This window comes from Hyla sarda, chromosome 1, assembly GCF_029499605.1.
Source record: "Hyla sarda isolate aHylSar1 chromosome 1, aHylSar1.hap1, whole genome shotgun sequence".
Taxonomy (NCBI): Eukaryota; Metazoa; Chordata; class Amphibia; order Anura; family Hylidae; genus Hyla; species Hyla sarda.
In genome coordinates, this window is record NC_079189.1 from 238,407,960 (window position 1) to 238,696,317 (window position 288,358).

A 288,358-nucleotide genomic window follows, 5' to 3' on the forward strand; every position below is an offset into this window, starting at 1 on the left:
CAGGTTGCAAAATTACAGTACTATAGGATGGATGCGTGAACTCACTGTTGTAGGTATTACAGTTTCCTATTACAAGGCTTACAATAAAAATGATTGTGACAAGGAAACCTCATGTTTCTATGGGGTAAGTTTTTACAGAAGAGAACTTGCTCAGCCATTGCCTCTTATGGCTAGATGATTCTTCCTCTTTGAGTAGGAACATGAGAGACAAATTGCCTCTTTTCTGTACTGGAGAAAGTCGTGGGTAAAACCTCGCACACACAGTGCCATGATCGCCATTACCTGCTCAGAGATCAGTTAGGTGCCCATTAGCAACAGGAACTGTAGTTGACCTGCTGGCAAAGTTAGGGCTTGATAATTTGTTTCATAACAAACTTTAGATGGAAATTAGAACATTGAACTAAGTCTAATTCTCCTTCACCTCATATGAATTCTCTTCCCTCAGACCTTCTAACAGTTTCTACATAGAAAGTAATCTGAGGGGAGTCATGTTACCAATTTTCCATGCATCCTTACAGACACATTCTCCCAGTGGTGGCAGTAAAGAACAAAACATTTAACCCTTGCAGTGTGATATAGGAAAAAGTAAATTACACAGATTGGACTCGCATTACCCACCTGACACCTGTATTCTTCAGTAGCAGGGATGTGGTACCTGGGAAATGCACTATGATATCTTCTTTACACTGCACACACATAGAAGAAGGGATCCTGCTCCTCTATTTTTTTATAGTGCACTATATGAGGCAACAGTGACATTGAGGACATTGTAGATCCATATTTGAACCCCTTAAGGACCCAGGGTTTTTCCGTTTTTAAAAAATCAAAACATATTTTTTTTGCGCCACTAATTCTACTTTGTAAAGAGGTCAGTCATTTTACCAAAAAATGTATGGCGAAATGGGAAAAAAATTATTGTGACAAAATAGAAAAAAAACACCATTTTGTACCTTTTGAGGGCTTCCGTTTCTACGCAGTACATTTTTCTGTAAACATGACACCCTCTCTTTATTCTGTAAGTCCATATGATTAAAATGATACCCTACTTATATAGGTTGGATTTTGTCGTACTTCTGGAAAAAAATCATAACTACATGCAGGAAAATTAATACGTTTAAAATTGTCATCTTCTGACCCCTATAACTTTTTTATTTTTCCGCGTATGGGGCGGTATGAGGGCTCATTTTTTGGTGTCATGATCTGAAGTTTTTAGCGGTACCATTTTTGCATTGATAGGACTTATTGATTTTATTCATTTTTTCATGATATAAAAAGTGACCAAAAATGCACTATTTTGGCCTTTTTTGTGCGTACGCCATTGACCGTGCGGTTTAATTAATGATATATTTTTATAATTTGGACATTTCCGCATGTGGCAATACCACATATGTTTATTTTCATTTACACAGTTTTTTTTTAATTGGGAAAAGGGGGTTAGTTAAAACTTTTATTAGGGAAGGTTTTAAATGATCTTTATTTACTTTTTTTTCACTTTTTTTTTGCAGTGTTATAGCTCCCATAGGGACCTATAACACTGCACACACTGATCTTTTACATTGATCAGTGGTTTCTCATAGGAAACAACTGATCGATGATTCTGCCGCTTGACTGCTCATGCCTGGATCTCAGTGCTGCGCGCTATTGGCCACAGGTCCCACGCCGTGGCCCCGCATCATAGAATGGGAGCGGACTCATGACGTACCGGTACATCATGGGTCCTTAACCCCTTAAGGACAGCGTTTTTCCATTTTTGCATTTTAATTTTTTCCTCATCACCTTCTAAAAATCATAACGCTTTCAATTTGGCACCTAAAAATCCATAAGATGGCTTATTTTTTGCGCCACCAAATCTAATTTGCAGTAACATTAGTCATTTTACCAAAAAATCCACGGCGAAACTGAAAAAAAAAAATCATTGTGCGACAAAATTGAAAAAAAATTTCATTTTGTAACTTTTCTACGCAGTGCATTTTTAGGTAAAAAAAAAAAAACACCTTCTTTATTCTGTAGGTCCATACAATTAAAATGATACCCTACTTATATAGGTTGGATATTGTCATACTTCGGGAAAAAATCTTAACTACATGCAGGAAAATTTATGTGTTAAAAATTCTCATCTTCTAACCCCTATAACTTTTTTATTTTTCCGTGTATGGGCCGGTATGAGGGCTCATTTTTTGTGCCGTGTTCTGAAGTTTTTATCAGTACCATTTTTGTATTGATCGGACTTTTTGATCACTTTTTATTCATTTTTTCATAATATAAAAAGTTACCAAAAATGAACTATTTTGGACTTTGGAATTTTTTTGGCGCGCACGCCATTGACCGTGCAATTTAATTAATGATATATTTTTATATTTTGAACATTTTCGCATGTGGCGATACCACATATGTTTATTTTTTTTATGGGAAAAGGGGGGTGATTCAAACTTTTAATAGGGAAGGGGTATTTAACCTTTGTTCACTTTTTTATTCACTTTTTTTTGCAGTGTTATAGCTCCCATAGGGACCTATAACGCTGCACACACTGATCTCCTATGCTGATCCCTGCAAAGCCATAGCTTTGCACGGATCAGTCAGATAGGGGCTCGATTGCTCAAGCCTGTAGCTCAGGCTTGGAGCAATCAATCGACGATTGGTAAGGAGACCACCGCCTGCGTCCCAGCTGATCGGAACATCGTGATTTTATCGATATGTCCCGATCAGCCCGACTGAGCTGCCGGGAACCATTTACTTTCGTTTTCAGATGCGGCGGTCAACTTTGATCGCCATGTCTGAAGGGTTAACAGCGCGCGGCACAACTGTTAGCCCAGAGTCCCGGCTATCGTTAGCAGCCGAGACAGACGCGGTGTGATGCGGGGTCACGGCGTGACCCCGTTTTTCACACCGGGTCTGGGCTTAGGGCGTACAGGTACGCCCTAAGTCCTTAAGAGGTTAAGGGGTTAAGGGTATTCCAGGAATTTATTTTTTTTATTATGCTACAAGGGGTGGAAAGTTAGTGTAGTTCATAATATAGTGTCTGTATCTGTGTGTGATGGTTTTCTTACAATTCTTATGTGATTTTCACCCCAATATTTATTTTTAACAGCATACAAAATGACTGTTGTCTCAGATTTTTCCCAGGTTGCAATTCTGCCGAGACCTGACCTTACTAGTCAGCTGATGACAGGGAGCCTGTCTGCTTCAATGGGTGGAGTGATCGCTTGGTGGAGAGAGATAAATCTGCAACTAATGCAACAGCTGTAGGCACCCTGATTGAAAACCACAGATCTTTTGAATGGATGCAGCTCATTTATGTTTAAATGGGTGGGGTGGCTGATGTGTGGGAAGGAGTAAAATGGAATTATGGGATTTGTAGGCAAAGAAGATAACTCAAAAAGGAAATACCAGTTCACAAAAAGCTAGCCACAGTGTTATGATAATCTCACAACATAGCCGTTTAGCCTATAGACAAGCGCAAATCCTTCCTAAGCATGTCCATTACTGTCTGTCAGGTACGTACCAAAATCACCTTATGGTGGATAACCCCTTTAATACTTAATCCAGCCGTGGGTAAGATCTAATACTCACAGTAAACATGTGTGTTCTTCTACGGTCTCTGTTTGCTTTTGGTTCTCTCCACTAACACCTCTCCAAGGTCCTTCCTTCTTCACAGTTTTATGTGGGTAGCATGTAACTGATCCCTCCATGAGCTGATAGCCTGGTAATAAAGGACTGGTAAGAGATGGAAAAAAGTATATATTGCTTATATATTACAAAGTTTCTTACATCCACTTGTAGTATTGATTTATGCAAAGTTGTTGAAAGGATGGTGACCATTTAAGCGCCATTGCTTTATTATATGAAAATTGAATGTTTATGCAATGTGTATTCATTTCTATACAGGTAGTAATGTATAAGCTCAGGAGCATGAAGAGACATCATGGAACCAAATTAAAAAAATAATGCATTTTTATTTGTAGACTACCGTATTTATCAGCGTATAACATGCACTTTAAAAACTTAAATTTAAGGCAAAAAGCCTGCCTGCGTGTTATACGCCGATAAATCTTTTGGTCACTGATTTAAAGCGGTCGCAGCAGCGTCTGCTTGTTAAGTATTAACAGAACGGCCGCGGCCACTTTAAATCAGTGACCAGCGGCGTCTCCTCCCCGCTCTGTCACTTGTTTTCTCCCGCACTATCCACAGGTACTGGTGTGGTGGATAGTGCGGGAGACGCTGATTAAAATGAGCCCTACCTTGTCCGGATCTGCCCTACCTTTTAATCAGTGTCTTCCGCACTATTCACCAATACCTGTGGATAGTGCGGGAGAAAACAAGTGAGTTTTACTTTTCATTTTCCCTCCCTCCCTCCTCCCTCATCATTCCCCCTTTCCTGCTTTTTATAGTTTTGTTTATTTTCCTTACCTGTCTGCGCTTCGACAGGTCAGGTCAGGCGGAGGGTCTTGCGTGGTCAGTGAAGCAGATGAGTTACGTCCTCTCCCAGCTTCTCTGTGCGGCATCACTCACGCCGCCGAAAAGTGACATACGTGATGCCGCACAGAGAAGCCGGGAGAGGACGTAACTCATCTGCTTCACTGACAGCAGCCCACAAGACAGCCGAAGCGCAGACAGGTAAGGAAAGGGGAAGAGTGGTCTTCAACCTGCGGACCTCCAGATGTTGCAAAACTACAACTCCCAGCATGCCAGGATGAGGGGATGGGGGATGATGAGACAGGGAAATGATGATGGGGGGATGAGACAGGGGGAAATGATGGGGGGGATGATGAGATAGGGTGGGGGGATGATGAGGGGGAATGATGGGGGACATGATGAGACAGGGTGGGGGGATCATGAGACAGGGGGAAATAATGGGGGACATAATGAGACAGGGTGGGTGGATGATGAGGGGGGAATGATGGGGACATGATGAGACAGGGGGAAATGATGAGACAGGGGGAATGATGGGGACATGATGAGACAGGGTGGGGGATGATGAGGGGGGAATGATGGGGACATGATGAGACAGGGTGGGGGATGATGAGACAGGGGGAAATGATGTGGACTTGATGAAACAGGGTGGGGGGATGAGACAGGGGGAAATTATGGGGGACATGATGAGACAGGGTGGGGGGATGATGGGGAGGAATGATGGGGATATGATCAGACAGGGTGGGGGATGATGAGACAGGGGGAAATGATGGGGGACATGATGAGACAGGGGGAAATGATGAGGGGGGGAATGATGGGGGACATGATGAGACAGGGTGGGGGACATGATGAGACGGGGGAATGATGGGGACATGATGAGACAGGGGGAAATGATGAGGGGAATGATGGTGACATGATGAGACAGGGTGGGGGAATGATGAGGGGGGAATGATGAGGGACATGATGAGACAGGGGGAAATGATGGGGGGGATGATGGGGGACATGATGAGACAGGGTGGGGGGATGGTGAGGGGGGAATGATGGGGGACATGATGAGACAGGGTGGGGGGATGATGAGGGGGGAATGATGAGGGACATGATGAGACAGGGGGAAATGATGAGGGGGGGAATGATGGGGACATGATGAAAAAGGGTGGGGGGATGACGAGGGGGAAATGATGAGGGACATGATGAGACAGGGTGGGGAGATGATGAGGGGGGAATGATGGGGTACATGATGAGACAGGGTGGGGAGATGATGAGGGGGGAATGATGGGGTACATGATGAGACAGGGTGGGGGGATGATGAGACAGGGGGAAATGATGGGGGACATGATGAGACAGGGTGGGGGGATGATGAGGGGGGAATGATGGGGACGTGATGAGACAGGGGGAATGATGGGGACATGATGAGATAGGGTGGGGGGATGATGAGGGGGGAATGATGGGGGGCATGATGAGACAGGGTGGGGGGATGATGAGGGAGAATGATGGGGACATGATGAGACAGGGTGGGGGATGATTAGGGGGGAATGATGAGGGACATGATGAGACAGGGGGAAATGATGAGGGGGGAATGATGAGGGACATGATGAGACAGGGGGAAATTATGAGGGGGAATGATGAGGGACATGATGAGACAAGGGGAAATGATGAGGGGGGAATGATGGGGACATGATGAGACAGGGGGAAATGATGAGGGGGCGATGATCAGTGGAGGAGACAGGGGAAAATGATGAGGGGGGAATGATGGGGACATGATGAGACAGGGTGGGGGATGATGAGGGGGGAATGATGAGGGACATGATGAGACGGGGGGAATGATGAGGGGGGAATGATGGGGGACATGATGAGACAGGGTGGGGGGATGATGAGGGGGGAATGATGGGGGACATGATGAGACAGGGTGGGGGATGATGAGACAGGGGAAATGATGGTGGGGGAGGCACTAAATGCTTAATGTCTGTATGGCTAGTGGTGGTCTATGCAGGGGGAAATGATGAGACATGGGGGGATGATGAGAAATGGGGGATGGCGATGAGAGGGGTAAATGTGGCACAGGGACTGATAAAGGGAAGGAATGATGTGGCACTGGAGGGGACAGGACCAAACTGAGGTGCAAAAGAAAACTAAGTTGGGGGGGATGATGTGGCATTTAGTCCAAGTCATTTATTTTTACATTTTATTTTTTTTAACTTAAATTTCCCTGTTAAAATGGGGGGGGGGGTGTTATACGCCAATGCGTGTTATACGCCGGTAAATACGGTATATATTCAAAATTAATGGTTCCTTAAAAATGACTGTAATGATCAATTTCTTAATAGCAAAATTAAAGTTTCTAAATAAAAACCTCAGCTTTTTACATTTAAATCACTATTTATAAAAAAAAAATAAAAAAATAAGGAGTTGTACTAGACTGAAAAAGATTCTGCTGTTTCTTTTGTTCAGTCTCATAATTTAATTAAATGATAATCTTAGCAAAACATGTCATCAGTCGCACTTCAGTCTGTGGCAGTTGGATATAAGTATTTTTACGATTACCTAAAAAGTGTTTCAGATCAGTAATATACAATAATTAAGGCATTATTAAGTTTCTAAAACATATGCCACCTTGAAGAATGCATTGTTACTATATAAAGTTTAAGTACAGTGTATGTTGTCTATCATAGTAGGGCGCGCTAGTAAATGTCTCTGACAGACACATGATCAGGCTATATGATCAGGTTATCAATAATGACCATATGAACAATTACTATTATTCCTACAAGTTAAGATAAACTGAATAAAGAGCAATCTTTGTTGAGTTAATGTTAAGTATTAAATATGTTTATATTTATTATATTTTTCCATGTTTTGGAGAATGGGAAAAGGCGAATGATTGAAAGTCACCATAAGGGGATTTTAGTATGTACCTTCCAGAGAGTAATGGACATGCTTAGAAAGGGTATGTGCTTGTCTTGGAGCTAAATGGTTATGTTGTGAGATTACCATAACACTGTGCCTATCTTTTTGTGAACTGAATTTCCTGTTGGAGTTCGTTCTCTCTACTACAAATCCCACAGTTCCTTGTTTGTAAGTGTGAGGTCACTTTCCTCCCTCCCACACATAATCTACCTCCCCATTGAAACACAAATGAGCTGCATTCCATTCAAAAGACCAGTGTTTTCTAACCAGGGTGCCTCTAGCTGTTGCAAAAACACAATTAGTTGCAGAATGATCTCTCTCCCACCCAGCTGTTGCTCCACCCATTGAAGCTCCACCCTTTGTACACCTGACTAGTGATGTCATGTCTCAGCTGCACTGCAACCTGGGAAAACCTGAGACCTGAGTAGTTTGTATGCTGTTAAAAATAAATATTGGGGCAAAAATCACATAAGAATTGCGAGACCAACGTCACACACAGGTACAGACACTATATTATGAACTACTCTAACTTTACAGCCCCTATAGCATAGTCTAATAAAAAACTGGAATACCCATTATTATTACACTTTATTAGTCCCCTTAGGGACTTTTAAAAAGAATCATCAGATACCTCATATAGATCAATGCAGTTCTAGCACTATACTTCCGGTATCATGAGTGCTTGAACCATGGGCCTGTGCCAAAGTCCCTAATCGGCTCCATGATGTGTATACATGTCATGGGTCTTTAAGGGGTTAAATTAATTTCACTGTATATTTCTATCAATTTAAAAGACTGCAAAAACCTCATAGAGATAGATAATTAATTTAGTATATCCCACTTAGACTTTTGTAAATTATTGGACATATTTTGAACAATTTCCTCACGCCTAGCTTTCATGCCATTTTCAGTAAATAAAACAGTATTCACATGTGTATGTACTGTAAATCACACTGATTTATGCAACATGCAACATCTTGATTAAATTCATTTTCTTGAAGACTTATTTAGCATGAACTTCTTTTCGTAGGCCAAAAGTCATAAAATATTTATTCTACTCCCTCTTGAACTTGCTGCAGTAATTACTCTGTAGATGTGAATCTAGATTAATGGAAGGATTCCAACCAGATTGTACTGTTCACGCATAAAAATGGAAACAATAGCACAAGGTCAAGAAACGGCTTTTAAAGAACCTATAGGCTAACACAGCATGGATATTAAGGGTATGCGTTGTATAGTGAATATAAAGGGATACAATTTTTCAACATATATCCTTTATCCCCATTTTCAAGATCTCTTGATATATTAGCATGAACCTTCATTGATTAGATGTTTCCCTTGCTGGGGTTTTTCTCCAGACAGCAGCGCTAACCAAAAATCTGCCCCAGTCATGTGATGGTCCAACCGGTGCATATCTCAGTACAGGACAATTATCAATTTAGGCACAATACACTGCGATACAGAAGTGAGCGATCAAACAATTGTTTGGTCAAGCCTCCTAGTAAGACTAGGAAACAAATAAAGAAAGAAAAGCATAGGATGCATGTCCTGGGTACAAATCCAACCAAGAGCAACATTTGCTTTGAAGGTGTATGCTCTATGTTGCATGGATTACTTCAGATACACCAGATGAAAACTTAAAGGGATGCTCCAGTGGAAAGCTATTTTTTTTTTTTTTTTTTTTCAAATCAACTGGTGCCAAAAAGGTAAACAGATTTGTAAATGATTTCAATTAAAAAATCTTAATCCTCCCAGTACTTATCAGCTGCTGTATACTACAGAAGAAGTTGTATAGTTCTTTTCTGTCTGACCACAGTGATCTCTGCTGACACCTCTGTCCATGTCAGGAACTGTCCAGAGCAAGAGAGGTTTGCTATAGGAATTTGCGCCTATGCTGGACAAGTTCTGACATGGACAGAGATGTCAGCAGAGAGCCCTGTGGTCAGACAGAAAAGAACAACTCAACTTCGCCTGTTGAAAATTAAACCTGTTCAAGACATTGGATGGCTATAGAAACTCATCCATTTAATGCATTCCTAGAACATCTGCTCTACATCCACTGGATGGAAGACTTGACTGCTCTATTATGAGATCTTAGAGATAAATACTTCACCACTTAGACCAAATGGCTCCTTTTCTTAGAATCTCCAGGCATGCAAAGCTGGATAAGAAACAATGCCCCTTAGCAATATACAACACTTTAAAATAACAAAATCACTATAAGCAGTGCATATCTTATAGTAACTTAAAGGGGTACTCCGCTGGAGAACATTTATTTTTAAATCAACTGGTGCCAGAAAGTTTAACACATTTTTAAATTACTTCTATAAAAAAATATTAACCCTTCCAGTACTTATCAGCTGCTGTAGGCTCCATAGGAAGTTCTTTTCTTTTTTAATTTACATTCTGTCTGACCACAGTGCTCTCTGCTGACACCTCTGTCCTCTTTAGAAACTGTCCAGAGTAGAAGTAAATCCCCAAAGAAAACCTCTCCTGTTCCTGACATGGATAGAGGTGTCAGCAGGGAGCACTGTGGTCAGACAGAAAGGTAAGTGTCCTCCCACCGTCCTTAAGAGGTTAAAACTGTCATCTTCAGACCCCTATAACTTTTTTATTTTTCCGCATACTGGGCTATATGAGGGCAATTTTTTTTTTTGCTAAGATCTGTAGCTTATCAATACCATTTTTGTTTTCATGGGACTTTTGGATCGCTTTTTGTAAAAATTTTTATGGTATATGAAGTGACCAAAAATGCCCAATTTTGGAATTTGGTATTTTTAAATGACAGATACACTTTAACAATTATTATTATTATAATTTATATTTTTTACATTTTTTCCTTCTCACATTTTAAGAGGCATAACTCTTTATTTTTCCATTCACATAGCCATATAACGGCCTTTTTTTTTTTTTGCATAACCAATTGTACTTCTTAATGACACCTTATATTTTACTCATTGTACCATATAAATTATCGCAATACCAACAACATTATTATTTGTGGGGGAAAATGTATAAGAAAACCATAGTTTTGAAACTTTTTGTGCAGTGCACAATATGATAAAAATGACATGTCCTCTTTTGTAGGTCAATTTGATAAAAATAATACCCAATTTATATAGTTTTTCTATTATTGTACTACTTTAAAGGGGTGTGTTCGCTCCGGCGACCACACGGCGACCACACGGCCGGCGGCGTGTGACGTCATGCCTCCTCCCCGTGTGACGTCACGCTCTGATAGCTGTCACGCCCCCTCCCATAGGCTTGCATTGAGGGGCGAAGCATGACGTCACACGAGGGCGGAGGTGTGACGTCACACGCCGCCAGCCGTGTGGTCGCTGGTAATCAGACCCGGAGTGAAAACGCTCTGGGGACTGATTACAAACGGGGTGCCACGTGCATGATCCCGGGGGTCCCCAGCGGGGGACTCCCGCAATCAGGCATCTTATCCCCTATCCTTTGGATAGGGGATAAGATGTCTAAGCACCGGAGTACCCCTTTAACCCCCTAAGGACCCAGCCGATTTTCACCTTAACCCCTTAACGACGCAGGACGTATATTTACTGCGACCCTGCATCACATCGCGTCGGTCCCGGCGCTCATCAACGGCCGGGACCTGTGGCTAATACAACACATCGCCGATCAAAGCTGACCGCCGCTTCTAAAGTGAAAGTGAAACTATCCCTGCTAGTCAGTCGGGCTGTTCGGGACCGCCGCGGTGAAATAGCGGCATCCCAAACAGCTTACAGGACACCGGGAGGGCCCTTATCTGCCTCCTCGGTGTCCGATCGACGAATGACTGCTCCGTGCCTGAGATCCAGGCAGAAGCAGTCAAGCGCCGAAAACACTGATCACAGGCGTGTTAATACACGCCAGTGATCAGCATGAGAGATCAGTGTGTGCATTGTTATAGGTCCCTATGTGACCTATAACACTGCAAAAGAAATTTTAAAAAAAAAGTGTTAATAAAGGTCATTTAACCCCTTCCCTAATAAAAGTTTGAATTACCCCCCTTTTCCCATAAAAGAAATAAAACAGTGTAAATAAAATAAAAAGAAACATATGGGGCATTGCCGCATTCGTAAATGTCCGAACTATAAAAATATATCGTTAATTAAACCGCACGGTCAATGGCGTACGCGCAAAAAAATTCCAAAGTCCAAAAAAGCTTATTTTTGGTCACTTTTTATACCATTAAAAAATGAATAAAAAGTGATCAAAAAGTCCGATCAAAACAAAAATCATACCGATAAAAACTTAGCCCTCATACCAACCATAGCAAAAAATTAGCCCTCATACCACCCTGTATGTGGAAAAAGAAAAAAGTTATAGGGGTCAGAAGATGACATTTTTAAACGTATACATTTTCCTGCATGTAGTTATGATTTTTTCCAGAAGTACGACAACATCAAAAGTATATAAGTAGGGTATCATTTTAACCGTATGGACCTACAGAATAAAGATAAGGTGTCATTTTTACCGAAATATGCACTGCGTAGAAACGGAAGCCCCCAAAAGTTACAAAATGGCGTTTTTTCTTCGATTTTGTCGCACAATGATTTTTTTCGTTTCGCTGTGAATTTTTGGGTAAAATGACTAATGTCATTGCAAAGTAGAATTGGTGACGCAAAAATAAGCCATAATATGGATTTTTAGGTGGGAAATTGAAAGGGTTATGATTTTTAAAAGGTAAGGAGGAAAAAACGAAAGTGGAAAAACTGAAAAATCCTGAGTCCTTAAGGGGTTAAAGGGGTACTACGTTGGAAAACTTTTTTTTTTCTTTTTATGAACTGGTGCCAAAAATTTAAACAGATTTGTAAATTACTTCTATAAAAAAAAAATCTTAATCCTTTTAGTACTTTTTAGCAGCTGTATGCTAAAGAGGAAATTCTTTACTTTTTGAATTTCTTTTTTGTGTTGTCCACAGTGCTCTCTGCTGACACCTATGTCCGTGTCAGGAACTGTCCAGAGTAGCATAGGTTTGCTATGGGGATTTTCTCCTTCTCTGGACAGTTCCTGATATGGGCATCAGGTGTCAGCAGAGAGCACTGTGGACATGGACAACACAAAAAAGAAATTCATAAAATAAAGATTTTCCTCTGTAGCAAACAGCTGCTAAAAAGTACTGAAAGGATTAAGATTTTTTAATAGAAGTAATTTACAAATCTGTTTAACTTTCTTGCACCAGTTCATTTAAAAAAAAAAAGTTTTCCACCGGAGTACCTCTTTAAGGACCCAAGTATTTTTTGCACATCTGACCACTGTCAGTTTAAGCATTAATAACTCTGGGATGCTTTCACCTTTCATTCTGATTCCATTACATATTCTACTTCATGTTAGTGGTAATTTTTTGTCGATACACTACTTGCATCATTTCTTGGTGAAAAATTTGAAAATGTTGCATTTTTTTTTAAACTTTGAAACTCTCTGCTTATAAGGAAAATGGACATCCCAAATAAATGTTATATTGATTCACATATACAATATGTTTACTTTATGTTTGCATCTTAAAGTTGACATATTTTTACTTTTCGAAGACATCAGAGAGCTTCAAAGTTCAGCAGCAATTTTCCAATTTTTCACAAAATTTTAAAAATCTGAATTTTTCAGGGACCAGTTCAGTTTTGAAGTGGATTTGAAGGGCCTTCATATTAGAAATGCCCCATAAATGACCCCATTATAAAAATTGCACCCCTCAAAGTATTCAAAATGACATTCAGAAAGTGTGTTAACCCTTCAGGTGTTTCAAAGAAATAGCAGCAAAGTGTAGGAAAAAATTCTAAATCTTAATTGTTTACACTAGCATTAGCTTGTAGACCCAGTTTTTGAATTTGTAGCCCAATTTCTCTCGAGTAAGAAGATACCTCATATGTGTATGTGAAGTGTTCGGCAGGCGCAGTAGAGGGCTCAGAAGGGAAAGGGCGCCAATGGGATTTTGAAGAGTGAGTTTTTCTGAAATGGTTTTTGGGGGGCATGTCACATTTAGGAAGCCCCTATGCTGCCAGAACAGTAAACAAAACCCCACATGGCATACTTTGGAAACTAAACCCCTCAAGGAACATAACAAGGGGTCCCGTGAGCCTTAACACCCCACAGTTGTTTGACGACTTTTGGTTAAAGTTGGATGTTTAAATAAATTTTTTTTTCACTAAAATGCATTTTCCCCCCCCAAAATGTTACATTTTTACAAGGGGTAATAGGAGAAAATGCCCACCAAAATTTGTAACCCCATCTCTTCTGAGTATGGAAATACCCCATGTGTGGGTGAAGGGCGCACTATAATGCTTAGGAGAGAAGGAGTCACATTTGGCTATTAGAAAGTAAATTTAGCTGAAATGGTTTTACGGGGGCAGGACCAGGGGTACAGTGAGCCTTCACATCCCACAGGTGTTTAACTCATTTTTGCTAAAGTTGGACGTGAAAATGAATAATTCGATTATTTTTCACTAAAATGCTGGTGTTACCCCAAATTTTTAATTTTCACAAGGGGTAATAGGGGAAAAAGCTTCTCAAAATTTGTAACACCATTTCTTCTAGTATGGACATACCCCATATGAGGATGTAAAGTGCTCTGCGGAGCGCCATTGAGGTTTTGGAGAGAGAATTTGGTTGGAATAGAAGTCTGGGGCCATGTGCGTTTACAAAGCCCCCATGGTGCCAGAACAGTGGACCCCATTTTGGAAACTACACCCCTCACAGAATTTAATAAAGGGTGCAGTGAGCATTTACACCCCACTGGCATTTGACAGATCTTTGGAACAGTGGGCTGTGCAAATGAAAAATAAAATTCCGAAATGTCATTTTAACGGACCACTGTTCCAAAAATCTGTCAGAAACCAGTGGGGTGTAAATGTAATAAAGGGTGCAGTACCCCTTATTACATTAAGTCAGGGGTGTAGTTTCCAAAATTGGGTCACATGTTCACATGTTCTAGCACCATATGTGTTTTGTAAACCCACATAGCCTTCAATTTTGGACACATTCTCTCTCCAAAAGCCCAATGGAGCTCCTTCTCTTCTGACCATTGTAGTTTGCCCACAGAGCACTTTACATCCACATATGTGGTATTTCCATACTCATAAGAAATGAGGCTTTAATAATTTTTATTTTTTTATTTTTTGGTGAGGGTTCCTATTTTCCCTTGTTAAAATGAAAAATGTAGGGTAACACCAGCATTTTAGTGAAAAATATGTTTTTTCATTTTCACATCCAACTTTAACCTGTTAAGGACCAAGGGCGTACCTGTACATCCTGGGACCTTTGCCTTTCTACAATGCGGGGCCATGGCTTTTAATAATGGCGGGGACCCGTGGCAAATAGCGCGCTATTAGCCCTTAATATTGCCGCTCGCTATTAACCCTTTAGACGCAAAGTTGAAAGTTAGCTCAGGGGTTGTTCGGGACCGAAGCGGTGAAATCGGATTGCCGAATGACTGCTCAGTGCCTGAGATCCAGGCATAAGCAGTCAAGCGGCAGAATCATTGATCAATGGTTTCCTATGAGAAACACCTTCCCTAATAAAAGTTTGAATCCCCCCCCCCTTTTCCCATAAAAAAAAAAAAAAAAACGTTGTAAATAAAAGTAAAAATAAACATATGTGGTATTGCCGCATGCGGAAATGTCCAATTTATAAAAATATATTGTTAAATAAACTGCATGGTCAATGGCATACGTGCAAACAAATTCCAAAGTCCAAAATTGCGTGTTTTTGGTCACTTTTTATGTCATGAAAAAATGAATAAAAGGCGATCAAAAAGTCCGATCAATACAAAAATGTTACCGCTAAAAACTTCAGATCACGGCGCAAAAAATGAGCCATACATCTCCCCGTATGCGAAAAAATTAAAAAGTTATAGGGGGTAAGAATATAACAATTTCAAACGTATGCATTTCCTGCATGTAGTTTCTTAAGAATTTTTCCAGAAGTACAACAAAATCAAACCTATATAAGTAAGGTATCATTTTAATTGTATGGACCTACAGAATAAAGATAAGGTGTCATTTTTACCAAAAAAAGGTACAGTGTAGAAATGGAAGCCCCTAAAATTTAAAAAATGTTTTTTTTTTCTTCTATTTCGTTGCACAATTATTTTTTTTCCATTTTATCATAGATTATTGGGTAAAATGACCAATGTCACTGCAAATTAGAATTGGTGGCACAAAAAATAACCTATGATATGGATTTTTAGATGCAAAAATGAAAGAGTTATGATTTTTTAAAGGTAAGGAGGAAAAAATGAAATACAAAAACGGAAAAACCCCTGGTCCTTAAGGGGTTAACGAAAATTCGTCAAACACCTGTGGGGTGTTAAGGCTCACTATGCCTTTTGTTAAGTTTTGTGAGGGGTGTAGTTTCCAAAATGGGTTCACATGTGGGAATTTATTGTTTTGTGTTTATGTCAGAACCGTTGTAAAATCAGCCACCCCTGTGCAAATCACCAATTTGAACCTCAAATGTACATAGTGCGCACTAATTTCTGAGCTATGTTGTGCACCTGCAGAGCACTTTGCGTCCACATATGAGGTATTTCCGTATTCAGGAGAAATTGTGTTACAAATTTTGAGGGTCTTTTTTTCCTTTTACCGCTTGAGAAAATTAAAAGTATGGGGCAACACCATCACGATAGTGTAAAAAAAATGACACTAACATGCTGGTGTAGACCCCAACTTTACTTTTTCATAAGGGGTGAAAGGAGAAGAAGCCCATCAAAATTGGTAACACAATTTCTCCCGAGTACGGAAATACCCCATATGTGGCACTAAACTGTTGCCTTGAAATACGATAGGTGGCTGTCAGTGGCTGTCAATACTGGGAGTTGTTGATTTTCAACAGCTGGAGGCTGGAGAGGGGTAATTGTGTAGGGGTATGTATATATGTTGTGTTTTACTTTTTATTTTGTTAAGGTGTAGTGTTTTTAGAGTACATTCAGACGGGCGGGGGTTTGCAGCGAGTTTCCCACTGGGAGTTTGAGCTGCGGCGGAAAATTTGCCACAGCGGGAAAAACACTGTAAACCCCCGCCCGTGTGAATGTACCCAGCTGTTGCAAAAGTACAACTCTCAGCATGCCCTTTAACTGTCCGTGCATGCTGGGAGTTGCAGTTATGCAACAGCTGGAGGCACACTGATTGAAAAACACAGTTTGTTGCTTAACTCAGTGTTTTGCAACCAGTGTGCCTACAGCTGTTGCAAAACTACAACCCCCAGCATGTATGGTCTATCAGTGCATGCTGGGAGTTGTAGGTAACAAACTCTGTGTTTCGCAACCAGTTCAGCTGTTGCAAAACTACAACTCTCAGCATGCAATGCCTAAGGGCATACTGGGAGCTGTAGTTATGCAACAGCTGGAGGCATACTACTACATTGCCCAGCATGCCCTTTGGCTGTTTGTGCATGCTGGTTGTTGTAGTTATGCAACAACTGGAGGCACACTTTTTCATAGAAAAAAAGTGCCTCCAGCTGTTGCATAACTACAAGCCCCAGCATGCACAAACAGCCAAAGGGCTTGCTGGGAGTTGTAGTTTTGCCACCAGCATGCTGGGAGTTGTTGCTTAGCAACAGCAGGAGGCGAACAACTCACCTCCTGCTGTATCCTGCCGTCGCCACTGAAGAGACCTTTGCCGACGCTGCCAACTCCAGGGACCCTCCATGTCAATGCCAGGGACCCCCGTCTGCCCCGATGGACAGGTAAGGGACCCCTGAATTGCCGTTCACCACACGATCACCTCCCAGCAGGCTCGGTGATTGACCGGTTGTCTGGAACAATCAATCATGCGATCGAGAGGTGGCACCCCTTTTTCCGGGTCACCAGAGACCTGATTGACCCGGAATCGCTGTTAATCGCCGGACTGAAGACCCCAGAGGTTTGCACGGATGCCTGCTGTACAATTTCAGAAAGCATCCCGGTCCGATCTATGCCCAGCCAGAGACAGGGATTGGAATTCCCATGGGTGTGCAGGTATGCCCTGTGTCCCTAACTACCAGGGCGTCAGGGAGTACCTGTATGCCCTGGGTCCCTAAGTGGTTAAGAAAAAGTATAACTTTTTTATTTTTCTGCATACAGGGTTGTATGAAGGCTCATTTTTTGTGCCGTGTTCTGATGGAACTTTTTGTTCACTTTTTATTTTTTTCTGATATATGATGTAACCTAAAACCAGCATTTTTGGCATTTAGTGTTTTAGTATATTTACGCTGTTTACCGTGCAGGATCATTAACATTATATTTTAATAGTTTAAACAATTGAGGGAGGGGTTGTTATGTCATTTTAAAAACATTTTTTTATTTTTTATTTTACACTTTATTTTTTATTTTACAAAGCTATGCCTACTGCTATACCTATTGTCAGTGACCCGGTTATCAGCAGCAGGTGAACGGTAAGGGGACGCTCCTCTGCCATTTTAGCTCATAGAACTTTGCAACCACGTTGCGGGGGATCTGATGAGTCAACTGAGCTGGCTGAAATGTAAGTTCTAATACTTTAGATGCAATGATGGGCATTAATCATGGCAGCTAGTAGATTAATGATGGGCAGCGGTGGGATCACCGATTCAAAGTCACTTAGCGCTCCAGAGTGTACATTTACGCCGTGGTGCATTAAGTCCCGGATGCCAAGGTCGTAAATGTACAACTTGTGTCCTTAAGAGGTTAAAAGGGGTTGTTTTTAAGTACTTGTTCTAAATAAATCATATTTTACTGAAAAAAAATGTGTTCACCACATTTCAATACCCACAACTTTTTTATGTTCTGTCAAAGTGACCACATAAGGGAAAGTTTTTTGCTGCAAAAAGTAGTAGTTTTTGCCAACTTTATTGAATACATATAATTCACCATTTGTCCCTTGTGTAAATCTCTTATTACACAAAAGAGTAGGAGCACAAAAAGAGTAGCAAAATGATATGTAAATTACAGAATGTAGTCTGTCAGATGTTTGACAGTTGAAAATGACAAAACATCTTAGGAGTTAAACTGCTGGGATCAGAGTTATCTCAGATTCTGGCAGTTGTGGCAGGAATCCAGGTGGATATTAACCATGCTTCAGCCACTGATCTTGTGGGTACAATGGAAGAACCACATGGTCGACCATTTACTATAACTTACCTGTGAAGATTTCTGTAACCCAACAGCATGGCACTGTTTTTGAGATTTAAACCTTTTATTTCAACAAGCAGGCATGGTGGTCAGATCATATACACATACTTATACTATATGCAGCTACAGGCAAGACACACGCATGTGTAAACCATGGCTGTTCTATCAGCAATAGAAAAAAATAAACTCACATAGAGAGTAATTTATCATTGTATTTTGGGCTGAAAGCCATAATACTGACACTTCTGCACCACTTTTAGATACATGCAACTGTTAAGAATGTTGGCAAGGCTTCAAAGTCACACTAGTTTTTATTTCCATTGCTGATAGGCTGAGGTCATGCTTCTCATAGGTTTACAGGCACACAACCCCTCCTTAGTACAATTCTCTATACAATACAACTGTCAAGTTGGCACACTGCACTGGCTTCTTCACTTGACATTCTCCTCATCTAAACATTACCAAGCTTAAAGGGGTACTCCAGTGGAAAACTATTTTTTTTTTTCAAATCAACTGGTGCCAGAAAGTAAAACAGATTTGTAAATTACTTCTATTTAAAAAATCTTAATCTTTCCAGTACTTATCAGCTGCTGTATAGTCCAGAGGAAGTTGTGTAGTTCTTTTCTGTCTGACCACAGTGCTCTCTGCTGACACTTCTGTCCATGTCAGGAACTGTACAGAGCAGGAGAGGTTTGTTATAGGGATTTTCTCCTACTCTGGACAGTTCCTGACACAGACAGCAGAGAGCACTGTGGTAAGACAGAAAAGAACAACCCGACTTCCTCTGTAGTACACAGCAACTGTAAAGTACTGGAAGGATTAAGATTTTTTAATAGAAGTATTTTACAAATCTGTTTAACTTTCATAAACCAGTTGATTTGAAAACAAAAATTAAGACTAGAATAATCTGCTAATTTGTGCTGTTTTTCATCATATTACACTGAAAGCAATAAATATGGTGCAGATATTTTGTCACCTGAACAACCAACGGCAGCCTTTAGGGTAGCATCCAACATGTTGTATTTTGCTGCATATTTGCCTCTTTGTATTTTTCTACCCATTGAAGTAAATTAGTTGCAAAATCAGCTGAATATTTTCCTACCCATTTACTTCAATTGGCTGAAAAATCAGCATCAAAGAAACGGCACATGTGACCCTACCCTTACTGTTCTAGAAAGCGCATTGTAACAGTAAAAGTATCTAACAAAAAAACAAAAGCAAAGTATCTAAAATTTTAATTAAAAAAAAAGGAAGTGAGGTAAGGCACAGTGGAGGACTTATAGTCCAGAGTGGGTGCACAAGCTCCAGGGGTCCGACTCAAGATCACAGATAATTGAAGAAAACACAGAAGAAGCGGCACTCCAGGGATTGTAATCCAAAAAATTGATTTATTCACCCATCAGTGAGATGCAACGTTTCGATCCACAATCCGGATCTTTATCAAGCATAGTAATCAAGTGTAACAACACAGTATTTATATGGTATCAAATGATGACATCATATCCTTCAGGGGGTGTGGCCACCCATGTAAACACAAACTAATTAATGATATAGTGCATAATCAACATGACATAATACATAAACCATCAGATCTAGTGTTAATACAATCATGTACCTAATGAATGTAGCGAAAATCCACCCATATAAGTGTGTATAATAAGAGTTCTGACCTCCGATATCCAACTGTCCGGTCACCTTCACTTACCACCATATCCGGAACGTCATTACCGGCAAAAATACTGAAACAGAAAGAGTTAAGATGGATATTTAAATTGAATACATTGAGACCAAGTGGTATGAATATTGACTTCTCACTAAAACCATTTTTTTGAGCCCCCGAAGTAAAATTGTGTGTGTTGGTGGCTATACTCCACATGTATAGTGATATATGTCTTTTGTGTACTATTTGTACTATTTATATGATTTTAATCTGTTTTATGACACCTTCTTCTGTTCTCTCCCCTTAGATATCCTCTGGAAGTTTCTTCCAACTGCCCCTATCCGACGTCATAAGGAATGTTGTTTTCAAGCTTTCAAGTCTACATGATCAATGTCTTTTTTCCTGCTTCGGACCCTATATTGTTGTTTCTCATTACTAATAAAGAGCCTTTTTTGCTTTAACTATATAGTTACCAATTAATTTTTAGAGATGGCGTGGAATGAGTCAGGGGGTACACATAATCTCAGCAATTGGGGTTGTGAGGATGTGAATCACGTAAGGGTGACACCTCCGTGAACACATCCAACACACCCCTATGTTAGGGATGATGATGTGGGATGATGGTGTGGGACATGGAGGATTATGTATCCCCCATGTACACATGAACTTCTCCATTTAATTGGGTGACATATATCTATGGTTAACACCTTTGATAGAGGTCCCCTTATATATATTGAGTCTATGGTTCCCTCCTGAACTTTACTAACCTGTTTATATTTCCCTAGTTGGGTTGAGCAGAAGTCTCTTTATTGGTAATTTTCTGAGTATCCTTCCCTTTTGGGACATTTAATCACTTTATACACTGGGTCCTGTAATCAGGTTTATATTTTCAATTTATATTTTTTCCATTTGACATATCATGTGATCGCTGGAGTCAATTTATGTCTATTTGACATATCATGTGACCGCTGAAGTAAGCGGTCATGTGGTTGCGATCATGTGACTTACCTGTTGTGCGGTCATGTGATTGTGATCATGTGACTTGTCTGCTGTTTATGCGGGCGCATAGCGGCGGCCCGTCTCGAACGCGAGCGGCCATCCGCTTCTGCGCAGAGTGTTTGTGTACAAACACAGGCCGCATGCTTCCGGTAATGACGTTCCGGATATGGTGGTAAGTGAAGGTGACCGGACAGTTGAATATCGGAGGTCAGAACTCTTATTATACACACTTATATGGATGGATTTTCGCTACATTCATTAGGTACATGATTGTATTAACACTAGATCTGATGGTTTATGTATTATGTCATGTTGATTATGCACTATATCATTAATTATTTTGTGTTTACATGGGTGGCCACACCCCCTGAAGGATATGATGTCATCATTTGATACCATATAAATACTGTGTTGTTACACTTGATTACTATGCTTGATAAAGATCCGGATTGTGGATCGAAACGTTGCATCTCACTGATGGGTGAATAAATCAATTTTTTGGATTACAATCCCTGGAGTGCCGCTTCTTCCGTGTTTTCTTTCCTTAAAATTTTAACAACATGGTGGCTCAGTGATTAGCATTGTTCTCTTTAAGTGCTAGTGTTCTACGTTGAAATCAAACTAATGGCAATGTCAGCATAGAGTTGTGTGGGGTATTTCGGTTTCCTCCCAAACTCCACAAACATACTGCATGGTCAAAGGGTTGCCTGAGCTTTTTAAAAATGATAGCTTATCCTCCATATTGTCTATCAATATTGCATCTGTGGAGGTCCAACTCCCAGCACCCTGCCAATCAGCCGTTTGAACACTTGTCCACACACTGTAGTCTCTTCCCTGTTTACCAGTGCTTGTCCTCACACTCAACATACTTTTAGAAACTGCAGCATTGCTTACATGGGATTGTGCTGCATTTCCTTGCACTGCTCCTATTAATAGGAGAGTTAAAAAAAAGTGGAATAGTCATATCAGGGGTGGACATAGAGCTGGGTATAGAGGAGGCAGGGGAGCTCAGTAAGCGGGCTCCTCACCTCCATTGCCCACAGCAGCTCTGTAGAAATGCAGTTATTGGGAGGCAGAACTTTTAATCCACTGGAACAATTTGTGTAAGTGGCCCCTTGCTTTAATGCTGTTCACCCGCACTATAACCTATTGTATTGGGTTTAGTGCGGGAGTACAGTCTCTTTCTACTCCTTCTTATTTTTATTTTAGATTTCTTGTTTTCTTATTTTTTTTTTTTTTTCAAGGAACAATTGCACATGGTTAAAAGGGGCAGTCTGGTGGAAAACACCTTTTTCTTTTCAATCAATTGGTGCCAGAAAGTTAAACAGATTTATAAATTACTTTTATTATTTAATTTTAATCCTTCCAGTACTTATCAGCTGCTGTATGCTACAGAGAAAGCAGAGAAATTATTTTTTGAATTTCTTTTCTGTCTGACCACAGTGCTCTCTGCTGACATCTCTGTCCATGCCAGAAACTGTCTAGAGCAAGAGCAAATTCCCTTAGCAAACCTCTCCTACTCTGGACAGTTCCTGATGGGAACAGAGATGTCAGCAGGGAGCACTGTGGTCAGACAGAAAATAAATTACAAAAGAAAAAAATCTCCTCTGTAGTATTCAGCAGCTAATAAGTACTGAAACTATTAAGATTTTTTAATATAAGTAATTTTACTAATCTGTTTAACTATCTGGCACCAGTTGATTAGAAAAAAAAATGTTTTCCACCGGAGTACCCAGTTAAGGAATCCTTTATTTTACCATAACATATAGTGCAAAGCAAAAAAAAATTAATAAATAAATAAAAAATACTCATCTGATCTTTCAGTAACAATGTTTCTAAATGTCCTTGCAGAGTTTTCCTTCAACATGGAGATCATGCAGCTGCAGGAGTGGGGAGAAGGCAGTAACAGTATATTACTATCTCTGCCTTCCCAAATGCAGTGTGCACAGTTATGTAGTTAGGTCTACAGTTTAGATGAAGTAGTCTTTGTTTACAGTCTACCTGTAGTGATTCGTTGTACTTGCATTTCACTGTATCAGCCAATAAGTAGTCTTAGTGTCGATGCCAGTACTACAGCATGTGAGCATTGAGAACACGTATTCTCTGTAGTGGTCAAGTGCTGGTACAACTGGCAGCCTGTAAACAATGGCCATTGAGGGCTACCGGAATATCTGGGCTTAACCTTCAGGGGATTGAAGGGGTGAATATTTTTTTTATTTTTATTATTATTATTTGAGAGCATATGCAGCACCATTTAAATGATCTGAAACACCCTGTGATGAAGTGATAGAAGCTATACATCCCCAAGCTAAGTGTCGTACCCTTCATCCTAAACTGTTCCTAGATAAGATAGCATAAAACATGTGCTTTAACTAATCTTCAAAGTTAAGGTTGCATATTGATCTTTGCGATCTCAGATCCATAAGCAGTCAATGACAATTAATGGGAATATGTGTACATAAACTGACAGAACAGCCTTTAACTTTCATGCTATTACTTACTATTTTTAGCTTGTATTCCCTCAATTTCCCTTCTTACAGTGGGATTCTAAATAGTCTTTCAAGCAGATGCTGTTTTCAACACATGAATGCAAATGACATAAGTACATACCAAAACATATGAAACTCTTGTCAACAAACTACAAATCAGCAACTTTTTCCACCTGTCTCTTTACAGAAAAGCAGTGTGAACACTACCCCAAAAGTGAGGAAAATTGTCTTATGAGAACACCCATTTAGTACAATGACATCTGCTTCACAGATGGTGCACGTCCATATGCTTAGCAAGCCATTAGAGAATGAAGCACGATTGTGCCCAATGCTGGAGCTGAAACATGCACCACCTCAGGCTACTAAACAAAAATGAATATCTTGACTTCATTAATTTATTCTTTTCAGTGAACATATGTTTACATCTGCCTGATGTTCAGACCTTTCAGAATTCAATTTTGGCTGGTAATGTGCTTTACTACATTAAATCTTTTCTTTATTTACAAACTAGTTTTATATTGACTGCATGTGACAACTTTGATACCATACGGGAAGCAGATTCTGAAGTTCAACCACTTTTTGTTAATAATAATCTAGGGGTTTGTTTATTCCCTTGCAGCGCTCTGATCTTTTCCAACCACCATGAGAGATCCCACAATGCCTGTTTGCGCCAACTTGTCTGTTGTGAAGTACATTACGTGTCTCTGCAGGTTACCGGGCAACCAGTTAGCCTGGCTGACTTAGTAGATTTCAGAGGTGCTTTTAGCGAAATCTTAGCATCCTCACATTCATCTGACAACATCTTCTGGTACTTCCAGGTTTAACCCAGGATTGTCATTCTGGGCACAGTTACACATTTAATTAGGGGGCACATGGTCACATTTAAAGGGTACCTCTCATCAAATAAACTTTTGATATATTTTAGATTAATGAATGTTGAATAACTTTCCAATAGCATGTTAATGAAAAATATGCTTCTTTCTATTGTATTTTTCCTGATCAGTCCTGTCAGCAAGCATTTCTGACTCATGCTGGAGTCCTAAACACTCAGAGCTGCCAGCCTGCTTTGTTCACAGCCAAACAGGCTGTGAACAAAGCAGGCTGGCAGCTCTGAGTGTTCTCCTTTGTGAACAAAGCAGACTGGCAGCTCGTAGTGTTTAGGACTCCAGTATGAGTCTGAAATGCTTGCTGCCAGGACTGGTAGGGAGACCCCTAGTGTCCATTTCTTCAAAGTTATTCTGCATACATTAATCTATAATATATCAAAAGTTTTTTGGGAAAATTAAATAGAAAGAAGCATATTTTTTAATAACATGCAATTGTAAAGTTATTCTGCATACATTAATCTATGATATATCAAAAGTTTTTTTGATGAGAGGTACCCTTTAATAAGGGGCGGTACAGTGACATGTTTAATTGGGGGCACTGTGACACATTTATTAGTGGGGCACAGTGACACAATTATGACAAGGGAAGAATAGTGACACATTACATTAGGAGGAGCAGTGGCACATTTGGTTAGGGGACACAGTGACACATTTAATTAGGGGGGCTCAGTGACACGAGGGCATAGTTATACATTTAATTAGGGGAGCACAATGACACATTTAATTAGGAGGGCACATTGACATATGGGCACAGTGACTCATTTACTTAGGGGAGCACAGTGATGCATGTAATTAGGGGCACATTGAGATATGGGCAAAGTGACTAATTTAATTAGGGGAGCACAGTGACAAGTCTAATTAGGGGAGCACAATGGCACAAAATAAATTAGAAGGGCACAGTGCAACTTTAAATTAGGGGTCTGAGTGATATGTTTAATTTAATAAGCAGAATGGCACAATCACCGTAGCAAAATTGTGCAGTTCAAGGGACACTGGTAGCAGTGTTGTATTTAGGGGGCACAGTGTGTGGCAGAATTATATATAGGGGAACTTTATGTGGTATCTAGAGCTAGTAAAAAGAGTAAGGATCCAGAGATATCTGGGAAGGAAACTGAGACATAGCTGGAAATGTTCATAGTGGTAAGAGCTGACTAGAGAAAAAACAAGAAGAAACTTATCAGAGATTAAATAAAATAAACAATATATATAAGAGCCCCATCAGTGTAGTGAATGAAAACACATTGACTATCTCTTTTTTTAATTAATTCATTTCTTTTTTCTTCATTCATATAAGCAGTTTGCATTTTAAGAAAAGTACCCTACTTAGTGTACATACGTATTTCCTCCGGCAAGAACTGTATGGTTGTGACACAGCCTTCTGGTAGTTAAATAGAGATTTTACTGTAAATCATCCAAGTAGGCAGATGCATTGCCATGCCTTTTCCTTGCAGATATCTTAGATTTGGCAGTACAAGCAGTTTAAGCATTTTCCTCCTATAATAACAATGGTTTATTGCTCACATTTTTTCACTATCAATTAAGAAAATGCCTAAAGCCACATTTTTTTTCCCGAAATGGCTTCCACAGCCATATCACTAATAGTAAGGCTGAAATAAAATGAAAAAAAAAAGTAACAAATTAACCCAAATTAATTGAAGTTCTAAAGACCTTTGCATAGCTTTTAGTATTTTGATCACCTCAGCTAAACTCAGAGATCGTGAGTCGCATGAAAGAGTATATTACCAGACATTACAATAATTAAGAGGCTTCAGGGATTCATTTTTAAACCAACAGCTCAGCAGAAATGAACCATGTACCAATGTATCTAAGCTTTCCCTATGTAGTGCATTTACAAGCACAATTTTCTGTTTAGAGTGGTATCAAGGTGTTTGTGCTGTTGATATTTTCTTTATTGTAGATGGAATTTACATAGTTTATTCTTTGATCCATTTCCTATGGATTTTTCTATGGTTACTTATTTGCTGCCACCTTGTGGCCTTTTTTGGTAATGCACATGTTTCTCTCTCCTGAAAGCTATGACTCATTTCCTTTGTATGTAACCACACCCTTGCTCAGGGCATCACTTCCTGTGTCATGGCTGCCTGAATCTGCCACATGTAACAGGGACTCATGTATTCTGCATGCTAAGCTAAGGAAGGCATCATCTTTTGACCGCATAATACTGAAATCCATTCATTCTGCTGTATTCCTGTTGTTTGATGTACAGAATAAACCAGCTTGTGGATGAATACAGTATTGGTGAGTTCAGCTATCTGATAAAGATTGTCCGCAGTAATTATATCTGCTTATTCAGGTCAGGCATAGAGGTCTTACAAGGGGTAGATCGCTATTACAACAATCTGAGTCAGAATAGTGTTACTGGGTGAAATCTGTTAGGCCTACGAAAAGCCATGTTTATAACCTGTTTTCTTTATCAGGTGTTTCCAAATACAATATAATATATAATAGCAATAAGAAGAAGAAGAAAAAGAATGGGAAGGATAAGTACAGTGGGGATCAAAAGTTTGGGCAAGATGAAAAAATCTCCAAAAGGCATCAAATTACAGATTAGACATTCTTATAATATGTCATCAAAAGTTAGATTTTATTTCCATCATTGACACTTTCAAAATAACAGAAAACAAAAAAATTGCATCTGCAAAAGTTTGGACATGCTGCAGAATTTATAGCATGCACTGGCCCCTTTGCAAAGCTGAGACCTGCCAGTGTCATGGATTGTTCTCAATCATCAGCTGAGAAGACCAGGTAATGTCAATCTCAAAGGTTTTAAATGTCCAGACTCATCTGACCTTGCCCCAACAATCAGCACCATGGGTTCTTCTAAGCAGTTGTCTAGAAATCTGTAACTGAAAATAGTTGGCACTCACAATGCTGGAGAAGGCTATAAGAAGATAGTAAAACGTTTTCAGATGTCAATATCCTCTGTTTGGAATGTAATTAAGAAATGGCAGTCATCAGGAACAGTGGAAGTTAAAGCAAGATCTGGAAGACCAAGTAAAATATCAGACAGAACAGCTCGCAGGATTGCGAGAAAAACAATTCAAAACCCACGATTGACTGCACAATCCCTCCAGAAAGATCTGGCAGACACTGGAGTTGTGGTACACTATTCCACTATAAAGAGATACTTGTACAAATATGGTCTTCATGGAAAAGTCATCAGAAGAAAACCTCTTCTACGTCCTCACCACAAAAATCATCGTTTGAACTTTGCAAATGAACATATAGACAAGCCTGATGCATTTTGGAAACAAGTTCTGTGGACCGATGAGGTTAAAATTTAACTTTTTGGCCGGAATAAGCAAAGGTACGTTTGGAGAAGAAGGGGAACAGAATTTAATGAAAAGAACCTCTGTCCAACTGGTAAGCATGGGGGCGGGTCAATCATGCTTTGGGGTTGTATTGCAGCCAGTGGCACAAAGAACATCTCAAGAGTAGAAGGAAAATGGATTCAATAACATTTCAGCAAATTTTGGATGCTAACTTGATGCCATCTGTGAAAAAGCTGAAGTCCACAGGGGATTACATCAAGAGGCATAAACTGAAGGTGTTGCCATGGCCTTCACAATCTCCTGGCCTCAACATAATTGAAAATCTATGGATAGACCTTAAAATAGCAGTGCGTGACAGACAGCCCAGAAATCTCAAAGAAATTGAAGACTTTTATAAGGAAGAATGGGCGAAGATACCTCAAACAAGAATTGAAAGACTCTTGGCTGGCTACAAAAAGTGTTTACAAGCTGTGATACTTGCCAAAGGGCAGTACAAGATATTAACTCTGGAGGATGCCCAAACTTTTACAGACACCATTTTTTTTTTCTTCTGTTATTTTGAAAGTGTAAATGATGGAAATAAAATCTAACTTTTGTTGGCATATTATAAGAATGTTTAATCTGTAATTTGATGCCTTTTGGATATTTTTCCATATTTCCTTTACCTGGGATGCCCAAACTTTTGATCCCCACTGTAGGTGGTATATAGGAAAAGTGGAGTATTTGCCCAATCAGGTTTTTGCTTTCACATGGTTTATTTGTTATAGAAATTTTTGCAATGGTTTCATATATTTGAATGGAATTTCCAAAAGTCTGGCACATAGTTCAGAAAGAATCCCAATCACATTGACAAAACAAATTTCAAGTAATCTGTCACCATATATAAATACACCAAGCAGAAAAAAATAGAGCTACAAACTCCAATTAAAAATGTCACAAATTTTAGTTATCATCATTTTAAAATGATAACATGAGGTATAATAAACAATGACACTCCAATAAAACCACTCAGTGGGGTGCCTGACACACTATAATACAGATTATAAAAATAATAATATAGTATACACAGAACGTTGTGTTACCTAATATAGACTGCAGACTAGACATATAAACTGTGGGTAATAACCCATCTCCAGTCTATCTACCTTGGATCTGCCCCACAACGTGTACTCAATAATTGTGCAAACAAAACATAATAATACCCAGCATTCTGGGATCCTGTGTACACTCACCCATGTTGGTTTGTTGCCAGTACACAATTGAACCCCTACAGCTACTGTTTTGTTCCTTCCTCAGGGTGCTTCTCGTCTCGTATATGTCTAGTCTGCAGTCTATATTAGGTAACACAACGTTCTGTGTATACTATATTATTATTATAATCCGTATTATAGTGTGTCCAGCACCCCACTGAGTGGTTTTATTGGAGTGTCATTGTTTGTTATATCTCATGTTACTATTTTAAAATGATGAGAAATAAAATTTGTGCACTTTTTAATTGGAGTTTGTAGCTCTATTTTTTCTGCTTGGTGTATATGTATTCTCATCGAGCCCTCCAAAGTACAGGAGGAATTTGTATAGCCTAGACCCGCTATAATGCTAACACATAATAAAATATTAGGTAAAAGTATCATGGGACTATTGTTTACAACCATATATAAATGTGGTTTTATTGTAAGGTCGCACATAGTGGATTTGCTGTGTATTTTTCACACTGAAAATCTACATTTGCAGTAGAGGTAAGGTAGAAAGAAAAAAAAAACTCTACCACATAAGCAGAAAAATATCTGCAGTGGAAATTGGCATACAGTGTGGCATGTGAATTGTGGGGTCATATTGAGATTTTTCTCGATGGGAGAGTCAAAATCCACAATAAATCTTTAGTTTAGTGGAATTTCTGCAGATATGTCAGTGTAGGTCTGTCCTCTTCCTTCTGGGACAAATGTGAAAAAATGACAAAAGATAAGCTGCAAACAATCACTGACTTTAGAGGTGTTCAGTGAGAGATAGCGGAGGACAGTGATTGGCTGCAGCGGTCATGTGGCTATATGGACTGCAGTGGCACTGGCATGGTGTATGTGTGTGTGTGTGAGGGGGGTTATATAGTGTCTCATGGATTGGTATTTCTATTGTATTTCCACCTTTTTAATGATTTGACACTGTTTCTATTGCTCCTATTGCTTCTCTATGCTTCTATTCCATGACATGCCTAACTGACTAATACTTCAAAGAGGGAAATAAGAAGCCAGGGAACCCATAAAACCAGAAGCAAATAGGATGGATTGCTAAGGCTGGGTTCACATATGTCTGGCATCCGGCATTGGAGAACTCAGCCTATATCTCTACGCAACTGATGCCACAACTGATGACAAGTTGTCATCAGTTGTATGGCATCTGGTGTCCATTGTTTCTGAATGGCAGACAAGTGAAAGCAGGAAGCTGCCTTCCCCTGTCCAGTGCCCTCCGGCATGTCCAACCATCTGGCATCAAAATTAAGATGCTGTATGAGTGTGAAATGTCTCATTGAAATAAATGGGATCAGTTCTAGCATCAGTTTCCTTCCGGTGCACGCAGGAATTTGATATTTGTAGCCTTACAAGTCTGGGCTGGGTAGGATAGACCTTTTAACAGAGATGTAGAAAAGTTGTGAAGAAAAGATAAGTAGTAAGCAACTTTGTCCCAGAAAATAAGCTATACTACAGCAAACACCCTTCTTTAATGTCTTTCTTTATATAGCACCAACATATTCGGCAGCACTATAATCACTTACATTGATGCCTTCCCCACTGGGGCTCACACTCTAAATTCCACATTAAATTATGAGTATTTCTTTGGAGTGTCTAGAAGAAACCCACACAAACGGAAAAAAAAGGAAGAAAATACAAACTCATTGTAGCTCATTGGATTTAAACCAGGAGCTGCAAGGAAACATGTTTTAAGGTACAACATTGTTTTATTTAAATTTTTTTTTGTAAGTATATTATTACAATATACCTGTGAAATTAAGTCACATTTCCATTTCCTACATTATCCTTTGATGGGGGAATTCATCTTCATTTTCATCTTCATTTTTTCTGCCCTTCTACTGACATCACCTACACTGCATCCAGCATGCACTGTTTTGTAGATTTAGATTCAGGTATGGCCCATGGGAGAACATGGCACAGGAATGTCTGGAAATGTAAGTCTATTACAAAGAGGCATGAGTATAGTGCAATCGAATCAGAAAATCTCTTCAAGGAGTCTTCCAGGATTCAAATCTGGTTAGGGAATGAGCTTCCATAATAGACATGGAGTGTAGACAAGAGCGGTTTCTAGAAAATAGGGCAGAACATATTTATTTGAACAGGGCAATGCTGCACCCTTTATACTAATAGTATGGTGAAACAAAGATGAGCAGAAACATTGAAAGGGCTGCCGCACTGGCATGAGCCCCGAGATCACTTAATACAACTGATTGGCCGGGGTGCTAGGACTCGGATCCTGAAGACTGTCCATCAATTTTATAAGGCTGAATAACCCCTTTAAAGAGTACCTGTCATCAACTAAACTTTCCCTGATACCCCTCCCCATCTGTCCCTTACTCTAACTATGCCATTTGAGGTTTACAATGCTGTGGAAATACCTTTTTTTTTATTTTATCCCTCTTCATTAACTCAGGAGCACTGTTGTCACGATGCCGGCTGGCAGAAGGTGGATCCTCTGTGCCAGAGAGGGATTGGCGTGGACCGTGCTAGTGGACCGATTCTAAGTCACTACTGGTGTTCACCAGAGCCCGCCGCTTAGCGGGATGGTCTTGCTGCGGCGGTAGTGACCAGGTCGTATCCACTAGCAACGGCTCAACCTCTCTGACTGCTGAAGATAGGCGCGGTACAAGGGAGTAGACAGAAGCAAGGTCGGACGTAGCAGAAGGTCGGGGCAGGCAGCAAGGATCGTAGTCAGGGGCAACGGCAGGAGGTCTGGAACACAGGCTAGGAACACACAAGGAAACGCTTTCACTGGCACAATGGCAACAAGATCCGGCGAGGGAGTGCAGGGGAAGTGAGGTATACATAGGGAGTGCACAGATGAACACACTAATTAGAACCACTGCGCCAATCAGCGGCGCAGTGGCCCTTTAAATCGCAGAGACCCGGCGCGCGCGCCCTAGGGAGCGGGGCCGCGCGCTCCGGGACAGGACCGACGGAGAGCGAGTCAGGTACGGGAGCCGGGGTGCGCATCGCGAGCGGGCGCCACCCGCATCGCGAATCGCATCCCGGCTGGAGGCAGGATCGCAGCGCACCGGGTCAGTGGATCTGACCAGAGCGCTGCAATAGCGAGAGTGTAGCGAGCGCTCCGGGGAGGAGCGGGGACCCGGAGAGCTCGGCGTAACAGTACCCCCCCTTGGGTCTCCCCCTCTTCTTGGAGCCTGAGAACCTGAGGACCAGACTTTTGTCTAGGATATTGTCCTCAGGTTCCCAGGATCTCTCTTCAGGACCACAGCCCTCCCAATCGACCAAAAAAAAGGTTTTCCCTCTGACCTTCTTGGAGGCCAGTATCTCCTTTACGGAGAAAATGTCCGAGGAGCCGGAAACAGGAGTGGGAGAAACAAGTTTGGGAGAGAAACGGTTGATGATGAGTGGTTTAAGAAGAGAAACGTGAAAGGCATTAGGAATACGAAGAGAAGGAGGAAGAAGAAGTTTGTAAGAGACAGGATTAATCTGGCACAAAATTTTGAAAGGACCAAGATAGCGTGGTCCCAATTTGTAGCTGGGAACACGGAAGCGGACATATTTAGCGGAGAGCCATACCTTGTCTCCGGGAGAAAAAATGGGGGGAGCTCTTCTTTTCTTATCAGCAAACTTCTTCATGCGTGATGAAGCCTGTAAGAGAGAATTTTGGGTCTCTTTCCATATGGTGGAAAGATCACGAGTTATTTCATCCACAGCGGGCAAACCAGAGGGCAAGGGAGTAGGGAGGGGGGGAAGAGGGTGACGGCCGTACACCACGAAAAATGGGGATTTGGAAGAAGACTCAGAGACTCTGAAGTTATACGAGAATTCGGCCCATGGTAGAAGATCTGCTCAGTCATCCTGGCGGGAGGAAACAAAATGCCGTAAATAATCACCCAGGACCTGGTTAACTCTTTCTACTTGCCCATTGGACTGAGGATGATAAGCAGAAGAAAAGTTTAATTTAATCTTGAGTTGTTTACAGAGAGCCCTCCAGAATTTTGACACGAATTGGACGCCTCTATCCGAGACGATCTGCGTGGGCAACCCGTGAAGACGAAAAATGTGTACAAAAAATTGTTTTGCCAACTGAGGCGCTGAAGGAAGACCAGGAAGAGGAATAAAATGTGCCATCTTGGAAAATCGATCAACGACCACCCAAACAACAGTGTTGCCACGGGATGGGGGTAAGTCTGTAATAAAGTCCATACCAATCAGAGACCAAGGCTGTTCGGGGACAGGCAGAGGATGAAGAAGACCAGCGGGCTTCTGGCGAGGAGTCTTATCCCGGGCACAGACAGTGCAGGCCCCCACAAAATCAACAACATCCGTCTCCAGAGTCGGCCACCAATAGAAACGAGAGATGAGTTGCACGGATTTCTTGATGCCCGCATGGCCTGCGAGATGGGAGGAGTGACCCCATTTGAGGATTCCGAGGCGTTGGCGTGGAGAGACGAAGGTCTTCCCTGGAGGAGTTTGCCTGATGGAGGCTGGAGAAGTGGAGATCAGGCAGTCAGGAGGAATGATGTGTTGCGGAGAGAGCTCTACTTCCGAGGCATCCGAGGAACGAGAGAGAGCATCGGCCCTAATGTTCTTATCGGCAGGGCGAAAGTGAATTTCAAAATTAAACCGGGCAAAGAACAGAGACCACCTGGCCTGGCGAGGATTCAGCCGTTGGGCAGACTGGAGATAGGAGAGATTCTTGTGATCGGTGTAAATAATAACTGGAAATTTTGATCCCTCCAGCAGATGCCTCCATTCCTCAAGTGCTAATTTAATGGCCAGTAGCTCTCGATCCCCAATGGAGTAGTTCCTCTCCGCCGGAGAAAAGGTCCTAGAAAAAAAACCACAAGTAACAGCATGCCCGGAAGAATTTTTTTGTAGAAGAACCGCTCCAGCTCCTACTGAGGAGGCATCAACCTCCAATAGGAAGGGTTTAGATGGGTCAGGTCTGGAGAGCACGGGAGCAGAAGAAAAGGCAGCCTTGAGCCGTTTAAAGGCGTCTTCCGCTTGAGGAGGCCATGACTTAGGATTGGCATTCTTTTTGGTTAAAGCCACGATAGGGGCCACAATGGTGGAAAAATTAGGAATAAATTGTCTGTAATAATTGGCGAACCCCAAAAAACGTTGGATAGCACGGAGTCCGGAGGGGCGTGGCCAATCTAAGACGGCAGAGAGTTTGTCTGTATCCATTTGTAGTCCCCGGCCAGAGACCAAGTATCCTAGGAAAGGAAGAGATTGACATTCAAACAGACATTTCTCCATTTTGGCATAAAGTTGATTGTCACGAAGTCTCTGAAGAACCATGACCACTAACTCATAGACTACCAAACAGGGTAGCCCAAAAAAACCCTTTATTTCCCATATATCAAGAAAATGTGAATTTAAAAGTGCAATCTTTATTGAAATCGGGTCGCACTTAATGGTGTTTTAAAAATATAGAGCACCATATCGTCCTACTTGTTAGATTCTATATGCATATAAATTGGACCAACTGGTCTATGGATTGAATGAACACTGGAGCGGAGAAGAGGTGCCTGCAGATCACCTGCATTCAGCGCTATTGTAGGACAATGGAGCTCAAAGTTAAAAACTTAACATGGCCCCCCTCGACATGTTTCACTGCCTCAGCAGCGTTATCAAGAGGTAGATAGGCACTGAGTTAAAAAACGCCGTGCAGGGGGTTATAATACCTCCCTTAATGATGTCACAGGATGTCGGGATTCACACATAATAAATTCTCCACCAATGCCTCTCATGTATTACGAAGTGACACTTAAATCGACCAATCCACATCTCTGTATTGGATCAGCCAATCTCTGTTTGTGTTTCTTGTGCCCAATCGCAATTCCGGAGCCTTGACTGGCACGTACATCGGCGAATCCCCGTAGGGTAAATCGCCAATGACGTGCTGCGCCAGAATCTCGTGCGCGAGGTGATAGAACGAAGGAGCCGAATTCGACTCATCTGCGCATGCTCCGTTCTCCGACGGCTAACAGTAAACTTCCGGTTGCGCGTCTCGATCTGCGCGAGAACTTAGAAATCCTTCATATGCGCGGAAAAGATGCGCGAAAACATAGAGAATTTAGTGAAAACTCATGTCTATTGATTGGTATAGACTTTTAATTCAACAGACTTAATGGACTGAATTGTATATATTGTTATACATATTATGGATTTATTCGGCAAAGGAATAGAGTGGAAAGGTTTATTCTGATCTCATCTATGTGAATAGATATGATGAGATTCTGGTAAATCAAGCTAAATGAGTCAGTAGACTGATAAAAAGGAGAGGAGAATTCGATAATGAAAATTTGCATCCCAGAGGAAGTGTGATAGCTGTGACACCAATAAAAGGCTTAAATGCGACACTCACGTAATAGGTATATGAAATACCATAAATATAGGTTGTTATAAATAGTGTTATATTTTATTTAAGGCAGGTAAACTTAATTAGATAAATGGGCTGAAGGTGAACCCTTCATTCAGGCCCAAAGGAGACATAGATTTCAGTCGGTAAATCCACTTAGCTTCTTCTTGTAGAAGCTTTTTATCCAGATTGCCACGTCTTGGTCCTAAGCGTGGTCTAACCGCGGTAGTCAATGCAAGGACGTAGGGAGCCATCTTTTTTGGACACAAAGAAAAATCCAGCTCCGGCAGGAGAGGAGGATTTGCGGATAAAGCCCTTTTTTTAATTTTCCTGGATGTACTCAGACATAGCAAGAGTCTCTGGGGCGGACAGAGGATAAATTCTGCCCCGGGGTGGAGTAGTGCCCGGGAGGAGGTCAATAGGACAGTCATAAGGCCTGTGAGGAGGTAGAGTCTCAGCTTGTTTTTTGCAAAATACATCAGCAAAGTCTATATAGGCCTTAGGGAGACCGGTTACAGGGGGAACCACAGGGTCACGGCAGGGAGTACTGGGAACCGGTTTAAGGCAGTCCTTGAAACAAGAGGTACCCCAACTCTTGATCTCCCCTGTGGACCAATCCAGGGTTGGGGAATGGTGTTGAAGCCAGGGTAGTCCAAGGAGAATTTCAGAAGTGCAATTGGGGAGGACCAAAAACTCAATTTTTTCGTGATGAGGTCCGATGCACATTAGGAGGGGCTCCGTGCGAAAACGTATGGTACAGTCCAATCTTTCATTGTTAACACAATTGATGTAGAGGGGTCTGGCGAGACTGGTCACCGGGATGTTGAACCTGTTGATGAGAGAGGCCAATATAAAATTTCCTGCAGATCCGGAATCCAAGAAGGCCATAGTAGAGAAGGAGAAGGTAGAGGCAGATATCCGCACAGGCACAGTAAGACGTGGAGAGGCAGAGTTGACATCAAGGACTGTCTCAGCTTTGTGCGGAGTCAGCGTACGTCTTTCCAGGCGGGGAGGACGGATAGGACAATCCTTCAGGAAGTGTTCGGTACCGGCACAGTACAGGCAGAGATTCTCCATGCGGCGTCGTGTCCTCTCTTGAGGTGTCAGGTGAGACCGGTCAACTTGCATAGCCTCCACGGCGGGAGGCACAGGAACGGATTGCAGAGGACCAGAGGAGAGAGGAGCCGGGGAGAAAAAACGCCTCGTGCGAACAAAGTCCATATCCTGGCGGAGCTCCTGACGCCTTTCGGAAAAACGCATGTCAATGCGAGTGGCTAGATGAATGAGTTCATGTAGGTTAGCAGGGATTTCTCGTGCGGCCAGAACATCTTTAATGTTGCTGGATAGGCCTTTTTTAAAGGTCGCGCAGAGGGCCTCATTATTCCAGGATAGTTCTGAAGCAAGAGTACGGAATTGTACGGCGTACTCGCCAACGGAAGAATTACCCTGGACCAGGTTCAACAGGGCAGTCTCAGCAGAAGAGGCTCGGGCAGGTTCCTCAAAGACACTTCGAATTTCCGAGAAGAAGGAGTGTACGGAGGCAGTGACGGGGTCATTGCGGTCCCAGAGCGGTGTGGCCCATGACAGAGCTTTTCCAGACAGAAGGCTGACTACGAAAGCCACCTTAGACCTTTCAGTAGGAAACTGGTCCGACATCATCTCCAAGTGCAGGGAACATTGAGAAAGAAAGCCACGGCAAAATTTAGAGTCCCCATCAAATTTATCCGGCAAGGATAGTCGTAGGCCTGAAGCGGCCACTCGCTGCGGAGGAGGTGCAGGAGCTGGCGGAGGAAATGATTGCTGAAGCTGAGGTAGTAGCTGCTGTAGCATCACGGTCAGTTGAGACAGCTGGTGGCCTTGTTGCGCTATCTGTTGTGACTGCTGGGCGACCACCGTGGTGAGGTCGGTGACAACTGGCAGAGGAACTTCAGCGGGATCCATGGCCGGATCTACTGTCACGATGCCGGCTGGCAGAAGGTGGATCCTCTGTGCCAGAGAGGGATTGGCGTGGACCGTGCTAGTGGACCGGTTCTAAGTCACTACTGGTGTTCACCAGAGCCCGCCGCTTAGCGGGATGGTCTTGCTGCGGCGGTAGTGACCAGGTCGTATCCACTAGCAACGGCTCAACCTCTCTGACTGCTGAAGATAGGCGCGGTACAAGGGAGTAGACAGAAGCAAGGTCGGACGTAGCAGAAGGTCGGGACAGGCAGCAAGGATCGTAGTCAGGGGCAACGGCAGGAGGTCTGGAACACAGGCTAGGAACACACAAGGAAACGCTTTCACTGGCACAATGGCAACAAGATCCGGCGAGGGAGTGCAGGGGAAGTGAGGTATACATAGGGAGTGCACAGGTGAACACACTAATTAGAACCACTGCGCCAATCAGCGGCGCAGTGGCCCTTTAAATCGCAGAGACCCGGCGCGCGCGCGCCCTAGGGAGCGGGGCCGCACGTGCCGGGACAGGACCGACGGAGAGCGAGTCAGGTACGGGAGCCGGGGTGCGCATCGCGAGCGGGCGCCACCCGCATCGCGAATCGCATCCCGGCTGGAGGCAGGATCGCAGCGCACCGGGTCAGTGGATCTGACCGGAGCGCTGCAATAGCGAGAGTGTAGCGAGCGCTCCGGGGAGGAGCGGGGACCCGGAGCGCTCGGCGTAACAACTGTCTTTCTAAGGGGTGGAAGGAGGCTGGTCCCGTCAGGCATGATGTCACATGAAGCCTGGCCAGGACTCTGCTTCTGCCAGTCTTCCTGTATGCTGCTCTCCCTCTGCAGCAGTGTTTCCCAACCAGGGTACCTACAGCTGTTGCAAAACTACAACTCCCAGCATGCCCAGACAGCCAACAGCTGTCCGGGCATGCTGGGAGTTGTAGTTTTGCCACAGCTGGAGGCACCCTGGTTGGGAAACACTGCTTTGCAGTGTGCATACAGACTAAGTACAGGGGAGGGACGGCAGCCTCTCTCTCCTGTATCTCTCTGCACTAAAAAGTCAATGCTGAGAACCAGGGGCGGTGGGAGCAATTACAGAGGCAGTAATTAAGATGAATGTCAGGGGAGGGCACAGAGCAGGGAGTGCAGTGAGATAATACAATGTATAAGATAACGTGTGGTGAGAGGCAGGGAGAACACAGAGCAGGGGGAGGGGGAGGTGACTGGCTGTTATATGAGAGGCATGTGCAGGCTTGTAGCTCACAGTACTGAACTTCCTGTGGAAGGACCAGTGCCCTTTCAGCATTAGTCCTAAAAGCTGTACACTTACTATGAAAAGCATAGGAAGCTGCCTGCAGACCAGGCATAGAAGAGAGACCCCTAGTGGCCAAAAGTATAAAAGGAAAAAACTGGTATTAATATTAATATTTTTTAATGAAGATATATTACAATATGTCTTCATTAATGATTATGAACAACATATTAAAAGCTTTTGTTGATGACAGGTACTCTTTAATATATTTGAATAGTATGTGCCAATCTAACTACATAAAATATTTGGGCATACAGATTCGCCCACCCTTAGTATTTTTTATTATATTGAATGGGTTTCATAAGAAATTGTAATCTTTAACTGAATTTAACAAAAGGTATCAGAACATTCAAAAGGCTTAATTTATATAACAATAATTGGGTGTCTGCACTCAGGTTTCTGTGACAAGCTGGTAAACACACATTGCACCTTTCTAAATACTTTGTCAAGACCGACATCTCCACTGCTGGTCTACAGAAATAAATCGCCAGTGCACAGGCTTGCAGGAGTTATGTAAAGGCCTCTTTAAAATGTTGTTTGTGCATCAGGGCTGTCTGTGCAATCTCCCTGAGATTTCAAGCACAGTTACACTAGCAAGTGTAAACAAGTTACATTCAGTGGACAAGGTGGCCATGCCCCTTCATGTGAAACCACACCCCTCAGAATCAAGCTCTGCCCACTCGTCAAACGAGGCTGAGGTGATGAAAAAATTATATTATTGTTGTTCAAATACCTTCCTTGTGCAAATTTTATTCTATTTTTTCATAGTTTTCACCTGAATTTTATTGACAAATACCCCCTTTAACCCCTTAACAACCATGGACGTAAATGTACGTCCTGGTGCGGCTGTACTTAGGCATCAGGACGTACATTTACCTCCAGTGTATGACCGCAAGCATTGGAGCGGTGCTCGCATCATACATGGCAGACTCCTCAGATGCCGTGATCAGTACAGATCACGGCATCTGCGGCAGTGCGCATGTTAAAAAAGATAACCGGATCGATCGTCCGCAGCGCTGCCACAGGGATCCGCTCATCTGTAATGGCGGACGGAGGTCCCCTCACCTGCCTCCGTCCCTCTCCCTGCGTCTCCTGCTCTGGTCTGAGACTGAGCAGACCAGAGCAGAAGATATTAGCAATAAAATTATTGCTATAGATATTCCCCTATGGGGACATAAAGAATGAAATAAAAAATTAGAAAAATTTAAAAATAAAAAGTAAAAAAAAAATCCCCTCCCCAATAAAAATTTTGTCAGTTTTCCCCATTTTATCCCCAAAAAGCGTAAAACTTTTTTATAGACGTATTTGGTATCGCCGCGTGCATAAATGTCCGATCTATCAAAATGTAATGTTAATTATCCCGTATCCCGTATGGTGAACGGCGTAAATGTAAAAAATAGAAAAAGGCCAAAAATGCTGCTTTTTAGTCAAAGAATAAAAAATAATCTAAAAGTTTTATATATGCAAATGTGGTATGGATAAAGATTACAGTTGACAGTGCAAAAAATGAGCCCTAAAAACTGCCCTATATATGGAAAAATGAAAAAGTTATAGGTGGTCAAAATAGGGCAATTTTATATTACTGATTTTGTACAAAAAGTTTTTGACTTTTTTTTAATCGGTACAAAAATATAAAAGTATCTAGCCATGGGTATCATTTTAATTATATTGACCCACAGAATAAAGGACACGTCATTTTTACCGTAAAGTGTACAGTGTGAAAACAAAACCCTCCAAAATGTGCAAAATTGTGGTTTTCATTTAAATTTCCTCGCAAAAAAAAAATATTCTTTGGGTTCACTGTACATTTTATGGTAAAATGAGAGATTTCATTACCAAGTACAATTGGTCACGCAAAAAACAAGCCCTTATATGGGTTTGTAGATGGAAATATAAAAAAGTTATGAATTTTAGAAGGCGAGGAGGAAAAAATGAAAACGGTAAAATAAAATGGGCCTGGTCCTTAAGGTTAAAATGGGTTTGGTCCTTAAGGGGTTAAAGATTAGTTTAGAGATTAGCTAAACGAGAAAATTTGATAATTTGGTTAGGTTGACACTTCATTTCTATTTGGTTATAAGGTTGGTGTTATGCCGAGCGCTCCGGGTCCCCGCTCCTCCCCGGAGCGCTCGCTACACTCTCGCTATTGCAGCGCTCCGGTCGGATCCACTGACCCGGTGCGCTGTGATCCTGCCTCCAGCCGGGATGCGATTCGCGATGCGGGTGGCGCCCGATCGCGATGCGCACCCCGGCTCCCGTACCTGACTCGCTCTCCGTCGGTCCTGTCCCGGCGCGCGCGGCCCCGCTCCCTAGGGCGCGCGCGCGCCGGGTCTCTGCGATTTAAAGGCCCACTGCGCCGCTGATTGGCGCAGTGGTTCTAATCAGTGTGTTCACCTGTGCACTCCCTATGTATACCTCACTTCCCCTGCACTCCCTCGCCGGATCTTGTTGCCATTGTGCCAGTGAAAGCGTTTCCTTGTGTGTTCCTAGCCTGTGTTCCAGACCTCCTGCCGTTGCCCCTGACTACGATCCTTGCTGCCTGTCCCGACCTTCTGCTACGTCCGACCTTGCTTCTGTCTACTCCCTTGTACCGCGCCTATCTTCAGCAGTCAGAGAAGTTGAGCCGTTGCTAGTGGATACGACCTGGTCACTACCGCCGCAGCAAGACCATCCCGCTAAGCGGCGGGCTCTGGTGAACACCAGTAGTGACTTAGAACCGGTCCACTAGCACGGTCCACGCCAATCCCTCTCTGGCACAGAGGATCCACCTTCTGCCAGCCGGCATCGTGACAGTAGATCCGGCCATGGATCCCGCTGGAGTTCCTCTGCCAGTTGTCACCGACCTCACCACGGTGGTCGCCCAGCAGTCACAACAGATAGCGCAACAAGGCCACCAGCTGTCTCAACTGACCGTGATGCTACAGCAGCTACTACCTCAGCTTCAGCAATCATTTCCTCCGCCAGCTCCTGCACCTCCTCCGCAGCGAGTGGCCGCTTCAGGCCTACGACTATCCTTGCCGGATAAATTTGATGGGGACTCTAAATTTTGCCGTGGCTTTCTTTCTCAATGTTCCCTGCACTTGGAGATGATGTCGGACCAGTTTCCTACTGAAAGGTCTAAGGTGGCTTTCGTAGTCAGCCTTCTGTCTGGAAAAGCTCTGTCATGGGCCACACCGCTCTGGGACCGCAATGACCCCGTCACTGCCTCCGTACACTCCTTCTTCTCGGAAATTCGAAGTGTCTTTGAGGAACCTGCCCGAGCCTCTTCTGCTGAGACTGCCCTGTTGAACCTGGTCCAGGGTAATTCTTCCGTTGGCGAGTACGCCGTACAATTCCGTACTCTTGCTTCAGAACTATCCTGGAATAATGAGGCCCTCTGCGCGACCTTTAAAAAAGGCCTATCCAGCAACATTAAAGATGTTCTGGCCGCACGAGAAATCCCTGCTAACCTACATGAACTCATTCATCTAGCCACTCGCATTGACATGCGTTTTTCCGAAAGGCGTCAGGAGCTCCGCCAGGATATGGACTTTGTTCGCACCAGGCGTTTTTTCTCCCCGGCTCCTCTCTCCTCTGGTCCCCTGCAATCCGTTCCTGTGCCTCCCGCCGTGGAGGCTATGCAAGTTGACCGGTCTCGCCTGACACCTCAAGAGAGGACACGACGCCGCATGGAGAATCTCTGCCTGTACTGTGCCGGTACCGAACACTTCCTGAAGGATTGTCCTATCCGTCCTCCCCGCCTGGAAAGACGTACGCTGACTCCGCAAAAGGTGAGACAGTCCTTGATGTCAACGCTGCTTCTCCACGTCTTACTGTGCCTGTGCGGATATCTGCCTCTACCTTCTCCTTCTCTACTATGGCCTTCTTGGATTCCGAATCTGCAGGAAATTTTATCTTGGCCTCTCTCATCAACAGGTTCAACATCCCGGTGACCAGTCTCGCCAGACCCCTCTACATCAATTGTGTTAACAATGAAAGATTGGACTGTACCATACGTTTTCGCACGGAGCCCCTCCTAATGTGCATCGGACCTCATCACGAAAAAATTGAGTTTTTGGTCCTCCCCAATTGCACTTCTGAAATTCTCCTTGGACTACCCTGGCTTCAACACCATTCCCCAACCCTGGATTGGTCCACAGGGGAGATCAAGAGTTGGGGTACCTCTTGTTTCAAGGACTGCCTTAAACCGGTTCCCAGTACTCCCTGCCGTGACCCTGTGGTTCCCCCTGTAACCGGTCTCCCTAAGGCCTATATGGACTTTGCTGATGTATTTTGCAAAAAACAAGCTGAGACTCTACCTCCTCACAGGCCTTATGACTGTCCTATTGACCTCCTCCCGGGCACTACTCCACCCCGGGGCAGAATTTATCCTCTGTCCGCCCCAGAGACTCTTGCTATGTCTGAGTACATCCAGGAAAATTTAAAAAAGGGCTTTATCCGCAAATCCTCCTCTCCTGCCGGAGCTGGATTTTTCTTTGTGTCCAAAAAAGATGGCTCCCTACGTCCTTGCATTGACTACCGTGGTCTTAATAAAATCACGGTAAAGAACCGCTACCCTCTACATCTTATCTCTGAACTCTTTGATCGCCTCCAAGGTGCCCACATCTTTACCAAACTGGACTTAAGAGGTGCTTATAATCTCATCCGCATCAGGGAGGGGGATGAATGGAAAACGGCATTTAACACTAGAGATGAACACTTTGAGTATCTGGTCATGCCCTTTGGCCTGTGCAACGCCCCTGCCGTCTTCCAAGACTTTGTTAATGAAATTTTTCGTGATCTCTTATATTCCTGTGTTGTTGTGTATCTGGACGATATTCTGATTTTTTCTGCCAACCTAGAAGAACACCGCCAACATGTCCGCATGGTTCTTCAGAGACTTCGTGACAATCAACTTTATGCCAAAATGGAGAAATGTCTGTTTGAATGTCAATCTCTTCCTTTCCTAGGATACTTGGTCTCTGGCCGGGGATTACAAATGGATACAGACAAACTCTCTGCTGTCTTAGATTGGCCACGCCCCTCCGGACTCCGTGCTATCCAACGTTTTTTGGGGTTCGCCAATTATTACAGACAATTTATTCCTCATTTTTCCACCATTGTGGCCCCTATCGTGGCTTTAACCAAAAAGAATGCCAATCCTAAGTCATGGCCTCCTCAAGCGGAAGACGCCTTTAAACGGCTCAAGGCTGCCTTTTCTTCTGCTCCCGTGCTCTCCAGACCTGACCCATCTAAACCCTTCCTATTGGAGGTTGATGCCTCCTCAGTAGGAGCTGGAGCGGTTCTTCTACAAAAAAATTCTTCCGGGCATGCTGTTACTTGTGTTTTTTTTTTCTAGGACCTTTTCTCCGGCGGAGAGGAACTACTCCATTGGGGATCGAGAGCTACTGGCCATTAAATTAGCACTTGAGGAATGGAGGCATCTGCTGGAGGGATCAAAATTTCCAGTTATTATTTACACCGATCACAAGAATCTCTCCTATCTCCAGTCTGCCCAACGGCTGAATCCTCGCCAGGCCAGGTGGTCTCTGTTCTTTGCCCGGTTTAATTTTGAAATTCACTTTCGCCCTGCCGATAAGAACATTAGGGCCGATGCTCTCTCTCGTTCCTCGGACGCCTCGGAAGTAGAGCTCTCTCCGCAACACATCATTCCTCCTGACTGCCTGATCTCCACTTCTCCAGCCTCCATCAGGCAAACTCCTCCAGGGAAGACCTTCGTCTCTCCACGCCAACGCCTCGGAATCCTCAAATGGGGTCACTCCTCCCATCTCGCAGGCCATGCGGGCATCAAGAAATCCGTGCAACTCATCTCTCGTTTCTATTGGTGGCCGACTCTGGAGACGGATGTTGTTGATTTTGTGCGGGCCTGCACTGTCTGTGCCCGGGATAAGACTCCTCGCCAGAAGCCCGCTGGTCTTCTTCATCCTCTGCCTGTCCCCGAACAGCCTTGGTCTCTGATTGGTATGGACTTTATTACAGACTTACCTCCATCCCGTGGCAACACTGTTGTTTGGGTGGTCGTTGATCGATTTTCCAAGATGGCACATTTTATTCCTCTTCCTGGTCTTCCTTCAGCGCCTCAGTTGGCAAAACAATTTTTTGTACACATTTTTCGTCTTCACGGGTTGCCCACGCAGATCGTCTCGGATAGAGGTGTCCAATTCGTGTCAAAATTCTGGAGGGCTCTCTGTAAACAACTCAAGATTAAATTAAACTTTTCTTCTGCTTATCATCCTCAGTCCAATGGGCAAGTAGAAAGAGTTAACCAGGTCCTGGGTGATTATTTACGGCATTTTGTTTCCTCCCGCCAGGATGACTGGGCAGATCTTCTACCATGGGCCGAATTCTCGTATAACTTCAGAGTCTCTGAGTCTTCTTCCAAATCCCCATTTTTCGTGGTGTACGGCCGTCACCCTCTTCCCCCCCTCCCTACTCCCTTGCCCTCTGGTTTGCCCGCTGTGGATGAAATAACTCGTGATCTTTCCACCATATGGAAAGAGACCCAAAATTCTCTCTTACAGGCTTCATCACGCATGAAGAAGTTTGCTGATAAGAAAAGAAGAGCTCCCCCCATTTTTTCTCCCGGAGACAAGGTATGGCTCTCCGCTAAATATGTCCGCTTCCGTGTTCCCAGCTACAAATTGGGACCACGCTATCTTGGTCCTTTCAAAATTTTGTGCCAGATTAATCCTGTCTCTTACAAACTTCTTCTTCCTCCTTCTCTTCGTATTCCTAATGCCTTTCACGTTTCTCTTCTTAAACCACTCATCATCAACCGTTTCTCTCCCAAACTTGTTTCTCCCACTCCTGTTTCCGGCTCCTCGGACATCTTCTCCGTTAAGGAGATACTGGCCTCCAAGAAGGTCAGAGGGAAAACCTTTTTTTTGGTCGATTGGGAGGGCTGTGGTCCTGAAGAGAGATCCTGGGAACCTGAGGACAATATCCTAGACAAAAGTCTGGTCCTCAGGTTCTCAGGCTCCAAGAAGAGGGGGAGACCCAAGGGGGGGGGGGGTACTGTTACGCCGAGCGCTCCGGGTCCCAGCTCCTCCCCGGAGCGCTCGCTACACTCTCGCTATTGCAGCGCTCCGGTCGGATCCACTGACCCGGTGCGCTGCGATCCTGCCTCCAGCCGGGATGCGATTCGCGATGCGGGTGGCGCCCGATCGCGATGCGCACCCCGGCTCCCGTACCTGACTCGCTCTCCGTCGGTCCTGTCCCGGCGCGCGCGGCCCCGCTCCCTAGGGCGCGTGCGCGCCGGGTCTCTGCGATTTAAAGGGCCACTGCGCCGCTGATTGGCGCAGTGGTTCTAATCAGTGTGTTCACCTGTGCACTCCCTATGTATACCTCACTTCCCCTGCACTCCCTCGCCGGATCTTGTTGCCATTGTGCCAGTGAAAGCGTTTCCTTGTGTGTTCCTAGCCTGTGTTCCAGACCTCCTGCCGTTGCCCCTGACTACGATCCTTGCTGCCTGCCCCGACCTTCTGCTACGTCCGACCTTGTTTCTGTCTACTCCCTTGTACCGCGCCTATCTTCAGCAGTCAGAGAGGTTGAGCCGTTGCTAGTGGATACGACCTGGTCACTACCGCCGCAGCAAGACCATCCCGCTTTGCGGCGGGCTCTGGTGAACACCAGTAGTGACTTAGAACCGGTCCACTAGCACGGTCCACGCCAATCCCTCTCTGGCACAGAGGATCCACCTTCTGCCAGCCGGCATCGTGACAGTTGGAATTGATTTTGAAGTATGTCTATGCTCTCTTTAAGAAAACCACACCTATATCCAGGCCAGATTTCTGGTGACAGATTTTCAGTCCACCATACTTTATGCACATTGGCCATTTTCGTTCATACCGACCCAGTAGGAGACTACTTTTAATGCAGTTTTGGGTGGTTTTCTCAAGAGACGTCACTGTTTTATTATAAGGAGGGCTTTAGCTGCAAGCATGGCAGATACTTTTTAACAATTTCACTTTCAAACAATGGATGATGTCAGGTTTCCTTCATACAGTATTGCTGATCTGGGGCCTATTGAGTGTATCCTAGAATGAAAAATAGAAAATCTAGAGAATCTAGCATTCAGTAAAAAGAAATATAATCTCAGCTTTATTTAATCTTCATTTCAAAAACACAGTACACCAATTTGATTTAATGATTTTTTATGTTTATGTTATATTTTCCTTTTGTTGGATGCTGCAGGATTCATTTTCGCCCTGTTTTACGTGCTCCCCAAACCTCTGTGCATCTTTAAGACATGTGGACAATTTGGACTTATTTTCTGTGAAGCTCTTTTATAAATATTGACCGTGGGCACCCTAATGTTCATCCTGGCATCCAAAAGGCCATATTCCTAGAATTAATAAATGTATATAGCCTAACAAGTAATTATTTTGTATCTTCCTGGACATGTTCTGAATTTTGCAATCTTAGCAAGTTTTTTAATATGTCTCCCAGAATGTCACCGACTTATAATTTGCTGAGAGAAATGATCTGGGTTATCTGGATGCTTTTGTTTAGTAGAGAAATAGCCAAAATAATATAAAAAGGTACAGATATCTTCTGAAGCCTCAACTGGGGATGTGAAGTCTAACAAAGCATACATTTTTAAATCTAAAAGAGGTGTCTTGAAATAAGTAATATAAGCAAATAATATTCTATTTTATGGTAATTTCATGTATCAAATAAAAATTCCCCACCCAATGATATTTAAGACATTTATGGCAATGGTGCACCCTTACATGCAACACCTATAAACAGAAATGTCCAGCCATGGCATGGCATCCAGTAATGTCCTACCTATCCCCAACATGTTATTGTCCTTTTCCAGCAGTAATAGTTCCAGTTACTCCTTCTTATTATTGAGGCTTCTGGTATTCATATACATATACCTGATGTTTTTATTCATATGCTCTTTTCTCTTATTCCTTATGATTGTTCTATCACCTCCCTCTGCTCCCCCCCCCCAGCTTTGTTATCCATCCCCAGTTCTCTATCTACACTATCTTCCCCCAGTCCCTAGTTTAAAAAAAAAAATGTCTCCACCCTTCTGGCCAGGTTCTCCCTTTCCATTGAGGTGCAACATGTCCCTACTGTAGAGACTGTGTCCAACAGAAATATTGTCCCACTTCTCCATGAACCCAAACTGCTTCTTCCTACACCAGTTTCTGAGCCACTTGTTTAGTTCCCTAATCTCCTGATGCCTCTTTGGTGTGGCATTTTTTCACGAATAATTACCTTGGAGGTCATTGATTTAAAGGGGTACTCCGGTGGAAAACTTTTTTTTTTAAATCAACTGGTGCCAAAAAGTTAAACAGATATGTAAATTATATATAAAGACAAATATAAAACCAATCCTTCTAGGATTTTACCCCAAAGGGTACACAATGAATTCCAAAATAATATAGAGAAATTTCAATTTATATAAATTTTATTAGACATATATAAAACAATTATATGAAGTTATATAAGATTAATCTAATCCTGGCACAGATATGATAAAGGTGAATATTCCACTGGGCCCTAGTGGTATTAATCGCCTAAAAAAGGAAGACTTTGTGTTATGGCAACCATAAAATATGTAAAAAATTAATTAATAAAAAATTATAAAAATACAAGTCTGGAAAAAGGTATTATGTCCTTCTCTGATGCAGCTGATACAATATATCTTTGCGGTAAATATATGGACAGATAATATATCCACTGTGTGGTTACTTGTTTCAGTCTTTTTGACTTTTTGATATTTGGACAGTTCCTGATATGGACAGAGGTGTCAGCAGAGAGCACTGTGGACATACAGAAAATAAATCCAAAAGAAAATAATTTCGTCTGTAGTATACAGCCGCTAATAAGTACTGGCAAGATTAAGATTTTTTTTATAGAAGTAATTTACAAACCTGTTTAACTTTCTGGCACCAGTTGATTTAAAAAAAAAAAAAAAAAATAGTTTTCCACCGGAGTACCCCTTTAAGCTTACCGCTTGCCTTACTGCCATGGAATTTTCCAAACAAATCACATACTATTGTAAATTTGCTGGAATACTGGCAGAATTTGCACAAAAAAAAAAACTTGTGTCACCTAAGTTTTAGACACTTCCCCCCCACATCGGGAAAACTAGCAAGACCCCAACAAAAGGGTGTGGGTTTTGTAATACAAAAAGAGGCTTGGCTTAAGATCTGACACTAAGCATAAAAATGTGCCAGTAATTATGTATTAGTTTAAAGAATGCACAAGATGTACAGTATTACAGTGGCTCAGGCTGTTTACATAGTTACATAGTATGGTTGAATAAAGACATATATCCATCAAGTTCAACCACAGAGGTAAAGAGAAGTGATACAGTTATATGAATGGGAGGGGGTGTGATACACCTATTACGTTCTAAGACCATCTAGTCTAAGTCTAGTTCACACTGTTAAAAAGTTGTAGTAAATCCTGGCCAAAATATTTTTATATTTAGAGCAGTAGAGCATTTTGACTGTATATTCATGTAAATTAGCCATTTTCTTTATTTTGCTAGCCATTTTGAATCCACATCATGGTATCAGTGCGACAGGTAGCATCACAAATATATTTGGGCAATTTCATACATTTTCATTTGTCAAAAAAATAAGAAAGAGAAAGAGGCATAAATGATAAGGCATTTTATTGGTTTCCTGTAGGCAAAGTGTGTTATTATCATTGTTAAATATATTTTTAATCGGACATTTAATTTTGCTTCCCAAATAACATTTGGGTTATGTAACAGGGTGGGTCTTGGCCAGTCAGTAGCTCTTAACACGTTTACCAGTAAGGATCGACAAGGGGAGCTCTCAAAGTCACTAAAAGTGGAAAATTTATTCAGACATACTTTCACATGCAAGGTTTGTACAAATTATCAGAGATTCACAGCATGACCAGAAAGTTTTTTGAAGGGGGATAACCTGTTTTATTACCAAAGGTTGAAGATCTGGGTTAGTGTTGACAGAGGTCATATGTCACTCTGTTGTGTCAGCTGGCTCTCACAAAATTCTTGGTTGTATGTTGTAGCATTTTATTGCATTAGCAGTATGTTTGCAGATAAAGAATAACAACCAAAAATAAATCAACGATTACTTATTGCTTAGTTCTTGGGATAATAAATTCTTTAGTATTTTAAGTACCTTGCAATATATTTTTTTCTCTTTTCTTTCACCAAATCCATTACATTCTTCTGAGCAATAAATTACTTAAAACGGAAAAGAATACATTACATTTTAAAAAGAAACATATAATAATGTAGGACTTTAAAACAAATGAAACATTTAACATAAAATAGTTTGACAGTTCTCTCCTAGTTCTCTGGTGCTGCAACCTAAATATAAATAAAAGTAACTTATACGTACAGTATTTAACTTTTTACAAACATATCAAGGAGAGGGCTAATGGTGCAAAATGTATATTAAACAGTAAATGAATAAGTAAAATATCTGGGAATGTGTATATACAAAATAAACATAAAAAAACATATATTGGACCTTGTGATATGTGCCAGTTGTGTTGTTACAATTACTCTGCAGTGCTTGTTAATAAAATACAATTTTCTAATAGCCAATATGGCCTAAACGCAGAGGCAGGCGTTACTACTATACACTAGAATGGGATATGCTTTGAAAACTACAGGTGCAGATATTTAACAAGCAAAGTATTTTAATCCATGTCAGTTTTGTAGAGAGTCCCACAAATGCAAGTGTAACATATTTTCTCTCACGGCATAAAAAGAATACAGAAAAACATATACATATATAAAAAATGAAAAACATGTTCGGAAAGCAAAGCAACAAGCGGAAAATACTTACTAATACAAAATGCATAAGTTCTCTCAATAGCACAGACATTCAAACCCTTGTTTTATTTTATTCCAATCCTAATGCTGTTACTGTTCTAGCCATTTTTGCAATATTTCTAAAAACTAGAGAAAGCATGATTTTATTTCTTCCCTTTTAGGCAGTCAATTATCTGAAAACGAGAAGTAATTCCGGTAATTGGTGCCAATAGAAAAATCTCTCTCTAGTATTTAAAATGCAATAAAAACCTTAACGTAATAGCATCATTCCTTAGCTAATCACAGTGAAAATGGCAGCTATGAAATCGATCATTCTCAAAGAGAGATATAAAAAAACCCTAAGAACAAAACCAATGGACAAACATTTCTGTCGCTCCCTGTTCAGTACTCATAACATGCTGTCATTCGTTGAGTATGGAAGACCATTGCTTAATATTTTACCTGTCCTGAGAAATTAGGTAGTTTAAAGGTAGAATCATGCTTAAAGGGTACTCTGGTGGAAAAGGGTTTTTAAATCAACTGGTGCCAGAAAGTTAAACAGAATTCTTTTCTTTTTGAATTTCTTTTCTGTCTTGTCCACAGTGCTCTCTGTTGACACCTGATGCTCGTATTAGGAATTGTCCAGAGCAGGAGAAAATCCCCATTGCAAACCTATGCTGCTCTGGACAGTTCCTGACACAGACAGAGGTGTCAGCAGAGAGTGATAAGGATGACCATTATGATTTTGATTACTGATCAATATATATATATATATATATATATATATATATATATTAAAAGTAGATATATATGCTAATATGCTGCAGAAAAACATTATTTTCCTTATGAGACATATCAGCTTGCTATTTGCTTGTGACCCTTGGGGCCGCTCCCTAGCCAGTATGCCGAGAAGGAGATATATGTCAACATTTTGTCTGGTGCTTATTTCTTGTGTCGACACTCAGTATACAGCGGCAGTCACTCACATTTTAAGGCCTAACCAGAAGCCAACCTTAACAAGAGCACTGTGGACAGGACCAAAAAGAAATTCAAAAAGAAAAGAATGTCCTCTGTAGCATACAGCTGCTAAAAAGTACTGGAAGGGTAAATACTTTTTAATAGAAGTAATTTATAAATCTGTTTAACTTTCTGGCACCAGTTGATTTAAAAAAAAAAAAAAAAAAAAACAGTTTTCCACCGAAGTACCCCTTTAACTTATCATTGGGAAAACATGACGGATAAACAAAAGAAAAAAAGAAGTCCTTCTTGATGTAAAAGGTGCAATATTTCCAACATATATCCAAAGCTACTGAAACTACTAACAGTCACTGAGTCTCATTTAATCACTGTCATGCACATTCCTAACCAAATGTTCATGCATGTTTTCAGCCCGTAGAATGCAAACGTGCTTTTCAAATAAATACATTTTCGTTATATCAAAATAGAAGACCCACTCTCATCTGGCTAACTAGAAATGAAAACCGCACACCTTTCATACTCATCCTATAAAAAAATTGAGTTCACAGAAATTGAAGGTTATCCTCTCATACAAGGTTATTTGTTATTCTAAGTAACAGATTTGCTAGCTCATAAATAGTGTATAGTATCTATGTTTTTACTTCAACCCTTTAAAACACACACATTACATAGAAAATAAAATAGAATGGTCAAAAATAATTGCACCTTTATTAGTGTTCAATTGCCTGCTAACCCCTCATGTTGGATAAATATGTTACTTAATAGCGTATTTGTTTATTAAATATGGGGGAAAGGTAATGTGGGAGGGGGACAGGTGATACCCTTCGTCATTATGGACCTGTATATCAATGAGACAGTAAAATGATATTATCTGACTCTAGTGTGTTCATTTCCAGAAGTAATCAGCTTTCCAGTTAAGCATTGTGTATGTCACAGTAGCATTCGCATTTCCAGTATTATACATTGTGTATTTGCAGTCTCTGCTATCCCGCTGTGATTAATAGTAGCATGCTATTCAATCTACTATTAGATCAGAGCCTCATAAGCAAAGCAAACATAACCTGGTTGTATACTGAAAGCAAAACAACTCTTTTTCACAAACAATTGTATGAGTACTGCTTTGTAGGGACAGTTAGACTACAGTACCACAAGCAAACAATGAGGGATTGCTGTAACTCTTGCAAATCATACATTCAATCTACACTGTTAATGCAACGCACAATAAGCCATTAAAGGAACAAAATAAATGAAAAGAAAGAAAAAAAAAGAAAAAAAAAAAGATAGGGCAGTTTTGCAAAAATACTGTGGGACAGCAATCACTGGGACATACAAAAACTGTTTTCAACATAACATAACATAAAGGCACCATTGATGTCTTTCTTATTTTGAAATACTGTAAAAAATTGCTACATATGGCACATAACACATTTGTACATATACTTAAGTTATAAAATGTTTCCTGTTTTCTACTGCGGAACTGTTAAAATAAAATAAATTGTTTAATTTAGGTGGAATACTTCATTTATATAAAATAAAGTTTTAGGGGTGAATCTATGTTTTATACAGGAATAGGGTCTTGGTTAGCTATTACACTGGACAGCCTTGCTTGTAATTCTTCTTGCGTTGAGAATCGGCTAGATGGGTTAGTCCTACTGTCTGCAAGCCGGTATGCACTTGCTGACTCTAAGCTGGTCGCCAGGGGATTTTGTATACTCAGGAAAGGTGTATCCTCGCCTATTCTTTCATCTTCTGTCTCACTCTCAGATGTACTGCTCTCAGAGCTTGTGTCAGTGTCCAATTCTAATCTATTGGAAATGTGACCATTGGGTTTTGTTCTTTTTGCTCTCCGGCTGTTCACTAGTTTCTTTACAGGCTCCATTGATGGCTCGTACTCTTGCGTGGTTTCATATTCCTCATCCTCCACTATCCTTAATGGACTTGGTGGCAAGCTGCTGCTGTCGTGGGCAGGATTATGATGGTAAGAATTATACTGCTGGTTGTAATGGTGATGATGGTAATATAAGTCATATCTTTTATCTCGTAATCTTGGCGGTGACACTAAAAGCAATGGTCTTTCTTCTTCTATGAATGGGCTGACAGCTACAGAAGGAACGGATACAGCTATGCTAGATACCGGTGGAGACATTTCCAAACAAGGTGATTTCGGAGATAGAGGAGTCTGAAAATCTACAGGTGACATGCGAGCCGGTGTGGTCATTGCCGAAACATATCTATGCCATAAAGAGCAAAAAGAAAGAAAAAATTAGATGCTATATGAATAAAAATTCATGATAGAGGTATTACTTATACACTATCATAGTACATACAAACATGATTGATAATGTAAAATAATGCACATTATTCAAAAGTTCTTAGTTTACTCTACTGGAGGAATAATAAGCAAAATTATTATTTGAGTGATCTATGTTTGGCCCAATCATTTTAGAATTGTAAATCCCATTTGATTGAAAAGAAACACAAAACAGGTGCACACCTCTTGAAGTCTGCTGGGGTGTCAAAGGCAAAAGTAAAAATGGCTTCTTATCGATAAGGGTTATGCTAAAAGAACAACACCTTTGTAAGCGTAAATGGTCATATGTGGTCAGACGCTTCATGGTCTGTCTGGCTTCCAATAGCTTGGGCCAGTATAATAATAGTAGTGCGATGGGTGAGCATGCAGGAAAACTGCTGGGTAAAAGGACTTCTGGATAAGAGCTTCTCCACAAGGAATGTAAATCCAAATTTCAAGTGCAAATGGTGAAACTTTATTAGGTGAAACTTTATTAGCGCCTGTCCAGAAGTCCTTTTTCCCAGCGGTGTTCCTGCATGCTCACCCTTCACACTACTAAATCCCTTTTGATGGGAGAAATAGTAGTACTGCTTGCAGTGCTGTATTTTTGGTCAAAGCAACAGACATGTGGGTGGAACTCGATAAGACCTCAATGTTTTGATTCAAATCTTTATTATTTTACCAGGATATGAACTGTCACCTGCAATCCAAAATCTGAGTAGCAAATCGGATTAAAATGCAGCTGACAAATAAGCTGTGGTGGCACTTTCCTTTAGTGGAGTTTTCCTTTAGTTTTTAATGTACTGGATGCAACTAAGCTTTTTATAATCCATCAAGATCTAAAGGTAATGAGCCTACTAAGCTCTGCATATTTGTTAAAGGAGCTGTGCAGGATAAGAATAACATGGCTGATCTCTTTTATAAATAGGACCATAGCTCGTGTTTGATACTGCAGCACAACTCCACTAAAGTGAATTGAATGGGGCCAAGTTGCAATATTATACACACCATTTGACCATGTGTGGCACTATTTTTTAAAGAAAGCAGCCATGTTGTTAACATTTATGTTACACCTTTAAATGGACTATCAGATCCAAAAACTATTTATATGCTGTTACTAATAAAAATTAAGGACCTTTTGTGATAAGGTTGTTTAAAACATTTTGAATATTTAATAAAGAAAACAGCTCCTGAAAAACCCACCACTAGGGGTCCCCATACATACTGGTACACTAACCATTCCTGCAGCATAAGCTTATCCATGAGCCATGAACAAGAGATGACACAAGGAAAAGGCTGCATGAGCAGGCGCACAAATCACCTCCCATCACCACAAGGGAGTGACATGCCCCCATCCTCTGAGAGGATTTTTAACACTGGGAGCTATTTTTATCATAGAAAAAGGTGGTAGAGGAATAAAAAGCAGATGTACATGGTCATGATTAGGTACTGAGTAACATATCAATTTTTTGTAGGATCAGACAGGTAAGCTTTAAATATTATTCAATCAGAAAAATTATGATCACATAGGAAAAGATATATGATAGCCAGGCTAAATTGATGCTATATATACTTTTTATAAAATGCATCATATAAGGTAAAGCATTGCATGGCATCTCTGAAATCTACAAAACAAAACCATAAATGAATAAAAAAAAAAATGAACTTAACAAAATAATACATTGCATACCTTTCACTGTGGGGTGAATCTCTGTATGAATCTGGAGTGTCTCTTGCATGCCTTAGATAACTGCAATCTCTGGGACCTCCAATGCCATTGAGTCGTCCTCTTGGCCCTGTTGGACTTGTGTGTCTACTGTTTTCTACTGATGATGTAACAATTACGGAGTGACTCTCTGAAATAATGCTTTCAGACTGCCCGTTGCTCCAGCTATCAAAAAAAGAAACAAACATTTTGCTTTAAAAACCTGAGTATGAAAAGGCTCAGCATGGTTTCTTGAAGCATAGCTAAAGTCTCATATACCCTGGAGCAAAAGTCCATCTTGGGATTTTAAAGGGGTATTTCAGGCCTCTAAATGTTTGTAAATATTTTATTATACCTTTCATGTGTCCTCTCAAAATAACTTAACACAAAGCCATTAATGTCTACTTGAAATGTCCATATTGGGCCAAATTTGCCATTTTCCCTTCCCGCTGTCATGTGACTTGTTAGTGTTACAAGCTTTCAGGTGTTAATAGGGAGAATTAAATTTTATGTTCACAATCTCTAATACCGGTCACTTGAAGTTCAACATGGCACCCCATGGCAAAGAACTCTCTGTGGGGCCTCTAACAATGGCCGGGACCCGTGGCTAAAAGTGCGCGGCACTGATCGCGGTGCCACATGCTATTAACCCTTTAGACGTGGCATTCAAAGTTGATCGCCACGTCTAAAGTGAAACTAAACTACCCCCGGCTAGCTCAGCGGGCTGTTCGGGACTGCCGCGGTGAAATCGCGGCATCCAGAACAGCTGTAGGACAGCAGGAGGGTCCCCTTACCTGCCTCCTGGTGTTCGATCGCTGAATGACTGCTCAGTGCCTGAGATACAGGCATGAGCAGTCAAGCAACAGAATCACTGATCAATGGTTTCCTATGAGAAACCATTGATCAATGTAAAAGATCAGTATGTGCAGTGTTATAGCCCCCTATGGGAGCTATAACATTGCAAAAAAAAGTGAAAAAAAAGTTAATACAGATCATTTAACCCCTTCCCTAATAAAAGTTTGAATCACCCCCCTTTTTCCATAAAAAAGTGTAAATAAAAATAAAATAAACATAAAATAAACATATGTGGTATTGCCACGTGCAGAAATGTCAGAATTATCAAAAAAATATCACTAATTAAGCCGCAAGGTCAATGGCGTACGCGTAAAAAAAGTTCAAAGTCAAAAATAGTGGATTTTTGGTCACTTTTTATATCCTGAAAAAATGAATAAAAAGCGACCAAAGTCTGATCAATACAAAAATGATACTGGTAAAAACTTCAGATCACGGCGCAAAAAATGAGCTCTCATACCACCCCAAGTTATAGGGGTCAGAAGATGACAATTTATAAACAAATTAATTTTCCTGCATCTAGTTATCATTTTTTCCAGAAGTATGACAAAATCAAACCTTTATAAGTGGGGCATCATTTTAATCGTATGGACCTACATAATAAAGAGAAGGTCTTTTTTACGAAAAATGTACTCCGTAGAAGCGGAAGCCCCCAAAGTTTACAAAATGGTGATGTCATTACAAAGCAGAATTGTTGCCGCAAAAAATAAGCCATCAAATGGATTTTTAAGTGCAAAATTGAAAGAGTTATGATTTTTTAAAGGTAAGGAGGAAAAAATGAAAGTGCAAAAATTGAAAAACCCCTGGTCTTTAAGGGGTTAAAAAGAATTGTTGCTCTACATGAAGTTGGCATAGGCTATAGGAAAATTGCCAAGACTCTGAAAGTAAACTACAGCACATTGGGCAAGACCATTCGGTAGTTTTAACAGGACAGATTCCACTCAGAATAGGCCCTGCCATGGTCGACCAAAGAAGCTGAGTACACATGCTCAGTGTAATATCCAGAGGTTGTCTTAATGAAAAACATGTATGAGTGCTGCCAGTATTGCTGCAGAACTTAAAGAGGTGGTGGGTTAGCATGTCCTTGCTCAGACCATACACCGCACACTGCATCATATTGGTTGGCATTGCTGCCATCTCAGAAGTAAGCCTTTTCCAAAGATGATGCACAAAAAAGCCTGCAAACAGTTTGCTGAAGACAAGCAGACTAAGGACGAGGATTAATAGAACCATGTTCTGTTGTCCGATGAGAAAAAGATAAACTTATTTGGTTCAGATGGTGTCAAGCATGTGTGCTGGCAACCAGGGGAGGAGTACAAAGATAAGTGTGTCTTCTTGCCTACAGTGAAGCATGGTGGTGGGAATGTTATGGTCTGGGGTTGCATAAATGCTGCTGGCACTGGGGAGCTACAGTTCATTGAGGGAACTATGAATGCCAGCATGTATTTTGACATACTGAAGTAGATGATGACCCCCTCACTTTGTAGACTGGGTCATAGGGCAGTAATAATTCCAAACACACATCCACGATGATCACTGCCTTGCTAAAGAAGCCAAAAGTAAAGGTGATGGACCAGCCACTTTGGGGGAGTGCAAGGTTTCTTACATCCACCAGCTCCATGATGTTGTCATGTAGGAGTGGAAGAAGACTCCAGTGGCAACCTGTGAAGCTCTGGTGAACTCCATACCCAAGAGGCCTAAGGCAGTGCTGGAAAATAATGGTGTACACACAAAATATTGACACTTTGGGCCCAATTTGGACATTTCCACTTAGGACTGTACTCACTCTTGTTGCCAAGGTTTAGAAAAGGCTTTGTTTTGGGTTATTTTGAGGGGACACAACATTAAACACTTATACAGGGTGTGCACTCACTATTGTACATTGTAGCATATTGCCATTTCTTCAGTGTTGTCAAATTAAAAGATATAATAAAATATTTACAAAAATGTAAGGGGAGTAAAGGTAGGTAATGTTCTCCTGGAATTATCTAATGCCCACATTTGTCCATCAGACTGCTAGATAGAAAGCATAATTCATCTCTCCACAGAAGACATTTCCAGAGTCAAATGGCAGCGCGCTTTACACCATTCCATCCAACACTTGGCATTATGCTTGGCAATGTAAGGCTTGGATGCAGTGGCTCATCCATGGAAACCCATGCCATAAAGCTCCTGGTGGGGAACAGTTTTGTGCTGATTTTCATACCAGATGAGGTTATGAACTCTGGAATTAGAGCAATGGTGACTTGTTTGTACTAATTGTCTCAGCACTTGGTGAACCCATTCTGTAACTCTAGTGGTGGTCTGCCACTTTGTGATTTAGTTGAGTCGCAATTTAAAGGGTTATCCAAGATCAGAAACCCAGAACAATTTTTTTCCAAAAACAGCACCACACATGTCCTCAGGCTGTGTGTGGTAATACAACATGGTTTCATTCACTTCAATGGAACTGAGCTACAATACATCACACAACCTGATGAGAGGTGTGGTGCAGTTGTTGGAAGAAGTCAACTGTTTTTCTAAGCCTGGATAACTTCTTTAATTCATTCCAATCATCTGTAGTCAATAGAAACAGAAATGGTGTGGCACGAAAAATTAAAAAGAGTGTGGATTATAGACATAAAACTGGGGTTGTCTGACTACACAAAATTCTTGTCCATGGGTTTAGACTGGCATTAAAGAAGTTATGCATACCTGCCTCAAACTCCTAAGGTGTCCATCCTGACAGTGCCTGACCAAGCTGAGGAGTAATTTATGTTTTTGTCTCAACACACAGGAAGCTACAACTGGCCATAGCAATATCCTTCCTCAGACAAACATTTGTTGAGTAGCTGCTTTTTGAGTGTGTAGACAAAAGAAGGAAACTTAGCCTTAGGCCCATGAACAAGATTTTTCTTGTCAGAGAACCCCTTTAATGTGATGAGTAAGTATTGCTCAGGCCAGGATTAGAATGTGGTACATGGACAGGGGAGATGAAAAGCACAGACACTTATCAGTTTTTACTTTCCATGCATCTCTTTTAAGTTACAACCAGGTACATACACACTTGAGAGTAACTTTTAAATTTTGAAAGTTTGCTCAGTTGACATTAATGAACAAACAAAAACAAAAAATACACATCATGTAAATGAAAGTATCAGTACTCGATCAAAATATTGATCAATGGGTTGGAGTGGTTAATGTTTTTAGTAGTCCATTTGTCCAGTCACTGGCTGGAGATGAATAGTTCTAAGTTTGTTTCCCATTTAAGTGCATTAAGGATTGTACATACCTGTGGCTTGGTGTTTGCGTTACTGTTGTTGAGTGATGTGTTGTTGATGTATAATGACTTGTTGAAAATGATGTTTCTGTCTCCCGTTCAATTACATGGTCACTGGATATAACATTCTTTGAAACATATTGCTATATGAATGTAAAAAATAAAAAATAAAACAATATTTAACTGTAACTTTAAATTGTAAGATATTTAAAGCAAAAAAAAGCTGTTTTCAGCAAAGTAAGTAGTTCTTGTTAAACACTATTGATTATTAGTTTTCTAATTAATTTGCCAATATAATTAAACATTTTCCAGGTTTAGCTTATTATGAAATTCTTGTGCCCATTTTTGTGACACAAAGAAATATGTTTGAAGTAAAAACACATTTTAAAGGGTTTATTCAGGCTTAGAAAAAATATAGCTGTTTTCTTCCATAAAAATAAACACCACTCTTGTCTTTAGGTTGTGTGTGGTATTGCAGTTTAATTCAATTGAAAATGTCACACACAACCTGAGGACAGGTGTGACACTGCAGATATATTTTTCTAAACCTGGATAACCCTTTTAAAGGGGAAGTTAAGAAAAATAATACTGCCCCAAAGCCACCACAATACCTGTTCTGTGTCCCCTGTAGTGATCCTTGGGATTTTGCCAGCTCCTGCGGCCCTGTTATCTCCTGAATATTATCTTTCCTTGCTTGCAGCCCAGACTACAAGTCAATTGCTTTTACTATCTGTGTGCATGCTGTGTTGTTGTAAACACAGCACCACACACTGTACATGTATTTTCTTTCAAACTATCCTTCCACCAAGCAATAAATCATGTTATGCTCTGAATAGCAGCAGTCAATGATTAGATATTCAGCAGGCAACGAGCAGCCTTATGTGCTGAGGAGACACTTGGCTGTTTCTCTCCCAGCAAGATGCCCACACAGGGAGGGGAGGTGTGGCTGTGAAGCCAGACCCCTAGACAAGACAGAAATCACATGGTGTTTGTCTTCCAGGAGGGTGGCGGCTAGTCTTAGTGGGGGTTCTGCACAAAGACAAGGAGGATCTGATAATGACATCTTTCTCTCACTCCTCGCATGTAAGTGACAGCTGAAAGAGGGAAACTGCTCTATATAGCTAATAAATGATATTTAGACAAATAAATAGGTTGGTGAGAGGGAAAGGATGGGCTATGGGTTTAGATCCCCAGAGTACCCCTTTAAATGTTTGCACACAATATGCCTGCTATATGCTGTGGGGGAGATTTATCAAAACCTTTCCATAGAAACAGTTGCTTAGTTGCTCATAGCAACCAATCAGATTGCTTCTTTCATTTTTCATAGGCAATTTTAAAAATGAAAGACGCAATCTGATTGTTTAAACCTTTGGTCTGAAATAACATTATAATCCCTGTGCTGTTCATATAAAACTTATGACAACCATTTATATCTATTTTCATCTATTTATACCCAGAACTGTATCTATAACAAGGGGGCATCCTCTACGCCTAGAGTAAAGAAGATTTTTACACGAACACGGAAAGGGGTTCTTTACTGTAAGAGCAGTGAGACTATGGAACTTTACCAGAGAAAGTGGTCATGGTGAACTCAATAACAGAATTCAAAAGGGGCCTGGATGTATTTCTGGAGAGAAATAACATTATAGGTTATGGTCATTAGATTCTGAAGGTGGAACGCTAAGCCAGAGATTTATTCCAAGTACCAAACTTGGAGTAAGGCCCCCTTAACATATATGAGTTGTCTGGCCGAGTTTCCCTTCGGCGTGAACCGGAGGGAAACTGATGCTGGAACAGATTCCATTTATTTGAATGGACAGTTCACAATCATCCAGCATCTCAATTTGGACGCCGGATGGTTATACATGTCAGACGGCACAGCTTGTTGTGTTCCCCTGTCGTGCGTCCAAAAACACTGGACAGCAGATGCTACACAACTGATGCACTTTGTCATTAGTTGTGGCATCAGTTGCATAGAGATTTAGGCTGAGTTCACCTTTGCTGTATGACTTTTTGTGGATTAACACTATAGAGTACTAGGCGGAAATCTATAGGGTCACAGACTGAATTGGATGAATGTATTTCTTTTTTTAGTCTTTCAAACTATGCAACTATGTTAGTTACTATGTAAAGTATGCAACTAACAAGCTACTTCTGCACATTCAGATTTGCTGTTTACAAAGGAAAACACACTCTACTGTGACAGATACAGTGTCTCCATTCCCTGCTAGGAACTTGTGAATTATTTGGACCAAATACACAGATGCCAAACTAAATCTCAAAATTGGTAAATTAATGAATTTGTCTCATGGCTAAAGGTTTAAACATTGTAAGGTATTTAGATCACCTGAACATTAGATAGTTCTATTACAAGTGACAATTCTGTGTTGTTGCCAGAATTAGAGTTTAGCTTTTTCATTATACAACCCTGTGTATATATTGGTTACTTTAGAGCAACCTACATTTACCAGCTGGACATTTTCTGGTGGTGGGTTTGGATGATGTGGTCCATTTGCCATGTTGACCATATTGTTCCGCTCTGATCGTAGACTTTGTCTTAGACGATCATGCAACTTTTTTCTCTGTTTCCTAAAGAAAAATTTAAGAGAAAATGTTAAACATTTCACATGTTGACTTGTTTTGGTGTTGAGACATGCTTTCTTTAATATAGTTTGATAATTCTCAAAATATTATTGAAAACAATACATGAATTTGATAATTTAATATATATTTTTGAACAAACTAACAAAAGAGTTATTTTAGAAATGTACCTTTTTTTTATTTCATATTTATGTAATTATAATGACCCTTAATGACCAAGCAAATTTAGTTTTCTGGCTCACATCTTTTTCCTCCTCACCTTCTAAGACCCATAACTTTTAAATTTTTTCCATGAAAAAGTTGTTTTAGGCCTTATTTTTGTGTGGAACAAGTTGTACTTGCACTTATTTTTTCATATAATGTATTACAAAGCAGGAAAAAAATTAGATGTAGCAAAATTTATAAGAAATATGGAATTTCGCAATATGGAAGGGCAATCATTTTTTTGGGCATTCACAATTTGGTAAAACTGACATGCTAACTTTATTCTATGGGTCAGTACAATTTCAATGATATCAAACTTGGATAATTTATGTTTAACTTTATTTAAAAATATATATTTTTATTACCGTATTCTGACCCATGTAACTATTTTATTTTTATTTTATTATTATTTTAGTTTTTGACAGTACCACATTTGTGTAGTTCTGGCTTTTTGATCACTTTTTATTAAAAAATTTTCAAGGATGTAAAATGACCAAAAATCAGCACTTTTGGCGGTTGGATTTATTTTTTTTTTTTATGCACGCGGTAATACCAGATAGGTATTAAAAATAGGGGGGGTGATTAAAATTTTTAACATAGGGGGATTTTTGTCATTATATATATATGTGTATATATATATATATATATATATATATAGATGCAAATCAAAAAATGTTGCAGTAATACCTTTACAGAATACAGAATACAGAATTTTGTAGAGAGTCCAAAGCAAATCTAATCTCACAAGCAGAAGACACAGGTTACATCTCACAAATATGCAGGGGTTAAGACAATAGATGTGGAGAATTCACACTAAGATGGGCCATAAATTGTCCTGCTATAGGAGCATAGACTAAGTAGATAAGAATGAGAAAAAGGGGGAGGGAGGGAGGGGGAGCAGGAGAGATACTGCAACATTTTTTGATTTGCATCTTCAACATTTTTTTGATTTGCATCTGCAACATTTTTTGGATTTGCATCTGCATCACTGGACTAATACGGCTACTCAAGTTTACTATATATAAATTTGTCATCATTAGATGGCTTACATAGATCAAAGTAATGCCATTACATTGTATTGATCTATGTTATCTGCGCCAAAGCAAAGCTGCGGCAATCACCAAGCCATGAAAGACACCAAGGGACAGGTAAGGCCCCAGGCTTCCCCACCTATGGGCATCCCACAATTACATTGTGGGGGGAGGGGGGGTTGGGCCCACTGGATACCAGGATTTACCATTATTTATGTTTAAATGCTGTGATCACTATTAATCATGGCATTTAACCATTTAAATTACAGACATTAGAGCGATCTCCGATGTCTGTCATTACCAGCAGATGTCTACTGCAAGCATCTGCTGGTTAAGACGCAGACCCGACTCATGTTCCCCTCACCCGACCCATGACATACATATGTACGTCATGGGTCAGAAGGGGTAACATTTGCATTGATTATTTACTATTAGGCTATGTTCACACAGTGTTTTTAAAGCCTTATTTTTAACCTAATTTTTAACCGTTCAGTTTTACAGCAGTTTTTTGCTTTAGTTTTTTAACCATTTTTTTTCTCAAAACTGGGTGTGAACATAGCCTTATTTGTAACTGAACAGATATGTGGATTTGTTAAACAAAATGCATGTATATATCTCTTGGCTTTAAAAAAAAGCATCACTCACAGTTCAATGAATGCCATTTCATGTTTGAAGACCATATTTTATTAATGTGACCTGAATACCATTCTTGAAAACACTTATCAATATAGTGCTACATATCTTTAAATGATGATAAGTAATTTTTGTGTTTAAGATATTTTACAATCAATATTCTTATATAAAATAAGCATATAAAGATATAAAGTAAAAAAAAATAGAAAAAAGTTTACTTGGTTTTGCAGTAGGCCACAACACACATGATGCCAACTACAAGAAGAGCAATACAGATGCCAGTAATGGTCAGGACTCTTTTCTGGTACAATTCTTCGGCTTCTAGAAAGGTAACAAAAAATAAAAAAACAATAAAAGATGCACTCAATCTCTTAATTCATTATAAAAACACAACATAAATGATCCTAGTCCATTTCTAATTACAATAAGCAATAGTGGCTAAAAGTATATAAATATAATTTTTTTTATTAATAAAATCTAATATGCACTCTAAATAATAAATATAGAGGAAATAAATGAAAATATTTCTCAATGAAACAATGAAACATATAATTTCTGATGTAAATCTTGTGAAGGGTCATTTTATATATTTAAACCAATTTAGATTATACTGTGTAGGAATTTCTGTAATTGTATATGTAATAATCGATATGAATATTTAAAGAATCAATTTATTTGATTTATTATTGAACTAATATTGTATATCTGCATTCACAAGATTATATCAGAGAGAAATGTACACAGTTGATATTGGCTTGCATATATTATCTAACAAGAGGTAAACTATAGCTTTAATTATTGCAAGTGAATCTTTTAAGGTAATAACCCTTATTTATTTTTTTTCTTTTGAAGTGCACTGTATCTTAATATGAAATAAAAAATTTTAATTTTGAATCTTTACAGCTACATAAAAAATAATAGGAAAATACCTGTCACTACATATTGTAATAAAATTCACTATAACGGTTGCAGTACAATAGCCACTGTGCCACCATTGCCAATGAAATTTATTCAATGACCTAAAACATCCATTTTTACTCACTATAGAAGAAACTTTATATATTAATTTGTTCCTCTGGTAATGCAGGTATGCTGCACAGTATGACCAGCAGGGTTATATTCTGCTTAATTGTAACGTTTTGTTTTTCTGTAACACAACTTAAAGGGGTGATTCACCCCTAGACATCTTTTTCCCTATCCAAAGGATAGGGGATAAGATGTCTGATCACAGGGATCCAGCCACTGGGACCCCCAAGATCAGACATCTTATCCCCTTATCTTTAGATCGGGGACACAATGTCTGGGGTAGAGCACCCCTTTAACCATAATGTCCTCCCTTCCCCTAAAAGGATTTAACTGTTAGATTGCAGAAAAGAGAAAAACTCAATAATATGCAGTCCTTTATGGGATTCATGAGCATAACATGACAAGTAATAGTCTTTTCCTAGAACTATGGTAAGTGGCAACATTTTTAGATGACATAGAAAACAAGACACATGACTATTCTTGCTGTAATCCCATCTTTAGTGACTTAACAACTGTGGCCCAATGTTGCCTGTTACTATGCTGATTTGGTGCACAAGGGAAAAGGAAATCTATTACTTATATCTCGTACATTCCACTGAACACAACCAGTCTACTATTGTGTGGCTATATGCAATGTATCATCTGTCCTAAAACTTTCTGGTGATCGTTAACATTAACTTTGCCAGCAATTTGCGCTACGTTAGTTTTTCTGTGGGACTGGACAATGTGGACTAGGCTTTGCATTTTTAGCACTCTTAGCATTTTTAAAATTTTCACCCATAAACCTGTCCCATGAATTAGCCACTTCATTCCGAAAACAACCAACAAAATCTGCCATTTTGGAGATGCTCAATTATATATCCATCAAAATTTGGCCCTTTTTAAACTAATTTTGATCCTTGAGCCCCATTTTTTTTGGACTGCTGCCATTGTAAAAAAAAAAAAGATAATTAAATTGTGTCAGTACTCAACAGGCCTTGCTTAATTTATTCCAAAGTTTACAAATATTTGTTCTATGACTTTATTGATTCTATATTATTAACTACTACTTCTAAAAGCAAAACTTAACAAACATAATTAATGAATGTTTTATTATTATTCTAATTTTTGTTCAATGAGTCATTATTTTGTACGTTTATTTGGGGCTCACTTTATCATCTAAATAGCTAAAGTTGGCATTGGGCATCAATTAGTTTTCAGCAGAAGAGATAAATGGAAGAAGGGATACTAGTTTAATGGATTCAATAGTGGCAGCAATGACTATTGCCTGAGGTAAACTTACCTGTAAGAATTGTTTTACATTTTGAAAAAATAAACAGTTTAAAAAAAAATATTATAATTTTTTTTATTTGCTATTACTAAGTATTCCCTCCAGAATCAAGTAACTGGTGATGATTTCAAAAATAGAACCATATTTCAAATAATGTTTGGAAATTAAAGAAAGAAGAAAATACATTTGCAATTAAATAAATCCCCAATGGCCCATATTTCCTAAATAGCCTGCAGGCATTAAAATACCTTGAAGGGTGTGTATGAAAAAGTTAGCAAAAGCGGTAGAAAATATATGTTATGTAAAACTAACTTGGGTTAAAACAGCTGATATGGGGGTGTTCTTCACTGTTCAAACAATTTACATTGTGGTTCAAACCGCATACAAATGCTTTGGGGCTTAAATACCATTACTTATATGCTGCTTATAATCTGAGAGTAAAAACTCAACAGGGCCGACATTTGCAAAAAAATTCTGCAACCAAATATTTTGCATATTTTGCATATTTTACACAGAAACCAGTAGTAAGTTAGAATCTTTAGTAAGTACCCCTCCTAACAAAGAGTTATTTTAAGATACAGTGCACTTCTTGCATGGGAATGAGGAACTTGCAAGCCAATGTCATGGTTATGAAATATACAGTTAACAAGTCATGAACATAGTCAAACAAAAATGAACAGCAAAGATTATTAATAAAGTGAGAGAGGTCAGCTTTAACTAAAGGGAAGTTGCTTTGATTCCAAAAAAGAAAAACAAACAAAATGAGACAGGATTAGAGAAAAAATCATGAAGGACAGGCAGAGTCAAAGAGGGATCTTAGAGAGGAAAACGGGTTAAGGAACACAAATTGAGGAGTCAACTGTAGGCCTGGCACAGCATGCTTGATACTGGAAAAAAAGAGTGAGGAAATGCTTGAAAAAAAGGTTGAAGCAGAGTTTGAAGGGATTTCTCATACAGCATAACCCTGAACTACCTGTACTTTATGTATAGGCTGTTATTTTCTATCTGAGGAGATTCTTCATACAACAGCAGATGACCATTTTAGATGTATTGCTCACACTTTAAACTGATGACAACCTGGTATGTTTGATGAACTGATCAAACTAATAGACAAAATAATTACTCGTAAATTAAAAGCATGCTATTGCATATATATATTGGGGTCACTGTAGTTATGAGATGAGGTGAGCACCTTAACTTGCATGTTTATTCCAAGGAATAAAAGTATCCACAAGCCGATGACTAATAAGGGTTTACCTAATACTTGTATTTATTCATCAGATCATCTAGTATTCTATCGCCACTACTTGAACAGCTATAATTGAACCGTTTAGATCATAATCAATAATATGTTATATGAATATTTTATCCATGAAATACTTTGGAGTATCTAGGGAGCAGCCTAAGGGTTTGCTGACTCATGTCATGGTTAATGTTGTGTTTTTCCTATCATGGAACCATGGCTTGTTCACTATTTCCATGGACTACAAGGCTCACTACAATAAGGGTTATGTAGATGTCCAAGCAAGATTTTGACTAAATAACAACAACTATAATGATTAACTTGAGAACAAATAGGTGTGAAATCCTTATGACAACAAGGTACCTAATTTTTCATGTAGGACTTTATCATACAAATCTAACAAAAATGTACTCTAAAAGTTTAGCAGATATGTGATACATTAAAGGGGCACTCCGGTGGAAACAATTTTTGTTTTTTTAATAAACTGGTGCCAGAAAGTAAAACAGATTTGTAAATTACTTCTATTTAAAAATCTTAATCAGTACCTATCAGCTATTTTCTTTGTTAAATTATTTTCTGTCTGTCCACAGTGCTCTCTGCTGACACCTCTGTACATATCAGGAACTGTCCAGAGCAGAGAGCACTATGGTCAGACAGAAAAGAAATTCATAAAGAAAAGAACTTCCTCTGTAGTATACAGCAGCTGGTAAGTACTGGAAGGATTAATATTTTTAATAGAAGTAATTTACAAATCCGTTTAACTTTCTGGCATCAGTTGATTTAATGAAAAAAATTTCCACCGGGATACCCTTTTAAGACACTTTCTCCTAATACACAGTCTTTGTGATGTTGTAAATGGGACGCTTACAATCACCAATGTTTATGACATAGCAATAATGCGTATTATACCCTTCCATACAATATATTGTGCAATGTATTAACAAAGCCAATATTCTAATTAGAACTGAAGCGGTATGTGAATCATTCATTATTTATAAGCATCAATGCACTGAATACATCCTTTACTCTAACACTAATGCTAAATCAACAAACAATCTAAATAATGCTGGATGCCCTAAATCTAAACTTGTCAGTTCTGCCTTATGATAAAATGCCAGAAACTTTAAACGGATTGTAGAAATAAAGGGAAGAACATTGTCATGAACCATCATATAAATGGATCTTTGAGGAGCACTAGATATGACATAGTTGCTGATCAGCATATTTTCTACAGAGATGAATCAATCACATAATATGTATTTCAACAATGTTTGGACATATTAGAACTAGAGCAATATTTTTTTTAATACATGAGATATTCAGATGTATTTAGTATTTCAGTTAATTATCTTTGTTGGAGAAGCACGATGTAAAATCAGTAATATATCTATATGATAACTGGTAAATTGTGTACTTATCAATATTGCCATACAGGATATATGTATATATATATATATATATATATATATATATATATATATGTGTGTGTGTGTGTGTATATATATATATATATATATATATATATATATATATATATATTAACCCCTTAAGGGCTGAGATTTTTTTCCGTTTCTGCACTTTCGTTTTTTCCTCCTTACCTTTAAAAAAATCATAATTCTTTCAATTTTCCACCTAAAAATCCACATGATGGCTTATTTTTTTTAAACAAAAATCGACGTCGAAAAGGAAAACAAATCATTGTGTGACAAAATTGAAGAAAAAAACGCCATTTTGTAAATTATGGGAGCTTTCGTTTCTACGCAGTAAATTTTTTGGTAAAAATTACACCTTCTCTTTATTCTGTAGATCCATATGATTAAAATGATACCCTACTTATATAGGTTTGATTTTGTACATTTGTTTGAACTACATGCACAAAAATTTATACGTTAAAAATTGTCATCTTCTGACCCCTATAACTTTTCAATTTTTTGGTGTATGGAGCGGTATGAGGGCTAATTTTTTGCGCCATGATCTGAAGTTTTTATTGGTACCCTTTTTGTATTGATTGGACTTTTTTTTATCACTTTTTATTCATTTTTTCATGATATAAAAAGTGACCAAAAAATATGCTATTTGGACTTTGGATTTCTTTTTGCACGCACGCCATTGACTGTGAGAATTAATTAACAATATATTTTTATAATTTGGACATTTCCACAAGCAGCGATACCACATATGTTTATTTTTATTTACATAGGTTTTTTTTACATGGGAAAAGTGGGGTGATTCAAACTTTTATTAGGGAAGGGGTTAAATGATCTTTATTAAATTTATTCACTTTTTTTTGCAGTGTTATAGCTCCCTCTAGTGGCTATAATACTGCACTAACTGATCTATTACATCGCTCTTTGTAATCTCTTAGGATAACATTGATCAATGATTCTGCCGCTTGACTGCTCCTTGTGTCTGCCAGCTGTTCGGGACAGCATGATTTCGCTACCACGCCGTGGCCCCGCGTTATAGAAAGGGAGTGGACTCAGGTCATACAGGTACACCCTGCATCCTTAAGGGCCTAAGAGATCCAGGTTACAAGGTGTTAATAATCTAGAAGAGCCTAATAATTTCCTTTACTATGTGCAATTATTTCGATTCATTTGTTTACCTAAACAAATGAAAGTATGTAGGGAATAGTAAAGGTAATGAAGAATGAAAAGTACTAGGAGCATGATGGGATGAAGGTCAATAGGAAATTAAAATTATGTATATTGAGGTAAATTGAGGAATGAAGTTTAGAGGACACTGAGTAATATGTGAAATGTAATGTTCTCTTGATGAAAATAAAGCAATGTGGAAAAGAATAACAAAGGAAACAGGAAGTAGTATTTAATGCTTAAAAATATTTTACAGGATCATACATTGATAGTTCATATGTATGAAATATCACCAATGTTTTAATGGTTAGGGTCCCATCCATGAAAGCAGAATGAAGTTGAAATTTCATTGCCCCTTCCCTGCAGTGCCCAAACAGTGACATCTATATATTTTGGGCTGTATTTGGTACTGTAGCTTAGCCCAATGAAGAGCAAACTAGGCCACAATGTATTATCCTGGAAAATGTATTTCGGTATAATGTAATGATGGCAATATTAGGCTATGCTCATAGTTTGTTTAGGCGTATCCTGTGGATTCTTTTCTGTTCATAAAGAATGTAAAGAGGTTGTCTACAAAAAACGCACAACTGTGGCACTGTGAAGTACATTTTCAAGTCCTAGACAATCCCTTTAGCAATGGAGACATACTTTGCATCAGTTGCTTATCAAACTGAACTTGTGTAAAAAAGTTAAGTTGAATAGTGAGCTAGCATAACATGGCACAGGATAGCATGACATGTTAAATTATTCTGTATTTTTAAATGTTATGTTATGTTAAAAAGCATGTCTGAGAATAAGTCTGAGAAAAACCGCTACACACTTGTCTATAGGCTGTGTCTGGCACCAGCCCAATGGGACTAATCTGCAATACCAGATACACCCTATGGTCAAGTTGTGGGGAGTGGGGGCTTTTTTCCAATCTAATCTTATACAACCTCTCATAAACTGGTGATTGGACAGTTCATAAATCTTTACCCTTCCAGCATTTATTAGCAGCTGTGTGCTACAGAGGAAATTATTTTCTTTTTGAATTTCTTTTTTGTCTTGTCCACAGAGCTCTCTGCTGACACCTGATGCCTGTATCAGGAACTGTCCAGAACAGGAGAAAATCCCCATAGCAAACCTATGCTGCTCTGGACAGTTCCTGATATGGACAGATGTGTCAGCAGAGAGCACTGTGGGCAAGACAAAAAAGAAATTAAAAAAGAAAAGGATTTTCTCTGTAGCAGCTGTAGTACAGCTGTTAATAAGTACTGAAAGGATTGAGATTTTTAAATAGAAGTAATTTACACATCTGTTTATCAGTTCATAAAAAAAAAAAAAAAAAGGTTTTCCACCGGAGTACCCATTTAACTTATATTATCACTTTGATTCCTTTTATCATGTATATATGAAGTTGTGTAGTTCTTTCCAGTTTCACCAGAGTGCTCTCTGCTAACACCTCTGTGCATGTTAGGAACTGTGCGGAGCAGGAGTGGTTTTCTATGGGGATTTTCTCCTACTCTGGACAGTTCCTGATACAGACAGAGGTGGCAGCAGAGAGCACTGTAGTTAGACTGAAAATAATTTCACAACTTCCTCTGTAGTATGCAGCAGCTGATAAGTACTGGAAGGATTAAGATTTTTAATAGAAGTGATTAATAAATCTTTTTAACTTTCTGGCACCAGTTGATTTGAAAAAAAAAAATTTCCACTGGAGTACCCCTGTAAGGCCAAAATGGTCTTGGTCCTTAAAGGGTTAAGATCCACTATTATATTATATATTTTTTTACAGAACCCTGTAGGCCATTTGGGATGTCATCTTTAATGATGTGATGCCACCTGTTATATGCTCCCAGAATGTTTACGTCTAATTTAATTATAAATTCAATTTTGCTCATTGTTGTTGTTTTTGTTTTGTTCCTGTTTTCATTTCAGTAAGGTTCCGGGTAGATCATTTTTTAATTGTCTATTAGTTTTGTGTTCCAAACATAAGCTATACAGTCCAATAAACTAAGAGTAACTAGTAGGTAAATCAGTTTAGTAAAGTGCAAGCAAAATGTACCACCATTTCTTTTTTTATGGTGTTAAAGTTTTTGTTATATGAAATACAAATAACAGATTCTAAAAGGCTAAGATATAATTATGTTATAGCTGTATGATCCCTTCCAAAGCATAAGGAAATTGGTTAGAAATTGAAGGAAAAAAAAGAAGGTTTTAAGCTTTTAGGCTCTAATATCTGCAGGCTAAAAGGAATGATTGGTCCATACCCATAAATTCAATTCCAAGATGCTCTGCCAATGCAGAAAGTTGACAAAAAGAAAGAAAAGGGAAAAGTTTCAGAAAAGAGCAATACACTCCAAAACAAATTATACATGAGTACCATGGCTACTCTGTGTCTGCACATTGAAACAAGACATGTGATGGTAAATGGTCAACTTAAGTGTCCATGTCTTATTTAATTTAAAGTATAAACATAGACCTAATATATTAACATGGAACACAGGAAGAAATCTGAATGTATACATATATAGATGCATATATATTTAGAAATGCATAAAACATTATAATTTGCCATTATAGTATATTAAAGTTATATAATTATAATTGTTTTTTTATTTGAGTTTTTCATTTAATATAGGTAACATTCTATTAGAATGCTTGTCACTTTTGCTTTATATTTGTACCTATAACTTAACAATGCTTAACTTCAACAACACATTCTAAACTGTATAAAAGAAACTCAATGGTTGGATTTTTTAACCCCAACTACTATCAAAATTTTTGGCTATATTAGAGCTATTCTGCACTACAGGCTTAAAAGCATTGAAAATTGTAAGTACTTTAATACTAACATTTAAAACATAACAATGAAACGATAACACATAAACTAACAATATCTAATAATGCAATAAAATAAGTGATATTATGATGCAACTAAGACCTTAAGTCCAAATGTAACAACAACAAATAAAAAAAAGAAATAAAATTGGATTATCAGGATTTGCGGAGGTCAATCAGTAACACTTCAAAGGAATACGTTAAATCAAAGGGCATCCATCCAGATTTCTTCCAAAGACGGCCATTAATAAGAGTCTATATTGACACCGCTTATTAGACATTAGTTGCACACAAAGCTTGGTTAGTAGCATGCCCATGCATACATATTTCTGCTTTTATGGCAGGAAATTTCGACTATCAGGTTAATTCTCCTTAAATGAATTTATGCAGCTTCCATGTGAAATGAATCAATCAGAAATTGATCAGCATATCTAGAATGTGATTTGGCTGGGAGCTTAACAAGATAACATGCTGAGAAAACATGCATTGTCCTTTCTATCCTGCACTAGGGAGGAAGCTAATGTTTCATTTTTATTCACAGCTACACTTCTATTCTGGTGGACAAGGAACATTGTGTTTGGTTCATTACCGGTGGAGTTACATTTCTAATATGTATTATATTATATATGCCAAAGAAGATTGTGCATAACCAAAGGAATTTCATCTATCTATCTATCTATCTTTTTTCATATCTATCTCATATCGATCTATCTATCTACCTATCTATCTAAATACCAAACAAAATTGCTCCAACGGCACTCCAAATAGTTTAAAGCAAAAACAGTGTTTATTGACCCATGGTCAGCAGTGGATCTATCTATCTATCAATCATCTGTCTATCTTACTTTTCTTCCAACCTTATATGTTATTTTCACTCTAATATCCCATCTATCTACCATTCTATCAGCCTATATTTCCATTGAGCTATCCTTGCTTCTGCTATTTGTAGCCTTCTTTCTAGCTATCGCTCTTTCCATTAAAGTTCTCATTAATGTTTCCTTCTTTAATGTCTATCTATCTACCTATCTATCTATCTATCTCATATCTATCATGTTTTATATCTATCTATCTATCTCATATCTATCATGTTTTATATCTATCTATATATCTATCATCTATCTATAACTTCAATAATACATTGCAGCACTACCTATCCAAATTCTTGCAAAATGCCAGTGACCCAGACCCGATCAAAGTCCTTCCAATCCAGACTAAATGATGGGGCAGCACTTCAAAGTGTAATAAAGAAAAATGTGGGTTTATTAGCTCACAATACAGCTGTGTTGTGAGCCAATAAACTCACATTTTTTATCACACTTTCAAGTGCTGCCCCATCATTTGGTCTGTCTATCTCATATCTATCTATCATTTTAAATATTTTTGTAGACAGGATTATTGTAAAGGCATTGCAGATGAAAGCAACCACCCAATAAGTCACTTTCTGAAAAAGTCAGGAGCTGAATATGCTAACATTTTTAGACATTTCCTGCTATGTCGAACAAAAGGGTTGTGGCCTCGGTAAAGGGGTAAGGCTTTAACAAAATGGGTGTGGTTTAAGACAAGATACTGGCCTAGATTTACTAATCTATTTGAGACAAAAATGTGTCTGACTGTTGTCTCAGACTGAAAGCAGCCAATCCCAGCTCAGCTTTCATTGGTAACAGTCAGATACATTTTTGTCTCAGACAGAATGATACATCTAGGCCACTTTGTGCCTAAAAATGAGCCAGAATTCTGGTTCCGTTAAAGCCAACTAAAAGTTGGATCACACTTAGAATGCACCATTTTTATAGTATTTCAGGCTTTTTGATAAAACTAGTCTAGTATAATTTAAGGCTGTTTGTCTAAGTGTACACCGTCTAAGAATTAGTTTAAGACGTCTGTACTTTCGATTCTATGAAAATCACTGAATATAAACTGTTAATGTGACTCCAGTGACATGACTGTAGCACTTTTTTTTAATGGGTCATGATAAAGTGATAGACTGAACAGAGGCATGTGATGTCAGTATGCCGCTCCACTGCTCTAGTCTGGAGCTCTGGAAGGAAGAAGAGCTTGAGGTCACAGAGACCCAGCACTTTTCACAAAGTAAGTATTCATTTTATTATTATTTTTTATTTCTATAAATTATATTTTGGAGATGTGTATAAATATGGAAAGATGAGACATAATGATAAATTTATTCTCAATCATATGGTGACAATACACAAATTGTTTGTTATACCACAGCTCAGACTTATTTGCTATAATAAAAAATACAATAACAGAAACAACCATTGGACAGATAGTGTAGTGTGATGTTTCTGGAAGAAGCAGCATTTTTTGTCTGTATTCTGGACAATCCCTATAAGAATGATGGGAAAGACTTATCTAACATTGGGCATATGAACAGTGAAGCAGTTGCTTATAGTAACCAATCAGAGTCCAACAGTTTCATAGGCCTTTTATGGGCAGCTTTTCTACTGTTCCAGTGCACAGAGTTTTATAGCTCTCACCCAATAGCCTCCAATGTTTGTATCATTATATTTCTGGAAATTTAATGGCATACTAAAATTAAGTGGAGTATTAAGATACTTCTTATCTCATTGGTGCCTTAAAAGTTATCTTTTGATGGAGCAGCACTACAACACAAAGACTCCTGGGCCATTGAAATCAATGTTGACATCAATTGTGCAGCAACAGTTTCTAGAAACTGAGGGTACCGCCACATAGGTCCGTAATCCAGTTTGACACCGGCACCCTTAAATTTTCAACTACTCTCAAAGAGATTCAGAGCACAACAGTGATGCAATGGCATCTTCTAACTTGCCACTTGTCATATTAGGCTTGTTTTCGACAGTCATGTGCCTACCCCATTTTTTCCACAATAATACAGAATGTAGCTCTATTATAGCGGTCAGAAATTGGCCTTAAGAGTATGCTCACACGGGCATAAATGCCCCAAAAAGCATTGAATGCACTACATAAAAACCTCACAAATGCCCCACAAACACCTTAAAAATGTGCTGTTTTCAGCTCCTTTTTAACATTAACAGGGACAGCACAAAACAGCATGAAAACAACTCTGAAAATCAATTCTGAAAAAAATAAGTGGCTTTACCTTTTTTAGAGCAGTACCAATTGAAAGCTCAGATTAAAGACAATGAGAGGTTTTTTTTTAAATGCTTTAAAAAAAATCTTCTAAAACTGCCTGTATTTTTGAAAACCATCTGTAAAAATCATGCTGATTTGCAAGTTGTTTTGGATGCTGTTATTTAGGTGCTTTATGTGGTTTCTATAACTGTGTGAACATACCCTGAAGGGGTTTTTAAGACAAGGAGTTTTTTTTTTTGATATTTTGCTTTGGCACATGGACCGACACTGCCCGCTAAGTCAATCACTATGCTGATATGACAGTTCCTTTCCTCACGGAATGTATTTTGCTTTATTATTTTTACTGCAGCTGGAAAAACATATCAAGGCTGTGTATATGTTACAAATTTAATTTGGTGCATATCTAGTTGCTAAATCATAAGGAAACAATTGGCATTGTCTAACCATATAATAATCTGCTGATATTTTAGACATATGATGAAAGTGATATAAAATGTATTGGGTTGCAAGGATAGCAATAAATTATAAATTACATGCTATGTTCAAAATTGTGCTATTTTGATTTATTTGGTGTTAGACAATACTGTTAAATGCATGTTCATTCAAGAGCATCATCATCATGTTTGTGGCTGAATGTTTGTCTGTTGGCTGAATGCTACTCCATCCAACAGCCATCTTTAGTCCTCCCGAAATACACATGTACGCTTAGGATACATTCTGAATTGACAGGGCTGCTTAGCTCTCAGAGAACAAAAGGATTGGGTATATTGGTATCCAACATGTCTGAACCTTCTCTCATCTGGCATCTCCCATAAGTGGGAAGTCAGGAGGCTATTTGCGTGAAGTCAGGAGGCATACATATTAGATGGTTGGTCAACCCTGCCAATTCAGCTGTCTTTTATGTGATGTGTATAGGCAGTGTAAATCTATAATCTACAGTGTGTTTTTAAATATAGATTATGATAATTTTTAAGTCATTGATTTAAAAACAGACCATATACTGTATAGTTTGAATGTCATTACATTCTCAATATTTAATCATGATACTGAATAAAGAAAAACTTCATGAAATTCAAGTTTCCCTTCAATTTTTTTATCATGCAGCATGCATTTGTAAGGTTGGGTTCACATATGTATGGCATCTGGCATAGGTGAACTCAGTCTAGATCTGGATGCAGCTGATGCCACAAGTTGTCATCAGTTGTATGGCATCTGGTGTCCATGGTTTCTGGATGGCGGACAGGGGAATGTAGCAAGCTGCGTTCCCCTGTCCGGTGCTCTCCGGTGTGTCCAGCCATCCGGCATCAAAGTTGAGATGATGGATGATTGTGAACTGTCCCATTAAAATGAATGGGATCAGTTCTAGCATCAGTTTCCCCCGATGCACGCCAGAGGGAAACTTTGCCGGACGCCTGATATAGGTGAACCCAGCCTTAGTGCACCACTAGTGTATTTTATAACAAAGAAAAGCAAGATGGAAGATGACACTCCACATAGAGTATCCAATAGATAATAGTTTTTTTTTTTTTTTTTATCAAACTTTACCTTATGGTAAGGTTGAAATGTCACAACTCTGTAATTGATGGGTGAATAAAACCACATGACTATTGGATACCCCATTTGGAGTGCCATGTTCCATCTTGCTTTTCTTTGTTCTGGATTATAAGCCTTGGTTGAGTTTTGAGGACTGGCTCCCACTGACCCTCAAGTCCTTTTTTATGGTGAACAATCCATACCTTGCCTTTTTGTTGAATTTCAGACAAATGTAATATCAAGTAATAGCAAATGTGATATTTGGGGACTCCCTGATTTTAAAGCTATATTAACACTGTGTTTTCTCAGTCGTATTTTATCTATAAAATTGTGTCCGCATTTTTAGCATAATGTACTTTTTTGATAAAATGGTTATCTGTGCACACAATATGTAAACATATGGACATAGTTTATACATGCACGTAAATAATTGACTTTGCAAATTTACATTATCATTTGCAAAGTACTGTATATCATTAATGCCCATATGTCTGTAGAGCCACAAAAGCACAGCCACCTGGGTAATTTTCTCCCAAATGTCACAGTAGGTGGTTGTTGCATGTGGACCCCTAGAAATATTTATGACATCCTGTATATATGCCATAAATAGGAAGCCACCTTTAATAGCATATACAAGTAATAATAATGTATGTGTGTATGGCCAGATAATAATAAAGATAGGCTTTAAGCATTCTATATCCAAATGTATGAATATGAAAGGTTTGGTATCTTCCAATGAACCTTGTGGTTTTATGTATCCACAAATGACTATGGTATGAACAGATGGTTTCATATGAGTCTGAAAGATGTCATGAATCTATGGATAAATCAGAATGGTCTGGTGAATCTATACAATGCCTTAAAGCTGTATTAAAATATGGGGCTATCCTTGGTTCTGTGTATGAACATACATGATGATCTGAGCTATTTCCCCTCTCTCAGAAGATTTACTCGTCGCTACTAGTCAGAAGGTCTGGCTATATAAATAGTTGTACCCAGACAATAGAAATAGTTTGTAGATGTTTCTATAAAAAGAATGGTAGATTTGAAAACTAATACAAGGATTAATTAAAGCTAAAACTATATGTCTGCAGATAGGTCTACAAACTGGAATTGCCATGGGGCTCTGGATATTGCGATTTACCAATAGATAAAGGACAGGCAAACTGTTGATGTACAGAATTATGTTTACACGGTGTAAAAAGAAGTCCCAAAAGAAGCATGAGAAGAAACACATTTTTCAGCTCTAATTGACTTTACTGAGTAATGTTCAAAAATAGTGCTGAAAAGGCAGCACAAAATCAGCTCCAAAAGAAGAGTTGTTTCCTGCACCCATTTACTTCAATGGAGAATAGCAAAATCAGTGCTAAATAAAGCAGGGCTGAAAAGAGAAGTGACATGTTTCTTCTTTTTTCAGTGCTGATTTTGCAATTCCCCACTGAAGTTTCCCAGTGAAGTCAATTGGAGCTGGGAACCATGTTTATTCCCAGGCTCATTGTGGAGCTTCTTTTTACACTGTTTAAACATACCCTAAAGGAAAGCTCATGGATTAAATGTAGTATGTGTAATAATATAAGTATACAAATCAACTTAGATAATTCCTTTTTGGGTGGCCAAACATATATATAAACTAGTATGCTTAAATGAGGAAGCTCTTTACACATGTTTTCTTTTCTTACCTTTACAGTGGCTAAAACACTTTTTACTATACTTATACATGCATGCCCATTGACATTGGTGCATTGAAAAGATATTGCAGTAATAATAATAATAATAATCCATTATTATTATTTTAGGTCATGCTACAGGCAGAGCAAACAGTACTGAGCCTAGTAGAGAATAATTCATCAAGTACTAGGTAAGATCTGAAGAGAGATTCAGCAACGAGAAAGCAGCACCAATTGAGCATGCTCCTATTCAGGCAGAGACAGAAAGGAAGTGGACGTACTGTAGAAGCTGGCCATTACGTAGTTTTGGCAGCGATCACCAGTAAATTCATTTGGGCACCTGAGAGGAAAGACAAAAAAGGGTGGAGAAAACAGAGAAAAGAGAAGAGTTGAATATATGCCAAGAAAGAAGATCCTTCAAGTGTAAACTGATTGTTCTTGGAGGTCCACCATCAAAGATTGAGTCTTGCTTTTTGCACTGGCATGACTTTATGTTTTGATATAAAAGTTCAATAAGCAGCATGTGCCCCAGTTTACATCGAGCCCATTTACAAAATGTGCAAGAGCTTAGATAACCAATTGAAGGATATTTTTTTGATAATTGATTTGCCGATTCATTGGTGTGAACAAAATCATGTGCGGTACAAAAAGAAAATGCTGTCTCTGATCAAAGACCTCACCAAGTATGTCTGATTTTTTATTTGTTGCTGCATTTGGGGAAGAAAGAAATTAAATCAGATTATTAGGACATACTTTCTGGTTTTATGACTCTCACAGGGTCAGTCGCAGTACATCTTGCTCCAGTGAATCCAGGTTTGCACCTAGAGGGTAAAAATGTGATGAGCAAAATAAAAGAAAAAAAGAAAAATGGTATCCCTCTGAATGTGTTCTCCTGTAGGACATGGTAGAAAAAAGCTTCACTTTTCAAAAGAGTAACACAGACTTCTTACATGCAATACGAAAAGTGATGCTTGACTGAGGCACAAGCCATGGTGACATGTAAAGGTGGTGGTAAATATGAAGTGCATTCATGGAGAAGCTTGATCTACACAACTCCAGACAACAATAGGATTTATGAAAAAGAATGCCCAACATTTTCTTCCAGCCAATAATGCAAGTAAGGCACTATGAACTTAGGATCCTGTCAATATCATAGGAAAATTCCAGAACCCTAGGTACTATTTCTTTACTAAAGTAGGATATTGCTGTCAATATATGCTATTTTTAGTATGCCTAATGTTATCTATCCTTTTAGTACTGTTGGAGTAGAGATTAAAAATAGAAAACCTATTTCGTTTTTATCCCATCCTTTCCCTCACACTGGGCAGCTCATGGAGTGCTGGGACGTGTGATGTTTTTTACTCACACAATAGGTGGAGGGAACTTCTGCCCTGAAGCTCTGTAATGATCATACTATAAACTATAAGCTATGTACTATACATCAAACAGTAAAGCTGTTATGCTTTCATGACAATGGATACAAAGTCGACAGGAAAAATTGTAACAAAATTAGTTTTCTGTTCTAAGTTACTTTAGAAGGACTACTATATTACAATATTTTAGAGGTATGTGTTAGAATTTGCCAATTATCACTTGTTTTACACCTAGGAAAAAGTGTTTTAGTTGTTAGTTATAAATTAGCTACTGTATGCTGACATGGTTGGTAGGTATGTGCAGCCACAAATAATTCAGTGGTTATAATAAAATGGTCATCACATCCAATTTACAGATCTTAGCCATGTGTAAAATGGAAAATATTTGGAAATTTAAGGTCAAACATGAAAAAAATAAATAAATGGCGGCATCATAGATATAAGTGGCATCATTATGAGATCACAAGATTTTTGACATGTGCCAGAGATACAGTGGAGGCAACTAACAATAAACCAGATCATTTCAGGGTTAAAAGGGTACTCTGGAGGAAAAGAAAATGTTTTTAAATCAACGGATGACTGAAAGTTATACAAATTTGTAAAATTCTTTTATTTAGAAATCTTAATCCTTCCAGTACTTATCAGCTGCTCTATGCTCCAGAGGAAGTTGTGTAGTTCTTTCCAGGTCAACCATAGGATAGGTTTGCTAGGGATTACTCTAGACAGATCCTGACACGGACAGAGGTGTCAGCAGAGAGCATTGTGGTCAGATTATCAAGGACTACACAACTTTCTCTGCAGCCTACAGAAGCTGATAAGTACTGGAAGGATAAGGATTGTTAAAGAGAAGTCATTTTAAATCTGTATACATTTCTGAAGCCAGTTGATTTGAAAAAAAAATAAAAAATCCTCAGGAGTATCCCTTATAACTCTGAGGAACCAATTATATTACAGTATTAAAAATATTTTTTTCTAACTTTGCCTACATAAGGTTAATAAGATCACAATATCTGTAGAAAGAGTCTGTGATAAAGCACTAAAGAAAGTTAAAATCACCCTTTTGCCATGATAATCAATTTAGGTCAACACATTTAGAGCACGTGTGCACTCTTCATGACTAAGAGTGCACATGAGCTCAAAACTCGTTAACTTAAGAGGCTTATTGTGGCAGAAGGGTATTTTTATATTTGTAAGGTTTGGGATAACAATAAAACTTGAATTTCAGCTTTCTTAGTTGCTGGATCAAAGACTCTTTCTAGGGATTATATTCACACGCCACAGTTTGAATCTGTGAACAAAGTAAGTATTATGGAATCGATGTGCTAAGTTTTTTTTCTATTTACAAGATCATTAACAATGGGGGAGATTTATTAAACTGAGTTATGCATAGCAATGACTCCAGTTCATATTTTTAGAACAATATGGTTGCTTCTGTCCAATTCTACCTGTTATGATTGTCCCAGTCGAATTAGAAAATAAAAAAAATCAACAATCAATGCACATAAAAAAAATCCATTATTTAGCTTTTCAAGCAACCCATATCATTTGTGTTCAATAGTAACAACATTAAAATAATGTAAGATAACATCCAGAGCCAATGATACACTGTGTAAAAAGACCCACTTAGATCTCTTTGTGTTATTCAATTAATCGACAGAATATTATTTTTAATAAATTGGTATTGATGTCAATTATAATCCAGTTTTTCATTAGATAAGATGAGGACTTGATAGCACTATAACAAATAATGAATAAGTAAATGTCCCTAAGGAAAAACTATTTTTTTGTAAAAATAAATACTGTGTTTGATTGTTTGTTCTTTGTACAGTTAGAATGTATACTCTTTAGACTTTTTAGATATTCACACATAGATACATGGATAATGAAAGCTTAGGACTGTATTACATGGCCCAATATCTGCTCAATACCAAGCCTATTGCATGGCCCATTTTTTGGACCAGCAGGGCCGCATTAGCAATAGATCACTTAAGTCGTCCTTCGCTGCATTCAGCCAATGAATGGCTATTTGCTAATTTGTCAGATGATCCCTGGCAATATCAGCCTATTCAGCTAATAAGCACCATGTGTAATAGGGCCCTTACTGAACTAATTTGTGTCATTTCTGACCTAATGGATCATTTTTTTGTCGCACCATGTACAATGGGGATCAAGAGTTTGGGCACCCTAGGTAAAAAGTTGTACTAATGTGCATAAAGAAGCCAAGGAAAGATGGGAAAATATCCAAAAGGCATCAAATTACAGATTAGGCATTCTTATAATATGTCAACAAAAGTTAGATTTTATTTCCATCATTTACACTTTCAAAATAACAGAAAACAAGAAAATGGCATCAGCAAAAGTTTGGGCACCCTGCAGAGTTAATATCTTGTACTGTCCCCTTTGGCAAGTATCACAGCTTGTAAACGCTTTTTGTAGCCAGCCAAGAGTCTTTCAATTCTTGTTTGAGGTATCTTTGCCCATTCTTCCTTACAAAAGTCTTCCAGTTCTTTGAGATTTCTGGGCTGTCTGTCACGCACTGCTCTTTTAAGGTCTATCCATAGATTTTCAATTATGTTGAGGTCAGGAGATTGTGAAGGCCATGGCAAAACTTTCAGTTTACGCCTCTTGATGTAATCCCCCGTGGATTTCGAGGTGTGTTTAGGATCATTATCCATTTGTAGAAGCCATCCTCTCTTTAACTTCAGCTTTTTCACAGATGGCATCAAGTTAGCATCCAAAATTTGCAGAAATTTTATTAAATCCATTTTTCCTTCTTCCCGTGAGATGTTCCCTGTGCCACTGGCTGCAATACAACCCCAAAGCATGATTGATCCACCCCCATGCTCAACAGCTGGACAGAGGTTCTTTTCATTAAATTCTGTTCCCCTTCTTCTCCAAACTTACCTTTGCTCATTCCGGCCAAAAAGTTCAGTTTTAACTTCATCGGTCCACAGAACTTGTTTCCAAAATGCATCAGGCTTGTCTATATGTTCATTTGAAAAGTTCAAACGCTGATTTTTGTGGTGAGGACGTAGAAGAGGTTTTCTTCTGATGACTCTTCCATGAAGACCATATTTGTCTCTTTATAGTGGAATAGTGTACCACAACTCCAGTGTCTGCCAGATCTTTCTGGAGGGATTGTGCAGTGAAACGTGGGTTTTGAATTGTTTTTCTTACAATCCTGCGAGCTGTTCTGTCTGATATTTTTCTTGGTCTTCCAGATCTTGCCTTAACTTCAACTGTTCCTGATGACTGCCATTTCTTAATTACATTCCGAACAGAGGATATTGACATCTGAAAACGTTTTGCTATCTTCTTATAGCCTTCTCCAGCTTTGTCAACTATTTTCAGTTTCAGATTTCTAGACAACTGCTTAGAAGAACCCATGGTGCTGATTGTTGGGGCAAGGTCAGATAAGTCTGGGCATTTTAAACCTTTGAGATTGACATCACCTGGTCTTCCCAGATGATGATTGAGAACAATCAATGACACTGGCAGGTCTCAGCTTTGCAAAGGGGGCAGTGCATGCTATAAATTCTGCAGGGTGTCCAAACTTTTGCAGACACCATTTTTGTCTGCTATTTTGAAAGTGTAAAAGATGGAAATAAAATCTAACTTTTGTTGACATATTACAAGAATGTCTAATCTGTAATTTGATGCCTTTTGGAGATTTTTCCATCTTTCCTTGGCTTCTTTATGCAAATTAATAATTTTTTTTTACCTGGGGTGCCCAAACTTTTGATCCCCACTGTAGGACCATATCTTGGTGTAATGTATCGTGGAATATTAAAGGCTCCATAAAATATGGCTCAGAAGTTGTATTGAGCATGATATCTATAACATAATGCTCATGGCTGAATGTTACCTTGGAAATAAAAGATTCACAAGAAAAAGTATATTGTATGTAGTCTTACTTGCACATGTATTTTTTCGCGGGACTGCTTGTAATTCCATTGATCACATAACATTCACCACCATTTACACAGTATGTCTTCTCTTTTTCTGAACATTTTGTTAGATGTCCAACTGGCGAGGCTGTAAAGAAAGGAAAAAAGAAGGTTAAATTCATTGACACATTCATACTGTTAAACATGTTACTTAATGTTACTTTGATGTGTATACCAACCACGTAATTTCACAACAGACATTGGAGGAGATTCATCAAGGCCTGAGCTGAGGAAAAGTTGACCAGTTGCCCATACCAACCAATCATATTGCTTCTTTTATTTTTCAGAGGCCTTTTCAAAAATGAAAGTAGCAATCAGATTGGTTGCTATGGACAATTGGTCAACTTTTCCTCTGTACAAGTTTTGATGAATCTCCCCCATTGTTTTACTGTTTGGCTTTCATAGTCAATTTAAATTTTATTGTTTTCATTTTTTTCCCTTCGTCTTTTAAAAGCCATAACTCTTTTATTTTTCATTTCATAAAGCCATATGAGTTTTTTTTTTTCATAACCAATTGTTTCATTTTACCATAAATGTATGACTACAATAAAACATTATTATTATATATTTTTTATTTTTTTGGGTTGGGGGATTGAAAAAAAAAAAAGCTCAAGAATTTTGCATCTTTTGATCGGATTAATTTTACACAGTGCACTTTATGATAAAACTGACATGTTCTCTTTATTGAGAACTATGCACTTTATTGTGCAACTTTTGTGGGTAAGCAAAAAGTTACAAACAGCCTAACCTAAGCCCATTTCAGTTTTCACTTTGCAGTGGTCACAAATTTATAATGTGCGAAAGTCGCACGAAGGCAAAATAAAGTTACAAACTCCTTACAAAAAGTTGCAAGTATGCTCCAGGTCTGACACGGAGTACACTCCTGTACGTGAGCAAATTTTAAAAGTGGCAGAAAAGTCTCACCAAAGTCTCAGCTGTGACTTGTTTTGCTTATGTGCTCTAAATTTAGATAGTATGATAAATATGCAGCACATAAGCAGAACTAAAGCAAAAAAATAAAAATAAAATAAAAAATAAAAAGCCTTCAGAACTTGCTTACCAAAGCAAACAATGATAAATGTCCCCCTATGTTTTTTTATTATTATTATTATTATTTATTTAAATCAATCAGGATTTGACCCAGGAGCTGATATCCAGCATGCCAGTGTGAATTGAAAAAGTCTTGAAAAAGAAGGGTCCACACTGTAAATATTGATTCTTTGCATAAACTGATGTATTTGTCAATAAAAGTCGAATAACTCATGAAATACTTATTATTGTACTTCAGTATACCACCCAAAAATCTGAGTATAAGATGTAAAATCGCGGACACTGCAAACTTTGTGTCGGTCTCAAAACGTTTGGCCATGACTGAGTCTACAAGTTTTGAACATTATTGATGGTAATGCGTCTGTGGCACTAAAACTTGAACTTCTTTGGTACTAAAACACTTCAGTAATAGAAAATTCATAATATAACATTCTAAACAAGGCACAATCCTTTCTTTTGAATGTGTCTTTGAAGATTGCTAATATATTGAAAATATCTCAACAGAGTAAAAGGTGAGTTTGATGCTCTATAGTTTTAGAAATCAGTAGTGGTCTGAGATCATTAAAGCTAGGTTCACATTGCCATTCGCATCTGACCCGTTAAGGGTCTGATCGACTCTTTTTTCTTCTTCTTTCGAGTCGATTGGACTCTGAAACGTGACGCCTACAATAGGATCCCTACAGACCCCATTCACTTGGTAATCCGGTAATTTTACAGGAATTTAGTGGAGTAAAAAATAGTGCTTGCACTATTTATTTCTCCGCTAAACTCCTGTCCTTCTGGCCAGATTGCCGCCAGAAACTGAATAGTGGAGTCCGACGGCAATGTGAACGAGGCCTAACCAGTAAGCCATGCAAGAAGATTACTGCACTACAAACAATGTTCAATTGTAAGTTGGTATCACCTTGTATCACCAAAGTTGTATTTCAGCGTTGTATTTGAGTACAAAAACTAATGATAGGACAGCAATGCCCTTTCAAGGTCCACAACTCATTTTGTTTTACTAGGTACTTTTCACTTCCAAAAAGACTTTTGTCATATGGATGCTCTTTATAGTTACTCTGTAATGCCCCACGAGACTAGCCGAGTTTCCCATACACCACTTCCAAGTTTTTTATTCCAAACAAATGTGAAAAATTTAAGTCACACAGCAAATGGATTGCCAGCACTAAAGACAGCCGATTGCTGACTAGTTTCAAAGCAGGATTCACCACAGCTCTTGGCCTATATTGAAGAGTGAGTAGTGATGGGCTACATCTGTTTTTCCAAGCTGCCATGGATGAGAACATGCTGTGATACCCATGTGACATGTGAAATGTCCCAATGCCTTGACCTGATATGTTGCAACTCCACTGATTTATACTCAGTTAAACTTGACAATGTTGTGAATATTTTGATTTGATTGACTAACTTGGCCATATCCTGTATAAATCTTCCAAGCACTCCAGTAACTCAGCATCCAGATGTAGCAGAGCTACAGATAACACATGATATCACTATTGGAAAACAATACAAACCTACACTAAAAGTATATAAAATTAGTACATAAAAAGAGATTTTCTAAAACACAAGTTGGAATTTATATACAGTTAACATATAATGCCTTATGTAACCCAAAATGAAACTGTCATGGGAAAAGGACAGCACTATTCTATAATTATGTTCCGAAAAATATTTTCACAAATTATTTGCGGAAAATATTAGGCAAAAAAAAAGATTGAAAATTATTTACTGGTTAAGCAATGACCCTGATTTTGGTATTTTGATAAAAACATAGAAAGTTATTTAAAAAACAGAACAAGCCCTGCAGTAACTCAACATCCAGATGTAGCAGAGCTACAGATAACATGATATCACTATTAGACAATATTCACACATCATTAAAAAAAAATGTCCACTATTTGCTTTGTGGTCATTTACATCTGACATAAAAAAAACACAACAATTTTTAAGATATGAATGGCTAAAAAAGTTGCCAATTTTATGGTTTGTGACCATGGCCTTAAGTGTGCCAAATGACAAACTAGGCTCAATTATATTAATAATTGCTTGACTTTACAAACAGCCAGAACATAAATGTAAACATGGTACAAGAAATCTGTAATCTAATTTTCTTCAAAAATAATGAAATCATTTTTCTTCACTTTTATCATGAGAAGTTTTTTCTCACATCTTCATCCTGGTAACACTATTTGTGAAGTTATTATCAAGCACTTCTCTGTTAACAATCACACTTAAACTAAGACAACTATATCTATGTGTTATATGTGAATTTTCACCCCTAAAGTATATTCTGCTTGGAACCATTCTTTCTAGCTTCCCGGGGACTATGCATAGCACAAGCCTCCGATAATGTATCTACATGACAAACACTGAAGAGATAAAATTAGACAATGTACTTCCTGGAAGCACGTCCAAGAAGAATAAAACACAGTCTTTATTGTATTTAGAGATAGCATACCAAATACCATAGCATTTCAAACTATGTTTTCCTGTTAAAATAACATGAAGAATTATATTAAATAGCTTACAATAAAGTTAGCCATATTACCTGAAGCAGCTACATACATCCCGGTCCCGTAGAACTTCTGCTCAACCCTTGATCAAAGTTAAGTGCCTACTGGAGGATAGGGGTTATATCTCCTAGGGTATCATTTTTAACCCCTTCATGACCCAGCCCATTTTCACCTTCATGACCTGGGCATTTTTTGAAAATCTGACCACTGTCACTTTAAACATTAATAACTTTGGAATGCTTTTACTTATCATTCTGATTCCGAGATTGTTTTTTCGTGACATATTCTACTTTATTTTATCGGTAAAATTTCACTGATATTTGTATCCTTTCTTGGTAAAAAATCTAAAAATTTCATGAAAATTTTGAAAATTTAGCATTTTTCTAACTTTGAAAGTCTCTGCTTGAAAGGAAAATGGATATTCCAAATAAATTACATATTGATTCACATATACAATATGTCTACTTTGTGTTTGCATTAAAAAATTGACAAGTTTTTTACTTTTGGAAGACATCAGAGGGCTTCAAAGTTCCGCAGCAATTTTAAAATTTTTCTCAAGATTTTCAAAATCGTAATTTTTCAGGGCCCAGTTCAGGTTGGAAGTGGATTTTAAGGATCTTCATATTAGAAATACCCCATAAATGACCCCATTATAAAAACTGCACCCCCCAAAGTATTCAAAATGACATTCAGTAAGTGTTTTAACCCTTTAGGTGTTTCACAGGAATAGCAGCAAAGTGAAGGAGAAAATTCTAAATCTTCATTTTTTACACTCGCATTTTCTTGTAGACCCAATTTTTTAATTTTTACAAGGGGTAAAGGAGATAAATCACCCTAAAATTTGTAACCCAATTTCTCTCGAGTAAGGAAATACCTCATATGCGTATGTAAAATGTTCGGTGGGCGCAGTAGAGGGCTCAGAAGGGAAGGAGCGACAATGGGATTTTGGAGAGTGAGTTTTTCTGAAAGGGTTTTTGGGGGGCATGTCCCATTTAGGAAGCCCCTATGGTGCCAGAACAGTGGACCCCCCCACATGTGACCCCATTTTGGAAACTATACCCCTCATGGAATGTAATAAGGGGTGCAGTGAGTATTTACACCCCACTGGCGTTTGACAGATATTTGAAACGGTGGACTGTGCAAATCAAAAATTTTATTTTTCATTTTCACAGACCACTGTTCCAAAAATCTGTCATACACCAGTGGGGTGTAAATGCTCACTGCACCCCTTATTACATTCCGTGAGGGGTGTAGTTTCCAAAATGGGGTCACATATGGATATTTATTGTTTTGCGTTTGTCAGAACTGCTGTAACAATCAGCCACCCCTGTGCAAATCGCCTCAAATGTACATGGTGCACTCTCCCTTCTGGGCCTTGTTGTGCGCCCTCAGAGCACTTTGCACCCACATATGGGGTATCGCCGTACTCAGGAGAAATTGCGTTACAAATTTAGAGGGTCTTTTTTCCCTTTTACCTCTTGTGAAAATGAAAAGTATAGGGCAACACCAGCATGTCAGTGTAAAAAAATTATTTTTTTACACTAACATGCTGGTGTAGACCCCAACTTCACCTTTTCATAAGGGGTTAAAGAAGAAAAAGCCCCCCAAAATTTGTAAGGCAATTTCTCCCGAGTACGGCGATACGCCATATGTGTCCCAAAACTGTTGCCCTGAAATACGACAGGGCTCCAAAGTGAGAGAGCGCCATGCGCATTTGAGGCCTGAATTAGGGATTTGCATAGGGGTGGACATAGGGGTATTCTACGCCAGTGATTCCCAAACAGGGTGCCTCCAGCTGTTGCAAAACTCCCAGCATGCCTGGACAGTCAATGGCTGTCCGGCAATACTGGGAGTTATTATTTTGCAACAGCTGGAGGCTCCGTTTTGGAAACAGTAGCGTACCAGACGTTTTTCATTTTTTGGGGGGAGGGGGGCTGTGTAGGGGTATGTGTATATGTAGTGTTTTTTACTTTTTATTTTAGGTTAGTGTCAGTGTAGTGTAGTGTTTTTAGGGTACAGTCACATGGGCAGAGGTTCACAGCAAGTTTGCCGCTGGAAGTTTGAGCTGCAGCGCAAAATTTGCGCCATCTCAAACTTCCAGCACTCACTGTAAACCTCCGCCCATGTGAGTGTACCCTGTACATTCACATTGGGGGGAGGGGGCAAACATCCAGCTGTTGCAAACTCCGAGCATGCCCTTTGGCTGTCCGTGCATGCTGGGAGTTGTAGTTTTGCAACAGCTGGAGGAACACTGGTTTGGAAACACTAAGTTAAGTAATAAACTTTCAAGTGTTGCAACCAAACTTAGTGTTTCCAAACCAGTGTGCCTCCAGCTGTTGCAAAACTACAACTCCCAGCATGCATGGTCTGTCAGTGCATGCTGGGAGTTATAGTTTTGCAACAATTGCAACAGCTGGAGGCACTGAGGTAGGAAACGGACAATGTTTCCCAACTAGTGTGCCTCCAGATGTTGCAAAACTACAACTCCCAGCATGCCCAGACTGCCAAGGCATGCTGGAAGTTGTAGTTCGGCAATATCTGAAGGATCAGATGTTGCCGAACTACAACTTCCAGCATGCTTGGGCAGTCTGGGCATGCTGGGAGTTGTAGTTTTGCAACATCTGGAGGTCCACAGTTTGGAGACCACTGTATAATGGTCTCCAATCTGTGCTCTTCCAGATGTTAGAGAACTACAACTCCCAGCATGCCTGGACAGACTGAGCATGCTGAGATTTGTAGTTTTGCAACATCTGGAAGAGCACAGATTGGAGACCATTATACAGTGGTCTCCAAACTGTGGACCTCCAGATGTTGCAAAACTACAACTCCCAGCATGCCCAGAAAGCCAAAGGCTGTCTGGGCATGCTGGGAGTTGCAGTTTTGAAACTCTCAGAGGCAGCAGTGAGATCGCTTTACGGCGATCTCACTGCTGCCAATGAAGATGCTGCACTGCTGCCGGAAACTCACCTCCGGGACGCAGCGCCGCCGGGACCGCCTGGAGGACGCCGGGACCGCACGGAGGACGCCGGGACCGCTCGGGACACCGCTCCGACGGGTAAGTGACGCCGGGGGACGGGTCAGGGACACTTAGCAGAGCGGTGTGTGTCCCGATCCCCGTGATCCGGACTCACACACCGCGCTGCTAAGTATTTTCATAGCGAAACGCTGCTATCAGCTAGTCAGATTTGACCAGCTGATAGCAACGATCGCTGGGGGGGGTGGGGGACGAAACCCCCCGTGGTCGCACGGTAAGATGGCTGGCTATCAGTGATAGCCACCATCTTTCCGGGCGCTGCGGGGTGCCGCGAGTAGCGGCAGTAATATCCATGACGTACCTGTATGTCATGGGTCGGGAACACCTTGCCACCCATGACGTACAGGTATGTCATAGGTCGGGAAGGGGTTAAGGTGTAAAGCATATATTGTGCCAAGTACTGACTTATTGATGTACTGTATTTCAGTTTCCAGATGATGTGTAAGCAGCTTCTAAATACAGTTAATTTGGGAATAGATGTCTATTAAGAGCTGGTCATGTTACAAAAAGTGTTCTACATTTTTGAGAGCAGAAAGAACAGTTATTAGGATCACTGTGTAAAGAAAGTATTACATTTTCTCTTTAGTGTTTTCATTCCATATAAGTGTGCTGTCAAATAGGTTTCGCGATCTAGCTCAGTACTGAACCAGTCCACCGGCCACAATTCCTGGCAAAGTGCATCAGTTGTGGCATGGTCAGACGCCAAGTTATTTCTACAGGCCAGACGGTAGAAAGATGTGTCCCCCATTCCGGCATCCTAATTGAGACACCTGATTTATCTCAACTCTCCTGTTCAAATGAATGAGATCAACTTAATGATCAGTTTTCCTCTGGCACTTTTCTACAGCGCCGGAAGACATCTGAGCCAGATCAGTGGGTATATGGGACGGCACCCTAAGTCATAAAGACACAGTAAAGCCAAGACTGTCAACAAATCGATGTTTAGATTGGGAACCTGCTCTATGGAAGGGGTAGTCTCATCAAAATCAAGTTAACACTGTGTTAAAACAGTGTGTCCTTGGTATACATTTACATCTCAGAAAAATAAGGGATGGCAACATATTCTATGATGGGTCCATTTACTTTAACGGTCTGAATGGATTTATCGAAACCTGTGCAGAGGAAAAGTTGGCCAGTTGCCCATAAAACCGATTCTTTTATTTTTCAGAGGCCTTTTAAAAAATAAAATAAGTGATCCGATTGACTGATCAAGAAAGCAAAAGGGTCTCAAGTATGGGACATTTATAGGAGTTATAGAACATATAAAACCCTTGAGATAACCCTATTAATTACAACTATTACAAAACCTATTTGGTAAATGAATAAGCTTCCACTAAATCTCATAAATGAAACTTTAACCCAAAATATGGCAAAAGAGAATGCCACATAAAACTGGGACATTTTAGCAGAAAATGTATTTACTAAATTTCGAGTCTGGTTGGACAGGTTTGACATCTGCACTAGCTTCTGTGAGTATAGATTAGCCAAATCTTTATCGCAGGATTTCCTGAGCAAATTGTAAGTCTCAAGCCGTCCTTCTAGAGATACTGCATTGTTATCATAAAAGCTCATGCATTCCTTGGCAGCATCAGCTTGGCAGGTATGAGTGAGCTTTACAAGACTATATATTGCAGAATGAGGAAAGCACATCATTTCCTGGCATATACAGATTAGGTAATGTGATGCTTATCTTTACTTTCCCTGACAAAGCAGGTACATAAAACCAAAGAATGCCTTCTAGTATAAACCCTACACATCTATTTAATAAGGACAAATGATGTCAGATATTTATGTAATATATGTAATTCTATACATAAAATGCCTCATAATCTGGTGTGAAATTTAGGCTTATTCTTTGCTATATCTTTCCAATTCTAGATTTAAGCAGACATAACGCAGGATTTTACACTTTCTCTAGATGGCGCTGCATGCTGATACAATTTGATAAGTATGACAGTCTACATATGCAGGAAAAAGTGCTAAACCAAGCAAGACATATATATCAATATATTCTGACAGCATTTTATGACTAGTGGACCTTGTCTCACAACTGTGCATACATTTTAGTGATAAGGACCAATGTAATGAAAGCCAGATCAGTTAACAAAGTCTTAGGTGGAGATCAAAGCCATTTTCTTCCGTTGACAGATTGTAGGTTGTGAACAGGTTAAATAACTATAGTCTTTAGCTCCAACTAAATCCAGATTTAACAGGAACATTCAAGGTAAAATGATAAATTCTCATTGTTAGTACTGTGTAGTTGCTGGGACATGTTACAATGTATGTTCCTAAAGAGCACTTGTCAACACTATTCCACTATGACATAAACGAAAGTAAAAAGTTATAGGTTCTCACTTTATGTCCTAACTAACTCCATAGGGTACGTTCACACTACAGAATTCCCGCGGAATTCCACAGGAAGAATTCCGCAAGCGGAATTCTGCGGTGTGAACTTAACATTAGTGTGAATCGGTCTCCGCGAGACCCGTTCACACTGCGGAATTTCAGCGTCGGACAATTCTGCAGCTGAAATTGTTCAACGAAAAGAAAGAACATGTTCATTCTTTGCATGGATTCCGCGAGCACTGCATAGCCCTCAATGGTGATGGCTCAGTGCCCAGCGGCCCTAGCGCCGAAGTATTTTCGGCGGCGGCCACAAGACAAAATCAGCGAGCAGAGATTCTGCAGTGTGAACACACCCATAGGGAGGAACAGCCTGTTTAACCTTTTCCATGCCCATTATGCATTATGCTTTCAGGCAGGGCCAGCCCAAGATGTTGTGCTGCCTGGATCCAAGAGTGAGAAAGGCTGCAATCGGGCAGCTGAAACGTCGCTTTGATGTCAGGTCAATAAATTCCATTCACCTTTACCTGTTGCAGTGCTGCAGCACCTTTTTTTTTTTTGCATAGATATCTATCTATCTATCTATCTATCTATCTGTCTGTCTATCTATCTATCAATCTGTAGTATCGTACATATCTGTTGTATTTATTTATTAATCTATTTTCTAATGTAGCTATGTATAGTATGTATGTATGTATCTATCTATTATCTATATCTATCTATAGTATCTATCTTTCATTGTATCTATTTATTTATGTATTTATTAATCTATCTACTTTCTTTTCTATCTCTGTATAGTATCTATCTATTTATCCATCTATTGTACATATCTAAGTATCATACATATCTATTTTATTTATCCATTTTCTATTGTATCTTTTTATTGTATCTATCTATAGTGTTATACATATCTATCTATCTATAGTATTATACATATCTATCTATCTATTTATCTATTGAACATATCTATCTATAGTATCTATCTATCTATTTATTTATCCAGTGGCACGCCAGTAGTGAAAAAAATGAAACTATTTATTCATCCCAAATGTGTAGAGAGCGACTACACATTTGGGATGAATAAATAGTTTCATTTTTTTCACTACTGGAGTGCCACTGCATTTTCCTTGGAATAGGTATGTAGGATCCTGGACCGGGACCCTAGCTGGAGGCACCTGTTCACACTACGTGGAGTGCTGCTTTCCTCTTTGATATATTTATTTATCCATCTATTATATCTATCTATCTATTTCTTTTTTGCATGTATTTTGTATTGTATATATCTATCTATCTTCTATTCTATCTATCTCATATATATATATATATATATATATATATATATATATATATACAGTATATATATCTAGTCTGTCTATATATACAGTATATATATCTAGTCTGTCTATCTATCAACCTATCTATCGCTCAGTGGTTAACACTTTTGCTTTGCAGCACTGGCATACTAGTTTAAAATCTCACCAAGGGCAACATCTGCAGTGAGTTTGTATGTTCTCCTCATGTCTGCATGTGTGTTTTCTCGAGGTACTTCCGTTTCTTCCAGTACTCTAAAATATACTGATAGGTAAATTTAGACTGTAAGCCCCAGTGGAGACAGGGACCAATTTAAGCATACAGCACAGCGGATTATGTGTGCACTATATAAAATAAAGAATTATTGTTAGCTATCTATGTAACCTATCGTTCTATATCTCTATCTAATTTGTTGGCCTTCCCCTTGTATAGTGCTGTATTTTCTCCAGCTCTGTAAGTGTGACATAGCCCAAACCCATCTAATCACAACAATGCTCTTCAGCACTGGATAAGGTCTTCCAGGGGTCATTTTCTCAAGACAGCAAGGAACGGGATCCTGAGGTCATGTGAGGAAGCAGATATAGAGATTATGGTGATGTAATTTATAGTAATGCCTTGATGACAAAATATCAGCTGGTAAGAAGAATGGATATAGACTTAAGACGCTCATGACTTTACAAGCTGAGCACCAGAAACCTGCAGATTGTAGCTAGAAAAGAGGAATATTGTTACGTGCACATTATTGATACAAATTATACATATATCAGTTGTTGCAAGCTGCACGCGCCCTAATTCTCACTAGGGTTACAGGAACTGTTCCACTTCTGCTGAGCCATGAAGGTATTCGGAGACCAGAAGTTGGTTGTTTATAGATTGACATGCTAGGCCTCCATCCAAGCTTGGAATATCTCAAGATCTCCTTTTCATCTCCACACATCAGCGGAAGATTGGAAGTATTTCATGTTTGTGAGCAATACCACTTAAGTAGATCCAGACGTTCTCAGCAAGGAAGTGAAACCCAACCATAGGCTGGGAACATAGCATACTCATGGTGTCAAAGCGATACAGGACCACATTCATACCAAGAAATGCGCTATCTATTCATCTGTCTTTACCACTGTTTGATTCTATAATAGAGATTCACTCACAAAAAAACCTGAACAAACAAAACACTTTATTAATAAGTCTTTTTCCAGCAAGGAACCCTATGACTCAGGAATCAAAGACTTATTGAGTTCTACATAATAAGATGTTTCACCACGATAGGATGACCCATGTGCACACTATGTCACTCTGTTCTCATGTTACTGTTATCAGTCTAGAGCAGTGTTTCCCAACCAGTGTGCCTCCGGCTGTTGCAAGACTATAACTTTCAGCATGCCCGGACAGCCAAAGGCTGTCCGGGCATGCTGGAAGTTGTAGTTTTTGCAACAACTGGAGGCACACAGGTGTTAAGTCTTAAAGCTTAATGCATTCTTCAAGTATGGTTGTTTAAATATAGAGAGAAATAACATCTGGTGCTATGAGAAAGCACCCTTATTAAGTAGCGTAAGGACAACACTGCTCAAAAAATGGGGCTGATATATCAAAACTCAGATAAAAAGCTGTTTTGTATCTTAAAGGGGTATTCCAGTGAAAAACTATTTTTTTTTTCATATCAGCTGGCTCCAGAAAGTTAAACAAATTTGTAAATTTCTTCTATTAAAAAAATCTTAATCCTACCAGTACTTATCAGCTGCTGAAGATGAGTTGTTCTTTTCTGTCTGACAACAGTGCTCTCTGCTGACACCTCTGTCTGTCTCAGGAACTGTCCAGAGCAGTACAGGTTTGTGATAGTTCCTGAGACAAACAGAGGTGTCAGCAGAGAGCACTGTTGTCAAACAGAAAAGAACATCTCAACATCAGCAGCTGATAAGTACTGGTAGGATTAAGATTTTTTAATAGAAATAATTTACAAATCTGTTTAACTTTATGGAGCCAGTTGATATGAAAAAAAAATAATGTTATTCACTAGAATACCCTTTTAAAACAGACAGACGAGAAGACAGTTTTCATTTTCCCGATTATTTGGCTGATATGGGTACATTTGATTGGTACATGAGGGCTCTAGTCACCAAATTACAAAATCGTATGGGCCAATTTTCCCGATATTCAATCTTTTTAAACTCTATTAAACTTCTATAAAGTCCCATTAAGAAAACAACATTACATTCCAACCCTTACTTTCCCAATAAAAGTAGACAAAGTTAGACCAAATGTGCCCTAAACCTTATAACGTCCTCCCTAAAGTGCAATAATCAGTACAATACATTGGGATTGTGCGATAATGAGTACACAAGAGAGCGGAAATCTGGCAATAAAATCATGCCTGAGACTGAAAAAAAAAAAAAAGACTTTTATGATAGTATACTGAGACATATCTGGAACACAAATACATACATTTCAGTAAAAAAATAAATAAAAAAATTGCATTTGTGATGTAATCTCTGGTCAAATATGACCTACTGCATTCTTTCTGTTTCACTGAACGAAACATCTTCTAACAGCATCAAGGTCACAATGCATTGTGCTGGTGAAGGCAAGACAAAAATAGACTCGGCTTTGGCTTTATTTGGTGTATTTTATTACAATCCATTATAGCTGACATTGTGCTTTTTCCTCTATATTAAGGGCATCTGAATCAATGCTGAAATCCTTGAAAACTATGATTGAAAACAAACGATGCAAGGACGGTATTAAATGTTAATGCATGGAGAAATAACCACTTAATATGTACAGTGTAATATTGTGTATTTCCAGGTGTGAACAGTTTCTGAGGGAAGGGTGCAAAGAAAAATGTTTCCCCTATTCTCTTACACTTTTGTACTCGCTTTAAAGCGTTACTGTCATTAAAGGGGTATTCCAGGAAAAAAACTTATATATATATATATATATATATATATATATATATATATATATATATCAACTGGCTCCAGAAAGTTAAACAGATTTGTAAATTACTTCTATTAAAAAATCATAATCCTTTCAGTACTTATGAGCTTCTGAACTTAAGGTTGTTCTTTTCTGTCTAAGTAATCTCTGATGACACGTGTCTCGGGAACTGCCCAGTTTAGAAGCAAATTCCCATAGCAAACCTCTTCTAATCTGGGCGGTTCCCGAGACACATGTCATCAGAGAGCACTTAGACAGAAAAGAACAACATAAACTTCAGAAGCTCATAGGTACTGAAAGGATTTAGATTTTTTAATAGAAGTAATTTACAAATCTGTTTAACTTTCTGGAGCCAGTTGATATATAAAAAAAAGTTTTTTCATGGATAACCCCTTTAAAACTCAGACATGTCAAGAGTTACGAAGTTAAGATTGTTCAGGGTCTCAGTGCTGAGACCACCTCTGATTGTTAGTTATAGCAATTAATGCAGGAGATGGGCTCCATAGACTATAATGGAGCCTGTTTCCTGTAATCAATAGGCAGAAAGCTAAGCCAATGGGAAGGGGGGCCGCCAGATAGGGTCACCTGGGCAAGTGCTTGATGAAGAATTCAGTACAGATTCAAAACGTGTCTCTTTTTATGGAATACATATTTCATTCTTCTACCACCTAGAGTTAATTTCTTGACCAGGTAAGTTCCCTAACTTTATCCATTCTTGTCGACTGCGATCTCAGTTCCTCTTACTGAGATATTTACTGGGTTTCCTACAGTTTTGGGCACAAATAGTCTCAAAATGGCGCAACAGAAGTGCAAGGGGTATGCACTTTCTAACAAACTTTAAAATTGGTCTGTTTTTACATGAGTGTTGTGATGTGCGCAGTCTGGTGCAAAGTGGCGTACATTGACACAAGTAGGCGCACAGAGATGCATGACAAAAAACAGCCAAATACACAAAGCAGAAATCAGAAGATAATACATGTAGCCGGATGAGAAATGAAAACCTTAGTATGGCGTGATTTTGAAAACCAGACAATCTTAGTAAATCTGGGCCAATGTGTTTAAGTGATAAGATGGCCTATAGCTGCAACCTTGCCCCACAGATCAATAAAAGAAAGCCTGGCGCCCACTGCTGTTTTGCGCTACAGCCCGGGTGACCAGACTGACCCCATCTTTTTTCTTTGATGAAATCACTGCTCTTAGTTAAAATGACTTATTTTTCTCCTCTACTACAAATCTTATTTATGTCTTCACTAAAAGGCTTCTTGGTTAAATCTATAATCCAGAAGTGTTCTTAATGCATTATCACAGTAACAATCCAACGGAAAAAAGTTCCCCCATTGGGAAAATGAAAAAAGGGCCAAAACTGGTGTAAACAGGTACATTTTTACATTTTGTAGAATTGGTTCTTTGTATTTTAAAAATACATTATTGATCTTGTTTTCAATAATGTTACAATTCATTTTTATAGTTTGGTCCACAGTATGGACTGATATAATGTCGTTGATAATACAGATGCCATGAGTACAATTGTTAGTAATACTGCATAAAGAATTGCCGGTTAGTTGATTCCAACAAAATGAGATGGCTATAAATATTGACTGTTGTGCCTTCTTGGTATTTGGGTATATACATATGGGGCAGATCTGTTTTCGAAATTTATGCAAAGGAAAATCAGTTCTGCACACCAGAATAGAGTTGTTTGTGCCGCATGTACATGAAAGTCTAAAAGCCCCATTCAAGGGACAGTCCTTCTGTTGAAAAGATAATAATAATAATCTGTCAGGTGTTAACTTACCATATAGGGACTAACTAGCAGATCATGGGGGTCAAATGTCCTTGAGTAAATGAGGTGGCAGCATACCTGGTTGGCAAATGCGCCATTCATTATCTTTAAAGCTCGAAGCCATGCTTAAACAGAGGGCTTTGTACCATCTTTTGGGATTGGAAGAAGTCAGATTGGTTGGACCCCCACCGATCTGCTGGTTAATAAGTTTTTGTTAAACAACCCCTTTGAGAACTCTTATTTTAATATCCATAATCCTCAAGAACAACATGAACAATGGAATCCCTTTTATGAGGAAGATACATATTTTCAGACAGAGCACTCTAAGATAGCTACTGTATTAGGTGAAAATCTTAATCTGGATTTTTGTTATGCTGCAGCTGCTAAACACAATTTAATAGAAAACTGCTACATAATTTACATGAAAGTCAAATTATTCACCAGCAAATAGCAAGCTGTTCACTTAATCGGTATCTGGGCATTAACAACTGGCCTAATTTCATGATTCAATTGTGTGCCATCATGGCCACGGAGAGGCACTCCATCAATGTCACCTACAGACCAGAAGGAAGTGGAACAGTTTTATCTTTAATGATGACTTAATTAGCCTAAGTGGCTAAACAACAGAAGTCCCCTAATGTAAAGAAAGCTTAGTCTGTACAAGTCATATGGAAAGGATGTACATCTGGCAGAAGTAGGGTTGGAGAAATGTACTGAGAAGCAACCAGAAATATTTGCTACAAAAGGCTAATATTATAGCTATGATAAGAAGGTATGGCAAAAACAAAGCTTAATAAACAATAAAACAACTACAAAAAGGTAATGTGTCCGAAAAGAGACTATTGTTTAAAACAAGTTTAATATTAGATATATTTTATAAGAATATATATTTTTTGTAAAGTTTTCTGTTTCCTAGTTTTGCATTTTACTATGATTATTATAAAAATAATCCAGAAATTTTACAGTTTTCTGGCCACTAAGCCTAATAATAGCCTAACACTTCCTGATCAGTAGAGGAAACTTTCCAGCAGAGTCATTACGGACAGAGTTACAGTGAAAGTCACATTAGTAGATAGATAATAATTCACAGACCATTCACAATATGGCTCAGTCTTCCCCTCCCTGTACAATAACCTTTACACAGGTCATGGGGCATGCCTAGAAAACTCTGCCATAGTAGTTGCAGCATATACATAGCAAGCTGCAATGTAGTGCATATTTTGGCACCATTCGATCATAGCCAGCATTATTACTTTTAGCCATTTGTGTTATATTATTCCTTCTGTAGGATATATTTGTATATTATAGCCTCTTCATGAAAATGTGGATCATACCATCACAGTTACATAATGACCGTTGTGTAACTGAGAATAACATTAATGTATGCTTAGCTTCTGCACCAGTCACCGCTATAAGTGTTCTGTGAACCTCTGCAGAAGGTAAGACAGTATATCTCTGTCACATTTGAACTCATGAACCTAAAATGTTTAATGTAATGTTCTAGTATATGACGAAAGTTAGAAACAGATAGAATGAATTATGAGATGTCCGATAAACACTAACAATAATGCCTTGTTATCCAAACATCTTGGTGACTGTGTCACATCTACATGCCATATTTCTATACAGGGCAGATTGTGGGGAAACGAAGGTACAATTCAAAGCCTTAAAGCAGTGTTTCCAAAGGCTGCCTGGGCATGCTGGGAGTTGTAGTTTTGCAAAAGAGAAAGGCATCATGGTTGGGAAATTCTGCTCTAAAGGGTTTACAGAACAAGTGTCTGCAGTTTTACCATAAAGAGAACTGTTGTCTATTGGAAGTGTCTACTTTCCACTTGACTAGGGATGAGCTGTAATCCTAGACACCACTCTTATCCATAAGTTAAAGCAGTACTCTGGTGGAAAACTTTTTTTTTCAAATGCACTGGTGCCAGAAAGTAAAACAGATTTGTAAATTACTTCTATTAAAAACTATTTATCCTTCCAGTACTTATTAGCAGCTGTATGCTACAGAGGAAATTATTTGCTTTTTGAATTTCTTTTTTGTGTTGTCCACAATGCTCTCTGCTGACATCTCTGTCCATGTCAGCAACTGTCCAGAGTAGCATAGGTTTGCTATGAGGATTTTCTCCTGCTCTGGACCGTTCCTGATATGGGCATCAGGTGTCAGCAGAGAGCACTGTAGACAAGTAAAAAAAAAATTCAAAAAGAGAAGGAATTCCTCTATAGCATACAGCTACTAATAAGTACTGGAAAGATAAAGATTTTTTAATAGAAGTAATTTACAAATCTGTTTAACTTTCTGGCACCAGTTCATTTGAAATATTTTACAAATCTGTTTAACTTTCTGGCACCAGTTCATTTGAATAATTTTTTTTAAACAGGAGTACCCCTTTAAAGGAAAACTCCAGTATTTAAATTCGTATCCCATATCTGCAGGATAGGGGATAAGTGTCTCATCACAGGGGGTTTGAGCTTGATCTTCTGCCGTCTCCTCATGCATGGAATGACCACCATGCGAAGCTGTGGTCGATGCACCCCATCCATGCATCTCTATGGGAGATCCAGAGATACACGAGCGCTGAATATCCGGCTCTTCAACAGAGATGCATGGAGGGGACATATCAACCATCGCTCTACCACCGCTCTATGGTGGTTGATCCATGCATGAGGAGAGCCAGGGCACGCGGGTGGCCCAGCAGTCAGAATCCCCATGAACAGGCACTTAGGGGATAAGAGGTATAGGAGCTAAGAAGTGCCGAACTAGAATACCCCTTTAACCTAAATAAGAGCAATGTATTCCCAGAAAAATAAGAAGACCTATGTCTGAAAACCCCTTTTACACTTAATTTAAAAAGATGTATGCATTACAAGCCATCAAGATGAGCCTAGTGAGGAGACCTTTTGAGTTTTTGTAGATGTAGAATTCCTAAAATCAAAACATATGTCGTCTTAATCATAGACAAAAAAATTAACCCCCCCATAGCAAATCTGAGCCCTACCAAAACTATCTTGCACACGTAGGAATGTTCCATTGCACATTACCTGAGGTGATGCAACAAAGAGGAATCATTCATAAATATGACGCCTGAAGGGGAAAAAAAACTATTTGTACAAAATCAATAGTTCTGTCTTCAGAACTACTGAGTGAAACTATACCCAACAGGCATATAGAAAACTGCTGACTCACAACGTGGAGGCACAGTCTGCTTGCTAGCCGGTTCTGCACCTGGCCTTTCCATTCTGGCTTCCAGCAGAATGCTAAATGAAGAAAGAAATGTTTTCACAAGACATGCACATATTTTAGGAAGTAATATAAACTTTAACCAGAAGGTAGATTCAGAAATGTTAGGCAATTGTTATTTTATTTTTAATTTTTTTAATTTAAATTTTTTATTTGATGTATATACAAGATATTTATAAGTATGCCTGGTGCACTGTTGGTTTTGTGATTTATTTATTTTCTCAAAGATGTTAAAATATTTTTAAAAAATTACCAAAAAAATTACACATATAGCAAAACATAAAATGGTGAAAATTGTATCTAATAAAATATATAAATTAATAAATATTTGAAATAAAAACGAATTATAATGTGTATTCATAAACAGAAGGTGAATATAACAAGAGAGACAACATTTATGTATGTTTAAATGGGCCCCACAAGCTTCCTGTTCTGGGAATAATGGTGGATCAATTGTTTGTTAGAAGAATTACATTTCCACCGAGGGCAGATCTTAAACCCGGAAGCTTCTGGTCAACTAGTCATGTCATTTTCTTTTTGATGAGTCTCTTTTCAGCTTGCTACCAACTACATTTCTTGATCATGCCTGACAGCAATACTGGCCAAGAAATCCACATGAAAGCAAATTATGTGCCATCACCCAGATTGACTTTGCTAAAAGGCTGAATGAAATTGACTCTCACATGATCCATTAGGCAACTGGCAGGAAGCCAGTTTGCTAGTAAATGGCTCCACATAGCAAGTCATGAGAATGACTGCCAGGGGATAACTATGTTATCAGGAATTTTGTTACATCAAATATTATGCCATTATTATACAGATTACCCAGCCATAAGAATCTCACAGCTACCACTATATCTCATTACAAGACATTATTATTAATACAACATAAATGACCTTTACTTTCCTAATCTCATGTGAGATCTATATAATCATTAACAATCCATATCAGTATGTGTAATGTAAAGGAAGAAAAAACTAATTCGTACCAAAATGAATTTTTAAACATAAAATGTAGTGAACAAAGAATCCAAGGAAAGTTGATATTTCCACTCTAAAGGGGAGATTTTTCAAAACCGGGATAGAGGAAGAGCAGCAAACCTGGATAGAGGCAGTTGCCAATAGCAACCAATCTAAATTATTTCATTTTCAAAGAGGCCTGTGAAAAATTAAAGAAGCAATCTGATTGGGTGCTATTGGCGACTGCACCATTCTTCCTCTACACTGGTTTTGATAAATTTCCCCCTAAGGCCATGTTCACACGGCCATGGCCGGATGAAGTACTAACTGAGTACGAAACGGAGCTTGTCACCTGTGGTATCCCCCCTGTTATAGTCCCCTCCCTATGATTTTATGTGAGTATCCATTCCAACAAAGAAGTCGGATGACGTGAAGTTGGTGAGTTGCCGGTACTTCTTTACTTTCTTGTTTGCATATAAAGCATCCATCATAGGTATACACAGGAGGTTTACATTGGGGAATCCCCAAGGTATACCACTGCTGCACACTGCAAAAACTGCCGAATGAAAAGTTTAACTGGTACCTGTCATTAAAAAAACTAAAAACTTTTCAAATGTTATAGAGATATGTCAGAAGTTTTGATCAGTCAAGGTCTAAGTGTTCAGACCCGGAACGATCAGTAGAGCTGAGATAGTGAACTGTCTCTCAGCTTCTGCATCCATAAGTTTTGGCTACACACGTACAACACTGGTATACATTCCATACCTAGAAAAGAGCACTTTGAAGTGGTTAGCTGCTTGTATTGTCCAATAATCTTAAAGCACCTATCCCAAGAAGATCATCTGTTTATCTGCAAACATTTTGACAGATGAAGACTTATCTAGAAGAAATATATTTATCCGGAGTAAAAAGAAACACAGTGTTCTTCAATTCGTACTAGCACAGCCATAAAAAGCCACTATCAGTTCACAGGAATGTTCAAGTCTGACAGAGATGCAGGCATTGAGAGTAATATACCAGACACAGATCTTATCAAAAAGCCTTCTTTTTTATTGTTTTATATTCACACATGACTAAAAATAGAAGATATCAGACGACTTTTCAATTGTTTGCCAATGTTTCATAAGGACGCGTGATATTATCTAATTTTTCTAAGTAACAGGAATTTGTGGCTAGGTTTTTCATGGCCCAAGTCAACGTTTTACCTAACAAGAATTATTATCATAGAAGAGTACTGTCATCTGCTCAGTATTTTGCTTACTCTGATAGAACAGAAACGTCAAAACTCATTTAATACCAACTGCTAAAAAAAAATTATTCATCCATAATCTGCAAAGTTTAAGTTTTAATATACAGTACAAGAACATATTAAAGGGGTTGTTGTTTTTAAAAAAAAATCATCACACATCGCAAAAAAAAAAAAAAAAAAAAAAAAATGCTTAAATTACTGTAGTGATGACATGTCTGTATGTGCCCATATACCCATTTCACTGCACAGATGATGTGCCCATATACCCACTTCACTGCACATATGATGTGCCCATATACCCACTTCACTGCATAGATTATGTGCCCATATACCCACTTCACTGCATAGATTATGTGCCCATATACCCACTTCACTGCATAGATGATGTGCCCATATACCCACTTCACTGCATAGATTATGTGCCCATATACCCACTTCCCTGCATAGATGATGTGCCCATATACCCACTTCACTGCATAGATTATGTGCCCATATACCCACTTCACTGCATAGATGATGTGCCCATATACCCACTTCACTGCACAGATGATGTGCCCATATACCCACTTCACTGCACATGTGATGTGCCCATGTACCCACTTCACTGCACATATGACGTGCCCATATACCCACTTCACTGCACAGATGATGTGCCCATATACCCACTTCACTGCACATGTGATGTGCCCATATACCCACTTCACTACACATATGACGTGCCCATGTACCCACTTCACTGCACACATGATTTGCCCATATACCCACTTCACTGCATAGGTGATGTGCCCATATACCCACTTCCCTGCATAGATGATGTGCCCATTTACCCACTTCCCTGCATAGATGATGTGCCCATATACTCACTTCACTGCATAGATGATGTGCCCATATACCCACTTCACTGCAAAGATTATGTGCCCATATACCCACTTCTCTGCACAGATGATGTGCCCATATACCCACTTCTCTGCACAGATGATGTGCCCATATACTCACTTCACTGCATCGATGATGTGCCCATATACTCACTTCACTGCATAGATGATGTGCCCATATACCCACTTCACTGCAAAGATTATGTGCCCATATACCCACTTCACTGCACAGATGATGTGCCCATATACCCACTTCCCTGCATAGATGATGTGCCCATATACTCACTTCACTGCATAGATGATGTGCCCATATACCCACTTCACTGCAAAGATTATGTGCCCATATACCCACTTCACTGCACAGATGATGTGCCCATATACCCACTTCACTGCACAGATGATGTGCCCATATACCCACTTCACTGCACAGATGATGTGCCCATATACCCACTTCCCTGCACAGATGATGTGCCCATATACCCACTTCTCTGCACAGATGATGTGCCCATATACTCACTTCACTGCATAGATGATGTGCCCATATACTCACTTCACTGCATAGATGATGTGCCCATATACCCACTTCACTGCAAAGATTATGTGCCCATATACCCACTTCACTGCACAGATGATGTGCCCATATACCCACTTCCCTGCATAGATGATGTGCCCATATACTCACTTCACTACATAGATGATGTGCCCATATACCCACTTCACTGCAAAGATTATGTGCCCATATACCCACTTCACTGCACAGATGATGTGCCCATATACCCACTTCACTGCACAGATGATGTGCCCATATACCCACTTCACTGCACAGATGATGTGCCCATATACCCACTTCCCTGCATAGATGATGTGCCCATATACTCACTTCACTGCATAGATGATGTGCCCATATACCCACTTCACTGCAAAGATTATGTGCCCATATACCCACTTCACTGCACAGATGATGTTCCCATATACCCACTTCACTGCACAGATGATGTGCCCATATACCCACTTCACTGCACAGATGATGTGCCCATATACCCACTTCCCTGCACAGATGATGTGCCCATATACCCACTTCTCTGCACAGATGATGTGCCCATATACTGACTATACTGCAGCAGTCAATCACTGGCCTCAGTGGTGCTGTGCTGTATACTACTGTGGCCAGTGACTGGCTGCAGTAGTGATGTGGGGTATATCGCTGCAGTGATTTAAAGAAATGTTTGGGAAGAGTTAGAGTAGCGACAATGGCTTCAGCAAAAGAAGTAACTTCTGAATCGTGCCAGTGGCATTGGTTCCCATTACTTTTACCCCTGGCAGATAGTAGAAGCAGCTGTCTTCAAAGGGGTTATCCAGGATTAGAAAAACAAAGCTGTTTACTTCCAAAAAAAAGTACCACACATTTCCTCTGTTTTCATGCGATATTGCAGCTCAGTTCCGTTTAAGTGAATGTTGTAAAACCATACACAACCTGAGGATAGCTGTGGCGCTGTTTTTGGAAGGAAGCAGCTATGTTTCTCTAAAACCAAATAACCCTTCAATTCTTCAAAATAACTGTTCTCTATGGTTTTGCTTTAAGTGTCCAAAAATATAATTATCTCAAAATATTTCCAAATACTTTATATATACACGTTTATGGCTACTAACCGACCTGCCCAAATGATAATGCCATACAGGACAAGTTACAGGATATACATCTCTTAAAGGAGTACTCCCACCCTAGACATCTTAGATGTGTGATCGCGGGGGTCCTGCCGCTGGGGACCCCCGCATTATTGCATGCGGCACCCACCTGTTTTTTCACCGGAACCGCTGGAGGGTCTGAGTCGCGACTACGGGAACGGAAGTCCGTGACGTCAGGATTCCGCTCCCGCCCGTTCCCTCAATGCAAGTCTATGGGAGGGGGCATGACAGCCGTCATAGACTTGCATAGAGGGTACGGGCGTGACGTCACAGACTTCCGTTCCCGTAGTCACGACTCAGACCCTCCAGCGGTTCCGGTGAAAAAACAGGTAGGTGCCGCATGCAATAATGCGGGGGTCCCCAGTGATCAGACATCTTATCCCCTATCCTTTGGATAGGGGATAAGATGTCTAGGGTGGGAGTACCCCTTTAAAGAATAACTCAACATTTCAAAATTGAATGATTTCCTGCATTCAGTATTCTGATGGTTTCCTGTAAACAGAGACCAGTGCATTGTGGGAGCTGAGATAACTAGGTTAGAATGAAATTGTTTACTCACATGTCTGACTAAAACAACATGAAATGACATTAGCAGAAATGCAGCAAAGCCAAATAAAACCTAGCTAGCTTGATACATAAATAAATAGATAAACAAATAGATATTATGAAATATACGCAAGGCAGTCATTAAATACAGCAGGTAAATAGTTAAGGGAACCAGACCAGCTATAATCCTGATTAGGATAGAACGCAGAGAAACAGTGGTCTTTCAGGAATGACAGAACCAGAGTAAGCTGACCTGCCAAAGGCCATAATAAACTAACTGCACTTCACCAAACATCTCCCGTAATTAAATAACATGGCTCAGCTAAAGTACAGCAATCTACCAGTCCATTCATACACGCAAAACGGAATATGACTACTAAAAACCTAAAACTGAAAATATTCATCTCTTTCCTCATATTGTTTTATAATACATTTTGGGTCTGAACTATTATCGGTTGTCGCCGTTCTCAGATTCCATTTTTTTAGTCTGCACATCAGGTATTCCAGCCGTGTCTGTTGTTAAGTGGAGAGTCAGATCAGACATTATAAATCTCGGGATATTAAAGAAACCTCACAGCATCTCATTGACCTCTCGCTTTACAGCCAAGGAGAAATGGAAGAAACCTGGGTTCTGTTTTGTTCTTTTATTTACCGGCTAGATTTAATGGAGGTATGTTGTATGTTATCAAGGGCGCCATCCACATCTTATCAAACTCAGTGGGGGAGATTCATAAAAAATAGTGTAGAGGAAGAGTTGTGCAGTTGCCCATAGCAACCAATCAGATCGCTTCTTTCATTTTTGAAAAGGCCTCTGCAAAATGAAAGAAGCAATCTGATTGGTAGCTATGGGCAACCCAGAAACTTTTCCTCTGGACAGGTTTTGATAAATCTCCCTCAGTATACTCTGTTTATCATTGCCGTCTTTCTAACTAAATGTAAATGTATAGGCAATTTAACCCCTTAAGGACTCAGGGTTTTTCCGTTTTTGCACTTTAGTTTTTTCCTCCTTACCTTTTAAAAATCATAACCCTTTCAATTTTCCACCTAAAAATCCATATTATGGCTTATTTTTTGCGTCGCCAATTCTACTTTGCAGTGACATTAGTCATTTTACCCAAAAGTGCATGGCAAAACGAAAAAAAAAATCATTGTGCGACAAAATCGAAGAAAAAACGCCATTTTGTAAATTTTGGGGGCTTCCGTTTCTACGCAGTGCATATTTTGGTAAAAATTACACATTATCATTATTCTGTAGGTCCATACAGTTAAAATGATACCCTACTTATATAGGTTTGATTTTGTCGCACTTCTGGAAAAAATCATAACTACATGCAGGAAAATTTATACGTTTAAAAATGTCATCTTCTGACCCTTAAAACTTTTTTATTTTTCCACGTACAGGGCGGTATGAGGACTCATTTTTTTGCGCCGTGATCTGAAGTTTTTATCGGTATGATTTTTGTTTTGATCGGACTTTTTGATCACTTTTTATTCATTTTTTAATGGCATAAAAAGTGACCAAAAATGCGCACTTTTGGACTTTGGATTTTTTTTGCGCGTACGCCATTGACCGTGCGGTTTAATTAATGATATATTTTTATAGTTCGGACATTTACGCACGCGGCGATACCACATACGTTTATTTTTTATTTTTTTTACACTGTTTTATTTTTTGTATGGGAAAAGGGGGGTGATTCAAACTTTTATTAGGAAAGGGGTTAAATGACCTTTATTAACACTTTTTTTTTTGCAGTGTTATAGGTCCCATAGGGACCTATAACACTGCACACACTGATCTTCTACACAGATCACAGGCGTGTATTAACACGCCTGTGATCAGTGTTATCGGCGCTTGACTGCTCCTGCCTGGATCTCAGGCACGGAGCAGTCATTCGCCGATCGTTTTGCAACATCTGGTGGTCCGCAGGTTGAAGACCACTGGTAGAGAAAGTTGTACTCACCTGTCCCCACCGCTCCGGACCGTCACCGCTCGTCACCGCTGCCCTGGATGTCGCCTTCCATCGCTGTCGCCGCATCCCCGGGGTGTCCCCGACGCTCCGGCAAGGCCTCTGCTTCCCCGGCATCCTTGCTCTCCGTCGCCGCCATCACATCGTTACGCACGCCACTCCTGTTGGATGACGGGACAGCGTGCGCAGCGGCGTGATGACGACGATGGAGAGCGCTGACGATGCAGAGGATCCAAAGAGGACGCGCCGGAACCCCAAGGACAGGTAAGTGGCAGCTGAAGCAGTCTGCGCTGCCGGATAGCCGTTTATGCGATGGCCCCGACATACAAAAGCATCGTATGTTGATGCTGCCTTCAACATGCGATGGCCTCTGAGAGGCCATCGTATGTTGAAATGATCGTACGTCTGGGTCCGGGGGTCACTGTATAAACAGAGGCGTAACTTGTTCTGGGCCTCAATGTAAAATCTGCAACAGGGCCCCATATGTCATTGATAATACTGGTCTCCTATGGGGAAGATGTGCGTTAGGGCCCCCTTAGGTACCAGGGCCCCGATGAAACTGCACCCCCTATAGTTATATATGAGTCATAGAATAAGCACATTGTATAGGATGAAAGGAAACACATAGTCACAGGTATGTTTGTTATGTTACTGATATTATTTGGTTTACAATATATTGTAACCAGGCGGAAATATTCCCTATCTATTTCTTTATGAGGAAAACTTGATCCTTCCCATGAGCCTGTGAGCTTGTTCGACATGAACCACTGGCTCCAGCATCTACAATATATAACCGTTGTATTGGTCTGTGGGGAAATAAGTTGGGTCAGTTGCCTAACAACTACATACTGTATGCTCTTATTGGATAAATCTGTTTAAGGGTGAATTCACACGTACAGTATCCTGCGCATATTTGATGCACAGGATTTGAAGCTGCAGTACAGTTATTTCGTTTTCACTGATATATGCAGCACAAAATATGCAGCCTGGAGTCCCTTAGAGTCTATTCACACGTACAGTATCCTGCACATAGGATATTTGAAGCTGCAGATTTCATTGTAAACTAAATAACTGAACACAGCTGTTAATCCTGTATATCAAACATGCACAGGATACTGTATATGTGAATACACCCTTAAAGGGGTACTCTAATGGAAAACATTTTTTAAATCAACTGATGCCAGGAAGTTAAACAGATTTGTAAAGTATGTCTATTTTAAAATCTTAATCCTTCTAGTTCTTATCAGCTGCTGTATGCTCCACAGGAAGTTCTTTTCTTTTTTAATTTCTTTTCTGTCTGACCACAGTGCCCTCTGCTGACACCTCTGTCCATGTCAGGAACTGTCCAGAGCAGAAACAATTCCCCATAGCAAACCTCTCCTGCCCTGGACAGTTCCTGACATGGGCAGAGGTGTCAGCAGAGAGCACTGTGGTCAGATAGAAAAATTCAAAAAGAAAAGGATTTCCTCTGTAGTATACAGCAGCTGATATACTGACATAATTTACAAATCTGTTAAACTTTCTGGAGCCAGTTGATTAAAAAAAAATAGTTTTCTACCGGAGTACCTCTTTAAACAGTGTTTCCCAACCAGTGTACCTCCAGTGGGTGCTAAACTACAACACCCATTGGCTGTCCGGGCATGTTGGGAGTTGTAGTTTTACAACAGCTTGATGGCACCCTGGTTGGGAAACACTGGCATGGATCTTCATTATAAGCAACATTCTGCTTATTATACAATCAGTTGGTTCATAAACTGCTAGGCTGGTGCCACACACTGCAGCTTTTGGAAAACTGCCATTGCAGTTTTAATATCAAAGCCAGATGTGGATTTAAAATAAATAAATAGCGGACAGGGATTGAGAGAGAAAATTAAACAATCAGAATAAACCCAATACTCACCCCTTCTTTCGCTCCCACACTTCCTCTTGCACTTGATTGCTGATGCCAGTGATTGGATGCAGTGATCCCATGCAAAGTGTATGGGATGTCACCGGGGCACTTCCACCAGAGGCTCCACAGTGGCATAGTGCTGGACCAGGAGCGACTGGAGGGGTTAGTATAGTTTTTTCCCCCCAATTCCTTCCCCCTAACCATACAACCCCTTTAATACTATATAAATGAAACGTTTTACATCTTATCTTCTTGGTGTTTTATTTCCTTATCATTTTGAAGATATCTAATTACTGTAAGTGAATGCCAACACTCTTGTTTACATTGAGTGACTGCAGAATTAGTTCTGCTTTCTGGTGAAAAGTGGTGTAGCCTGGACTGCAGACTGATACATTATATTGATGTATTATAAAGGGAGATTTGTACAGCTGCTGAATTACCTAGATGACAGCCAATAGTATCCATCTGTCAGCAGGTCTAGGTATGTAGTCTTTTATATTTACTTATTTATTTATTTAAGATAGTTGGATTCATATGGTGAATGTACACCATTGCCAGCCATTTAACTATCCCATATCTACAATTTGCTGGTATGGAGAAAATAAAATGTCTACAGAACATGTCATGTTTCTCTTCAGTTGTTCCATTTGCTCGTCTTGTGATAATCTGACATGACATCTCCTGACTTTGTCTTATATCCTGTTATCCCTCAGGCAAAGGTTTCTAATTTGACTAAACACTATATACCCAACCATACATGAAAGCGGGCAAATGTGTAAATATAGGTGCAATAATGGATTGTACATGGTGTTCTTTAACAAGGTTTACAAATTGTCTTCTGTTCTGCTGTTCCCAGACATAAAAGAGAACATGAACATTGATCAGGAATGTGAAAGCTGACGTATAAAAGACTTGTCATTTCTAATGTTCTACATTAACACTAATGGATAGTGATTCCTAATATCTGTTATTTCTGGATGTGTATCTATCAGCCACCCAGGATAAGGGGAGAAGTAAAGTGAATGCTGAAAGACTTTGGAAATGCTAAGAAGATCAGCCCTGTGCTCCGGTATATGATCATTGAAGAAGATCAATCATAGGAACAATATTGTCCATATTAATGTGCATCTGAAATGACAGACTTTAATGTCCTTCATGCCTTAAGAGAACATTCTAGAAAAGCAAGGCTACCAAATGTAACAGCTGCCATGAGTAAAGGATATGTCATGCACATTTAAATATTGGAAAACCTGCTAGAGCTATAATACCGGTATGGTATATACATAAGAACTGTACATTTACAGAAAAGAAACAATTCAATTAGCAATCATCACATCAAAAAGACGATTCAGAGCAGGAAACCCCCAAAGGATAGCTGTATCTCAACAAAGTATTTATCTAATATAACATTTGTTTATTGATATCTGACTAATGAATATGTCTAGAAGGACGCTCATTGACTGCAGGCAGACAGGTAGCCATTTTGTCAGCTGGGTCACAATTTAGGATGATTCTGCTCAACAACTAACAGAAATGACCCTTTTGAATACAATACACATCTGTAAAAGTCAGCAGGGACCAAGAATACAAGGGGAGATTTATCAAAACCTGTTTAGAGGAAAAGCTGATCAGTTGCCCTAACAACCAATCAGATGGCTTCTTTCATTTTTTAAAAGGTCTCTGAGAAATAAAAGATGTAATCTGATTGGTTGCTATGGGCAACTGGCCAACTATACCTCTGCACAGGTTTTGATGAAGTAGTGGGAGAAGCTCAAAAGATTGGTATAACCCTCCCCACCAGACAGTCCCTACAGCATAGATGGCCCCGACCAGCTCACCCTTCCTTCCCACTGAGGGGAGGTGAGTAGAAAACTAAAGGGGGGGTTCCTGGATGATGACGAAGGCAGCAGTGGTCTTCAACCTGTGAACCTCCAGAGGTTTCAGAACTACAACTCCCAGCATGCCCGGACAGCCGATGGCTGTCCTGGCATGCTGGGAGTTGTAGTTTTGCAACATTTGGAGGTCCACAGGTTGAAAACCACTGATGAAGGGATTGACAGGCGGTGATGATGAAGGGGGGTGATGACGGGGGGTCTGGATGATGACATGTGGGGATGATGTATTTCCCACCCTAGGCTTTTCCTGGGTTTTTGGGGTGAAATTAGGGGCCTCGGCTTATATTCGGGTAGGCTTATACTCGGATATATATGGTAATTTCTATCTCTGCTCATTCTGGGCTTAGGTGTCCAGTGGGAGGTCCTGCTCAGTAACATAAGTGTAAATACTAAGAGCTGTCCCTCATGGAATAGAACTTCCCACTGGATTCCCAAGGCCAGAATAAGCAGATCTATAAATGAATAAACTTCAAAGTTATATTCAAAAATGTTTTAACAAACAAAGTTAATCTGCTCAGCTCTGCTTGCTCTATATCATGATGCCTGCGGATTTCACTGTGCTTTCTAACACGATGGGTTCCCTTTAATGTTCAAAAGGTCAGTATCTATGTGTAGCAATAGGCAGTATATCCTAAAAACAATCTTGGAGTGCCTCCATTAACCCTAACCCATACTGTTAAAGAATTTACTCCGACTGTCAGTGTGCACTGGTGAACCCTAACAAAAACAAATGTGCCCAGGATGGGGAAGGGGGTTAAATAAATCCCCAAAAAAACACCAAACCCCAGTCACCATAGGTGACGGGGTATGACACCCCTAACTGAAAATTCCCTCCCTATATATAAAACTTCACTTTTATTTATGCACTGATAAAAGGTCCCATATAGTGAATTAAAATGACAGCAAACTTCCCTGTTAGATTGATTGCACTCCTACATGGAGATACTAATTATATATGCTTAAACGTGGCTGCAGACCACTGTCTACTTGGGAATAAAGCTGCTGTTTAAAATATAATCAATTTGTCTCCCCTACATGTTTCGTGGTAAGACCCACGTCCTCAGGGGTTAAGAGACAAATGGCCTATATAATTAGTATCTCCATGTAGGAGTGCAATCAATCTAACAGGGAAGTTTGCTGTAATTTTAATTCACTATATGGGACCTTTTATCAGTGCATAAATAAAAGTGAAGTTTTATATATAGGGAGGGAATTTTCAGTTAGGGGTGTCATACCCCGTCAACTATAATGACTGGGGTTTGGTGTTTGTCACTGGTGAACCCTAACTCTCAGAAGTCTCTAAACCATGGATTGGAAAGAAAAGCTTGAATGTCAACTAGAACTTATTGGACCAAATAGCCTCAGTTGTCTACCCAGCCAAATATATAGTTTAACAGTATAATTTAATGCTTTAGCTACGGGAGTCCATAATTCCTGTGGCAGCTCAAGCTCCACTCATGGTCTTTGACTACAGTATGGCATCTAGAACTAGCAGTGTCAATATCCCAGGAGAATAAGCAGCTGCTTAAAGGATCTTGTATAGCAGAGTCTTAGTGGATGCAAACACATATTAAAGCCCTGTAGAATACACAATTTGCTTACACAAGCTATAAAACATTTTTTCTAATATGTACTGATAAGCATATGCCACTATTGTAGCTACATCTTAAGTACTACAATAAAAGAGATAAAGAACAGAGATGGAGAAAAAAAGCAAGTCAAGTAAAGGTTTCTATATCCAGCAGGATTTCTCCGATAATAACTATAAACAATAGTGTTGAGACCTGTTCCACACATTGTACTTTACGTTTGATATAAAGCAGAATATTCTACAAGAAAAATATTTATTTTACAACATAATAAATGGTTGTATAAATTGAAGTATCTCACTAATCCCAAAGGCAACCATCTAATAATACTCCGCCACAGTACTTTATGGAGAGACCCAGTGTATTATGCAAACTACAAACACATTGTGCAATGGAAAGTTTGTCTGCAATAGTAGAAGAGATATTAACTAGTAGAAAAAAATTAAGAAAACCAAATATTATTGCAAATGTCATCTGATCTGCAGCTTTTTAGGATGCTGACAGACATAAAAGGCATCTAAAGTGGCCGATTTTGGGATGATTAGGGCCAATGGCCAACACCAAAACTGTAATCCGTCAGGTTGGATCCACAGCAAGCCTCAACATAATGATTTTTGGGAACTTTTACATGTCCAGCAAATACATTAACATGTCTGTATATATTTTTTATATCTGTGTGTGTATATTTGTGCAAGTATAGGTGTCTTATGGGTCAACATTTTCAATAATTCAGCACTGTAGCAGTGCCGATTTTTTATGATTGTATTTTTTAAAATTGTATCTGTAGTAGTAGTAATAATAATACTAATGAATAATATTATTAGTATCATTATACATGAAAATCCTGTTCATACATATCCCAAAGAGTTGTTTACTCTTCCTTATGTTCAACTCATTAAAGCCATTTGGCTTTAACATTTATTGTTTCTCCATTATCCTCTTGGCTACATATAACTAAGCAAATTAATTTTGGCTTGGCATGGAAACAGTGGTATTCAGTTACAATTTGTTAAAAACAGTTTGCAAGAAATGGAACATGACTGAATACTCTATTTTTGAATTCCATTCATCTAAAAATCCAGTAAACCATAATACTAAAAGGACAAAATCTAGAATATAGAATTAGGACTAAAATGCATGATGATAAAATCCCCATATGTACAGTTACGAGTACATACCTTTAAAATAGCCTGAGAATTGTGCTAGAAATTGACACTAACGCAAATGTTTGACTCACCTATTCTATTGCACTCTAATGGCCCCATAGGTTTGGCGATGACAATGGCCAAAGTTTGTGTTCCCCAACAAGTACAACTGCTGTTGTGTCATTATGATATGACACAAAATGATGTAACAATAACTTAGTAGAAAACTCAGTAATTTAATAGCTGGGAAAGACATACATTAAAATAGTTAGAACTATAGAATGATGCTGTATATTATCTGGACGACCCCTGCTTAAAATGTTAGCCAAAGGTCCAGCTTCGTTGGCGCTTTCATTATGGCAATTGCATGCAACCCCCCATGGTGATTCATCAAGACAACCTAAGCTGGGTACAAATCAGCAAACTGAGCAGGTTCCCCTTAGACATGTGGCATCTTTACAATGTTTTATCAAAGCTGACCTATTGGGTACAACATCAATTACTAAATATCAGCTTGAAGCATAAACCAGAAGGTCAGCTGCCCAATAACTGTGAATTGGTGGAAAGTATCCAAAGAAGCTCTCATCCAAAAGGAAAATAGTTTGCTCTCTAATGTCACCTATTGGAGGTAGCTCCCCTGTAGGTCAATGCTTGACCCTTTAACTCCTTAAGGACCAAGCCAATTTTGATATGAAAGGGGTACTCTGGTGGAAAACTATTTTTTTTTATACAAAACTGGATCCAGCAAGTTAAACAGATTTGTAAATTACTTCTATTAAAAAATCTTAATCCTTCCAGGACTTATCAGCTGCTGTATTCTCCAGAGGAAATTGAGTTGTTGTTTTCTGTCTGACCACAGTGCTCTCAGTTGACACCTCTCTGTGTCAGGAACAGTCCAGAGTTGGAGCAAATCCCCATAGCAAACATCTCCTGCTCTCGACAGTTCCTGACATGGAAAGAGGTGTCAGCAGAGAGCACTGTGGTCAGACAGAAGAACTAAGCAACTTCCTCTGTAGCATACAGAAGCTGATAAGTATTGGAAGAATTAAGATTTTTTAATAGAAGCAATTTACAAATCTGTTAAACTTTCTGGAGCCAGTTGAAATGAAAAAAAAAATTCCACCGAAGTACCCCTTTAAGGACTAGGGCAATTTTCATTTTTGCACTTTAGCTTTTTCCTCCTCCCCTTCTAAAAATCATAACACTTTCAATTTGGCACCTTTAGACCCATATAAGGGCTTGTTTTTTGCGCCACTAATTGCACTTTGTAATGAAATCAATCATTTCATAATAAAATCTACAGCGAAACAAAAAAAAAATATTGTGGGGGTAATGTTGAAAAAAACAAATGCCTGCAGGTAATTTTTGGGGGCTTTCGTTTCTATGCGGTGCACTTTTTGGTAAAAATGACACCTTATCTTTATTCGGTAGGTCCATATGGTTACAAGGATACCCAATTTACATAGGTTTTACTTAATTTTACTTCTTTAAAAAAATAACTACATGCACCAAAATCAGTATGCTTCAAAAGTCCTCTTCTGACCCCTATAACTTTTTTGTTTTTCAGCATATGGGGCTATATAGGGCAAATTTTTGGTGCCGTGACCTATAGTTTTTATTTTTACCATTTTTGTTTGGATGGGACATTTTGATTGCTTTTTATTAATATTTTTATGGTATAAAAAGTCACAAAAAATGCACAATTTTGGCCTTTTTTTTTTTTTACATGTACGCCATCGACCGTGCAGTTTGACTAACTTATATTTTAATAGTTCAGACATTTACTCACAACGCTTTTTTATTTTTTTTATTTTAAAAAGCGGAAAAGGGGGGAGGGGCTGTTGTCCAAACTTTTATTAGGGAGGGGTTAATTCACTTTTATTAACTCTTTTTTTACACTTTAAATCTTTTATTTGGGCCCCATAGGGGTCTATAATATGCAGTCTTTTGATTGCATACACTGTTCAATGCTGAGCTTTTGCTCAGCATTGATCAGTGTTCTCGGTGCTCTGCTGCTCTAGCCTGCAGAGCCTGGCCGGAGCTTCAGAGCACCGATCAGATGGTGAGGAGCCAGGTAAGGGCCCTCGTGCCATCCATGATATCACCGCGGATGTCCAATCAGCTCCGCTGAGCTAACCTGCACCATTAACTCCCGCATTTAGACTCTATGATCAAATTTGAGCACAGCGTCTAAAGGGTTAATGCCAGGCATGGGCCCGCTCGGCAATGCCTGGCATTAACCGTGGGTCCTGGCTGCTGATAGCAACCGGGACTCACTGGGTATGAATCCTGCTCAGCTCGTGAGCACGCTTCACACCCCGGTAAGGGGACCAGGGCGTACAGGTACACGCTTGGTCCTAAAGTACCAGGATGCAAGAGCATACCTGTACGCCTTTTGTCCTTAAGAGGTTAAGAGCCTTGCAACATGACTAAGGGTTGTCAATCAAACCAGAATCTTTTTAGAGTTTTATAATGGGGTCCAACATTGACTTACGTAGAAGCTACCTCCAAGATGTGGTAGTAGAGAGCAATATTTTGTTCTTTCTGAAAGATACTATGTATACTATTGTTCCTTGAAGTTTTGAATGGCCTGTAAGACTCCTTAGGCATTCTAGTGGGCCATCAAGGAGACACATTACCACCTCAATCCTGGACACAGAGTTCTAGTTTATATGTGTCAAAGCTGGATGTACGTGCTTCATCTGACCTCTAAAAGCTCTGCAGAACTATACCATAATACATTTTGTATGTAACATAAGTTAATTATATTACAGTGTATACAACACAGTTTGTTAGCTGAAGAGTTTGCATATTATCTATATTTTCAGCAAAATGAAATCAATGGCTTAAAATGACAATGCACGGTAACAATATGTAAAAACGTACAAAATCCCAGATGACCTGCACTCTTATGACATAGACATTGTCACTTATTGCCTGGCACATTAACTGACCTAAAGTTAACTCTTAAGTATCAGATATCATGTTGTCTTCTGAACAGACAACCAGCTGTCTACAAGGAAACAGCTACTAAATCATAAGGGACAAAAACTAATTAAAGGCTGAAACGTGTAACAGAAGGAAGGCAGAGCCCTGGAAGGCTTTGTTGACAATGAACACTTAGTAAACCAGTGGCAAGGGGCATCTCCAGATAACAGGGATGTTGCTTCTTATTACAATACATACTATAGGTGCTATTAATTGTCAGAAGCACGAGTTGTACATTGAAAAGGACGTCCACATGTGAGTACATGTTGACAAAGCATAAGAAAGAATGTGAAACAGTAAGCTGCATACATCTCACGTAATAACATCAACCCTCCTCATGCTCTGTGCACAGCTTTGTGCCACTAGAATATTATATTTTAAGCAACCAAGCTGTGCGCAAGGTAAGAGGTGTTCTGTGGGAATCATGTTAAATATTAAACCTGGAATAGGGCCTGGTTTTTGGAGAGAGGAGAGAAGGGAAGGCTCCCACTCCCTCCACTTCAGATTATTGAAAGTCACCAAAGAGCCCTTTAAATGAGGTGTCTACCCTGTGCACAACACATACAGTACAGTGTTCGTTAGTATTACGTTAGTATTACAATAAGGCTGCCTCTACATAGACCTAGAGGAACAGTGCTGCTGGTGAGGATTCTCTAAGGGTGTGCACTCCAGCCCTTCAGTTCATAGGAGGGGAGTCAACTCCAGAAAGATTTTTGTGGTTATGTATTAAAGTGTCACTGTCATAAAAAGGATCCCCACTGTGACCCCCCACCATCATCAGAAATTGCAGGGAAAAGTGCATGCTCAAGCAGCGATCTCCGTACAGCTTTATTGAAAGCCCCATAGACATTTTTTTTTTTTTTTTAAAGACAGGGACACTTTTAGGTCTCATGAGCACTGATATATCATGGCCTCATACAGCCTCTTGGTTATAGGAGCTTTGATACAGCATTAGTATTGTATTGCATCTTACTCTACCTCTGGGTTTTAATACAGAGGTCTATGACATGTTTCACTGGATACTATATGATTGAAGGGTTCTCTGCGATACATCTTTGTGCAAAAGTAAAATTTAGAGGAAAAGGAAAGGAGGTCTTACAATTCTATGGTAGGGGGATCTTTATCAAACCTCATGTAAAGGAAGAGTGGAGCAGTTGCCCAAAGCAACCAATCAGATACCAGCTTTCATTTTTCAGAGCCTTTTTTTTCTAAAGAAATAAGCTATCTGATCTACATCTAAATATTCCAAGCAGTCCTTCAAGTTTTGCTATGGGAACCTAAGACCATAGAAATCATATCCTGCTGTTCTTTTTAATGGTTTTGTGTTCTAAAAAAGCGTTTACAGCAAAAACAGATGACAAACAGAATTGTCCATACATTATGTGGTCAATTTTCCTAAGCAGATTTGGGGCCTGTGCTAGTACAATATTCCATGTGGAGACATTGAAGCTCTTGACATGCCTCATCTACATTATGTTACTTATGTAAAAGGCCAGCTGTCCCTGATGATCAATATTGATTTTGAATCAGATTTCGGAAACAAAAGCCTTTGTTAGCATCAAGCAATAGATCGGATGAACTCTTTTTTCTCTTTACATTTATTAAACTATATTGTATCCATAGGAAAGGACAAGTTAGAGCTGAGCTTTTAGTAGACTATGCCATCTTGATGCGGACATCTGTAAAGATTTAATGTTTAATTTTATTTCATATTCTTAAAGTGGATGCATCCATTATACAATTAAATATTGATGATTTTAATAGAAAAAGAACTACATTTGCAGTCCTGAAACAAGTTGCTGCCACTCCCATGTATCTAGGAGACAATGAATACCTGAATGCAATGGCTAGTAATTGCTCTAAACCCATGTGCCTAGACAACGTTACTAAAATGCTCTATGACCTCAATTCCAATAGCATCTCTATACATACTGCTGCTATTTTTATGTACAATATTTTATATAAAACCAGCACAATTGATGTAATGTAGATTGCAGGAAGCCAAGAATTCAGCGGTGCTTTTCTGCATTTCACTCAGCTTATTAATAATGCACACAAAGGCATTAGGCAGACAGGAAAAATGAAAGTATACGGAGACATTAAATTTCAGTACACTAGAGTCAAAATTGTTCTCTAAATACACAGACATATTTACGGGATATGTGTCAGGTCATGAAGCATGTACGCCAACTTATTCTACATATACCTTGTTTGACTTTAATTTCTATTTTCCTATCTGTCTCCCCCTCCTCCCAGCTTCGACAATAAAGTAAAATCAATTATACATTACCGGGCTATGACCTTGAAGGATATATTTACAAGGAACCTGCTAACAATGTAGAGATTAATTCAACGTGACAGAGTTGCTGTGTGCGTCTATCCATGTGTATTACTTCTGTAACTGCTGCGTGTTTTATGGTAGGTTTTTATTTTGCATCTGTTGCACATTGTGTACTTTCAATAAATATAGATTATTTGCATGTATTTATAGATAGCAGAGCATATCTACTTCTTTAATGCCCAGTTGTAACTTAGTAGAGAACAAGAGAAAATGAAAAAGAAAAGGAGGAGAGAAAAAAAAGAAAACAAGAAAGAAGGAAAAAGAGAAAGAAAGAAAGCAACAATGCACATGCAATCTGATAAAAATGTAAGTCTTATATACAGTAAAAGTTGAATGTTTAATACTTTTCAGCACGTTTCATCCTTGAAAAGAAAAGAATCTGACAAAAAGCCCTTAAACCTTCACCGATTCTTAACAAGTTCCTGCTTCACCTAAATGCATATATGCATACAAGACAATCCAAACATATATGTAGCATAATTCCAATAGAAAGACATAATACAACTAAGGTTGACACAATATAACTAAAATATGGCTTAAACCCAGGAAACAAATTCTGACATATATACATCTCAACAACAAAGATCATGTGTAGAATGATCATGTAGAATGACTAGCATAACTCACGCAGACTCACCAGCCCCTAGCCCATGTGCTTAGCACATTAAAATGCAGCATTTCCCTGCAATATTAATAGACAGCTACACTCCAAGACTGGAACAAAATGAATGATCCCTAAGAGATTGTAAAGACCAGGACAGTAGCAGGTCTTTTATATACAGGAAGCCGTGAAGAGCTAGTCAGAAGTTTATGGTGGTTAGTGCCCTCTGAGTAGCTATTTTCAGGTTACAACACACCCCTTTGTTGAGTCTCCTATCTACTTTTGTGTTGACGCCTAGTTAGTGTTGAGGTTTGTTGTGATAGTAGATGAAGTGATAACGTTTTATCTGCAAACACAACCCTTATTGCCAAGTCTAAGTAAGAACAGTACTCTGAATCCGAAGACCGTAAAAATAAGCACAGATCATTTGTGAGTCATACACCATCTAATAATCTGTTTATTGATAAAACATCCATCAGTACTTTGCTATAGGACTATTCACTGACATGGATATTGGTAACATTCTTACCCTTTCTTGATGTGATCGCTGTACTCGATTCTGTAGTTCCTAAATTATTTACAGTAGAAAGCTGATAGATTTTTTCCACGGAAGTGAATTTTGGTAAATTACTGTCAGTGGACAATGGCTTAAAAGTAGACTCTGTAGGTAAAAGTGAGGTTCCAGTTTCCACAGTAACCTTAGTTTCAGTAGTAGGAATAACAAAAGGCAGAGTATATATAGAGGATGGCACCAATGTACTTGGGGCAGAGTCAGCATAGATAATGGGATCTTGGTTTATTCTATCAGGATCCAAATGAGTCGGAGAGTCATATTCAAATATTTTGTCTACAAATACCCACTTAAGGCCAGCAATGCAAAGGCAGAGACTTATCAGGCATGCCAGTATGGGAAGGATACAGATCTTTTCTGAGTTAAGACAGATTCTCAGTCTGTCTGCCTCCAGGCACACACAGCAGGTAATAGCGAGGCCTGCTATCCCCTGGGTAGTTCCATCCTCAGCTTGAGTCTCTGGCACGCTTCCTTCATCTTGACATTCAGTAGAGGGGGGGTCGGAACTCTGCTCAGAGCAGTGATTCTGAAAACCCTCTGCAGTATCCCCAGGCATCTTAAAGGCATAAATCTCAATCAGCTTGTCTTAGTAAAGCAGGAACTTGTACAGGGTCCATTACCAGAACAATGAGTGCATACAGTGAAAAACCTATGCTGCATGTTACATAGCAAATCAATGTGTAGCCGAAGCAGAAAACCACTAAAAGACAGTATACTTCTGGATCAAAGGGAGGTGGACACTGCAATGGTTCATGCTCTTCTTTACGGCCAGTTCAGTAGGTGAATCTGCATACTCAGTACTCCCTTACAAATAGTTGTCAGTGAGTTAGTTAGGTAAGCCAGTAACCAAGGGTGAATAGCTGTGTTCTCACCTGGAGCATGTCATGGTGGTATCTGCTTGGTAGAATATAGATGTCATGAAGTAGCAAAAGCAAGAAAGGCAGCAAGACCGGCAGTAACAGCAGCAGTAGATGAGACAGCAGTGACAGAAGCAATATCATCCTGTTGTGTTAAAGCTACCAGTGAAAGAGGCTGAATCATTACAGAGCAGCAGGTGCCTGTTCTGCGAGCATCACTGCAAACACTATTATTACAGGCTGGGACTCGAGAGGAAGGACGGGGAGAGCTGCGTGGTTACTCCCTTCTCTCTTCTTCCCCTGGCTTAGTCCTCTTCAGCATCCTTGGTTCTTTTGCCTTTAGATCAGGAGGCTTTTCCTTATCCACTCTACTAGTCACGTACCTTATCACTTAGATTCTCCTTTCCCTTCAGACTGTTCTCCCCCACCCACTGCAGGGATGGTCTGAATAAAATCAGTGCATCCAGCATCACAGTACCAACAGTGACTTCCTACTTTATCCAATTAGAAAGAATGAAGGCCATCAAATCAAAGAGGAGACAGCAGGCAGCATTTATGGACCCTCTCCTTCAGAGTTTTCACCCTTCTCCTATGGTTAGGATAGGGAAAGGTGCAACAATCGATTATAGCAATCTTACCAGGATACGATGGGGAGGAGATGGAAATGGGTAGCTATAGAGGCAGGACCCAGTGATTAGCAGGTCTGATATTCGAATCCTCCCCTGAGAGGCACTTTTTTTTCCTTACTGCTGTTTCCTCCAGCCTGCTGTTCCTGTAAGTTTATCCATCAGTGAAACAGCATTGTGTGAGATTGAACTAGTACAAGCCTTAATCCAAGATTATCTTTGTACAGGACATAATGGAAGACGCACTGCTGATTCTTTCTTAAACCATTGCCAGAGTTTTTGTTTTTTTTCTTTCATTTTTTTTTTTAACACTAAAAGTCATTAATTTACCACACACTCCCATCACCATTTCTGTGAACCTAGACTTATTTATAGCAGAAATTATGATAGGGAGGGAAACAAAACTGTTACAAATGTTACAAGGGATAAAGCAACAATATGTGAAATATTGGCTTCATAATGTTAAGGTTTCTATACTGCATGCAATGTGGCTGAAACACAAATCACAGAATAGCTGATCTGAATAAAATGCAGCCAAAGACTGCAAGCATGCGACATATTTGCCCAGATTCTGCAGACTAATACAAGATAGAAGTGGGAGGGAATTTGCTAAATCATGCTGGAGCTTTGAAATCTTAAGGCATTTTTTACTTTTTGAGCTATTTGGGCAGTTAAATCAGGTATGTACTGTATAATATTGGTATAATAAATGTATGGATAGATACTGTGAATAGATAGATAGATAGATAGATAGATACAGATAGATAGATGTGATAAATAGATAGAGAGATACAGATAGATAGAGATAGATAGATAAATAAATAAATAGATACAGATAGATAGATAGATAGATAGATAGATAGATAGATAAATAGACAGATAGATAGATAGACAGACAGATAGGTAGGTAGGTAGGTGAGATAGATAGATAGATAGATAGATAGATAGATAGATGTACTTAATATACAGTATGTGGAGACATGAATGTACATGTGACAATTAATTGAAGATATATATCTAGATAGATAGATAGACAGATAAATAGATAGATAGGAGATAGATAAATAGATAGATAAATGTGGGGGGAGTGGCTACCTCCATGTTGGTTCCTGCACCCCACCCATCTTATAAGGTGCTGGATGTCTCAGACCTTACAAGCCTGGTAACTGACTGCACAGAGGCGCATAGTGTAGGGTCCGTCCCAATGAGGTCACATTATCACCTCACTTTTTCATTTTTCATTGTATATAGCATTTCATGTTTTATCTGTATCCTTGTGCTAGCAGTGTGCTGTTCTATTCTTCTGCTTGTAGATAGATAGATGGATAGATAGATATGAGACAGATAGATGGATAGATAGATAGATAGATATAAGATAGATAGATATGAGACAGACAGAAAGAGAGAGAGATAGATAGATTTGGGTTTTCCTGAATTGTTCCTCAAATGTATTAAAGGAGTTTTTCAGCAAAGTAGTGATGAGCGGCATAGGTCATATTCGAATTCGCAATATTTCGCGAATATTTGGATGAATATTCGTCCTATATTCGCAAATTTTGCATATTCGTTCACTTCTTTTTCCATGCGAAATTCATAATAAAATTAGCAAAATGCGCATACTCGATTATATCTTTCAACTAATTACTTTCCTATTGGTTGCTAGGGAGGTTGCTAACCTCTGACAACTGTAGTTGCATCCTTCTCATTGGCCCACAAGTTAAAAGAAGGGAGGGATCAGTGTCCTCTGGAAGTGCCGATATTCGCATAATTCACCTTCTTTGGACCACAAGCTGGAAGCAGGGAGGGATGATCACTTTTTATTTACACAGTACTCATCATTGTGATGTGTACTGTGAAAAAAAATGAATATTCGTCATAACAAATATAATTTGCGATATTCTAAATATTTGCAAAATCGCAAAGTGCCGATATTCGTGAATAAAATTTGCTATTCAAATATTCGCACTCAACACTATGGATGGCCTTTTCTACATCAGTTATACTTGGTCATTCTTATTCAAGTGAACAGGACAACACTGTAATACCTTGCACTGCCACTATGAATTGTACAATTCTTTTGGCTTTTTTTTCCCCCCAAAACTTTTTTTAATTGAGCACATCATATATTACATAGTATCGAATGAGAAAATTAGATATTAATGGCCTATGCTGGGATGTGACCTATATAGCTTGGCAAGCTATGACAATAAGTTATGATTCTTACACTCCTACAGAAGATATGATATTACAATTACATTGTGCTATAAGACAAAAAAATCTGTGTTGCAGCAGTCAAAACAATGCAAGCAAAGCTACACAAGCAGTATATAGCAGTATATAGTTATACAACAAATAAATGTACTTACAAAAACAGCAATATCTGGATTACGTAAGAAGAATTATTTTTTGATGTTTTCAGTCAATTTAAACTGTTTTGATTTAGCTAAGTCATTCTGTATGTCCCCCAACAAAACTGAGAATGTCACAATAAAAAAAATAATAAACTGTATAAGGATTTTGTTAATGGTAACTTCATTGTGACTTACGGGTGTGGTTTTATCTACCAATACCTGATGTTAAGATATGTAACTAAAAATAATCTTAGTATGTAGAGCAAAACAACAGTGACCTGGATTGGAAAGGAGACTACCTATAAAAGGGGTTATGCTTTATTTAAATATTTATTTACTATGTTAGATCACGCAAAACATTAAAAATGTTACTGGATTTGTTTTTTTTAAATGCTAATGTGTAAATGTGCTGTCACATATAAAATGATGCTAATAGGTTTTGACACATACATACATACAGATATGTCAAAAGTTTTGATTGGTCAGGGACTGGTTGTTCAGACCCCTACCAATCGCTAGATAGGTAATAATTTACTCCCTGGCTCGCTACAATTCCCATCTTGTTGCATAAATAGACTTTCCATAGAACCATGTTATGCAGAGAGATGAAGAGAGCAACACTCAGCTATGCATTTCTTCCAGTTCTATATACAGGTTGGTAGGGATCTAAACACCCAGACCCTGACTGATCAAAACTTTTGGAAATCTTACGGAAATGGCAAAAATATTTTAAAGTGACAGTAATATTTTAATGCTTGAGATGCTGACTGTAGCACAAACCAAAGTCAGACTTCTATGGGACCATCTGTTGATGGATCCCTGACTATTTGTATGCTGATTCTTCCATAAAGTACAACTTTTTATGGGTGTGATGATTCTCCTCCGTACTTTCTACTGCTGCTTAAGTACATGCTTATTAATGCTTTCTTTCCTTCTTAGAACATCCACCAACCTCAAGTGCTTATAAAAAGAATCCACTTTTGGTGCACCAATTCTAGGCCACACATTGGGACCAGCCAACTGTCTATTGTGTATGGGACCTCAAAACTCTACCCCAACAGAGGATGTTGGGGAGGTAGAAAGATTAGATTTCAATTGCCCAATCATTTGTTCTCAGAGAGGTAAGTTACCATGAGAGGAGTCTGACAGTTACTAACCTTTCCTTTCTCTAATGAGCATATGCTGAACATCCATATTGATGGAGAAATCAGGAGAGCCAAATGTTATCACATGTGTACGGTACGTGGGGCATTCAGCACATGAACATTTTAGGTGGATGTTCCAAGAGAGAATAAAAAAAAATCAATAAGGGGCGCCATATCAAGTATATAACAGCAATATCTAGGCACAGCATCTTTTTTATACATTACTTAGAACATCCTGTCTGCTAGCAAAAATAAACGAACCCTCTAGGGATTCATTTTCACCTTAAGGACTCAGCCCTTTTTTTGCAATTCTGATCACTGTCACTTTATGCATTAATAACTCTGGGATGCTTTTACCTTTTATTCTGATTCCGAGAAAGTTTTTTCATGACATATTTTACTTTAACATAGTGGTAAATCCCACATAGAATGAGGGTGCTGCAGGGAGATCTCAGGGGGTCCCAGCGGTGGGCCTCCCACGATCAGACATCTTATCCCCTATCCTTTGGATAGGGGATAAAATGTTTTGCCTGGAATACCCCTTTAAGTTTGAAGTGGATTTGAGGGGCCTTTCTGTGAGAAATACCCCATAAATGACCCATTTATAAAAAACTGTACTCCTCAATGTATTCAAAATGACATTCAGAAAGTTTGTTAACCCTTTAGGTGTTTCAAAGGAATTGCAGCAAAGCAGTAAAATTTTTACACTCACATGTACTTGTAGAGCCATTTTTTGAAGTTTTACAAGGGGTAAAAGGAGAGAAATCCCCCCCCCCCAAATTTGTAAAACGATTTCTTTCGAGTAAGTAAATACCTCATATGTGTATAAAAAACATGTGCCATACTATTTTCGAAACTACACCCCTCAAGGAACGTAACAAGGGGTACAGTGAGCCTTAACACCCCACAGGTGTTTGACGGATTTTCGTTAAAGTTGGATGTGTAAATGAAAAAACATTTTCTCACTAAAATGCATTTTTTCCCTCAAAATTTTACATTTTTACAAGGGGTAATAGGAGAAAATGCCCCCTAAAATGTGTAACCCCAACCCCCTTATGGTGCCAGAACAACAAAAGAAACGCCACATGGCATACTATTTTGGAAACTACACCCCTCAAGGAACGTAACAAGGGGTACAATGAGCCTTAACACCCCACAGGTGTTTTACGTCTTTTCGTTAAAGTTTGATGTGTAAATGAAACATTTTTTTGTTTTCACAAAAATGCAGATTTTACCCCATATTTTACATTTTTACAAGGGGTAATAGGAGAGAATGCCGCCCCAAATTTGTAACCCCATTTCTTCTGAGTATGGTAAAACCCCATGTGTGGATGTCAAGTGCTTTGCGGGTAAACTACAATGCTCAGAATAGAAGGAGCTCCATTGAGCTTTTGAGGAGAGAATTTGTTTGGAATGGAAGTCGGTTGCCATGAGCATTTGCAAAGCCCCACGGTGCTAGAACACAGAATTTAATAAGGGGTGCAGTGAGCATTTACACACCAATGGTGTTTGACAGATCTTTGGAACAGTAGGCTGTGCAAATGAAAAATTATATTTTTCATTTTCACAGACCACTGTTCCAAAAATCTGTCATCCACCTGTGGGGCTTAAATGCTCACTGTACCCATTCTTACATTACGTGAGAAGTGTAGTTTCCAAAATGGGGTCACATGTGGGAGCGTGCATTGTTCTGCCGCACACGTGGCTTTCAATTCCGGTCAAATTTCCTCTCCAAAAGCCAAATGGCGCTCCTTCTATTCTGAGCATTGTAGTTCATCTGAAGAGCACTTTACATCCACATATGGGGTATGTTCTTACTCAGAAGAAATAGGGTTACACATTTTCGGGGGCTTTTTTCCTATTTTTGCTTGTGAAAATGAAAACTTTAGGGTAACACCAGCATTTTAGTGAAACATTTTTTTTTTCATTTTCCCGTCCAACTTTAACGAAAATTTAGCGAACACCTGTGAGGTGTTAAGGCTCAATATACCCGTTGTTAAGTTCCGTGAGGGGTGTAGTTTTGAAAATGGGGTTACATGTGGGTGTTTATTTTTTTGCGTTTATGTCAGAACTGCTGTAAAATCAACCCCTGTGCAAATCACCAATTTAGGGCTCAAATGTACATAATGCGCTCTCACTCCTGAGCCTTGTTGTGCGCCCGCAGAGCATTTTACACCCACATAATGGGTATTTTCGTACTCTGCGTTACAAATTTTGGGGGTCTTTTACCTCTTGTGAAAATGAAAAGTATGTAACAATACCAGCATGTTAGTGTAAAAATTTACATTTTTTTTACAGTAACATGGTGGTGTAGACCCCAACTTTACCTTTTCATAATGGGTATAAGGAGAAAAAGCTACCAAAATGTTTTAGGCAATTTTTCCCGAGTACGGAAATACCCCATATGTGGCACTAAACTATTTCCTTGATATATGACAGGGCTCCGAAGTGAGAGAGCGCCATGCGCATTTGAGGCCTACATTAGGGATTTGCATAGGGACGGACCTAGATGCAAGAAATACACTTGCCTCCTCCACTAAAATTACCCTACGTCAGTGTTTCCCAAACAAGGCGCCTCCAGCTGTTGCATCCGTGCCGTACCAGAAGTTTTTCATTTTTATTGGGGGGGAGGTAACTGTGTAGGGGTATGTGTATATGTAGTGTTTTACTTTTTATTTTGTGTAGTGTAGTGTTTTTAGGGTAAATTCACGTGGGCGGGGGTTAACAGCAAGTTTCCCGCAAGGAGTTTGAGCTGCAGCGGGAAATTTGCTACATCTCAAACTTGCAGCGCGAAACTCACTGTTAACTCCCGTGTGTGTACATTCACATGGGGGGGGGGGGGGGGGGGGGGTTGGCAAACCTCCAACTGTTACAAAACTACAACTCTCAGCATGCACTTTGGCTGTCCATGCATGCTGGGGGTTGCAGTTATGCAACAGCTGGAGGCACACTGGTTGCAAAACACAGAGTTTGTTACTTAACTCAGTGTTGCAAAACCAGTGTGCCTCCAGCTGTTGCAAAACTACAACTCCCATCATGTTCGGTCTATCAGTGCATGCTGGGAGTTGTTTGCAACAGCTGGAGGCACGCTGGTTGTGAAACACTGAGTTAGGTAACAAACTCTGTGTTTCACAATCAGTGTGCCTTCTGCCGTTGCAAAACTACGACTCTCAGCATACACAAACTACCAAAGGGCATGCTGGGACTTGTAGTTATGCAACAGCTGAAGGCACACTACTGCAACTTCCAGCATGCCCTTTGGCTGTCTGTGCATGTTGAGGGTTGTAGTTATGCAACAGCTGGAAGCACAAACATGTGCTTCCAGCTGTTGCATAACTACAACCCCCAGCATGCACAAACTACCAAAGGGCATGCTGGGAGTTGTAGTTGTGCCTTCTGCTGTTGCTTAACAACAACTCCCATCATGCCCTTTTGTGCATGCTAGGAGTTGTTGCTAAGCAACAGCAGGAGGCCAGCCTTACCTCCTCCTGCCGTCACCGCCGGTGTCTCTGCTCCTGGGGCCCCGATCCCGCTGCCAATGCCAGGGATCAGGGGCCCCACGCCAGATAATGAATCCCAGCACCTGCTCTCACCCTCCAGAATAGGGGCAGAGTGGGTGTCGTTACAAGACACCCCCCACAGCAGGAGTCCTGATTGGTCATCCAGTAACGGCTGATGAATCAGGACGATTGTGAGGTGCCACCTCACTACTGCTGCTAAAGGGTGATAGGTGCTACCTGGAATTGCCGTAAATCACCAATCAGAATTGATTGGCGATTTGCGGCGATCGCTGACATGGGGGTGTTATCAACCCCCCAGGCTTTGTTACGGGATGCCTGCTGAATGATTTCAGAAGGCATCCCTGTCAGGACTGGAAATACAGGTACGCCCTGAGTCCTTAAGGATCGTGGATGCAGGGCGTATGCATATGCCCTGCATCCCCAAGAGGTTAAAAACCATCACATATAAAATGTACCTGCCTATTTACATGGTCTCTGATTTACATTAGTGAAGGTCATTGTTTGGTGACTTTTTATAACTGCCTATTATATCTTGCTGATACATTGCCCCTGTTCTAGTCATTGTGCATGGTAGAATGCTATGGTTTAAGTGGACAAGAGAAGATAGTCCAATCATTACCTAGTAGAACAGTTAAAATATGGATTGTAAAAAAGACTTCTTAATATAAAAGACCTCAGGGTGTCACATTCCAAAGCCTATTGGCATAGCGCTCACATCTAGCACAGACACTGTAAGGGAATGCCACACATGAACACGGGTTCATTTTCCAATTAATACACCCACTTGTATTTCACATCCTTTCCACACTGAACTAAAATAGACTCTGGTGTCATTACACCCTGTAGGTAGAACATCTCTGCACTAAACCAATGGAATCTGACATTATCCCATGAATAGCAGAAGATGCAAATGTGTTGTAACTAAATTGCCCACACACAATGTTTCAGAGAAGAGTGAAGGAATGTGCTGGAGTGGAGAAAAATGTAGTGAAATCAAAATGATATACACGCATTATCTAGCTTCTACAAAGACATCTGGATCCAGATCAGATAGGAAATAGAAGCCATTCACATGACATTTTGCTGTACACAACAGGTATACATTGGGATACCATGAAAAGGGCACTATGATGTACACTGTTGCATACCTAGGGCATAGCCATAGACATGCAGTCTACTTGTGACTTTGTTTCTTATGCTTTATGCTCATATATCTTTCGGAGATGAAAGTCAACGGAGATGAACATAAAATATAAATATATAAAGACAAGGCAGAAACATGACAACAATAAAGTCACAAACATTAAATCCTGAGTTTAAAGTATTCAAGTCAGATGAAACCATCTACTGGCCCATTTTTATTCTTGATCTACGGTAAATATAATGGGGGAGATTTATCAAAACCTGTGCAGAGGAAGAGTGGTGTAGTTGCCCATAGCAACCAATCACATTGCTTCTTTCATTTTCCACAGGCCTCTTTAGAGGCCTGTGGAAAATGAAAGAAGCAATGTGATTGGTTGCTATGGGCAACTGCACCACTCTTCCTCTGCACAGGTTTTGATAAATCTCCCCAAATATGTATGTATATATATATATATATATATATATATATATATATATATATATATATATAATTCCAATGGCGCAGCACTCCAGTAAAAAAAGGTGCATTTATTCACACATATCTCAATACAGCGCAACGTTTCAGCTCCTATGGAGCCATTATCAAGGCTTGATAATGGCTCCATATGAGCTAAAACATTGCGCTGTATTGAGATATGTGTGAATAAATGCACCTTTTTTTTACTGGAGTGCTGCACCATTGGAATTTTTTATCTACAAGGGACCCTGATCAGGTTTTTGGACCCTGGCACCCATCTTGCATTGGGACAGAGCTGTGCTGCAACTACTTCTTACTATATATATATATATATATATATATATATATATATATATATATATGTAGCTATGATGTCAAATGGTGATATGAAAGTCAGGAAGTCAGCTGAAAGAGAGAGGACTAGATGATGGCATAGCAGGTTGTTGCATGATACAGGATTTGCTGTGATATACCGTATGTATGGCTATCCTACCCTCTCATATTCTTAATGCAGGATATCACAAAACTGAGATCACATTTGGTTGATATGTTATCCCTGGCAGTCTTTAGAGAGGACAAGTAGTACACAAAAAATATATAAGTAAGCTACATAAATATAATCTATACTATTCTATTACATTATCTAATAGTGTGGGTGAGGGCCTGCAAAGTACAGTACTGTAATATAATACTCTCATATTGCAGGTTTTTCTGGAAATTATACATCTGTACACCAGAGTGAATAGTTGCGTAATGTCCTATCACTGCAAATAATACCACAGGCTACTATAAATCAAAAAACACTAATGTATTAATATTCAAGCTGCAATTATAAAATATGTTGACTTCAGCACTTGCAAGTAAGTTACATTTCATCCAATTTTCCACTTAAGACAATGAAGAGAAGAAGCTAATAGAGAGATAGATTATAGAGAATATCAAAAACTGTAAATTAATCTGAGTTGAGCTGAAAACATTGGGAAGGGCAGAGTAAGTGGACTTTGCCCATTAGAACAACCCCTGTGCATATGCCCTAGTAGAAAATATGGACATCATAGAGGGTGTGTTGTCTGAGACCCTCTAATATAGGTTTGAGCAGAAAGAATCACTTGAGAACTCAGTGGCCCTCATTTACTATTGCAAACTCGACATGTTTTGTTGGGTTGTGCGACAGATTCCGTCGCATTGCGCCAGAAATTCTGTCTGCGCCCAATTTTGTGCCAGAATTTGCTCCAGAATTGAAAAAACCTGACTAACGAAAACTAAAACTCAAAAAAAGGGGCGTGAAAAGGGGGCGTGGTCTTCAAAAAGGGGTGTGTTCCCGACATTTTCACAAAACCCCAACATATTTACTAAGGTTTCCACATAAAATGTGGTGGATTTGAGCTGAGGAAAACCCGACAGATCAGAGCATGTGTAAAAAAAGCAAAGTGTAGGGAAAGTGGAAAATATAGGGGAACCTTAGTAAATACCGTGGAAAAAAAAATTGTAGGGAGTTGAAACCCACAAAGAAAACTACACAAAACTCTTAGTAAATAAAAGCCAGTGTGTCCATGTTGTAGCTGTTTGTTAAACCCATGCCAGACACTAGCAGCACATGAAATTAGTGCAAAAATAATGAAGATTTATTGCATCATTCCAGTGTTATACAGGCTGCTTCTATATAACACTGGAATGATGCAATAAATCTTACTATTTTTGCACAAATTTTGTGTGCTGCTGGTGTCTGGCATGGGTATTTAGTTGTGGGCCACTCACCAAGGCTCCCAACCAGCGTGCACCGTTTACGTTTGGACTTTTTTAGTTGTACTGCTCTTCAGGAATTTTTTGTTTTTTAAAGCCATTTATTTAAATGGTTAAGATATAATTCTAGATTTATCCTGTAGTTGTCACTACAGAAGCAATGGGCAGATGTTCACAGTTTCCCCCAAGATGACAGCTAATCTCCAGGGGTCTCAATTGTTGGGTCAGCAGAAATCAGCTGCTTATCAGTGGGTACTCACTTACAGTGGGGTTTTCCAGATGGGAGAATCAATTTAAGTATATAATTCAATAAGAGCTATAATAAAATTTACATTGTGGTGTTAATAGCTGCTAAACAGAGGGCTAAACTAGTCATTTTTGTTTAGCTTATCGTTAGCTATAAATCCAAACTGTAACATGTATTTTAAAGGGGTAGTCCAGTCCTGAAAAACGTATCCCCTATCCTAAGGTAAGGGATAAGTTTCAGATCGTAGAGGTCCGACGACTGGGACCCCTGCGATCTCCTGTACGGGGCCCATCAGCCCGCGGGAAGGGGGCGTGTTGACCACCGCATGAAGTGGTGGCTGACACGCCCCCTCAATACAACTCTATGGCAGAGCCGGAGCGCTGCCTTCGGCTTTGTGCGGTGGTCAACATGCCCTCTTCCCGTGGGATGCCGGGGCCCTGTACAGGAGATCGCTGGGGGCCGCAGCGGTCGGACGCCCCGCGATCTGAAACTTATCCCCTATCCTTAGGAAAGGGGATACGTTTTTCAGGACTGGACTACCCCTTCAATATTTATTTTTTATTATAGCTATGAGCTCTATTTGAACACTACTTTTATCCCTAATTTTAAAATAAATTTCCATTTTGCTAGTCACTTTAAATGGACCGTGTCCCATGGTGCATGCAGTCCAATCCACATGTATCATGTTATAGAGCAGCTGGAGCTGAGCGGATTAATATATAGGTTTGTGGGAAAATTTCAAGGATATCTTGTCATTTATTCATGTTAGTCTCTGTTCATTCTGGGCTAAGTTGTCATGTGGGTGGGGCTAAACAGTAAATTGTACATATAGACAGCTGTCAATCACTGAATATGACCACCCACTTAACTGCATAGCCCAGAATAAGCAGAAATGGACATTATTATTCTGAAACTTTTGTAACAAAACTATATATCAACCTGTTAAGCTCCTCCTGCCCTATAACTTGATACATACAGAATAGACTGCATTTTCATTGTGAAAGGTTCCCTTTAAAGGTTTAGATATGTTTTTAGCAAAGGCAGAGAATGTCTACTTGCAGGTAAATGGAGTCTGCAGAGTCTTTTGCCTGGTACTCCTTGTACTGTATGTTGTTTCCTATGGCTCTGTATTATGGATATATTTCTCCCTAGTATAAATGTCTCTATGGCAGTATGTATAGAAAAGCACAGCATATCATTATCAGAGATTCATCAGCAATTCCTTAGTATAACATTAGTATTAGAATATAAGCCGAGGCCCCTCATTTCACCCCAAAAATCCAGGAAAAGTTATTGACTCGACTATAAGCCTAGGGTGGGAAATACATCATCCCCCCATGTCATCATCCAGACCCCGTCATCATCCCCCCCTTTCATCATCACCGCCTGTCAATCCCTTCATCAGTGGTCTTCAACCTGCAGACCTCCAGATGTTGCAAAACTACAACTCCCAGCATGCCCGGACAGCCATCGGCTCTCTGGAGGTCCGCAGGTTGAAGACACTGTGGCCTTCGTCATCATCCAGACACCCCCCCCTTAGTTTTCTCCTCCCCTCGGTGGGAAGGAAGGGTGAGCTGGTCCAAGCCATCTATGCTGCAGGGACCGTCCGGTCGGGAGGGTTAGTCGTTCCGGGCTGTCCATTTTCACCAGGGGGCCCTTTTTCTCCGCACTCCGGGCCTGCACCGGACTAGTGACGTTGCCTTGATGATGCACAGGGACGTTTATGCGCAGGCTGGGAATGAACGTCCCTGTGTGTCGTCGTCAAGGCAACGTCACTAGTACGGGGCAGGCCCGGAGCGTGGAGAAGAGCCCCCCCCCCCGATGGCTGTCCGGGCATGCTGGGAGTTGTAGTTTTGCAACATCTGGAGGTCCGCAGGTTGAAGACCACTGATGAAGGGATTGACAGATGGTGATGATGAAGGGGGAGGGGGAATGATGACGGGGGTCTGGATGATGATGAAGGCTGCAGTGGTCTTCAACCTGCGGACCTCCAGAGGTTTTAAAACTACAACTCCCAGCATGCCCGGACAGCCGATGGCTGTCCGGGCATGCTGGGAGTTGTAGTTTTGCAACCTCTGGAGGTCCGCAGGTTGAAGACCACTGAGAAGGGATTGACAGGCGGAGACATTCGAGTATAAGCCGAGGGGGGCGTTTTCAGCACAAAATTCATGCTGAAAAACTCGGCTTACACTCGAGTATATATGATACTTCCACCTGATAACAAGTCTCTTCATCAGAACATGCCTGATTAATAGAGAGTAATACAAAATGTAAGAAATACCAGAAATGCTTCTTATTTCATGCTCCTTCTGCCACATTACATACTGATCATTCCTATAGCCTCCAATAAAAAATCCAATCAGTCTGCAAGCTCATGTAGTTACAGGAAGTGGGATGCATAATTTAAATAGCTGCAGAGGCGATCTTACTTACCACTGCAGTGGCGAGATCCAGCTATTGGCAGCAGGAATCTTGCCAGTACATTAGGAGATGGAATAGAGTAGAATTATGCCAAAAAATAGCATGGCAATAACAATTATTAATACTAAAAAGTGCAGCCCTCACCTGCAGTATCTGCCAGCACAATGCAGCTCTTTCCAAAAGGATTCTGCAAGTCACGGTTAACGCTTTCATGCCATATCTTAGAAAATACTCCTGACTCATTTTATATGAAAGATACACAGCTCTACTTTTTAAGCTTTACTATATGATAAAAGACCATACAGGGTAATCCTTAACCGGGGGTCTAAGCTACAGGAATCATTCTAACACTGGTATTAACCCACTGACTGCTTTAGGTTTAGGATGACTCATCAATAGTTAAAAAAAATCCTTTACAAAAAGAACAGTGGTCTCCAAAAATAGGACCCTCAGATGTTGCAAAACTACAATATCTAGCGTGTTGAAAGTTGTAGTTTTGCAACAGCTGGAGGATTGAAAACCACTGACCTAGAAGGTCCAGTAGCGGACAACCCTATCTGACAGTACAGTGGTCCCTCAACATACGATGGTAATCCGTTCCAAATGGACCATCGTTTGTTGAAACCATCGTATGTTGAGGGATCCGTGCAATGTAAAGTATAGGACAGTGGTCGACAACCTGCGGACCTCCAGATGTTGCAAAACTACAACACCCAGCATGCCCGGACAGCCAACGGCTGTCCGGGCATGCTGGGAGTTGTAGTTTTGCAACATCTGGAGGTCCGCAGGTTGAAGACCACTGGTATAGGAAGTTGTACTCACCTGTCCCCGCCGCTCCGGACCATCACAACTCGTCACCACTGCCCTGGATGTCGCCTTCCATCCCTGTCGCCGCGTCCCCGAGGTGTCCCCAATGCTCCGGCAAGGCCTCTGCTTCCCCGGCATCTTTGCTCTCATGCCGCACCTATTGGATGACGGGACGGCGTGCGCAGCGACGTGATGAGGACGATGGAGATCGCCGGCGATGCAGGGGATCCCGAAGAGGACGCGCCGGAGCCCCGAGGACAGGTAAGTGATCGTCAGTGGACCACACGGGGCACCGTAAACGGCTATCCGGTGGCAGCTGAAGCAGTCTGCGCTGCCAGATAGCCATTTATGCGATGGCCCCGACATACAAAAGCATCGTATGTTGATGCTGCCTTCAACATGCGATGGCCTCTGAGAGGCCATCGTATGTTGAAATGATCGTATGTCGGGGCCATCGTAGGTCGGGGCCATCGTAGGTCGGGGGGTCACTGTATAGTGGGTTACTTGCTCATGGATCATTTGTAGTTTTGGAAAACTCCATAAGTAACCTTACTATCATATTGGCAGTAAGATTTGTACTATTAAGGCGGCAAATAGTTAAACAGAAATTTAAAGGGCCATGCAATTCTTCTGTATAACTGCATATTGAGGTCTGTTTGTTCTGCTATGCCATTATTATGCCCGTTATGAGATTTGAGGGGTGTTCTAAGTCTTATGGAATATACAATTCTATACTATACCTACATTGCTTTTTTGTTTGTAGTGTTTTTTCTCCCTTGAGTGTCATTTTTTGGGCCAGTGGCAGTTTTTCCAAAATTCAGCAGGCTATAGAGCTGCCATTTTATCACCTAGTTTATAGCATGTATTTTTCCATAGACCTCCATTGGTTTTTCTTATTGCCAGCTGTATCACATGTATAGATGTGCGTTTGCATTTTTTGTGGCATTCTTTTTTACATTCTTCAATCCTTGAATCATATGATCAAAGAATCAAGGGGCTCGTCATGCTATTTGTACTGATAAAATCCGAGGTTCTGATATGAGAGGTGCTGTAGAAATATCTATATAGCGTATGTCATACTACTTGACTATTCTTGGCCTGCATACATGTTTGTAGATGATAAAACTAGGCTCTATTTGTCTTAGTAAATAGTGTGGGGAATCTCAAGTCATATATTTGAGGTGACTAAGAATGTAATCCTTGGCTAATATACTGAGTTAGAAGGACAAGAATGTTAAAGGGGTACTCCGGTGCTTAGACATCTTATCCCCTATCCAAAGGATAGGGGATAAGATGCCTGATCGCGGGAGTCCCGCCGCTGGGGACCCCCACGATCTTGCACGCCGTGTTCGCTTCGGGTCTGATTACGGGCGATCACAGGGCGGGCGGCGTGTAACGTCACGCCTGCGCCCCCGTGTGACGTCACGCTCCGACCCTCAATGCAAGCCTATGGGAGGGGGCGTGACTACATGACGTCACACGCCGCCCGCCCTGTAGTCGCCGGTAATCAGTCCCGGAGCGAACACGCTCCGGGGACTGATTACAAACAGGGTGCCGCGTGCAAGATCCCAGGGGTCCCCAGCGGCGGGACTCCCGTGATCAGGCATCTTATCGCCTATCCTTTGGATAGGGGATAAGATGTCTAAGCACCGGAGTACCCCTTTAAATAATTTTACATTTCATTTCTATCTTTTGTAAGTATATAGAAGCCATTATGTAGACAGCCACATGACATTTATACCTATAGTTTATATCATTAAAGTGCAGCATTTACCCCCTCTAACTTTGCCCAGTATGTGAAAGCTGCTTAGTAGTGTAATGAAGGCGCACCCTTGGCTGCTTTATCTGTGCCTTTATGGTGCTAAAAACTGCTTTTGTCTGGATTCAGCAATAGTCGTGTAGGTGTGGCAAGGGGTCCGCACTTCCTCAGGGTCTCCACGCCTCTTTACTTTACACCTGCACTTGGCGATTGATGATACACAGGTCCCCAGCACATGCGCTGTCATAATCTCTTTTATGGCACACAGCGATATGTCACAGTAAGCACTCGCTCCCTCTAGGGCCCTCGAGGGCTAGCTGCAAATGCCTCCTAAACAAAACTGCCTATTTTCCTCCTTCTTTCTTTACACTCTGCCGGCAATGCGTTGGGAAGCCTCTAGTGTTTGGAATTCCTCACACATTGCCGGCAGTGTGTGAAAAAAGAATGGGCACTGGTTTTATTGGCACTTTTAACTGCCCCTTGTTTTTATATGGCGTGTAAGTATCAGTACGCTTCACAGCCAGTATTGTAAGATAAACATTACACGCACACTTGGAGCAGGCTAATGTATTACAAGAGATCTCCTTGACATTTCTTTCTTCTTGAGTATACTTGTTTTATGAAAAAAATGTAGGAATGGATTTCATATAAAACAATCTACTACTATTACTACTACTACTTTAACTACAATAACTACTTCTACTACACATCCTACTACCTACTGTATTTTTCGCCCTATAGGACACACCGGCGTATAAGACGCACCCAATTTATAGGTGTAAAATCTAAAAAAATAAAGATTTTGAACCCAATAGTGGTCTTCAACCTGCGGACCTCCAGATGTTGCAAAACTACAACTCCCGCAAAACTACAACGGCTGTCCGGGCATGCTGGGAGTTGTAGTTTTGCAACATCTGGAGGTCCGCAGATTGAAGACCACTGCATAGGAGGTAATATTCACGTGTCCCCGCCGCTCCGGACCCATCACCGCTGCCCTGGATGTCGCTCCATCGCTGTCGCCGTGTCCCCGTCGCTCCGGAACGTCTCTGCTGCCGGCCGGGTATCCTCACTCTACGTCGCCGCCATCACGTCGTGACGCACGCCAACGCACGTACGCGACGATGTGATGACGAGGAAAGAGAGCGCCGGCCATACAGGGGATCCCTGAACGGAGAAGACACCGAGGAGGTAGGTAAGGTCCCTCCCGGTGTCCTGTAAGCACTAACCCGGCTATTCAGTCGGGCTGTTCGGGACCGCCGCGGTGAAATCGCGGTGGTCCCGAACAGCCCGACTGAACAGCCGGGTTAGTGTCACTTTCCCTTCAGACGCGGCGGTCAGCTTTGATCGCTGTGTCTGAAGGGTTAATTCAGGGCATCACCGCGATCGGTGATGTCCTGTATTAGCCGCGGGTCCCGGCCGTTGATGGCCGCAGGGACCGTCGAGATAGGGGTGTATTCACCGTATAAGACGCACCGACTTTCCCCCCCCAGTTTTGTGGAAGAAAAAGTGCGTATTATACAGCGAAAAATACGGTATGTAGAATTAATTATAACAGGTAAAGAATTATAATAATATTATTAAATAATGATTAATTCGTGTATTTATTTTTATATTGTAGAATCAATAGATCAATTCCCAACATCCTTTCGATATAGTATAGATTATTTTATGACCTCCTGCAACCAAATACCAAGTTATATAGACCACTATAAAGACATTATATAGTTTGCAAAACTGTATTTCCCTATGGTTACCTTCCCTTTTGTCTTCATACATGCAACTGACTGCCTCTAGTCATCCATGCTACAGGATTTGTGATGACCAACATTGGCCATATTCGAATTTGCGATATTTTGCGAATATATAGATGAATATTTGCCCTATATTCCCAAATTTCGTGTATTCGTTATATTTGCATATGTGAATATTCGCATATTTGAGGAAGAAAACAGTGAGGGGGTGGGCAACTTTACTATTGGTTGATAGGGATGTTGTTGATAACCTCTGACAAGTGTATTTGCATCATTCTAATTGGCCCACAAGTGAAAAGAAGGAATATGTGAATATTCACATATATATTGCGGAAAAAAAGTTAATATTCGTAATTTCGAATATATAGCGAATATATTCGCAATATTCGCAAATTTGCAATATTCGCGATAAAAATTCAAAATGCGAATAATCGCGCCCAACACTATACAGGATATAAAATGAAGTGCTATACACATCTGTTAGCAGCTACAGGGGCAGACATGGGAAATCTTATATACTCACAATGGCCATTGTGAAGCTTTGAATCGCACACAGCAGAAGCAATTTTGCTGCTAAAAAAGTAACTCAGGAATTACTGTTATGCTAAGGTATCCCCAAAACCAGAGGTATACTGTAAAATCTAAGGGGAAATTTGCTCGGGGCAAAAACTAAAACTATTTTACAGACGCAAATTACATTATTGCAATACAATAATCTATACCTGATTGTATTCTCTCATTAGGAAACTGCTTTACTTACTGTTCACTTTCTGGGCACAAAGATTTCAAACCATAAAAGATACAACGAACAGAGCAATGGCAATGTATGGACAATAACACACTGAGTTAACTGTATTCCTGCCATGGGCTTCACTTCAGTCAGCCGCAAGATAAGATATAGTATGTTTTACAGAAACACCACCAGGCGACTTCCACCGCCAAGTATCAGTTTGCAATGTTTTTTCCTGCTGTCTATGTATAATGGATATACTGGCAGGAAGAGAAGTAGCCACAAATCTGCAGGTGACTCCATCTGCCCCATGTGGTCATCAATTAAAGGCAACCTTATTAAGGAAGGACATTCTATTGTTCAGCATCTACTTTCAGCACCACTAAGATGAACAGCACCCAGCTGACCTACATATCCTTTTACTATTAGTTGCTATGACTATTAGAGGGAGGGTTAGACATTCGATCTTACAGCATCAACTGGGATAAAATAGTATCTCAGCACACTGCACTGTTCTATAAGAGCAGACGATACACTCAGGAATACTTAAGGACTATCTTCTCCTTGAACGTCATAGCGTCTTTTATTTTTCGATTGTGTGAAATTAACCATATAGATATATTATTGCAAAGTACTTTTATCATTTACACAGTTATAATAACAAAATGTAATATATGTTAGCACTGGTGAAAATACTATGTAATGTATATTCATAGTATTGGATATTAAAATGTGATCGGGGGCCCTGGACTCCCAGCAGATTAATGAAGATGTAATGTGTTTGTACATCTGTGTGCAGCTGTTGCTGGTATTACAGCTAATCCATGTGCCAATGGTCAGATACATTCATAGGCCATCAATGTATTTTCTCAGAAAAGGTATTTTAGGTTCACATGTATTTCCTTGTTCGACATCAGGTTTATAAAAAAAAAAATACATATATATATATATACTGTGTAAAGTAAGTTGCATTATATTGGAAATGTGTTGCTGTGATTTAATAAAGGGGTGTTACGGAGCCTTAATTTTACACTTAGAGTTTAGGGTGGAAAGCTAAAGAAAAAATCCTATACTCCCCTGCAGCAGATCCCTTGTTGGTGCTGTTTTAATAATGCCAGTCCCAGCTGCCAAGCACTTCCTGGTCTCCTCTTGACAAATAGGATGTGTCTGCTCAGCTGGCTGTAGTGGTGTCCCACCACAGTCTGTAATTGTCTTGTGGCTATTTCATGTGTGGTGAGAGGAGACCAGGAGGAGCTTTCTAGCAGAGATTGGCTGCATCGGAATAGCAGCAGCAGGGGATCAGCTGCAGGTGAGTACCGTTTTTTTTTTTTTTTTCATCCCCTCCAGCTTTTTAGGTGTAAAATTAAAGCCCTAAAAATCCTTTTAATCCTGTTGGATTCATGCCATATAGTCATAGCTTCCCCAGCCTTTTCTGCTTACTTCTGAGTCTATACCACAGACTGCTGTTCTTGTAAGCAGTAGGCGTATTTGTGATTGTAATGCATTAGAAGCCTTATCATCTAATTTTCCTGATTGGTTTCAGAAATGCTTGTGTCCTGTCAAGGTCACATTGTAGATGATGCTGCAGTTTGGCAAGTCTCTGGTTACTCAGCATCATCACATCCAAGGAGCTTTGTGTAGAATAAATTATCCTTCTGTCTTGACAATGTGCCAAAAAAATCATTTTCAGCAGTGATGCATACTGGTTAGAAATATTAAGACGATATATAAAAATTATTTACTTCCAGACATTTAAGCTATGGCTAAGGAAAGAAAGGGGATGTAACTCACAATTTCAAGGGAAGTCAAATGACTATAGAAAACTATAGACCAACAGAAAACTAGCAACATATGATAACCCACTATAACAGAACTCATATGACCAAAAGAACATAAAATATCTTTCAAGAAAACAGTGTTCCTTATTTTTAACATTAAAAGGGTTTCTTGTTACGATCATGTCCTATGTCTTATGTACATCTTTGAGGGTAATAACCTAGTACAGAAAGACCCTAACAAGCAGTGGCTCTTGGTCTGGTGAAATGGATATTTCCATTTTTTAAAGGAAAATGGACAACAGGATCACCCACACTAAACTGAACATAACGCTTCTTACTGGGTGAAAATCGGTGAAGCTTTTCAGGAGATATTCATCTTGCTGCTAGTATTTTCTTAACTGCATTGGAGGCAGTTGTTTGTGCCATGCTTTCTCCTGCCCACTCCGGTGATAACCCCGCCCCCTTTTCTTGATAACAAAAATAGTCATCCCCCTTCCTCAGAAGGTCAGTAAAAGGGACAGAGTTATTGCCTGCTGGGGGAAAGGCTATCACCCTAATCGGGCAGGGGAAAGCATTGCACATACAGCAGCATCCACCTCCAGTGCACCTAAGAAGAATTTACAACATTAACAACAAGTTAAATATCTCTTCAAAGGCGGAACTCATTTTTACCCAGTAAAAAGCATTAGAAATAGGGTCACCCTCACTATCTACCTGTTTATTAAAGTTAGTGTGGGTGACCCTGCTAGGGGTACTCCGGTGGAAAACAATTATTATTATTATTATTATTATTATTATTGTCAAATCAACTGGTGCCAGAAAGTTAAACAGATTTGTAAATTACGTCTATTAAAAAAAAAAATCTTAATCCTTCCAGTACTTATCAGCTGCTGTAAACTACAGAGGAAGTTGTATGGTTCTTTTCTGTCTGACCACAATGCTCTCTGCTGACACATCTGTCTGTGTCAGGAACTGTGTCAGGAACAGAGTAGGAGTAAATCCCCATAGCAAACCTCTCCTGTTCTGAACAGTTCCTAACATGGACAGAGGTGTCAGCAGATAGCACTGTGGTCAGACAGAAAAGACCAATTCAACTTCCAGTGGAGCATACAGCAGCTGATAAGAACTGGAAGGATTAAGATTTTTTAATAGAAGTAATTTACAAATCTGTTTAACTTTCTGGCACCAGTTGAATTAAAAAAAAAAAAAAAAGTTTTCCACCAGAGTACCCCTTTAACCCATTCAGGTACACCTTCGGACCCTGGTATTTACCTGCTATGGGCAGCCAGGACCCTTTAAATAATAAGCCAGTCTTATGAGAATGCAAAGTGAAGAAAATGGGAGTCAAATAAACAGTCAGTGATTTAAGAGTAGACCAGTGCTCTGCAGAATAGAACAAAATAATAATGTAGAAATGACTTGATTCTGGCTTAACACTGACCCTTTGACTAATGTAAATGAATGTTTAGCAATACTAAGAGAACTCAATCCAGATAAAGTTGAGAGTTTGGTAAGAAAAAAAGAAGCCCCTTCTGAGGTAGGGCCCAGGAAAGGGCAACTCAATAGTAGCTCAGATGAACACTTTGAAAACTTTTCCTGAGCAATGTGAACTTCTACTTATTGTCATTCAAAGACCTTCTCTATTTTGGGTGAAGGATGTGATGAGTTATATGTTAAAGGGCATATTTTAGCCTTTTCTTCAAAATAGATCATTAACATTAGATCGGCGGGGGTCCGATAGCAGGCGCCCTTGCCAATCAGCTATTAGAAAGAGAAGAGCTGCGGCACTCATCTGAGCACTATAGCCTCATACTTGCATTATCACACTATTAATGCACACAGCACTCTCAGGAAACACAAAATCCCCATATAAACTATTTTCTTTTTGTGCAGTTATGTCATGAAACGATACCATTTATTATGATTATGTAATATTTTAGTAATAATGTGTCCTTGTCAAGACCATTAAAAGAAGTCCAATTTATCAGTTGATTTTCTTATGTCATTTTGGTAAGCTAAAGAGAAATGACTTCCTCTCTGTATCTTCGGTTAGTGTCTGAATCATAACAAAGACAGATCAATAAAAGCTCTATGTGGTAATGATGTGCACCATCAGCCAACCGTATTAGATAAAACATGTACACTAAATGTTTAAATAAGTGTACATAGAATGAACAGTATAAACTGGGCTAAAGGTCATGGGACAATTGTATTTGATTTGTTTAAAAAAATATTATTATTATTATTATTTTTATCAATCTGTAATTATTTTTAATGGTACTTTATCTAGTTTACCCCGTTAACAGCAACATAATATAAGAAAGATGTACAGATAATAAACAAGGATAATATGAGTTTTACTGTTTACGAGACTGTACTGAGTTATAGACATTCCACGGTATCTCTTGTTAAATCTGAAATGAATTCAACTGAAAACACCACCAAATGCTTCTGAACTAAATCGTAGGAATAAGTCACAACTCCGTATTTTTACAATTCAACTCTCACCCATTGCAATGGTTTTTGTTTTCTATAGTAAACTTTTTCCCCTCTTTGTCTTCTAAGATCATTAAAGCTTTTTGTTTTACACCAAGCCGTATGAAGGCTTATTTTTGTAAATATTTTGGCATATCATATATTAAGAGGGGAGAGGTATGTTGTTAAAAACTAGTTTTCACTTTTTTTTCTTTACACTTTTTAGTCCCCTTTAGTCCTCCTGCGCTATCATGCAATTAGGTATATGGTACACAGCAGCATTGTACTGTCATTTCTACAATTCTCTAGTACAGCATGCATATGGCTATAGAAGATAAAAGAACATAGAAGATCTAACATGGTAGCTAGGAGGCCTTTAGAAAGCCTCTGGCTGCTGTTACAACTGACTGGCATCCCGCTATTGCATCAAGGCGATGCCAGACGGAGTCCTGACTGAACCGGTCCCTGTTATGTAACTCAAAAATGCTATTAACTGTGGCATCTAGGCATCTAGAGTGATCTTGAAGGACAGTCACTGGCAGCAGGTTTCAGCTGCAGATCTGAGCCCACTCAATACCTCTCCACCCGGCATACGTCATTTGTTGACAAGTTGCTAAAAGAAATTGACAGTATAGCAACAACATAAATTGGAATCAGGGCCCCTAATGCTACAAAATGATATAAAACTCGATTTCTCCTATAGTGATTACTAGAGATGAGCGAACTTACAGTAAATTCGATTTGTCATGAACTTCTCGGCTCGTCAGTTGATGACTTTTCCTGCATAAATTAGTTCAGCTTTCAGGTGCTCCGGTGGGCTGGAGACTCTTTCCTAGGACTGTATCCACCTTTTCCAGCCCACCGGAGCACCTGAAGGCTGAACTAATTTACGCAGGATAAGTTATCAACTGCCGAGCCGAGAAGTTCGTGACGAATCAAATTTACTGTAAGTTCGCTCATCTCTAGTGATTACATGTCTGAAATTTTGAGTTATTACTTTATGATAAAACTTTTGATATTTTACTCTTTAAAAAAAACTAAGACCTTGAAGTATTTACAAACTGGTCTTTCCTGGATGCAGTACATTTTGCACAGTTATTAAGGCACACAGGGCCTATTTTGTGGGTATAGGAAACACTCTTCATGGCTTTGAGTGCATTATCATGTTAGCATCCTACAGAATATAAAATGTATCCCTGTAGCATAGATGACCACTCAGATTAATCACTGCGTATAGGGATTTCAGTGACCGGAAACTGATTATTCTAGTTCCCCACCACTGTCCTGATATCCATTAGTAACTATTGCTCTGGGAGTCACAACTGCTGCTCAAAATGGCAATGGAAATTGATGTCAGTGCAGCACAAGGCACAGGCCGCCAACAGAAAATCACATGCAGTGCTTGAGAAATTATCAGGAGAGCAGAAATGTTTGCATTACTACTATCGTTCAATATACTGTATCTTATATTCACATAAAAAGCAATATTTGAAAATGATAGATATGCAAATCATTTATAAATAAATAGTAGTAATTTGAACTATACTTGTACCATGACATCTTTTTAGGTAACCACACAAAAAAGGGTTGAAAAGCCTTTCTAGTAGGGTGGCCCTCTCAAATAAGATGGCCAGTATCCATATTGCAGTGAAACCTCTTCAAAGGACTGCATCTTTGAGAAGTCATCCCCCTTATTTAGTCTAGATTTTCAGTTGAAATGTTTATTTATATATTTTATACATAATGGACTATCTTCTTTAAAACAATCTACCATATAGAAAACTAGATTTCAATGCAACTTTGGATGGTTTTCAGTCTAGATAAATGAGTGGTCTTCTCAAAGAGGGCACTTGCATGATAGTTTTCATTGGACAACCAACAATTCAACTGTTTCTACACTTAGGCTGCTTTCACACTATGAAAAGTACCCGTTATATAACACCCGTTATAAAATAGCGGGCGATTGCGGGTTAAACCGCCATTAGAAAATCCCTTACATACGTTAGAAAATCCCATTATAGTCTATGGGATTTTTCTTATAGCCTTTTTAACCCGTTATCGCCCGTTATTCATAACAGGCGTTATTTTATGACGGGAGGTAGTAACGGGAGAAATAGTACATGCGCACAAAATAACGTCCATTATGAATAATGGGCGATAACAGGTAAAAATCCCATAGACTATAATGAGATTTTCTAACGTATGTAAGGGATTTTCTAATGGCGGTTTAACCCCGCAATCGCCCGCTATTTTATAACGGGTGTAATATAACGGGTACTTTTCATAGTGTGAAAACAGCCTTAGCTCTATGAACTGAAATTTTTTTCCAGCTTTTTGCAAATATGCATGTTATATTTTGAGGGTTTTGGTAGGATCTTACACCCTTTTAAATGTATCCCTGTAATACAGATGGCCATACCTCCAATCTTTTCAAATGGGCATCCACCAATGTCATTATTCTCAGTGTAGAGCAAAAGGTGACCTGTATGCACCAGTAGGTTCTAGGCCCTTTTGCAAAACCTTTCCTTGGTATGTGTAATCTTTTTAGGCTTGGTAGCTATAGTATAGCCATATAGGTTTAACATTGCATTGTGGTATGCAGGAATGTGTATTGTACCAGCAGTTATTTGAAACCTATATAATAGGAATATGCCTGTTCTGCGAAGCTGTAAAATATTTGCATTAGACCAAATTATAAAAATTGTATTTCATGATACAGAAGAAGTTAGGAGAACACATTCAATTAGATGTACTATAAAAAAAAAAAAAAAAAAGTCCTGTAGGTGGTTTATTTAGCCAGTCGGTAAAAAATGAGCATGTAATGTGTGAGATTAACTGCCTGCATAAAACCCATGATGTAAAACAAGTTTCTGTTTCTTTGACCTTACAGGAATGTTGTGAATGTAAGATATGTGAAGTATACTGAAAATAGACATAGACATTGCACTAAAAAGGGACCTTGAAACATTAACTTGCTTCCGCTTTACAGAAATGATCATTTACCTATTACTTGTATGTTTTACAGATTGAGTGACTGGTTATAGGATGGCTTTCCTTTAGATCCAGCAGTTCACATCATTTAATTGTGATATATAGATCCTCAGCAGTGATGTGAACTATGGAGGCCTTAAATAGCTCCGGCCTAATTCAATTACTAGGGAATGTTTTTACTTGTTATATAACACATACATCAAAATGGTAAAAGATAGTAAATACTTCACAACAAGTATGTATACTGCACTAGTACAAATATCATATACGTAGTTGATGTGTCAGGGTCAAGATGTCCAGCCTGGGTACCACTCCATTATACGTCTGAATGAAAGTGGGATGTATTATTGGAATACTAAGAAAATAGCAGGGGCCCTATATTTCACAATGGTTAAAATGATAACAATAGAATTAGGAAATCATAAAAAAAAAAAGTTACTGGGATATATGCCACAAATCAGAGCTACACGGTAAAGCCTAAGGAAAATAAATGTAAATATAATAAATGATGTAAAAGTTTCCTTACATATTGTGACATTCACTCTCTTGCTGTCATTCCCCAGTTGGTTTGACACAGTGCATTTATATTCTCCACCATCAGCTTCTGTTGTTTTTGGAATTTGGAGCTCAGAAGACTTTCTATGGAATGAAGAATATTGCATAAAGTAACATACTCATGAAACATCTAAAACATATAGTACTTACTATTTGGTGAATGTAGAAAATGGATATGTTAACTTTTTACCCCTAGTTTACATTACAATAACTTTGGTGGTCAAAGAAAACTTTTGCTTGAAGACTATGTAAGAAATTGTTCACAAAAAGCGAAACCTAGCACCGCTACTGCGATATGGAGAGCTATATTCTGAACAAAATAATACAGCTGATATCCACAATCTGTCTGCTACATAGTTGCTATGGGTGATGGAGGTGCTAATATCGAAGAGGTCCAGTAACAACAGAAACTTAGCAAGTAGAGCATGTAGATAAAGCACTCACCGCATCAGAGGTTCAGCAACATAGTAGAACTTGAGCCGGTAAAACAGAGCAGACAGACACACAGGGAGCAAAGATGGAACAGGTGAGGTGGGGGCTTAACAGGGGGGTGGCAACCGGTTTGACGCACTGAGGCGCTTCCTCTGGCCCACGCGTGTGCCAGAGGAAGCGCCTCAGTGTGTGAAACCGGTTGCCACCCCCTGTCACGCCCCCGCCTCACCTGATCCATCTTTGCTCCTTGTGTGTCTGTCCCACGCGTGGGCCAGAGGAAGCGCCTCAATGCGTGAAACCGGTTGCCACCCCCCTGTCACGTCCCCGCCTCACTTGTTCCATCTTTGCTCCCTGTGTGTCTGTCTGCTCTGTTTTACCGGTTCAAGTCTGGAATAAAGTTCTACTATGTTGCTGAACCTCTGATGCGGTGAGTGCTTTATCTACATTCTCTACTTGCTAAGACTATATAAGAAGTTTACTTTATGCTTTAGTGACAAACCAATCTTATTCTGCTGTGTATGAGATGTAGAACCATAAAAATGCCTAGCAGAAGACACATGCTAAGGTGAACTCCTATAGTGCCCTATAAAAGGTATTTAACACATTGCTTCCAGCAGGTATACACTCTGCAGGCCACAACCAACCAACAGCTGGTTTCAACATTAGAGATATTACCAAATAGAGACACCAACCATCAACAAAATTCAGCTCACAAACATACACCCAAGAAGTGAATGCTCTTGACCATCTACTATCTAGCTGCACAGTGTGTGTTCAATTTAAATGGAAAAATCCAGGAAATAGTAGTAAAGCCCAAGAGTACAATTGTCTTCTGTTAAACCTTGTAGGCCCTATTTTTGGCTTGCACCATTGCCTATAAGAGAGAACTGTAGGCACACCCAGTGGACCTTACAGTATGTCACTTTACAAAGGTATCATACTGGAGAGCCATTACTGGTTGACTCCAACAAACGTTGATGGTGTCATTGACCTCTCTCTTATATACAGACTAAATTGGGATTCTACTCTTGCATACAGTAGGAGACAGAGTGCAGTTAGTATTGCTCTACACTGGCTCCATTGATGTCAGAACCTGTCCCCCAAAACAACTGGACAGTCTAACCCTACACATAATATTTTGACATTGACCAGAGTTAGAGTTATGCTCGTAGTAGGCCCCTTTAAGGCACATTGTTAGCCTAGTAAATTATCTATACAGAATATATTTCTACCCTACTTCCATTACTTAGCGCTTACACTATCCACAACACTTCATTATCACTTCTGTGATATGCCAGCCCTGGGCTAAACTGTAAACATTCCCAATGTACTGTGCTACATAAATACATGAATAAAATTCAGACTTACTTTTTCTTCTTGATCTTGATGTTTTCTGACTTTACTCCTTTTTTCCCTAGAATTTCTTTATCCTCTTTGAACCACTTAAATTTCAGGCCAGGCTGTTCTGATATAACTTCACACTTAAGTGTCAACTTATTGCTCTCTTCTACTGTTTTACTCTCTATGTCCTTTAGTTTCGGTGGTGAAGCTGTGGGAAGAAAAAAAATGAAATAAATAATCTGGAAAGTGATAAGTTAAACATGAATATGGCAAAGCATAAATCAGACTGTAGATAACTACACAGTTATTTTTAGAGACTGTATATGGAGTTCAATCACTCAATAGTTACAGAAATAGCCAATACTACTACTAGTGGTAAGATCAAGTATTTAACAAACTTTGCTGAATAGAAATTGATCCATTACTTGATTATTCATAAGGCCCAGATTGTATGACCTTATTTGTTTTACTGGAAAAGATAATAAAACCTAATGTCATATTCCTGGGAAAAAGCTTCTCATCCTGAGAATTCAGCTGTATAATGGCCATGCCTTGGATGTCGAGATTAAAAGTGAATCAATTTGCGCCAGTTTCAGATAGATACATTCTATAATCGCCTTAATTCTTAAACGCAAATCTTAAAGGGGTACTCTGCTGGAAAACATTTTTCTTTAAATCAACTGGTGCCAGAAAGGTAAACAGATTTGTAAATTACTTCTATTTAAAAATCTTAATCCTTCCAGTACTCACACAGGAAGTTCTTTTCTTTTTGAATTTCCTTTCTGTCTGACCACAGTGCTCTCTGCGGACACCTCTGTCCATTTTAGGAACTGTCCAGAGTAGGAGAAAATCCCCATGGCAAACCCAACCTGCTCTGGACAGTTCCTAAAATGGACAGAGGTGTCCGCAGAGAGCACTGTGGTCAGACAGAAAGGAAATCCAAAAAGAAAATAACTTCCTGTGAAGCAAAGAGCAGCTGATAAGTACTGGAAGGGTTAAGATTTTTAAATAGAAGTAATTTACAAATCTATTTAACTTTCTGGCACCAGTTGATTTAAAGAAAAATGTTTTCCTGGGGAGTACCCGTTTAATGTAAATTTGCATTTATCATTTAAAACAAGTGCAAAGTCCATTGCTATGAAATAATCCTACGTGTGTAGTCATTCCATGTTGTTTTAAAGGACTGTATCAATATCCACATGTTCTACTTCTCATAAACATGTGACTAATCTAAACATATAGACTTCTCATAACAATGTGACTAATCTGTGCCTGATATTATCCCCATGCAGTTTTGTTACACATCTACGGTCTATAGTAAAAATTTTCTTTAATGCTCTTTTTGCTGTTTCTTTTTTGTTTTTTTTGTTTCTGTTTTTATTAGCCATTGGGAGTTGTGGGATAAAAGAAGACAACCACAACTCTCTGTGCTCTTCTGTTGACCCCCATTTGAGAGGCAGACAGGAGATTAAAAAAAAAATTCTTAGTCAGTGGTAATAAGCCTTACTAATTCAGACTGATTCATTTTCTTGTAAGGAAGTGCTGTCTCAGGGAAAAAGAGGGTTTAATATGGCCAGCATGCTTCTTGTGGCAAGTTGTATGTAAGAATACAATTGATTGATAGATGAAACCACCAGAAGGTATACCGCTGGATCCTGGGCTAGGCACGGGGCGCTATAGACTCTGACGCCAAGTTACATACAATGGTAGCTTTACTGAGGGTAGACAGTTGGTAAAGTCTATACAGTTCAGCCAGGGCCCATGGAGGTGACCAGTGATGCAGTGACCTTAACCCCTTAAGGACTCAGGGTTTTTCCGTTTTTGCACTTTCGTTTTTTCCTCCTTACCTTTTAAAAATCATAACCCTTTCAATTTTCCACCTAAAAATCCATATTATGGCTTATTTTTTGCGTCGCCAATTCTACTTTGCAGTGACATTAGTCATTTTACCCAAAAATGCACGGCGAAACGGAAAAAAAAAATCATTGTGCGACAAAATAAAAAAAAAAACGCCATTTTGTAACTTTTGGGGGCTTTCGTTTCTACGCAGTGCATATTTCGGTAAAAATTACACCTTATCATTATTCTGTAGGTCCATATGGTTAAAATGATACCCTACTTATATAGGTTTGATTTTGTCGCACTTCTGGAAAAAATCATAACTACATGCAGGAAAATTTATACGTTTAAAAATGTCATCTTCTGACCCCTATAACTTTTTTATTTTTCCACGTATGGGGTGGTATGAGGACTCATTTTTTGCGCCGTGATCTGAAGTTTTTATCGGTATGATTTTTGTTTTGATCAGACTTTTTGATCACTTTTTATTCATTTTTTAATGATATAAAAAGTGACCAAAATACGCTTTTTTGGACTTTGGAATTTTTTTGCGCGTACGCCATTGACCGTACGGCTTAATTAATGATATATTTTTATAGTTCGGACATTTACGCACGCGGCGATACCACATATGTTTATTTTTTATTTTTTTTACACTGTTTTATTTTTTTTATGGGAAAAGGGGGGTGATTCAAACTTTTATTAGGGAAGGGGTTAAATGACCTTTATTAACACTTTTTTTTTACATTTTTTTTGCAGTGTTATAGGTCCCATAGGGACCTATAACACTGCACACACAGATCTCTAATGCTGATCACTGGCGTGCATTAACACGCCTGTGATCAGCATTATCGGCGCTTGACTGCTCCTGCCTGGATCTCAGGCACGGAGCAGTCATTCGTCGATCGGACACCGGGGAGGCAGGTAAGAGCCCTCCCGGTGTCCGATCAGCTGTTCGGGACGCCGCGATTTCACCGCGGCGGTCCCGAACAGCCCGACTGAGCAGCCGGGTCACTTTCACTTTCACTTTAGAAGCGGCGGTCAGCTTTGACCGCCGCTTCTAAAGGGTTAATACCGCACATCGCCGCGATCGGCGATGTGTGGTATTAGCCGCGGGTCCCGGCCGTTGATTACCGCCGGGACCGACGCGATATGATGCGGGATCGCGGCGCGATCCCGCTTCATATCGCGGGAGCCGGCGCAGGACGTAAATATACGTCCTGCGTCGTTAAGGGGTTAAGGTCTTGCTGGGACTTGTTGTAGGACTGGACAATTGAATGCAGACCACACTGAATTGACAGATGACAGGGACTGACTTGACTCATAAAGCTGTGACTTTAGCTTACTTGAATTGATGGTGGCTGCAGGACTTGACTATGAGGCCTCCAACACTCTGGACACACACACTAGCAAAGACTGCACTGGACTTCAGCAGGAAGCAAGAGCTAAGAGAGAGAAGCTCCACCCAGGGCGTATATGGGGGAGACTAGCAGGGAACCCATAGGTCACTCTTGGGATCACCTGGTCACTGATACCTCCTGGGTAACAATCACATGACATAACTCTTAAAGACACAACACATTTTATAATACAATACACTGCAGAACATATGTACAGGGGGGAAACAGGTGCAAGGGGCCCTGGGGACACTGAAGGAGGCTGCCTGACAGAACAGCAAAGGTATCGGGTAACATCTCCTCTACTGGGCCACAACAGATAGATAGATAGATAGACAGAAGGTAGATAGATAGATAGACGGAAGGTAGTTAGATAGATAGATACATGTAGAAAAACAGCAGCACTCAAAATTCCAAGTGAACAAAGTGTGTGGCTTTACTCAACCAAACATCAAGTATAGCGACGTTTCAGCCGTCTCACAAGGCCTTTGTCAATCGGCTTGACAAAGGCCGTGTGAGACGGCTGAAACGTCGCTATCCTTGATGTTTGGTTGAATAAAGCCACACACTTTGTTCACTTGGAATTTTAAGTACTGCTGTTTTTATACATGGATTTATTGGACCTGTGACTGGGGTATCCAGTGTGCACTGCTATCTCATCTATCTGTGCTGCCCATCTTTCTACATTAGATAGATAGATAGATAGATAGATAGACAGATGGTAGGTAAATAGATATAAATAGAGTCAGTCAGAGTTTCCATGCACTATTAATAGTGAAGCTGCTTATTTATGCAGTAATATAGGAGTCACATTTTTCGATGTTACGCCCTAATTACAGAAAGTGATCATTGATGTTATTAGTTCTGTCAAGAAAAGCACAGAAACTATCACTTTCACACATCAACAAAAACATGTAGCTACAAGAGTTTTGCCTGATCAGATGATCAGACATAACATTAAAATAATCTGTCACCCATGTGCAACCAAAACAGCTCCACCCCATGAAGAAGTGGACTCTAGGAGTAGATCTCTAATGGTGTCTTGTGATATAGGGCACTAAGTACCCTTTTAGATGGGTCCGCCTAAATCCTAGTAGATCGTTTTAATAGCCTTTACATGGCTCAATGGATGTGCAGACAAAGCTGTGAGAACAATAGCTGAATTATTTGTGAGACTATTTACTTTCATCATTGTCAGATGGACAGCCATGATTTTTTTGGCCTGCACAAAGGATCCTAGTGTTTTCTCATTTATCAGCCAATCCCTGGCCTTTTTACACGATCCAGTTATCTTGAACAACATTTCCTATAGAAGCTTATTTGGATGATGACTGGCCTCTATAAAAAGCCCTACGAGGTTGGAAGATCATTTAGGTGCTGTAAGTTGTGCACCAGGGCTCCATGGATGAGACTCGTTTTTGGAACACAAGTCAACACCTTGAACTTTCACGTTCCTCAAACCAATGCTGAACATTTTTACAGTGTGAAAAGGAACAATATGCTAAAGAATGAGGTCACTGCTATTAGGGAATACCATTATAATGAAGGGATGTACAGGATTCTACAGTAACATATAGGAAGGTGATGTTGAAATATATATATAGGGATCCGAATCCCCCATCCAAACACAAGGATGACGATTGGTAAATTACAGATATAAACTTCCTTGAAAATTGATTAAAAAAATGTCACATCTACAGCAGGAGAGATGAAGGTGTGAGAAGGATCCATCTATCTAGGACATACAAAGTTAAGGTACTCTTGCAATACATAATAGAAATATATTCATTGCTAAGTGCTTAGCTGCACATACCGCACACCGCTCCTTGTAAGAGCCTGCATAGAGATTTCTAGGCACCAAGGGCTTAATATTAAAAGGCATATTCTATTAGGCAAATGCAAAAGACTTGACAATCACAAGAATACACTTAAGTATGTTAAGTTTTTCATGGAAAATTCTCTTGAAAAAAATTCCCTTAGCAGCTGTCTTTTCCTTTTGATTACGTTTGTGCTTTTTCACTGAGCAACAGTTGAAAGCAAAGCAGGACTTGTTTCCATGCTATGCTGCAGGCAGTGAAAAGTCATCCTTAGTCCGCCCGGTTTGCGTGACATAATTGAAAAAGAGAGAGAAATACGTAAACCCAGCTAACAATGCCAGCTACACTTCTTAAAGGGGTACTCCACTGGAAAACATATTTTTTTTATCAACTGGTGCCAGAAAGTTAAACAGATTTGTAAATTACTTCTATTAAAAAATCTTAATCTTTCCAGTACTTATCAGCTGCTGTATGTTTTAGAGGAAGTTCTTTTCTTTTTGATTTTCCTTTCTGCCTGACCACAGTGCTCTCTGCTGACACCTCTGTCCATTTCAGGAACTGTCCAGAGTAAGAGCAAATTCCCATAGAAAACCGATCCTGCTCTGGACAGTTCCTAAAATGGACAGAGGTGTCAGCAGAGAGCATTGTGGTCAGGCAGAAAGGAAATTAAAAAATAAAACAACTTTCTAGGGATCATAACAGCAGCTGATAACTACTGGAAGGATTAGGATTTTTTTTAATAGATGTAATTTACAAATCTGTTTAACTTTCTGACACCAGTTGATTTAAAAAAAATGTTTTCCAGTGGAGTACCCCTTTTAAAGAGAGAATACAGCAAAAACCACCCATGTTTTCTTATAAGGATAAACAATAATAAATGTACTATACCAATTTATGATTAGTGTGGGGTAAGTTTAGTTTCAAAGACTGACATTTTTATTTTGATGCGTTTTTTGTATAGAATAAACATGTATTTGGGTATTACAAGGGCCAATCCGGCAAGAACCTCAGATCACTTCTGCTGCTTTATCTGCCTTGGCTTTGTTTACATGACATTTTTGAGGCTTATTTTGAGCCTTTCTTGCTTTTGGGCAATATTTTGGCCATTGTTTCACAATTTTTTCTGCAATTTTTTACCATGTTTAAGTCTGTTTTTGATACAGCAAAAGCTATAGCTTGCCAAATTAAGGTCAAGGTATGTGCCAAAATATGTCCATATTCTGACAAAGAGAGCCTGACAATTGTATGGCTGTAAGAAATATTGACATAAAATTAATATGTGTGTGAAGTTTGGAGCAGCCATATTAATCCAGAGGTGCAGAGGCAAAATCACTGAATGTTGCAGAATCTTGTAATACTTTTTTATTAGACTAATAGTATTTTGTAGCGATAAGCTTTTGTGGGTCCTTCCTTTATCAGGGCAAAATGCTTTTGACTCCTGCAAGTTTGTCTCTATAAAATACTGTTAGCTATTACAAGATTCTGTAACATTCTACGATTTTTCATGTTTTTCCCATTATATTAAATAGAACCCAAAAAAAAGCAACCTTTTTTGAGTGTTTTTTATTTACTTGTTTTGATGTGACACATATGATGTATGGGCTAAATACAGTGACCCCCCCGACATACGATGGCCCCGACATACGATCATTTCAACACACGATGGCCTCTCAGAGACCATCGCATGTTGAAGGCAGCATCAACATACAATGCTTTTGTATGTCGGGGCCATCGCATAAACGGCTATCCGGCAGCGCAGACTGCTTCAGCTGCCGCCAGATAGCCGTTTACGGTGCCCCGTGTGGTCCACTGACGATCGCTTACCTGTCCTCGGGGCTCCGGCGCGTCCTCTGCATTGTCGGCGCTCTCCATCATCGTCATCACGTTGCTGCGCACGCCGTCCCGTCATCCAATAGGAGCAGCGTGCGTAACGACGTGATGGCGGCGACGGAGAGCAAAGATGCCGGGGAAGCAGAGGCATTGCCGGAGCATCGGGAACACCCCGGAGACGCGGCCACAGCAATGGAGGGTGACATCCAGGACAGCGGTGACGAGCGGTCTGGAGCGGCGGGGACAGGTGAGTACAACTTCTTCTACCAGTGGTCTTCAACCTGCGGACCTCCAGATGTTGCAAAACTACAACTCCCAGCAGTTTTTTCCCAGCACTGTCCTATACTTTATATTGCACGGATCCCTCAACAAACAATGGTTTCAACAAACGATGGTCCACTTGGAACGGATTACCATCGTATGTTGAGGGACCACTGTAGTTATATTTTCTTAATAGGATTCATGTTGCCCTGACTGAAAAGTACAGCTTATCTCCAAGGGCCATATGCTCCCCACATTAACACCTGAAATAGTCTCTACACATTATTTTTTTTTTTTGAATAACTGTCACTGCAGTTTTTGAGGCAAAGCCAGAAGTGGTTCCAACAGGAAGGAGAAGTACAAGTCCTATCTATTTCCTGTTGCATGAAATCTCCTTCTGGCTTTGGCTCAAAAAATTGCAGTAGTAGTTTTTTATTGAAAACCCAACCTAAGAGGACGTTCTACCTGAAGCCTCTACCACACAGATTCCTTTATAAAATGATAGACATCTCAGCTGAACCAATCCATCATAAGTCAATGAGGTCTGTCAGAGTCTGGCGGTATTTGTTGTGTATGGTTTCCGCTATGTGTCACTCTTTCTGTCATAAATGTAAACCACAAAAATCAAAGTGAACAAAGCCTAAGGTGATGAACTTGGTGGGCCGAGCTGATGACATGATTTACCAGAATCCGGCCCTTCCACTCTTAGAAGCTTAAAACAAAAAGAGAACAGATAACAGATCACACATGTCCCCATCGCTTCTCGTTATACCCTCTCGGGGCTTGCTTTCAATTCAAGATGTCCCTTTATAGCTACTTTCATTTCTACTTTTCAATTGATGGTTCAAATCTAGGTAGATGTTATGGTGGATTCTAATACTTACAGGAGGTACCTACCAAGTTTTTTCCCTCGTAATGAAAAGATTTAGGTAATCTTAATTCTGTTTCACAGTATCCTTTAAGAGAATACATTACCCAGAAAGGGAAATAGCTGCACGAACTGACAAAACATTGTCAGCAATTCAGCCATCATGAACAATTACGAACAAGTACATACAAAAGTCTGGGAAAGGAATGCCGCCTTAATTGAAAATCTTATTTAGAAAAAGTGTTCATTTTTAAGCAGAATAGTTTAATGTTGATGTGCTGCCAGTTCGGAAATTGCCTCATGTCTGGCATAGTCTCTTCCATCTTCCAGCCCAACCCTTACTGCACAGGTCATCTTCTGCCTTTGTGACCTATTAACCGTGACTAGATTTACAATGCTATACAAGTCTTTGGATGGCAGTGCTGTCTAAAGAATACTTATCTCCTTCATTCTTTTCCCTTTTTTCCCTGATAAATTCCCTACCCCATGCTATCTCAGACACAACATGGACTAAAACGTCTTGCTTATTAATCATTAGCAAGAAAATGGTTTCTTATGTATTGTAGGTGTTATTACCAGCTTGGGAGGTTAATCCGGAAGTAATGCCTTATTGGCATCTTTCGTGTTTTCTTTATTAAGATCAGTGTAGTAAATCAATTAGAAAGATCTTCCTGGATGCTTGCCCTAGATAAAAAGGGTAAGCATTTAGAGGTATTGATTCTCTGCTTGTATTAAATGGAGCTGTAGATGATATATTACAGAAGCTCAGCTACTCTTCTTTTGATGTGCTACTTTACCAAGGACTATGTAAACGAAGATGAGAAATTTAAAAAACGTCTGTATATCCAAAAAAAGGTGGACACCAGTTGAGGCCCTGAATAATCATTTTACAGCTTAGAGCATCTACCTTAGTCATAGTTGTCTCACAGAAGACAAATGTGTATCGGTACAATGACACTGTCGTCTTTGACATGATTTATAAGGTGAATCCTGAATACAATATATCATGCTATAGTGGGTAATTTTGTAAAATATTACAATATAAACTATATTGCCCATCAATATGTTTTATATCTGTATTCTGTACAAAAAGGACAAATTGTATCTTTTATATGGTCCTGCCCATTTTTATATTATGTATCTAAATACAAATATTTTATATGAAATCCCTCAATGTTTTCTTTTCATTTCTACAGTGGTTAATTGAATTCAACTTGGCCAGGACAGGTTTCTTTAATAAAGGGCATATGTATGATACCTAGTTTATCTGCAAGAAAAGGAGTAACTATAGGAAGTGCATGCATAGTAGTCCGCTGCTCGAGTGGACCTAAAAAGCTTTCCTACAGGTGAGGACTCCATAACTATATAGTAGATGCTACAGATGCTACAGATCTTGCATTGAAGCCTAGGACCTTTAGGGTCTGTTCTCACATACAGTATCCTGCGAATATTTGATGTGCAGGATTTAAAGCTGTATTCAGTCATTTAGTTCACGTTGAAATCTGCAGCATCAACTCCTGTGCATCAAATCCTGTACATTAAATATGTGCAGGATACTGTACATGTAAATACACCATCAAAGGGAATCTGTCATCATTTTTATTTTGCCAGAACCAGGAGTCATCTGGGCGGTTCCCATTTGCTTCTCCCTACCCCTCTGGCCTTGATTGATAGATTTCTCACTGTATCCACAGAGGGAGAGACTATCCAAATGACTAGTGGTCCGGGCAGCATGAAAGTGACAGGTTCCCTTTAAAGGGGTACGCCGCCCCTAGACATCTTATCCCCTATCCTTAGAATAAGATGTCTGATGGCGGGGTTCCAGCCGTGATGTCACACCACACACCCTCCATTCATGTTTGTGGGAGGGGCCGTGACGGCTGTGGTCACTCGAGATATGCCTTTACCTCAAATACCATCAAAAACAAAAATTATAAAGACTATTTGTAATAATAATAATAATCATTGAAATAGAAGCCAACACTACTGAAACAATGCTCAGGTATACATGTATGCTAATAAAGCGTAGATCAAAGTTACACACCCTTAGGGTACATTCACACGTGTATATTTTCTGCTGCAGATCTGCTTCAGTAGATTTTGCTGTCCATTGAAGACAATGGCAGCAATATCTGCAACAGCAAATCTTCAGATCTGCAGCAAAAATGCGCACAAGTGATCGTACCCTTAAAAAACATTATTGTAAGAATAACTCATACCCTGTCGGACACAATTATACCAATAGTAACAAAAAGCTTGTTTATCTCCCGACAGAAGGCATGAAGGATGATTTTTTGTGCCATTTAGCGATGCACACTGCTTCATATTCAGTCCTTATTTATCAGCCTACGTTTCCTATTTGTAAATCTACTTCCTTACCATCCATCAGCATTGCCAAAGAGAGTGTCACATTGGAGCCGCATTACTGTACTAATGAATCTCATGTTTTGTAGCGCTCCCACATTTCAGATTTGACTTTATTCTATAAAATAGTTAGAATTCTAATAATCTGGCACATTGTCACTGTGATATGGCTCATAAGAATAAACTGCGGTGCTGAGGCTCAGAGCTTTCATCCACAAAGTGGCAGTGTTGTTCTGTAGTATGAGCCATAGGCAGACAAGTGAGAGTAGAACAAAAGAATAAAGGACAAAAACATCCCAAATGTAATGGGTCATAGAAAAGAACTGTGTATGTATATATATATATATATATATATATATATATATATATATATAGTAAATTTGAGTAGTCATATTAGTCCAGTGATGCAGATGCAAATCAAAAAAATGTTACAGTATCTTGTAATACCTTTTTTATTGGACTAGCAGTATATTGTAGAGACAAGCTTTCGGGATTCCTCCCTTTATCAAGTCCAAAGGAAATTTAAGCTCACAAGCTTAAACAAGGCTTGAACTTCATATAAAAGTGATCCCCAGCCATGTCAAACCACAAGCTGTTTGTCTAGTTCGACACATTTTTCCCATTCATCTATATTCTTATATGTAATATCTGCTCCTGTGTTTCCCAACCAAGATTTCCGTGAACCCAAGCACCTCGATTATAAGTTTAAAGACACAGCTACAAATCCTGTCACTTTTATAATACTAAAGTTATAAAAAAGACAAATATACAATTTTTTTTATATTACATACAGTAGGGAGGCTAAACTGCTTTCAGCTTGTTCGTAGATGTTTTTCAAAGCACTAAGCATATAGGGTCTAAGCCATATTATAGCATTTGACAAGCATAATAGAATAGTTTACCAGTCCTACCACCAAGCTTCATTAAAGGGGTATTCTAGAAAAAAAAAATTCAAATCAGCTGGTGCCAGAAATTTCTACAGATTTGTAAATGACTTCTATTTAAAAACAATTCAAGCCTTCCAGTACTTAGCTGCTTTATGTCTTGCAGGAAGTCATGTTGTCTTTCCAGTCAGGCACAGAGCTCTCTGCTGCCATCTCTGTCCTTGTCAGGAACTTGGTGGGAAGGTTAGCTATGGGGATTTACTATTCCTCTGGTCAGCTTCTAACATAGACAGAGGTGGCAGCAGCGAGCACCATGTCTGACTGTAAAGAGCTACACAACTTCCTGCATGGCATATATAAGCTGAAAAGTACTGGAAGGCTTGACATTTTTAAACAGAATTAGTCTACAAATTTGTATAACTTTTTGGCACCAGTTAGTAAAAAAAAAAGAAAAATCTTGGGAGTAAACACTGCAATGCACACAGAAGAGGTTCTGACACTCTTACGTGTACTTCAATGCCTTCAAACCGATACGTTTTGTGGGTGCTGGGTGTCTCACCCAGGCCAATCTAAAGAATATGTCACCAACTTTACAATATAGGATAAAAGGATATGTCACTAACTTTAAAATACAAGATAACCAGTTTTTGTGAAATCCATAGGGTTTCGCTGTATGTGACCCATATAAGACCTTGCTGTGACATGGTTCTAGAAGAAGGCTTTCACTTTCTTGTGGCCTTATGGGAAGTTAAATAAAAAATGGGGGAGATTTATAAAAAAAAACTGTCCAGAGAAGTTGCTGAGTTGCCCATAGCAACCAATCAGATCGCTTCTTTCACTTTTGAAAAGGCCTGTGAAAAATGAAAGAAGCGTTCTGATTGCTATTGCTATTGCTATGCTATTGCTATGGGCAACTCAGCAACTTTTCCTCTGGACAGGTTTTGATGAATCTCCCCCATACTGTTTTCAATAAAAAATTAATTACTTAAATATAATCACCATGGAAAATAAATATATATTTTGAATATATATGTAAAGTTAGTCTCTGAGAATCCCGGTGTGTTTGCCTGGTAAACAGAGAAAACATAAACTACACATGTGTTTTATTATCATGTTTTACAGCTTTCTACTGTTCAAAGTATATGCTTATTAGATTTGTGATGGTTGCTTTCCTCAATTATCCAAAGGTTGATGTTTAAGAAATGCCTATTAAAACAAGGCTTTAATCAATGCTGGAAATAATTCTGATCTGTCTAGCTTGAAAGAACATGAAAAAGCCCACCCCGTGTATACCGGACACTAATAGACTATTATCCACCAGGGCCTTTCACTGACAGCAGAGCGGTAAGAAATCAAATGACTCCCATATGGGTCAACACAGAGGAAACAGAAGAGCCTTGCAGTGAGTCAACCAAAAGGTTGTGAAACACCATATGGGTCTAATGACTGAGGAATACTCGTACATGTGGAAGAAAGAAACAAATTGTCTCATTATACCAAAGTAATAAGATATGATGTAATAAGTAATCATGGGAGATGAGCTGCATGTGTCAGTCATCTATGGGTTTATGGGCCAACATAAACCATTCCGCAGTTGCCGCTATACATGTTTACTTACTACGGAACGAAATGGCAAAAGTGAAGTTTAGATTTCAGTTTCCTGAGGCAATGTTTGCCCTCTAACTGATCTAAATCAGTGGTCTCAAATTGTGGCCCTCCAGATGTGGCAAAACTTCAACTCCCAGCATGCCCGGACAGCCATTGGCTGTCCGGGCATGCTGGGAGTTGAAGTTTTGCAATATTTTGAGGGACACAGTGCGAAACCACTGATCTACATGGAATAACCCCTTCACGCCCTAGGACGTATGTATACGTCAAAGTTGCTAGCTAGTTAGCGCAACTGGACGTATGCATACGTCTTAGTGATCTCCTTCACAGCACGATGTGCTGCAGGAGATCGCCGGCAGGACCTGGTTGCCATTCACAGCTTGGGTCCCTCTGCAGCTGCCGAGACCGGGATTGCGCCAGTCTCGGCAGCAATAACCCCATAGATCAGTCCTGATCGTGGAATCTATGGGGCTGACAAGGGGAGGGGGCTCCCCCTCTCCACCAACGGTGATCCCGCAATGCAATTTGCGGGATCCTGTTGGTTGCCATGACAGCAGGAGGCCAGCTAATGGCCTCCTGTATGCCTAGTGCAGCAGCCTGTGAGGTCCAGCCATAGGCTGGATCGCACATCCTGGATGTCAGTGTAGTACTGACAGGTATACTGTGCTGCAATACAGATGTACTGCAGCATAGTATAACCTGTAAAAAGTGAAAAGTAAAAAATTAAAAAGGTTTTTAAATAAATTAATAAAGTGTAAAGAAAATTAAAATAAATGCCCCTTTCCCAATAAAACCCTATATTATCACTCAAAAAAATAATAAAAACACCCAAACCTATGCATAATAGGTATTTCCACATCCATAATGACTTGTACAATTAAATGATAATAGTATTTATCCCACACGGTGAATGTCGTACAAAAACAACAAAAAACGCAAATTTTGATCCAAAACACGTGGAATAAAAAAGATCAAAAGGTAGCATGAATCAGAAAAATGTTACTAATATAAAGTACAGCTTGTACTGCAAAAAATAAACCCTCACACAATGGCATTGGACAAAAAATAAAAAAGTTATGGCTGTCAGAACATGACAGCACAAAAAAGGGGAAAAAAGGATTTTGTTGAGAACAGGAAAAATAACAAAAAAGCTTTATAAATTGGGTATTGCCATGATCGTACCAATCCACAGAAAAAAAATTACATAATTTTTACCATACACTGAATACCATAAAAAAAAATACAAAAAGATGCCCAAAAATTTTACATTTTTCACAATATTTTGGAGTTTTTTACAAAAATGCTGCATGAATCAACAAAAATTTACCACTAAAATAAGGTACAATATGTCACGAAAAAACTATCTCAGAATTGCGTTGCTAAATAAAAGCATGTCAGAGGTATTAGCACTTAAAGAGACACATACCAGATTAGAAAAATTGGGCTTGGTCATCATGATAAAAATAGACGGCATCCTTAAGGGGTTAAAAATCTCATAACAAATTGACACAGCTCTTGGTATTTTCAGTCATGCATTGACATCCATAGAAATAAAGAAATTAGGATGGAATCTGTCACAATAAATCACAAGCTAAATTTTTGCCAAGTTCTGTATTTTTCATAATAATTCCTCACTGGGTAGAGCTTTGTTGGAGCGGGAATTGGTTCCCTTTCAATCCCTGTGTAGGGAACTGGACAAAATCCGAGCAATGGAAAGATGTGTCATAAAGAGAAATCCCTGAATTTCCACACTGTAGAAACTGCATAGTTTTTAGAAATTAAATGGGATTAGTTGTTTATAAAACGGTTAGTTCCCCACTATACAACAACTGGGGTGGAAAGTAAATATCTACTGATCTCAGGCTACCAGAAAGAAGTTACCAGACTATTAGAATTCTCTAGCATCAAAGGGTGAATAAAGTCATGTGAGCTTTTTTTTTTTTCACACGTCATAACATCATTTACGTTCTGCTCCTTCAGCAAACATTGAAATGATCATACCGCACACTTCTCGGCTGATTTGTTCTCATTCACAAGAAAGATCCTCTAATCTCCCTCAAACAGAAAGCTTTATTATGCTGTGCATTTCCCCAACCAAAGTACAATATTACCTGGTTGAACTCCCGTCTTAGCACCATGTGATGCTGTGAAACTGTGGGAACGACAGAATGTGCCTGGAGCAAACTTGGGTGGTTTATAAGAAATCTATACTGTTTTACATAACAATGTACGTGCATGTTCAGGAACATTTCACCTTTACATTCAAGACTATAACTAGTTAGACCTTTGGAGGTTACGGTGGCTTGTCAGATCACCAGGAACTGATTATGGGATTTAAGGTGACATCTATAACAGGCCTCTGCATGTCAGTGGGGTTACAGCAAAGAGAAATACCAAATTCAGCTCACCTCTCCCAGATTGGTGCTCGGACCTGTGCCCAACCAGGCACCCTCCATGGAACAAACAATAGCAGGTGGTCCAGTACGTCAAAGAATGCAGCTTTATTGTAGATAATAGCACACGTACAGGTAGATGTCAGACATGTTTCGAGCGCATGCTCTCTTCCTCGGTCACCGAGGAAGAGCGCATGCGCTCGAAACATGTCTAACATCTACCTGTACGTGTGTTATTATCTACAATAAAGCTGCATTCTTTGACGTGCTGGACCACCTGCTATTATGTCAGTGGGGTTCCCTCTTAACCAGTCGACATCTTTACACATGCACACTGATAATATACCACGCGTGAGACTACTTATGACAGCTCTTCAACATCCCTTCGGAAAATATTGCCGCTCAGTCATTTAGTATGTTAGCTAATGTATGATGGCGGTTTAATACAACCACAATGACAATTCAATTCATTGATCTTATTAATGATCAATAAGCATGTCTTTCTAATGTCTTAAAGGGGTACTCCAGTGGAAAACTTTTTTTTTTAAATCAACTGGTGCCAGAAAGTTAAACAGATTTGTAAATTACTTCTATTAAAAAATCTTAATCATTCCAGTACTTATTAGCTGCTGAATACTACAGAGGAAATGGTTTTCTTTTTGGAACACAGAGCTGTCTGCTGACATCATGACCACAGTGCTCTCTGCTGACACCTCTGTCCATTTTAGGAACTGTCCAGAGCAGCATATGTTTGCTATGGGGATTTTCTGGAAGGTTGTTAAAATGGACAGAGATGTCAGCAGAGAGCACTGTGGTCATGATGTCAGCAGAGAGCTCTGTGTTCCAAAAAGAAAACCATTTCCTCTGAAGTATTCAGCAGCTAATAAGTACTGGAATGATTAAGATTTTTTTAATAGAAGTAATTTACAAATCTGTTTAACTTTCTGGTACAAGTTGATTTAAAAAAAAAAAAAAAGTTTTCCACGGGAGTACCACTTTAAAGAAATGTGTATTGTATTATAGCCTAATATTATAGCCTACCAAATATCCAAATGGAGACAGCTCACCTCGAGACTGTTTTCCCCCGTGCTCGGATCTGCCGGTTCCGCCCCCGGCCACACAACGAAGGAACAAGGAAGAAGTATCCAGCATCCAGGTGAATTCCAAGGGTATACTTTATTGAAGACTTGCAAATACACGTACAACACTCTGACGCGTTTCGCGCGTTAACGCTTAATCATATTATAGCCTAAATCTAGCACAGTGGTCTTCAACCTGCGGACCTCCAGATGTTCCAAACCTACAACTCCCAGACAGCCAATGCAACATTTGGAGGTCCGCAGGTTGAAGACCACTGATCTAGCATATTGACTAGCATTATGTCTCCTGCCATATCAACTTTTTTCTCCTGTGAAAATCTGTAGTGTCAAGTCTCCTTTGACCCAACAACATCCACAGGTATGCTGATATTTTTCGGTATGTTCACACATACAGGATCTGCTGCATATTTTCTGTAGCTGATTTTGCCACCCATTGAAGTTAACGGATATTCAGCAGATCCTGTACGTGTGAACGTACCTAAAAATATCAGCATGTCTGTGGATGTTGTTGGGTCAAAGGAGACTTGGCATTACAGATTTTCACTGGAGAAAAAAGTTTACATGGCAGGAGACATATGCAGCAGATCCTGTACATGTGAACGTACCCTTAGGCTTTAAAAGTGATAAGAAACTAATTTTGCTTATGAAAAGAGATGGCATTGGGTAAATATTTACAATAATTTACGGCATAGGAATAGAGAATAGTTATACTGCATGAGTGATCTAAGCTAAAAAAAATGTACTGTATATACTCGAGTATTTCAGCACGATTTTTCGTGCTGAAAACGCCCCCCTATACTAATACTCGAATGAACTCTCCGCCTGTCAATCCCTTCACAGTGGTCTTCAACCTGCGGACCTCCAGATGTTGCAAAACTACAACTCCCAGCATGCCTGGACAGCCATTGGCTGTCCGGGCATGCTGGGAATTGTAGTTTTGAAACATCTGGAAGTCCGCAGGTTGAAGATCACTGCGGCCTTTGTTATCATCCAGACCCCCCTTTAGTTTTCTACTCACCTCCCCTCGGTGGGAAGGAAGGGTGAGCTGGTCCGGGCCATCTATGCTGCAAGGGCCGTCCGGTGGGGAGGATTAGTCGTTCCGGGCTGTCCATCTTCACCGGGAGGCCATCTTCTCCGCTCCGGGCCGGCCCCGGACTAATGACGTTGCCTTGACGACGATGCACAGGGACGTCCGTGCACAGCAGACGTCCGTGATGTCCCTGCGCATGAACGTCCCTGTGCGTTGTCGTCAAGGCAAATTCATTAGTCTGGGACCGGGCCCGGAGCGGAGAGGAGGGCCTCCTGGGGAAGATGGACAGCCCAGAACGACTAATCCTCCCCACCGGACGGTCCCTGCAGCATAGATGGCCCGGACCAGCTCACCCTTCCTTCCCACCGAGGGGAGGTGAGTAGAAAACTAAAGGAGGGTCTGGATTACGACGAAGGCCGTAGTGATCTTCAACCTGCAGACCTCCAGATGTTTCAAAACTACAACTCCCAGCATGCCCGGACAGCCGATGGCTGTAGGGCATGCTGGGAGTTGTAGTTTTGCAAAATCTGGAGGTCCGCAGGTTGAAAACTACTGATGAAGGGATTGAAAGGCGGTAATGATGAAGGGGGGGGGATGATGACGGGGGGAATGATGACAGGGTGATGATGACGGGGGTGTTAATGACGGGGGTCTGGATAATGACGGGGGTCTGTATGATGATGGGGGGGGGGATGATGTATTTCCCACCCTAGGCTTATAGTTGAGCCAATAACTTTTCCTGGGTTTTTGGGGTGAAATTAGGGGCCTCGGCTTATATTTGGGTCGGTTTATACTCGAGTATATACGGTACCTTTGCTACTACAATGCCTGATAAAAACTTAGTTCCAGTTCCTGCAGTAAAAAACAGGATCTAAAAACTAAAACAAAGTTGTAATGAGGAATGATAAGAAAATCTGAACAGCTTTCAGACAATGAAATAATATTTGATATGCTCCATTGACAAAATGGAAGTCATTTGAAAAGACAGCACATAAGCCTTGTTGGAATTCTCAGCGTGTCTTGCTTTCTCACAAGTCTTCTGTTGACAGCAAGTTTATCCAGAATTTGTGCCATCCAGCTGCTCAAAAATTTCACAGCATCCCTCCCTAAGGACGATTGATCTTCGAATCTCCTGAATGCCTACGAAGCTACGAAGTGAAATGGCTAAAAACACAGATCATATTTCCCTCCACTAACATTTCCTTTCCTAATTCTATGATGTCATGGCCCAACCTAATTGCCTACAATAATCAGAGTTGTAAGGATCTTTTTCATTGTATCTATAGAACTTGTCAAGATTCACACAAGATTTATCCCCAGGTCTAACAACTGGTGATCCACAGGATGTTGTTACACAAAAGGCTTTTGTGTGGCCTACAGCCCTCTTGAGAATTCAATAGCTTTTAGTGTATTGAAGTATATACCTAAAAACACATAAAGAAGATTTACTAGATGACATTGTATTACATGAATGACAGTCATTGAAATGACCAGTGGCCTCGCCTCCTCCGCTCATACAATGAATATATGTTGCACATGCACCGCACAGGATACATACAAAACATGTGCCCATCATGTCACACGATTACCTATCTATCTACTTACCTATTTATCTAGCAATTGGAAAATGCCGCCGCACTCACAAGTTGTGATAAACTGGCTTTCATCCATGACAAACAGGCAATGTTTTGGCTGCGCAATTACAACCTTTTTCAAGCTTGAAACGTTGCATGTTTGTCATGGAAGAAAGCCAGATTTTCTTCAATCTATCTATCTTTCCTTTCCTATATCTAAGAATTCTATTTATCTGTCTGTCATCCATCCATCTGCTTATCTATCAATATATCTACCAATAATTCATTTTGCCACATATAACCACATATTGTGACCATACTGTTACTGAATAGAAAAAGACTATACACAGACCAATATCTCCCCACACAGTGGTAGACTACACAGTCTCTAAAGACCATATAAGTGATTACAGTGCAGGTACATTCAGTGACATTTTCTCTGATCAGAGTTTATCACTTTATCTTTCAGCCACAACTGATTTCAGTAGAACCTGCCAGATAAACATATTGAAAGATCTTCCCTACAGTTAATAGTATACTAATCCACCATACAACTGAACAGGGTTAAAGGAGGTGGTGAAAACTGTGAAACCACTCCCATGTCTTTCTATCACTATCTATCTATCTATCTATCTATCTATCTATCTATCTGTCTGTCTATCTATCTGTCTATCTCATATATATATATATATATATATATATATATATATATATATATATATCTCATATTTATCTATGTATATTTCAATCTATTTATCTATCTTTTTATTGTATATCTGTTTATATATCTATTTATCTATATATCTTTTTTGTCCATCTATCTTTCCCTAATATCTATCTCATATATATCTATATATCTCATATCTATCTATCTATCTATCAATCTATCTCATATCTATCTATCTCATATCTATCTATCTCATATCTATCTATCTATCTATCTATCTCATATCTATCTATCCTTTCTGTAATATCTATCTATCTCATATCTATCTATCTATCTATCTATCTATCTATCTATCATTTCTGTAATATCTATCTTTCTATCTATCTCATATCTATCTATCCATCTATCTATCTATCGTCTATCTATCTATCTATCCTTTCTGTAAAATCTATCTATCTCATATCTATCTATCTATCTATCTCATATCTATCTATCTATCTATCTATCTATCTATCTATCTCATATCTATCTATCTCATATCTATATATCTATCCTTTCTTTAAAATATATCTCATATCTATCTATCTATCTATATCATATCTATCCATCTATCCTTTCTATAATATCTATCTATCTGTCTATTTATATGTTCCCAAATATCTATTCATCTATGTACCCATCTATCTTGTGACACATTAGTGGTGCGGTGTTACTGCATTCCAAACAAAGAAGTAGCACAAGCGATGAAAATAAATCAGGCTGTAAATGTGATAAATATCAAATCCCATTGAGCAGAACAGATCCCAAATATTGAGTTAGCAACAGAATCTGCTGCAGTGCAGTAAATCAGCGTGGTACTGTAGCCACACCACTGTCTACTATCATACTGCTGCATAATGCAGCAAGACAAAGAGAACTCCTTATTCATGTCAATGTGACTCACCTGCTGTAAGCGGCTCGTGAGCTCTGCTATGTCACTGCGAGGAGTAAATGTATTAAAATGGAAATACGTCTGCCTCAAAGCCCCATCATTTTGTGCAGAAATGCTCTGAATGACTTCTGTCAATGGGCTGTTAACACTTCATTTCTTTAAGGAGGTAGCGGCTCTCAAGGCATGCTTAACATTATGGACAAGATTCAAGCAGATGGGTAAACCACATGCAGGATCCATAGACTAGCACAAGAACAGTCTATTTCTTATACCTGTGGGTAGAGATCTTAATGACTTCATCAGACTGAGGATGGTAAATGTCATACTAAGGGTATAGCCAAAATATAGAACAAACTCCAAGATGTGGACGGGATACACAGGCGATCGGCAACCAGGTAGCAGGATAAAAAGTTTTATTCACCCATAATGCAACACGTTTCACAGCACAGCTGCTTGATCAGGTGATGAAGCAGCTGTGCTGTGAAACACGTTCCATTATGGGTGAATAAAACTTTTTATCCTGCTACCTGGTTGTCGAGCGCCCGTGTATCCCGTCTACATCTTGGAGTTTGTTCTATATTTTGGCTGTATCTGACGAGACAAGGAGTGGCTGCCTGACACCTCATTTATATTCTATGCCCTGATCCATTCTTGTACTTGGTGGAGTGTAACCCATTGGTGGGTAAGAGCAATACCCACCTTTATTAATTCCTTTGTGCAACAACGATATCACACTATGGAGCGCTGTCTGCCTTTTGTTTTAACATACTAAGGGTATAGAAATCATAGCGGGACAAGTTCAAGATCATATCATTACGCTTTAAGGAGCAGTCGATTAAATAAACTGAATTTCGAATATCTAGGGATGAGAACCTAGAAGTTTACATATAGAGTCTATGGTATCTCCTTCAACAGGATCTGTCAAATGACTTTTTATTATATTTACATCTGGGATAACACTGGCAGGAGCTATTACATCCACAGAACTTTACCAGAAAGAAGCCGAGGAGTGTGTCAGGTGATACCTGTCGGGAATTAATAGAGACTGATGTGTTGGTTTATGTATTCAAGGGCCCATGCAGTTTATTTTTTCAACTGCAAACCTATATCGGAGGACAACTACAGTATTTTTCACCGTATAAGACGCACTTTTTCTTCCCCAAAACTGGGGGGGAAAAGTTGGTGCGTCTTATACGGCAAATACACATTAAAACCCTGTCCTATCCCGGCGGTCCCCGTGGCCATCAACGGCTGGGACCCGCGGCTAATGCAGGACATCACCGATTGCGGTGATGCCCTGTATTAACTCTTCAGACACGGCGATCAAAGCTGATCGCCACGTCTGAAGCGAAAGTGACACTAACCCGGCTGCTCAGGTGAATTTGCGGCATCCCGAACAGCTTACAAGACACAGGGAGGGACCTTACCTGCCTCCTCAGTGTCTGCTCCGTGCCGGGATCCCCTGCATGGCCGGCGTTCTCCTTCGCCGTCATAACATCGTCGTGCACGCCGTCCCGTCATCCAATAGGAGCGGCGTGCGTAGTGACGTGATGGCGGCAACGGAGAGCGAGGATACCGGGCAGCAGAGATGTTCCGGAGCGACGGGGACACCCCTGGGACACAGCAACAGCGATGGAGGGCAACATCCAGGGCAGCGGTGACGGGTCCGGAGCGGAGGGGACACGTGAGTATTACCTCCTATACCAGTGTTCTTCAACCTGCGGACCTCCAGATGTTGCAAAACTACAACTCCTGGCCGTTGGCTGTCCGGGCATGCTGGAAATTGTAGTTTTGCAACAACTGGAGGTCCGCAGGTTGAAGATCACTGTCCTATACTTTACATTGTATTTGGTTCAGAATCTTTTTTTTCTAGATTTTCCTCCTTTAAAATTGGATGCGTCTTATATGCCGGAGCGTCTTATATGGTATGTTGGGTGGTTCGTATATCTAGCGATGCGTCCCATTTTAGGCTAAGAGGCAACAGATTGGATGTTGGATGCAAAAAATCCATCTTAATCCACCTAGGACATTTTTCAGGCACTGGACATATGCGATCCTAGTTAATAGCTCCATGGCTTCCAGTCTGGAGGGAATCCCATGGATGTTTTAGAAATAGTGGCACAGCATGGGAGATGAATGTATTCAGCCTCATTTACTGCAAACATTTAGGTCGCACTGCCATTTCCATCCAAGATAGGGTGTGGTGTCTTAATAGTTGTACCTTTCCCATTTAGCTTGTAATTTATCCTCATAAATGAATAAAGACAAAGCCCAACTACTAAAAGAAAGACAGTGGTAGGAAGCCTATTAAGTCATGTTTGTCTGCAGTCAATTTATACACTATTGTCCACGCAGGCATCAAAGCCATAGAATATACAACACATAACTGAACACTGTTTTCCAACCTGTCTGTGTAGGAACATTTACTGGTCTCCAAAAGACACCTAAGAAAACATTCCATATGACAGGAAAGAGTGTACTGCTCACAGTGATTATACTGGCACACACTTATCACTGACACACACTGACTGCAGACTCACATTGACACTTCATTGTGGAAGCGGACACTAGTGCTGGACGTGCAAGTAATTCATGGCAGGAGTTGAAGAGACAAATCTCTGAGGAAACATCATACTTTCACTGCTCCTTAACACTTAAAGGGGTATTCCAGGAAAACACTTTTTTTTAGATATATATCAACTGGCTCCAGAAAGTTAAACAGATTTGCAAATTACTTCTATTAAAAAATCTTAATCCTTTCAGTACTTATGAGCTTCTGAAGTTAAAGGACAACTGTAGTGGTACACTTTTATATATGCCCGTGCCCGGGCCTCAAAAATAAACAAAATAAACTCATACATACCTTCCTACGAGCCCCCGTTTGTCCAACACAGGCCTCACGGTCCGGCAGTGGTGACGTCATTCCACTTCTTGGGGACGGGTACGCCGCAGAGCTGTCGGCGTATCACCGGCCGTAGCGATGTCCCGCCCCGGCCTGTGATAGGCTGAGCCCACTGTCATGTAAGGAGCTCTTGCCAGCTTCTTACATGACAGTGGGCTCAGCCTATCACCGAGCGAGGCGGGACATCGCTACGGCTGGTGATACGCCGACGGCTCTGCGGCGTCCCCGTCCCCAGGAAGTGGAATGACTCAGCACTGCCGGACCGTGAGGCCTGTGCCGGACCAACGGGGGCTCGTAGGAAGGTATGTATGAGTTTATTTTGTTTATTTGTGAGGCCCGGGCACAGGCATATATAAATGTGTACCACTGCAGTTGTCCTTTAAGGTTGTTCTTTTCTGTCTAAGTGCTCTCTGATGACACGTGTCTCGGGAACCGCCCAGTATAGAAGCAAATCCTCATAGCAAACCTCTTCTAAACTGGGCGGTTCCCGAGACAGGTGTCATCAGAGAGCACTTTGACAGAAAAGAACAACCTTAACTTCAGAAGCTCATAAGTACTGAAAGGATTAAGATTTTTTAATAGAAGTAATTAACAAATCTGTTTAACTTTCTGGAGCCAGTTGATATACATATATATATATATATATATATATATATATATATATAAAAAGTTTTTTTCCTGGAATACCCCTTTAAGCACATCACAACATAACATAGTGTGTTATTACCAGCAGAAGAGTAACGGGAAGCTCCTTGGACCTCATGAAAATCTATAACAGCCCCAGAATCACTACCACTTTTGCACACCTAATTTTGCAGAAAGGACTGACCATCATGGCTTGAAAAGCGGTAATGCAACTATGTCATGGAAACGCAGGCTTTAACAGTAACATAATAAACAAGCTTGAAAAGTCTTAAAATGCAATAGTAAGATTAACAAAGACCTGAACATCTCATACACAAATTAATATTTAAAGGGTTGGTGCCTGGCAGTGATATTTTACATATTCTTCATGGAATGTCAATATATTTACACAGTTGTGGTCATAACCAGGCCTCCCTTTGTACACACATGTGCACTTTAGCAACTGATTGTACCTGACATATTAACCCCTTAAGGACACAGCCCATTATGACCATAAAAACCAGAGCATTTTTTGCACATCTGACCACTGTCACTTTAAGCATTAAAGGGGTATTCTGGGCAAAAACATTTTATCCCCTATCCAAAGGATAGGAGATACGATTTCTGATCGCGGGGGCCCGCCACTGGGACCCCCCGCGATCTCCCTGCAGCACTCGCATTATATGGAAACCTCAGTGTTTCTGGGACTGGAGACGTGATGTCAAGCACACCCCCTCCATTTATGTCTATGGGAGGGGGTAACACCAGCATTTTAGTGAAAAAAATCAAACATTTTCACGTCCAACTTTAACGAAAATTTGTCAAACACCTGTGGGGTATTGAGGCTCACTATACCCCTTGCAACCTTCTGTGAGGGATATAGTTTCCAAAATGTTTTTATTTTTTTATTTTTTTTATGTTTATGTCAGAAACGCTGTAAATCCCCTCAAATGTACATGGCTCTCTCACTCCTGAGCCTTGTTATGCGTCCGTAGGGCATTTTACACCCACATATGGGGTATTTCCGTATTCAGGAGAAATTGCTTTACAAATTCTGGGGGTTCTTTTTTTTCCTTTTACCTCTTGTTAAATTATGGGGCACCACCAGCATGTTAGTGTAAATTTTTTTATTTTTTTACACTAAAATATTGGTTTACACCTCAACGTATCCATTTCATAAGAGGTAAAAGGAGAAAAAGCTCACCAAAATTTGTTAGGCAATTTCTCTCAAGTACGGAAATATCCCATATGTGGCCCTAACCTGTTGCTTTGAAATATGACAGGGCTCCGAAGTGAGGGAGCTCCATGCGCATCTGAAGCCTAAATTCGGATTTGCATAGGGGTGAACCCGGATGCAAGCGTCCGATACCAAAAATATTCTACGCCAGTGATTCCCAAACTGGGTGCCCCCAGCTGTTGTGAAAATCCCAGCATGCCTGGACAGTGAATGGCTGTCCGATAATACTGGGAGTTGTTGTTTTGCAACAGCTGGAGGCTCCGTTTTGGAAACACTGCTGTACGAGGCAGTTTAGTGTAGTGTAGTGTTTTTAGGCTACATTCACACGGCAGGGGATTACAGCGAGTTTCCCGTTGGGAGTTTGAGCTGCAGCGGAAAATTTGCTGTGCATGCTGGGAGTTGTATACAACAGCTGGAGGCACACTGGTTGCAAAACACTGAGAGTTTGTTACTTAACTCAGTGTTTCGCAACCAGTGTGCCTCCAGCTGTTGCAAAACTACAACTCCCAGCATGTACGGTCTGTCACTGCATGGTAACAAACTCAGAGTTTTGCAACCAGTGTGCCTTCAGCTGTTGCAAAACTACAACTCTCAGCATGCACTGACAGCCAAAGGGCATGCTGGAGGCACACTACTTTAACTCTCAGCATGCCCATTGGCTGTCTGTGCATGCTGGGAGTTGCAGTTATGCAACAGCTGGGGGCACACTTCTTCAAAGAAAAAATGTGCCTCCAACTGTTGCATAACTACAAGTTCCAGCATGCATAAACAGCCAAAAGGCATGCTGGGAGTTGTAGTTTTGCAACCAGGTGTTGCAAAACTTCAACTCCAAGCATGCCCTTTGGCTGTGCATGCTGGGAGTTGTTGCTTAGCAATAGCAGGAGGCAAGCAACTCACCTCCTGCTGTATCTTACCACCACCAGTGAAGACCCTGCTGCCGCCTCTGCCAGGGGCCTTCGCCACCGGCCCTTCTTCCAGGGACCTCCGCCTGCCCCGATGGACAGGTAAGAGACCCCCAACTGCAGTGATCGCCGCCCAGCAGGCTCGGTGATTGATCGGTTGCCGGGACCGATCAATAACGCGATCGTGAGGGTTCACCTCACTCCTGCTGGGTAAGAGTGATTGGGGCTTTCTCGGACAGCCCTAATGACCCGCGAGCGGCGGAGACCAGAATTACCATGGGTGTATAGGTACTTAAGTACCAGGGAGCCAGGGCGTACCTGTACGCCATGTGTCCTTAAGTGGTTAAAGGGGTTGTACGCTGCCCTGTCTTTCGGAGCTCCGCACGCAGCGTACGGAAGTTCATTATTCCGAACGCCCCCTTCCCATAGACTTTGGTAGAGGGGGCGGGCGTGACATCATGAGGGGGCGTCACGCCTGGTGGCCGCGAACACGGTAGCCCGCACACAGCGTTCGGAGTAATGAACTTCCAGACGCTGCGTGCGGAGCTCTGAAAGGCAAGGCAGCGCACAACCCCTTTAAGCATTTGTACAGAAATAAACTATCCAGTGGTATCACTTCAAGGTCTGTGTCCTTATCGTTTCTCTTTAAAAAATGAATCATCTTGTAAGCTAATAACCCACCAAAGCTAACACTAAATTTGCACATTGGTCTATGGAATAATAATACAGTAAAAAAAAAAATAATGTAAAACCTTGAATTTTGTATTTTTTATTAAAATTTATCAATACATGCTCTCCTGACTTCTGACTTCTGGATTGTTATTGATTATTCTTTTACCTGTTGATTTTGTCCTGATTTTGTGTTTTCCTGTTTGGCTCAAGTTGTATTAAATAGCTTTGAGAGGTTTTGGCCAGTACAAGTGACTAGGAGATCCAGTGGTAACACAAGTATAGAGTTATTCTACAAGTCTTAGCACATGAGAAAGGTCCTAAATAATGTATTGACTTCATTCCATAAACTAATATAACTGTGGGTTACAACACATATTAAACCGTATTAAACTGTATTTCATGCTTGTAATTACAGAAAATACATATTTCCCTTATAAATAAAAGACAATATGAATAAATGGCCAATTTATACAGTGTGTCATTTTTTTTTCTTCTGATGCCCACTGATTTAACAAGTTGGAATAACACTTATCAGAGCGTTCTGAAAGTTGTTAAGCCGCAATTACTCATGGCGCATTTTAATATATTTAAGGTGCTAAAAAATAGCTTCTCCCACATATCAATGCATAAAGATCAACAGCTGCCTGAAGTGAGCAGCTGCATGTGCTAGCTGTGAAATTAGAAAAAAAAAGTTCTGGGAACTCCGATAAAGTTTCCTTCGTCATCAATTCCATGTAAAGACCACCATTTTAAAGGAAAATGATAACAGCAATCCATTTATCATAAGTGATATTTCTATTCAACTGCATATGTAATCCATGGTTTTTCTTGTTTATATATGGGGACAATAATTAGGCTGTGCCAGCGGGCACAGATGCCCAAATGTTGCTTATTTTTGCACATAAATAGTGATCTTTGAGAAAAATTCTCATTTATACAGAAAAATTGGCAAGAAAAAAGGATAAAAGAGGCTGGCCTCACATGAAGGGGGCATGCAGGGGGTCAACCTTTCTCACATGCAACTGTCAGGTCGTCATGCCACACTGAAAGTCGCAGACATTAAGCCAGTTCCTAACTGGCTTTTATTTCTGCACTGGGTGCATTTACTAAGAGGTATGGGATGTATTTACCCAGCGACATTTCTTTTTAACGTAGGATTTCAGGATATTACGTTGTTTGTTTTTTTTTTTTGTTTTTTTTTGTTTAACGAGTGATAAGTCACATGATCATTTCTCTTTTTAATGTTCTCTTAAAGTTACTTAGAGGTATGGGCCTCGAAAATAGGCAGAGCTTTTACTAATGTACGGCATACCAAAAAGCTACAGTTAGTAAATGTCCCCCATAGTTCTTCTTCTTACCCTAATATCTTTATGGAATACTTTTGTTATGTATCTGGAGTGTACAATCAGTATCTTTAACAAAGGGGCACATTATTAATTGAACTACTTCAATGGGATGCAACAACCAGCAAAAGTCATAAAAGGGATTATCAGCCTTTGACAACCCCTTTAATGACTTCTTTTTAATGTATTTATTTTTATTTTTATTTTACATGGACATCCCAATGTTACAAATTCTACAATAATAATCAGAGAATCTGGCAACACATGTTCATTTCCCCTATAGCTCCACCACAAGGGGGATTACATTTTTACTTTTGAAGTCAAATATGTTGGATATATCAGGTGCTCCAGAGTGTAAAGCTGGTCAAACACCTTTGATAGCTGGCAGCCAGTTGCTTGTGTAGCTGACAGCGCCCTCTCACAATCTGTCGATACACATAAATTCTTGTCTTGGCCAAGCACTCATATGTTCTCAATGAAAATATGCAGATAAGCAGCTACGAGACCCCTATGGTGATGGTTTATCCACTGTGGAAAAAAATATCAAGCAGTTGAAATCCAATATGCTCAAACCTTCTCTTCCCCAATATCATCGGTGAGGAGAGACTGAGGATATTCAATACACATTGGGTGATCGGCAGCTCCTGCCAACCATCTGATGGTGCCAGGATTCAAAATGGGGAACATCTATATTCATCTTTATAGGACATCTAAACCGACAACTACTTTATAGGGCATATGAAAAGACATCTGGCTTTTTTTGAAGATATAAGCCAGTATTGTTTTAGTTTAGCTAGATAACAACCAATATTTATACATGTCACCATATGTTGCTTTCTCATCAACGTCTATGTGTTTGGTGCTTGATCCCAAAGGAAATTAGGCTGTTCCACAGGAACTACTGTTGAGTAGATACCAAAGTGACTATAGAAAAACAGTCCCATGAGGGTCAAGAGCACACCTGTGTTTTGTGTCATTGAAGAGTTCATGTCGGTGGTTTACAGATGGTATAGGAAAAGAACGTAGAGTGGTCATAAGGAAGAGTGCACCTTCACCTCTTCCTGTATGGTTGTATCTTCTTTGATTGGATTTTAGTAAGTGGAAAACCCATATGGCAATGCAAACAAATGAGGACTGAGGGAAGTGCCGTGTAAGTCTAATGTATACTTTAAACAGCTTGAACAGCTCACACATAATACTGACACATGGTTTGTTTTCCTGTACCATAACGGAACATGATAAACTATCAGTGCTGTTAAAGTCTTATTCAGTCATGTTCCTTTTGGAAAGCTAACAAAACTGGATTTCTAACAGTTTTTTACACTTTCAACCCTTCTGGCATTCCTTCAGCAGTTTGTATATCACAGTTTAAGCACCTGCACTGTAGTAAAGATAACACAATACACTGTAATGAACGCATATCCGCAAAGTTTTATATTGTTCAACTATTTCTTCTTTCTTCCTCACAATGACATGCATATAACATAAGAAAGAATGGGAGCTCAACTAGATTAATGGCCAGATTATAAACATATAGAAAGCATTTGTTTCCAGTCAGAAGGCCTGAAGATCAGGGTAAACACCTAAGTCTTTACCAAACAAAATAGACAAAATTCATCCATTTGGCATTTTTTGTTTAAAGGGTACCTCTCATCAAATAAACTTTTGATATATTTTAGATTAATGAATGTTGAATAACTTTCCAATAGCATGTTAATGAAAAATATGCTTCTTTCTATTGTATTTTTCCCGATCAGTACTGTCAGCATGCTGGAGTCCTAAACACTCAGAGCTGCCAGCCTGCTTTGGTCACAGCCAAACAGGCTGTGAACAAAGCAGGCTGGCAGCTCCGAGTGTTCTCCTTTGTGAACAAAGCAGACTGGCAGCTCGTAGTGTTTAGGACTCCAGCATGAGTCTGAAATGCTTGCTGCCAGGACTGGTAGGGAGACCCCTAGTGGTCATTTCTTCAAAGTGGAAAATTAAATAGAAAGAAGCATATTTTTTAATAACATGCAATTGTAAAGTTATTCTGCATACATTAATCTATAATATATCAAAAGTTTTTTTGATGAGAGGTACCCTTTAATAGTGTATTAATAGTCAGTAAGCAGTAAAAGTCAACCACTAAGACCATCCCTTGGTCATTACAATTTTTCCCTTGTTTTCCACAGCTTATATTTGTTGGTCAACCTGCTATGACTCCATTACTGCAGGTACCCTAAAAATGCTTCAAAACACCAACTCTTTAAGAAGACCATTCCCCTCATTTCAATTCCCCTAAATGTATGGTACAATGAAACCTCTTTGAGAAGATCACTCAAAATTGCATTTAAAATGTGGTCTTCTATGAGGGTGGTTTTCTCAAAGAAAATGGCCACAATCATAATCTATGTTGGACTGAGAATCTTTCACACAAAATATGGCCCATGTAAAGGAGTGTTTTTCTCATATATGCGATCTTTTGGAGAGGTTTCACTATATATTGGCTTATTGTTTTAAAAAGACCACTCATTCGAAAAACTCTTTTGCTGCAATTGTGGGTGGTCATCTGAAAGATGTTTCAGTTGATAAGACTTTTATTCCCAGTATGTGTATTATGACATAACTGTCAATGGATTAAACATGAAGAATAACAATCTGACTATAATTGACCTGCTATCATGTCCAATCCCACCGACATTAGACTGATATGTAACTGCTATGATTTTAGTAATGAATTCAGCATACACTGGCTTCCAAAAATCTTAATAAATGTGAATATGACATTAATAATGGACAGAACTTTAACCCATTTAAGAGATTCCCTTCAGGTCTGATTAATTTCAGATTTAGATCCTTATTCATACTTGGAATTGTCCTGATTGTCCTGCGATTGTCCACATCATGTACAGAAGGGACTCTTGTCAAAGAGAGGAGTCCATGTTCCTATACAGTGCACCAAATTGCTGGGATGGATGCAGAGCACCAGACCCAGCCAATGTAGTGCCTGGAAGTTGTGATGCATACTACACCACCACCTACCTCCAGGCCACTCAGTGCAAAAGAGGGACAAAACAAATCTGAAATAAATTCAAAAAATTTGGATTCCAATGAATCAAGATTTTTTGGTAAAATATGGACTCCCCAATACCTTATGCACAGCAGGGGAGATTTATGAAAAGCTGTGTAGAGAAGGAGTGGTGTAGTTGCTTGTAGCAACCAATCAGATTGCTTCTTAAATTTTTCACAGGCCTGAAGCAATCTGATTAGATGCTATGGGCAACTTTTCCTCTACACAGGTTTTGATAAATCTCCCTCACCGTGTACAATTTGCATGCATTCTGTATAGATAAATACACACAGCATTTGCCCACACAGTTCATTTTCATCTACAATGGCAGGCTAGTGGAATCCTTGTGTTTTTACATAATATGTTCCACATTTCAGATTTTCTTCATTATTTCTCTGTTTACCTCCTGGCAGCTGCTCACAGAATACTTAGAACATAATACTGTGACATCATGGAGATACAAAAAAGCATACTGTAGGACATCTGAGACCCACTTAATATTGCCACCCACTGGGTACTATATATATATACATATATAAAAAATCCAAAGAGAACAGCACTCCTGTAGTTCCTTACAAAAATGGTGAGGTGCACACAGTCAAGACAGATCCAGGTCACAGATCTCCATAGACAGCAAACGAAATAGGCGACAGCACTCTCATAAGATGCAAATAAGCGGTCTTTATTCACACAGGTGTGATGGTGACGTTTCGGCTAGCTCACCTAGCCATTATCGAGCAATAAAGTGTGCAAACAACAGAGTATATATGGCCGCGCAGGGCCCATTAATTAGTGACATCATAAACAAAAATAAGGCAAAAATACATAAATGCGTACATGTGATAAAGTGATCAGTGCTTCAGTAAACACTAGTAAGGCATCCGCAACCGGAATGCAAAGTGCGATCATACAGGTATACAAAAAATCATGATGTACAGTAAAAAATTACATAATCATGTGCATGTGTACGTGACGTTGTCTGATTACCTGGGCGGGGACACGGGAGCTCACCGGGTTGGGATGGGAGACAGCATATAAACAAAGACACATGTCTTGTGGTACGGAACGCCGCTCCTCACAGCGCGCATTCTGGAACAGGAAGTGGCATCACAGTCGGTCTTGATTCGCTGTCGCTAGGCTACGAGGAAGCTTCTGCCTGCGCAGGCGCTCTGAAGCTCTGGATCCCTTCACGGCCATATTAGTGTAGGGCAATAGGTCACAGCACTCCCACTGAGCTTCTAGCACACTGGCCAATCAGGGCGGCTACGGAATCGCGGTTTCCCTTCCCCATATCTATTCCTTATTTCTAATCCTCATCTCCCGTCCTCAGAGGGGGGCTGAGCCGTGATAAAGATATTGTAAGATGAAAATGAAAGGGGTCTGGCTTAAAGGTTGGGCGTGTATTTTCAAGATGGGCATGGAATGCATGGAGGGTGTGGCTTGCCAGCCAGACTGACACATTCCCCAGGAGATACAGAGCAGAGCTTCTGGAGAAAGGTACCAGAAGTCCTATATACTTGCGGGGGGTAGGCTATGGTTAATATCACTATACTATGTTTTTATTTGACATATAAGTAACATGTGACCAAGTATTATCGAAATATCTCGTGCCATACAGAAGTTATGCTGGAACATACATTTTACTATAAATTTGCATTGGACTTTAAACAAAAACCCAGATTGATGCAAATGAGGGAATGTTAGGATAAATGTATCTATCATATATGTTTAGTAGACGAATAAGTAACATGTGACTGAGTATAATCAAAATATCTCCAGCTGTTTGGAAGTTATGCTGGAACATACATTTCCCATTGATTTACATTGGACTTTAAAAAAAAAAAAAACAAGAACTACGCAAATGGGGGTAGGTAAGGGTTAAATAACTAACCTTTATTTTTAGTTGACATATAAGTAACATGTGATCAAGTATTATCGAAATATCTCCAGGGGGTTGGAAGTTATGCAGTAACATATATTTCCCATAGACTTGTATGGGACTTTAAACAAAAACCCCGGCCCTTGCAAATGAGGGTGGGAAATGGTTAATTTACCTATCATATGTTTGTTGTTGACATATAAGTAACATGTGTGCCAAGTTTCATGTTCATATCTTTAGCAGTTTGGAAGTTATTCAGTAACATATATTTCCCATAGACTTGTATGGGACTTTAAACATAAACCCTGACCCTAGCAAATGGGGAGAGTAAGGGTTAAATTACCTATCCTATGTTTGTTGTTGACATATAAGTAACATGTTTACCAATATCCCGACCTCATATCCTGACATCACATCCCAACCCCATATTCTGTCCCCATATCCTGTCCCCATTTCCCGACCCCATATCCCGTCCTCATATCCCGTCCTCATATCTCGTCCCTATTTCCCGTACTCATATCCCGACCTCATATCCCGCCCCTATATCCCGCCCCATATCCTGTCCCCATATCCCGACCTCATATCCCGTCCCTATACCCCGACCCCGAATCCCGTCCCCATATCACGACCCCAAATCCCGTCCCCATATCCCGACCCCCTATCCCGACCCCCTATCCCGTACTCATATCCTGGCCTCATATCCCATAGGGATATGAGGACGGGAAGTTGGAATGGTGCCTAGAAGTTTAGGAGACCCACTCAGATGCAAGATCGTTGTACCTTTTTATAAAAATAACACATTTCTGCATTCTAGCTCACTATGCGGGGTCTCAGACACAAGCAGCTATTTTACATACTTTATATTATTTCTATGTATGCTTCTGTTGCGGTTTCCCGTCAGTAGGAGGGGGCCCATCTCTTTTTAATATTGGGCCCTATGAATTCTAGTTACTCCAATAAAAGTAGACAACTAAAATTATTGTAAAATTATTTTAATGTATCAGGCCCTGGTACTGTGGATACAATGACGTCACTTATCCCTGGCAGGGTCTTTGCCTGGGGCAGCAATGTTGCAAGGAGCAGCACTTGAGTAAAATAATAGTTAGTTTTGATGTAGCTGCTGCCGCCATGATGTGGCCCAGGAAAGAATTTAATATTTTCCCCCTTTGGTTGAATCGCCATGGGTCAGAACTGCAGCAAAATTATACCAGTAGATTTGTGATGGGTTTCACCACTTTTTGTGTATAAGGATGAGATCTACTAAACAAAATCTTCTTTAGCACACATGGTTATTGCTGGGTATCTGTGACAGATCTGCATGAAAAAATGCCAATGCATGTTGAAACACACTAAGGGTAGGGTCACACGTAACAGATCACCCTAAAGCAAGCCCCCAACTGTGCCAGTGTGCATTCTTGTACCAGCAATCCGCTGCTACGACCATACACAGGAATCTGCGCGACTATAGCAAACTGAGCGTGCATGCGCAGTTTACTCTCAGACATCGCGGTCACTCTCTGCCTAGCTCCGGGAGCAGTGGAATGGCCGCAATGTCTGTGAATAAACTGCGCATGCACGCTCAGTTTACTACAGTCCCGCAGACCCCTGTGTGTGTGCTTGTAGCAGTGAATTGCTGCTACAAGAAGACACACGGGCACAGGCTGGGGGCTCACTCTAGAGTCGGTCATCACAGTTCTGCAGCGTGAAATACACTGCGGATCCATTATGTGTGACCCTACCCTAATGGAGTATATATAGTAGTGCAATAAGCTGTAAATACTTAGGGACATTAAAGATTACCTGTCATCAAATCATATTTTCTAAACTAACTCAGATTCTATTCCCTAACTACTTCCTACAACACTCCTGCTCTTAAAAAATTTTTTTCCTAGCTTTGAAAAGCTGTGAATCATACCTTTCCCCTTGCTCACATTGTGTGAGCTCCCGTGGGCATTCCTGAGCAGGCAAGAGCTGAAGCCTGCAAGAGCTATGTCTCGCCATGCCCCACACGCTCTTCCTGAGTTTGGTCTCCTGCCGGGCTGGGAGGAGACCAAACTAACTGTTTGACTTGCAGCAGGGAACAGAACAGAGCCACCTAGTTGCCGTTTTTTTCAATCACATTAAAAACATATAAAGGTTGAGAATTTTAACAGCAAGTAAATAGCAAAGTGTCTTATAATTACATAAGGAACAATATATTAAAAGTTTAGGTACTCTTTAAAGGCTCGTACATTGCACCACAGTATGTGTCATCTTTACATTCACGTCCTTTAAGGTTATAAAGAAAACTTTCACTGTACAATTTTACATATAGCTGACGGATGTGAGATCCACTGCAGTAAACAAACTTCTAAGTTGTCCTGAGAGCTGGAAAAACTGACTGTATGGTCGCTCTTCACTGTACACCATGATCATTCCACAATATGTACCATGCAATTCTAAAGTAAAGCCAAGAATTACTCCGCTGGTGTCCTAGCATGAAAGCCAACTCTATCAGTCTTGGTTTTTTTTGGGAAGATTTTATTTAGCATAGTAGCTTCATGATGTCATGCAGAGCGCCTGCTGTCAGTTTTCAGCAATTTGTAATACTAGCTCTCAGTTTTTCCACCACCTGTACTTGCAATCTCCTTAAGTACCATACACAATGAAGATGCAAAAGTTATGGCGCTAGGACAAGCAAGATAAAACCGATTGGTTCCACATCATTTGGAAGTGGGAAATGGTGTTCCTCTCCAGAGATTTGGTCATAAAGAAACTATAGAAATGTGCGGCTCCGTAGCCCTTGCGTTTCGCTATTTAACTGGCCAAAAAGGAGAATTGGGCAAAAGCTGTCAATCTTCTAAACTATAAATGAATCTTGCTTGCCGGTTGGAAACTGCTTTTCTGTCAGAGACCGTGAAAAAAAAAAGGTTTACTCCTATGTAAATAAATGTAGGGAATTGACGATATAAAATTATCTGAGCCACAAGATGGCAGCAAAATCTTGAAGAATAAAAAAGGGAATTATACTACCTATCGATGGCTGGTTTGAACAATTTACAACAAAAATGTGTAGCTTACTCCGTTTCTTAATACAGTGCTTCTCAACCAGGGTGCCTCCAGCTGTTGCAAAACTACAACTGCCAGCATGCCCGGACAGCCTTCGGCTGTCCGGGCATGCTGGGAGTTGTGGTTGTGCAACAGCTGGAGGCACCCTGGTTGAGAAACACTGTCTTAATATGAAATGTGGAAATCACTTTATTTAGCACCAAAATACAGTTGTCCAATTCCACCTTATATTAAAATGATTTTCTTATTCTCAAGCTGCCCATCGCAAACATACAAGAGGACTCTGCAATCTCCTCCATATGTAAGCAATGGACAATTATCATATACATCCTATCATTATATCGGATGGGTAAAATGGTGAAGTCGGATCTTTAAACCTCTTTAATGATAAACATGCTGCATACTTTTTAAGCACCCATAATCTGGAAATGATATGAGACTTATCATTTGGCCTCTAGTCTTCCTCTTCTATAATCCCTGGCCATATTTACCACGTGTTTCCACTTTTAATTCATGGCAAGTACAAAAAAAATCCCAGTTAGGACCCAAAACATTGTTTACTAGTTGTGTAGCATACATCAAAGAAAAGATAAGAAAGGATTTTAAGTTATTCCATATGTTTTTTCTTTTTCCGGATGATGTAAAGAAAAATAATAAAGATTTACTCAATGATTAGGGAAAAATGATGGTGGCCGAAAATTTGCATTTCTGAATCCTATGGCTGCTATGCCAAGGCAATGATACATATACTCAACCCCCACCCATTTATACATGTCAGGCAAAGGACCTGGGGACATAGCAGTCATAACCTCTATAGTCAATGCACAGGGGTAGATAGACATTCCGGCCACATTTCCACACTCCACACTCAACTGGAGATGGTATGGTAGATGGAGATGGACCTGGAGATTCCGCACACTAGCCCTTTATGCGGCATGCTTTCAGTAGATGGACTGTAGATGGACACATACTGAACTTTCTCTTCAGCTCAATAAATAAGGTGAGATGGAAGGATCATTGGTAGCAATCCACTCTCCCCCCCCCCCCCCCTCCCTCCATTTGGTGCATGAACTCCTCAAAGGCTTATGGCACTGCCATTTCAGGATTAGCTCCTATTGCATGGCCAACATGTGGTCTTTAATCTAGACCTCTATCCTTTAGGTGTAGGCTTCACTCCAGTCACTGGCTAACCAGACTAATCAGCTGTTTTGAACTCTCAGTCATGCTAACTTGCACCACAACAATGTCCCTGAGTCAGCATCGGGGCTTTCCCTTGGCCATTGCTTACATTGGGCTTCTTCTCCTGACTGGACCCAGAAAGGAGGGCTTCATGGTTACTAAGCCAGCAAACAGTTCCAACTAACAAGGTACAGTAAAGCCTCATTGACATCAGTGGTTAAAAACTCTTTGCTGAATGTGTTTATATGACGTGAAATGAGCGGAGTTGACTTGTTTTTCTACGCTTAATTCAAGTAAAACAACAGGCACCTTTTGGGTGCTCCTTCACAGACGAACAAGGGAGCTGGATGGGGCATTGCACAATGGATATCGACGGGCCCTACCTACTTTAAATGGGATCAGGACCCATTTGTATCCGTTGTGCAATGGACTATCTAGCTTTGTTTTCTGTATCTGACACATACTCTGCTCCTGAACAATACTCCGACGCAGATGTGAACTTTACCTAAGGATTACACACCTTACATATCCATGTCAGAATATTTATCTAAGTGATGCTGATCAATACTTTAAAGGGATTGTCTGGCAATAGCTTTTTTTATTTAAGGAAAGACAGGGGGCACTGTCAAATAATGAAGTCCTACTCACCTTTCCCAATCCCATGCCGCTACTGTTTGAAAGGCTTCCGAGAGCAGCTGCGGAGGATTTAGAGAAGTGCGTATCACTTCTTTTGTTGTATTTTTGTAGTGCACCCAGTCATATGTTTTATTTTGATTTTCTATCACCAGACAACTCCTCTAAGATTAAAATGTATTCATTATTATTGCTCCATTTGTCCATATTCTACTTTATGTTACAACCACTTGAGTACTTCATTTTTCGAGAGACTATAAACAAAACATCCACCCAATAGCCATATCTGAACTAGAGACTATAAACAAAACATCCACCCAATAGCCATATCTGAACTAGAGACTATGAACAAAACATCCACCCAATAGCCATATCTGAACTAGAGACTATAAACAAAACATCCATCCAATAGCCATATCTGAACTAGAGACTATAAACAAAACATCCATCCAATAGCCATATCTGAACTAGAGACTATGAACAAAACATCCACCCAATAGCCATATCTGAACTAGAGACTATAAACAAAACATCCATCCAATAGCCATATCTGAACTAGAGACTATAAACAAAACATCCATCCAATAGCCATATCTGAACTAGAGACTATAAAAAAAACATCCATCCAATAGCCATATCTGAACTAGAGACTATAAACAAAACATCCATCCAATTGCCATATCTGAACTAGAGACTATAAACAAAACATCCACCCAATAGCCATATCTGAACTAGAGACTATAAACAAAACATCCACCCAATAGCCATATCTGAACTAGAGACTATAAACAAAACATCCACCCAATAGCCATATCTGAACTAGAGACTATGAACAAAACATCCACCCAATAGCCATATCTGAACTAGAGACTATAAACAAAACATCCACCCAATAGCCATATCTGAACTAGAGACTATGAACAAAACATCCATCCAATAGCCATATCTGAATTAAAAGCAGTTTTATATCCTTTCATCACATAATATCTTACGCATAGGAATGAAATAAACATTTGTCTACATTAAAAAGCTTTCTTTATTCTTTCCTACTTGCCTTTGAAAAACATTTACTAGTTGATAAAAATAGTTGTCTCTCAAATACTTTTATCGACAGGTGTTAACTTTATAAAGTACTTCAAAAGGACTTTCCTAATTAGACAGTAACCATTTTACTTTGAAACCTGTTTGATGTTTCTTTTTAACTTCTATACTATTTTTATGTTTTATGACCATAATCAGGGGGGTGGATGTCTCCTATTGTGTCATATGCGCATTTCTATGAAAAAAGCTTAAGGCAAACAAGTTCTGATATGATACATTTCACTGTAATATATATATATATATATATATATATATATATATATATATTTTTTTTTTTTTTTTTAAGGATAAAACACTATTATTTTACCATTTACTCTAAATTATAAAGACTAATCACTATATTTTGTATTAGTAATAGTATCTACCATAACTATTTTCTTGGTAGTGCCTATGTTACTGCTTGTAAACAAGTGTCAGCTGCTGGTATTACACCACCATGGGATGTAGAGTAGTCTGCTTTGTGCTTTAGGCTGAGCTGCTAAGTGAATAAATTGCTATTGACAATATTTTTACAAGATCATTTATCAGTAAATGAAGTTGCCTTTATAGGGCATAACTTCTCCCCACTGGCATTTGAGTGAGATTATTAGGTTTTCTAGTTAAGTTTTAAAAGCATGAGCCAATGATGTGTTCTATGGTCAATAAACCACAGACTGATCGTCAGTAAATACTGAAATTTACAAGCTATAACACCGGTCCTTAGCATCATATATATCACAAAGAACAGTAAAGCAAATGAATTACTAGAAGAAATGTATTTGATGTGAAATATGGATTATTTGTAGTAATGTCAGGAAGGGGACAGTTCAGATTCTTAGTATGATTATGAAAAAATGAGACCAAATCCCAATCCTGGGGGGTTTACCTTCCACTTTAAATTTAGTTGCAGCCAAAACCAGACATTCTCACTATCGTTGTTGCTCTAGTTAAATCTTACAATAGGCTGACCACACACATGGTAGATTTTATTTGGTCAGAGAAAGTTTGTCACCTTCTATTGGGTGCACCGCTTCTTGGTGCTAGTTGATGTCATGGATGCCGTACCATCTTGGGTTTATCTGATGATAGGAGCCCCTTTTTAAAGTAAAGATGAGACTATCGCATTGGGCAATGCACTCTTCACTACTTGTTACCTGTGCAGAAAATCAGAATGCAGAAGTGATAGAACAGTAATAAATTGGGCCCATGTAGGTGGAATAGAATGACTGCTTACAGAGGTGTAACAGGGACCAATGCGACATCTCTAAGGCTGGGTTCACATATGTCCGGCATCCGGACTCTGGATGCAACTGATGCCACAACTGATGACAAGTTGTCATCTGTTGTATGGCATTTGGCATTCATTGTTTCTGGAAGGCAGTGTCCAGTGCTCTCCACCGTGTCCAACCACCCGGCATCAAAATTGAGACGCTGAATGATTGTGAACTGTCCCATTCAAATGAATGGGATCAGTTCTAGCATCAGTTTCCCAGGTCAGGTGTACGCCAGAGGGAAACTATGCCAGGCGCCTAATCTATGTGAACCCCACCTAACCCGGCCCTTGAATTTTGTATCATTTATTGAACAGGTCTCCACATATTGGGCAAAAGTGACCTTTTAAGCTCCATCAGGCTCTATTGCCTTGATATACACATTGGAGAACTTGTCCAGAGGGAAAGTTGCTGAGTTGCCCATAGCAACCAATCATTTTTGATAAGGCCTCTGAAAAATGAAAGAAGTGATATGATTGGTTGCTATTGGCAAATCAGCAGCTTTTCCTCTGCACAGGTTTTGATAAATCTCCCCCATAAACTCTACACTCCATATAGTTATGCCCTTTAGTTTTTAGAATTGTGAAACTAACTTTTTAATTTGTTTAAGTTAATAGAAACTAAAACAAACATTTAAGTAACAGTTGATGAAAACTGATGGGGGTATTATTGGAAAGAGGTCCATCACTTCCATTTGTGTTGCCAGGGAGCCCAAGAATGTAAATCATTGACTGATGTGCACTCAAGGTTCACCCATCAAGCTGGAAATTGACAGCAAATTCTTTATAGGACTTAATGTGTGGAAGGACCCATTCATACACATTCCTATGTCAGTCTTGAAGTTAAGAATTAGTGAAATGTCATATACTATCATGGAGTCAGTGTTCACAAGACCAGGATATTTTGCATGGAAATTGCTGTCAGCAATTATGTTGTATGCTTATATTATGGAATGTATAGAGAACACAACATGTGACATGACTCTGCAGCGCACGCAGGGAGAATGTTGTCCTGAATCAATTCACACATAGTCAACTGAAGAAACAACTTCAGGGTAAAAAGGTAAATAAAAGAAAACCAAAGCCCCGGATTGTCTGATCCAAGCAATTCTATCTGGAGGCAATGGATGTTCTAAGGGCGGATATAAGGGAGGATATTATAATTATGCACAATAAAGCTAAGGGCTCTAAACACAAACACAGAGGATAAGCCACAACAAGCAACACTTCTATCCCACCATATACAAATCCTGCCACCCATTAGAAGAAAAAAAAACAATATGCAACTAAGACAGACTCTGCGTCCATCTCCCTTCTGTTCAGTAAGCAGGTCATTGTCCACAGGAATGCCAGCCCTGGAGGCTTCAAGTCATGTTTTGTCCTGATTTCAATGCTGACAACATCTTTAAGACAGAGATCATTCCGATAAGCTACTGAAAAAAGTGCCATTTCCCTTAAGAATGCAATGTGTTTTATAATGATAGAAGGTATAATGATAAAAAAAAAACTTTGATACAAGAAAAACAACATAGGGGGGACCTTTCCATCCAAGTCTTTTTTATAGTCACACAGCTTCGGTAGACATATGGCACCGGGGAACATTAGGCACCAGTTGTCATCATGCAAAGATCCAGCCCATCTGCAACGTGGATGTGCTTTATGTCCTGACTGCATCATCACCCAGTCTGGACCATGTCTGTGCATGAAGGGATGCGGGTGGTGTTGTCCACCGTGCAGGACAATTAAACCTATTCCTAAAACAATGGCATTCCTCGGACACTTTGTAAATGCATCAAGTGCATTGCACTCAGTGTTCATCTTGTTAGACAAATCTTAATGGTAGACGATATTTCATATACTGTAATCTGTCACAGATTCTGTTTGTATAAATAAGGCCTATCTAGGACTAGTGTTGCTCGCGAATATTCGCAATTCGAATTTTAATCGCGAATATCGCATATTCGCAAATTCGCCAATATTACAAATATAGCACTATATATTCGTAATTACGAATATATATATATTTTTTTGCGCATATGCAAAAATTTATGCGCATATTCGCAAATATTGAGCCCTCCCTTCTTTAATGGTATAGGGAACTATGACTAGTGCATTAATTCTGTGTTTTTTTTCCCATTGAAACCAATAGGCCCATTGTGGTCTATGGGGATCTCACGGCATGTAAAACCGTCTTGGCAGCACAGTGGATGGGAGACCACCACTGGTTCGAGTCCCGGGGAGGGACAGAGTGCTACAGTGTTGTGGTTAAACTTTACTTTCCTGCCCATAGCAACCAATCAGATTGCTTCCTTCATTTTTCAGAGGCCTTTTCAAAAATGAAAGAAGCAATCTGGTTGGTTGCTATGGGCAACTGCACAACTCTTCCTCTACACTGGTTGCTATGGGCAACTGCACAACTCTTCCTCTACACTGGTTTTGATGAATCTCCACAATAGAGGGAGATTTATCAAAACCTGTCCAGAGGAAAAGTTTCTGAGTTGCCCATAGCAACCAATCAGATTGCTTCCTTCATTTTTCAGAGGCCTTTTCCAAAATGAAAGAAGCAATCTGATTGGTTGCTATGGGCAACACAGCAGCTTTTTCAGGAAAGTAAAGTTTAACCACAACACTCTGTCCCACCCCGGGACTCAAACCAGTGGTGGTCTTCCATCCACTGTGCTGCCAAGACAGTCCTGCTTATCTTTATATGTTACATGCTGCGAGATCCCCATAGACCACAATGGGCCTATTGGCTTCAATGGGCAAAAAATCACAGAGTTAATGAACTAGTCATAGTTCCCTATACCATTAAAGAAGGGAGGGCTCAATATAACGAATATGCGAATTTCGCAAATATACGACAAATATTCATCCATATATTCGCAAAATATCGCAAATACAAATATGGCCTATGCCGCTCATCACTATCTAGGACATATATTATGTATTGCAGTTAGCAGATTAGGGGGATCAATGGGTTCATACAATGCATTGACATTGGTTTTTGTCGATGTGCTTTTCATCTGTGGAAGCCCTTCAAGTAATAAGTGCTGCTCTCAGGACCAAAGTGCATTGTAGAATAGTAACACATCTGTTCTGTCATCAATACAGGTCATTTGTGTAGTACTAAAGGACTTACCACTACAGATTTAGGGCTACAGAACTGGAACTACAGGTAGAAGTAGTAGAGGCTTTGCCAGCCAAATCCTCAAACAATCCAAGCCTAGGATATATTATGTAGCAAATTTCTACCTGACGCTTCAATATTTAACATCAAAAGATCCACAATTATTACATTTACCAAATAGTTGCTTAAATATGTCAAAAATTCAGAAATGTGTTCAGTGCGCACAGTAGACGTGATCATACAGGACAACAGAAAAAGTGGAGAATTTCCAAGGTCAAATCTTGAAAACATAAGCTTGTAAGACATTAGACCTGGCATCTACAGAATACGCAGCTACAGCTTTCTTGCTGAGGAAACAGGATTAAGAGAAGATTGCCTCAGTCTAAACCTGGGAACCCTTTTAAGCATGTAAATCCATCACTCAGTGGTAAGCACTCCGAGGTAGGTATCTCCCAAAGTCCTGGATAAAGAACTGCCCTGAGCAAAGTCAGTTCGTGTATATTCACACGTGGCAAATTTATTGCTGACATTTCTACCGCTATTTCATTCAGCACATGTATCAAAAGTAACCGCATCTAGATGCGCAGAGTGGACCTTTATGTAGCAGAAATTTCTGCAACAATTCAGAATGTGACCATGTCTGCAGCATAGTCGACACGTGTAAAGAGTAAACATATACGTCAGTGGCATCCAAACTGTGGACTGCTGCAGAACTCCCAGCCTGGGTCTAGTTAGCTGAAATGCAGTACTAAACGCTATAGTTATTTTTGTGTATCCATCTTATTGTGACAGGCATTGAGGGGTATGTATACAACCTTTTATTCCATTATTTGGGCTGTAGTTTGTCTCTATTTTATGGTGCAGTCGCTTTTTACGACAATGTTTTGCACCAAACCATAAAGAACATTTTTTTTTACAATGTGACGTTGGAAGTATTGATTTCAGTTGAAATCACATAGTGGTCAGGATTATATTATGTGTGACTTTTCAGTTTGTCGCATATTTTGGCGCATCTACGCTTATTTAGGTGCAATTCTACACCAGTCCTCAGATGGCTTAGAAACTGTGGCAGCATTATTAAAAAAAAGTCGCACATTTGTCGCATGGGATAAAAAGTTGCACAAAAAAAGAGTAGTGTTGAGCACGGATATTCGTAATGCAAATTTTTATTGCAAATATTTAGAATATAGTGCTATATATTCATCATGACGAATATTCTTTTTTTTTTTCAAATGTGAATTTTTATGCCAATTGAGTGAACAAACATAGCGAAGATGCGCATTTCGCGAACATAGGACGAATTATTGTCACTATATTCGCGAAATATCGCAAATTCTAATATGGTCCCTGCCGCTCATGACTAAAAAAGAGGAATCACCATACAAAGTAGAGTATTGACATAGAAATGTGATCAGCACCAGATTTATCACATGCCCTGCGTTGTGTAATAAATTTGGCGCAGGTACACAGTTTCCACCGCGAGAATGAATGGAGTAAAAAAGACGTTCACCTTCTCCACTTTTCATATCTACCCCCCCATTGTCACTACACAAATAATGCATCAATACTTTCCTTCGTGAATATGTCTCTTTTCACAGTTCACTCACAGCGCAGGTGGATTTACATAGGACTGCAGATAATCAGAATGCACCAAAAATTGCAATCGACAATCGCGTCATGGCTTAACCAATGCCATTGAGGACTTATTTCCCTCTACTGTACATTACATTTACAAGTCCTAGGAATAAAAAGTGCAGGAACTCACCCAAGATTTCCACTCAAAAGCTGCTCCTGCTAATGGGAACAGTGTTCCAGCTGTGAAAAAATGCGGGAACTCAGTTCCTGCAGGACTTGAGCCCTGTTTACAAGTCATAATATTGATCACAAACAAACAATCCGTTTCTGGACATGGAGAAAAAAAGCGCAAATATCCCTACGTTTACTAGCTCATCTGTCAATGATTAATATCCGACAAGAACTTGTCTCAACATGGTTCTATGCTGCCTCTGAAGGTTCACACCAGCTGAAAGGAGACATGAAAGTGACGTAGGAAATGGTCTGATCCTCCTGATAATAAGTGTGTTTAAGGAGTCACTCTCACTTCAGATCCTCAGGACAAACCTAAAGAGACTTTCTAAATGTAGCCCTGTCCGCTGACATTTTATTTGTGCTCTAACTAACTATAATGTGTGATCATTTTACAGCAAGTCACATGACATTAAGGAAACAATCAGATTTAAAACATAGATGCTTCATTATGGTGCAGCAGAAGAATTTTTTTTTTTAAACCAGGGTGCCTCCAGCTGTTGCAAAACTACAACTCCCAGAATGCCCGGACAGCTTTCTAAATGTAGCTCTGTCCGCTGACATTTTTTTTTTTACTCTAACTGACTATAATGTGTGATCATTTTACAGCAAGTCCGATGACATTAAGGAAACAATCAGATTTAAAACACATATGCTTCATTATGATGCAGCAGAATATATATATTTTTTAAACCAGGGTGCCTCCAGCTGTTGCAAAACTACAACTCCCAGAATGCCCGGACAGCATTCTAAATGTAGCCCTGTCCACTGACATTTTTTTGCTCTAACTGACTATAATGTTGGATCATTTTACAGCAAGTCAGATGACATTAAGGAAACAATCAGATCTACAACACAGATGCTCCATTATGGTGCAGCAGAAGATTTAAAAAAAAAAAAAAAACAGGGTGCCTCCAGCTGTTGCAAAAATACAACTCCCAGCATGCCCGGACAGCCTTCGGCTGTCCGGGCATGCTGGGAGTTGTAGTTTAGCAACAGCTGGAGGCACCCTGGTTGGAAAACACTGGCATAGTCACTAGGGCACTGCTGTCAGCTGGTGGAAGACACCCTTAACACATGATGCAGCAATTCTGTAAGTTGTGGTAGATCACAGCAGAGTAGGGGAATTCCTTCTCTCCAGATCTGTCATTTCATCACTAGAGGGCAGGTTAGGAAAGCAGATGGAGTGTTCTATCCGCACTGTGACAGTAGTGACCTGGTAATCCCAGCAGCATGTGCTAGCTGTGATATCCTACAGGGCACACCATATATTTACAAGGATTGGGAACACATATAGGATCACTGGACATAGAAAGAAACACAACTCACTTGGATTTCCCTCATTTTTCTTCCGATCCTTTTTCCCTTTCTTATTCCCCTTTCCTTCCTTCTTTCTGCTCTCAGACATAGCGAGGGATTTAAGGCTTCTTAATGGAATGAGGTGAGATGTATAATCCAGAGTGGTGTGCTGTCTCTCCTCCTTGGATGTGACGCCTGCCCCGAGTGATCCCCTGACAGTCTCCTCTCACACTGACATCACAGCTCCAGGACTACTAGGACCACAACAAGGACCACTACCATCCAGCAAGTCTCCACAACCTCTTCCTAGCATCCACAGTGTACAAAAAGCAAATCAAAATAACACAAGTTATGTCCAGTCTTCTGAAATGTCAAAATAGGTTAAAAAGAGAAAAAGTTACCAAAAATACAAAACTGAAATATCATTCTACACAAAAAGAAAAAATCATATAGGTGCAATGTCCTGCTTGGCTTGTAAGTTTCCCAAAGTTCCCCTTGTCCCAAGTTTCTCCTGCCTTGCACTGGAGAAAACTCTCATTCTACCGTAGTATATGTATAACCATTCACACACCCACATGAGGTGGAGCAAAGGCAACACATGGAGAGAGGAAACGGCCTCTAGAGGTCGCTGGACTGCACAGGACTTTGGAAAACTGGCAAGTTAGAAAAAGCATGTGTGTGTAAATATATTCATATATGTGTGTGTGTGTGTGTGTGTGTAAATATATTCATATGTGTGAGTGTGTGTGTGTAAATATATTCATATGTGTGTGTGTAAATATATTCATATGTGTGAGTGTGTGTGTGTAAATATATTCATATGTGTGTGTGTAAATATATTCATATATATGTGTGTGTGTGTGTGTGTGTGTAAATATAGTCATATGTGTGTGTAAATATATTCATATATATGTGTGTGTAAATATATTCATATGTGTGTGTGTGTGTAAATATATTCATATGTGTGTGTGTGTGTGTGTGTGTGCGTAAATATATTCATATGTGTGTGTAAATACATTCATATATATGTGTGTGTGTAAATATAGTCATATATATGTGTGTGTGTAAATATATTCATATGTGTGTGTGTGTGTAAATATAGTCATATATATGTGTGTGTGTGTGTGTGTGTGTAAATATATTCATATGTGTGTGTAAATATAGTCATATATATGTGTGTGTGTAAATATATTCATATGTGTGTGTGTGTAAATATAGTCATATATATGTGTGTGTGTGTGTGTAAATATATTCGTGTGTGTGTGTGTAAATATAGTCATATATATGTGTGTGTGTGTATGTACATATATTCATATATATGTTTGTGTAAATATATTCATATATATGTTTGTGTGTGTAAATATGTTCATATATGTGTGTAAATATATTCATATATATGTTTGTGTGTAAATATATTCATATATATGTGTGTGTGTGTGTGTGTGTGTGTAAATATAGTCATATATATGTATGTGTGTGTAAATATATTCATATATGTGTGTGTGTGTAAATATATTCATATATGTGTGTGTGTAAATATATTCACATATGTGTGTGTGTAAATATATTCATATATATGTGTGTAAATATATTCATATATATGTATGTGTGTGTAAATATAGTCATATATATATATATGTGTGTGTGTGTGTGTGTGTGAATATATTCATATATGTGTGTGTGTAAATAGATTCATATATATGTGTGTGTAAATATATTAATATATATGTGTATGTGTGTAAATATATTCATATATATGTGTGTGTGTGTGTGTGTAAATATATTAGTATATATATATATATATATATATTTATATATATGTGTGTAAATATATTTATGTATGTGTAAATATATTCATATACATATATATATATATATATATATATATATATATGAATATATTTACACACACACACATATATATATATATATATATTTACACACACACATATATATATATATATATGTGTGTGTGTGTGTAAATATATTTATGTGTGTGAAAATATATTCATATATTTGTGTGTGTATATATTCATATATATGTGTGTGTGTGTGTGTGTGCGTAAATATATTCATATATGTGTGTGTGCAAATATATTCATATATATGTGTGTGTAAATATATTAATATATGTGTGTGCGTGTGTGTAAATATATTCATATATATGTGTGTGTGTGTGTGAATATATTCATATATCTATGTGTGTGTGTGTGTGTGTAAAATATTTATATATATATGTGTGCGTAAATATATTCATATATCTGTGTGTGTTTAAATATATTCATATATATGTGTGCGTAACTATATTTATATATATATGTGTGTGTAAATATAATCATATATGTGTGTGTAAATAAATTCACATATATGTGTGTTTAAATATATTCATGTACATGTGTGTGTAAATATATTCATATATCTATGTGTGTGTGTAAATATATTTATTTATATGTGTGCGTGTGATGTGTGTGTAAATATATTCATATATGTGTGTGTAAATATATTCATATATATGTGTGTGTGAATATATTCATATATATGTGTGTGTGTGGAAATATATTTATATATATATATATATATATATATATGTGCATGTTTATATATATATATATATATATATATATATATATATATATATATATGTGTGTGTGTGTGTGTGTAAATATATTCACATATGTGTGTGTATATATATTCATATATGTGTGTGCCTAAATATATTCATCTATGTGTGTGTGTATGTGTGTGTGTATATATATATATATATATATATATATATATATATTTATATATATAAATAAATACACAGTCATGGCCGTAAATGTTGGCACCCCAGACATTTTTCAAGAAAATGAAGTATTTATCACAGAAAAGGATTGCAGTAACACATGTTTTGCTATACACATGTTTATTCCCTTTGTGTGTATTGAAACTAAACCAAAAAAAGGAGGAAAAAATCTAATTGTACATTATGTCACACCAAACTCCAAAAATTGTCTGGACAAAATTATTGGCACCCTTTCAAAATTGTGGAAAAATAAGATTGTTTCAAGCATGTGATGCTCCTTTAAACTCACATGGGGCAAGTAACAGGTGTGGGCAATATAAAAATCACACCTGAAAGCAGGTGAGGAGAGAAGTTCACTTAGTCTTTGCATTGTGTGTCTGTGTGTGCCACACTAAGAATGGACAACTGAAAGAGGAGAAGAGAACTGTCTGAGGACTTGAGAACCAAAATTGTGGAAAAATATGAACAATCTCAAGGTTACAAGTCAATCTCCAGAGATCTAGATTTGCTTTTGTCCACAGTGCACAACATTATCAAGAAGTTTGCAACCCATGGCACTGTAGCTAATCTCCCTGGGCATGGACGGAAGAGAAAATTGATGAAAGGTGTCAACGCAGGATAGTCCTGATGGTGGATAAGCAGCCCCAAACAAGTTCCAAAGATATTCAAGCTGTCCTGCAGGTTTAGGGAGCATCAGTGTCAGCGCAAACTATCCGTCGACATTTAAATGAAATGAAACGCTATGACAGGAGACCCAGGAGGACCCCACTGCTGACACAGACATAAAAAAGCAAGACTACATTTTGCCAAAATGAACTTGAGTAAGCCAAAATCCTTCTGGGAAAATATCTTGTGGCCAGATCAGACCAAGATAGAGCTTTTTGATAAAGCACATCGTTCTACTGCTTACCAAAAACGGACAGAGTACCTACAAAAGAAAAGAACACAGTACCTACAGTGAAATATGAGCAGTGGTGGATATAATCCAGGAAAAATAGGAATTACCATCAGGCGCTTCTCCTCCTAGGACATACATAGGCAGCAGTCCATGTAGGGTTAACAGAGTATCTTTATTTGCAACTCAAGTGAGTTGCAAATAAAGATACTCTGTTAACCCGACATGGACTGCTGCCTATGTATGTCCTAGGAGGAGAAGCGCCCAATGGTAATTCCTATTTTTCCTGGATTATATCCACCACTGCTCATCAATTATCCAGCCGACTGAGAGGGACCTGGAAAGGAAACCATGGCTGCTGACCTCCACTTCATTTGCGATTCTATATGCCTGCAGAGGTGTTGTGCTTTAAGCACAACATTATCCGGTAAGCCTCCCATTTTTTGCGCACATTGAAGCCTAAACGATAAAACTGTCTGCACTAGGAGCGCACCTGTCTTTTTGTCTTTTTATATACAGTGAAATATGGTGGAGGTTCAAGGCATCATGAAATCTGAGGATTACCAACGGATTTTGGGTCGCACTGCACAGCCCAGTGTCAGAAAGCTGGGTTTGCATCCGAGATCTTGGGTTTTTCAGCAGGACAATGACCCCAAACATACGTCAAAAAGCATCCAGAAATGGATGGGAACAAAGCGCTGGAGAGTTCTGAAGTGACCAGCAATGAGTCCGGATCTAAATCCCATTGAACACCTGTGGAGAGATCTTAAAATTGCTGTTGGGAAAAGGTGCCCTTCCAATAAGAGAGACCTGGAGCAGTTTGCAAAGGAAGAGTGGTCCAACATTCCGGCTGAGAGGTGTAAGAAGCTTATTGATGATTATAGGAAGCGACTGATTTCAGTTATTTTTTTCCAAAGGGTGTGCAACCAAATATTAAGTTAAGGGTGCCAATAATTTTGTCCAGACCATTTCTGGGAGTTTGGTGTATCCAATTTGCTTTTTTTACTCCCTTGTTTGGTTCAGTTCCAATACACTCAAAGGGAATAAACATGTGTATAGCAAAACATGTGTTACTGCAATACTTTTCTGTGAGAAATACTTCATTTTCCTGAAAAATGTCAGAGGTGCCAAAATTTGCAGCCATGATTGTATATACAGTGGTCCCTCAACATATGATATTAATTGGTTCCAGGAGAACCATCATATGTTGAAACCATCATATGTCGAGTACATATGTCTATGCAAAAATGGTAATTGGTTCTGGGGCCTCGGAACCATTGTATGTTGAATACATATCTCTATGGGAAACTGCTAATTGGTTCTGGGATGACCATTGTATGTGGAGTGTATGGGGAGTGTTTAACAAACCAGGGTGCCTCCAGCTGTTGCACAACTACAACTCCCAGCATGCATGTACAGCCATTGACTGTCTGGGCATGCTGGGAGTTATAGTTTTGCAACAGCTGGAGGCACACTGATAGGGAAACATTGATGTATGGGGTGTATAGTGTGTATATGTATTGTATGTGATGTGTGACATCGCATACAGTACTGTACAGTTCTTTAAATACCTTCAGGGGGGACAGAATGTCCTCCATTACGATCCTGCCAACTACAGCTCTATAGGAAAGGAAGGAGAGGGCAGCCAGCAGCTCATTGGATGCCTGCAGCAAGATGCTGCAGGCTATTAGCTATGGCTGCACGGGGGGGGGGGGGGGGCTTACACGGAGCTCACAGTGGAAACCTGCGTGAGTTAGCAGGACAGCATGTGAGTAACAGGAGGTTGCTGAAGTTGTCTGCGCTGTCAGATAGCTGTTTGTACGATGGCCCCGACACACAGCAGCATCATATGTCAATGCTGCCTTCAACATACGATGGGCTCTGAGAGGCCATCATATGTTGAAATGATCATATGTCAGGGCCATCATAAGTTGGGGGGTCACTGTATAGGTGTGTGTGTGTACGTAAATATATTCTTCCCTCTCGTCTGCCAGCAGTACAATGATGGGTAACTCTGCCCCTGTGAGCTTGCAGGACCTTAGGATAATTTTTCTAAAAAACAACCTGAGTAACTAGAGCCCCTCCCCCCTACAAGGGGATATAAAGCTCCCCAGGGGCATAGCTAGAAATCATAGGGCCCCGATGCAAAAAATTGTCCTGGGCCCCCCTACTCCCTGATGACCCGCTTCCCTACTCCCTGATGACCCCTTACTCGGCCGCACAACAAGATCAGTGGCCACAGCACTGATGAGACACAGTCAGGAGAATACAAAGTGATATAAGTCACTTACAGACAGGGCAGGACCCCACCAATCACCTTGGTTCAATTGGCTCTCCAGATGGTGCAAAGCTACAACTCCCATCATGTCTAGAGAGCCTCAGGCATTATGAATGTTGCCGTTTTATAACAGCTGGAGAGCCACAGGTTGGGTGAGACAGAACACACAATGACATCACTGACCTGAGTGACGTCTTCTCTGCTGTCTTTTCTTTTCTTCTCCATCTGGTCCAGACACCAGGACGTCTTCCAGCTCCATCTTCTCTGCAGAGTCTGATGCCAGAACATCATTGGTTTCTTAATTTGTCAGCAGATCCTCATACTCTGTATAAACACAATAATCATTATAATGCTGTACCCCCTGAACACAATACTGCCAACCACTGTCCCCTCTAAATATATTATTGCCACACACCGTACTCCCAAATATACGGTAATACTGCCACACACAGTACCCCCATGAATACGATACTGCCACACACTGTTCCCCCTGGATATAATACTGGCAACAACTGTACCCTGAATATAATACTGCCACACACTTTACCCCCTGGATATAATACTGGCAACAACTGTACCCCTGAATACAATACTGCCACCCACTGTACCCCTTGAATATAATACTGCCACCCACTGTACCCCCTGAATATAATACTGCCACACACAGTACTCCCTGAATATAATACTGCCACACACTGTTTCCCCTGGATATAATACTGGCAACAACTGTACCCTGAATATAATACTGCCACCCACAGTACCCCTTGAATATAATACTGCCACCCACTGTACCCCCTGAATATAATACTGCCTCACACAGTACTCCCTGAATATAATACTGCCACACACTGTTTCCCCTGGATATAATACTGGCAACAACTGTACCCTGAATATAATACTGCCACCCACAGTACCCCTTGAATATAATACTGCCACCCACTGTACCCCCTGAATATAATACTGCCACACACTGTACTCCCTGAATACAATACTGCCAACCACTGTGCCCCTGAATATTATACTGCCACACACTGTACTCCCTGAATATAATACTGCCAACCACTGTGCCCCTGAATATAATACTGCCACACACTGTACCCTCTGAATATAATACTGCTACACACTGTACCCCTTGAATGTAATACTGCCATACCCTCACCCCCCCACCCCACCCATCCTTGGTATCCTCGCCCCTGCACTCCATATCCCCCTCACCCCACCCTCAGTCTCCTCATTATCCTGTTATTTACCCCCCCCCCGGGGACTCCATCCTCAGTCTCCACATCATTCCATCCTTCCCCCCCGCACCCCATCCTCAGTCTCCTCATCATTAATTCTGCCCCCCATTTCCCATCCTCATTCTGCTCATCATTGCAATTCTTCTCCCCGACCCCGTTCCTCATTATTGCAATTACCCCCCCCCCCCCCGAACCCCATCCTCATAATTGCAATCACCCCCCGGACCCTATGCTCGATATTGGAATCACCCCCCCTCCCCCATCCTCATTATTGGAATCACCCCCCCTCCCCCCGTCCTCATTCCCCCTTTCATCACACCACTCCCGCACCCGATCCCTGGTCTCCTCACCTTCCCGGAGATCCACGGTGATCAGCAGTGCAGTGCTGTGGGACCGGGGAGGCTGCTGATACTGTTCCACTGCCGGGCATAGCTATCGCGGGAGTCAGAGGCCGGTGACACGTCAGGGGCTTGGAGCGACGTGCGTGCCTACGTGGGGCACATCTATTCCCATCAGCCCCTGGCCTGTTCGTGTATCGCTTGCCGTTTTAGGGGTAATTTAAAAAAAAGTGCTGGCAATGGCGGGCCCAGATGGGGGGCTGCGCCCAGGTCCTGACCGCTGCGAAATATAAGTACTGTACTGTATAGTGCAATGACACGTTGGGCTGCGCCCAGGGCCCTACCGCTGCAGCATATAAGTATAGGATAAGGCAGTGGCAGGGGGGCCCTGCGGGCCCCCCAGGCGGTCATTGCACTTTCGACCTTTGCTACCTATATAGCTACGGCACTGAAGCTCCCTGTAACCACTACCCCTGAGTTTTTTCTGTCCTGTAAGCAGGACTATAGGACTCACTCAGCTCTGCTTTGTGTTATTGGCGCACTCCTTGCTGTTAAAGCACTCCTTGCTGCGCTGTGCCTTTTATCTGTCTCCGGTTTGGGCAGGATGGTTGCCACTTTTGTACAGGTAATTCTCTTGTATTACTGATCGCTGCAGTCATGATGGTTTTTACTTGCTCCCCTGTGTTTATATAAGCATGCGCTGGGGGATATACCTGCTGTTATCTGGAATTACCTCCTTTCAGATCTAGGCTGGATTATCAATCTGGACAAATCAGATTTATCCCCAAATACATCCAGCAATCTCGAGGATTCAGAATAGACTCTCAGTCTCTTCATCTCTCACCAGCCAGGAAGGACATTAAAGTGGTCTTGTTTTTTTTCGATCCCTTGCCCAGTGTTCCTCAGAACTCGGAGGTTTCTTGGCTTTTTCTCTTTTGCCGTTTGCATCCTTACCTGCTACAGTCGGAGATCCTTCACAGAGGAAACAGAATATTGTCTGATATAGACCCTTCATGTGCTATCCACAAACGCAAGAAAACCAGTAAGTTGGTGGCAGATTTACAGGATGGTCTTTAGAAGAACCACTATGGATGATTCTCACAATGGATGCTTCAGGCTCGGGATGAAGAGCTCACCTACAAGACAGAACAGTCTCTGGAGTCCGGAATTCGGGAGAACTTTTTCTTTCCTCCAACCACAAAGAACTTAGAGCAATATTTTACGCTCTGAAGCCCTTCTAGGGAGAGAAATACAGATAAGATCAGACAATATGGTCTCCATATCTTACATAAACAAACAAGGAGGCACCAGATCTCAAGTCCTCCTCCTGGAGGTGGGGAAGATCTTTGGTTGGGTAGTATCCAGGATAAGGAGGTTATCTCCTGTCCATATCAGGGAGTGCAGAATGTTCTAGTGGATTGTTTGAGCAAGAATATGACAATTCCAAGAGAATGGTCCTTGAATCCAGAGATCTTCAGCCAGATCATACTCCACTGGGAAGTACCGGAAATAGATCTTATGGCCGCTAACTTAAATGACAAACTTCTGCTCCCTTTATTTAGTGGATTACCCTTTTGTATTATATGCAATGTCCATACCTAAGACATTCAATGAGCATATATGTATTGATATATCTTCACATTCTGTTCCTTAAATACTGGAGTTTCTACAAGCTTCCCTCCCTCTTATACGTTATAATTACTCAGGGGGAGTGGTTACAGTGAGCCTTATATCCCTTTGTGTGGGGGAGGGGCTCTAGTTACTCAGGTTATTTTTTAGTAAAATTATCCTAAGGTCCTGCAAGCTCTCAGGGGCGCAGTTACCCATCATTGTGCTGCTGTCAGACTTAGGGAAACAAGATTAAAGAGTAGCTCCCACCATCACTTTTTTTTTCTGTCCCTGCCTATTACCCATCTATCCCTAACCCCCTCCCTGCCTTTAATTTTTTTTTTTTTACATATTAAAAATGATTTTTTGTCTGCCTGGTAGTGTGCTCACTACCAGGCAGACTTCCCCAGCAGGCACCACGGCACTTCCGCCCGTAGTTCACCTATACAGGGTGCCTCCAGCTGTTTCCCCACTGCAACTCCCAGCTTGCCCTGACATCTATTGGCTGTCAGGGCATACTGGGAGTTGTAGTGGGGAAACAACTGGAGGCACCCTGTATAGGTGAACACCGGAGCACATACCGCTCCCCGCCGCGCAGCCCACAACCCGCCCCCGTCGCGCCGCTCAACTCACTCCCCCTTAGTTCACCCAGAGTACCCCCTCCCAGCCGCACAGCCTGCAACCCCCCCCCCCGGCCCCACTCAACCCACTCCCCCTCAGTTCACCTATTCAGTGTCCCTCCAGGCTTCCCGACTACAACTCCCAGGGCATGCTGGGAGTTGTAGTGGGGAAACTGGAGGCATACTGTATAGGTGAGAAGTATACAAAATACTTGAACATATACATAATACATGTATACATAATACAGTGAACATAATACTTTACCTTGTCCCCGAGCCTGCGCGCGTCCTCTTCCTTCAAAGCGCTCACTCCTGCCTGTCTGATTGACAGGCGGGAGCCAGCACAGCAGTGATTGAATTTCAACTCGTTGCCAGGCTTCATCGAGTCGAAATTCAGTGGTGACGTCACTGCTGAATGCATTCGGCCACTAGGAGAGCGACCCCTAGTGGCCGATTTAAAAGTGATTTTAAACTGTTTTAAAATCACTTTTTTTAATTAAACTTAAGTACTACAACATATCAATTTTTTGTTTTCATGACAGTGCCCATTTAACTACTTAAATCTTACACACATATATATAATTGTGTGAGCGTGTGTGTGTATGTATGTGTGTGTGTGTGTATATATATATATATATATATATATGTATAAAACTTCCTCCTCTAGGAAACAGCACCCAAAACGAAGTCAAGGTATTGTGCAGGCTACAAGGTCTTTATTTGCATCAGAGCATAAAGTGCGATGTTTCGCCCCAGACATCTTATCCCCTATCCAAAGGATAGGGGATAAGATGTCAGATCGCCGCGGTCCCGCTGCTGGGGAGCCCCAGCGAGTTTGCTCTGCATGTAATTACGGAAAATACAGGGCCGGAGCATTGTTACGTCACATCTCCGCCCCTCGTGACGTCATGACATGCCCCCTCAATACATGTCTATGGGAGGGGGCGTGGTGGTCGTCACGCCCCCTGTCATAGACTTGCATTAAGGGGACGGGCCGTGATGTCCCAAGGGGCGGAGCCATGACGTCACGCTGCTCCGTCCCCTGTATCGCCCGTCATTACGCACAGAGCGAACTCGCTCTGTGCTGTAATGATAGCGGGGTGCCGCAGCGAGGATCCCGGGGCTCCTCAGCAACGGGACCACGGCGATCTGACATCTTGTCCCCTATCCTTTGGATAGGGGATAAGATGTCTGGGGCAGAGTACCCCTTTAAAGCAGATGTTAGACTAGTGCTTTAGGAGTAAAGTGGACCCTGAATACACCACCTAGTAGCAACCTAGCTATTGCTTTCCCTATTACAACAGGAGCAGCTTCTCTGTCCCTCCACTTTCTAAGCCTGCAGCATGCCGAATGAAGGTAAAATGGTGTCCGTGCAGGAGGTAGGAGGGTCTGGAAGGGAGGGACTGCTGCTGATTGGCTGTAATGTGTCTGCTGACTCTGACTCACAGGGTCAAAGTTTACCGCAATGTTAAAGTATAGGGGGCAAATCGAACTTCACATATGTTCGCCTGGCGATGTGAACGCGAACATGCTCAGTTCGCCGGGAACTGTCCGCCGGCGAACAATTCGCAATATCTCTACATCTGGCGTCAAAATTGGGAAGCTGGATGATTGTGAACTGCCTCATTCAAATGAATGGGATCTGTTCTAGCATCAGTTTTTCTCTGGTGCACGCCAGAGGGAAACTATGCCGGATGCCTGATATATGTGAACCCAGCCCTTAATACCCCTATTGTATCCTGTAATAGCATAATAATAAAAGCACAATAAAAAAAAAAGTTTTATGAAGTTTTTCACATTTAAAAAAAAAAAATTATATTACAAGTTGTAAAATCCCCTTTTCCCATATATTATGTCAAGAAAAATCTACACAATAAAAAAAAATGATGTACATAAATGGTATCATCAGATCGGGAAATATTGAAACTATTAATCTATTACATTTTATATCCTGCAATCTCGGAGGTGGCACCCCATACTGACTAAAGTTTAGAGTTCATAGGGTTTTTTGGATATTTTGTCGGAAATTCGGGCACACGACACTTGTAACACCAAAAACCCTACAAAATCTACTCGGAAAAGCCTTAGTAAATAAGGCCCATTTTTATGTCTGACAACGCACAGATTTTTTTTTTTCTACCACAAGGGAAGGAATTGCATTCTTCTATACTCTTTGGGGAAGATTTTTCAAAACCTGTGTAGAGAAAGAGCAGTTCAGTTGCCCATAGCAACCAATCAGATTGCTTCTTTCATTTTCCACAGGCCTTTATAAAAATGAAAGAAGCGATCTTTTGTAATGCTCTTTTATGATCTGCCATGAGAAGTGAGGGAAGGTTAAGACAACTACTCATTGATGATTATTGTTAAAAGAAACATTACATTCCTGCCTCATAAAGATAGAGCCCTGCGCATGGTGAGTCGGGAGCCCTTCTTTAACTCGAAAAGAAAAATAATAATTGTAGGGAATCAGCAGGGTGCCTTAGATGTCAGACTAGCCAATTTGTTTTCTGTATGGCTAGTAGGTAATCCCATTAAGAGAGTTACTGGAAACTTCAGGTGCATAGTTTCTTGGTATAGAAAACACACTGTTTAACCCCTTAACAAAGCAGGACGTATATTTACGTCCTGCGCCGGCTCCCGCGATATGAAGCGGGATCGCGCCGCGATCCCACATCATATCGCGTCGGTCCCGGCGCTCATCAACGTCCGGGACCCGCGGCTAATACCACACATCGCCGATCGCGGCGATGTGCGGTATTAACCCTTTAGAAGCGGCGGTCAAAGCTGACTGTCGCTTATAAAGTGAAAGTGACCCGGCTGCTCATTCGGGCTGTTCAGGACCGCCGCAGTGAAATTGCGGTGTCCCGAACAGCTTACAGGACACCGGGAGGGCCCTTACCTGCCTCCTCGGTGTCCGATCGGCGAATGACTGCTCCGTGCCTGCCAGGCAGGAGCAGTCAAGCGCCGATTACATTGATCACAGGCGTGTTAATACACGCCTGTGATCTGTGTAAAAGATCAGTGTGTGCAGTGTTATAGGTCCCTATGGGACCTATAACACTGCAAAAAAAAGTTGAAAAAAAAGTGTTAATAAAGGTCATTTAACCCCTTCCCTAATAAAAGTTTGAATCACCCCCCTTTTCCATAAAAAAAATTAAAACAGTGTAAAAAAAAATTTAAATAAACATATGTGGTATCGCCGCATGCGTAAATGTCCGAACTATAAAAATATATCATTAATTAAACCGCACGGTCAATGTCAAAAAAAGCGCCTTTTTGGTCACTTTTTATACCATTAAAAAATGAATAAAAAGTGATCAAAAAGTCCGATCAAAACAAAAATCATACCGATAAAAACTTCAGATCACGGTGCAAAAAATGTATCCTCATACTGCCCTGTACATGGAAAAATAAAAAAGTTATAGGGGTCAGAAGATGATAATTTTAAACGTATAAATTTTCCAGCATGTAGTTATGATTTTTTCCAGAAGTGCGACAAAATCAAACCTATATAAATAGGGTATCATTTTAACCGTATGGACCTACAGAATAATGATAAGGTATAATTTTTACTGAAATATGCACTGCGTAGAAACGGAAGCCCCCAAAAGTTACAAAATGGCGTTTTTTCTTCGATTTTGTCGCACAATGATTTTCTTTTCCGTTTCGCCGTGCATTTTTGGGAAAAATGACTAATGTCACTGCAAAGTAGAATTGGCGACGCAAAAAATAAGTCATAATATGGATTTTTAGGTGGAAAATTGAAAGGGTTATGATTTTTAAAAGGTAAGGAGGAAAAAACGAAAGTGCAAAAACTGAAAAACCCTGAGTCTTTAAGGGGTTAAAAAGTGTTAATCCCTTAAAGACGCAGGACGTATATTTACGCCCTGCGCTGACTCCCGCGATATAACGCCCTGCGCCGGCTCCCGCGTCATATCGGGTCGGTCCCGGCGGCCATCAACGGCCGGGATCCACGGTAATACAGGACATCACCGATCGCAGTGATGCCCTGTATTAACCCTTCAGACACGGCGATCAAAGTTGACTGTCGCTTCTGGAGTGAAACAGAAAGTATCCCGGCTGCTCAGTTGGGCTGTACGGGACCGCAGCAATAAAATCGCGGAATTCCAAACAGCTTACAGGACACCGGGAGGATCCCTACCTGCCTTCTTGGTGTCCGATCGGCGAATGACTGCTCCATGCCTGAGATCCAGGCAGAAGCAGTCAAGCACCGATAACACTGATCAATGGCATGTTAATACATGCCAGTGATCAGTGTAAAAGATCAGTGTATGTAATGTTATAGGCCTCTATGGGACCTATAACACTGCAAAAAAAAAGTTTAAAAAAAGTGTTAATAAATGTGATTTAACCCCTTCCCTAATAAATGTTTGAATCACCCCCCTTTTCCCATAAAAAAAACCAGTGTAAATAAAAATAAACATATGTGGTATCGTGGTGTGCGTAAATGTCCGAACTATAAAAATATATTGTTAATCAAACCACATGGTCAATGGCGTACACATAAAGTCCAAGATAGCGTATTTTTAGTAACTTTTTATACCATTAAAAAATGAATAAAAAACAATCAAAAAGTCTGATCAAAACAAAAATGGTACCGATAAAAACTTCAGATCACGGCGCAAAAAAAAAAAAAAAACCTCAAACTGCCCATAAGTGGAAAAATAAAAAAAGTTATAGGGGTCAGAAGATGACATTTTTAAACGTATAAATTTTCCTGCATGTAGTTATGATTTTTTCCAGAAGTACAACAAAATCATCAAAATGAAACCTATATAAGTAGTGTATAATTTTAACCGTATGGACCTACAGAATAAAGAGAAGGTGTAATTTTTTACCGAAATATGCACTGCGTAGAAACGGAAGCCCACAACATTTACAAAATGGCGTTTTTTCTTCAATTTTGTCACACAATGATTTTTTTCCCCTTTCTCTGTGTATTTTTGGGTGAAATGACTGATGTCATTACAAAGTAGAATTGGTGGCACAAAAAATAAGCCATCATATGGATTTTTAGGTGGAAAATTCAAAGGGTTATGATGTTTGAAAAGTAAGGAGGAAAAAACGAAAGTGCAAAAACTGAAAAACGCTGAGTCCTTAAAGGGGTACTCTGCCCCCAGACATCTTATCTCCAAAGGATAAGGGATAAGATGTCAGATTGCCGCGGTCCCGCTGCTGGGGACCCCTGGGATCGCTCTGTGCGTAATGACGGGCAATACAGTGGACGGAGCAGCGTGACGTCATGGCTCCGCCTCTCATGACATCACAGCCCGCCCCTTTAATGCAAGTCTATGACAGGGGCGTGACGACCGCCACGCCCCCTCCCATAGACTCGTATTGAGGGGCGGACCGTGACATCATGAGGGGCGGAGCCATGACGTAACGATGCTCCGGCCAATGTATTGCCCGTCATTACGTACAGAGCGAACTTGCTCTGTGCAGTAATGACAGCGCGGTGCCGGGGGTGCTGGGGGTAGCCAGCAGTGGGACCGTGGCGATCTGACATCTTATCCCCTATCCTTTGCGCAAAAGACAGAGGCACTGGTATCAAAGACACCACGGCCCTGTATGTGAGGGGTTGGGGGGAATTCAATGTGTAAATGTAAATATATATACACCAGTGTTTCCCAGGGTGCTCCAGCTATTGCAAAACTGCAATAGGGTATGCTGGGAGTTGTAGTTTTGCAACAGCTGGAGGCACCCAGCTTGGGGTACGCTGATATATGCACATAAGTGTTTCTCAGGGTGCCTCCAGCTGTTTCTAAACTACATTTGGGAAACCCTGGTTGGGAAACATTGCTATATATATATATATATATATATATATATATATATATATATATATGTATATTTACACCATGCATGTGTGAGAAATATACCCTGCATGGGACGGGGTTATAGATAGATATTTATGTGTGTGTCTATAGATGTGTATTATTGCAGTGTTAGTCAAGGTATGGTGGTATTGTTGTGTTCTGGTATGGCGTTTTTATTCAGTCACGGTATGGCAGTATTGTTCTGGTATGGTGGTGTTATTTAGTCACAGTATGGGGGTATTGTTCTGTTCTGGTATGGCAGTGTTATTCAGTCACATTATGGTGGCATGTTAATGGTCTGGTATGGCGTTTTTATTCAGTCATGGTATGGCGGTATTGTTTTGTTCTGGTATGGCATTGTTATTTAGTCATGGTATAGTGGTATGTTTCTGTTCTGGTATGGTGTTTTTATTCAGTCATGGTATATCGATATTGTTCTTGTATGGCAGTGTTATTTAGCCACTGTATGGCAATATTGTTCTTTTCTGGTATGGTGTTGTTATTCAGTCAAGGCATGGCGGTATTGTTCGGTTCTGGTTTGTTCGCGTTATTCGTTCACAATATGACGGTATTGTTCTGGTTTGGCAATGTTATTCATTTATTGTATGGTGGTATTGTTGGGGGGCAGCAAAATGAGGTTTCGCCTAGGGTGTCAAAAATCCTTGCATCAGCCCTGCCTGTACACTAAGCAATTCAAATATAAGCTGCAATACTGTCTGCATTGTAGCTTCCATTCACTACATTTTATTGGCTGGGCACTCTGCACTTGGCCCAGCCATTCAGTGTACTATACAGGAGCAGAGACTTCTGCCTTTGACATTTTGACAAATCCCTGTGCTGACACCAACACAAAGAACACCGGTGACATGGGAAGTAGGGAAGATGAGTATAGCTTTTTTCTACTTTCCTTCAGCTTGAGCAAAATTGTTTATTTTACAAAAGGAAATCCCAGAAACACCCAGTTAACCCTTTTCCAACCCATGACATTCCATTACTTAATGAGTCAGCTGAGGTAGTATGGCGCGGGCTGAGGAGTTTTGGTGCATATCCCTGGTGCATATGTAATGTCCCAGTACAGGTACATGGTCCTATACTACCTGTGGGCCCTGTCAGGATGAGTCCCTCAGTGACCTGGGGGCTCCCCTGCAGGGTCTCTCTTTGTTTTCTCCCTGTTGTTTTATATGGTCTGTGTATCTCCTTAATGCATAGACAGGATCTCTATGTATAGATAGTCTACAGGACCTGTTGGAGGTCTCAAGGATCTGTGAATAAGCATGTCACATGTTATGTTATGTAGTCACATGATCTGTTGTCACATGTACTCCCAGAGAACACCAGCTTAAACTATGACCCACAGCTTGACCAATGAGCTTTAGTCCAGCCTCCCACTATATAAAGGGGTGTCCATTTGCAATTGGCTCTCCTGGATCTTACCATCTAATCTGAGAACAAGTCTTTGCTGAGACAGCAAGTACCAGAGATCTCAGGACAAGTGTTCATCATCTGGAGTACCACAAAGCTACAAGTCTCTCCAGTAAGTCTTCAAGTCTATGTCTGCTGTCACTACAAATAGTCAAGTCCTGCACATAGTCTAGTCAAGTCTATGTACAAGTCAAAGTAAATTTTATTACAGATATTGTCCAGCAAGCTGCGAGGTCCTCTGGGTACTGGACACCTCTCTGGAAAATCTGGCCTTAGCTGTGAAGATAATTACACCTCTCTTCTACTTAGTAAAGCCTCCGTTTGACCCGAACTGGTTGTGGACTTTTTATTCACTACTAGCGCGTGGGATAGCGGAGAATCTGGGCGTGTGGTGTTCCGGAACCCTAAAACCACACTAGCATCGCGAACACATAGGGGTTAATACCATCCGACCCCCGGGGTTTATAACATCTGATCCCACCACTCTCACGGCAACACCGTGGGCCCACCATACACCACAGTGGCTCACCACACATAGTAGCCCAAGCGCCCCCTCCTGAAATATAACTGCAAGGAGCTGATTGGTTAGAGTGCAGATCTGATAGATCAGTGAAATGCATATGCATTACATTGATCTACATTAGCAATTGAACGATTGCTTACAAAAGCCATTTATGAGGCTTACAAAGTGTTTATTGTTAATCAAAACCAAAAATATCCCAATTTAGTATTGCTAGACTTATAGAATAAATTTAGCAGTTCAGTTTTACCATATGGCGAACTCCGAAAAATGATTGCCCCTCAAATCTGTGCAATTCTATTTTTTCGCCATGCAAATAATTATTTTCTGTCTCTATTATTCATTATAAATGAAGGGTGGCAGTAAAACGTACACCATGTTCCATAAAAAAATAAGCCCTGATATGTCTGACGTGGAGGGGGGGGGGGGGCAGGCCTTTGTGAAAGGGTTTGGTAAATTCAAAGATGGCGTTTGTGAAAGGGATTAGGTACTGAACTGTTCTATCTAGGAATCTGCTAAGGTGTGCTGAACAAGTCTAAAAGAGATGTTTACCAAGATAATTCTGATCAATTTAGAACTGGGTGTGTGTTTAAGGCTGGGACACATATCAACAGCCACCATAGTTAACATTACCACTATAGCCAACCCCATCCGATCTTTCTTGCTGTTGTCCCTTTTGCAAGGAAATACTGGAAAAAAATGACTGGTCCTTAAACAGCCCAAAAAAAGGACATGCCACTTAAAGCGGTATTCCAGGCCAAAACTTTTTTTTATATATATCAACTGGCTCCGGAAAGTTAAACAGATTTGTAAATGACTTCTATTAAAAAATATTAATCCTTTCAATAGTTATTAGCTTCTAAAGTTGAGTTGTTGTTTTCTGTCTAACTGCTCTCTGATGACTCACGTCCCGGGAGCTGTGCAGTTCCTATGGGGACATTCTCCCATCATGCACAGCTCCCGGGACGTGACATAATCATTGAGCAGTTAGACAGAAAACTTCAGAAGCTAATAACTATTGGAAGGATTAAGATTTTTTTATAGAAGTAATTTACAAATCTGTTTAACTTTCCGGAGCCAGTTGATAGATATAAAAAAAGGTTTTGCCTGGAATACCCCTTTAATTTTACATCCATAAAAATGAAAGCCCTAAAACAACGCCTGTATTAACAAATGGCCATTTTACTATTGAGTTTAATAGAAGTCAATAATAGAAAAATAAAAAAAAAATTGTAGATTTTTGTCCTGTAAAACTGTCATTTTATGAGCATTGGACAGCTGAAAATACTGTGTGAAGATAGCCTTAAAAAAAAAAAAAAACATATATATATATATATATATATATATATATACTTATTAGCCCAATCCCCAAGTTGACCCCTGCTGTTCCAATGGCCCCCGCTACTCACCAAATTCCTGCTGACATGTCAACATGCAGTAAAAAAAGGAATAAAAACAATAATTTTTAAGGTGTCCTAAACTTCTGAACAACCCTTTTAACATATAAACTGCATGAAAATAAAGGAGTTGTCCATTTTACACATGCCCTTTTAACCCCTTCCCGCTATATGACGTATGCATACGCCATGAGCGGGCTCCCACGATAGAACGCAGGGTCACGCGCTGACACCACCTCATATTGTGTCGGTCCCGGCGGCTATCAATGGCCGGGGACCACAGCTAATACCGGACATCACTGATCGCGGTGATACCCGGTATTCACCCTTCAGACGTGGCGATCAAAGTTGATCACCACGTATAAAGTGAAAGTAAACTGTGCTGGTTAACTCAGTGGAGCTGTTCGGGTCCGCCGCAATGAAATCATGGTGTCCCGAACAGCTTGCTGAACAGCTGGAGGGTCCCTACCTGCCTCCTCGCTGTCCGATCGCCGAATGAGTGCTCCGTGCCTAAGATCCAGGCAGGAGCATTCGAGCGGCATTAACACTGATCAATGCCCGGCTATTGCCAGGCAGTGATCTGTGTAGAAGATCAGTGTGTGCAGTGTTATAGCCCACTATGGGAGCTATAACACTGCAAAAAAAAGTGAAAATAAAGTGTTAATGAAGATCATTTAACCCCTTCCATAATAAAAGTCAGAATCACCCCCCTTTTTTCCCAATAAAAAAAATAAACAGTGTCAATAAAAATAAACATATGTGGTATTGCCGCATGTGAAAATGTCCGAACTATAAAAATATATCATTAATTAAACCGCACGGTCAATGGCGTACACGTAAAAAAAATTCCAAAGTCCAAAATAGCGTATTTTTGGTCACTTTTTATACCATAAAAAAAGTGAATAAAAAGTCCGATCAAAAAGTCCGATCAAAACAAAAATGATACCAATAAAAACATCAGATCATGGTGCAAAAAAATGAGCCCTCATACATCCCCATATGTGGAAAAATAAAAAAGTTATAGGGGTCAGAAGAGGACATTTTTAAACGTATACATTTTCCGGCATGTAGTTATGATTTTTCCCAGAAGTGCGACAAAATCAAACCTATATAAGTAGGGTATCATTTTAATCATATGGACCTATAGAATAAAGAGAAGGTGTTATTTTTGCAAAAAAATTTTACTACGTAGTAACGGAAGCCCCCAAAAGTTACAAAATGGCGTTTTTTCTTCAGTTTTGTCGCACAATGATTTATTTTTCCATTTCGCCGTGGATTTTTGGGTAAAATGACTAATGTCACAGCAAAGTAGAATTGGTGGCGCAAAAAAAAGCCATAATATGGATTTTTAGGTGCAAAATTTAAAGCGTTATGATTTTTAGAAAGTGATGAGGAAAAAATGAAAATACAAAAACGGAAAATACCCTGCGTCATTAAGGGGTTAAAGCATGGGGGTAACCCCAAATTGGGATCCTAATAATATTAGAGAGGAGAGCCACTACAAATAGCAGCAGACACAATTATGGCCACAACTATTATCAGCTTATATTCCGGCAACCTATCAAATAGTCCAACATGAACAAACCCTTTAAATGCAGGGGTGCAGGCATAGGTTCTCATAAGAATAAGGCCTTGTTGCAGGTATGATGGGAGTGGGTGGATCCTAGCTCATGGATCCGTACTGATGTTATGTGTATATGATTTGTTGGACTATTTTCAAAAGACAGAAATTTCAACAGTGACATCTATAGACAAAAATAAATACTGCACTTCAGAACAATGCTTTCTATGCAGTTTTTGTCAGCTGCGTTCTTATATGAAAACACTTTCACACATATTAGACCACTTTCAAGTGTACACTTCTTGAATGACCCTTTGCTTGTCATGCAAACATTACATACCAAAGCAAAACGGTGTAAACAAAAACAATAAAAATCTATCTAGGACGCTTGAGAAATGTGTCAAGTTTATCCTCTGGCAGCTATTTAGCTATGTCTCATTTGTTGAAACTCCTGTTTTCTCATTGTCACAGCAGCTGCAGATGGTGCGCGATGTAGTTATGCGCTCGCTATAGCCTACAACTATAATCCAAAATACAAGCTCATATACCACTCCGGTGTCCCACATTGTTTTCAAGAGTGGATCCATGGCACCAGCTGCAAATATGTATTTTTTCTGTTTCACAGTGCCATGTGCCCAGATACGTCCTTGGATTTCACAGACGTCCTTGGTTTTACATTAAACTTCTATAATTGTTCTGCTCAATTTCTAATGTATCATTGCAGAGACAAAAGCAAAAAATAAGTTAGTATTTCTGATGATAAACAAACAATGAAATGTTATTGAGCGTGAATTTATTTAGCCATCAAAAAATGCCCCATTAGTTATCATCACCATCATGCCGGCTTGCCAAGTGTTGACATAAAACATTTTAGTATTTTGGAATCTCAGCTGGGTAATTGTCACATAGATAAGATATTCAATGGAAATTCCCAGAAGTTCTGTCATTGCTTAATTTCTTTCTACAAGCTGTAGACAAATAAAGTAACCAGCAGCGTATTGTCACAAGATGTTTTCACGTAATCTTTAGATACCTGCTAAAGACTAGACATGCCGGTTTAATAAAAGAGAAGAAAAACACCAGATTTGACCTATGGCATTTTTGGGGATTAAAGACACTGATATTGTTGGGAGCCAATAAGGAAGTATAAAACACCATATCTAAATACCATTTTTATTTGTGGCATTTTTTGTCCTCTGTCTTTGGTGTTTTTTCTCTCAATTCTATAGTGTCTTTCAGCCTATAATCCTCTGTAGGTTGAAAACATTTTTCTGTTTCTTTCCCCATATTCTTTAGTAATAATCCTTAGTAAAAATGCCACATAAAAGCGTCTTTAAACAAAATGTCAGTAAAAGACGCCACAAAAACTGCATCAGTACAAGTGATACAGGGAGTGAATTTTTCTCCAAATAAATGACAACATTTGCGTCTGAAGGAAGCCTAAGGGTGCTTTCACATGAGCGTATTACCTTGCAAACTCGCAGTGTGTTTTCCTCCATGAGTTTCAAAGGGAATGAGCTCTCTACTGGCAGTCTGCACAAAATTTTCAGCAGTGGAATCTCTGCTGCGGAAAATCTGCTGCAGACCACATTGAAGTCAATAAGGTCTGCAGCGGATTTGCAACAGCTTCAATCTGCCCAAGAAAATCTGCTATGGACAGCCAGTAGAAAGCTAGTTTCGAAGGTAATATGCTCAGTTTCATATATAGCATATTTAGAGATATGCCTCTAAAGTTTTTTTATACCATTTTAGGAGAAAAGCTGAAAATGATCAAAAAGGAAGAGGGATTATATTATATTGCAAATAGAAAACATAACCCCCTTACTTTTAGACCAGTTGGAGTCTCACCTATAAAAACATAGAAACATAGAATGTGTTGACAGATAAGAACCATTTGGCCCATCTAGTCTGCCCAATATTCGGAATATTCTTTCTTTTTCCAGTACATCTCTGCCAATAAAATATCATCTTAAAAAAACTTTTAAAGGGAACCTGTCCTCTCTTTCATGTTACCTTAACCACAAGTTATCAGGGTGTTCCTGAGGCTTTTCCCCACCCCAGAAGCCTAGATTGAAAGATCTCTCCCTGTTTTGGTATAGGGAGATATCTATCAATCAAAGCAGATGGGGTGGGGAGCAGCCACCGGGGAACACCCTGATAACATCAAAGAGATGACAGGTTCCCTTTAAAGGATATGTAAATGTTTTCATTGTTTTACTGCTCCAGTGGACTTAATGTAAAATCTACTTGCAGTCTACAGCTCCTGGGAAATTCTATGTGTCTCTATGGTTACACTTTTCAAACCTTTAGTTCGGTCAGTTGGCCAAACTCTGGCAAAAAGTTTTGAACAAACCTGTACTTCACCAAAAACGTTATGTATAACATTGTATAAGAGCCTTAAAAGCCGTATATAACACTGTAAGGTCATCTAGGTGTGTATCCTTGTACTTATGAGCATTTTTTTCACGGCAAAGTTAATTTCAAAGTTATGGCCACATGCATGGCTATGGGTAAGCAGATGGTGCCCGGTGCTAAATAGAAGATTACATAACCACACACTTCACTAAAGGATTTTCTTATGCTTTTTAAAATTAATGTCCAAAATTGATCCCTTTTTGCCTGTGTTTATACAGACACTGGGGGGGTTTAGAAAGGAGCAATTGCTTTTTACAAGTGGTCCAATGATTATTCCTTTTTGGGAGTAGCAACAGGATTTGTGCCTGAAAAGTGAGAAAAAGTAGACCTAACCTGTATCGGAGAAAGTGCTTAACTTTTATTGGATATGTATTAAAAATAACACCTATATGTGAACCCAATACGTGAAATACACACTGACTAAATATTAATACATAGCCATAAAGTAGAATAAAATATAGATCTTGTTGTGCATACAACAGTTATGTTCCCAACGGGTTTGTGTTCCCCGTTGCAACGTTGCAAAGTTCTGACTGAACTCAGTTTCTACAGGTTTGGTTTGCTCATCTCTAGTTTCCAGCAGGGCAATTTTACTATTAGGGTGCGTTCACGCGGAGTAATTCAAGAGGAATTCCTCTTGAATTCTCCACTACAAACTAATGCATCTCCTCTGCCCATTGACTTTAATGTTTTTTCCACTGTCCTGTTCACACTGCGGAAATTCTGCTAGCGGAATTCTGACGCTGAATTCCATTCCGCTTGAAGAAAGAACATGTTCATTCTTCAAGCGGAATCCGCTAGCAGAAATCAATAGAAGTCAATGGTAAAAAAAATTCTGCCTGACATCGTTTTCGCGCGGAATTTGATCGGAAATGGCTGAAAAAACCCTTCTTTCTCCCCCATTTCCGCGTGCAAATCCGCGCAAATTATGTGCCAATTCCGCGCATGTACTTATCCCCACATTATGCTGCATTTACCTAGGACAGTATAGTCTGATGATAGATCCACTTTAGTATAACGTGTAATTATTGGTAAATACATTTGTTATCTCCTGAAATGTGAGTTGACTCCGACTTTAAATGAAAGAATAAAATGCGAATACGAGCATTGATCAGATTCACATAACATATACAATTCTGAGTATATACAAATCTATTAAAGCAGCTGAAACCACCCCCCTCCCCCAACCCATTCATAGAACACATTTGACATAGTTGTGTGGGTAAATGTTTCATGTCTACAAAACCATGTAACTAGTTGAGCAATCTGGAAACGTATTATCAAAAATACATAAGACAGAATAAACAAGACGCATACTTGACACTGCACTGTGCTGTGCCGTCTCTTCCATTACTTGGGAATAATACGATCATAATATTTGTCTATATCATCATGATGAATTCATGAAATGCATCACAGCTACTAATATATGTCATGTTTAACAGTAATAATAAGTATACAGCACCTCCCATTGTATTGTGGACAACATAGGTTCACATATGGCTTATCCCTACATACATGTGGTAGCACAAGCACAGTAAAACAGTAATACAGATCACTAAAGCAGCCAGGGAGAAAAAGATTTCGTTGTCCTGCTATGGGTTCTTACTGTCGACAGCTTTTAAATGCTTGCCTTCAAAATCCCAGAAGAGGTCACTGCTCTGCAAGATGGGAATACTATGCAGCTGTAATATACCACAATCTTAAATGTACTCTCTTATCATTAACCCCTTGATGACAGTAATGCATCACTTTTCCAAATGTTTTGGCAGCACAACATTTCCTATACCAAGGTGAGTTCAAGATACAAGTGATCCCTCAACTTACAATGGCCTCAACATACAATAGTTTCAACATACAATGGTCTTTTCTAGACCATTGTAACTTGAAACCAGACTCAACATATGATGCTACGGACAGTCCAGATCTGTGAAACGTGTCAATGGCCAGAAGAACCAACCAATCAGAATGGACATTTACACCTGTACTACTGAAGTGCATGCACTTACTGTCTGGTAGCACCTCCCTACAATACAGGGAAGTACTACAAGTTCTGTATTACTGTTTACCTGTGCCAGGGTTAGCTGCTCCTTTTGACACAGGTGTGGGCGTCTCCATGTACTGTACAGGACCCTGAAGAAGCTCCTGTCCTCTGTATAGACCAGTCTTTCCCAACCAGGGTGCCTCCAGCTGTTGCAAAACTATAACTCTCAGCATGCCTGGACAGCCTTTGGCTGTCCAGGCATGCTGGGAGTTGTAGTTTTGCAACAGCTGGAGGCACCTTGGAAGGGAAACACTGACAGTGATTTACAGCTCCCAGCAGCTCTTTCTTACTTTTATATGTAAGGATTTGCTTTATCTATATTAGTTATCTACTTATTTTTCTTTTAATCCTCACTTTTTCCTATTTTTGGATGACATTTTATGGGCTTCAGAACCAATTACCAGGTTTCCATAGAGTTATGGTCTCAACATACAATGGTTTCAACATGCAATGGTCGTCCTGGAACCAATTAATATCGTAACTTGAGGGACCACTGTACACTGCGTTAATCTATTCCAGTTAAATACTTTTATGGTGCAATAACACTAAACTGATCAAAAACAAAATAAAGCAATAACGCATTGTCCAGTCCATGGATTGTATTATGTTTAGAGGTCATATATCTGATCATACTAAGGTAAACAAACTCTTAGCTTCCAATACAGTTGATGGTATTTACTAGTAATCCTCATTCTTTGAAGTCCTCATTTTTTTTTACAGTGAGAGTTTCTTTCTGTCATCACTCATATCACATAACACATCTCTCAGATGGATCTGGAATATATATTTTTTTCATTCACACTACTTGTAAGACATTTTGCATACACATGTATTTTATACTTACAAAATTGTTCAGTAACTAAGCTGTGATTCCTATTTGAAGGAGAAGAAGAATGTTTATAGGGTATTCCCAACAACAAAAGTTATCTCCTATCCACAGAATAGCACGTAGTAACCTGATTGGTGGGGGTCTAAAATTACTTCTGGGGGCAAATTTTTTCATTCTATGGCTTAATGTGGGCCCCAGCAGTCTGACCCTCACTGATCAGCTTATTATTCCTTATCCTGTGGACATGGGATAACTTTTAATGTTGGGAACACCCATTTAGGACTAAGTGGGTATATAAGTACAGTGTATCAGCTTTGAGATATCTGTATTTTTATTAAACATTGTACTGTTGTTTGTTGATGTTACATGATGTATGAGTTAACCAGCTAACATGGAAGCAGTCTCTATTGTTGGTACTGTACATTGTTTCACATATCTTCTCCATCAAGCCAAATTGTCGTGCTACAGAGTATGCAATGCAAGCTGCTTTTGCACTCATAGATAGTTCACAATCTTGGAGAAAAAGGGGGGGACTGTTTGTCGCACTTACACTTTGGAACTTCTTTTTTCACAAAATTTTCCGAAAAAATGTGGTTCGATCAGATATATTTGCGGTGAATAGCTATTAAAAGTGGCTATTTCCAGGCTACAGAGAGCCTCACTAGGGGTGTAGAACACTTTACCTTGCGATAACACGCATAGGGAGTGTGCTGGGTTAGTGAAATAATACTGTTATTCAGTATGACATGCAGATTACAGGCATCGCTATTAGAATCACTGCCACACAGAGTCTGGATGTGGTAGCAGGGTCGGGAGACCGTATGGCGTCACAATGGTTGCTTGCAGTCTTTGAATGGGGAGTGCTTCCTGTGATGATCTCAATTGGCAGACTATGAAATGACTTCTAAACTCTCCCTGCCTGCCTGCAGTGATGGGACTTGAGGTCAATGGATTTCCACTGTGTTAATCTGTATTGTCAGTAATGCTGATTAGTGACCACACAGTGTCTGCTCTCTCTCTAGCCAGAACAAATGTGGGCTTGAGGTGAATGGATTCACCACTGTAAAGATCTGTATTGTCAGTAACGGTGATTAGTGTGCACACACAGTCTCTGCTCTCTCTGCAAAACGGGAAATGCCTATCTTAAGCAATGGCTGCTGAATATATAGGGCTGTGACATCACAGGGCTGCTGATAGGCTGCATGCCACCATGTGATTGGGTGATCCCACCTACTCGCCTTCCCATACTTCCTTGCCCCATGTCCTCACATGTGCAGCCGCCCTTTTAGCCCCCCGGCCCGCACAAAATGTAGTGAATGAAGTGATTCGTTACCACGAATAGCATGGAAATTCGGATTTGTTCAGAATCAAATTTTTTCATGAAATTCGGAATGAAGTCGACTTCGTCAGCTTCGATTCGCCCATCTCTAATAATAACGTCAGAGTACTACATACAATGCATTTTATGGCTGAAATAGCCTCATCATTGGGTTAATATACCAACTGGAGCTTGATGTATTAACCTGAGGGAAAGGCTAGTTCAGCTCCTAAACGTGTTGTTTTCCACATTTGGCAATTGGTGTATTAAACTTACAAAAAAGCTACATCAGTCTCTAAATACATTGTTTCTGGTTCATCTGTTACCCTAATGAAATAGGAAGGGCAAGACCGTGGATGTATGTAACCTGAGGTGTCGGCAAGCAGTCCTTTTTTTTCTTCAAGATTGCGAAACATCAAACACCTGGTCTGTTTAAAAACTTTGGGCGAGGGTAGTTTGGCAGCACCCCTTTTGCACATAAACAACTTTACAGCTGGAGTTTATGGACGGACATGCCAAAAAGTTAAGTCTATCATTTTAGGACATTGTGTAGTATTACACTTAAGCTGGGCATATGCAAGAACATTTTTGATGACCTTTACCAACATGATGAGACACCAATCACAAATATCTGTAGAAAAGTTGACCTGCCTTGTTGTCTTTTTGGCCATTGTTGCTTAGGCTAAGTTTCCACTTGTTTTTTTTTTCTGGCAGTTTTTGGATATCTGCCACTGCAGTTTTTGAGCCAAAGCCAGAAATGTATTCAATAGGAATAGGACATATAAAGGAAGGACTTACACTTCTCCTCCCTTATGGATCCACTTCTGACTTTGGCTCAAAAACGGCAATGGCAGATATCCAAAAACTGCCAGAAACAAAACCAAGTGGAAACTTAGCCTAACAGTTGTTGGAAAGTTGTTAATGTCAGGTGACCGACCAAGACAGAGTTAGATTGGTAATCTTTTCTTTTTGCTTATAGTGTTGTATTCCACAACATAAATTTGCAGAAATAACATTGTTTAAATGTGGTATAAATATACAGGTTAGCTGAACTGTAGAATAACTTACACTATCAAACAACCTTGTGATGTAATTCTAGGCTAACTGCGATCTGTACCAAATCACCTAACGTTAGTGGCCAGTTTCAATAATAGTCATATTATTTAATGTATGTTGATCAATTCTAGTTTTTTTTTTTTTTTTTTTATACTTTCTGAGAAAATACTCTTTAAATTTTCCCCATTGAAACTACAAACAGGATTTCAAGGTCATTAAAGAAAATGATAATAATATGAACTCTAGCCAGGTCTTGTTATACAAATAAAGACAAAAATTTTTTGCTACTTTGTTAAAGAACAGATACTGTACATTCAGCTGTGTAACTTATGATCAGACATTATCTAGCGAGAGTAAACGGTTTGTGACGCAAATCAGTGATGTTTGTTGTAATATGCAATGATACATTTTCATAACATTCACTTTTATGTGTCCGCTTGTCAAGTTTAACATAACCATACCACTGGAGAAACTGTAATAAAAGTGCTGTGTGTGCATTGCACCAGGTTTCCAGATAAGTGATTCGCTTTTAATGAACAGATTAAAATATTCAGTTTTTTTTTTCTTTTTTTATAAAACAAATGAACATGCAACTCTAATCCTCTGGGGTAGAATGTGACTAGCTTCCAGGCCCATAGTTATATTCAGTCTTCAATTATGCAAAATGAATCAATTAGCTGCTTCACTGTCTCTCAGTCCATCAGTTCCAGCATTGTATACTACTAACTATAAGAAGAAATAGTGCACAATAGTGCAAACAATGCAACAATTTATTTGTATTATTAAATGCTGCAAGTGGTTTTAAAAGCATTGTTGTGCTTTGTATTGCAGCTATTGGGGATAGGGCCCTGCAGTCAGGTGCCCGGACAAAAACAAAGATTAGGGAGGCCCGGCTCCCTGCTGTGCTAATTTTTATAGCTTCAGTCTGCAAGCCCTGCAACAGCGCAGGGGCCACACTGTGCTGACTGTGAAGACAGCAGAGAGGGAAGCTCCTCCCTCTCTCTCACTCCCCTTTGTGCTGACCTATTGGCGGAGCAGGCCGTGTTTCCTGCTCCACCACTGACCTGGATACCCACCCGACCTATTGGCGGAGCAGGCCGTGTTGTGTTTCCTGCTCCACCACAGACCTGGACACCCACCCGTGCCACCAGGAATAGAAAGGCTTACCCTGCCCACCGCTGATGCTGCCCTTTTTTGTAAGTAACTTTTGGGGGGGGGGGGGGGTTGCCGTTTGAGAGACAGCGGGGGGTAAATGGGAACTATCTCTGTGTTTCCCAACCAGGGGGCCTCCAACTGTTGTAAAACTATAACTCCCAGCATGTCTTTGGCTTTGTGGCCATACTGGGAGTTGTAGTTTTACCACAGCTGGAGGCACCTTGTTTAGGGAACATTTATCTATCTGTCTATCTATCTATTTCCTATCTATCTATTCCACTGCTGACAGCATCTTTTTTAATTTACTTTCAGCCAATTTAGATGCCGAGACAGCCTCTAACCCCACGTCTACTACCCCTAACCCCCCCCCTGCCCCTACTCACTTAACCCCTTAACGACCACGACGGAAATGTGCATCCTGATTTGGCGGTACTTCGCGCACCAGGACGTATATTTACGTCCTGTGTATGACCGCGAGCATTGGAACGGTGCTCGCGTCATACACGGCAGCTGGTAGCGCGATCATGCGGATGTCTGCCATTAATCCCCCAGATGCCGTGATCAATACAGATCACGGCATCTGCGGCAGTGCGGTACTTAATGGATGATCTAAATGCCCGCAGTGCTGCCGCGGCGATCCAATCATCCAGTATGGTGGCCGGAGGTCCCCTCATCTGGCTCCGGCTGACCCGAGGTCTTCTGCTCTGGTCTGAGATTGAGCAGACCAGAGCAGAAGATCACCGATAATACTGAGCAGTGCTATGTCCTATGCATAGCACTGAACAGCATTAGCAATCAAAGGATTGCTATAGATAGTCTCCTATGGGGACATAAAAAGTGTAAAATAAATGTTGAAAAATGTAAAAATAAACATCCCCTCCCCCAATAATAATGAAAATTGTCCGTTTTTCTCATTTTACTCCCAAAAAGCGTACAGTTTTTTGGTATCACCGCGTGCATAAATGTCCGAACTATCAAAATATAATGTTAATGATCCTGTACGGTGAATGGCATGAATGTAAAAAAAAAAAAAAAATGCTGCTTTTTGTCACATTTTATTTTGAAAAAAATTATAAAAAATTATCGTTTTATATATGCAACTGTGGTATAAATAAAAATTACAGATGACGCAGCAAAAAATTAGCCCTCATACCACCCTATATATGGAAAAATGAAAAAGTTATAAAAGTTATAGGTGATCAAAATAGGGCATACAAAAAGTTTTAGATTTTTTTAAGCGGTACAAAAATATAAAAGTATCTAGCCATGGGTATCATTTTAATCGTATTGACCCACAGAATAAAGAACACATGTCATTTTTACTGTAAATTGTACAGTGTGAAAACAAAACCCTCCAAAACGTGCAAAATTGTGGTTTTCATTAAAATTTCCTCCCTAAAATTTATTTTGGGGGGGTTTGCCGTACATTTTATGGTAAAATGAGAGGTTTCATTACAAAGTACAATTGGTCACGCAAAAAACAAGCCCTTATATGGGTCTGTAGATGAAAATATAAAAGAGTTATGGATTTTAGAAGCCGAGGAGGAAAAAACAAGAACGCAAAAATAAAATTAACCACAATTTTAGCTTGGAGTCGTTTTAATGCCATTCACTGTGCAGTTAAATTGGCATGGTATAATCTATTTGCTAGGTCAGTACAGTTACAATGATACCCAATTTGTATAAATACATATTTGTTATGTCTTACTACTTTTAGAAAATGACCAGCTTAAAAAACATTGCTTAAAATCGTCTCATTCGGACCTTTATCACTTGTTTTTTTTTAGCTCTGTACTATTCAACAGCTAAGAAGTACTGGAAGGATTAAGATTTTTTTTATAGAAGTAATTTACAAATCTGTTTAACTTTCTGGTACCAGTTTATTTAAATAAAAAAAAATTCCACTGGAGTACCCCTTTAAGGGATTAAACAGAAAGCAACACAATATTTCTTATGTTGTATCCCATTTGCATTGACTTCCATGGTAAAGAAAAAAAAATAAAACATCCTGTTGTTTGATGGGACAGGAAAATGAAGCAGGCTATTGTATGTTTTTTTGTCCTTTCAAAAAGACAAGAAAATTTAAGTAAACAGAGCCAGATGCAAAGTCTGCAATATTGACAGTTGGGGCCGACTGGCACAGTTTTAGGGCCCGGGCTTGAGAGGGGGGCCCACTGCCAACATATTCTTATTTTTTTTTAGTTTGTTTGGACTTTGATTGCAGTGGCTGCCTGGGTAGCAGCCCTGCCACGCTGAGACATAGCTGTTAAAACCCTTATCCTGGGCTTTTCACTCACACAGACTGTGTGTGCGATCCCCTTCCCCCTCTCTATTACACGATTTCCATATCTGATTGAGAGCAGGTGGTCATGTACTCCCCCTTGTGTCCTGGTGTATTCCCCCAATGTGTTCTGCTGTACTCCCCTATATGTGTCCTACAGAACTCCCCAATACGTGTCCTGCTGTACTCCTCAATACCTGCCCTACTGTGATTTCCCATACGGGTCCTGCTAGACACGCCCAGATACGCCCAGCTGTACACTCCCATATCTGCCTTGCTGTATGCCTCCATACATGTCCTGCTGTGCTACCCCTAAAGACTTTGCTAGCATGTTATGATATTGAATTGGATTAGTATAATAAGAAGTAAGGATAAGGGTAAGGCTGTGTTCCCAATAGTGTTTTGATCAGTATTTTTAGTCAAAAACAAAAACTATTCTGAAACAAAAGAATGCAAATCACTTCTTTATAGTTTTTCTTTGTGTTGGTTCCACTATTGGTTATGGCTAAAAATACTGACCCAATACTGGCCAAAATACTATGTGTGCACCCAGCTTAAGGATAGGCATTCTTTTAGTGAATGCATATCTGTAACATGTAACTGTAAAACTGTAGGGGAGCACTAAAATGTTTTTCTTTAACAAAAAATTCTAATTTCAGCAACCATCTTCCTCCTTCAGCGCTGCGTCTGGAAGTGCTAGGGGAAAAATAGCAATGTGCCTCACCGGTCCTTCTGGAGCCTATTGAGCGCCTGATGCAGCAGTGAAAGTGACATTTGGTACCTGCGTTGGAACATCTAACACTTAGAAATTATCTGTGTTCTAGTTATACTCTGATCGCAGTATCTTCAGGCCCTGCTTTCATATGTTTTTCTTGCAGAATTTCCAGATGACACATTAATACATAAGCAGGCCGGATGTGAAACATATGCATAGGAGACAGCATGATAAAAATTTATGTAAGCAGCATAGCACTGGGAGTGATTTAACATTCAGTTGCACATCAGTTAACAAGGTGTTGGACACACTGAGAAATATTTTACTTTTACTTTGGAATAAGCTGGGAATCTGCAAATATTTAACCATTTGTGGGTAATTCACAATTACATATCATAATGATGGAAGAGTGAACAAAATAGTTAACAGTATACCAAAAAAAAAACAACAACAAATTGAAAGTGATTAAATAATTGTTGAAAGAAAGCAGAATATGTAAAATGTAGATGACATATGCAGGACACAACATCTTAATTTTAATTTCAAATTTCTTAGAATAATGTTTTTTTTTTTTTTTTGAAAGATAGTGTAGAGGACCTTGCCTTGGCACTGGGAAACTCATCCTCTGCAGGGGTTTCTACCTAACCTTTCTGTGCTAGTTCCTTGTGACCTACAGTATGTGTGTTATGTCTAGTAAGAAGCAGATCTAAAGCTCTTCCAAAGTACTGCCCCTACCTGCTTGGACAATCTGCTCTAAATGTTCTAAATTACCCCCTCAACTGGGTGATGAGCCCTACACTGGACTAGACATCAGGGAAGGCAGATAGGCCAGGTCATCATCACATGGACACTTTAGGAAACAAATCAGCATACAAGGGGTTAATCAGGGAAAAGACAGCAATACAAAATCTAGAGGAGTAAAATACAAAATCAGAACCAGAGTCAGAGCAAACAAGTAGGGCAGTGTAGTACAAAATCAGCAAATAAATGAATAGTCATTGAACAAACAAAGGTCAGATGAGGATAACCAGGTAAAAGGGACAGGAACGCTGGTGGAGGGATAAACTACAATCACGGACAGCTCAGCTAGTTAGCTGCCCTTAAAAATATCTTACCACCTAGAGGTGTGGGCATCAAGCTAATTGGCCCTTCACTCCAACCTCCATGAAATAAAGAACAGTCCGTCATCAGATGTCAAGAGATGCTGCTGGCCCTGCTGAGTGGTGACCAGAAACCTATAACCAGGCCTGATATGCTTGTTACAATGTCCCTTTGCTAGTTTTTAAGGATCCCCAGCTACCAAAGCAGGATACTGTGGCTATAGGCTGGAGTTACACCAAATGTCATGAACCCACATAGAACCACTGCTATCAGCCAGAGAATTGCCACTCTTCTGTGTCTGCTTTTAGACATAAGAATTACTTCTCTCCTGTCTTAGCTGCTCTCCTACTTTTACTATCAGCCACAGGATTGCTGCTCTCCTGCCTCTGCTACCACGCAGAGTATTGTTGCTCTGCTTAAGTAAAAATGTCTGACTTACAGTGGGGCAAAAAAGTATTTAGTCAGCCAACAAGTTCTCCCACTTAAAAAGATGAGAGAGGCCTTTAATTTTCATCATAGGTATACCTCAACTATTAGAGACATATTGAGAAAAAAAAATCCATAAAATCACATTGTCTGATTTTTAAAGAATTTATTGCAAATTATGGTGGAAAATAAGTATTTGGTCACCTACAAACAAGCAAGATTTCTTGCTCTCACAGACCTGTAACTTCTTCTTTAAGAGTCTCCTCTATCCTCAATAGTCAAGCAGCTTGGTGTGAAGAAATCAACTGTGTGAGCAATTACAAAAAAAATGGAAGATATACATGAACACTGATAATCTCCCTCAATCTGGGGCTCCTCGCAAGATCTCACCCCGTGATGTCAAAATGGTCACAAGAACGGTGAGCAAAAATCCCAGAACCACACGGGGGGACCTAGTGAATGACCTGCAGAGAGATGGGACCAATGTAACAAAGGCTACCATCAGTAACACACTACGCCGCCAGGGACTCAAGTCATGCAGTGCCAGACATGTCCCCCTGCTTAAGCCAGTACATGTTCGGACCCATCTGAAGTTTGCTAGAGAGCATTTGGATGATCCAGAAGAGTATTGGGAGAATGTCATATGGTCAGATGAAACCAAAGTAGAACTTTTTGGTAAAAACTCAAATCGTCATGTTTGGAGGAGAAAAAATTGCTGAGTTGCATCCAAAGAACACCATACCTACTGTGAAGCATGGGGTGGAAGCATCATACTTTGGGGCTGTTTTTCTGTTAAGGGACCAGGACGACTGATCTGTGTAAATGAAAGAGTGAATGGGCCCATGTATCGTGAGATTTTGAGTGAAAACCTCCTTCCATCAGCAAGGTCATTGAAGATGAAACGTGGCTGGGTCTTTCAGCATGACAATGATCCCAAACACACCGCTCTGGGCAATGAAGGAGTGGCTACGTAAGAAGCATTTCAAGGTCCTGGAGTGGCCTAGCTAGTCTCCAGATCTCAAACCCATAGAAAACCTTTGGAGGGAGTTGAAAGTCCGTGTTGCCCAGCGACATCTCCAAAACATCACTGCTCTAGAGGAGATCTGCATGTAGGAATGGGCCAAAATACCAGCAAAAGTATGTGAAAACCTTGTGAAGACTTACAGAAAACATTTGACCTCTGTCACTGCCAACAAAGGGTACATAACAAAGTACTGAGATTAACTTTTGTTATTGACCAAATATTTATTTTCCACCATCATTTGCAGATAAATTCTTAAAAAATCAGACAATGTGATTTTATGGACTTTTTTTTCTCATTCTGTCGCTCATAGTTGAGGTATACCTATGATGAAAATTACAGGCCTCTCTCATCTTTTTAAGAGGGAGATACTTTTTTGCCCCACTGTAGAAGCGACAAATCAACACCACAGTACAGCAATAAATACTTTCCTACCAGTGACAGACCAGCACCACAATGCAGCAATAAATACTTCTCTAGCAGCACCAAAAGTAAGTAAACCTATAGTAAGCCAGCACCACAATGTAGCAATAAATATTACTTAATCTGTAGTATATCAACACTACAGTGCTGTAGTCCTGTTCCTATTCCACTTGGCAGTTTTCACCTCTTCCTACTCCTCCCCCGACTTCTTCAACTTATACGATGACATTTATCATTGCTGCTTTGGTAAGCAAGTTGTGTAGGCACTTTTTTTTTGCTTTCATTTTTCTTATGTATGACACATTTATCATATTATGTGTGATAAATGTGGCTTACATAAGCAAAAACCAATAAATCACTTTTGAATACAATTTTTTTTAGCACACATAAGAAAAAAAACTATAAATGACTTCAGAACACCAATTTGCAGCTTTGAAAAAAATGGCTGATATATACCGTATTTATCGGGGTATACCACGCACCGGCCTATAACACGCACCCTCATTTTACCAAGGATATTTGGGTAAAAAAATTTTTTTACCCAAATATCCTTGGTAAAATGAAGGTGCGTGTGTGTGCATGTGTATACCCCGATACACTGTTTCTGACCCCACAGAAGCCCCCAGGAAAGGCAGGGGGAGAGAGGCTGTCGCTGCCCGCTTCTCTCCCCCTGCCTTTCCTGGGGTCTAGAGTCCTGATGCCGCCGCATCTCTCCCGTTGGCTATCTGCGCCACTGCCAGGGGGAGAGAAGGGGCAGAGGCACCCATTGCCTCCCCCATCCCCGGTTGTATGCATAGCAACGACGCTGGGGACGCACACCGGAGGCCTAAAGCAGCGCGGACCCAACCCCGGCAACAGGTAATTATACAACCGGGGATGAGGGAGGCAATGGGTGCCGCTGCCCCTTCTCTCCCCGTCTGTCGGCACCGCTGCCCCATTGCCAGCACCGCTTCTCTCCCCCTGGCTATCGGCGCCGGCAATGGGGCAGCGTCACCGATAGCCAGGGGGAGAGAACAGGCAGCGGCACCGATAGCCAGGGGGAGAGAAGCGGTGGCAGCAGGGCTCTAGACCCCAGGACAGGCAGGGGCAGAGAAGCCGGCAGCGACGGCAGGTCTCTGCACCTGCAAAGCCGCTGCAGTTCATTGATTTAAAGCGCCCGCTTTAAATCATTGAACTGCAGCAGTTTATCGGCGTATAACACGCACATAGACTTTAGGCAAAAAAATTTAGCCTAAAAAGTGCGTGTTATACGCCGATAAATACGGTATATATATATATATATATATATATATATATATGTGTGTGTGTGTGTGTGTTTCTAAAAAAATTTTTACCACTTTTTCCCCTCTAAATGCACTAACTCATTCTCATTTCAGATCTGTGTATCCTGTGGATTACTGTAGATTCGGAGGAGTACAGTGACCAGTGTTTTTTGGTTTAATGTTAATAAAATAGTTAATGAGAAGAGTTTTTTTGGGAATAATTTTTGTGTTTTTTTTATTTTTTATTTACTTGACAGGTTTAGTAGTGGAAGCCATCTTATAGATAATTACTATGTATTCCAAAAAACACTCCTCCACAAGCCCTCATTAAACATTTTATTAACATTAAACAGATTAAATGCTGGTCATCGATGCAGTCCACCGAATCTGAAGTATTCCACAGGATACACGGACCTGAAATGAGAAAAAAAAAATAAACAGGTTAATACATTTATTGTCACCTGCCCGCACATCTCCCGTGCCACTTGACTACAACTCCCAGCAGGAGTTGTAGTCATGTGGTGCGGAAGATGTGCGGGTGAGTGACAAGCTTGTCACCTACCCTCCGCTGCACAACTACAACTCCCAGCATGCCTTTACAGTAAGGACATGCTGGGAGTTCTAGTTGTGCGGCAGGGGTCTGGTGGCAAGTTTGTCACCCGCCCCACAACTTGTAGTCGTGCAAGCCAGGGAAGCAAGCAGTAATGCGCTCCACTCCCTGGCCGGCTGTGATCAGAAAATCACTGTAATTTCATATTTGCCACCCGGTGGGAAATTTTTAATTACACTAAACTCTGCAACGCCATGGTAAGGAGCCAAGGCTGACATAACACTGCAGCCACCCAGGACTCCCGCAGCCGGGCAGGGAGATGTGCAGGAGCCATCCCTGCCATCTCAGTGTGTACTGCAGCGCTGAGGGATGGCAGGGACGGCTCCTACACATCTCCCTGCCTGGCTGCGGGAGTCTTCAGAGTTATGTCAGCCCTGGCTCCTTACCACGGTGCCGCAGGGATAATATATTATGGTGTCCCAGGCAGCTGCAGAGTGATGCCAGCCCGGGCTCCTTTTAACATATAACGGAGCCGCAGAGTTTTTAGTCCCTACTGTACGATCAAATTTCCCGCCGAGTCCAGTCATTGGCTGCTCGGTCCCGGGACCCAGCGGGAAATATGAAATTACAGTAGGGGACATGGAAACTCTGCGGCGCTGAGGTATGTTAAAAGATGCCCGGGCTGGCATTACTTTGCAGCCGCCCGGGCTCTGTCTGATTCAATCTCCGCTACCCTAACTTAATGACGGCGAAGGGGACACTGCTTTGCAACCCCCACTTTGTCTCCCATCCGCCCACGCTGCACCGCACATCTCCCGCCTGCTACTTGCTAAAAGGCTACAACTCCAAGCATGCCCTCACTGTAAGGCCATGCTGGGAGTTGTAGGATTGCAAAAGGTAGCAGACAGATGGGAGATGTGCAGCACGTGCGGGTGGGAGACAAGGGGGGGATGTAAAGCAGTGTCCCCTTCGCCGTCATTAAGTTAGGGTAGCGGGGTTAGAATCAGAAGGAGCCCAGGCGGCTGCAGAGTGAAGCCAGCCCGGGCTCCTTTGTACAGTTGTAATATCATATTTCCCGTTGGAGCTGTGATCACAGTATAAAAATTTGCTCTCCAAAGCCGTTTTGTAAGCCAGCTCCCGGCTGACTTACATTTACGCTGTTTTGGAGGGCTTGCGACTTTTTGTGCGACCGTCGCACTTGATAAATCCCTGACCATACTATACTTTCGTAGACTCTTTTGGAGCTTTTTGCTTACAGCCAAAAGTCACACAAAAATTTGCTTAGGTGCTAATGTGACTTTTTGTGCGACATTTGTAAGAAGAAAAAAAAGTTCTAAATCCCTTGATAAATCTCGCCCATAGTATCTACCCCTCACTTCTGTCACCCCATTTCTTGGCCAAACCACTTTTGCTATTTAGAGCCCTAATATCACTTGTAGAAGAGTAAGGAGGGGTGCAAAGAGATTTACATGTATTAGTAAGTGGACATAACCAAAACAGACACACAGAAAGCTCAGAAGATGCTGGATGAGGAGGGTCAGGAGTTCTCATGCCTGCCCAGGAGATCATGGAGGAGGTAGGGCAGAGTTTTCATCTCTGCACACAAGATTATGAAGGAAAAGGTCACGAGCTATCACCTCTGCACAATAGATGTTGTATGAGGAAGATCAGGGACTCTCATTTCTGCCCAGGGAATGTAGATCAGATAAAGGGAGAGAGTCCTCCTGGTCATCTCTTCTGTTACTCCAACGCAGTTCTCCTGCAATCTTCACATTCAGTTGGACTTCCTCCTGGGTGATGGACATGTGAGCTCATGGTCATGCAAACATAACATCTTTTCAGGTCCTTTACAGATTCTAACCATAGAGCCTACACTGATCATTCGGGGCTTACATTATCAGTATAGTCTTTGCTCTAGAATTCCTGCTGTATGCCAAGATTGAGGTTCTGAAACATATGGAAGCTCAACCCACCAGACAGTGAGGTGCACCTCACAGTTTGAGAAGCACTGGTCTATAGTGTTCAAAATCTCCAAATATAGAGACACCCACTGCTCTAGAGATAAATGTAAAGAGCTCACCAGCGGAAAAAGGGGGAAAAGTACAAGAAATATAAGTACTGTAAAGAATAGTTCAACAAGCAACTTGACTGCTCTAGACAATAAAAACTAGGGCTGCCTTTTCCTTGTTCATGAAAATGCAGATATTTAATGGTATTTATTGTTATCATATTTGTGCTCTGCAGGCTTTATCTCTAATTTGCATTTTTTCAGAGAAGGTAGGCGGAGCTCCCTCCTCCCCTTCATAGACTTGTAATGCTTGTCTTGTAGACACAGGAGAAAGCTGAGATGATTTTCAGAGTGGAAGAGTTTAACAGCTGGCTTTGGGGGAGGGGGCGGGGAGGGAAAACACTGCCTCACAAGACAGTTTTAAATACTGTCTAGAAAAGGAGGTGTGGCTAAGAGGATTCATAAAAAGTACCAGAATTATTCACATCATGTGCCATTATTTTGACACAAATATTGGTGTAAAATAAGCCAGGTCTAAAATCTATCCAGTAAATTTACTACACATCATGCTTCACTATGATACATGGGGCAAAGCCTCTGATAATCAGTTATCTCTATTTGTCTTATACACTTTGAATGGAGTCGCAGTGCCCATGTTCAACCACCACTCTATTCACACTCATCTAGCTGATATCACTTATTCAGTGAATAGGTTATAACTTCTTATTACCTTTAGTACCTATGATTTCCACCTCTCTTGACTGTCTGACTGTCCTTGAGTGGATAATACATTAAAAAAGCTTTTCTTACACTGACATTCAGACATTTACACTTCCTGAACAGATCCAAACAGAGGGATTTTAAGGTTAAATCATGCAGGGGGTTAGACAACAGTTGTGGGCTTGTGGCAGCACTGGCTTTGTGTATTATTTTCTAGCATTTGAACTGTTTGTTTATAAATGTTTATATATACACATGAATGAACAGGATCTGACATTTGATTCGTCACAGGCTTTATGGACTCCAACTGGGAAAGTCCAGGCAAATGTCAAGATATGGGAATGAAATGTATTGGTGTTTATTATTTTTGAGCTTTCAGCAAGTAGCAGTCCAGGAAATAAGCAGGAAACTGACACACAACATGGTATCAACGTGGGAGGATTGAAGTGCCATTACAAGAAGTCTTATTTTCCACCCACAATAATAAAAACAGCTGTAGATGTATAACAAAATGTGTGCAATAAAAACTTGTAAAACACAGCACTATGTGAAGTAACATTTAGTAGGGATTATTCAGCCTGACTGTAACGCTCACGGTAGTAGTAGCCTTGCTGGATGTGCTCCAACCTGTGTGGCAGATGACACGGGCAGTATCGGGGAGTGGAGTCTAAAGTGCCACTGGCCTTCACCAGAGCCCGCTGCAAGGCAGGATGGGATTCCTGGTCGCTACCCCCGATATGACCACACAGGTAACTGGGCAAGACGATGTACAGAAGGAGGAGGCACAGGCATGGTCTGACTTAGCAGAAGGTCAGGACAGGCGGCAAAGGTGTGTAGTCAAATTACGTAGCTGAAGGATCAAAATACACCGGCAAGTCAAACAGACAATAGGAACGCTTAATCTCAGGCTAGGGGCACTGAAGATCCAGCAGGGAAGTCTGGGAGGTGGAGGAACTTATAACTGAGGCACAGGTGATTACTTAATTATCGGGCGTACTGGTCCTTTAAATTTTTTAGCTCCGGCGCGCGTGCCCTAGGGGACGGGGACACACGCACCAGAGCAGAGAAGAAGAGGATGAGGCAGAAGGAGCATATGGTGAGTGTCAGGCTGCGATTCGCATGCGGGTGCTTTACGGTATAAACATCAGAGGTACCTGAGATGGGAATAGGAGAAATGTCTTTTTTAGAGAAGTGGTTATGGATAACAGGTTTCAAGAGGGAGACATGAAAAGAATTCGGAATCCGGAGAGAAGATGGAAGATAGAGAGAATAAGCCACTGAATTTAAACGTTTCTTGATCTTGAAAGGACCCAAATAGCGAGGGCCCAGTTTATAACTGGGTACCTTAAAGCGGATATATTTGACAACCATACTCTGTCTCCTGGAGAGAATTTGGGAGGAGAACGCCTTTTCTTGTCCGCTTGAGACTTCATACGGGATGTGGCATATAAAAGGGAGTGACAAGTCTTCTGCCAGATGGAGGCGAAATTCCGCACTTGTTCATCAGCCATGGGAACTCCGGAGGAAGAAGACAAGGGAAGAGGAGGACAAGGATGGAGTCCATAGACCACAAAGAAAGGAGAAGTCCGAGTGGATTCAGAATTCCTATGATTGTAAGAAAATTCTGTCCAGGGAAGTAAATCAGCCCAATCGTCTTGATTAGCAGAAACAAAATGGCGCCGATAGTGTCCCAAGACCTGGTTCACCCTTTCCACTTGTCTATTGGATTGGGGATGATAAGCTAAGGAAAAGTCCAGTTTAACTTGGAGATGTGAGCAGAGGGCCCTCCAGAACTTAGAGACGAACTGGACTCCACGGTCTAATACAATATGAGAGGGCAATCCATGAAAGAGAAATATATGGCAAAGGAAAAGCTTAGCAAGCTGCAGTGCAGATGGTAATCCTGGCAGAGGTAAAAAATTTGCCATTTTCGAGAATCAGTCCACTATAACCCTATTGCCGCCAGAAGGGGGAAGGTCAGTAACAAAGTCCATTGAAATATAGGTCAAGAGAAGCTCTGGAACTGGCAAGGGATGTAGAAGACCTACAGGTTTGGAATGGGGGGTCTTGTCCCGGGCACAGACCGAACAGGAACGGACAAAATCGACGACATATTGTTTTAAAGTAGGCCACCAATACTGTTTGAAATAAGCTGCAGGGATTTACGTATTCCGGCATGACTGGCCAGAAGAGAGGAATGACCCCATTTCAAGACTTGGAGTCTTAAACGGGGAGATACGTAAGTCTTTCCAGGAGGCAGGTGCTGTAAACTCGCAGGTGCTGCAGAGATGAGTCAATCAGGAGAGATAATATGTTGAGGGTGAGATTCCTGGTCTTTAACATCTGAGGCTCTAGATAGAGAGTAAGCTCGAAGATTCTTCTCTGCTGGACAGAAGTGAATAAAAAAGTCAAATCTGGAGAAGAACAGAGACCAACGAGCCTGTCAGGGGTTGAGACAATGGGCAGTCTGAAGATAGAGAAAGTTCTTGTGGTCAGAGTAAATAGTAAGCAGATTTAAAGAGCCCTTCAAGAGATTACGCCATTCTTCCAAAGCCAGCTTTATTGCCAAGAGTTGGCGATCTCCAATGGTATAGTTTTTCTCCGCTAGAGAGAAGGTTTTAGAGAAAATAACGCAGGTTATGATTCTTCCTTCAGAGGACTTTTGCTTTAAAACTGCACTTGCTAAAACTGAAGAAGCATCAACTTTCAAAATAAATGGCTTGCTTGGATTGGGTCTAGATAAAACATGAGAAGAAGACTAAGGCGGACTTTAACTGTTTGAAAGCTTCTTCAGCCTCTGGAGTCCAGACCTTCGGATTAGCAGTCTTCTTGGTAAGAGAAACGATGGAGCTACCAAGGTGAAGTAGTGAGGAATAAATTGCCCATAATAATTGGCAAAACCGAGAAAGTGCTGAATAGCTTTCAAGCCAGAAGGTCGTGGCCTGTCCAGTACTGCGGACAACTTGTTAGGATCCATTTGAAGACCTTGACTGAAAACAATGTATCCCAAAAATGGAAGGCTGTTTTTTTTTTTTTTTATTACACTTCTCAAGTTTAGCATAGAGACGATTGTCTTGAAGACACTGTAAAACTTGGCAGAGGTGAGAGCGATGAGTCTGGATATTGGGCGAGTAGATAAGAATGTCATCCAAATAGACCACGACACAGGAGTATAGGAGGTCACTAAATATGTCATTGACATTGTCATTGAGTCAGAAAGGCATGACAACATACTCGAAATGTCCATCAGGAGTATTGAACGCTGTCTTCCATTCATCTCCTTCATGTATGCGGATCAAATTATATGCCCCATGAAGGTCAAGTTTTGAAAAGATCCTCGCTTCGCGCAGGCGATAAAATAATTCTGAGACTAAAGGAAGTGGGCAGCGGTTTTTGACAGCAATTTTATTCAAGCCACTGTAGTAGATGCAAGGTTGCAAAGATCCGTCTTTTTCCACAAAGAAAAATCCGGCTCCCGCAGGGGAGGACGACTTTCTGATAAATCATTTCTGAAGATTTTCTTGGATGTATTTAGACATAGACTGGGTTTCGGGAACAGACAAAGGGTGAATTCTGCCTCGAGGACGTGTGTTCCCGGGCAATAAGTCGATAGGACAATCGTAGGGATGATGTGGTGGTAAAACTTCAGCTTGTTTCTCACTGAAGACGTCAGCAAAGTCCTGAAGAAAAGATGGCAGACCAGGCAGAGGAGTAGAAGGAGACACCAACTTGGACGGTAGGGTATGAAAACAGTTGTTATAGCAGTAGGTTCCCCAACAAAGTACTTCTCCAGTCTTCCAATGAAGATGCGGGGCATGTTGTTGTAACCAAGGAAGGCTAAGTAGAAGAATGGAGGTACAATGTGGAAGAACATAGAAGGACATAGATAAGGGTTCTGTGTGGAATAAGACAGTACAGTCTAGATTTTCTCTGTTGACCGAAGAGATGTACAAAGGCTTCAGAAGGCGGAATACAGGCAGACGATACCTATGTACTAAGGAGGCATCGATAGTTTCCCGCGGAACCAGAGTCCAAGAAGGCAAGAACGGAAATAGTCTCTTTGGAGGGTAGAGATAGCTGGACCATCAAATTCAAGCGTGGAGGGGAGGTATTCACACCTAGGGAGGGCTCTCCTACAAACTGTAACACTCACATTTCATAAGACAGGAACTCCGGTGGATGTGGATCCGCTAAATCTGTGTTGCAGATGACTTGGACCGTACCAGGGAGCGGAGTCTATGGTGCCGCTGGTTTTCACCAGAGCCCGCTCCGGCATGCGCGCACCCTATGGGACGGGGATACGCGCGCCAGAGCAGAGAAGCAGAGGCTGGGGCAGGAGAAGCACCAGGTGAGTGATGGACTGGGGCTCGCATGCACTTTTGTTTATTTCAGTGTTACTTTGTCAACATTGCTGAAAAAATTTAATATGTTCATCAAGATAATTATGGGGAAGGGGGAAGGGGTAATCTCACTTCTTAGATTCCCCTTAAACCATGAGCCCAAACTTACTGCAACAAGTTGGATCAAGGGGCCAGCTAGGGAGTGAAGCACACACCAATGCTCCTCTCCAGGATAAATCTAGTGATTGATGGTGGTCTCAGCAATAAGACCATGACCAATAAAAAAAATTTGACATGTCTGTGTGGCATGTTAATACTTTAAAGAGTACCTCTCATGAATTTGTTAAACCAGCCCCATCATGATAAACCACCCCTGCCTTTATTTTTATTATTTTCTGCTCAGCCTCAGTCAGATTCACAGACTGGGAAGGGGCATTACTCAGCAGGCGCGATATTATCTGAAGCCATACAGGGGAGAACTTACTCCCTCACTCTGCTACACACAGCTCAGAACAGTTCAATGTGTGAGATGAGCTCTGATTCTAATCTGCACACACCCACAAACCCTTTAGCACTCCAGACTGCATTTCCTGATTTTAGGCTTCTGCTAATTGAGCAGGAGTCCAAAGTCTGAGTAAGAGATAGGTGATGCAATGTGCTCTGGACAAGTAGGGAGACACCTACTGGCAGCTTTTTTTTAACACAAATAAAACATAGAAAACTTTTTTTTTTTAAACAAAGTACATTAGAAATATTTTTTTATTTACCATAAGGAGTGCAAAAGCAAAAATTAGTTTTAATGACAGTGCCCATTTAAGTGACACTTGTTCTTTAAAACTTACGCTGGTTCCATTCTATATACACTATTAAAATCTTCAGCAATGTGTTTTTTTTGTGTGTTTTTTTTAAAGGGGTTAAAAACAGTATGCATTCCCTTTTTTATGAAGGGGTTAAAAACATTACGCATTCCCTTTTTTTTTTTGCATGATTCATTTGGCAGCATCCAAAGGCATAAAACCTAACAGGAAACTGCATTTACGTATTTTAAAGGATTAAACACTTTGTGATATACTTTATCATCTAATATGTTTAAACTGCTAAAATAACACAGGCATGCATTTCTTATGAGTAAGAAGACATATGATATGTAACTCATATATAGGAATAATATTGTAGTTGGTGTTGTCCTTATTCATGAGCAATACAGTCCCAAAAACTACAGTATGAGCTTAACCCCTTGTTACGCCGAGCGCTCCGGGTCCCCGCTCCTCCCCGAAGCGCTCGCAGCGTTCTTTAATTCGCAGCGCTCCGGTCAGACCTGCTGACCGGGTGCGCTGCGATATTGCTCCCAGCCGGGATGCGATTCGCGATGCGGGACGCGCCCGCTCGCGATGCGCATCTCGGTCCCCGTACCTGACCCGTTCCCCGTCTGTGTTGTCCCTGTGCGCGTGGCCCCGCTCCTTAGGGCGCGCGCGCGCCGGGTCTCTGCAATTTAAAGGGCCAGTGCACCAATGATGGTGCCTGGCCCAATCACCTTGATTAGTTTCCACCTGTGCACTCCCTACTTATACCTCACTTCCCCTGCACTCCCTTGCCGGATCTTGTTGCCCTTGTGCCAGAGAAAGCCTTTCCTTGAGTGTTCCTAGCCTGTGTTCCAGACCTCCTGCCGTTGCCCCTGACTACGATCCTTGCTGCCTGCCCTGACCTTCTGCTACGTCCGACCTTGCTCTTGCCTTATCCCTTGTACCATGCCTATCTCAGCAGTCAGAGAGGTTGAGCCGTTGCCGGTGGAAACGACCTGGTTGCTACCGCCGCTGCAAGACCATCCCGCTTTGCGGCGGGCTCTGGTGAAAACCAGTAGCTACTTAGAACCGGTCCACCGACACGGTCCACGCCAATCCCTCTCTGACACAGAGGATCCACCTCCAGCCTGCCGAATCGTAACACCCCTTAACGACGCAGGACGTATATTTACGTCCTGCGCCGGCTCCCGCGATATGAAGCGGGATTGCGGCTAATACCACACATCGCCGATCGCGGCGATGTGCGGTATTAACCCTTTAGAAGCGGTGGTCAAAGCTGACCGCCGCTTCTAAAGTGAAACTGAAAGTATCCTGGCTGCTCAGTCGGGCTGTTCGGGACCGCCGCGGTGAAATCGTGGCGTCCCGAACAGCTGATCGGACACCGGGAGGGCTCTTACCTGCCTCCTCGGTGTCCGATCGACGAATGACTGCTCCGTGCCTGAGATCCAGGCAGGAGCAGTCAGGCGCCGATAATGCTGATCACAGGCGTGTTAATACACGCCTGTGATCAGGATGAGAGATCAGTGTGTGCAGTGTTATAGGTCCCTATGGGACCTATAACACTGCAAAAAAAAAAGTTAAAAAAAAGTGTTAATAAAGGTCATTTAACCCCTTCCCTAATAAAAGTTTGAATCACCCCCCTTTTCCCATAAGAAAAATAAAACAGTGTAAAAAAAAAAAATAAATAAACATATGTGGTATCGCCGCATGCGTAAATGTCCGAACTATAAAAATATATAACTAATTAAGCCGTACGGTCAATGGCGTACGTGCAAAAAAATTCCAAAGTCCAAAAAAGCGTATTTTGGTAACTTTTTATAACATTAAAAAATGAATAAAAAGTGATCAAAAAGTCAGATCAAAACAAAAATCATACCAATAAAAACTTCAGATCACGGCGCAAAAAATTAGTCCTCATACCGCCCCGTACGTGGAAAAATAAAAAAGTTATAGGGGTCAGAAGATGACATTTTTAAACGTATAAATTTTCCTGCATGTAGTTATGATTTTTTCCAGAAGTGCGACAAAATCAAACCTATATAAGTAGGGTATCATTTTAACTGTATGGACCTACAGAATAATGATAAGGTGTAATTTTTACCGAAATATGCACTGCGTAGAAACGGAAGCCCCCAAAAGTTACAAAATGGCGTTTTTTTCCGATTTTGTCGCACAATGATTTTTTTTTCCGTTTCGCCGTGCATTTTTGGGTAAAATGACTAATGTCACTGCAAAGTAGAATTGGCGATGCAAAAAATAAGCCATAATATGGATTTTTAGGTGGAAAATTGAAAGGGTTATGATTTTTAAAAGGTAAGGAGGAAAAAACGAAAGTGCAAAAACGGAAAAACCCTGAGTCCTTAAGGGGTTAAGTAATGCCCCATCGCTAAGATTACAGGGATGCATACTTCCCACTACTGATATGATACCACAATGAAGCAGAGTTTTATTTGTTTGTAGAAACCTTTAAATATGTTTGGAATGTCCAAGCAAGTCTCAACAAAGACACTTCCTAAATGTGCCATGAAGCCTTTTTGGTTTCTTAGTTTTTAAAATGCCATAGAAAAGTTACCTTAGATCCAATTTAAAAGATTACAAAGGCTGAGTCACGACTGAAAGAAATGTCTTTTTCAAATTTCACATCTTATAACAATGAACCCAAGTTCATAACCCTGATCATTTATATACATAATCTGAATTATTGTCAGGACATATTTGCCTCTAAGATATGCATGGGGGTAGTGTGTTAACTCTTGCATACAGAGATTTGGACTAAGAAAAATACAACAGAAGTCGATTAGATAAAGTACAAAAGCAGATAAAGGAGTTTTTAAGAAATTTCATGATTGTGAATCACACAGATATTTGGGTCTTTTTTTCTCATAACACATTTGTGGTTTACTAAGGTAGGTAGAATGGGAAAAAATTAAATGAAAGTAAATTTGTCAGATTTTTCCCTATTATGGTGTAAAGCAACTGCAGACAAAATCCAGTGTGTTCTATTGAGTTATGAATAATGTTCTCAGTATTTACCAATCGCAGCATACCTTTTAGTCCTAGAAGCATAACTTAAAGGGGTTGTCCAGATAGAGAGGTATACATAACATACAGGGCCTGCTCAGCTGCTGCTAATTTTCCAAAAGCCCAGTCTCTCTGATGCCTATATTGTCAATTCTCATCACATGCTGAATGGGCACTTTCTGTCCACATGGACTGTCACCAGCACTAGGAAAGAAGAGGACCACAGTGGAGACGAGGCACTCTGGAAATCAACAGCTGCAGGGGAGTGGCTTGGTTATTTCCAATGCAACCAGGGCTACATAGTAAAAAATATTTCCTAGCTAAACAATCCCTTTACAGGGTTATTCCAGAGAAAAATATATTTTTCTTATATATTTGGCTCTGGGTGCTTCTAACATAAAAAAAAAAGGCAACCCATATTCACCTTTCCTAATCTCTTGGAACTGCCATTTTGATAATTCCTGGTCCCCAATGTTTACTGCCGCTTCCTGCTCGATCTCATGTGTTGTCTCAAAGGAACTGCCTATTTAGTCAATCATTGGCTGAGACTGGTCACCACTATGCTCAGTGATTGGCTGAGCAGGCAGTTCCTGCAGGGAAAAAATATCAGAGGAAACAGAAAGCAGTGGAGAACAACAGGTACCAGAAGCAATTGGAATGTCAGCTGCATCAGCAGCAGGGACCTTGTCACTAATGGCAGACATCAGCAGTCCTGCTGATGCCACCATTAATCATTCCAATGCCATTAACAATACTGATCACAGCATCTGAAGTTGCATTCATACTATTCTGCCTCCTGCCAGTTCAGGGATCTTCTTGTATAGTCTGCCCACAGAAGCAGACTATACAAGTCGATCACCATTATCACTGATCAATGATCTGTCATTAAAGAGGTTGGCCAGTCAATGTATCAGTCTAACCCTCCTAAGGCCACTGAAACGATAACGTCACATAAATCACTACACACAGAGCCCAATCTGAGTCCTGTGCTAAGTAATGACAGTTGTATACAGGAAGAGTCCTTCATGCAGTCAGCTGTTCACTGTTAGATTCCAGGAGAGCAGGGACCTGGAGAACAGGAAGGGGAACATGACCTGTGTCTCCCCAACCAATCCTCTGTATAGCGATCACTGCTAATAGTGCATTAGATAAATGTAATCTGTGATCTACACAGATTACAGACTACTCCTGTCCCAGGATAATAATCAATACATTTGAAAGCGAGTGAACAAATCAGTAAAACATAAAACTAAATAAAAAGTAAATCAAAGCAGTGAATAAATACCCCTAAAATCAAAAGAAAAATATTTATTCCATGAGTGAATCCATAGGCCAGGTGGTTTCCGTTTTATGACGTTTAATACAAAAGCAGGGGAACTCAACTGCCAGTCTGTGGTCCACACATGGCCGCCTATTGTCTGGATCACAGCAGTTTTATTATTGTACTAGCTGAGTACCCGGTGCTGTCTGGTTTTCCCTACCATGTCCTTGTGGGGGAGGAGTTTAAACAAAAAAAAACCTTGCAAGTGGGGGTAGGTTAGGGTTGCATTACCTATCCATTGTTGTTGATATATAAAGTTTCATGTTAATATCTTTAGCTGTTTGGAAGTGATGCTGGAACATACACACACACATTGGCCCTCATTTACTATTGCAAACCCAACATGTTTTGTTGGGTTGTGCGCCAGTTTCAGGCGCATTGCGCCTGAAATTCTGTCTGTGCCTGAATGTGCGCCTGAAATTACGCCTGAATTGAAAAAACCCCAACCAACTCTCCATTTTGCTGGGAAAACCCGAAAAAGGGGCATGGCATGGCCGTTGGGAAAAGGGGGTGTGGTCAAAGAAAAGGGCAAGTGTTGTGTGGGTTTCTTTGTGGGTTTTAATTCCCCACAATTTATTTTCCACGGTATTTACTAAAGTTTCCCTACAGTTTCCACTTTCCCTACACTTTGCTTTTTTTACACATGCTCTGATCTGTCAGGTTTTCCTCAGCTGAAATCCACCACATTTTATGTGGAAACTTTAGTAAATATGTTGTGATTTTGTGAAAATGTCAGGAACACGCCCCTTTTCTGTGACCACACCCCTTTTCCCGATGGTCACGCCCCTATTCTGGGTTTTCTTAGCAAAATGGAGAGTTAGTTGGGGTTTTTTAAATTCAGGTGCACTTTCAGGCGCAAATTAAGGCGCAGACAGAATTACAGGCGCATATTCTGGCGCAGACAGAATTTCAGGCGCAATGCGCCCGAAACTGGCGCACAACCCGACAAAACATGTCGGGTTTGCAATAGTAAATGAGGGTCAGCATGTGTAAAAAAAAAAAAAGCAAAGTGTAAGGAAAGTAGAAACTGTAGGGAAGCCTTAGTAAATACTGTGGAAAAAACTTGTAGGGAATTAAAACCCACAAAGAAACCTACACAACACTCTTAGTAAATAAGGGCAATTGAGTTTTATATATAGATAATAAAACAAAAAAAAGCTTCTACTTTATCGCTCATAGGCTCTGGTATCAACGCCCAGTCTACACCACATTGTACTTCACAGAGCTGCAGATGGCATGTCATATTGTTGCTCAGCCAATAACTGATTGAGGAGGGACACTGTTAGTTATTTCCTGAAGGGTGAGGTGGCATACCATGTGCAGGTCTGAAAACTGCAGTGCGGCAATGAGTTGATACCAGAGATTACAAGGGAGGTGAATAGAAGCTATTGGCCCTCATTTACTTAGAAAATCGGGTTGTAAGTCTATGTTGCTTTCTTACCCGACTGCTTTTTTCCCCTGATATTTATTATTATGTTGCATCCTGTTTGTCGCACATGGGTTTTGTTGGTTTTGGTTTCCAACTCCTCTAAGTTGTCAGGAAAAAATCCACAACAATTCAACAAATTTGTGTTGGAAACCTTTATAAATACGTGGGAAAGCTCAGAAATGTCGGGTTACGCCCCTTTTTCGGGTTTGGGAGAATCCACATCGGGTCCAAAAAATGTTGCATCGTGTCGCAAACTGGCGCACGATGTCTGCGACATGTCGCAGACAAAGATGCACCAAAAAAACCCGACAAAACAAGACGGGTTTAGAATAGTAAATGAGGGCCATTGTGTGTTATATTACAGGCTGCACACATTGATTTAAAAAATGGAAATATATAGCCCCTTTAACCCCATGTACATCCTGGTGAGCTGGTACTTAACGCACCAGGACGTACATTTACGTCCTATGCATAACTGCGAGCATTTGAGCGATGCTTGGGTCATGCACGGCAGGTCCCGTGTGCTGATAGCAGCCAGGGACCCGCCGGTAATGGCGGACGTCCGCGATCGCGCGGTTGTCCACCATTAACCCCCAGATGCCGTGATCAATACAGATCACTGCATCTGCAGCATTGTTGTCACTAAAATGGATGGTTGGATCGCCAGCAGCGCTGCCGCGGTGATCCGATCATCCAGAAGGCAGACGGAGATCCCCACACCTGCCTCCGCTGCCTTCCCAAGGTCTTCTGCTCTGGTCTGTGATCAAGCAGACCAGAGCAGAAGATAGCCAATAACACTGATCAGTGCTATGTCCTATGCAGAGCACTGAACCGTATTAGCAATTGAATGATTGCTATAAATAGTCCCCTATGGGGACTATTAAAGTGTAAAAATTAAAGTAAAAAAAGTGAAAAAAAAGTAAAAAAAATTTGAAAAACCCCCTCCCCCAATAAAAACGCAAATTGTCCCATTTTCCCTATTTCACACCCAAAAAGTGTAAAAAATATATTTTATATACATATTTGGTATCGCTGCGTGCGTAAATATCCAAACTATTAAAATAAAATGTTAATTATACCGTACGGTGAACGGTGTGAACGAAAAAAAAAGTTATAGGTATTCATAATAGGGGGATTTTAAAAGTACTAATTTGGTTAAAAAGTTTGCGAATTTTTTAAGCGCAACAGTAATAGAAAAGTATGTTATCATGGGTATCATTATAATTATATTGACCCAAAGAATAAAGAACACATGTTATTTTTACCGTAAATTGTGCAGAGTGAAAACGAAAGCTTCCAAAATTTGCTAAATTGCGGTTTTCTTTTCAATTTCCCTACACAAATAGTATTTTTTTTGGTTGCAACATACATTTTATGGTAAAGTGAGTGATGGCATTACAATGGACAACTGGTGGCGCAAAAAACAAGCCCTCATACTAGTCTGTGGATGAAAATATAAAAGAGTTATGATTTTTTGAAGGCGAGGAGGAAAAAACAAAAACATAAAATTGAAATTGTCTGAGTCCTTAAGGGGTTAAGTCACCAATGCAACTGAATAGCCAAGAGTTGAGAGGGAACACTCTTGTCCCAGCACTTCTTCTATGATGCAGATAGAATGATTAGAGCTGCCTGTATCATTCTGCTCTGACCATACGTGACTAGAGGAGGCCAAAGCACTCATTATTATTCTATGTGACTTAATAGGATAATAATCAATCCCAATAAGCCCGCCTTTCTTGCATGGTAGTATGGTAACTCTGTTGGAACCAGGCCTTAGGGTTCAGCTCAAAACATTCCCTTGGTAAAGCTGGATAAGCGGATCCTTACTAACAGTAGTTGAGTGCCCCTGTCATAGTCAAATATACAGTAACTACCAAGCATCATAGAACTCATACTTGCCAATAATTCCAATCTTGGTGCAAACTGGACTGCAAGCGGGTAAAGTTTTGGCAATCCATGGTAAAAATGGGCATTTTGGTGCTCTTCCAGGCAGTCCATGGGATGTGGAAGAAATGTTACAATTTTGGCAATTCAAATACAAGTCTTCTGATGATGTATGCCTACAATTCTGCTTCTGATGTAGCCACATAAAGGGACAGTAAACATGTTTTAATGTGTATGGGATGAATGATATAAAGTCAGTAAGCACATGAATTCATATATTGTATTTATTTTCTATACTCTACTTGCTGACTTAATGCCCAGCCCAAGAATGCATTCATTCACATCAGCCCTTCCTTAGGTACATGCACATGCAAGCTAGGACAAATTTCATAGGAAGTAAACGAATGAGTGCGTCTTTAGACTGTTGAGGAAATATATACAGAAAAGGGAAGAACATACAAACACATTGCAGATGTTGCCCTGGCTGGATATGAACTCACTCATCCCCAAGAGCAGTATTGACCAGGATGCCATATGTTTTCTTTTCTAAGTGGGAGAACCAGCATCTTAGTAACTTCCTCAGTTTTGAAAGTTAATGACTTTTTCTAATGAAGTAGAATTACAATAATAATCTACATCTGATTGACGGGTTTGATACAATGCATGTAGACACTTGGAACAGATGTTTCTCAACAGTGAAGAAAATCTGAAATTTCAATCCATTATTTAGATCTTTTGAAGCTGGAAAAAGCATTTTGTACCTTTTGTTTCAGCCTCAACAGCATGTTGACATATCATGACAATTAATTAGGGTTATAATAATAATAGTAATAATAACGTACATATACTAGAGGCTTAAGCCAGGTGACTAATACAAGGTAACAGACCAATAGTTAACAAAAGCAGCCATTACATTGTAGGTTCTATTCTTACAGAAACTATTCCATACATTTGCATGGGTTGTTTTGACAGCATATCCATAAATATCTTTTGGATTAAAGAGACAGTAACAGAAATTTCAGCAATAAGTTTGTCATATGTTATTGTACCCCAGAATTGCCTTTTTATAAATTTTTGCAGCCTTCTCAAAGTTTTATGTAATACTGCTTATGTGCCAGTATTCAATGTGATTCTGGCATTGTGGACTAAAAGGCAACATGGCTTAAATGGGCACTGTCTGAATCTATATTGTATATCTTGGAAAAACATTACCCTTTCTAAAAGACTTCATAAAAAAATGTCTCTCTTTTTTATAAAAAAACATGGCTTAAAAAAAAAAAAAAAAAACAACCACTAGGGGTCCCCATACCATCCAGAAGATAATCCTTTCAGCTGCAACATCAGCTTTGTCCAAGATGAAGCACAGGCAGGGACCAAGTCTAGTAAGTGAGGGCGGGGCTAGCAATCCTCTGTCCTCATTCTTGTCCTGTCTATCAGATTCCTGTCTGAAATAGTGAGGAGAGGGTTACAGAGCAGCCTGCAGTGACTGGATGAAGAGTCCCATCACTGCACATCAGATTCAGGGAGAAAGTGAATGCTTGATAAGTGAGGGTGGGCTCAGTGCTTTCCTGGGACACACCCCTTCCTGAGAAGTGGATTTCAGAAAGAGTGAGCAGCAGAACAGAGGGATTTGTTAGCCAAATACAGAAGCTAGAACCATAGAAAATACCTGCATGACCTAGTGAGTAACATATATAAGCATGATTTATTTTCTGTGATACGATAAGTGCACTTTAACCCCTCAAGGACAAAGGGTGTACAGGTATGCCCTTGTGTCCTGGTACTTAAGGACAGAGGGCGTACCTGTATGCCCTGGTCCCGTTCCCAGGGTTTGAAGTGTGCTCAGGAGCTCAGCACACCTTATACGCGGTAGGTCCAGGTTGCTATGAGCAGCCAGGACCCAAGGTTAATGCCCAGCATTAACCCTTTAGAGGCCGTGATCAAAGTTGATCACAGTGACTAAATGAAGGGGCTAACGCTCTGGTTAGCTCAGTGGTGCCAATCAGCTGAGTGGACAGCACGAGGGCCCTTCACCTGTCTCACTGTATGCAATCTAAAAATTGCATGTTATAGCCCCCTATGGGGACAAAAAAAATAAGTAAAATGTTTTTAAAAAAAGAGTAAATAAAAGTGAATTAACCCCGTATGCAGAAAATAGCCCCATATGCAGAAAAATTAAAAAGTTATAGGGGTCAGAAGAGAACATTTTTAAACGTACTAATTTTAATGCATGTAGTTATCATTTTTTAAAAGTAATAAAATAAAATCTACATAAATTGGGTATCCTTGCAACTGTATGGACCTAGAGAATAAAGATAATGTGTAATTTTTACCGAAAAGTGCACTACGCAGAAACGGAAGCTCCCAAAATTTACAAAATGGTGGTGTTGTTTTTTTTTTTTTTTTTTTCAATTTTGCCGCAAGATTTTGTGTGAAATGACTGATATATTATTACAAATTAAATTTGGTGATGCAAACAAGGCTTTATATGGGTTTGTAGGTGCAAAATTGAAAGTGTAATGATTTTTAGAAGGGGAAGAGGACAAAACTTACAAAGTGCAAATGGTGAAAATTGGCCTGGTCCTTAAAGGGGTACTCCACACCACAGCATTTGAAACATTTAGTTCTAAATGCTGGTCACCACGTCCCCTCATGATGTCACACCAACCCCCTCAATGCAAGTCTTTGGAACGGGGTGTGATGGCTGGCATCGCCAGTCATCTGGCACCCAGCAGCAGGACCCCACAATTAGACATCTTATCCACTGTTCTTTGAATAGGGGATAAGATGTTTTCAGCGGAGTACCCCTTTAAGATCACATTATCTGGGTTCATACTTTTCCCTGTTCTTACTTTTCCTAGTGTAATAATAAGCCTAAATGTACAGCTCAGGGCTTTAAAAGATTATTGTGTTATTGTACATGAGTTTGTTCTTGCTGATTGTTATTACTTTTCAAACATATTCTTTATATGAAAAGAGCAATAATATTTGTACAGGGTTTAATACAATACTCATATCTACATGTTCACAAATTTTTTATGAATGTTGTTTTCAGATGATCTCACAAATTTTGTCAATATTAGATAAATGGTGGACTTTAACTACTAAAAGGAATTTTCTGGTGCCTATTCATTCATATGTTGCTGGTGTTGTTAATATAAAGAAAAAAATGCATACTTACCTACCACCCAGTCTCCCAGTTTCCATTTGCCTCTTTTCCCCCAATCTTCTGTCTTCTTCCTGCATCTGAGATGAGCGCTGGGCACAGGACCTGCCCACTCAGCCAATCACTGACTCGCTATGCTGGTCTTAGAGGGGTCCAGCTTAGGAGATGGGGCAGGAGGCACACCTTTGCATGGGGACGGGAAGCAAAGATTTCCAGAGGGAGGAAAGCTGCTAAGACCTGAAGTCGGGTACTGTTTTGTGGTTTCTATTAGAAATGGGAACCATGATGCATATTAACAAAGCCTTACTATACAGGTCTGGACAGGAAGACTAGGTACACATTTGCGTCAGAGGTCCCATTCAGGAGAAAATTGAGCTGAACAGATTCTGAAAGACCCTGTTGACTTGATTCATTGTCGCTGATCACATGCTCATTGTCGTTGGTGAGTGCTCAGCACTCACAGGAACAGTGACAATGAATATTTAAATTGAGCCGGCGGGCCCACGTCCAGTGCGCAATTCAGAGAAGATAGAAGGGGATCTTTAGAGGGACAGATCTCTGGACCAATGGTATTTTAGTCAATGACCCCTCATCAGTCTCCTGTTCACCCACACTATAACCCAGTGTATTGGGTTTAGTGTGGGTAAACAGGATGACCGTTTTCCTTTAATGGGGTCCCTCAGGTGTCCATCTAGTAAATTAGAATTATTCTAATAGGACAGAACAGTACTGCAGCAGTTTTTTTTCTCTTGTTATTTAGATCAAATTTGCAATGAAGTCCCAAAGGAAGCTTCCGACTCAGATGTAAACAAAGCCGAACTCGGTCAGGGTTTTAATACCAATATCTATTGTGTAATGTTTTGGGTAAACGGGTGGTAGGATTCTACATATATAGATGATCCCTTGGCTTGGTCAACTGATTTTTTCTTGAATTATCATCCAATTCAAGTTAAACACTATGGACAGTTTGGAAAAACATTTTTTACTCTTGCTTTATCATGGTTTTAAAAAGAGTTCTTTATTACAAATTTTGCTTATCGTTTGCTTCTGCAGCCTCTACAATGTGCTGTATGAGCTCTTTTTTCTGTATACTCTGTATTAGTGTTCACATTTTATACCATTCTCTCCTGAAGACTGACTTGTATTTGTACTCCTTTTTCCTTTTTCTCCAGTTTTTTTTCAGCTGTATTTTTGATTTTACTTTGAAATACAATCACTCTATGAAAAATAAATAATACAATTTTAACTAATGTGCAGTATAACAAACATACAGTTATATATGTTTGAGGTATACATTGAGCAGAAACAATTGAAACAGTCCCACTAAACAAGCCTTAGGTGTGCTAAGAATGCAACTCTTTTCTTACTCCTATTTTCGGCAATATATGACAAATTTGTCATTTTCTGTTTAAACTGAGTTCTCTTTACCCCCTATTTGCCTGGGTATACTTCATGTGTACTTTCCCCACAAAGAGGTGCCCATTCTTCATGAATAGCAAAGTAGATGTAATCCGGATTCTTAGTTTGTTCTGGGCTGGCGTGAGGATTTTGCCCACAAATTTGTGTGATTGCAGTTTATAAATTAATTGTCACTGCAATGTAAAACCAAAAATTTGGTTGTACAAACCCACTTTCTACAAAACCACTTATAGTTATACCACATGAAAAGTTACAAAATGTTTGCACAAAGAGGCCATTGTGCAAATATAGACAAGAAAACTGCTCTACATCTCATCATACCTTCCCCCTATATCGCTATTATAAACTAGATTTTGGAGTGTGTTCCGGGGTCTAAATTAGGGGTCTTATGAGTTTAGGGGTCTTCTCTGTAGTCTTAATTAATTCAAAGGCCCATGATTTGACCAAATATAGGATTCTGGTTTTGAATCTGATTCTTTATATGGTAAAGTTTTTAATGATTTCAGGGTTTAATGTGAGTTCAAACCTCCCCATGCACATGGACGTTCAGCAGCCACAGACAGACAGCTTACCTTTTCCAGAACAATTTGGTTTGGCCATAAAAATCTAAGTTGGCTGACCATTCTCTCCAATGATCTGTTGGGGAGGAGTAGTAGACATTAGAAAGTCAGCTGAACACTCTAATGGTGGCAAAGTGCCCAACTATAATCAAAGGTGTATGGGCATCTTATGTGTGATTTCTTCACTCATCTGGAAGATTTGTTTTGTTACTTTGGACAGGAATCTAAAAGGAAAGTAAATGACTACCGACAGAGAAGACATCAACTGTGAATCACTGTAATAACAGTTATGTAATCAGCCTGTGAATGTGTCTAATTACTAATATATTCTCTTGTGTAGAACTAGAATCTGACCATATGTGCTTAAAGGGGTACTATGCCCATAGAAATCTTAATATCTATTCAAAGCATAGGGGATTAGATGTCTAATCACGGGAGTCCCGTTGTTGGGAACCCCCGCGATCTCCTGCCAGCCCCCCCGGCATTCTGAACTTTTTGTTCCTGACCCTGGGTTCAGGGCCATGGTCGTTACATTACGCCAATCCAACTCCGTTCATGTCTATGGGAGGGGGCATGGCGGAATATCATGACCACCGCCGCCAGAAGCCAGGGTTCTAAACATAATGTTTACAACACCAGGTGCAGCACGGAGATTGCGGGGGTCCCAGTGGCGGGACCCCCCATGATCAGACATCTTATCCCCTATCCTTTGCATAAGGGATAAGATGTCTAGGGGCGGAGTACCCCTTTAATGTATGGTGGCATTATTGTATTATAATTTTATTCAGTATTATTTAAAATACAGTATCTCACATAAATGAGTACACCCCTTACCGTTTTGTTAATATTTTATTATATCTTCTCATGTGAAGAAATAACACTTTGAGACAATGTAAAGTAGTGAGTGCACAGCTTGTATAACAGTGTTTAACATTGTGTCTCCTCAATAACTCAACATACAGAAATTAATGTCTGAACTTTAGAAACAAAAGTGAGTACACCCCTAAGTGGAAATGTCAAATTGGGCCCAATAAGCCACTTTCCCTCCCTGCTGTCATGTGACTTATTAGCAGGTGTCTCAAATTCAATGTTATCTATCTCATCACTCAATATTTTGTGTGGCCACTGTTTTCCAGCACTGCCATAAGCCTCTTTACAGGTATGTTTGGAGTCCTCTCCCACTCCTCCATGATGGCATCACAGAGCTGGTGGATGTTAGAGACCTTGTACCTTCCATTTGAGGATGCTCCACAGATTTAGGTCTGGACCAGTCCATCACCTTCACCCAGAGCTTCTTTAGAAAGGCAGTGGTTTTCTTGGAGGTGTGTTTGAAGTTGTTCTCTTGTTGGAATATTGCATGGCAGACCGGTCTCCATATGGGGGGGGGGGTCATGCTCTGCCTCAGTATGTCATAGAGCATGTTGTCATTTATGGTTCCCCTAATAAACTGTAGCTCCCCAGTGCCAGCAGCACCAATGTATGCCCAGACCCTGACATTCCCACCACCATGCTTGACTGTAGGCAAGTAGACACACTTGTCTTTATAATCCTCACCTGGTTTCTGCCACTCTAGCTTGACGGCATCTGAACCAAATAAGTTTGTCTTGGTCTGATCAGACCACAGAACATGGTTCCAGTAATTCCCGTCCTCAGTCTGCTTGTTCAGCAAACTGTTTGCTGTTTGCAAGGCTGTTTGCATGTTGAGTTATTTTGAGGGGACACAACATTAACCAGTTGCCCTCTAAGGACGAGCCAGCTCGTCCTGAGACAGCAACTGTTGTTTGAGGCAGGCTTTAGTTGAGGGCCGGAGTTAATAGCCGACATGCGGCGATTGCCACGGCCGGGTATTAACCCTATAGATCGCTGCTGTCAAAGTTGACAGTGGCCTCTAAAGGAACATTTACATCATCCCTGGTTGTCCAGTGGGGTGCACCCCCCCCCCCCCCCCACAGTGCGATCGCGGGGGGGAATCCACTTCTGAGGTAGGGCTTACCTCTCGTCCTATGCCAGCTGCTGCGCTGTGAATGATAAAGCCTGGCAGGGCCAGGCTTTCTCAATCGAGCGCAGAGCACACAGATCAATCTAATCTATGGTGGTCCCCAGTCACCAGACTCGAACACTGAGTCAGGCAGTAAAACATACTTTTGAAGGATTTGGGTATTTTTCTTTTTTTTTCACATCTTCATAAAAATAAAGAAAAAACTGTTAAAAAATCATAAAATCCTATTGTCATTAACCACATCAGTATCTGCCCCCCTTTTTTTTTCCTGTATGGGGAGAAACAGAAGTACCCTGATAAAAACCCTTGGAAATAGGAATGAATTGTCACGGTTCGGCTTCCAGGTAGTGGATCCTCTGTGTCAGCGAGGGATTGGCGTGGACCGTGCTAGTGGACCGGTTCTAAGAGGCTACTGGTGTTCACCAGAGCCCGCCGCAAAGCGGGATGGTCTTGCTGCGGCAGTAGCAACCAGGTCGTATCCACTAGCAACGGCTCTACCTCGCTGACTGCTGAGAAGGCGTGGGACAGAAGGACTAGGCAGAGGCAAGGTCAGACGTAGCAGAAGGTCGGGGGCAGGCGGCAAGATTCGTAGTCAGGATGGATAGCAGAAGTTCAGGTACACAGGCTTTGGACACACTAAACGCTTTCACTGGCACAAGGCAACAAGATCCGGCAAGGGAGTGCATGGGAGGAGATCAGATATAGCCAGGGAGCAGGAGGAAGCCAATTAAGCTAATTGGGCCAGGCACCAATCATTGGTGCACTGGCCCTTTAAGTCTCAGAGAGCTGGCGCGCGCGCGCCCTAGAGAGCGGAGCCGCGCGCGCCAGCACATGACAGCAGGGGACCGGGACGGGTAAGTGACCTGGGATGCGATTCGCGAGCGGGCGCGTCCCGCTGTGCGAATCGCATCCCCGACGGCCATGACAGTGCAGCGCTCCCGGTCAGCGGGACTGACCGGGGAGCTGCAGGGAGAAAGACGCCGTGAGCGCTCCGGGGAGGAGCGGGGACCCGGAGCGCTAGGCGTAACAGTACCCCCCCCCTTAGGTCTCCCCTTTTTTTTGTCCGGTGACTGCCTCCCCTGGGATGAGGACACCGGGAAGGAATGGATGGTTTCCTCAATGGCAGGCAGTACAGCAGGAGTAGGAATGGGGAGGGAGGGCAGAGGGTGAAGCTTGGCACGGGGCAGGGAGACACAAGGACGGGAGCCATGAGGGGACACAGAGGCTTGCCTGATGGGACTGGGAGGGGGGGAGAGGCACTTCCTGTGGCAGGCAGAGTCCCAGTTCTTGATCTCCCCGGTGGTCCAATCAAGGGTGGGGGAATGAAGCCGGAGCCATGGCAGACCGAGGAGGACCTCAGAGGTACAGTTGGGGAGAATGAAGAACTAAATCCTTTCGTGGTGGGGTCCGATAGACATCAGGAGGGGTTCTGTGCGGTAATGCACGGTGCAATCCAATCTGGCTCCGTTGACCGCGGAAATGTAGAGCGGCTTGACGAGACGGGTCACCGGGATGCGGAATTTATTAACAAAGGACTCCAAAATAAAATTCCCAGAGGCACCAGAGTCCAAGCAGGCCACGGCTGAGAAGGAGGAGTTGGCTGAAGAAGAAATCCGCACGGGCACCGTGAGACGTGGAGGAGCAGACTTGGAACCAAGAGACGCCACACCGACGTGAGCTGGGTGCGTGCGTGGAGGACGGATAGGGCAATCCACCAAGAAATGCTCGGTACTGGCACAGTAAAGACAGAGATTTTCTTCCCTACGGCGATTCCTCTCTTCCTGGGTCAGGCGAGACCTATCCACTTGCATGGCCTCCTCGGCGGGAGGCCCAGGCGTAGATTGCAACGGATACTGTGGGAGAGGTGCCCAGAGATCTAAGTCTTTTTCCTGGCGGAGCTCTTGGTGTCGCTCAGAAAAACGCATGTCAATGCGGGTAGCCAAATGGATGAGTTCTTGCAGGTTGGCAGGAATCTCTCGTGCGGCCAGCACATCCTTGATGCGACTGGATAGGCCTTTTTTAAAGGTCGCGCAGAGAGCCTCGTTATTCCATGATAACTCAGAAGCAAGGGTACGAAATTGGATGGCGTACTCGCCCACTGAAGAATCACCCTGGACCAGGTTCAACAGGGCAGTCTCGGCAGAAGAAGCTCGGGCTGGCTCCTCGAAGACACTCCGGAGTTCAGCGAAGAAGGCCTGGACTGTGGCAGGATCATTGCGGTCCCAGAGCGGTGTGGCCCAAGACAAGGCCTTTCCTGAGAGAAGGCTTACTACGAACGCCACCTTAGACCGTTCTGAAGGAAACAAGTCCGACAACATCTCCATATGCAGGGAACACTGAGACAAAAATCCACGGCAGAGTTTAGAGTCCCCATCAAATTTGTCCGGCAGGGACAAGCGGAGGCTAGGAGCGGCCACTCGCTGCGGAGGAGGTGCAGGAGCTGGCGGAGGAGATGGTTGCTGCTGTAGCAGAGGCAGAAGTTGCTGTAACGTGGCGGTCAACTGCGACAGCTGCTGTCCTTGTTGGGCAATTTGCTGCGATTGCTGAGCGACCACCGTGGTAAGGTCAGCGAGACTTGGCAGCGGCACCTCAGCGGGATCCATGGCCGGATCTACTGTCACGGTTTGGCTTCCAGGTAGTGGATCCTCTGTGTCAGCGAGGGATTGGCGTGGACCGTGCTAGTGGACCGGTTCTAAGAGGCTACTGGTGTTCACCAGAGCCCGCCGCAAAGCGGGATGGTCTTGCTGCGGCAGTAGCAACCAGGTCGTATCCACTAGCAACGGCTCTACCTCGCTGACTGCTGAGAAGGCGTGGGACAGAAGGACTAGGCAGAGGCAAGGTCAGACGTAGCAGAAGGTCGGGGGCAGGCGGCAAGATTCGTAGTCAGGATGGATAGCAGAAGTTCAGGTACACAGGCTTTGGACACACTAAACGCTTTCACTGGCACAAGGCAACAAGATCCGGCAAGGGAGTGCATGGGAGGAGATCAGATATAGCCAGGGAGCAGGAGGAAGCCAATTAAGCTAATTGGGCCAGGCACCAATCATTGGTGCACTGGCCCTTTAAGTCTCAGAGAGCTGGCGCGCGCGCGCCCTAGAGAGCGGAGCCGCGCGCGCCAGCACATGACAGCAGGGGACCGGGACGGGTAAGTGACCTGGGATGCGATTCGCGAGCGGGCGCGTCCCGCTGTGCGAATCGCATCCCCGACGGCCATGACAGTGCAGCGCTCCCGGTCAGCGGGACTGACCGGGGAGCTGCAGGGAGAAAGACGCCGTGAGCGCTCCGGGGAGGAGCGGGGACCCGGAGCGCTAGGCGTAACATGAATATACACTCTATGCAGATGTTGACCTCACATTTGAATCCAGGAACACAACACCACAAGTCAACAATGTTAACCACTGAGCTACCATGCTGCCCTTAATATAAATAACACAGGATACACCATTCACAATAGGTGATGTTTGCAATAGCCAGATAATGTTATACACATTAGGTAATCTGGCAAAAACTCTACAGTAATCTTTGAGGCAAAAATTGTAAATAAATCTGCTGTATAAACCTCACTTTACCTAACTTGTTATTTCACAACTTTTTCATAGGAAGGTCTATTGTAAAATAAAGCGTACAATACTAATAGGTCAGCATGACCTTCAAAACACTTCTCTGTCTCATAACTATGCATCTATGTTTAGTATTAGTATTTATGTTAATCTGACTAATCCAGTGCAGGAAACTTTGCTGTTTGCCTGCAGGGTTGTGACTTTCCTATTTACTTTAAAAAAATGTACTGTATGTGTTTAGGCATGGTATTTGCCAAGACTGTTACCCCTGCTCCCTCTATTGCATTTGCAGACAAAGTATTTTATGTATCTAGCTTAATATATTCTGTTGACCTTTGTTTCATTGATTACCAAAATATTAGTTGCACACTACTTATTTATTTGGCTTTGTGCAGACAGGCATATTGGGACTTTATGCAGGAACTATAATTTAAGTGTCAACTCTGGGATCATTTCCTCTACCGGGATATCAGTACAGGAGTGTTCTTTGGGAAAGACTTTCTTGATCTTTCTGAATCCTGTATTTTGCTTTAAATATACATCTTATAAATTAAGCCATAAGATGTGTTTGTTTTTTTATTTAGATTTTTCTATCAACTGGTGCCAGAAAGTTAAACAGATTTGTAAATTACTTCTATTAAAAAATCTTAATCCTTCCAGTAGTTATTAGCTGCTGAATACTACAGAGGAAATACTTTTCTTTTTGGAACACAGAGCTCTCTGCTGACATCATGACCACATTGACATCTCTATTGACATCTCTGTCCATATTAGGAACTGTCCAGAGCAGCATATGTTTGCTATGGGGATTTTCATCTACTCTGGACAGTTCTTAAAATGGACAGAGATGTCAGCAGAGAGCTCTGTGGTCACCGTAGTACCCCTTTAAATACTTTTTCATTTTTGCATTTCCTCCTCACCTTCTAAAAATCATAACTCTTTCAATTGTCCACCAACAGACCTATTTGAGGGCTTGATGTTTTCAACACAAATTTTACTTTGTAATGACATGAATTATTCCAACTCAAAATCTACAGCGAAACAAAGAAAAATGATTTACAGGACAAAATTGGAAAAAAAAACCCTCCATTTTGTAACTTTTTGGTAAAAATGACACCTTATCTTTATTCTGTACAATTAAAATGATACCCAACTTATATAGGTTTGATTTTGTTTTACTTCTTTAAAAAAATGATAACTTTTTGTATGAAAATTAGCATGTTTAAAATTGTCTTCTTCTGACCAATATAACTTTTTTTATTTTTCCATATACAGTCATTTGTGAGGGCTAATTTTTTGCATTGCAATCTGTATTTTTGTTTTTATGAGAATTTTTCATCTCTTTTTATAAATTTTTGGTATTATTTTACATATACGCTATTGACCATGTGGTTTAATTAACATTATATTTTTATAGTTTGGACATTTTTGCAGTCGGCAATACCACATATGTTTATGTATATTTTTGTTTACATTTACATTATTTTTATGGGAAAAGAGGGGGTGATTCAAACTTTTATTAGGGAATGGGTTAATTCACAGTTTTTACTTTTTCTACACAATTTTTAGTCCCCATATGGAACTATTACATGTAATCTTCAGATTGCATACACTTTTCAATGCTATGCCATAGCATATCATTGTTCAGTGTTATTATTGCTGTATGGCTGACTGGAGCACTGATCAAAGTTAATGGGGGCCATTTACTATCTGTAGTGTTTCGGTGCAACATTGCACAATAATATTGTCCAATTTTCAGTATCTAGCAGCTAACCAGGCTAAGGGATATGCCTTGTAATAAATGCCAGCCAATTGTAAAGTGCAACATTACCTTGCTGTTTGGCACAAAGAACTGTGCACATGGGGTGTATGGACTTATGGCATTTTGGAGTGAGTTGATGAACTCTGCTATTTTACATGGGATGTATACTACAGTTTACAATTAGTGTGAACACAGTTTCTAAGGGATTATCCAGCAGATGGGGAATAACCCTTTTAAAGTGATGTCCTTCAATGAACAAAAAAGTCACAAACTAAGCCTAAAGTTGCAGACATACTGTATGCTAAGGTCAATGATGGATAAAGTTGCAATTTAAACCAAATCAACCAGGTTCTCTTTGTTAACAGGGTTGTTAACTTTAAAGTAAATATTGCACAGGTAGGTATGGGGGGTCAGGGGTGGTATGGAACTTGCACAATTTTGTGTGACTTTTCAGTAGTTGCAGATGATCCATACACAATCAAAAGATTTGCCATGCAAACCATGGACACTTCCCCAACAAACATGCCCTGTGGAGCAGATGGGGCAAATTTCATGTCTACAGATTCTCGGCCTTTACTGGCCAATGGCCATTGGCACTATGTTTACAGGCTTAAATGATTTAGGAGATTTCCGCCAATATGCAGAACTTAAATGATAAAAACATACGTTTTTTCCCATCATAGACCGATAGCACTCTGTATAAAGCCATACAATGCTTCTGTAGGACATAGATGCATTAAATCTAGGGGAGACGTACCCCATAATATAGTTTTTGCACTTGCTGCACTTGCTGATCTTAAATGGTAAAGTTAAATGGATTGTTGGGATCGGGGGTGTTGATCAGCTGATCGGCAGCTCCACGACACCTGGATGTAAAGGTGCCGCTCCCATTAAAGTGAATGTAGCCAAACAAGGGCCAATACAATAAATGAAGCTGAAGCTCCGTACATTGTTTACATGGAGGTGCCAATCAGCTGATCAACACATGGCACAGTGCCGATTAATAATTGATGGATTAATGTATTAATTGGCAAACATTTTCCCTGGTAAACCCCTTTAATAAGTTGAAATTAAATTGTAATGATATTATATTAGGGTTCTCTCCTAAAACAGATCCATAGCACTCTGTATACAGCCTTATGATGAATCAGTGAGGCTCTGTATTCTGTTAGCAATAATAAAAAAAAAGGAGGATAACATGGCTACCCTTCCACATTTATAACGTATGGACTTTAAACATTAACGTTTTGAACTTGACCAAGGCATATTTCCAGCCTATATATTTTAACAAGGATGCTCCCATTCACTGACAACAGTAATAGTTCTTCAAATGTCATGGAAATAAAGCAGAGTATGCATTTCTTCCCTATACTGTTTTCCACTTGAAGCTCAAAGTTATGTATCTTGGGCAACTGATGGAGCACACTTGTGGACAAATTCATACATCTGCATCTTTTCCAACCATAACAAAATTATTCAGAAGACACTGTTGTGAATGCGCACTAATATTGTTAAAAATGCTACTTGAAAACATGAAAAATACATAGGGGTGTCATTTTTCACACATCTTGTCCCATCTTTGTCTGTTAATAACACTGTCGCATAGAGTTTTTTTTTTAATGCAAGAAGGTGCATTGCATTTTAGAAAAAGGGAGAGAAGGAGCGCTCTATAGTGTAGTATCGCCAGTAATGACAAACGCAAATGTGAATGAGCGCTTACCATAAAATGTTGTGCAACGGCCAGCACAACATAGAGAGGAGTATATATCAATAGCCCACTGCTGGCATTCCACAAGTAACAAGAAATAACCACAATCCACCTCCAAAAATGGAACTTCAGGCGCTGAGGGACCAGATAGTAGTATAAGCAAATAGCTTTATACCCAGCATGCAACTCGATTCGCGCATCTGCGCTTCATCAGGCATAGGGGCAAGGGAACAGGAAACACATATATATACTCCAGAGAATTAACCCCTTGCTGTCAGAACAAATTATTCAGCAAGGAAGTCACATGTTAACCCTTAATTTACCAAAAATTCTCACAATGAAATCAAACATGCAAACATGCAGTGATGACAGCAGCAGAGTTGCACCTTAACAAAGTGCAAAAGTTGTGCAGACTATAAACATTTAAATATATTGCACTACCTATAAAGTGCATGCTAGAGTATATATATATATATATATATATATATATATATATATATATAATCACAACACTTAAAAATACAAGAATATACAAAAATAAAATCAACGGGTGTTTTCAGTTGTCTCATTAAGTTCATTCGGATATAAAGTGCACAGTTTGAAAATCCAGTATGATTCCCGGTTAATGAGTCTTTGTTATCTATTAGCAGCATCCACAGGAATCATTTCAAGAATCATAATTTTAAAACCATCAATATTCCTATTGTGTGCCATAGCAAAATGGCACGACACACTGTGCAACATAAAACCATTTTTAATGTTTGAGCAGTGTTTATTCATACGAGTGCATATTGGTTGGATTGCATATGGCAATCACATGTTGACAAATAAATAACGAATGAACTATCAAAATTAAAAGAACCCTTAATAAAAAAAAGTATCCTAGGTAGTCACTGATGTGAAAGAATTTCCAGTGCACACTATCCCACAGCACAGACATCGTGGCTTATTGCACCTAACCATCCCGCAATGACTAGAAGGGGTAGGGGGGGCTAATGGAGATCTGAGTCTACTTGGAGCAACAAGGTTACGTAGACTCATAGATCTTCTGAACATGACCCCTGGATGTTCAGGGACAATTTTTTTAAGAACGGGGTCATCACAGATAATGGGCCAGTGTTTGTTTAAAATCTCTTTAATACGATTAGCAGCACAATTAAAATTAGTATTAACATTATATTTAAAATCGTTTTTTGTCTTTGCTTTACGTACTGGCCTGTGCTGAAATTAGGTCTTTTTGTGGTACATTATTTACCTTATTAAAAGCATTGGAAAGTAGGGGTACCGGGTATCCTTTGCTGATAAAACGTTCTTTTAAAGTGCGGGCTTATTTAATAAAATCAGAGTCTAAGGTGCAATTTTTACGAATGCGTAAGTACTGACCATATGGTATATTTTTTAACCATTTGGGATAGTGTGCACTGGAAAACTCTAAAATGCTATTAACATCCACACTCTTAAAATACTTCTCAGTTAAAATTAGTCCAATCTCGTCCCTCCTAATCACCAAGTCTAAAAACTCAATGTGTGTGGTAGAAAAGTGAGGAGTAAATTTCAAACCCCAGTTGTTACAGTTAAGTGACGTGACGAAAGAGTCTGCTTGTTCAGGGGATCCTAGCCAAATAAAAAACAAATCATCAATATATCCCCTATAAAAGGCGATATATTGTTTAAAATTGGGGGACTGTGCAATGTGACGGGACTCGAATCGCCCCATAAACAAATTAGCGTAACTTGGGGCGAAACGAGTCCCCATTGCACAGCCCCTTGTCTGCCTGTATAAAGTGCCGTCAAAGGAGAACACATTGTGTTCAAGGATAAAGTGCATAGCTTCAAGTAAAAAAGTGGATTGTAAACAATTAAGATTGTCATCTAGCCCAAAAGTTTCCTCCATGGTCTGTGATGACCCCGTTCTTAAAAAAATTGTCCCTGAAGGTCCAGGGGTCACGTTCAGAAGATCTATGAGTCTACGTAACCTCGTAGCTCCGAGTAGACTCAGATTTCCATTAGCCCCCCCTACCCCTTCTAGACGGTAAGGTGCAATAAGCCATGATGTCTGTGCTATGCGATAGTGTGCACTGGAAATTCTTTCACATCAATGACTACCAAGGATGCTTTTTTTTAATTAAGGGTTCTTTTAATTGTGATAGTTCATTCATCATTTATTTGTTAACATGTGATTGCCATATGCAATATGTTGGCCGCACAGTCCAACCAATATGCACTCATATGAATAAACACCGCTCAAACATTAAAAAAACGGCTTTATGTTGCACAGTGTGTCGTGCCATTTTGCTATGGCACACAATAGGAATATTGATGGTTTTAAAATGATGATTCTTGAAATGATTCCTGTGGATGCTGCTAATAGATACCAAAGACTCATTAACCGAGAATCATACTGGATTTTAAAACTGTGCACTTTATTTCCGAATGAAAACACCCATTGATTTTATATTTGTATATTCTTGTATTTTTAAGTGTTGTGATTATATATATATATATATATATATATATATATATATACTCTAGCATGCACTTTATAGGTAGTGCAATATATTTAAATGTTTATAGTCTGCACAACTTTTGCACTTTGTTAAGGTGCAACTCTGCTGCTGTCATCACTGCATGTTTGCATGTTTGATTTCATTGTGAGAATTTTTGGTAAATTAAGGGTTAACATGTGACTTCCTTGCTGAATGATTTGTTCTGACAGCAAGGGGTTAATTCTCTGGAGTATATATATGTGCTTCCTGTTCCCTTGCCCCATGCCTGATGAAGCGCAGATGCGCGAAACGCGTTGCATGCTGGGAATAAAGCTATTTGCTTATACTACTATCTGGTTCCTCAGCGCCTGAAGTTACATTTTTGGAGGTGGATTGTGATTATTTCTCATTGCATTTTAGAACAGCTAGCTCTACATGAGCTGAGTCAGTAATACTGTGGAATACATTTCTATTAAATTCATACAAGCTCAAATCCAAAATGAAATTCCAATATCAAAATGGAGGTGACCTATTTTGATCTCAAGTCTTACCAGTCTGGTTATAAAAGCTTAAAATCCCTTCTAATATATTGTTTGAAAATGAAAATGAAAAAATCAATGTATTTACATATTTTCACATAACCTACATACAGTATGCCCTAAACCATTTAAACACTTTGCTAGGCAGAGCTGGATAACTACTTAATAGCTTACAGAACAGCTGATGTAGCACAAAACCATGAAAATCAATTGAAGCCTAGCCAACTGTTCATGTACAGTATGATTATAACGTACATAGGATACACTGTATATGGACCAAGAATCCACCATGAAAATTGTTGTTTCTTGCTTTTTACTTTTCATGACAAACTTGAGAACTCTTTCATTTTGTCTCAGTCTAACTATACAAGGAAGTAATAATATTTTATATACAGGCTTAAAGGGCTTTTCCCATTTTATAAAGTGATGGTTTATTGCTAGGATATTTCATCACTTTATCATAGTGGGAGCCCCACTGACTTTGAGTTAGGGAATGCAGGTTTTTCTGGCCACCTGGCCTGGCAATTCCCACCACAGCTAAATGGCTTTTGCATGTTGCCCAGGGCAAAAACAGTGAAAAGGGCACAGTAATAAAACAGCATTATATCATCTATATTCTCATTATTGGGGGGTTCCTAGTAATTGGTGACAGTATATCCTATAACATTTTCATTATTTGTATTCAGAGTTCACAAAACGGTAAAATTTACATATTGTATGAATCATTACGATGCCAATACGCTTGATTGCTAAGGGCTGCCTACCGTACAACGTACAATGCATATTTCACAAAAAGATGCTCATATCTAGTCTATCATTTAATCCAAGATCTTCTTGTGCATTTGTTTCTAAAATCCATTTTCCTTCTTTTTGTAAAATAATTTTCTTTGTATGTTCGCCATTTGCTGTGCCTATTCGTTGGATTCCAAATAATTGTAGTACTCTTGGATTACTATTATACTCATCCCTTATATGACAGATGAGCCTTGGAGATTCTTTTCCTGTTCTTATGGAATTAGCATGTTCTCTAAATCTAATATTCATTGCGCCAGTAGTGCAGCTGATATAGAATCTATTACATGGACAGCAAATGGCGTAGACTACATTTTTTGTTCTGCAGCATATAAAATCCCTACATACCACTTCTACTCCACCTAAAATAACAAATTTGTCTGTGCAGCAGAAATATCACAAGTCACAACTGCAGCGTTTAAAGGTACCTTTCAGTGTATCTTTATTTAGCCAATTTGTGCTGGGGACAGGTTTTTTTTAGGGAGCTGCTTACTAGAACTAGGGGTCTATTAACCGTATAGTCTCTTAGATCTGTAGCATGTTGTACTATGGACCAATTACAGTTTTTTATTTTTAGCTACTGGGCTATATGAAAACAAAAAAGAAAAACGTTGTTAAAGCTTATTGCGTTTAGTGAGTTCATTCAAGTGTCTTTTACCTCTGAGGAAGGTCTCTCGTTTCATACTGTTGGCTCTTTTTAATGCAGCACCTAATACAGTAGTGGGACAACCCCAATCCGTACTCATCGTTTAGTATGGAGACGAAGTCCAGAAAGGTGGACTCTATCCCCGTCCAAACGACGAAGATGTTGACGACAAATCTGTGATACCGGGCAATAAAGTTAATGTATTTATTGTTATCTGCGCAAATAAAATTTTTCTCAAATCCTGTGACATAAAGGTTTGCTAAAGTGCCGGCCACTGGGGTCCCCATGGCCACCCCACTAATTTGGGTATACCAGTCGCTGCCAAACTTAAATGAATAGCCAGAGAGGATAAGCTGCAATGATTCACAAATAAAGTTAATATCATTTTTGCTTTTCCCGGATCTCTCAAGGAAACCTCTGATGACTTTTTTACTTTTTGCTTGTAATATACTTGTATAGAGACTTTCAATGTCAATTGATACGAGAACACAATTTTCGGGCACCATGAGTCGATGTTACAACCAGTCGACATATTGTGATATCGACTCCTGGGTGGGTACTCCAACGTTTTATGGACTTTCGGGAGAAAATACTAGACTGCCTTTCTGTGTTCTTTTGGGAGGAGTCTTTCTGCTAACTTTTTTTTATATAACACCTTTTTCAAAATAGACTCTTAGGAGAGACAGAAGTCTGCTTTTATGATCCACAATAGGATTTTTAGAATTTTTTTTGTAATGAAGTGGGTTACTCAACTGGCGATTTGCCTCTTTTATATAGTAATCTCTACTCATCAAAACTATATTCCCCCTTATCTGATTTTTGTATCACTATATCTTCACATTTTTTTCAGTCTCTCCAAGGTCATTTTTCCCATCCTCAAGATATTTTCGGGGTCCTTAGGGTGGCGCAGTGCCTTTACCTCCTCCATGATTTTTTTCTGGAAGAGATCAAGCCCACTACCGGGCATAATTTTGGGGCAAAAAGTAGATTGTGTGCCTCCCGTAAATTCTGGGACTTCCATCTCAGTCAGGATGTCATCTGAAGCACCAGGTAACAAATCCATTAATATATACAAGCAGTCTAATTCAACCTGCGGGGCCTCACTCAGAACACTGAAACTTAACGGGCCAATGCTCACTGGGGTTTCACCCTCTGATCTCATTTGCTTATTGTCACCTTTATTACAGAAAAACTTTTTTAAACTTATTTTCCGTACAGCCCGAAATAGATCTATTTCAAACGCCACTTGATTTATTTCCTCCACCAAACAAAAATTCAACCCTTTTCAAAGAAGAGATTTGGTTGCCTCATCTACTTCATACTCAGACAAATTAATGATTTTTAAGTCCTGTCCTGAGTCACTAGATAAATGCAATTCAGAGTCAACGTTTTCCAGGACACTGCTTTGCGTTTTTGTCCCAAGCTTTTTTCTCCTGGTCCTTGTCCTTCTCGTCTTTCTCCTAAAGGGGCAGCACTTGCATTTTAGTCGCATATTGTTGGAATTTTTCTCTGGCATTCCTTTTCTTTTTTCCTCTTTCCTCAGAACCACTGGACTCTAAGTCTGTGGTCCAAAAGTCTGATCTCTGACGTCTATTCTTATTTTTTCGTTGAGGACGTTTATTAGTTGATCTAAAAGGAAAACACTTTATTTGTGTCAAAGTCCAACTTGTCCTGTAAATATTTATCTCTCTTGAGGTCCTTCAGGGTAGCTTTCTACATAGTGAGCTTCTGTTCTAACTTTTTTCCAAAGCCTAAGTATTGTTCTTCTGTCACTCTTGTAACTGTTTTTGCTTTCATTAATTCAGATGTTACTTGTGAGTATTCTTTTTCATTTTGTTTAATAACCACTCGCATCATATTTAGTGAATAGTCCAGATGTATTTGGTACCAGTTTTACAGAAACTCTGGATCTTCAGAGAATTGTGACGGTTCTTTATAATTACGCAGGCCACGAGGCACCCAGTTAAAATTCTCATAGGACTTTAAAGATTTGAGAGTCCAGAATATTCTTATATCCTTTTCGGAAAGATTAGTGATCTTGTTTTCCAGGCTTTTAATTTTCATTACCTGGAGGGCATCTTTTTCGTTGCAAGTGGTGAAAAAGCTCTCTGCGTCCTTGCACCCTGCAGAAAAAGCACCTTCTACATTTTCTGGGATGCTGTCAGCCGAATCCTGCGATTCCATTTTTCTATTAATCTTGTGGGACTAGTCCACCTCATGTAACAACATGCTCTGACTGATTACATAGAGACAATTCCAATGGATAAAGAAAGACACAGAGATAGGCACTGTTGTAATTATATCCAGGTGTCTCTTAATTCCTCACAGAGTGCTAACAGCTTCCAATATAAGCAAATACCTATGGTACTTCAGACTGTGCTCAACCCTGTGCAGATATCAATGCATAACAAGTGTACATATAGCATAAAAGGGGGGGGGGGGGCACTTACGAGTCGGAGTCTCTTGAAAGGTGCAGACTTTGTCTTTATTAAGGTGCAATTACGAATCCATAACCCAGGACGCCAGGGTCTGCAGCGTGGTGTAGTGAATAGCCGCTTTTGCGCCGAAGACTGGTGCTTCTTCAGACTGCGCCTCTTCCGGCACCTAGGAGCAAGTAAATACACCTCTCTTCACACGCCACAGAAGGTAGGCGTTTACAATAAAACCGCTACACATAGAACTTTGACAACTTGCAACATACAATGCATAATTCACAAAAAGACGCTCATATCTAGTCTATCATTTAATCCAAGACCTCCTTGTGCATTTGTTTTTAAAATCCATTTTCCTTCTTTTTGTAAAATAATTTTCTTTGTATCTTCGCCATTTGCTGTGCCTATTAGTTCGACTCCAAAAATGTGTATTACTCTTAGATTACTATTATGCTCAACCCTTATATGAGAGATGAGACTTGGAGAACCTTTTCCTATTCTCTAATCTAATGTTCCTGTTCCTGTTCTCCTATCTAATATTCCCTGCACGAGTAGTGCAGCCGAAAAAGAATCTATGACATGGACAGCGAATGATGTAGACTACATTTTTTGTTCTGCAGCAAAAGGTTCTCCAAGGCTCATCTGTCATAAAAGGGATGAGCATAATAGTAATCCAAGAGTACTACAATTCTTTGGAATCGAACAAATAGGCGAAGGTACAAAGAAAATTATTTTACAAAAAGAAGGAAAATGGATTTTTAAAAAATGCACAAGGAGGTCTTGGATTAAATGATAGACTAGATATGAGCGTCTTTTTGTGAAATATGCATTGTACGTTGAAATTTGTCAAAGTTCTATGTGTATTGTTTTTAATGTAAGTGCCTACCTTCCGTGACGTGTAAATAGAGGTATATTTTCCTGCTCCCAGGTGATGGAAGAGGCGTAGTCTGAAGAAGCGCAAGCCTTCGGCGCAAGAGCAACTGTTCACTGCACCATGCTGCGGACCCTGGCGTCCTGTGTTATGGATTCGTAATTGCACCTTAATAAAGATAAAGTCTGCAACTTTCAAAAGACTCCAACTCACAAGTGCCCCCCCTTTCTCTGCTATATCTACACTTGTTACGCACTTTACTTTTCAATGCTGTGATTTGTATAAATCATGGTATTTAACCAGTTAAATGATGGAGCGTCTCCAATATTTGTCATTACCGGCAGTTGTCAGCTGCTGATAGCAATAGGCTGGTTATGACACGGACACAACCCGTGGGCATGCATCATGTCCGCCCACCTAACCCATGACGTACATGCATGTCATGGGTTGGGAATGTTTTAAAACAATCTTGAATTTTGAAGTTGGTCACTAGTAGAGTTGAATCAATCTGTTGTAACTGAACAACTTTTACTAGGCTAGATTAATCAATGGCCGATCACTTGGACTTTGGTTCAGAGAATCTTACTGTAGATTTCATCATATCTAGCCACTAGTCCCAATAATAAACTAACATTTCTTGTTCTGTAGAGAAAACGCTTTAGCAGCCTGAGGCTATGTTTCCTCCATTTTTTTTTTAAACTGCTACTGCAGTCATTGAGTTAAAGCCAGTAGTCAATGTTAAAGGAATAGGAAATATAAAGGAAAGATTTATACTTATCTTTCCTACTGGATCTACTTCTGGCTTTAGCTGAAAAACTGCACTGGCAGTTTAAAAAAAGTGGAAACACAGAAAAGTGTACATGTCACTTTACGAAACTTTTCACCGATCAAAGAGACAAGTCAGAAGTTTTGATCTGTCAGGGTCTGGGTGTTGAAACCTTTTGACATGTTTCTATATCATGTCAGACGTTTTTAAAAGTAACAATGCAAATTTAGAGAACCAGATCAGTAAAAAGCTGTTTCAGTATCGGCTCTTCAGTATCAGTCATACAATCTAGGTGGCACATTTCCTGTAGTGGAAAATGTAAGATCCCCAGGAATGCAGAAATGAATGACTTATCTGCCCTAGACCACCAGGGTTGTTACCATTAACTCTTTAAAGGTTGGGACAGTGATAATCTGCACTAGAACTCAGAATCATTTTTTAAATTCTCCTGCAGCTTCTCCATAGGAGATGTGAAGCATGGTGGTCATAAGCTAGTGGGCTACCTGTGTAATGCATGCACTATAATATGTGTACTCCAGCTTGGTTAATAGATTTGTCTACTGAAAACTATCTAAGTATTTCAGAATTTATTTTAATAACAAGACAAACCCTTTTTGTGGGACTAATTGTACTTTGTATAAATAAATTAAACTTTACCTTAAATATACTAAGAAGCAGGGAAAAAAATGTTTTTCCCAAATTTAGGGGGGGGGGGAGAGGGTTGTTTTTACAACATTCATTGTGCAATAAAATTGACACGCTTTTACTGTTAAAAAAATTTTTATTACTTAAAGCATACCTGTCATATCACACACAAAAAAATAAGTATATATATATATATATATATATATATATATATATATATATATATATTACTCAGTACCTAATCCTGATCATGTACATATCATTTTTATGTGTCTAGCACCTATATTTCTCTCACAAATACCTTTTATCTAATGCTCACTTGGTTTGTCATTATGTGCTTTGGAGGAGTCATGTCCTCACTCTGCAAGGGTCTTTTCATCCAATCACTGGAGGCTGCTCTGTAACCTTCTCCTCCCTTTTTTCATACTGCAGTTTGATTGGACAGGAGTGAGCACAGAGAAGTGCTAGCCCCACCCTCACTTACTGAACTTTTTCCATGCCGGTGCTTTAGCAGATGATGCTGCAGCTAGACAGGATTATGTTCTGGATAATATGGGGTGATTTTATAAGCCAGGATTTATATAAAAAGGAAATAATATTTTCTATTTAAGTATTTTAGAAATCTTAATGGCATCACAAAGGTCTTGGTCTTCTATGACAATCAGCTCCCTGCGTTGTAGGGAGCCCTGCATCGTAGGGAGCCAACTGATCCGAACTACTGTACCACCAATGACAGTAAGGTCAGTAAGACCATATAAATTCCAGTCTCAGCTTTGAGAGTGGCACTTAAACAGTTAAATAGCCAGCAGTCCTCAGCTGCGGAAAACAGCTGGGAGAAAACTGAGTATGCAGCCAACTTAAATCTTAAACTTGCTCCATAACATTCCCATAACGAAAATAATGTTAAGGGGTTAAGTACCCTAAATTGGCTTTGGTAGGGCTTTAAAACGAACCATTGCTCCATAGTTTATCAGTCTTTAGTTATGTCTCTCCTTTGTTTTTATTGGCAATGTTGAAAATAGAGGTTGATACAAAAAGTGAGCCCAATGTATAAAAATAACCCAAATTCTATTTTGTATTGACATGCATATAATGTTCTCTGCATTCAGTTACTTAAGGTTGATTTGCAGGCACTACCTCAGTGACTTGACAGGCTTGAACTGTAGAAGACCTCTCATTATGTCTATTTATAAAGTACAATCATACAGCTGAAGGAAGCAATTGTGCGTGCGCAATGGAAAAGGGTAGGATTTTCCCACACACACCACCTACATAAGTCTTGGCTGAGTAGGTGGGGACTCCCTTTCCATATCAACAAAACTTAATCTACACTTCGCATTTCTGTATTGCTCTAAAGGTGAACATTGCAAGCAAGCTTGGGCAAGCATCTCTGTGAGGTGTTGTTCAATTATGTCCTAGGTAGCGCACATACAGATGCACGCACACGAAAACACACTCCAGTGGGCTGGTTTCTGTATGTGGGTGTGAAATGAAACCTGCACTTGGCTTTTTATTTCATATTTTAAGAATTTTAAGATCATTCTATATATATATATATATATATATATATATATATATAATTTGTACCTACAGTATGTAGTGTGCATGGACAGAAATGTTCCAATCAAAGGAGAGAATTATTCTATGCTTCTGATATAGATGTGGGATAGTTGGAAAGATAGGCAGATAGATATAAGAACAATAAATTGATAGATGATAGATAGATAGATAATAGATAGATAGATAGATATGAGATAGTTGGACATATATGAGATAGATAGATATGAGATAGATATGAGAAATAGATATGAGATAGGTAGATAGGTAAATATGGGACAGATCGATAGATAGAATCAATACAGATTGTCCAGTTACTGTTTCTACTAGAACTCTATTTGAGGGGACTTCTTAGGTGATGTCCAAAGGTTACACAAATTACATAAAATAGTCATACGATGGACATCCAGCTATGCAGCTTGTTACAGCTATTGTAATCAGAGGTGCGTCTTACAAAGAGCTATTCTCTATTGTGTGCATCACATGACCAAAACAGATTTGATTCCTGTGAAGTGGGCCAAATCCTTCCTATTAAATGACTGTACGTAAAGTTCTTGCAAAAAAAAAAAAAAAATATATATATATATATATATATATATATATATATATATATAGGTAGCAGACGAATAGGCGACAGTACTCCCATAAGGTGTAAATAAGCGGTCTTTATTCACATAGACATGGTGGCGACGTTTCAGCTAGCTCACCCAGCCATTATCGAGCCTCGATAATGGCTGGGTGAGCTAGCCGAAACGTCGCCACCATGTCTACGTGAATAAAGACCGCTTATTTACACCTTATGGGAGTGCTGTCGCCTATTTGTCTGCTACCTATGGAGATCCGTGACCTGGATCTGTTGTGAATAAGTGAAGACTTACAGTATACTGAAGAATTGTATAACTTTCCATACATTATTATTTGCAAAAAATTCGAGAATAATGTAGAGGTTATTATGCATGCCTTGTGCTCACTTAGATTTTTAGCCATACTGATTTGTATTATTACAGTGAAATTATTTTCTAATGCTGCCTAAATTTCTCATAACAGAGTATATATAAAAAAATGGAACAAATAGGGCACTCCCTAGTACCGTATTCCTTATGTAAAGATGGTACAATGCGACTTAGGTATGCTTCTCACCATATGGTGTTGAGCTCAGGGCTCAACAACTATAGTTGTATATAAATCAATATATAATGATCCCTGGAACTTCCTGCTGCTGCCTGTGTCCTGATGATCCAAGGATGCATAAAAATTGCAAGTGATAATTAAATCCCAAAAGGGCCTTGGGAAAGTGTTATACTAAGGTTGTGCTACGGGCACTATGCCGATTTGTGGAGGTGAAGGACACAGATCACAAAGTAAAATAAAAGAATGTTTATTTATACATATAACATGGACAATGCGTTTTCAGAAGGGACCACTTCTCTACATCAGAAATCCACTAGATTTGCCGGAAAAGGGGGCGGAGCACATCCTCTGAGACCACATGGTAAACAGAAATTGAGGCTAAGTGGCTTGGGGTCAGTTTCACAGTAACAGTCCACATCAAGTATAGTTTTGATGCGTTTTCTTATTTAAAAAAAAAAAACACACACACAACGAGGAGAAAGTGATTTGGGAGCTGCCAAGAGGTATCTTGACAAAGAGTTCATGCTCTCGAAATGTGTCAAGATTTTACAGACCTTGTACAGTGTGTTTTGCCATGCTGTTTTTAAAGAGGATTGAATAAAGCTGGGAATTTCGTCAGTGCTGGATCATTTCATTTTTTTTTTTACTTGAGTATCTGCCTTATGCAACAGATCCTCAATTGGACCACAATCTCTGTTCTCAGTAAGTGCAGGGGTGTAACAAGGTCCAAAACAATAAAGAACACTGCATGTAGGTCACGGAAACCGGACCGGGCACAAAAGGTTAACAAAAGCACAAACCAGGGAGAAAAATACAGCAAACAGACAGATAGATCAACAAATATCAGACAGACCGGATAAAACCAGAATAGCTCGCAGTACCAATGAGAAAGATAGGAGAATGGTCAGGTTACTATAGCCAAGGGTCAAAAATACACTAAAAAGATTAGGTCTGGAGTAAAACATAAGCCAGTGCAAATGCACTCTAACACAAGCATAGATGACAGGCTGACTAGGGGAGTGGACACAGAGAGCAGATATGATAGACTCAAAGTTCATGCCTCCTGAAAGGACCAGGTATCGCTACAGCTAAGCATGATAGTTCAGCCAAATACCAGAAAACTTAACCCTTAGGCCAGAACCAGGTTGAGTCATTACACTGATAGGCCAGAACTGTAGACATGAGAAAAGGATTTTAAAATCCAATCTATTACTTCTTAATACATTTAGCAGTGATAACCTTAAGAAACCTAAACCATGGGCAAAAAAAACCACATGATCCTTAATTTCTACACCACTATTGGTTGTTGTAGTAGCAGCAGCGAGTAAACAGCAGGGGTGGTGGACTGGAGGTTGTAGTATCCAGTAAAAAGCAGGGGTAGTGGTAGCACTAGGGAGTTTACAGCAGGGATGATGGTGGTAGTAGCCAGCAGTGGGATATACAATTAGTGGCATCAGGCACAGGAGTTTTAAATTCCTCACTGATCCATGCCTAATTTAACGGTTATAAGAAACTTGAGTTTTTCCACATTTCTGGCTGACAATCTCATTTGCTTAGGAGTGATGACACTGAATACTCTCTCTGATGCAACACTAAATGGTGGACAAGACAGAACACCCATGGTAAACTGTTCAAGTTCTGGTCAATCAATCTGATGACCCAGAAGTCCATGGGGACTGGGCTGGGGGTGTCTGCAAGAAAAAAGAACACAGCTTAGGGTTCATTCACTCCTTGATCCTTTAATATGGTGACTGGATCCGGCTGGAAGATGTGAAAACTGGGCGCTCCCATATCCCAGCCAGACCTGGCCCACATTTCATTCATTTGAATGAGCCGACCGGAGTCAGATAGTGACTCCGGTCAGCTAATTTTTCCTCCATGTCCGGTGTTGTGACTGGACTGTATTGCTGTGACCTGCTCCTGAACTGACCATAGCACCAGGCCTGTCTGTTTTTTTTTTTTTTTTTGTAGATCTTACCTGGTCTTTCCTTGGCTTGGCTCTTTATCATGTGGTATGTGGTTGTCAGCGCATAAAGGATAACTGCACACTACAAGCATAGAATTTTACAAAAATAAAACATGTGCATGCCCAAATAATGCCAACATATCCCATAACATAAGAGGGGTGCCCGAATCTGCTCTAAAATCCTTGTTGAATCCAGTAATTAAAAGTGGGCCCTGCAGGAAATGGCAGAGTTTAATAATAATAAGAGGACTACTGTATTGTATGGGTATGCTACCATCTTTGTAAGTAGCTGATACGGGTCTGTATGAACTTAAACCTTAATCCATGATTCAGTGTTATGATTCGGCAAGCTGGAGGTGGATCCTCTGTGTCAGAGAGGGATTGGCGTGGACCGTGCCGGCGGACCGGTTCTAAGTTGCTACTGGTATTCACCAGCAGGATGGTCTTGCAGCGGCGGTAGCAACCAGGTCGTATCCACCGGCAACGGCTCAACCTCTCTGACTGCTGAGATAGGCGCGGTACAAAAGGACAAGGCAAGAGCAAGGTCGGACGTAGCAGAAGGTCAGGGCAGGCAGCAAGGGTCGTAGTCAGGGGCAACAGCAGAAGGTCTGGAACACAGGCTATGGACATACACTAAACGCTTTCTCTGGCACAAGGCAACAAGATCCGGCCAGGAAGTGAAGGGGAAGTGAGGTTATATGAGCAGGGAGCAGGTGGAGGCTAATTAGACTGATTGGGCCGGGCACCAATCATTGGTGCACTGGCCCTTTAAATTTTAGAGAGCTGGCGCGCGCGCGCCCTAGAGAGCGGAGCCGCGCGCGCCAGTACGTGACAGCCAGGGACCGGGACGGGTAAGTGGCTTGGGATGCGATTCGCGAGCAGGCGCGTCCCGCTATGCGAATCGCATCTCCATCGTGAATGTCAGTGCAGCGCTCCTGGTCAGGGGGTCTGACTGGGGCACTGCAGAGAGGAGAACACCGCAAGCGCTCTGGGGAGGAGCAGGGACCCGGAGCGCTCGCCGTAACATTCAAGTACCATCATGTATGTTTTTCTGCTTACTTTCTAGGTTGATGATCTCTGGGAGGGACTATTCATCTTGCATGTGAATTTCAGTATATTTAATGATCACTTCTCCACATGTCTATTCAGTATTGGATATATTTGTTTTTCATACAAAAAGGATTCTTGTTGCAAAAATAATATCATACTGTGTTTTTTTGCATATAGTTCCCATGAGGACATCCCGGTGTGCATTAAATTACACCTATGGACAGAAACTTGTGTTGGGAACAGTGTCAGGTGACTTGCCTGTACCTTTGTGATTTGATAATCTATGATGTGTGGATAGTATAACTATACATAATTTCTAGTGGCAGAAGTGGCCCATGTTGGTTATCCTGCGGTTACTCTGGATATTGGCATTCTGCTGATTACTATGCGGGTAAATCCCATATGCTAATACTATATTTTAGTATTTTTATACTCCTTGATTCGGTCTACTTCCTTATATTTGTGGTGGATTTTAACGTATACAAATAAATAGCTATGTTTCAGGCACTTCCCCCTTTTTTCCTATAATTTCTCATTGCTGGGAATCTCTTTTTATATATAAGGTTGGCATATAACCCTAACAAACTTATGTTAATCATCTGAAATGTAATCAGTATGGCTGGGTTTCTGACCTTAAACATTGAGGAGTGGCTTACTGAGGCCAAAGATATATTTTTTGAGAAAACATTCACCCAACCAAAACCTACCCCTTCATTGCATACAGCAGTTAAGGAGCTAACTTACTGCCATAAACAATTTGTTAGTTCCTTTTGGGAGGTAGAGTGCTTCGAGAACTATCTGAAACATCAGATTGTTCTGAGAGGCCTAAGAGTACCGATTTTGCCTGCCCAGCATTTGAGAACCTCTACAGTTCTCAAGCAGTGGGAGGAGATCGCGACCAATTGCTTACTAAAATTCCTCAAAATCTTGCTAGAAGAAGAAAAACTGAATTTAGCCATAGCAGAGTCAAAACTTAAAGATCAGAAGGAACTGGTTCTCAGATTTAAAATGGATCCAGAATTTGGCCCTAAAGAAATCCTGTTGCAAAATACAATTGAACGCTGTCATTATCAAGTTAAGGAGCACAAACATAGTCAATTTATACTAGATCTACAGGATTTCAGGGAAAACCGGGCCTACACCATTTTATCTAGGAGCCAGCCCCCAAGAGATCAGGATATCGAGGTTTCCACCTCGGATACAGACCCCTCAGATACTGAGATACTGAGAGATCCAACTCTTGGTCAGAGGGAGTCCGAGGTAACCCTCGGGGAACCAGATCTAGGGGTGCTAATAGGTCAAGGGGAAGGAGAAACAGGTCCCCCTCTAACAGTAGAGTAAATACCTACCAGCAATCATATGGTGGCAGGGGTATATCCTTTATGCTTTCTTCATCTCAAGCTTTTTTACTGGAGGGTCAATGGGAGAATTATCAACTCCAGTGACAGGAACCAATTAAGGTATCCCAAATAGATACCAGTGATAACACACATATCATTAATCTTTCCCAGCATGTACTTACAGAAGTTCAGCAAAATGTCCTTCTGAGGCTATTATCATTCATTCCTACCATGAAGTATGATCCCTTCACATGGACGAAGGATTTATTCTTATTTACCAGGAAGTTAAGTTGGCACAAATTCTTTAAATTAAAGGATAAAAGGGAAGCACATAGTAAGGGCCTGGGTGTTTCTGATTTGCAGGCTATACGTGACCTCTTTGACCTTCTTACAGAAAATGAAAGACCTAGAGGAGAAGGCCCCTTTATTGACTGTAAGCTACCAAGTACAGCACTTCCACCCATTGGCGATGTGTCATGCATCGAAGTGTTTGAAGACTTGGTTGCGAGGGACCTCAAATTGATTACCACCCTCAATAAGGAATATCATTCCAACCTTACCAGGATGGAACGGAGGGCTATATTAGATCTTGAAAATAATGGGGTCCTCGTAATCAAGCCCTCGGATAAGGGCGGATACATCGTCCTCTTTAATAAATTAAGTTATGTGGCGATGTGGCTATTAAGCAATAACGTAACTTATGAAATATAACCCGCTGACTCACTGAGAGATATAGAGCTACTCTACTGAAGTTTTTATTATCTGCTATAGAAAATTGACCAAAATGAATTCAACTTCATGTTCCCTAATCCTACTTATTATGCCTAACCTAAGGTACACAAGGGGCCCACTAAAGGGATGCCCCATTGTGGCCGGAATAGGGGGGCTCAGTCAGAATATAGGGATATATATAGACAAGATACTTAGACATTTTGTCTTGGTATTACCGTCATTTACATGAGACACTGTTGATCTTCTTTAAAGGGTTGAGAACCTGTCGGTGGATGATGATACCATTCTTGCTTTTATTGATTTCGAAGCATTTTATTAATCTATCTCTCACACTGCAGGTATCAATGCTGTGGCCCACTACCTATCCTCTAGGAGATTACATTTACAGTCTCATCCTTGAATGTACCTTGACCCATAATAACTTTTTGTTTAATGGGTGGTTCTTCCACCAGCTCAGGGGCACCATTATGGGGAGCCACTTTCCCCCCAGCTATGCAAACTTGCTCCTGGGCTGGTGGGAGGCAACCACCACATTCACAGATGAGAGGGAATACCTCTCGGAACACGCTATTATGTGGTCAAGGTATATAGAGGCTATTTTCATCCTGTGGATAGGCACACAAAAAGAATTTGAGGAATATGTCAAACTATTGAATGTTAACAACATTGGCTTAATCTTCACTTTTGAAACAGGTCTGGTAGGATTGCTTTTTTTGGATGTTTATATCTCTAAAGATGGACAAGGGGGTATCAGACCAACACCTTCTGCACAAATACCTCAGTGAACAGCCTCTTGAGATGGGAGAGCTGCCACCCGGGTCCCTTTAAACAGGGGATCCCAAAGGGGCAGTATCTTCGTCTCAGGAGGAACTGTTCAGAGATGGCAGATTTTATTGATCAGGCAAGGGATCTATGGGCCCATTTTTAAGCGTGAGGGTACCTAGATTACACCCTAAGGTCAGCATTTCATTTTTTTGAAGGGCCAAAGGAGGGACCAATTATTAGTACCCCAGAAACGGGACTCTACCCCACAACCTAGGAGGTTTATTGGGACTTTGATTCCGCATCCAGTCACGTGAGAGAAATATTGACTAGACATTGGAGTGTTCTAAGTCTGGATCAGAACATAGAGGATGTGGTAGATGAATATCCAGTTATTACATTTAGGAGGGGACGCAGCCCTAACCCCTTAAGGACCAAGCCCATTTTCACCTTAAAGACCAGGCCAATTTTATTTTTGCGGTTTTGTTTTTTCCTCCTCTCCTTCTAAAATCCATAACTCCTTTATATTTCCATCTACAGACCCATATAAGGGCTTGTTTTTTTAGTGACCTATTGTACTTTGTATTGAAACCTCTCATTTTACCATAAAATGTACGGCAAACCCCCCCCCAAAAAAAATTTTTAGGGAGGAAATTTAAATGAAAACCAAATTTTTTAGCATTTTGGAGGGTTCTGTTTTCACACTATACACTTTACGGTAAAAATGACACATTTTCTTTATTCTGTGGGTCAGTACAATTAAAATGATAGCTATGGCTAGATACTTTTATATTTTTGTACCGCTTAAAAAAAATCTAAAACTTTTTGTACAAAATCAGTAATCTAAAATCGCTCTATTTTGACCACCTATAACTTTTTCATTTTTCCATATATAGGACAGTATGAGGGCTAATTTTTTGCACCATCATCTGTACTTTTTATCGTTATCACATTTGCATATATAAAACTTTTAGATAATTTTTTATTAATTTTTTTAATAAAATGTGACAAAAAAGCAGCATTTTTGGACTTTTTGAATTTTTAACGTTTACGCCATTCACCGTATGGGATAATTAACATTATATTTTGATAGTACAGACATTTATGCATGTGGCAATGCCTAATATGTGTATAAAAAAATTACGCTTTTTGGGGGTAAAATGGGAAAAACTGACAATTTTCATTTTTATTGGGCGAGGGGATTTTTCACTTTTTTTTTTTACTTTTTTTTTTTAAATTTTTCAACTTTTATTTTACACTTTTTATGTCCCCATCGGGGACAATCTATAGCAATCATTTGATTGCTAATACTGTTCAGTGCTATGCATAGGACACAGCACTGATCAGTATTATCGGTGATCTTCTGCTTTGCACAATCTCAGACCAGACAGACAGCTGGAGCCAGGTGAGGGGACCTCCGGCCGTCATGCTGGATGATTGGATCGCCACGGCAGTGCTGCCAGCGATCCGATCATCCATTTAAAGTACCGCACTGCCGCAGATGCCGTGATCTGTATTGATCACGGCATCTGAGGGGTTAATGGCGGTCATCCGCGCGATCGCGGATGTCCACCATTACTGGCGGGTCCCCGGCTGCTACTGGCAGCCGGAACCTGCCGTGTATGATGCGAGCACCGTTCCGATGCTCACAGTCATACACAGGACATAAATGTACGTCCCGCATCCGTGGTTGTTAAGGGGTTAATGACTCATTTGTACATAGCCACCTGGCATTGCACCCCCCACGTACAACTTGGTTACAGAACGCTTCACCTGTTGTTTCATAGCCATGCGGATACTGCAGGGCATGTGGCAGTATAAAAAGAGCAAAAGTATTTGAGAACCCTAATTCTGGCAAAAAATATACACTGAGAAGTTTTATTAACTGTAGTACCACGGGATTGTGTATTTGGCTATCTGTTCCTGCAAAATGTTATATGTAGGTAAAACATTCCGAGAGTTTTGAATCCTAGAGCACCCGGAGGATATAAGGAATGGACAGGATATGCCAATAGGAGACAAAAATGGGTAACAGTCCTACAAGGCTAGGGGTGAGAGGTAGGAGAAACAACAGAAGAAAAAATGCAAAGAGTAATAAAATAAATAACAAGAAAAGAGAATAAGAGAGAAAGTTTCCAAATAAAAAAAATAATTTATTTAAATAAACTTAGTGGAGTGAGGTCCTTAGCAGGGCCCTTGCTTCGGACTATTCACAAGATATAAAATATAAAATATAGATACACTATGAAAACCGTACTTAAGGAATATATAAAAACAACACTGGATAATAATAATACCCCTGTTAAATATAATTTGAACTGGACACGGAAATAGGAAAGTCTTTGCACTATATTAGATGCTACAAGTGCTGCAAATGTGGATATTTCCTCCACAACTAGAGATGGATTGTGTATAGTCAATAGCTTGGCAAGAACGGCACCGTGTCGAAATAAGTTAGTTAGCAGTAGATAATATTTTGTCATAGCGTTTGGCAGCGCTGGATGCCCCCTGTTTGGAGCCCACTCTACCCTGACTGCCCAGGGCTACAGTATGAGTGGCTTCAAACTCAGCGGGGGTTGTAGCTGATTGTCCACAGTTAATGCAGTCATCCTAGCTGCGGCTGGCCAGCGGAGTAGAAAGAGTTCCTGATGGAGTGTGTTTCTCTAATCAGAGGCTCCTAGGATATAAGTCCTTCCATGTGTCCACAGTGGGGGGTGATGGTAGGTGACTTCTCGGGCTAGACGCGTTTCGGGGAGCCACGTCCCCTTTTTCGATAGCAGTGAGAGTGAGTGAATGCTCAACAGGAAGTTCTTTTCTTTTTGAATTTCCTTTCTGTCTGACCACAGTGCTCTTTGCTGAAACCTCTGTCTATTTTAGTAACTGTCCGGAGCAGGATAGGGTTGCTATGGGGATTTGCTCCTACTCTGGACAGTTCCTAAAATGGACAGAGATGTCAGCAGAGAGCACTGTGGTCAGACAGAAAATAAATTCAAAAATAAAAAAATTTCCTTTGGTGCATGTAGCAGCTGATAAGTACTGGAAGGATTAAGATTGTTACATAGAAGTAATTTACAAATCTGTTTAACTTTCTGGCACCAGTTGATTTAAAAAAATGTTTTCCAGTGGAGTACTCCTTTAAGGCTTATTAGTGTGCATGTGCGAAGAGACTGCAGCATATTCTGCTAACACAAGTTAAACTCCCACACATACAATGTCTACACTTTAGTATTTGTGTTTTATGTGTTTTAATGAACTTCTCTATCACTCCTCTCTATTATCCTTAACAATAGTCCAGCCACGGTGCATTTCCCAGTCTCCCAAGTAAACTTCACAGGTTTCAACTTCCAGATAACACTTTACATAGGAACTAAACAAAATGTTTCCAAAATGACAAAAGCTTAGTCCGAATGCTTTAGTACCTAACAATAAAAGGCAGAAGTCATCAATCTTCCTGGATTATTCTGCAGGTCAACAATTTGCTTAGCCAGCTGCTTAATCAATTGTCTCCTGAAATTGACCAGAATTGAAGTTAAAAATTCTTCTCCGCTTCCTATTTAAAGACAAGTCCTGAGATCTTCTTTTGTAAAGGAAGTAAAAGAGGTCTAGGAAGAGTCAATTCATTGACTAAGAAACAAATCCTGAGAAAATTAAAAAGGATTGATAGCAGTTTATTCAGGAAGAAAAATAGTTTCTAAGTGTTTGTTAAAATTAACATCAGAAGCCATACAAGAACAAAGAATTGATGTGGCTTTATAGACCATTGTAAGGTCTAGTTGTAATGCACATATGAATGCACATAGTTGGTACTCATAATCTCGACACATTTTAAGGCAGATGATTTATTCCTTCATAATGGAATATTAATAATCTTAATTTTTTTTAAAGAATTTTCATGTTCTTATAGAATTCTCCATCTGACTTACAGCCAATAAAAAAAGGACCATTTAATAGTTGTAAATTAGAATTGGCGTAAGTGATATAGTCAGATCAGTTGGGGTTTGACTGCTGCTACTCTAAAGATAGAGAGAAGGTGCAGCAGTTTCTATACTTCTTATGGAGTTGTATGGAGCAGCAGCATCCGTGCTAAACCGCAGCTTCTCAGAACTCCTCACCATTGTAGATATGCTAATGGGGTGGGATAGGACTCCTATCCAGCAAATGTGGAGGTCCTAGCAGTCTGCAATCTAACATTTATCACTTATCCCATGAATAGATGATAAATGTTCACAATGGGATTTTCCCCAGAATGTCTAATCTGTGAAAAAATATAGAAGACATAGGGAGTAGTTTACTAACACAGGCATTTCACACGCCAGTCTTAGTAAAGTCCTGTTGTCGCAGCATTAGGCCAGTTCATTGAGAAGCTACAGCCTCGTAATAAATCACCTGCCTCACGCACACAGAAATCTAAACCATCTCCAAGCTGAAGTTGATTTCTTGCACAATATATCCCAGCTCGATGTTGTATATCGGGATAGACGTAGGGTTAGGCCATGTCACCTATTATAGATACCTATTTGAAGAAGAGTGATTTCCCAAAATGTGAAATTGGCATTTTAATAAGTGGTTTTTAAACATTACAAACAGGAGTCCAAGTGTCCTTAAGGAAAGCAGCGCCTATCGTTTTATTTTATTTTTTTACAATTTTAGTTTCCGGAACCCTGCTACCCTACAGCTGGCAGTATCTTTGTGGATGGACCTTTAGAACCCTATTCACATAGGGTGATATGTGCAGTCATATGCGCTCCAGGTGAGAAGTATACATTGATCACTGGACTCCTACTCCATATCTCTTTTAGTGCCCTAGGTGCCTCTCTTTGATTTGTTTTTTCCATCACTTTAATATACCTTTCATATGTGACCTTGGCTACTTTTTTAAAAACAAGTAAAACAAGCATGTGCTCTCTGCTGCCACCTCTGCCCATGTCAGGAACTGTCTGGCTTTGGAGAGATTTACTATTGGGATTTGCTTCTGGTCTGGACAGTTCTTGACATAGACAGAGGCGGCAGTAGAGAACACTGTGATCAAACTAGTATAGTAGTATACAGCACCTGATAAGTACTGGCAGATTTTTAAATATATATATAAAGAATAATAATAATACATTTAATAATAATACATTTACAAATCTGTATATCTCTCTGTTACCACTTGATTT

At 40.2% G+C, this 288,358-nt stretch overlaps 1 protein-coding gene across 9 annotated transcripts; it reads right to left on the bottom strand.

Annotated features, from left to right (window-relative positions):
* Positions 1–49,348: 49,348 nt before the first annotated feature.
* On the bottom strand, positions 49,349–204,892 carry NRG1 (neuregulin 1). 9 transcript variants are annotated; one of them, XM_056569326.1, is made up of 12 exons: positions 204,831–204,892; positions 198,720–198,995; positions 152,104–152,284; positions 150,275–150,387; positions 84,401–84,521; positions 79,867–79,934; positions 72,250–72,273; positions 64,086–64,188; positions 61,861–61,987; positions 59,411–59,541; positions 55,273–55,473; positions 49,349–53,523 (listed from the first exon to the last, which is right to left on the bottom strand). In XM_056569326.1, the coding sequence occupies exons 2-12, from the start codon at positions 198,796–198,798 to the stop codon at positions 52,851–52,853; spliced, it is 1,821 nt and encodes a 606-aa protein (XP_056425301.1). In that variant the 5' UTR covers positions 198,799–198,995; positions 204,831–204,892; the 3' UTR covers positions 49,349–52,850. The 9 variants fall into 9 exon arrangements, with proteins under 9 accessions (XP_056425301.1, XP_056425310.1, XP_056425291.1 ...); XM_056569335.1 differs by lacking the exon at positions 204,831–204,892 and having other exon boundaries at positions 198,720–199,309; XM_056569316.1 differs by lacking the exons at positions 79,867–79,934; positions 198,720–198,995; positions 204,831–204,892 and adding exons at positions 79,395–79,453; positions 169,456–169,568.
* Between the last annotated feature and the right edge of the window lie 83,466 nt (positions 204,893–288,358).

Coding starts and splice junctions, on each gene's coding strand:
- NRG1 (XM_056569302.1), bottom strand. CDS start 123,502: ATGCCTGGGGATACTGCAGAGGGTTTTCAGAATCACTGCTCTGAGCAG. Junction 79,454..84,400: donor GCGAAAAAATACATGTGCAA/GTAAGACTACAT, acceptor CTTTCCTCTCAG/GTGCCCAAATGAATTTACTG. Junction 53,524..55,272: donor GATTCACCCCACAGTGAAAG/GTATGCAATGTA, acceptor TTTATGGCATAG/ATATGTTTCGGCAATGACCA.